The following is a 288,358-nucleotide window of genomic DNA, read 5'->3' as shown; positions in this document are numbered from 1 at the left end:
GCCACGCGTGCCTGAGAAGTGCCCATGGCCCATGGTCCCCCAGCTCGTGAGAAGGTGTGGCAGGTGCCCACGTGGAAAGCTTGACTTCTCAAGAGTATATGCCTAATCCAGTGAAGGGAATTAAGACGTCCCTTAGTCACCCCCGACCCCTCAAAAACACAAATAAAATCATCATCACACATGAGCAGATGTTATAAATAGGCCACATTTTAATCTCCTGGCTTTGTTTAATCCACAAAATCAAGGTCACGCACTTTCTAGTTGTTTCCCTAAGCATGCGGCCTGAGACCCTTGAGAACGGCCCACGTTTGCAGGCAGTAGCGCGCAACCCGAGCGGCTCCCCCAGCCTCCATCGACGCAGTCGGCGCGCAAACACCGACTCTGGTGGCCAGCCTGAGACTCCGCGGTCCCGGGAACGAGAGGAGGAGGAAAGAGTCCAGCCAGCGAGCCCGCGGCCAGGGTTCCCTGGGCGGCCTCCTGCTGCCTGCTCCCATTGGGGGAGGTGCCCGCTCCTCGGGGCCCCTACTTCACGGCTGCGGTGCTCAGGGAGGCGCGACCCTCGCTTCTGCTGTGCTTCCTTCCACAGGGGGCCCAGCTTGTAGCTCCCCCGACCCAGACCCACTTCTGCTCTTGGGGCCGGCACCAGCCACGCGGCCTGCCACTGGCAGCAGCACCAACAGCACCGGGAGGGCACCGACAAGCGTGGAAAACTCATCCATAGTAACAGCCATCCAGATCGATAGCTTGTACTTCCCACCCTTCCTTGGGGAAATTTCCCTCTGGGCCTCGGTCCACCTGGCCGGCCCCAAGGAGAAAGCACATAGATGTCCCCCGGAGGCCGCAGCACGGTCATCAAGCCAGAAAGTCACTGCCCGGTCCTCCACTTCCCCCAGCCCTGGGGACCCCTGTCGGCAGGGCTCTCTTGTTTGCCGTGCATAGAGAAAGACAGGGAATCTTGTCTGGGTTTGGGGGACTGAAGCGTGACAACACACGCTGCCATCTCAAGTAGCCACGGAGACTTCCGACATTTCGCCAGTCATGCTCACACACAACTCAGGATCTGACCACACACTGCTGCTCTCGGGCCTGTTCGGAAATCTCTGCAGGCTCCCTGCCTCTCCTACCACACACACGCACGCACACACACGCACGCAGATCCAAAGCCTTGCAGCTGAGAGCCAGGGGCCCCTTGAAGCAGCTCCCAGGACACGCTCCAGACCCACAATAGTTGGTGTGAATCCAAAAAGTGCGACTTCAAAGGTTGACTAGGTCTCACTAGGTGACGAGGTGCAAATGGACAGACAGACAACACATTTCTGGGCCTCATTCCACATACAAAAAGCCAACCGGTACACTCGCATTCCTCGTTGTCAGCATTCTCCTCTCTCCCTGACAACGTGCTGTGGAGGAAACGTTTCTCCTTAAACACCGACGAAAAATGAGCATTACGGGGGCCCCTCAACAACGCGGTGGCCAGCACGATGGGGACTTCAGCAAACGAGCCCGAGGCTGAGTAGGACAATCCCCACTTAACTCGGGTGAGGAGGGGGATAGCATCTCAGCGGGTCCAGCTCCAGTACAAATAATTCAGTTTTCTTCATCCGATGAGAGGCCTTCAATCTCATCTCTGTCGCCCCCGATCGCCATCCAGAATGCTTTGGCCACCTGTGCAGAGAATCGAGCGACCAGCTTTATGTGATGCCTATGTTTCAGCTCTTGCCCCACGCCGTCCATGCTTTGAGCTCACTTCAGACAGACCTGCAGTTCTACACTTTGCCCTCGGGCCCGCAACTTACCTGGTGGCCCCAGCACTTCCACCTGCAGGCACTGATTCCCAGGCTAAAATCAGGGTTGTACACTAAGAGAACATGTCAGGATGTGCCCATCCCAATAAGCCCCACTGCGGTCGATTGCACCGACTCCTGGCAACCCTGCAGGGCAGAGACGGGCCCTGGGCTCCCTCGGCCGTCATCCTTACAGGAGCAGACTGCCACGCCTTTGTTCTAGAGCGGCTGGTGGCCAAGAGCTCCAGCCACTACATCTCCAGGGCTCCTTACCCATGTCACACTAAGACCCTTTCCCAACAAGCACCTGCGCCCTGTCGTGATGCCGCCCGCCCCGACCATCGGTAGATACTCAGGAAGCACCCGACGGGCTGCCTCACCTTTTCTGCATGCAGCTTTCTTTGCTCGTGAGGAAGCGTCGCGGCCTTATCTAGGGGCAAAGACATTTTAAGAGATTCGTCGAACATCGCCCCGGAGAATCTGGAGTGCGTGGATGTTCTAACACCGGGAGATGGAAGATGGGGTTTCAGAGCCGTATGTTTATGGTCTAGTCATTACAGCTACTGGGAAGTGTGAAGTCGTCTAACTTCTCCAGATGGTAATGGTATGAGCGCCGTGGTGGGGATCTTACTGAGCCCACGGTAATGAGACGGACCGCACGGGGCCAAGGGGAGGAGGAGGAGGAGGAAGAGTACAAGGAGAATGAAGGAAGAAGAATCTTTCCCCAGGGGGATTTTTCCCAACACGGAAGGGCACAGTCCCCCATGGAACCAAGTTGAGGTAAGAGGCGGACCCAGTGGAGCGGGTTACCTTTCATTTCTTTCAACTTTGAGAAGAGCCTTTCGAAATTCTCCACGTCGCCTCGTCCCGTAGTGAGACTGGCTAATTCTTGAATATCCATCTCCAACATGGGATCTGAAAGAAGGATGGGTCACGTTACTTAGGCCCCATTCCTTACGTGTGTGCTCGAGACGCAGAACTCCCGGCCTCGATGCCCGAGTCAGGGCAGCCATCGTCCAGACTCAGGAGCTGTTTGATTTTGTAACTTGGGCAACTTTTTTTTTAAACCAGTGCACACTTTTTCTTGGCAAGTAGTGCATCAGACACTGGCTGGGTGTGTCCCGGGTCCCAGATCGAGTGTGTGTGGCACCTACAATGGACCATAGCTTGGTTGACCCTCCCAACGCTGCACTGGAGGGAGGGGCGACGATTTCCACCACAGCGGGGAGAACTGCAGCTCAGAGGCCACTGCAGCCGGTGTCACGTGCAGCCCGCTTCCGGCTCGTGGGTTGGTCCAGCTCTGAAGCCTGATTCCTTCCTTTAAGGAACACGGAATCAACCCCCAGTAAGTGATGACATGGAGACCCCGTTTTCTGGGCAACGCCTGATGCTTTCCTATCTGTCAGTGACAGCGCACCTCTGATGCGGCGAGGTACGCATCCCCCTAGAAGCACAGCAACCTGCTCACGTTTCGCTTGCGCGTGCTACGCTCGCATTCGAGCGCTTCTGCCCACTGGTATAGGGCACACTTGTCTTAGTCTGGGGGTCACAACCGGTGGCAGGGTACGTAAGCCTAGTACTGTGTTCCACATTTTGCTACTAGAAGCTCTTCCAGCATGGTCCGTGTACCCTGTCAACACATCACTGATCCCGGTCCAACACGTCCTTCCTCCTGATGTCATGAGCTGCTCTGGGCTCCCCTTGCATGTCGCTGCCCTGGAGCTGGGATGAGCTACATTGCCAGGCAGCCTTGTTTCTGTTTAAACATCGATTCTCGCTGGCATCTTCCATCCCAGCGCAGGAGCACAGGGCTCATCCTAGGCGCCTCCTTATCTGTAGCTCTCTTTTCCGACAGCGAGCAAGCCAGCGCTCAGGAAGCACCATGTAATTTTTGTCCAGGCTTAACACTATGTAAAGACATCTCAGCACCGGCAGCGCATGTCCCTGTGAGAAGCGCGTCCATCATGGAGAGTTCACCGTTTGTCTTCACTGTGGTTTAGTCTTGAGTCTTCCACTGTCCAGTCTGAAGATCTATTCCCAAAGGTATTTAGATTATTCCTGTGCCCTCCACCCCTCTCAGTGTGCTCAGAGGCTTGTTTTGATGGAAGAAACTCTACCAGGTTTGAAACTCAACTGAAAGGAACACTGAGAAAGGACACGGCTGAATAGATGAGAGAGAAGAGATTACTAATATTTTTTTTCTTATTTAAATGTTTGTCTGTAATCAATAACTTGAATTTTCTCTACCTGCTATTTTGCAGTAAGATAAAAAACAGTTAAACAAAACTAATATAATTGCATGTGGGCCCTTGGGTAGTGAACAGAAAAAGTCAGGCTATCCGTAACGTAACGTTCATAGATCCTGTCAATCCAGTTCTTGGGCTTTCTGGCTTTCAGCCAGCAGACTGGATTCTAGTTCCAATTCCAGGATCTCCTTGCAAGACACCCTTGGGCCTTGCCTCAGCATCATCTCTGTAATATACCGTCTCTGTCAACCCTTGCTCCCAAATGAAAAGCAGATAGAAAAGATTGTGAAAAGGCCGTCCAAGAGCTTACCAATGCAACGTACTATCCTAACCACTGCAGTTCTGATTGCTGCTGAGCGCTACAGAGTGAACACAAAGCTGCCGCCCGCTTGCCTCTAGCTTAGCTAAGACGATCTGAGTCGTGATCCTGCCAAGAGGACCAAAGAGAAAGCAGGGCCCATAGTGGACTTGATGTGGGTGCTCATCCTTTTACCTGCAGCCGCCCGCAGGGCTCAGTCTCTGCACTGAGAACACACACACCCCCCTTCCTCTTTTCTCCCCGTGTGAAGCCCACTTCCCCACCCAGTGGGCTGCGCTCCGGTACTCCATCCCGCTTTCACGAAGCCGTCTCTTGGTAGCCGAGGAGGGCGCTTACCCACAATGCCATCAACCTGGGCTTCTGCCGGGTGGGACGCAGCGCCCCGGCGATCCAGGAGGGCTCCGCTTCTGTCTCCGGCAGGCAAAGAGGGCTGTGACTGAGGAAAATACACACAGACTTTAACAGCAGGTTTCCTCGGAACGAAACCACCAAAAAAGCCACGTCTGGGGGCTTTCGCGAAGGAGTGATAGGAGCTAGAGGCATGGAGAGAGGGAACAGGTCCAACATCAAAGCAGGAAATGAAAAGAAACAGAAGGCATGGAGGAAGCCTGGAAAGAGAAGCACAGGGAGGGAGTGGGGTCAGGAATGGCACACTGAGGAGATGCCAACGGATGACCTGAAACCAGCCGTGTGATTTTTGAACAGAAAACTGATAGTCTGCTCTGTAAGCCTTCACCCGTCACCATAAAAAGTTGAAGTAAATGCGTACTGTATCATGAAAAAGAAATAAAACAAACTCTGGAAACTTAGTAACCCCGGAGTTACTTTCTTGAAAGGAGAAAACTAGAAAGTGTTATGGTTCCCCTATAGACTATTAAAACATTTTTGTCTGGTGGTATCCAATTTCTGTTCAAAAGGCAAAGACATACACTGTCTTATTTGAAACCACTCAGAGAGTGAGGAGAAGGCCCGGGAAGACAACACAGCGCTGTGGGCTTGCTCGTGGTCCTGGCACACTGGCCGTGAGGACAGAGGGCTCGGACTGGACTACACTCTCACTGAGGGCAGGGACCTTACACACAGAGAGTATTTGAGAAAACAAAGAAAACACCAATTCTATGTAAAGCCTAAGATCTGCTGCAAGTTTATGCCCTACGGAAACAACAAAACTAAAGGAAAAACAAACCCCCTGCCATGGAGCCCAGGCCGACTCGCAGTGGCCCCTGGAGGACAGAGTGGAAGCGCCCTGTGGGTTCCAGCACAGTCCCTATGGCACTAGAAGGCCCCACCTGGCTCCCACAGGGCAGGTGGAGGTTTGGTTTGGCCGTCAGCAGCCCAAGGCAGAGCCCCTCTGCCACCAGGCGCCGAGGATGACCAGCATGGTTTACAAACGCACCCTGGCTAAGCCAGCACAAGCACACCCAAGCCCCAAAAGCAACATCCAGAAAGGGCCTCCCACTTCAACAGGGGCTGACCCAGCCTCGTCAACAAGTGAGAGCACGAGACAGCTGCTTCAGATCCCCCTTTGAGTTGTTCTTTGCTGCCCCTTTAAATGGGGGGGGGGGAACAAAAGGCATAAAGATTCATAACGGTAAGGAGAACTTAAAGGCAAAGAGGAGAAGAGACGGCAGAAAACACCCTTACCTCAGAGTGAGAGTGCTCCGCTGCCCCGGGGGGACGGTGCGCTCCAGCCAAGGAGCTGAGAAGCCCAAAGCCTTGGCTCCTGTCTGAAAAGGAAAAATACACTCACTGCGACTGTTCATTCCCATTTGAACTTGTTGATGGGGCTGAGGTGATGGGACAATAGTATCTCCTAAGTTCTAACTGTAAAAAACAGAGAAATGGCCAGAAGCTCGCCATTCTCAATAATAAAGAAGTCAACGGACAGGTAAATGTAAACACCATAGGCTTTCCACAAACACCACAAACGAACAGCCCAGCAAGTCTAGAAGGGCCACACGCGAGGGAGGTGGGCACTGCTGGGCACACTCATTTGAGACACAGGGCAGCGTCTATCCAGAGAAGGTGCAGGAGGCAGGAAGGGCAGGGGGAGGGGGAGGAGGAGGAAGAAGCCAAGGGCAGGGGGGCAGCAGTCTGCGGAGGGCGCTGCAGTCAAGGACTGAAACTGTGCAGGGAGTGCGGAGCAGAACAGGGATTTGCTCTGTCAACCTTCACCCAGCTCACACTGAAAACGTTTAAGGACAAGAAAAGCAAAGCGTCTCCATCTTTTCAGTTGCTGCCAATGAGGAATGGAGGAGGATGGGCAGGAGCCAGAAGGAAGACCAAGCCCCCTCCCTGTACACCTTAACCCATTTTATATCGTTTCCGTTTTGTTCCACGCTTGTGTATTACCTGCTTAAAGAAACTTTTTTTAAAATGAAGTATCTCACTCTAATAGTAGACAAAATTATGAAAAATACAGACTAGGGGAAAGAGAATGAGGCTAGTGAATTTCTGAATTTCACCTGAATTTCATGCGTGATATTGGACAAATCAACTAATCACTGTGCCTCGATTTCCCGAGGAGCCCTGGTGGTAGAGCAGTCAGGTGCCCGCTGCCGACCACATGGCTGATGCTGGCCCTCCTGGGCCATTGCAGGGGATAGAGCGGTGGCAGCTGCCTCTGGCAAGATGCGCAGCTTCGGAACCCGGGGGGGGGGGGGGGGGGGCGCAGTGCTACTCTGTTCCACAAGCAACAGGTGTTTTGGTTATAAAATGAGGGTGCTGCTCTTGCTGACTGTTAATTAAGTTCCTTCTGATTACAAAGCTCATAGTGTTACGGAGAGACAACCTTGAGCGCCCCTCTCTCTCTTCTGTTAGCTTGTCTTGACCGTAACTTAAAACCAGCAATTGTAAAGTTACTGAATAAAACCCAACTCACTGTCATACAGTCTTGACTCCTGGTGACCCTGTAGGACAGGGCAGAACTGCCCTGAGGGTTTCCACGCTTTATGGGAGAAGAAAGCCCTGTCTCTCTCCCTTGGAGCGGCAGCTGGTTTCAAACTGCTGACCCTGCTGACCTGATGTGTAACCACTAGGCCACCAGAGTCCCAAAGTTAGTTAACAGATAAATCAAAATCTTCAAGTGCCAAACCCTTTGAAGGTTCACAGTGATGCTGGGCTTATAATCAGGCTTCAGGTTAATTGTAATGAGACTGGAAACCGTCTGCTCAGAACTGCCTTAGACGAGAGAGATCATTATGTTCCATGGCTTATGTTTTAAGGAAGTTGGAGACATAAATGCACAGAATGAGAAAAACAACTATTTTGGTTTACCCAAAGGCAGATTGCTTGCACATTAATGTTGCTCAAAAAAAGTCGGGTACAATTTTACCCACATATGGCTTTAAAGAAATTCTTAGTTTTGCTCGGTTCAATGTTTATCAAAACGCTGCCCACATACACCCACTGTAAAAATTATTCTTGTCACCAGAGAGAATTACATAAACCTTTTCTGGTTTGTGAAAATTTTTTCCCCCCGCCTTCCTCCTCAGGATTCAGGGCATGGAAATGTCATTCCCATTATGAGGGATTTATTCATTCGGTTCTCACATCCATGGTTTCACTAATGTCACAGGCTCCTCACTAGGGCAGAATCAACGGCTCCCTGCACTCAGCCACTCCTCTTCCCACTTCAGGGTCACAGAAAGTGGTATCAATAAGTATTCTGAAACGATTAGACCTTGGGCCCCAAACATCTCATTTAACTTCAGTAGGCCAGTAAGTGAGCCCTGGTGCCACAGTGGGCTGTGCCCTACCGCGAACCACAGGGTCAGCAGTTCAAACCCACCAGCTGCTCCAAAGGTCTGTCTGCTCCTGTCAAGATTAGAATCTCAGCAATGCACAGAGGCAGCTCCGCTCAGGCCTGTAGGGTCACTGTGAGTTGGAACTGACTTGATGATTTGGAGACCAGGAAGTCAGGAGAACAATAAATAAAAAGGATAATATACTAGAAAACTCCGCAGTGCAGGTCATGAGGTGAGAAGTCTCCAAGACCAGAAACAAAAGGCAAGCCTTCAGGGCAGAAACGTGAACTAGGCAATTCCCAAGCATTGGGAAGATTCCCCCCCACCCTCCACCTTTAAAAAGTTTCAAGGAAAACATAAATACAAAATTGCTTAGCTCTCTAACAAATCTAAAGGCACTTTATAATAGTTTAGAAACATAAAGTGCATTGCACATATTTATTTTGATCTACACTGCTCAAGGCATTTAGAGAATTAAGAATCTGGGCAAAAGAAAAAATTCAGTATGGAGAAAAAGAAAACTAGTTTTAAAAACAAGTATTTTTAGTTTGTTTTGTTTTATTTTTTCTGCTCCTATCCTCCACTATTTTACCATGGCAACATGAGAAACCCAACTCCCTGCCGCTCAAGTCAATTCAGACTCATCGTGACCCGACACAGGGTTTCTTAGACTGCAACTCTTTATGGGAAGAGAAGGCCCAATCTTTCTCCCCTGGAGCGGCTAATGGGTTTGAACTGCTGACCTTGTGGTTAGCAGCCAACACCCAACCTATAGTCCTTGCTAAGCAATATGTTAAGTGCAAAAAACTGGAGCTAGATAAGGTCTGGATTTTCTATTATTTACTGTGTGGTCTTATGCAAAAGATGCCCTCTCTGTACGCCTGTTTCAACTCTATAGAACACTCAGCTCTCGGGAATGCGGTCAAGTTAATAACAGCCAGCATCTACTACACGTCCTTGGCTCATCATCACCATTCACTGGGTTTATGATGAGCTCCTAGTGATCTTCTACGACGACACAGAACGGCCCTGCTGGGGTTCCCAAACTCCAAACCAGTGCTCACTCTGGCAGCAGATACAAAACTCCAAACCAAACCCACTGCCACGGAGTTGATGCCAACTCATAGTGACCCTGTAGCCAAGGATAGATCTGCCCCCGGGAGTTTCCCTAACTGTACCTCTTTATGGGAGTAGAAAGCCCAGGCTTTCCCCCCGAGGAGTGGCATGTGGTTTCAAACTGCTGACCTTGCTGTTCGCAGCCCAATGCATAGCCTCTACGCTACCAATGGGATACAAGGCTGTCCATCTTGATGGCAGCAGACTGCTGCATCTTTCACCTGTGGAGCAGCTGGTGGGTCCAAATCACTGACCCTGCCGTTAGCAGCCAAACCATTTTAACTGCTGCGTCACCGGAGCTTCTTGCAGTACCAGGACAGGCACTTTTACTTTCCTCTTTCAAAGTACAACTTGTTCACAGTCACACAGCTAGAACGACAACTTGAACTCTAGTTCTCTGCTTCTAGATGACATACTCTTTCCATTAAGCCAAGAGGTCTCAGTAGCATGTGTGGAGTCGAGACTGTCAATCCTAAATGTATAAATCCTGGGTAGGACACATGCTGGGGTCAAGTGCCAAAGGCATTTCTAGTCATATGTCGTTTGCTTTTTTCGGTGAACTTTTATTATCTCCCTGTTTTAGACTGTGATTTTTAACTGACCAGGTCAGAACTTTCAGTAGCATGTCAGGTATTTCATCACATGCTACTCCCATGCCACTCACCAACTGACCGGGATAACTCATGGAGGTACTGGCCACTGCTTCTTGCAGACAGATGACAGGTCCCGCTGTACCTTCAGTGCCTGTACATGTCATACATGTCATGACCAGGGTTCCTGACATTGGAGGCTGGATCACGCTTTGTTTGGGGGTGGGGGGCAGTTGTCCCGCACTCGGGAACGTATTTATGATATCAATAACCAGGGTACAGAGCAGAATCCTTGGCCTCTCCTCACCATCCACCTGGAGGGGCAACTGACCGACCTACTGACTGGGAGAGTCGTGTTTGTTTAACGAGAAACGAATAAAAGCACTTGCCAGATTTAAGCTTTTCGTTCTGGCAAGATGAGAATGCTCTTCTTTCTACTCTGGGGACTGTCTCTGGGTGACTTCAATCCCTCCTCACCCCTCTGTCAATGCCAATGCCTGTGTCACCCGAGAACACGCGAGTACAATCTTTGATGTGACCTGTGTCAGCTCCTGGTCGACAGAGCCACCAATTCGTGCTCTCTCCATTCTCAACAGCTCCCAGCACAGGGCCAGGCGCACGGCGGGGATGCACAAGTTTCAGTGGCGGCCTGCGGACTGTCAGCCCAGTGCTGTGAGCATTAGCTAGTACAGGCATCGAGGAAGTTCTTACTTCAAATATATAAATACATGCTACTGGAAATATTTCCAGGATCCTGCTCCCCAAGATGTCTTAGACCACCCGTGCTACTGTGTTTTCTGTTTCTGCATCAATTTCCCCTTCGTTAAAGGAGCAAGGACCTGGGCATCTTAGAGCTTCAACTTCCTGCCAACTATTTTCCTTTCCTTCACATTCACTTTCCCTCCTCTCACGATCTCCTCTTCTTCTCAGGATGCTCCTCCCCCCCACGTGATACACTTACCACAGCGGAGATGTCTCAGCTCACAAGGAGACGCTGCGCGCACTTGCCACTTACAGCCCTAAACCACATCGCACTACTTGAATAACTGCCCTTCTAGGGAGTACTCCATTGGACATTATTTCACGAGTATGCACAGAAGATACTTTGAAATTCCATTCTAGTTGAAGACTGTTTGAAATCACAAAAGGATTTTAAAAGCTGACTTGTACTTTCACTAAACTCACTCCTTGACGAAGGCAAACATGGGAAGTATTAAAAAGTGTGTTTATCGAAAGAGAGAGGGTTAAGCACTTTATCTGACCCCACTATAGGCTTTGGACTCAGGTACGTGAATCTGCTCTTCCGATGACAACCAGGACACCTGTCAAAAGTCCAGAACTATTTTTGCTAATAACTGAAAATACAATACACGTGACCAGAAAGTAATCAGACTAGTATTGTTCATTTTTTCCTGATTACAAATATAGTCTCATGGGAAATTTGGAAAATAGCGAAAACTATAAAGAAGAAACTTAAGTCACCAAGTGAAGATGCCAACCAGGTAACATCTCAGTCCTCTTGGCCTTTACTTTCTTTCTGTAAGTGGTGAGCACACGCAAGCTCTGAACCAGCTGAGCTCAAGGCTGGAATGGGTAGACTTCAGTTGTACAGGGAAGCTGTGCACAACTCCAAGGCTGGTCCCATGGTCAAGTGCCATCTTCAGAGCCTGAAGCACATGCTATCGATAACCTTTCAAAGGAATGTTTTCAGTCAACTCAAAAGTGGTTCAGCACCAAATGTGGTACAGAAATGGGAACCATGAAACTGTGAAGAAAGACACACTCTCTTTTTAAGCCAGTTTAAAAACAGCTCTAAAAATAGCTCCCCAGAAGAGCAGCATCAATGTTCTTGCCCGGTGGCCATAGACGAGCCGTCTCGGGGGACTGACTTGAGATTTCCCCACTCCGTATTGACGTAAGGATGAGTGGGGTGTGGGACGGGGGTGGAGTTTAAAAACAAAGTCTGATCACTTTCTTCATTTTATTCCTCCTAGCTTCTTGAATTCCTCCTGGTTTCCTCTTCTCCTGTCCTCACACACATAACCAGCTGTGTATCTGACTGAGGAGATACACAGTGTTCTTACACAGACACATAGTTCTTATGCACAGCTAAAGTCACAGAGCCAAGTCAAACAGCCATGCTATAAAGGTCACAGAGACCTTTCCTCAACAAAAGTATCGAATGGGAAGCGTTGTGTCTCAGCCTCTCCTGCTGCTGCTTGACAGGCGTCATGCTCCTGAAGGTGGTTTCTTCCCAAGACCACTGGCCTCCCGGGCTTACTCCGTGTGTCTAAGTGGTAGCTGGGGCTTCCTCGGGGGAGCAAACTGAGTTCCTTTTCAGCGTTCTCTGGGTTGGGGGGTTCCAGTAAGAAACTCCGAGGACAGACTTCGTAGGGCTCCGATGCTCATAAGCACAACCTTCCCAGCCTTTTCTCCAACACGCAGTCTTCTATGGTCTAACATTTGTCCCTAAGAAACCACCATGAGCATCCTGTATCCCGTATGGGACAAGCCATGAAGATTACCCCACTGGAGTGTGAAAAACCATCACTGTAACTTCTGACTCTCTGCCTGGGAATGTAACTTGCGCATGGGTCCTCCTTTGGGGGAGACAAGTGCAAGGTGGGGAGCAGCCAGCCCGCTTTGCAGAAGCATGTTAAAGCACACGGTGTTTGGAATAAACGCATGCATCTTTGAGCTAAACCCTAGAAGCATTATGCTTCACTCACCCGCTTACATTCAACATTTCCCTATAAAATATATACATTTAATCAAAATAGTCACAGCCAACTATCAGAGAGCATGCACATGATTTTTTTTTTTTTTAAAGTGGGGAAGGAAGGAGGTTTCCTAGTATCTGGCACTGCGATTAAAAAAAAACAAAATTCATGTGAACTCAGGAACTCAATTTTCACGGAATCTATTCAACAGGATCTTTGGCCTGGTGTGTTTCCATACTTCCCTCCCTCAGGTCAGGAAAGCGGGCACAGCGACCGGAAGCCATTTGCCAAGGTCCCCGGCACAGACGACAAGAAGCCGAACCTACACCATGCTTCCGCTCAGTGATTTCATGTTACTTTCTGTAACATTACCTACGGATTTCTAACTAATGGTCAGTCTTCATTTTTTGGAGATAGTTTCTTGGTTGTTGAGAGTAGTTTTTTAGAGATAGTTTTAGAGAGAGTTTCGTGGTTGTTGTGAATGTACAAAGTGGAAACTATCTTTGTACAACGTGGACCAACAGTGACCCTGATCGGATCCCGTGAATGGTATAGTCTTCGCTCTCCGTTTCCGAGTACTCTCCCCATTCGCGTGCACTCACGCTCCCACCCCGCCCGCACCTCCCCAAGACTCCTATGCAATCTTTCACGTTGCTGTGGCCAACTTGGTGTCACAGAGCGAGTTCTTGAAGAAGCATGGCACTCAAAGCAGACGTTTTTCCCGAGGGAAGCTAAACTCGTGCTTGGTTGTAAGAGGACTTCAGGGGATCGTCTTAATCTAAGGCCTACAGTTGAAAGATTACCTTCTGACATGGCTTTCGTGGTTCTTCAGGCTCTGGGTCTCCAGAAAGCTGGCTTCCATGAGAATCTGAAATTCTGGCTGGCCTTTTCTCCCCCCTTTTATCAGAATTCTTCTCTGAATCTTTGCTTTTAAAACAGTGGCTAATGGTAGCCAGGAATTCCCTCAGGTTCTCTTGGTCCCTGGCAAAGGAGGCAGCAGTTCCGGCGGCTCTTCCTCCCGCATACCCTTCCCCTCCTGGGACTCAGGCCAGACACTCCTCCTCTGGGGCTTCAGGCAGACAGACTGCTGGCACGCTGTTAGGACCCAGCACCACACCTCCAACGTGGAAGGCAGGATAGAAGCACTAACAGGTTCCGAGGCCAATTAACTGGGATGTCCATGAACCCATGACCCTAAACAACCAAACCAAGAACTCAGGACCCGTGAGGATTGTGTACGAGCCGCCCGGCAGCTGCTCTGTTTGTTGTTGATCTATCATCGTCCATTTGCCAACTTAGCTCCTTCCCGGTTGCCCTTGATCGATAGCAGTGACATCAATCCGCTGTGCCACCCGACCCTGACGCAGTGTGGCTTTTCAGCACTTTAACCCTAAACTCAGTGCTCCTCCCTGCCGCTGGCAACCACGACTAAGCTTCAGTCTCTATACATTTGTCTGTCCTTGTCTTTTTAAATAAAGTCCTTGTACTTGAAAAAAACAAAAATCTCTAATTGAAGGCATCAGTCACGTGTCTATTTCTCGGGGGAGTGTGCTCAGCATCACGGCTGGCTTTCAGTGCCTGGTTCTCACTACTGCTCCATTCACAGGTTAACTCGGGCGCCAGAATCTGGAGCCCCTGCCATGGGATCTCCTTACCACATAATGTGAGGAGGAAATACATTCATCGATGATTGGTTCTTGCCATTTATGATGGGGGAAAAACAAAAACCCAAACCAGAAAACAGCCATGCGAAAAGAACTGTTGTCCCACTCATTCCTCGCCCCCTTGCATTGCCGGGAGCACACTGTAACAGCTCCGGGAGAGTAAACTCTCCCGGGACGGCTTCCCAGGGAGGGGCCAGAGCCGCCCCTCCCAGTATTTGTTTAGTCTAATCCCTCCTTCACCGAGTAGAGCTAATGCAGATCCCAGACCTTCCCTCCTTGCCCCTCACTTCCTACCAGTATTTGCTTACAGCCCCCGTGGATTCCCACGAACCAGGAACGCAGGTGAAAAAAGGCAGACGAACCCCATCACAGCACTTGTCAGTGCCCGGGCGGCAGAGAGCGCTGGACGGGGGCTTGGGGGACATTAACCAAAGGCACGCTGTCGAATGCATCTTGCCGCAGGGGGCAACAAAAGGAGAACTTCATCCGAAAGTAGCAACAAACTCACGGAGCCTCTACTGGCCATCTTGCCCTTAAACTGTTACCAAACATGATGCTTGAAACTCTGTGTGTGTGTGTGTGTGTGTGTGTGTGTGTGTGTGTGTGTGTGTGTGTGTGTGTGTGTGTGAGAGAGAGAGAGAGAGAGAGAGAGAGAGAGAGAGAGAGAGAGAGAGAGAGAGAGAGAACACGCACAAGGGTGGCAAGGGGAGATTATCAATGTCTAAATGTTGTCACATTAGACAAATAAAAAGGCACTGACCCGGAGTTATAAGGGTCATTATCATATTATAACAGACAAACCCAAATAGCTAGTTTTCACAAGCACAAATCAGATTCTGATAGGGGCTGAGAGTAACCCAATCGGCAGCTGGTATCTAAACGACGTGCCTGGAGTGGTGCCTTGACAATGGTCAGACTTTCGGGGGAGGGCACTGAAGTCAGGCCAGCATAGGAAAGGACAGATGGTGAGCACTCATGTGGACCAGGGCGTATGAAAAGCACAGCCCACAAGCGAGGCAGTTTCGACCACTCACTTCATCTCCTTTCCTGGGCCTTCGGAAGTCATGTCTTAAATGCTGAGTGGACACTCGTGACGGCCCCCAGCAAGAAGTCTGATCTCCACAATCAAGACCACGATAGCTGGAGATTTCCTTTAGCAATGTGCCTACTATGTGCTACCAGTTCCCAAAGCTCACTGTTTCCTTTCCTTTTTCACTACTGTGCTGTGGGTCGGTGGCCCTCACCTTTGTGAGTGCTACACCTAACGACTCGGAAGGACTACCCAAGTGTACGGTGGCTGTGACTCACCAAGGAGACTGGCTAGCTTGCTAAGTAATTTAAATAAAGTCCATGGCACCCTTGGGGTGGGGCCACACAAATAAGTTACAAGGAACCAAAATGTGGGGCTTGGTCAGCGTTGCCATCTAGCTAGGTTTAACCTGAGCCACCTAAGGGATGGTGGGGGGGGGGGAGCTGAACCTTCAAGAAGGAAGAGCCAGGAGTGGGGCACACATCCTCTAGACCGAGAATGCCAGAGCTGGAACCCCTCCATCCAGGAGAGAGAGAGCTATCACAAAGTTTGCTGATCCACAGAGCTACAGCCAGTGCCTTCAGGCTGAGGCTTACTGGCAGAGTGGAGTGCCTTTGGGGCATTTGTCAGCAGTGCTTTCCTAGAGCTGGGTGACACAGCCTCGCATAGGGAAGAGGGCCTTGTGGCTTGGAGCCTGAGAACCAAAGAGAGGCCATGCCTGTGGGCACGGATGAGAAGAGGTTGTCTTGACCAAAGAACTATATCCTGAGTATTTCTGATCCTGAATTATGACCTGTCACTTCCCTAATCAGCCTCACCTTGGCGAGTATTATCTCTAAATTGTGTGTGGACACTGCAGCAGATTATCAAGCCCGGCAGAGAAGCAGAGACTGCGATGGGAGAGACAAGTAGTGCCGGAGTTGGTGAAAACATTAGGTGTTTGACTGCCACCTCACAGGAATCGGCCTTGGGCTGAGGTTGATGTAGATTCTATTGTGTACAAATAAGAGTCTTCTCAACAAAAAATAAATGGTTCTTTGGGTGACTCCAAGTAAATATTGAAATGTCAATGTCAATCACATTCCACTTAAAAGGGATGTGTATTCATGTATTCCATGAAGCCTCTCAAAGGCTGACCTGTAATTTGGATGGTGCACAGAGACAATGGGACAGAGTCAACGGCAGCACTGTCAATGGAGGGGCTCTTTTCAGAACGTAAAGTGGCGTTTAGCTTAAAGGTAACCAGTAAGTAAGTCCAACTTCTCCAATATAATCAGGACTTTCAGTTTGCCTCATTAAAATCTTGCCAGAAAGCACCCAGGGTGAGGGGTTCTCTGGTCAAAGAACTCAGCTGGCACTGCCAATGATTTCCCAGGCAAGCTGGATAATTTATTTAATGGCTCTTTCCTGTTTCTTTAACTGGCCAATAGTAAGAGTCAACACACTGCGATGGAAAACCACTCGGAGTCAGGAGACTGGGCCTCTCGCCACACCTTTGCTGCTGGCTCACTGAATGAACATGGCCACCACACATCTCCCCCAGAACCAAAGGCCAGACCCGCAGCCGGAGGGTCAAGTGTGACTTGCAGAGACGCTCTCCAGGGTTTCTGAGCCTGCACAGCTTTACAGGAGCAGACAGCCTCACCTTTTTCCCATCCAGGGGTCCCAACCATCGACCTTTCCAGTTAGCAGCTCAATGTCTAACCCACAGTGCCACCAGGGCTCAGCAGGGCCTCGCTGCCCCCCTTCATAAAAGGTAGGCACTGCGCAGGCTCTATGATCTGAATGCCTTATGTGTGTGTACCGCATCGGTTTGCCAATTGCCAAGTCAGCAATTCCAAACCACCAGCTGCTCTGCTAGGAAAAGATGAGGCTTTCTACTCCCGACAGGAGTTCTATACAGTCATTATGAGTTGGAATCGATTCGATAGCAGAGAACTTTGAGTCTGACCCTGCCAAGGAAAGGCCCCTTAATTAATTCCATGGAACACAACAACATGTCATCCAGATGAAGGATTAATAGAAAAAATATGACACTAAAAAAGTTGGGAAGAGTTAAAAAAAAAAGGTGGGGGGAACTTTACCACCACCAAATCACTTAAAGGGTTAAGTGGTACAATATGTTCAATGCACAGATTTGAAACCATAAAGCTCCTAGTTCAAGTCGGGGTTCTGCAGACGGAGGAGGCATGACACACCGCCCAGAGGAGGGATGCGACTCAGCATCTGAGGGCTCCCCTAGTGCGTGGGGAAATGGAATGCAGGGAGCATGGCTTCTTCCACAAATCTTTTGAAGATTCCCCCCCCACACACCCCACCCCCCTCCACACACGTATTCAGAGAGCTTGGCTTCTTATGTCACACGCCAGGCTATAGCAGATGCCCCGGTACACATTCCAGTGTCACTTTACGTCCGCATTCAGAGCTTCTCCTGGAGCGAAGACAGTTCCATTTCCTCATGCCACAGAGACCCAGGTGCCCTTAACCACGGCCAGAAGGTGAGGCTGCTGTTCTGGTTCGGGGTTGACGGCAAAGCAATGTTCCAGGCCTTTGAGGAGGACAGAAGGACGCAGACCCTTCAGGGCAAAACTGGAACAACAGGAACAAGGTGAAGCTTCCAGACGCCCTCCGTGACGGCATTTCCCTCAGGAACGCTGCTCAGTATCCAAAACAAGTAGCCCGGCAGGTTTGGTTTTGTTTTCTCCTAAATAAAACCACGGCCCCCCTACTCCAAAGTAGTAAGAGCACGTTCAGTCCAGCTTCTACCTTTATAACCATACATGAACGTAAGACAGACTTTTCATGAACGTATGACAGACTTTTCAAAGAGCGATTGAAGCCAACTAAGCTTTTCTGAGAATAATTCTCATAAATATAACAAGCACCACTGAATATAATTTTATTCTAAATTGGTCCAGTTTATGTACCATATCTTAAACTTATTTTTATATCAGAGACAGGCTAGAACAATGCCGCACTATGGCAAAGGCTCAACAGGATTCGTGGAATAACTGAATGAGCAAAAGTCTGGCCTTTATTTGGAGTTTGCTTCAGTAACCAGATGAGCCCATGGCTAAAATCATCTTACTCCTACCGAATCCCTAGCCTTATTTTGCTTGCTGCAACAATATAATAAGATCTAGTATTCTAGCACTTCAGGGTAACAGAAAAATCAGATTCCCCCTAGAAAGAAAGAAAGAAGAGTCCCTGACTGGCTGCAAATGGCTATATAGTACTTGGTTGACACTTGAAAGTTTGGAGGACCAATTCCACCCAGAGACGCCTAGCAATTTACTTCTGAAAACAACGGATTAGGGAAAACCCTGAGGAGCAGAGTTCTTGGCTTACACCCGTGGGAGGACACGAGTCAGCATCCACTTGACAGCCACGGGCTGGCAAAATAAGGGGAAGAAAGGGGAGAAGGGATACCCCACCATGCCGGCCAGAGCCTCGCTAATGTTGACAAGGGTGAGATCAGACCTCAATTGAGCTAACGGGCCTTAATCTCATAAAACACTTACCGGTAAGTGTCTACTGAAAATTGAGATGAAATGTGCTGTTTATCTAAAACCAAATTTCTATTTTATCTCAGGGAAGATGGGGTAAATTCACTAGTACAAGAAAACAAAAGCCAACTCACTGCCATTGAGTAGATGCCAACGCATCGATAGGACCCTATAGGTTTCTTAGATGGTAACTCTTTATGGGAGTAGAACGTTTCGTCTTTCTTCTGAGGAGGGACTTGGGGTTAGCAGTTGAGTGCATACCCACGACGTGACCAGGGCGCCTCACCAAGCAGCTGTAGGGGAGGGAGGTGTTGGGGCTAATGTGGTGGTTGTGGCTGTGGGTGGAAGCTGGTGATGAGACGCAGTTTTCGTTCCCTTCCAGTGTTCCGCTCAGCACAGCATACTTGGTGAGGCAATCCCAGTGTGTGTCAACCAGCCTCCTCCCTTAGATGACATTTCATATCCAGGTTCCCCGCATCCCTGCCCCGATGGCCACAGCGCCCACATCAGCACCAACCCCTCTCCCGAACCGCTGCCTGCTCTCCTGGCTCCAGACTCTACCCCCGCCCCCCCCCTTCCTTCCAATGCCAAACCGTTGCTCGCTTCAAAGGCACACCACCTCCCTGCTAACCCTTCAAGGATACCAGCTCCTTTGCATCAGATCCCTTGTTAAAAAATGTCCAGCGACTCACGGCTTCCATAGGAAACGGGCCAGATTCTCCTGCCTAGCAGTAAGATCTTTAAGCTGCTTCCCAAGAGACCATCATGAGATATGTAATTGTGTGTATCTGGCGTTGAGAATATTCAACCACACGCACCTGTTCAACAGTGCATCCAGGCGGCACTCGGTGACACTGATGGAGCCTTTGACTGGTGCCACCATGGTCACCCTGCCTGTCTGAGCTGCTCCTCTTCGTTACCATAAACGCACTGCCCACTCAGAAGGTCCCCTCTAAGGGTCTGACTTGCTACTGGGATGCAACCACCATTCTGGAAGCCACGGTTCCTCCCAAGTGTAACCTGCACTCCAGGAAGACTCCATCAAGACCCACCTCGTCCCCTGCGGCTTCTCTGTCCACACAACTCCACCGTTACAGCCACTCCCCGGACCTCTGTGCACGCCCTGCCTGTCGGCCGCTCGCACCCGTCACCTGAACCCTCGTCGGGCATGTTTCAAGTGCGGACTAGGATCCCAGAGCTAGATTATGAGCTTCGTAAGAACAGGCTCCACAGGCTTACAATTTGGGAGATATTTAACAAAGCCAAAAACAATGCTTGGCACATTATAACCGCCCCCATCTCCCCTCCAAAAAAAATCCGCCCCACCCCACTCATTGCCATAAAACTGGTTCCAACTCCTAACAACCCCAGCTAGGGTTTCCGAAGCTGTACGTCTTGATGGGACAGAAAGCCCCATCGTTCTCCCTTATGACTGCTGGACAGTGCAAACCTGTAAACCGCTACTCCACCAGCCCTCGGCACTTTCTCGACATGATATACATTCGGTTGAATGAACTGTTACACATATATTAGAAATTCTTAGAACTGCCTGCGGGCTCAGGAAGTGGAGGAAATCTCCACGGCACGCGTCCTGAGAGGTCCACAGCTATCAGAATCATGTAAAGCCCACAAGGAAGTCGAAGAAAATGACTCTTACCACTCTTCATCACAACATTGGACCAGACATTCGCATTTAAGGCTTGTACAATCCGCTTGACTCCTGTGGACTCTGGGAAGTCATCTGATCGGGAGGAACAGATAATATCAACAAGGGTAAGGAAAAGAGAACCTGGCACAAGGGCAAGTTAATGAGGACAGCTATAACATGGAGATATTATTAAAACGATTAAGCACAGTATCAAAGCAGGAAGCGCTGCTTCTCAACACGTGCCCCTCCCTGCACTGGGCACGCCCCCCAAGCTGTGCTGCAATGCCTCCATCCCTTCTCTGAGAAGCTGGGCTCCTCGATTCAGAGCGACCCTGGGATCCCCCACGGGCTCTAATCGTGGCCTCTGCCCGCTTTGGCTTGGGGAACGAAAAGAAGTTTGCAGGAGTACAATCTGGGCTGCTGGTACCTCGCGGAAGGTTTCCCAAGGGAAACCCCGTAAGACAACCCTTGCTGCCCGCGAAGTACGAGCAGGTGCACTGTCCTACTGGAGGGAGCTCTTTGGCCCAATTGTCCTGACCTTTCTTCACCAAAGCAGTTTTCCATTTTCTTACAATTTCTTCTTCGTAAGGCCCTTGTGACCCAGACTATCTATTAAGGTTACCCTTCTGGATGCCTTAAAAACAAGTGTCATAACCTTCTGCCACACCGTGCGGCACAGTTGACCTCTGCCTTAAGGGTCACTGGCCGACAGAGCCCCGTCTGGCGGGACTTCTTTGTGAGCCTCTTTGTCTAAGGAGACCAAGACCAGCGTGTCCTGAAGGAACTTGTCTGCCCTTATCCGCTGCGTGCAGTAACATGTTGACACGTGTTCCGTGCAGAGTCCAGGCGTGTAAGGACTGGAACCCTACCAAGAATGCTTCTTTACTCACCCGCATGTTTACACACATGCTCACATACACATACAAACATTCACTTCTATGTAGGAGCAGATCCCCCAGGCCAGTTATCGGAAACTACCATCGGACTCAATTATCCTGTTCATTCAGTTGTTACTTCACACTGTAATTTACATATGAAGGAGTTAAAGTAAGAAAATACCAATCTCAGAGCTGCTACAAAAAATATTTTGGAAACTCAAATCTGACATAAACAATGAGGCTGACTTGGTAAAGTTAACCACATTGCCTCACCAACGGACTCCATTCATGAGTTTTTGTTAAGTGCCACTGAGTTGGTGCCAACCCATAGCGACCCAAGGCACAACAGAACGAAAGACTGCCTAGTCCTGCATCGTCCTCACAACTGCTCCTATGCCTGAGCCCCGAAGTGCAACCATAGTGCCAACCCACCTCCTTGGGGGATTCCGATTCCCTCTTTGTCTCTGCCCCTCTATCTTACCAAACATGATGTCCTTCCCCAGGGACTGGTCCCTCCTGACAACATGTCCAAAGTATGTGCGACAAAGTCTCGCATCCTTGCCTGTAAGGAGCGCCCACTTTTCCCAAGACAGATCAGTGTGTCCTTTTAGCACTCTACAGTATTTTCAACACTCAACTCTAGCATCACAGTTCAAATGCATCCATTCTTCTTCAAGCTTCTTTATTCAACACCCAAGTTTTCTTTTTTCTTAAATCATTTTATTGGGGGCTCATATAACTCTTAACACAATCCATACATCCATCTATTGCGTCAAGCACTCCTGTATAATTGTTTCCCTCATCATTCTCAAAACTTTTGCTTTCTGCTTGAGCCCTTAGTATCAGCTCCTCATCTTTCCCCCTCCTCCCCGCTCCTCCCTCCCTCATGAACCCTTGATAATTTATAAATTGTTATTATTTTGTCATGTCTTATACTGTCCAACATCTCCCTTCACCCACTTTTCTGGTGTCCACACACTTTCTGTTGTCTGTTATATGTAGATCCTTGTAATCGGTTCCCCCTTCCCACCCAACCCTCCCTCCACCTTCTTGGTATCACCACTCTCACTACTGGTCCTGAAGGGATTGGATCATTCACCCTGGATTCCCTGTGTTTCCAGTTCCTATCTGTACCAATGTACATCCTCTGGTCTAGACAGATTAATTAGGTAGACTTGGGATCATGGTGGGGGGCAAGGGGAGTGGAAGCATTTAGGAACTAGAGTAAAGTTGTATGTTTCATCGTTGCTACTGCACCGACTGGCTCGTCTCCTCCCCGAGACAATATATAGGGAAGGGAAGCACACAATGCTATGATCTTTTGTTCTTTGATGTCTGATACCTGATCCCTTCTACACCTCGTGATCAACATCCAATTTTCATATGCTTATGAGACAGGGGGAGTCCTATGGCTTGGGCCAGGCACACCTTGGCCCTCAAGTGCTCTTGTACAGCAGCTCTGCCTGATGCACATGGAAATACCACAATACACTCCTACCCCAAAATGCGAGGGCCCTTAAATGATACACGACTGGGAAAGTCAGTCTGGGTTGCCGACAGAGAATGACTTTCTTCATGACAACAGATGTCGGATCTTACAAGACCCGACAAAGGCCTTATCAGCTCCCAGGAGCCACCGAGCAGGGCTATTTCTAGGAGGTACCCATGGCAAAGGAGCCGGAGGGTGCAGTGAGTCGGGCTGGGCGGTGCTCAGGGAGAAGGGGTCTTTCTCCTTCCAGAGTCACAGCCTGAGAAACACCCTGGGGCACTTCTACCAGGTTCTATAGGGTCTCTGGAAGTCAGCATCAACTTGATGGCAGTCAGTTTATTTGGTTTTTCGGTTATCCAGGGAAAATCTCCCCGATCACGGAAAGATACTAGAACGAGAAGTGGAATTCCTGTGTCATACGGAAGGGAAGGAAAGGGTCGCCCACACTATAGGTGCTACCCTGCTTCTGGAATTTGACTGGCACAGCTCCCGGTTCAGTTGGCACAGCTGGTACTACTGTGCTATCCTTGGCCCCACTGAAGCGAGGCTTGTGTGCTAAGAAACTGCGGAGGACTGTAAGGTGACTGGAAAAAAACACCAGAAACCGTCTTCATGCGGCTGGAAAAGTCAAGTCTCCTGAGAGTTCAGAGGGCACAGCTCACATAAAACCTGCCTCTCGTGGCCTGGCCCTGGGCAGTGTGACTGGGAGAGCAGTGGGAAAGGGCCAGGGATTGAGCAAATGACAAAGACAGAAGGCCCAACAACAACAACAAACACAAGCTCAAAAGCCCTACAATGGTGCGTAAACGGACTTTTCTCTGATCACTTCAAATAGCTGGTGCGCGTGTGTAGGAGAGAAACGGAGCCTCTTACATTTTTCCGGGCTTCTCCCTCGAGTTATAAGGATCTCTCCTACCGGAACCCCAAAGCCAGGCTTTCTCTTGTCCCGCAAACACCTACCATCCTCCTCCGGCACCTCTTCGGGACTAAGTTCCACCAGCTCAAAGCCATGCTTGATGCACCATTCTTGAGCTTTTTGTCGGCTTACCCCTAAAATTGTATACAGAAAACGGTGTATGAATGAGAGGAAAATAAAACAGGGCCCCCTCGGCAGTGCTCTCCACAGATCCCATAGCTCCCTCAATATCAGTGTGATTCTAAAGCAGGCCCTACAGAGAAAACGACTTCGGAGCCCTGAGTGCCCTTTCTGTCTGTCAAATGGTGAAATACTGCGAGATCCCAAAAAGAGGCAGCTGCACTATTTTGGGAAAATAATGAAGCGTAAGACATGCTCTGTGCCATTCTAAGATTTTTGCTGAGCAATGTCTCCTCGGGCCCCGTCTGCTGGCCCTTACCGTGTTCACACACTCTCTCGCAGACCAGGATCATCACCTCCGGGAGCCACGCTTCTGCCAGGGGAAGCCACGGGGAGACACTGTCGAGACCAGACTTCTGGTAGGAGGACAAACAAGCAAACAGAAAGAGATATGAGAACCCACAGGAAATCCAGAGGGGTGTGGTGGTTACGTGAGCTTACGTCAATTAGACACTTCTGGCTAAGGTGGAGTCAAACGTGTCAATCAGGTCACAGCCTGATGGTGCTTCCCGGGGAGTGTGGCCTTCTCATAGGAATAGCCTAGCCTGCCCCCCCACTCTCTCCCCCTCCCCTTCCCCCCTCCCCCCGGCTGGCTGGCCACTCCCACAGCTGCTGCAGCCCCGCCAGGTTTCCATCAACCGTGGACGCACATGACTCTCCGGCCTGTGGCCTCCCTGCATCCTGCATCAAGGCATGTGGCTGTGTGAGTCCGAAGGGGGACTTACGGACCAGTACCAGATTTACGGGCTTGATTTGGACTGAGCTGGGATGTTTTCTTGATATAGAATGACTTCCTGATCTAAAGCTCTCTCTTATACATATGCATATACGGGAATCACTGGAGTTGTTTCTCGGGTCAGCCTGGCCTAACACAGGGTGAGGGGGGAAAGCTTCAGGGACCCACGAAGAGCCCAGTCTCACTGACCTGCGTGCTGTCAAAGTAAACCACGAACGCCTGCACAGACTCGGCGATCTCGGCTGTCACGAGGAACTTGTTTGGCACCACGCACAGGTTGATATCCGCCGAGTAGTACTTATTATCAATGGTCCAGGGGTACACCCTCACAGCATCAGTGGCAGTCCCTTCTGCCACCAGCTCCTCGCTGCCAAGGATATCTACAGAAGAGACACAACGTTACCATGAGCAGGGCAAGGCCAGCACGCGTGGGCGGGGCTGTGTGCCGAGAGAGGGAGGATCTGGGCCTTCGCATGAGGATGTCAAAGGGTCTCGCACTCAGGAGTCCTTCTGTCCGTGTGATGATGCAGGTGATGGTGACATCGCTTAAGTCATTGGCTCTCTGCTTTAGAGACTGGAAAATGACCGACAGATTGGACAGAACAAAATAGTTGTCCGGGAAACTATTTTGTCTGAAAAATAGCACGAAACTACAAGGGCTGGGAAAAGCAAGAGGAGGAAGATGGCTCCACTCATTGTATCGCCTCAACACTTCCCAGGTGACGGATGGTTTTAAGAAGCTTCAATAATTTGTAACTGTTTTGTACTTATTTTAAAGTAGGAGAGAGGATTACGGCTAAACTTAATTTAATAAAAGAGTGACACTTCATTTATTCCTTAGGCCAAACGCTTAGACATTAATTCAGCTAATGAAATGAAGGAAGAACAACTGCTGATAAATGGCCTAACTTCCAGTTACGGGCAGCCTTGCTCACATTCGACATAGCCAACGCAGATCCTGTCTGTGAAAGCCAGCTCTGGCCAATGGTGAACACGCAATCGCCAAGCAAAGTGGGTGTTTTCATTTCTCACTGCGCTGCTCAGAAATCCACGTGCAGCTTGGTAGTGTAACGAATACAAAACTCCTTGCAGCAAATTCCAAGCCAACGAGGAATCAACAAATAGAGAGATGTGGTCACAGAACCTGCAAAGCATTTCACTTCCACAATGGCATGCAAACTCAGAACTGGAAGACACATGCGAAACGGTTCTAAGTCCAAATTGCCACCCCTCACACCTAAACCCACAACTTTCATTTGATCCAGATGTGGCAAAGGAGCTTAGAGAAGTCCAACGGCAGGCGCGCCAGTCACTGGTCTCTCCTGGAGGACTGGGCAGGCAAATGGGCACACACTCATTTTAGACACACACTACGTGTAAAAGGACACAACACAATCCTCACACTCACAACTGGCAGGATGCTATACGCTAGAGGGTGGAGATGTTTAATTCCAAGGCTAAGATTATACAATTAGAAACATAGTTTTTCCTTTAAAAAGATGTATGGAGAAATCATTTAATCCAGAGATTGCTAAGAAGGAGGGTTACGCTTTGGGCTGTTAGCCACAAGGCCTGCAGTTTGAAACCACCAGCTGCTTCATGGAACAAAGATGGGGCTTTCTGTTCCTGTAAAGAGTTACCGTCTGGGAAACCCACCAGGGTGGTGCTAGTCTGTCCTAGAGGGTAGCTATGAGATTGAGAATTTAGAAAGTTTGTGTGTGTGTGTGTGTGTGTGTGTGTGTGTGCGCCCACATGTGCATGCATGTGTTCAACTGGTAAAGCCTTACCATATGGTTATTAGAAAGAATTGGCATTCTTAAAAATGAAAAGGCCCTACACTGTAGGGATCACATTTAAAATCAATTTAAACCCTTAGTATAAGACACTTTTTGAAACTAACTTAAAAAACATTTCCGCCCAAATCAGAAATGTTACATTTCAGTTGTTAACAGAGGAGTAGATTGAGCAGTTCTTTCGGCTTAATTGCTACCTGAAGTCAAACTCTTTCAGAGTGTCAACAGATTCTATCGCAGCCGGCTGCGCCCCCCCCCCCCCCCAAGCATGACAAGTTCAACGGGAAGGACGTCCAAGAAATCAAAGACTCTGTTTTCATGTCAACGTCGAGGGAAGAAGAATCAGACTCTGCATTGCATTCAGGGCTAATTTTCCAAACTGCAAGCAGGTAACACAGCAATATGTGGCGATGTTCCCAGGAGCTGAAAACGTGCACACTCGTGCACATACCTTAACATACCGCTAATAACACAGATGAAGATGGCAAAGTAAACCAAGCAGTGTGCCGACACACATACACACTGATTTCTTTAAGGGGGGGGGTAGAGCCACTGTATGAGAGCAGTCTTCATTCCCTGGTCATTTCGGTAAGAGTGATTTTCTTTGTTTAAGGAAACGCAAGGAGCATGAGACGAATGCTCTCACCGTCCCTGTGGTCAGTCGGTTCTTGAAATTTACTAAGCTAACCGGATTGTTAAAAGCTGAAATCAAATCATTCATTGTGCTTTAACCCCCACCCCCTTCAAATCAGTGGCTTCAAGTAACATGAAAAAAAGAATTAACTATCACCCTCCTACTAATTACCACTTACAGTATCTAGAACGTTGAGAATACAACCGAGCAAATCAATGCGCATTCTCTGAGCTCATCAAATTTCATTTCCATACTACCTTTGGATTTTAAAATGATTATAATTTAAATTTTAACACGCAGAAAGGAGCTGTTTCCATCTCTCTCTTTTGTATCTTTGAAACCTAACTGGGACCACAGGCAAGAAAATGGGAAAACACATTTCATATTTCACTTGTTTTAGTAACTGCGTTTTGTTTGCTGTGTGTGGTGCTTGCTTTTCAATTACGCTTCTCTGTGCTGCCTGAACAAGATGAAAGCTGAACGTCCCTATCAGATTTTTGCTTTGCCGTTTTCTGTCTAATCAGACACTTCCAGCGCGGCTGCATATGGCCTTTCCGATCGCATCTGGGCCATGAGCGCGGGGAAGGAGAGCGAAGCCTGTCTCACTCTGGTTCTTCACCACTGATATCGCAATGGAGTTTAATTTAACAAATGTAAATGACTCTGGGTAGAGCTTCCCGCCCTCATTCTCAATTTGGCTGCCAATGTTTCACACCAGCATGCTCCTGTCCAAATTAAAAAAAAAAAAAGAACCACCCAACACTCGTCCAAGCGCAAGGGTTTCCAGAGATCAGCAAGACAGGCCACTCATGCCATGGGTAAGGAAATAGGAGGGCAGTGACAGTGTGAGAAAAAGGAAGTCTCACCTGCCTACAAAACCAGAGAACCGGAAATGAAATCGGGGCACCAGCATTCTTGCCCACACCAGGATGTATGTTACATGTTAGCGCCCTGGACTGAGCACAGGGGCTCATAAGCTGAAACTGACCCAAGGCCCCCAAGCGTCTCAGTCCTTTGAGGAACACCACGGGCCAGAAGGAGGACAGCAGAGGCAGGACCATGAGTATTCATCAGAAGTCAGTGATGTTTCGCTTTGGTTTAGCCAGGCTTCTCAGAAAAATACGCAACACTCCCCCTTATTTCCCCTTCACGAAACGGAGGGCTGAGGCAAGACCTCCTTTCACATGCTGCAGAGCCAAGCCGAGCGAGGTGCGCCCCGCTCGGGCATCATCTTTTCAGCAGCCTCGCATACAAAAGCTGCACAGGAGGAAGACGATTTAAGAAGGAGAATGGGTGCGTTTGAATTAGGAGCAGCCTGACCGTACCATGGACTGCCAGTCGAAAAAGTGCAGCTGCCCGGGAGGAAAAACTGCCAGTCTGCGCCTGAGAAGCGAGATAGGAGAGACTTCCTCTCGTGTCCTTAGAACGCGTGATCCCGAGGGGCCAGGGCCAGGCCATCATGCTTGATGGCCCGAGCCAGTGGCTTCACCAATAGGCCCCAACGTACCAATGGAGAGGGCGGTGCAGCACAGGCAGGGGCTGTTCCGTGGATGCAGGGCCGCTGAGTCAGAGCCGACTCCAGGGTCCCCAGCGACAGCAGGGTGAGTGCTGACACAGTCGGCCCACCCGCCCGGAGGACCAACCGTCACACACACACACACACAGAGGACCAACCGTCTCACACACACACACACACACACACACACACACAGGACCAACCATCACACACACACACACACACACACACACACACAGGACCGTCACACACACAGAGGACCAACCGTCACACACACACACACACACACACAGGACCAACCGTCTCACACACACACACACAGAGGACCAACCGTCACACACACACACAGGACCAACCATCACACACACACACACAGGACCAACCGTCTCACACACACACACACACACACACACACACACACACAGGACCAACCATCACACACACAGAGGACCAACCATCACACACACACACACTCACACACCGTCTCTCACACACACACACACACAGGACCAACCGTCACACACACACAGAGGACCAACCAACACACACACACACACACACACACACACACATCCTGAGCAGCTCCACCTCCACCTGGTGGATGTCGGCCTGCCTCCTTCTTCTTCAGCAGCCACCTGGGGGAGCTGTTATCCATCATTTGGTACAGAGACAAACACTGCTTAACTGCCAAGTTTGCTACTGAAAATTTCATTTCACAGCTTAAAATAGCTACTGCGACGGCTTTCGGACGAGAACGTCGATCGTAGCCCAGTGGAGGGAGCAGCACAAACCTTTCCCCCACTTCAAGGAGGAAGTACAAACCTCTTTCCCTGTCTGAGGAGAAATGGTTGGATGCAGCAGTCTGGTCTCCATCAGTTCTTGGCTTTCTCTTTTCTTTGGAGAATGTATTTCTCCTATGATCCCACTTGCCAAGGAACTGAAAAGGGAGGGTCAGGAGTCCCGAAGAGGGCTGTGTGCCAGGGCAGTATTTCAGTTCCCTAACTCATGATGCCCCTCCCTGTGCCCAGCCCATCTCCCTCCGAATCTTCCTTCCCCCTCTTTGGAGTCCAAGTGAGCTAAGCCTCACAAGAAAGCCAAGGTTCAGCATCAGTAAAACTCTGAAACCACAAGCACTTCAGCACACGAGGGACCTGGAGCACACTACGCTGAGTGGTCAGTCAGTCACAAAAGGGCAAATATCATACCAGACTATAACTAGGAGATTTTAAAAAGACAGAAACTTGCTTACCAAAGGGAACAGACTTTGGGGGCTCCAAGGGAGGGAGGGTGAGGTGGTAAGAGGAAGCAGCAGACTAGAAGGCTGGCAGACAGGAAATGGAGGTCCGAAAGAGGGAGACGAGGAAATGGGGGTGGGTGAGTGTTTGAATACAGGGAGGACTGACATGTGGTTTGGCCTCTTGAATACTGAAATAATCCCTGTCCCCTAGTGCACAAAAAATTCATATTAAAAAGACACTACTTTTGTTACCCTGGGTTAGGAACCAGGCTGAAATTACATAGTGAATTCCCTAAACCCAGAAGTATCAATTTTCATGAATACTTATATACACACAAGTTCATGCCTACACACGTGTATACACACACTACCCTCTTCCCTCACTTATCTACCTCAGAAAAAAGAGAAATAGACAAAGTGAGTGCCCTGATACTGTTTGCGATTATTTGTATCTCCTTAAGGATACAGAGTAACATAATTAAGGGCTCTTTGAACATCAGCATGAACATACACTTAGGAATAATAGCCGTCTTTGTGAAGAAACGTTGCCTACAGTTAAATCATATTTTCTACACTCTGTAAGAGGTGACAGCTGCCACCTCCAGCCGATGGATGAGCTTTCCAGAAATCAGAACTCTTCTGAGAAGGCAGCGCCGAGGGCTTTGGGGTTTGCTTTTTCTTAGAGAAAGGAAACTAGCCTTTCTAACGGGGATTGCAAGCTCCCGCCTCAGACGGGAGCATCTTTCCCAGTACCTACTCTGCTGGGAAGCCAAATTCCCGTCCTGCTCCTTAGTGACACCGGGAGTTGTCTGAGCGCAAAAGGCCACCAGACCATGTGTCCCAGACACGGCACAGACCTGGATGCAGGCAGACCTGCACCGGAATGCTGGCTCCTGGCAAGAATGGGAGCCGAATAACCCCTCTGGGTATCCGCCTCCTCGCCTGTAAATGCGGAGGGAGAGGTCGCACAGCGGAGGGCTTCCTGAAGATTCCACAAGCAATGTCTAAGGAGCTGGGGCTGGCCCGGAGCAGGTCCTCAGCGCAGGGTCTCCTTTCTCCCTGCTCACGTCTGGGGGCAGCACTCTTGACAAGAAGGCAGATTAGAGAAGCACTGGGGGGTGTGAGTAGGAAACAGGACAGTCCGGACCTGGTCAGCTCCTCTTAGCTCCTCAGGCCCCAAGGTGGTGGGGGGGGGGGCACATGGTCAGCTGCTACCCCTAACATCACCAGTTCAAGCCCACCAGTTGCTCCAGGGGTGAAAGATGAGGCTTTTGGCTCCCATAAAAATGTACAGCCTTGGAAAACTTAACTACAGTTACGATGGGTCAAAATCTACTCGAAGGCAGTGGGACTAACTTAAAAGTTGGAGGGCAAACCCACCCAAGGGTGCCATGGGAGAAAGGCCCAGCAAGCGGCTTCAGTGAAGACCACAGCAACCGCGGGGAGGTCGACTGCCGCCAGGCTGCCTCTGCACTGGAATGCACTGTATGACGGTGTTCTTTGGAGCTTCTGCTTTTACTGCTGCTGCTGCTGCTGCTGGTGCTGGTGGTGCTGGTGTGGGTGAGGGGCAAAGGGGGTACGTAAAGCTGCTCTGGCCCAGCCCCTCCCCTTCTGACCACATTCCTCTAATAGGCCTTCTCAAGCTGTTCTTTTCCATTGTGAAGGCACATACTGAGACAAAGAAAGCAATTAGGAAAATTATGGGCTGCAAAGTCTGACAGCAGTTGGAAAGGAAAAGTAGCCACTATGAAAGGAAAGCAGTGAGCTTGGGGGAAGGGGGGGAGCAGGGACAAAGCCCAAAGGCCAGGCCTTTAACAGGGGGCCTGGGTCTCCATCCAGCTGCAGCCAGGTACAATCTCAGAGCCACAGTCCCATGAGGCTGTCACACAGGGGGTCTGTCCAATGCTTTGCAGCAGTGGTGAACCACCAGACTATGCCACCCCACGGAGCGGATCGTGGACAAAGGGGTTCTTTTGGTAGGTCGCCTGGTGTTTCAGGGTTACAACTGTGCGGTGCTAAAGCTGGGCCTTCACAGAAACAGATGTCACGACATTCCTATGTGTGAGTCCCTGACTAATCGTCACCCAGCCTCCCGGTGCAAGTGCGGCTGTTAGTCTCCGACAGAGCCATCACAGAGCAGCACGGCGCTGCCCAGGGAAGAACAGCCAGCCGGGTTCAAGAACAAACCACTGCTTTGCTCGGACGTCGAAGCCGGTCTGCCGGCGGCACTTCGCTGCCTTCCCCTAGCGCTCACACCCCCTTCTCTTTGGTTGCACTTTAAATTCCCGTTTCCAAATGTTCTTGGGATTCTTATACCAGAGTGGAAAACTTTTCAAAGCTCTTGAAGCAGAGGAAATCCATCCCAGCCCTCCTCTTTCCCCTCGAGTGTACTCTCTCCCAGTAGCCATCTGGAAGTGGTCACCACAGCTTACTCTGAAATAAAGGCTGGGGGCGGGGGGTGGGGGGGAAGAGGCAGAGTTTCCGCCTGCCCATAGGACACCTCACAGGGCAGCTGAGACACAACCACACACACAGGCACATACAGATGGGGGAGGAAAGGGGAAGAATGCAGAAAGCGGGTTTACGAGGACCATCCGCCCGGACAGAGCTCAATGCAGACTGGGATTTCAACCCTGGTGGCCCAGCCCAGGGACCGTTCCCATCCTTTAGGGAAAGGGCGCGTCTTTGAATTGATATTCTCACTGCAAGAAGTAATAACAGAGGCTGCTACCCCCTGTGATACGCAGGCCAGTCTAGACAGAACTGAATGAACGAGCCCCAAATGTCAAGCAGGGTCACGATGGAGACACTCAGCTCTAAAGCACAGGTAGCTCGTGGAACAACATAAAATTCTATACCGTGCACGCTGGCCAACTACCTCTCGAGCTCTTCTGATTGTGGCAGTTGCAAAAGAAAAAGGAAACTGGCAATTATTCTCAGAAGTTCCCAAAATAACTGATGAATGAATGGCAGCTTTCTGGAAGGTTGGCTGGAGGAGCCCAAGCAGGACAATCATGAAAGGGCAACATGTACATACTTAAGTATCAGTCAACCCGAATATCGGCCGAGGCATCTAATTTTACCACAAAAACGGCATTAAAAATGTGCTGGAAAGCTCGGCGTATCCACAAGTACGCACAGTTTCCTGAAGAATACGTACAGAGTTCCCCGTGGACGGGTGTGGTAGGACGTGTATGAGGAGCAGTGAAGTCAGCAGTCACAAACATGGTCGCTACACGCCAGCTGCTCCCCAGGTGAAAGGTGAGGCTTTCTGCTCCCATAAAGACTCCAAGGACCAGTTCCTCTGTCCTATCGTGGGGCCATGAGTCAGAACTGGCTCACGATAGCGAGTTTGGGTTTGGGGTAGCCCTGTGTGTGATTTCTGACAAGAAGCTAGGTTCATTGGAAAGTGTCAATAAAGCTAACAGGGCCTCAGAATCCAAACCATTCCCCAAGAGGATAAAATCAGTCAGACTACACAGGGTCAAGAGATGATGGAGAAAGAAAAATAGTCATAAATTGGACTTCATCAAAATTTTAAACTTGTACTTCAAAAAGCACCATTAAAAAGCTGAGACAACATGATAGTGGGACAAAAGGAAATAGAGGAAAGAAGTAGGAGGCAAAGGGCATTTATAGAGGTCTAAGTACAGGCATGTACATATGTAAATATACATAACGATATATATATATATATATATATATATATATATATATATATATATATATATATATATATATATATATATATATAAAGTATCAAGGTCACAGGAGAACATTGGGCCTCTACTCAAGTACTCCCTCAACACAAGAACACTTTGTTGTAATAACCTGGCATTCTGTGATGCTCACCTTCCTGACATCGTCACATAAGACAAAATAGGTGCTTAGCAAATGTGGTGAAGAAAGCTGATGGTGCCCAGCTATCAAAAGATACAGCATCTGGAGTCTCAAAGGCTTGTAGATAATCAAGCATCCAGCTAGCTGAGAAGCAACAAAGCCCACATGAAAGAAGCACACCAGCCTGTGTGATCATGAGGTGTCCATGGGATCAGGGATCAGGCATCAAAGACCCAGAACTACAACAAAAAAGACTCAGAACATATAATCATATCATTGTGAATGAGGGGGCGTGTAAAGTGGATAACAGAAGCCCATCTTTGACAGCTGGACATTCCCTTACAGAAGGGTCACAAGGAAGAGATGAACCAGTCAGGGTGCAGCATCGCACCAATGAAACATGCAACTTTCCTCCAGTTCTTTAATGCTTCCTCCCCTTCACTATCAAGATCCCAATTCTACCGTACAAATCTGGCTAGACCAGAGGATGTACACTGGTACAGACAAAAACTGGAAACACAGGGAATCCAGGACAGATAAACTCCTCAGGACCTGGTATGAAAGTAGCTATACCAGGAGGGGAAGGGAAAGGAGGGGCTGAAAGGGGGAACTGATCACCATGATCTACATTTAGCCCCCTCCCTGGGGGACGGGCAACAGAAAAGTGAGTGAAGGGAGACATTAGTCGGTGCGAGACATGAAAAAAAATTTTATAAATTATCAAGGGTCCATGAGGAAGGGGGGGAGGGGAAATGAGCCAATACCAAGGACTCAAGTAGAAAGAACATGTTTTGAAAATGATGGCAGCAAACGTATAAATGTTTGACACAATGGATGGATAGATGGACTGTGATAAGATTGTATGAGCCCCCAATAAAATGATTTTTTTTAAGCTGAGGAAAGTCTCTGAATGGAAAAAATATTTACAAATCATTTAAGATACTTGTATCCAGAATATATGAAGAACTCTTACAACTCAATAACAAGACAAATAACCCAACTTTTAAATGGGCAAAAGATCTGAAAAGACATTTCACTAAAGTAGATCTATGAATGGCTAAGCAAATCACAAAGGAACCCCAATTTCACTGAGTCGATTCCAACTCACAGTCCTCCACGTGGCCCTTCCCGGGCATTTATTCTGTAAAGTGACAGATTAGTTTGAATTCCAGTCTGGCGGTCAGCATTCCAATGATGGCTTGACAGGGCCACCAGGGTCACTGCACGTGAAAATACTCTCAACTTCATTATGGAAATGCAGGTAAAAGCCACAATGCAATGCTACTCCACACTACTGTCAGCTACCAGGAATCAGCCCCTGGCGAAAATCAGAAATATAGAGAATAGTAAGTGTTGCTGAAGATGTGGAGAAACAGGAAACTTCACACATTACTAGTGAACATGTAAAATGGGGCAGCCACACTGAGGAAAATTGTCTGACAACTTCTTAAAAGATTAAAGAGAAATTTTCCAGATGTCCCAGAAAATCTACTAAGTACTGTGGCAGTTACATAATCTGGTATCAATGTGAGGTTTAAGAGTGAAGGGGTGGAGTCTAGTCTGTCAATCAGGTCATAGCCAATGAGGCCTCCATGTGGGCATGGCCTTCTCCTGAGGATTCTGGGAACTCCTGTATTTCCTCCTTGGCAACAGCAGACACTCTCTCTCTCTGCTCTCTCCCTGAGAGACCTCTACTACCCTGATAGACTCCGTGCCCTGGGAATTGGAGGAGCCATGTGGAGACCCCTGCCAGCGTTGAGATTCTACTACCGCCACTGGACTCACAAGACGTTGCACCTACTGGCCTGTGATCTTCCTGTATTCGGTGCCATTACACGTGTCTTGTGAGTCTGAAGAACTTTAGAGATTGGTATCGGACATATGGGCTAATACCAGACTTATTCAATTGCTCTTGTATATCAAGCTCTTTCTTATACACATACAAGTCTCCCTGGATTTGTCTCTGTGGTCTACCCAGACTAACACATGTATCTACCCAAGAGAAATGAAAATAAGAAGACCTTCAAAAAGCTTGTGGGAGAAAATGGGATGAAAAGATAATGTATTTTTCCACAAACTTTTAGAAGCCCCCTTCATATGTGTCTACATAAAAGTTTGTATAAAAATGTTCATAGCATTATTCATAACAGTCACAAAGTGGAAACAACCCAAGCGTCCATCAACTAATGGACACATACAATGTAGTAGATCTACACGAGGAGATACAAAGTAGATGCCAAATGTGGATGAGACAACAAAACCTTACACTACGTAAAAGGAGCGAGATATAAAAGACCACCCTTTCTATGCTTCTATGGACAAGACGTGTTAACGAGCAGGTGAGACAAAGGCACAGATAGGGAAAACAGACCAATGGCTGTCACAGGGGGCCAATGAGGAGGGACTGTGGGTAGACACAGAAGTTTCCTCCTGGGGTGACAGAAATGTCCGAAAGACCACATTGTGGTAACGACGGTACACTTCACTGCATATAGGTCAAAAACTCACTACATTGTATACTTAAAACAGGTGACTTTAATGGCATATACATTATTCCGTTAACACTGTTATCGTCAGGGGCCAAATCAGCGCCGACTCAGAGTGATCCTTTGTACAAGGAAACAAGAAACCCGCTGGGTCCTGCGCCACCCGCCCCACGGCTGCTGTGCTTAAGCCCATTGGTGAGGTCCCTGCACCCACCTATCCTGTTGAAGCGCTTCCCCTCTGCTCTACCAAGCATGAGCTCCTTCGCCAGGGACTGCTCTCTCCTGACAGCACGCTCTACAAGGGGCAAAGCTTGAACCCGTCTCAGACATGACCTTGAAGGACGGAGTGCTGTGCCTGGGGGCTAAAGGCCGTCTCCTCCCGGGCACAAATAGGTCAACGGGCACAACTTATGCCACAATCAACTGCTCTCCATCCTATTTGGTGAACAGCAGCTGGCGCTTTAAAAGCCCACGAGAGGCCATTGAAAGTACAGTTCCTGGTCTCTCTCTGTCCGGATGATGGAAGGGTGGTGGAGACTGAAGACATATGGAAACAATCAGTCCAGCGCACTAAGAATGGACCACGTGGACACCAGTCTCCATGCCCCTGAGACGAGAAAGGAGCCACATTAGAAAATCCTGGATGAAGTGAGAGAAAAATCTGGGACAAAACTCAAAACCCCAGAAAAGACCCAGCTTAGGGAACCTCTGAGACCAAGGCCCTTAGTCATTCCTTGAGGTCTGGAATGGAACCCACCCCCGTGGTTCACTTTTCAGCCCCACAACACACAGGCCTACAAGGGAGACAAACACCTTAGAACTAGCAACCACTTGAGAGACCAGCAGAGGCAGCAAGGACAAAGTCCAGAAGCCGCAGAAACAGGACACAAGGAGAGGAAGGGGATGGGTAATGTTCCATTGTGGGGATGGTTGGCAGTCAATGCACAGACCAAGATGTGTGTGAATTGTTGAATGGAAAGAGGATCTGCAAACCTTCCAATTCACAGTAAAATGTTAATTTTTGTAAAAAGAGAAAGATAAAAAGCAAGTACTGAGAACAAGAAAGGTTAAAAAAAACAAAAATAGTTCTCATTTTAGCAGTAGAATATTCAACTGTAATTCCTGCATCCCCACTTGAACAGACAATTCTGATTGCCAGAAGGCTGTCACAATCCACATGGACAGACGAGCTAGGATTGAATCTTAGCTCTCCAACTGTTAAGCAAAAAATCTTTGCCCTGAGTTTTCACTTCTCTCTCTCTTACACACGCATACACATATGCCCTGGAACATGACACAGACAGTTTAACAGAACAGAATAAAAACTTAGGCTTTCTCTCTGCCTTAAGTTGATGACTGAACAATTCCTTCCCACCCCCCTACCCCCGAACATAAAATCTTAGGCCCGTTTTACATGTGAAATAAAAGATTGGCAGTATATTACAGATCCCAGCTACCCACAAATCCAAGTGAGTCCTCCACCCCCACTGACAGCTTCAATCACTGCTGTCCTCTGACCACCCACTGGGATGACCACTGCCTGCCCCTGGGGTTAATCTTGCTAGCCCTAACTTTCCCCCTTTGAAGAAAATAAAGACTTAGAAATACACAACCCAATCAAAGGCAGAGCCCTCCTACCACAACAAAATAAGCAACTTTGGTTAAGCAAAAATTACTACGTTTGCCCACAGTAAATAAACCAAAAGGCTCCCCTTGGAATACCTCAATCAGCTACAGAAAAATTCAAATTAAAGGACCCTTGCTCTTACCCTATTCTGTACTGCCCTGTGTTGGTTAGGCTGTAAGACAGCCCCTATCCCTGGGGGAGATGTCTGGCCAATTCACCTCAAGCACAGCGCCCACAAGCTGCCACAAGAGGCGCTTATGTTGCCACGGTGCTGCATATGTTTCAGAGGAGCTTCAAAACAAGGAAGCAAACGCCTGCTGGTCCGACTCACCCCAACATGGACCACCTGAAAGCCAAGGTTCCCAGCAGTTCAAGCTCAGTGTGCATAAGGCTGCCCTGGGTCTGGGGCCAAGGCACCAGCAGCAGTGCAGAGACTTGATCTCTCTGGGTTCTAATCCCCTGTCATGACTGACTACACACAACACACGGGCAAAGTTATTAGTAAATGTTTGTTAAGGAGTTATCAACACATTCTAATGCCGGTGAGACATGCTCAAGGTAGTTATTTAGTTGGCTACCAAGACATGTTACAAAGTTTCAGGTCTGCTAATAAATGCCCAAAGGGGCATACCATTCTGCTGTAAGCCTCAGCCCCAAGGCATTCAGCTCCGGCTGGCTCCATGGCTCAGCAGACCCAGCTCCCTCCAGTATGTGCCCAAAGGCACCCCACTCTAATAACCCTCAGCCTGAAAGCACTCAGCTCCACTTCTGTGGGTCAGCAAGCCCAACTTCCTGAATCACGTGCACCCCACTCCAGTAAGCTTCAACCTGAAGGCATCCACCCCCACTTCCACGGGTCAGCAAGTCCAACTTCCCCAATTAAATTGCCAGAGGTACCCCACTCCACGAGCCAGCTTCTGCCATACAAGCTCTCAGCTGTCCTTTCTCCAGGTTGGAAGTCCATCACTCTGTCCAAGCTCTGACTCCGGGTTCTGCTGATGCTGCTCTGACAGTATAGCTGTCATCTGCATCCAGGAGGGTCACTGTCTAGGAATCTTGGGTCCAGAGAAGCCTGTTCACAATTACTCACAGGTGAAGCCTATCACTATCTTCCTCCACCTTCTGACCAGAGCCAGGCAGGGAAAGGTCACTTGGTGGGAGTTAGGGACTTTGGGTAGAAAAGCCACAAGAAATAATGTACTGTCCCTGCCAAGGCTTTTGAAATAAGAATGTTCTAAGGAAAATACTTCAAGATGCTGATGGAGCGAAGAACAAATGACCAGTCTTGCAAAAGAAAGCATTTTCCCCATGTCAAAAATTTCTTCCCTGGCTTTTGAAATACTGATGGTGGTCTTTTATTTCTGACTCGTTATTTGTATTTTTTTTGAATGTCTGAAATTTCTATAACCTTGCCCTGTAGATGTTGTAGAGCGAGGCCTCAAACCACTTCAAAGCTGCTCTTGCAAGCACTGTAGGAATGCACAGGGTTACTCTAAACCCAGGCAAGCTGGAGGCTTACAATCATTATCTGTACTTTTAACTTTGTATTAGTATTACTATTACTATTATTATTTTATCCTCACCAAAAAAGAAAGCATCCCCCCCAATGCTTTGCATATGTAATTCCCCAAAACCTACTTTAAACCCCGAACCCCTTGCTTTTGAGTCGATTCTAACTCATAGCAGCCCTCCAACTCTACAGCCATAAAGCTGCATCAAACTCACTGCCAGCCTGTCATGGGTTTCCGAGGCTGCAAAGATTCACAGAAACAAGTGGCCTCATCTTTCTCCCAGGACCATGCAGTCAACAGGCCCAGGCTTCCCCAAATGCACTACCAGGGCTCCTTATGGCAACCCCATACGACAGAGGAAAACAACTGTCCCATAGGGTTTCCAAAGCAGTCTGCTTCAGTTGTCTTACCTAGACGGTGGTGGGAATTAAACTGTGACATTTGGGCTACGAGCCGCGCTGAACCGCTACATTAGCATGGCCCTGAAGTCTGCTTTACCCATCACCTAAGGGCACTCGTCAGTTCCATAATCGAGAAGCCCAACTACCAAAGCAAAGCAAAACAAAACCCGCCCTGAGAGGAAACACAGGCAGGGTGGGAAGAGCGATGTTACATGGTGGGGATGAAGTCAGTAAGATGCGTACGTACGTGGTCTCAAACTGCTAACCTTGCCTCTAAGGCTCCTGCGGAAGGATACAAAGACTACATTAAATGATGTGAAAGCATGCTTTGGAAGAGTAAAGAAATAGATGTGTGCTATGTGAAGTACATACCAATAAAACCACTTTTAAAAAGGCACATATATGAACATTTGTTATGATTAAAGCATCTTTGAATTCCCACATTTCCTTGAAAAATTTTGCTCCAAATGGTTAACAGAAGAAACTGGATGGCTTATAGGTGCTGAGGCAGCTTTATAGACCGGAAAACCATTCACGTCTCCAGGAACTTGCCCATCTATAGTTCGTCCAAAGGAAGCAACACAAGAGGCTAAAAAGTAGGTACATACATTTTAGCATTTTTACAAGTGGCTCATACACCTATTTTCATTGCACCATCCTTGAGGGCGGAATAGTATCTTAGTCATCCGTCTGGTTGTACTTAGTACATACTTATTTAACACAAAAGTGTTAAAATCATATCTGACATAACCAAACACCTTGAAGAGCTGCGTGGTTTGGTGTGGAGGCTCAGGCTCAGTCTGGAGGTTGTCTAGTCCATTGGCCTGGCACAGTCCACAAGGACATGGTACCACATGCTCCTTTGGGCAGCAGTGCCTGGGGTCTTAAAAACTTTCAAGTGGGCGTCCAACATGCAACGATTGGTTTCTTGCTGTCCAGGGTAAAGCAGAGTCCAAAAATTCAAAGACCCAAGGAAACCTTGAATCCAATGGACGAATGGGCCCCGGGGATCACGGCCTTCACTAGTCTGAGACCAGCCGATCCACGTGGTGCTGTCACCACAACAGGCTCCTCTAGTGCCTGTCACAATAGTCGAAGGTCCTGGATAGGGGAGAAGACAAACACTGAAAACAAGGACCAGATTTCATTGGTTTGATAAACGACTGGTGGGCTCCTTGCATCTGTCGGCCTTACACAGACTTCCAAGCGGAGCGTGAGCCCACCCCCAGGATTCCCTTTCAGCCAAACCCCAGGCAGTACCGGGACGGGAACAGTAACACTCTGAGGAATGTTTTCCTCTGACAAAAATGCACGAGAAGAGACCAAAAGGGAGCCTTTGACCCCAAAACAAAGTTGAGACACAGGCGAGGAAGGAAGGTCGACTGGAAGCGGAGTTCAGTGGGAAGTGTACAGTTACATTGAGGGGATTGCAACTAACGCCGTGACACAGAACGTCTACCAACTGTTCAATCTAACCTGCTCTGTGAACCTTCAGCCAAGTCACAACCAGATGCACACACGCGCGCACACACACACACCGGATGTCAAGCGTAAAGATCCCTGGCTCTGGGGTACCGAGTCTTGCACAAGCCCCTCAAGCTGTGGCGCCTTCACTTCCCTTACAAACCCAACTATACATCAGCAGTGCCCCTTTTTACTTGCACCTAATGCCAACCCCACTGTTATGGTCTCGATTCAGACGTATAGGGATCCTATGGGGTAAACCTTTACATGCCTGCAAATGATAATGCAGTCCTCAAATATCTATGTAAAGGGGCAGCTGCCTGATTCTGTCGCCGGGCAGGCCAAAAATGGAGACAATTGTAGGATACGTTACACAGTTTACAACGGGCTTTCACAAACGCTGCATCACCTGTGCTTCGAGCAAGATAGGTTCATTTTAAGAATTAAAAAATGGAAGAAGCACACCAGCCCGTGTGATCATCAGGTGTCTATGGCATCAGGTATTAGGCATCAGAAGACCCCAATCATTTCTATGTGTACAAGGGGGGGAGTGGACCCAAAGCCCATCTGTAGACAATTGGACATCACCTCACACAAGGGTCACAAGGAAGTGATGAGCCAGCTAGGGTGCAGGAGAGGAATTAGAAACACACATTCCTCTAGTTCTTTAATGCCCCCCCCCCATCATGACCCCAGTTCTGCCTTACAAATCTGGCTAGACCAGAGCATGTACACTGGTACAGATAAGAGCTCTCAACACATAGAATCCAGGACAGATAAACCCCTCAGGACCAATACTGTGAAAAGTGATACCAAGAGAGTAGGGAGAAGGTGGGGGCGAAGGGGAGCCAATCGCAATGATCAACATACTCCACTTCCTAGGGGGGCAAGAAAGAGGGGAGTGGGTGAAGGGAGACAGTGGACAATGTAAAATATGAAAATAAAAAGAATTTATAAATTATTAAGGGTTCACAAGGGTGGGAGTGGGGAGGAGGGACAAAGAGAGGAGCTAATTCAACCAAGGGCTCAAGTAGAAAGAAAACGTTTTGGAAATGATGATGGCAACATACGTACACATGTGCTTGACACAATGGATGCATGGATTGTTATAAGAGTTGTAAAAGCCCCCAATAAAATGATCAAAAGAAAAAAAAGGTCAGTGAAATAATGTGCCTTCGTGAAAATGCTGCTGTTATTGGGTGTCATTGCGCCCCCATGCCTACTGGAATTAGACTATAGAATTGAACGGGTTTCACTGGCTGATTAGTTTTCAGAAAGAGTGTTGGATCCTTCTTCCTCTTAGTCTGGAAGCTCCACTGACATCCACTCAACATCACTGTAACCCAGAGGGCTAAGGGCTGTGCTGAAAGCACAAGAGCAGGAAATCTGCATCCAGGGCTAGGCCCACTTTACCGAGCCCAGTGGCATAGTGGTTAGGAGGCAGGCTGCCATCTGCAAGGTCAGCAGTTCAAAACCACCAGCTGCTTGCTCTACAGGCTTTCTACTCCCGTAAAGAGATACGGTCTTGGAAACTCAAGAGGGACAGTTCTACCCTGTCCTATGTTATCCCTGAGTCGGCAGCGACTCCTTAGCAGTGAGTTTGAGTTATAGATAAGAACACCCAAGTGACCTGCCACAATCACACAAGCTATGTCAGTGCCCAACTCCAAAGCCCGTATTCTAAAAACAGGTATTGGGTTGTGGCAACCTGAAAGAGGCCTGTAGAGGCTGGGCTGAGTCTAGGGTCCATCCTGTGCTCCGGTTTCTTCTCATAGGGTTTAAGGGTTACGCTTATTTTGATACCAATGAGACAGTCCGGAGACAAAAGAGAGTAGGTTCAGTAATTCTCCAAAGTAGTACTGGTGCAGAAGCTCTGCTGCGGACGGAAGGCAACGCACAAGAGTAAGTGTGCGCCCCCAAGTCTTGTGTGCCACAAGACTTAAAACGTCACCGCCCTCTCCAGAAGCCCTCCCTGGACCTTACAGTTTCCAGGGCGCCCTTCCGGCTCTGGATTCCAACTGGATCCTGGCACTCGCCCCGTGGGCTAGGACCAGTCCTCCTTACCAAAGACCCTGGAAGGGACGCGCTTTCTGGAAAGGCAGGCAGGAGATGACGCGTTCCCGGGCAGACACCCGGGGGCGCAGGTAGGGTCCTGGCCGGAGCACACCTGGGGAGGAGGGGCGTGCTCCGAAGCCCCGAGCCCGCTGCGGGCACAAGGCCCGGGTAGGAGCCCCGGACCTAAGGCTGTCGCCTGCCGAAGCTCAGTGAGGTCAGAGGCCCGCCCGGCGTCTCGCTACTCACGTTGGACCAGGCGGTGCCCGGGGAAGGTGGAGGAGCAGCTGGTCACCAGCGCGCAGGGGACGGCCGCAGCCATGGCTGCGCTCTCGGGCCGGTTCCGCCGCCCCGCCGCTTCCGCCTCGGGCTGCACCACCGCGGCGGCTGCGCGGGGGCCGCGCGGAGCGAGGCGGTCCGCAGACCGGCCGGCGTCTCCTGCACCCCCGCCCCGCTCCCGGGTGGAAGAGGCCGCGCCGCGCGCCGCGTCGCCATGGGAACGAACTCCCTCGCAGAGCCTCGCCGTGCCGGGAGATGGCGCCTCCCGGGAGCAGGTTACCGTCCGCCTCCCTCTCCGCGGCTCTGGCGACCGACAACTGCGACCCCATTGGATCCATCCTGGTCCAGGTGGGCGACGAGCCTCCCCCGGCCGCTCCTGGCGGACCCCGTTTTGCGCGAGGCCCTTCGCGCTCAATCATGGGGATCCCTGGGGCGTGGGTTCTAGGCTGTAATTTTCTTTTTTTCCCCTATTTTATTTTTTTATTAATTCTCTTTTTTAATCATTTTATTGGGGGCTCGTACAACTCTTATCACAATCCATCCACCCGTCGTGTCAAGCACATTTGTACATTTGTTGCCCTCATCATTCTTAAAACATTTGCTTTCTACTTGAGCCCTTGGTATCTTTTTTTTTTAAGATAGCTAGACTGTCATTTTCGTGGAAGCCGACTGCCGCGTCTTTATCCCTACAAGCAGCCGGTGGGTTCAAGTAGACAGCATTCTGGTTAGCAGCCAGATGCTTTAACCAGTGCGGCACCAGAACTCTGAGTTTGAGAGCTAGCATTATGGTTAAGCAGGAAGACGCCAGTCAGGCTGCCTGGATTTGGATAGTATCGCACAGCTTTCCTTAATGTCCCGAAACCTCAGATTCCCTCACGTGAAAAAGTGAGATAATCATACCAATTCCCTCATAGGAGTCTTGTAAAAACTAAAATATCAGGTAGCACATAAATGTATAACATTCATACATATTAAACATACATCAGTTATTATTAGGTCTGATCTCTTACTCTCTTGGTCTTATTTAGTTATACATACAGTTATGGATCTTTTTTAAGTTTAGGCTGCTTTTTTAAGGGCCTAGAAATTGTTTTAAGCTGTTTTTGCACTGTGGTTGCATTTTGGGCGGCTAACTGCAATAGCAGCAGTTCAAAACCACCGGCCGCTCCTCCAGAGAAAGATGAGGCTTTCTATTCCCATAAAGAGTTACAGTCTTGGAAATCCACAAGGGGCAGTTCTCTATTCTGATTGGTCACTATGAATCAAAATCAATTCAATGGCAATGTGTTTTTAAACCAAAATTATGCCATTCTTAATTAAAACTTTGTGGGCATTGCTATTTAACAAATAGGTGTGCATACCTTGTTTTCCTGTTAGGTACAGGCTGACTACCATATCCCATCATCTCTAACACAGGATTGGGCCCATTGACGCTAGATGACTGTTTAATTAATTATTGCTCATTAATTCAATCTCCAGTGATTTTTGTCCTGCTTTAAAAAAATATATGTAGAACTGGACTAGCATTAACCATTATTTTTAAAACTTTTTTTTTAAATAGAAAGGCACCCTGGTGGCTTTGTGGGTTAAGCCTTGTGCTGCTGGTTCAAAGCCATCAGGCATCAATCACATTTACTCTCACAAAGACTGACAGCCTGAGAACCCCCCTGGAGCAGCACTGCTGGCCTGCAGGGCCACGATGAGTCAGAACCCACTTAATGCCGGTGGCTCCGTGTTTAATGTGGTTGGGTTCCATCCAATTGGTTCTGACTCGAGCAACCCTGAATACAACAGAAGCCAAACTTCGCGGTCCTGCACCATCTCACAGGTCACCCCCACGTGTCCTGCGTGAGCCCATTGCTGCAGCTACCATATCAGCCCATCTCTTCGACGCTCGTCCCCATTTTGGTCGACCTCCACTTTACCAGGCAGGATGTGCTGTCCTCTCCGAGGGACGTCTCTCCTGATAAGCTCAACGTGTGTGAAGTGAAGTCTCCCAGGGCTCAGTTGTTCTTCTTCCAAGACACGTTTGGTGTTCTTCTGGAAGTCCTTGGTATATTCAATATTCTTTGCCAACACTGTAATTCAAAGGCATCAGTTTTTCTTCTATCTTCCTTATTCATTATCCAATTTTCACGTGCATCTGAGGGGATTTGAAAATACCAGGCACATCTGAGTCCTCAAAGTAACATCCTTGCCTTTCACCACACGCAGTAGATTTACCCAGTATAATGTGTCATTTGACCTATTGATGGCTGCTTTCATGAGCATTGACTGTGGATCCAAGCAAAACAAAATCCTTAATACTGTCGATCTTTTCTCCACTTTCATGATGTTCCGCATTGGTCTAGTCGTGAGGATGTGGGTCTTCTTTACATCGCATTGTAACCCATACTGAAGGCTGCAGCCCGGGGTCTCATCAGAAAAGACGTCAAGTCCTCCTCACTTCCAGCATCAGGGTGTGGCATCTGTATAATAAGCTCTCCTCCAGCCCTGAAGCCACATCCTTCAGAGAAGCCAGCCTCTCTGGTGATGAGCTTAGCATGCAGATGACATCAATATGACGAAAGGGTACAGCCTTTTGGCACAACTGCCTCTTGATCCATGTACAAGTACTACGCAAGCACAATGACGTGTTCTGGAACTTCCATTCTTCTTAAGGCAATCCATAGTGTTTTATGATCCACACACTTGAATGCCTTGGCACAGTCAGTAAGACACAAGTAAATATCTTTCTGGTAGTCTCTGCTTTCAGCCAAGATCCACATCATGCCAGCAGTGACATCTCCTGTGTCACCTCCCCTTCTGAATCCAGCTCAAACTTTATTTTTCACATATAACCCACCAATGTAGATAAGATATGCACATATAACAACATACATAGCACCCATTGAAAATTAATGTGGGGTGCATGGTTTGCAAAAATTGTATAATTCAATCATATTTCAAAAGTCCAACATTTAACTAATCTTGGAAATATTGGACTTAATTGAGTTTAATAATATCAGTATCTTTTTTTTATCAGTCCCCTGTGTCTGAGTTGCCAGAAGCATATCATATGAAAATAAATGGCGTTCAAGGTAATGGGAATTGTTGGGAGTAATTCAGCTATTTTTAGCAGGGATGAATAAAACAAATTATGAAACTGCTTCTGACAATATGAATCTGGCTTCATAGCTCTTTTAAATTCGAGCACAAATCAGCTGCATTAAAACCTTCAACTTCCTTATTAAACAGCCCTGGAGCCAGACTGGTGTAGTAGTTACACGCTGGGCTGCGAGGTCAGCAGTTTGAACCCACTCCAGATGAGGTGGCCTGTCCTTGTAAGACTTCACAGCCTCAGAAATCCACAGGGGCAGTTCTACTCTGTCCTCTGAGGTCACTACGAATCAGAATTGGCATGATGGTACAGAGCTTATCCACATGTGTGTTAGTTAAGCAAACTGGTGGCGTCTGTGTGGCTTTGTCACCAGTATTTCAAATACTAGCAGGGTCACCCAAGGTGAACAGGTTTCAGTGGAGCTTCCAGACTAGGAACTAAGGAGAAGTAGTAGGCCATGTATTTTCAAGGGATTAACAACTGAAAACCTTATGAATGGCAGTAGAGTATTGTCAGAGAAAGGGACAGCAGATGAGCTGCTTAGGTTGGTTAGCTTTCACAGTAGGACTGGGAAGAGCAGCCTCCTCAAAGCCGAGGCAGCCATTCAAATGTGGATGGAGGAGAGCTTTGGGGACTGTCATTTGCTGGTGGGGCTTGACTCAACATGAGAAGAAACAGCTACAAAAATCCGTGAATAATCAAAATACAATAGGTACCAAGTATGAATCTAGGAAATTTGGAAGTCATAAAAAAAATGAAATGAAACACATAAAGACCAATATCCTAGGCTGAAAAGGACTGATATTGGCCATTTTGAATCAGACAAAAATATAGTTTACTATATGCCTGCAATGACAAATGCAAGATACACGATATCCCGTTCATCACCAAAAGGAACATTTCAAGATCTATATGTATGTAGTTTTTGGTATTCTAGAATAACTTATTTTATATTGTATTTATAAAGGGAAACATTAAAATAGTCAACATTTTATTATCTTATTAAACATGATTTTTATTAGTTGGGATTTAATACATATATAGCATTCCATATTTCAACCATGTCAAGTAGAATTGTACAATTGCTACCAGTTTCCAAACATTCTTTTTCTACATGGACTCCTTGGCATCTTCTCCCTTTCATTCCACCCCCACCACCGCAGCCCCCAAACCCATTATTCTACCTGCTGTACCTGTAGGCTCACCAATCCTGGGTTTCATGTACCGGAAAAATGGAAAAACATCTAACACAGCTTCAAGAGAGAGACCCCAACGACATAACACCTCTGAGATACACCCTAGTATGAACAAACCAAACAATACAAGCCAAAAATACATAAACATCCGGAAACCACATCAGGACCAGCCTGCATCATGGGGGGGGGGGGGGGGGGGGGGAGATCTACTGACAACATTTTAACTGTTCAAGTCGCATTTATGCCTGTGATCTTCGACGCTCCCAAGCACCACCTTCACCTTTAGATACGGGAAGTTCTTCTGAGGTTTATTTCCTAGTAGTTCCACGAATGAATCTTGGGCTCCCTCTGTCATCCATCGCCTTCTGCACACCGGATTCTCACAATTTAGGCTGTGATACTGATCCCCCCTTTGATTTCGGATTATATGGATTCCAATCCTTCAGTGGTGGTGATAGTGTGCTTCTTCCATGTGGACTTGGTTGACATCTCACTTAGATGACTGCTGTCTTGGGGACAAGCCTTGAAGACCCCAGACGTTATTCTACCTGATAGGCGGGCGCCATCTCATTTGTTCATCACAGTTTGCTATAGCACCGTATCGTTTGCGTTCCCTTCCTGAGGGCGCGTATGGAGGAGGGCCATGCGATAAGAATGAATTGTTCTTAAGTTGGAGCTAGGATTTAGTGCGAGCCCCAAACCCATTCCTGGATCTATGCTTTTTTTCCCTTTTAATTTATTTTAATTTGGGAGGTGATGCATATGTCATATCATTCCATAATTCAATCATGTCAAACAGAATTGTACAATTGCTTCCATAATCAGTCTCCAAGTATACTTTTCATACCTGGACTCCTTGACATCATCCTTCTTTTATCTCCCCCACCCTTGTTTATCCCCCCTCCTCCCCTTGTAGAAACCCTTGTTCAATTTGCTTCCCCTATAGGATCAATGTCCCTGGGTTTCATTTACTGAAAAAAAACAAACAACCCAGTTTCAAAAGGGTGATCCCCATTGTAAACACATCTCTGAGATTCATCCAATCATCATGTATTTCTACATTATATTTGAAAGAGAAGCCATCTCATACGGATATATTTCACTTTTTAAATGAAATACTGGATATGATGAGTACTTTAAGTTCATGCATACACAAAAAACAATACATTCCTGTAAAATAATTCAATTGAAATACATTGTAACAACTATTTCTTTGTATTTTGCAAAAAAAAATTTCCTGCCTGCAGATTAATTCTGTGGAAACCACAAACATTTCCAAATCTTAGGATTCTAATACTCGGTCATCGCCTCACCCCTCTCAATCAGTGTCCTGAGAAATATTTGATCTCATTCTGAGACCCATGTAAATAAACTTCACAGTGTCATCTATCTGCTTTTATACAGATTAGCGTATCAAGTGGATACTTCAACTGTTCTACCCCTTGTCTCTTAAGTTGTCTTACTGTGGTGGTGTGTCACACCCAAAGTGAACAGGTTTAAGCAGAGCTTCCAGACTAAGAACAGACCATAAAGAAGGAATTGGCCGCCCACTTCAGAGGAAGTTGGCCCTGTATGGCTTTACAGCACTGTCGGATACTGAAGGCCTACTGAATGGAAGCACATTATCAGAGAGTGTACCAGGGAACAGCCCCTCCGGTCAGAGGATCTTCGAAATGTGACTGAGGAAGTGCTGCTTTCCCAGAGTGGAGCCAACCCCGGGGATGTGGATGGAGGACAGCCTGTGGGAATGGAGCCTTTGGGATCTGTCTCGATGGGGCAAGACTCAAGAAGGTACAGCTGTAAAAATCGGTGAATGATCAGAACTTGGAATATGAAAAGTATGAATCTAGGAAAATTGGAGCTTGCCAAAAAAGAAATGGAATGCATAAAGATCGACATTCTAGGTGTTTGTGAGCTGATTTGGACTGGTATTGGCCATTTTGATCCAGAAAATCATATGATTTCCAATGCCAGGAATAACACAATCAAGAATGGTCTGGCATCCATTGTTAAACAGGACATTGCAAAATCAATTCCGAAATACGGTGCTGTCTGTGATAGGATTGTATCTGTCTGCCTTCAAGGAAATACAACTAGCATTCAAATTTCGACACCAACCACAAAAGCTAGTGATGAATAAATTTAGGAATTCTACCAACATCTTCGGGCATAAATTGATGAAACGTGTAATCAAGATGCATCGACAAATATTGGCAACTGGATGAAAAGTTGGAAACAAGAAGGGAGAAACAGTAGTTGGAAATATGGATTTGGTGATAGAAATGAAGCCGGAGACTGCGTGATAGAATTTTGCAAGACCAATAACTTGTTCATAGAAAGTGCCTGTTTTCAATAACACAAAAGACATAGACTTTTCTAGATGGAATGCAGAAATCAAATAGACTACATCTTTGGGGCAAGACAATGGAGAAGTTCAATATCAGCAGCTAAAGTCATTCTAGGACCTGGCTTTAGGACAGACCATCAGCTGTTTCATATGTAAGTTACTGTGACAACATGTGCTGGGCACCCTGAACAGGTATCTCAGGAGAAGTTGTTGATTGTGGAAGGAACACAACTTACCAGTTGGGCCACTCTGAATACCTAAATGTACTTCCTTCATAGCTGTAAAAAACTGAAAGAGATGCAGCTAGAAAGGAATAATGTCTATTGATATTTTTCAAACTTTTAAAGATGAGGTACTTCCCAATAGGAGAATTTAAATTGAACAAGCCAAAAGTTTTCACTCCTATTTTTTTAAATAATTATCTTATTGGGAGCTCTTACAGCTCTTATGACAATCCATACATTGATTGTGTCAAGCGCATGTGTACACATGTTGCCATTGTCATTTTCAAAGCGTTTTCTTTCCACTTGAGCCCTTGGTATAAGCTCCTCATTTTTTCCCTCCCTCACCCACGAACCCTTAATAAATTATAAATTATTATTTTCATATCTTACATCGTCTGCTGTCTCCCTTCACACATTTTTCTGTTGTTCGTCCCCCTGAGAGGAGGTTATATGTCAATCCTTGTGATCGATTCCTCCTTTCCCCCCCACCTTCCCCTTACCCTCCTGGTATCTCTATTCTCATCATTGGTCCTGAGGGGTTTATCTGTCCTAGATTCCCTGTGTTTTGGGCTCTTATCTGTGTCAGTGTTCTAGTCTAGTCACATTTGTAAAGTAGAATTGAGGTCATGATAGTGGTGGTGGGGGAGAGCATTAAAGAACTAGAGAAAAGTTGTATGTTTAATTGGTGCTATATACAGCACCCTGACTGGCTCATCTCTTCCTTGTGACCCATCTGTAAGGGGATGTCCAATTGTCTACAGATGGGCTTTGGGTCCCCCTCTGGGTCCCCCACCCCTGTCGCTCACATTGGTATGATTTTGTTCTGGGTCTTAGATGCCTGATACTTGATCCCATCAACACCTCATGATCTCACAGGCTGGTGTGCTTCTTCCATGTGGGCTTTGTTGCTTCTCAGCTAGATGACTGCTTGTTTATCTTCAAGCTTTTAAGGCTCCAGATGCTATATCTTTTGATAGCTGGGCACCAACAGCTTTCTTCATCACATTTGCTTATACACCCATTTTATCTTCATTGATCTGAATTATTAGAACAAAGTCTGCTTGCGTTGAGGGAGTACTTGAGTCGAGGCCCAAGGTCTATCTGCTACCTTAATACCTAACAGATAAATATAAGTAGATCTATTTCCCTATCATTATATAAAAATATACTTATGTATGTACATGCATGTATTTAGACCTCTATAAATGCCCTTTGCCTCCTAGTTCTTTCCTCTTATTTCCTTTTACTTTCCTCTTGTCCCACTATCATGATAGGCCTTTGTTCAGGTTTCAGTAATTCCTCGCTGTTACATTGCCCTTGATTAAGCCCCACTAGGCATCCTATGATTTCGTTCATTTGTTGTTCCCTTGCCCCAGGTTGGTTGAACCCCCTTTCCTTTCTCCCAGCCCCCCTTCCCCTGTGTGCCCCTGGAATCATTAGTCCTGTGTTTTCTACTCCAAATTTTTTTGTCCCACCTATCTTATCTAGAAAGACATGCAGAGACATTAATAAGTGCAAAAAAACCCAACAAAACGAGGTAAAGTCAAACAAAACAAAGGAAAACAAAACCAATGGGAAAAAAACAGAAACAAACAAAAAATAACAACAATGAAAAGAAAGCCAATGACAAAAAAGGAAAAGCCTATAAATAGTTCCAGGTCTGTGTTTTGACCTTTAGGAGTGTTTTTCAGTCAAGTCTGGTGGGGTGCCACACTCTGTCCCCAAAGTCTATTTTTGGTATTCCCTGGGGACTTCATTGCTTTGAGTTGTTGCTGGCCCTTAGTGTTTCCCCCAGTGGGATGGGATCAGATCAGGCACACTCCAACTGAGTCTCCAGGGTGGACCCCCACAGCACTATGGTTCAGTGAGGGACATCGTGTCTCATGGTGGGCCCGGCCTCATGGTCCTCTCTGTGCATTGTCTGCTCTGAGCAGGAATATTGTCCTCAGGGCTTGGTGGGCCAGGATATGTTCCACTCTCTCTCCTTCCCTCTTTGTTTGCTCCTGTGTGCTCTGATCAGACGCTCCCCTCTCCCTGAGCTGAATTTTTAGTGCTGTTCTCTGAAGTGTATTCTTCGGAGGTGGGGGGGGGGGGGCGCAGTTATCCACATAGTTGGGATTGGGTCCAGCCCTGCAGACCTCTCTATTGGTTTCCTGCTACATGCTGGTATGTTGTATTCACATCTTGGCACACTTGGTTGAAGTCTGGTCTCTCTTTCCCTCTCTCCTGTGGAGATATAAACAATATCCTTCCCTTGGGTGGGTTAGTGCCCTGCTCCCCCCTACCCATGTCTTCTTATTTTCTCTCTCTCTCTCTTTCTCCTCCTATTTCATTGGCTGCCATATGTATCCCTGGATTGGGTCTGGCCCCTGCCATAGTACCTGGACCTCACCCCAGGAATGTATGTATATAGTAGCTTTTCCTCTATGCCCCATGTTTTAAGTTTACCGCAGTGGACTCATGTTGTACTTGTCTTTTTGTGCTTGGCTTACTTCACTTAGCATAATTTCCTCCAGTTCTTCCCATGCAGCAATGTGCTTCATGCATTCATCACTGCTTTTTAGGGATGCTCCGTTGTATGTATGTACCACAGTTTTTTATCCATTCATCTATTGAGGGAAATTTGGGTTTCTTCCAACTCCTTGCAGTTGTGAACTGTGGTGTGATGAACATTGGAGCACAGATGTCTGGCCATGGTTTGTTTCTTGTCTCTTCTGGGTATATGCCCATAGGGGGATTGCTGGGTCGTATGGTAGCTCGATTTCCACTTGTTTTAGATCTCGCCAAATCAATTTCCATAGTGGCTGTACATACCCACAGGTCCACCAGCAGTGGATAAGAGTTCCTATCTCCCCACAGTCCCTCCAACACGCATTAATTTCTGAGTTTTTGAATTGGGCTATCTTTGAGGGTGTTCAGTGGTACCTCATAGTTGTTTTAATTTGCATTTCTCTTATGGCTAATGATCAGGAACATTTTCTCATATGTTTATTGGCCATTTGGATTTCTGCCCTTGACGTTTTCGCTGCTATTTGAAGAGTACAGTTAAAAGTATGTGACGTGCAGTGACTGCAGGTCTCCATTCCAATGTTAAGTGCTTTATTTGTACTTGATTTGTACTCGATATTTTACTTGAAGCTAAATTTCTTCTCCCCAATCCCCCTTCCTCCCCAGTTGGGGAAAAGAGAGACTTCTTCTATTGGACAATAAATTATAATTTGAAATTCACAGGTCTAATCACTTCTGAAAATATAATTCCAATGAAGAACATCATTTTGGAAACTTTATTTTTGAGTACTTCTTTAGGGAATTACTGATAATCTGTTATCCATGGAAGACTTTTTAAGATGAACTTTTTCCTATTTTATAAATTTTCGTTATGTGGTGGTATTTCAATTACATGATATTTTAGTTTTCCACTTTTCATTTGTTGGAATTCTGTTCATTTGCATGTTTTTCCAGCCTCACTATGAAGAATGGGATTTCTAGAACACTTCAAATGAATTCTACCGATGCACAACCTGTACATAGACCAAAAAGCAGTGAACGGAACAAGGAGGGGGTGGTGAATGATTTAAATTCAGGAAAGGGGCAGCTGGACTTTATCTTTCTGCTCTACTTACTCAATCAGAATACTAAGTAAATGATCTGAGAAGCTGGACTATGCAGAACGCAGCCTTGGGACTGGAGGAAGGCTCATTAACAGCCTGCAATACACAGACGGCACAGCCTTGCTTTTACTGAAACCAAGGGAATTTGAATCACTTATGGATGAAGATCACCCAGACCAGGCCTGCGGTAGGATTACACCTCAATGCAAGAAAATAGAAGTCCGTACAATTGTATCAGTAAACAGAGAAAGGATCGAAGTTGTCGAGAATTTGATTTTACTTGGGTGCCCAGGCCGCACCTATAGCAGCAGCCATCAAGAGATCGAGTGATCGCTCACATCGGGCAAAGCTGCTGCAGGTGTCACAGAGCAAAGATGTCCCTTTGAAGACGAAGGTGTGCCTGACCCCGTCCTGGTGTCGTTGGACACTTCATAAGTGTGGGAAAGTTGGACGGTGAATAAGGAAGACTGGAAAACAGTTGATTTATTGGAGGGGAGGTATTCACAAAGAATGTTGAATATACTGTGGATTACGAGGAAAACGAACAAATCTCTCTCGGAATAAGTACAGCTACAATACTCTATCAGCAAGAACAGCAAGATTTCATCTCATATATTTTGGAACATGCTGTCAGGAGGGACCCTCTTGGAGAAGGACATCGTGCCTGGCTAAATGGGAGGTCCACGAAAAAGAGGAAGGCCTTCAATAATGTGGGTTGGCAAAGTGACTGTACCAATGGGCTCTCACATAGCCAACTGTGAAAGTGAGCCAGGCAGGGTCTCATTCTGTTGCACCTGGCTAGGGTCGCTGAGTTGGATCCAGCTGCCTGGCACCTAACACCACTCAAGCCCGTGCTTGAACAGCACTTAGAGACCAGAATCACCGTTGTACAATTCCAGTGCCTAAAGTTTGAAAAAATACCCCTGAATGATGTGTTTCATGTTAGTTACAGTTTTGTGAAATTTTTGCTTGGCCTTCAAAAAAATAAAAAAAACCCTGGAAATAAACTGTGCATGGCTTTGATGTCGTTTTAATAAGTGTCCAATAAAGTGATACCGATTAAAAAGTTTAAAAGGACGGCAGCCTTCAGTGTGGATTTCAACTCACGGTCAGGAAGACCCAGTCCTCACAGCTGAACCAAGCGGTGACACCATGTTGGAGGGAGCAAAGCCTGACATTGTCACGGATATTGTCGTGCTTGGATCCCAGTGAGTGCTGATGGCACTTCTCCGTAATCTTCTGAAAGGAAAATCCAGAGTGTTCACTGCAACTGTTGTTTTTTGATAGTATTTCTAACATGCATTTATTAGTCAAGACCTATGCTATCTATGAAAGGTTTATTAGTCAAGGCACAATGCTGTCTATGAAAGGATATCTATCTGCCTACAAAGAATCCAGTTAATCCAGTTATTGTTCAAATGTTGCACCAACCATGAACCTAATGATGAAGAAATGGAAGAATTCTACCAACTTCTTTAGTCTGAAAATATTCAAATATGTGATCAAGATGCACCTTTAATTATTGGGATTTGTAATACAAAAATCAGAAACAACGAGGAAGAGGCAACAGATGGAAAATATGGCATTGGTGATAGAAACAAAGCTAGAGATCACATTAAAGAATCTTGCAAGACCAAAGACTGCTTCATTGAAAACACCTTATTTTCAGCAACAGAAAGGGTAATTAGACTGCACCAGATGGGATACATATGAATCAATTTGACTACATCTGTGGTAAAAGAAGATGGAAATGCTCAATTTAGCAGCCGAAACGAGGCCAATGGCTTCCTGTAGAGCAGACCATTGCTCATATATAAGTTCAGATTGAATTTGAAGAAACTTAAAATCAGTCCCCGGAGCCGAAACTCAAATGAGTACATCCCACCTGAATTTTGAGGACATCTCAAAGTGGATTTGCTGCATCGAACTACTAATGACAGACCAATCAAACTGCTGTGGAATGCAGCAAGAACAGCCTACATGAAGAAAGTCACAGGTCATTAAAAAGACAGGAAAGGAAGAAAGAATAAAAGTGGCTGTCAGAGGTGACTCTGAAACTTGCTCTTGATTGTTGAACAGTGAAAGTCAACGAACTGAACAGAAAAGTTCAAGGCATAGCTCGAGAAGGCATAATGAAATGTGTAAAGACTGGGAGGTAGAAGGTCGAAAGGAAGACCACATTCCGTATATCTCAAGCTTAAAGGACTTAAGAAGAAGTCCTGCGTTGTAATACTGGATCCTTTGGACAGAATATTGCGTGATGCAGGAAGCATCAAAAGAAAATGGCAGGAACACAGAGTCACAGACCAGAAAGAGCTGGTGTGCCTCCTACTATTTCACGAGCTAACATATGAGCAAGAACTGAGAAAGACCTGGCTGCATGGGAGGCCTTAGCCAAAAACAAGGCTCCAGGAATTCACAGACTACCAACGGCAATGTTTCCGTCAATAAGCACTGGAAGCACTCACTCATCTATGCCAAGAAACCTGGTTGATACCTGCCTTGTCAACTGCCTGGAAGATATCCATATTTGTGCCCATTCTAAAGGATGGTAACATACAACAGAACATGAAAATTATAGAACAATATCATTAAAATCACATACAACTGAAGTTTTTTTCTGGAGATAATCCAGAGCAGTCGCTGTCGTGCACTTACAGGGAGTTGCCAGAAATCCCAGCTGGATTCAGGAGAGGAGGGGGCCCAGGGGTCATCATTGCTGATGTAGAAAGATGGGTTTTGGTGAAAGCAGGGCATGCCAGATATATGTTTCCTAATATTAGCTACACCAAGGCATTTCATTTTGTGCACCATGACAAACTGTGGCGCACATTGAGACGAAGGGGAATTCCTAAACACATCATTGTACTCATGGGGCACCTGTACATGGACTACCAGACAGTCATTCACATAGAACAAGAAAGTGTGGTATCGTCTACCGTCAGGTGGTTGCGTCATCAGGGTTGTATCCTTTCACCATCCTTACTCAACGCATGCTGAGCACATCATCTGAGTAGCTGGACTATATTAAGAAGAACATGGCATCAGAATCAGAGGAAGGCTTACATGCAGAAGACACAGCCTTGATTGCTGAAAGCAAGTAAGAACTGAAGTACCTGCTGATGAATATCAAGAATTGCCACTCAGTGTAAAGAAAGGATTACCACTCAGTGCAAAGAAAACTAAAATTCTCGCCACGGGCTCAATAAACGTGATGATGAACGAAGACAACCTTGACATTGTCAAGGATTTCATCTTGCTTGGATCCACAATCAGTGCTCAGGGAAGCATCGGTCAAGAGATCAAAGTTGAGTTGCATTGGGTAAATCGGCTGCACAAGACCTCTTTAGAGTATTGAAAAGTAAAGCTCTTACTTTGAGGATAAGGTTCTCCTGACTCAGGGCATGGTATTTCAGTCGCCCCATATACATGTGAAAGTTGGCCATCAAATAAGGAAGCCCAAGAAGAACGGATGCATTTGAGTTGTGGAGCTGGAGAAGAATATTGACAGTACCAGGGACTGCCAACAAGGCCAAACAAATCTGTCCTGGAAGAAGTCAGTTGAGCCAGAGTGCTCTGTAGAGTCAAAGATGACAAGGCTTCATCTTAGATATTTTGGGCCTGTTCTCAGGAGAGACCAATCCCTAGGGAAGGACATCATGCTTGGTAAACTAGAGGGGCAGCGAAAGAGGAAGACCTTCAATGAGCTGGATCGGCGCAGTGGCTGCAACAATGGGCTCAAGCCCAGGAGCAATTGTGAGGCTGGCCCGGCACGGGAGGTGTTTCGTTCCTTAGTGCATGGGGTCATATGAGTCGGAACCAATTCAGTGGCACAGATCGGATCTCTTTGATGAAAGAACAGGTTTAGAATTTAACAATCTATTAAAAACTCCCCAAGTCAAGTGAAACATTCCTGGCAGTACTTGCCTCTATTGCAATGATCCAGGCAGATGGGTAGGTTTTAAGGGGGACAAGGACATATCCGGAAAGTAAAAAGCTTTTCAGGAACAATAAGGAATCCATTGTATTCCGTGAACGCTTTACCAAATACCAGTTACACACAAGGAATGTCACTTGGTTTTACAGTTCAGACAGAGAGGAATAGTATTTCTGAGTGTCCTCCTGGGAGCCTAGTGCATTGTACAAAGCATTCAGCATACCTTAATTCATTTTATTCACACCACCATTCTGAGTGGTAGCCGTTAATCATCCCCATTTTACAGGGAAGAAAGCTAGGCCTCAAAGAAGTGACATAACATTCCATTTAATAAAGAAAAAGGAGTCCAGGTCCCCTCTCTCTGGCTCCAAAGCCGATATTCATTAATTTTCACATGCACAACCTCCTCTCCAGTCAGCAATTCTAAAGACACAGTCATTTTTTCTCCCTTGATTTTCATAAAATTTGCGTGGCACACATGGAGATCATATGACACTAGTAAAAGGTAGAGATAGAAATTACTTGCAGTTGCCTTTCGGGGTGGGGAGTGGGGACGGGGACAGTTCTTCCTATGGACCAAACTTTATAACATATTGTTTCAAAGCCCTATGAAGTACTATTGTTCACACAAGACAGATGAGAAAACCGAATGTCTAGTTCCCCGCGGAGTAGTCCGGAGCAATTTTCTCTGCTTCCCCTGCCTCTCACCACCACCCAGCTGCCAAGAGAGCGACACATGGAGCGACAAAGTCTGGACAGGAAAATCAGAGCATGCAGAGGTGAACCCCAAAATACAGAGGCCCGGAAGTGAGCCGACAGCGGGACTGCTTCTTTGTATTTTCCAAAAGTCTTTAGACAATTCCTGGCAAAGCAGTTTGCAGCAAGTAACTTGGACAAAACCATCAAAAGAAGTACATCTTCATCCTTAGTGCCTACCAGCCAGCAGTGTGTGTGTGTGTGTGTGTGTGTGTGTGTGTCTGTGCGCGCACGCACACGTGGGCGTTCAGATTTCAATCTGTGAGCCCCTCAAGGCGTTACATGACAATTTGTACGGAGTACAAATGACCAGATGTGTCTGCCAGTCTGTGCTGCCCATCAGTGGAAAGATGCAAATTTGGGTATTCTGAATAGCTGGCACTGAAGGAACACAGCGAGAGTCATCAATAACACGGGCTAAGTCGGTGTGCGAGTCCAGTTCACTAATAGAGAGGAGGTAACGGTTTCAAGATGCCTGCAGCGACCCAGCCTGCAGATTGTTAGTGGTGTGACTATTGCTGAAACAGGTGTTGGGTTCATCAATTTGCATAACGAAATGCTTTTCTTCTGGCCGCAGCCCATACAGTAATGGGTGCCATCTGTATTTATCTGTTGAGGTTTGTTTTCCAACACGACTGCAAAGACGCCTGGGCGAATTTCATCGTGCCTGTTTGATTGCGAGTGTGCACAAGATGCCCATCATTCCCAAGGAAGTCAGTCCTTGAAGGGCAAGTACGAAAACTAATAAAGCAGGGTGATTTCCTTCGTGCACCTCTTTCCTTTTCCACGCCAACAGAAACCAAAAGCCCAGCCACCCCACCTAAAGCATTGCTTCATCACAGCAGTAGATTCAGACAGCATGGGAGACCTGCAGGTCCTATCAACAGAGGCTACGAGTTGGGCTGCTAACCCCAAGGTCAGCAGTTCAAAACCACCACCTGCTCCGTGGTGAAAAGATGAGGGTTTTTACTCCCCTAAAGAGTTACCATCTCAGAAGCCCACAGGGACATCCTGCCCTGTCCTCCAGGATCACTATGAGTCAGAGTGAACTTGATGACAATGAAAGGTGTTTATCATTTCCAAGGAAACCACTCAACATCGGTCACCCTTTTGAAAAGCTCTTCTTCCGCTTGACCGTGTCGAAAACTTTCTGTCTTCCAGCCTCACGGCCAACTTTTAGAGGTTGGAGTCTGCCGTGAACTTCCTGTCATCTCTGGCTCAACTGCTTTACCCACTGAGGATGCAGGCGCCCCTCGAGTTGCAGTCTTCGTTTTGTTCGACTCCTCACGGAGGAGGATCATTTTATGGAAGCTTCCTTTTCCGCATTCAGAGAGACAAATACAGCATCGCATCTAAAGACGGCCTTAGCGCAGTCATAGGGGTCGAGTGACACAATAAGCTGAGCACGGGGCCGCTAACCAAAGGCTGCTGTGGGAACCCAGCAGTCACGCCACCGGAGGAAACTCCTCCACAGCCACCGTGAGTCACTATGGTCACTGTGAGTCGAAATCACCTTGAGGACAAAGGGCTTGGTCCGCTTGTAGAATAATCAAGCCTGTCTGTTTTTAATGAGTGACACAACATAAACTTTATTGTCTCCACCGTTCAAGCACATTGCAGGCCTTTCCAATAAATAAGGTGATATCTGTGTATTCTTTTTTTTTAATCTGTGTATTCTTTCCAATGTCTTATTTCTTTATGCAGGTCCATGAAGATCTTTATCAATTGAAGGATAAATTAACAAAACTCTCCCTTGATGGAAAAGGAACGGCTCCAGACATTCGGCATCTTGAAACAGCCATCGAAAGGACGGAAATGGGGTTAAGAGTAAGTACCACATTAGCTATTAAATACAGTGCTGCAGGAGACAAAGTTCCTCTGAAAGAAAGGACCTCTGCTTCCCATAGGTCCCTTTGCAATCCTGTAACACAGGTGGCCTTAGGGTGGTCACCAGCATTTCCATTCCGTCCCGTTTTGAAAGAGGAGGAGGATGACTAATGGGATGATTGATTCACATCTCATCTCAGTCCACAAAGAATGTAAAGAAATGATGATCACGTACAGTTAAGCCATGCAAATCCTAAAATACGGTTTTAAAACTATGAGCTGCCGTTCCCTAATAGCTTGTCCTTTGAGATTATCCACTTCCATAATACTGGGATCATGTGGGTAAAACTCAAGGCACCCATTGGGAAACAGAGAAATAAAGAAGAAGAGGCCTTTGTCCTGATGGATGGAGTCAAAGGCAGTAGCGAATCCACTCTTAAGAGCTGCTTCCTAACAAAGGAAGAAACTGGTACGGTAGAAATGGGGTCCATCGTCCAGGTAAGGACCAGCTCCAACAACGAGGCCTCATATTGTCATTGTCTTTGCTCTTGCTGGAGGTTTCCAGTCGTCTATGTCATCAGCTTCCCCTCTGTGGCATGAGAAATGTCGTGGCCTCGTCAGACTGACACATCATTGTCCTCTGTTACCTAATGGTGAGAGGTCTGGACCCAGCTGGAGTCTTTGAATGAGCCATTTTAAAGAATCTGTTACCTAAAGGCCACATGCTTCAGTCTGATGTTGCATGCAGTCCCCATTACTCCACGTCTGCACTGCAGTAAATGCACCTGGCCAAGCAATTTACTGACTCTGTACGTAGTTCCATTTGTGCAGAGTGCTACAGGTCACCCAGGCTTTGGGTTTCCGTTGTTTATTATGCTTTTTGGGACAGTTAAAGTAATTTGGTCTTAAGATGCCTAATGATACCTTAGGCATGAAATAAACACATAGCATGTTGGGTCTTTTGGCTTAATTACACGATTCAGAGTGTTAACCTAATGAAATAGAGTAAATTAGCTGAGTATCTTAAGTCCACTCTAATGGTCTAAACTTTGACTTTTCTGTAACAGATGCACATTGAGAAGTATTTAACTGTTGTAAACCAACATGTGTTAACGACTCCTATTCCTAACGAGAGCTTGTATTCTCCTCAGGCTTCTAAATGGTAAGTAAAATAGCCATTTTAGAGCTCAAAGTAAGTTCTATAAAAAATAAATTTCCTCACTCAGGTGAGAGGACCCAAACGGCAACATTCTTTTGGCTTGCTTCCCATCTGCTCTGCTAATGTCTGCGGACGTTTTGCATAAGACGTTAACGGCAGAATTAGGGCCCAAGTGCAGTTTGTTCGGGGTTGCTTCTAGCAATGCTAATGCTTTACACTGTGGCAATTATTTCAGGGTCTCAGGCTCGAAGTTACTTTTTTGTTTGCTTTTACTTCTCAAAAGGGAGAGTTTGCTATCAGTTTACACAATTCAGCTCACACAGTGCTTAGTCTTCAGAATGTGCTCTAGGCTCTGCGGTCAAGATGATTTGGGCAACCGGTGTAAACAAACAACATAAGACAAAAGTAGTAAAATGTGCCCAAAATATCCTCCCTGTAATACAGTAAAACCTTCGCAAGCCAAAATGGATGCAAGGCGATAACCCGACAGAGACAGAACACGCAGATATTTTACAATAAAATGAGCAAGAGGAAAATGGTCAGACTGTCTCCTCAAAAACAGGAAACCTCAGTGACCTGGAAACCATGGCATTTCATCCAGTTCCAGCTCTCACAGGTCTTGCTCCTTGTCACAGCTGGTTTACTGAAATTGTTGTTGAGTACAGAGAAGTGACCTTGCCTTGCCTTGAATCTTATAAGAGAAAGGCCGCAGGACTTCGAGTGAATGTTGATAAAAGCTTATGTACCAAACCGAATTCCCTGCCATAGAGTCCTGTTGTTTTCTTCTCTCATGGTTTGTCCAGCCTCTCTTATCTAGGTGCGCCTGCACAGATAGTAATATGTGCATACAATTGTGGATGGCTCTGACAGCACCAAGCAAAGTCTGCCTGGACCTCTTTACAGACATAAGCCCCTGTCTCTCCAGCACCTATCTCCTCCTTACACTACACTCCTAATCCCTAGAAGGCACCTGTACTTACTTCTGTGGAGCAAATTACCCAACATGTACTGACTTAGAACAATACACTTTTATAATCGCACAGTTTCTGTGGGTCAGGAATCCAGGCATGGCTCAGCCAAGTGCCTCTGGCTCAAGAGCTTTCCAGTCTCCAATCTGAGTGCTGGCTGGGACAGTCTCATACACAAGTTTGCCTGGGGAAGAGAAGCTCACACGGTACTGGCAAGCCTTGAGTTCTTCCCATAAGGTCCTCTCTTAAAAACTCATTGCTTCTGAGTCCATGCCAGAGCCACCGTGTAGCACAGGGTAGGCCTGCCCCATGTGGGTTTCTGAGACTTTCGTGTTTTACAGGGGAGGACAGCTCCGTCTTCCCCTCACAGTTTTCTCTTAAGCTGCCTAAGTATCTTCAGACCAAGGCAGCTTGCTAGTGATCCAAGAGAGACCCGAGTGTGAAAGAGAGCACCCCAGTCAGAAAACAATTTTCTAACCTAATCTCAGCAATGCTATCCCATTACTTCTGCTGTATTGTGTACATTAGAAGTAAGTGACTAGGGTCAACCCACAAGGAGAGGACTACACAAGGGCATGGGTACCCGGGGATGGAGACCCTTGGGGATGATTTTGGAGGCTGTTCAGCCCAATGCTCTTCTGCTTATCTTCATGGTCCAGCCCAGGCCCACGTTTAAGCCATCTTCAAGCCATTTCTGAATGTGCATAGCTCTCACTATCTATACAACTGCTTTCTTATGCCTCACTGACTGCTTTATATCAGCAGTTCCTTAAGGCCAGGGATCAAGTTTCATACTTTCCGGTAGTCCCAGTTTACTGTAGGGCTTTTCACGGGATAGGGCTTCTATAATTGTTTGCCTTAGGTCATATTGCTTATCCCTTCTGTGTACAGTAGATGGCGAAGAGTTATCTACAGTGTATCAGTTGATCCTTAAAGCGGCCCTGCCATAGCTTTGATAAGTGTTATCTCATTTTGTGAATGTTTTAAAATGGATAGGGGTTGAAGGACTTGGCCAAGGTCTTGAACCCTGTGGCGTAGCCACTCCACGTTGGAATGCTAACTTCCACATCAGCAGAGTGAAGCTGCCCACCACTCTGTGAGGGAAAGATTAGACTTTCTGTTCCCCCAAAGAGTTATAGTTTCCCAAACCTACAAGGGCAGTTCTAGCCTAGCCTGCCCTCCAGGACTGCTATGGATTGACTCAATGACCTTGAGGGACCAAGATGGGGTATAAGGAGCCAATCTAGACCCAAACTCCCAGCTCCCAGGGTTCTTTTCACCTACTGAAATATTTTCACATGCATGAGAATAATTAAAGTCAACAGATCAGGCACATGACATATCATAATGGCCTTTTTCTCCAACGGGCTCCTGGTGCTTTCACATTGTTCCCAAGTTCCGTTGGTGATGGGGAGTAGTGTGGATCCTCTTATCCCCACTTTGGCCAGGAGTCCTCTCCACTGTCAAAGCATGCTTCTTCCTCTGTCATTGCTGGCTTTCCTGCTCACGCTATTTTTTTTTTTAAAGCTTACCTCAGCGGACTCCTGTTGTACTTGTCCTTTTGTGTTTGGCTTACTTCACTTAGCATGATTTCCGCCAGTTCTTCCCATGCAGCGATGCACTTCGCACGTTCATCACTGCATTTTAGTGATGTGTAGTACTCCATTGTGTGTATGTACCACAGCTTTTTAATCCACTCATCAGTTGATGGAAATTTAGGTTGTTTCCAACTCCTTGCAATTCACACTGTTCTTCATGACTATACCCTGCTGATTGACACCAGGAGGGTGGCTGCCATCTGCACCAGCACATTGAGAACTACGCAGAACTCTTCCTTGATACTCTGTTGGGATGACATGTGAGAAAACAAACAAACAAATAAGAAAAAAAGCAAATAAACAATCACGAGAAGTCGTGAGAGCAAAAGAAGAGGTTTCTGTGAAATTAAGGGTACCTTTCCCCCCTCAATTATTGATGCACCCTGAGACCTGTCTGTTCTGGATTTTTCAAATACTGTACACAAATCCAAATCACATAGAGAATGATATCCTAATTGCAAACAGGAGCTCGGTGACATAGTAGTTATGAGTTGGCTGCTAACCACAAGGTCAGCAGTTCAAACCCACTAGTGACTCCTTGGGAGAAACATGAGGCTATCTGCTCCTATAGAGATTTTCAGCCTGGGAAACCCAGAGGGACAGGTCTGCTCTGTTCTGTAGGGTCTCTTCGAGCTGGATTCGCAGAGAGAGGTGAAACACAAGTAACAAGATGTTAACATTTGGTAATTTAGGTGAGAGGTAGTTGAATGCTCTCTGTTCTTTCCAATTTTTATGTGGGATTGAATTAAATATTTTTTAAAGAAAAAAGTTTTTAATGTGCTACAACCATCTAAAACATAATTTGTTTGGAGCAAAAGAGAAAAGAGAAACCAAAGGCGCAAAGAAGAAACAAGCCTCATTATGGGAGCCTGTTATAGGGTAGATCATAGGTCCCCAAACTTACTTGGTCTGCCACCCCTTTTCAGAAAAAAATATTCATCACCCCTTAGCAATAGAAAATTGTAATACTATAGTCCATAATCCATGATGAAGTATAGTTATCAGCTTTTACAGCCTCCTCCCCCCCCCAGATCACTCCAGGACCCCCCAGGTGGTATCTCCCACTTTGGGCAACACTGGTCTGTACGAACCATGGACTCATCTACTTTGAGACCAGAAGAATTAGATGGCACTCAGCTACTGCTGTCTGCCATTGTGAGCAGAGCCACAATACACGGGTCCTGATAAGTGGGAGAAAATGGGGAACAGAACTTTGAATTATTAAAAAAAACATCAGATTTCCTGGGTTGGTGGAGACTGCCAAGACTATGGCCCTGAGATACTCTTTAAGCCTGAGGTCACCTGATGGCTAAATGGCAGATTGGCTTACAAAATAAAAAAAATCACAGCCCCTATGATTACTGTGCTGTCTTTAAAAAATCATCCATAAAGTACAAAACTGTCAATCATGTCTTTAAAATAAAAATGAGACTATCAGGTGGAAGAAAAACTGCATTAAAGGAAATGGAACAGCCTAATAAGAAATAATGAGAATTGTGAAGAATGTAACCAACATCTCTGAACAATTGGTGAAGAAATGATGAACCAAACAATCCAAAAAAATCATAAAATAAAGAGAAGCCACAAAGTGGAAGGAACACTTATAATAGAGATAGCACAAAATGACTAGTATAATTCAATAGAACAAGCTCTTGCCAAAGAATAGAAGATGAACAAACTTGGCACAGACACAAAAACCCCCAACATCAACCGAAGAATATTGAAAGTGCCCTGGACTGCCAAGAGACCCAACGGCTCTGTCTCGGAGGAAGTACACCAGAGCGCCCCCTGGAGGCAGACAAGCAAGACTTCATCTCAGCTACTGTGGACACGTGGCTAGGATCGGCCAGTCCCTGGAGAAGGACATCGTGCTTGGTAAAATGGAGGGGCAACCAAAACAAAGGTGGCCCTCGACGAGATGGTGGACACAGTGGCTGCATGGATGGGCTCAAACGTCAGAACAATGGCCGGGGGTGGGGGTGGGAGGGGCGGCCAGGACCAGGCAGTGTCTCCTTCTGTTCCACACAGGAGTGGACTGGATGGCACCACACAACCCCAGAAGAGAGAGAACGAAAAAGAAGTGCCTGTTAGCCTTTGAGTGCAAGGGACAGGCAGTTTTGTACTTGTATTGCTTCCTTTTGGAAGGCTGAAATTATGTCAGAATTAAACGTGAAACTTATGAAACAAAAGCAGTGAGAGGAATACAAATCAGAATCGTGGTTGGCTAGGGAAGGTAGAGATTGACTAGAAACGGTCGCGGTTGGATTTTCTGGGAGTAATAGACTGCTGTTATCATTACACTATATAGTCCAGAGTTTTGCATTTCACTTTATGTAAATTTTCTCTCCGTTTTGAAAAAAGGGCAAAACAAGCACAAGCAAAGCGCGGGGAAGAAACGGTCCAAACACCCATGAGAAATGTGGCCGAGGCAACAACGACTCACCCCACCACGTCCCCGTCCTGGGCACTTGGGGAGAAAGGCTTTGTTTCTCAGCCTCCCCAAAAGTTTACCTGGGGGTCCCATGCCCATAGACATTCTCGCCTATGGAATTCCACGCGGGTGGGAGGAGTGTCAGCTACTTCCAGACCTGACACTTAAACTATTCCTGGCACATCCTTCAACCACTGTGTGGTCAACTGGGAGGAAGTAACTCCTGGTCTTGCTCCAGGAAGAAGCTCCTGCAGCCACTCTGAAGGACTCAGTATACTATAACACGAGGGGGAGATATGGCATGAGTTTATTAAAATGTTAACATGTGCACAACTGTCGGTTAACATCCCAAAAGTTTACTGCGAATAAGTGACATGCTCCATGTGTGGCAGTCCCATCTACAACTTTTGTTAGTAAAGTACACATGTCCTGACACACTACGAGACTCTAAATTCTGAGTCCCAGATTAAGGATGGCGGGTTGGGCTAGGGCTCGTTTGAACAGGACTTTATTGCAGTTCAAAGCAGTAGCTTTACATTCGAAAATGGAAAGAAAACATTTTCAAGAAATGCAGTGCTAGGTCCTTGCTCCCTCCCATCCTCCACCCCCCAGCCCCCAAACCAAATGAGGGACTCCGGCAGTGAAGACAGACAGCTGGATGGGAAGCAAGTGCCACTGGGAGCTTCAGTGCTTTCCCATCCTCACCTGCCTCACAGCGTTTCTATGACAACAAGCATAAATGAGAAGCTCAGCTCCTTCTCCAAGCAAGAGTTTCTTAACACGAACGCGCATCCTGTAACCAGATGTCCAATACTGTGTCCAATGGTTGAGAAACCCATCCGTGTTGGCAAAACAAGGCAACTTTCTAAGAACAGTGAAATCTTTTGTGAATCTGACGCCGTTCTTTAAGACCGGGAGGAGACCCACAGAATAACATGTGTGGTTAGGGCTCTTTCTGCAGAGTGATCTTCAGATGAGCTACCCCCCAATAATGGGGGATTTGCTTTATTTCCACAGCCAGAGACCTAACCTCACAGCCTTCGAGTCGGCACTGACTTATAACGATCCCATAGGGCACAGTAGACCTGCCCTATGGGTTTCTGAGACTAACTCTTTACAAAAGTAGAAGGCTACATCTTTTTCCCTCGGAGCAGCTGGTGGTTTTGAACTGTTGACCTTGCCATTAGCAGCCCAACTTGTAACCAGTGCGCCTTCAGTACTCCTAGAGAGACAAATGCACAGAGTCAAATGAGACCCCGTTCCCATCAGAGAAAATGTCACTGGTGTTCACCACACCCTGCTTTCAGCGCTGGCTCTGCTTCCTTGTTCATGACTCCAGACTTTCTCAGCCTCACAGAGAAGTTACCTTCCTAAGAACACATGCCCTGACTTCCCCGTCCTCCGAGTCTGCGAGGCTGCTTAGTAACCTACGAAAGTATAAAATGATAACATTTAATTAAGACTTGTTTTGTTTAATGCTTCCCTTCTCTGTTAAGATGTAGGTTTCATAAAAGGAGTCACCTCATTTTTGTTTTGTTTGATTATTAGATTTTTTATCAAGCTCTGCTAGCATCAGCGCACAGCCTGGTCCACAGCAGCTGCTCAATAGAAACGTAGTGAATTGTTGGCACTTAAATCCGCCAATGGAGATGCCCCAACTAACGACCAGGCAGTTCTGCTTATTAATTCTGTAGTTGAAGCCATGTATGTTTCAGCAAGGAGAATTCAGAAGCATATTAATAGAATAATGAACAAAAACCAAGAGGGGACCATTTCATGCATATAAGAATGTCTGCTAAGAGAAATCGTAGTGATATAATTCACCTTATTAGTAAGTTAAAGGAGAAAAAACATGTAGTTTAATTCCATCAATGGCTAATAGACATTTGGTAAAATTCAACATCCATTGAAGAATTATAAAATAATCAGCAACTTTCCCAAGGTTGAAACAGCTAAAAGGTGGTGGAGCTAGGATTCAAACCCAGTGCACGTACTCGTCAGGTTGTAGAGACCTATGAATCACTCGCTCACCGCTATCAAGCTGGTCCTAATTCATAGTGGCTCTCTATAGTGCTTCAAGGACTGGAAATCCAGGACATAAATCTTTATGGGAGCAGAAAGCTCGTCTGTCTACTGAGGAGCAATGAGTAATTTTGACCTGAATTTATGGTTGCAGCCAAACATGTAACCCAGCCTTGTCCCAGGGCTCCTTGCTTACCTAGAATGCATGGTATGAAAGCCTTCCCATCAAGAAACAGCAAGTTATTTCATGGCTACTTTACAGGACTCAATGGGAACTTTATCTGATACTGTTACACTTATCTTAGTCACACTAAATGTGCTATGGATTGAAATAATCAGATATACTCTTTGAAAAGTATGCAAATAGGAAGAAGAATAAAAAATATTAAGGTCTCATCCAAGGTGTAGTCCAAATTCACAAGTTAAAAAAACAACCACCAAATAATCATATCCCCACCCTACTGGAAAAGATTTAGAGTAAGGGGAATTTGGAGTCATGGTGGGAATGTCATTGCTATACCAATTTTGGAACTATGTTCACCAGGATTTAGTAAAATTCAAGGTGTGTATACTGTTGACCCACCAGTTTTACTGCTTAGAGCAACATTATACAATGGAATGTTCGGTAGTGATAGAAATGTTCTATATCTATCTGTACAGGAGCTACTGAGCATTGAAATATGACTAAGCAATCTGACTAAGAAAGTGAATGTTAATTTAACTCCATCTTAGTTTATTTAGCATGCATGGTAGTGGCTACCAAATTGGACAGCAAAGCTTAGACAAATTCATGCACACGTGTGCCACACATATATGATTGTTTGCAGTAGCATTGTTTTTAAGAACAAAAAAGGAAACAACCCAAATATCTGTCTCTTGTAGAATGGAATTTTTTTTCAGTTTTTGTTTTTTACATCATTTTATTATGGTCTCATAGAACTCTTACCACAATCCATACATACATCAATTGTGTAAAGCACATTTGTACATTCATTGCCCTCATCATTCTCAAAACCTTTGCTCTCCACTTAAGCCCTTGGCATCAGCTCCTCATTTTTTCCCCTCCCTCCCTGTTCCCTTCTCTCTCATGAACCCTTGATAATTTATAAATTATTATTTTGTCATATCTTACATTGTCCTACATTTACCTTCACCCACTTTTCTGTTGTCCACCCCCCAGGAAGGAGGTTATATGTAGATCCTTGTAATCAGTTCCCCCTTTCCACCCTACCTTCCCTCCACCCTCCCAGTATTGCCACTCTCATCACTGGTCCTGAAGGGATCATCCGCCCTAGATTCCCTGTGTTTCCAGTTCCGATCTCTACCAGTGTACATCCTCTGGTCTAGCCAGATTTGTAAGGTGGAATTGTGATCATGATAGTGAGGGGGGCGGGGGAAGCATTTAGAAACTAGAGGAAAGTTGTATGTTTCATCGTTGCTACACTGCACCCTGACTGGCTCATCTCGTCCCCATGAGCCTTCCGTAAGGGGATGTCCAATTGTCTACAGATGAGCTTTGGGTCTGTATTCCGCACTTCCCCTCATTCACAATGATAAGATTTTTTGTTCTGATGATGCCTGATGCCTCATCCCTTCAACATCTCGTGATCTCACAGGCTGGTGTGCTTCTTCCATGTGGGCTTTGTGGCTTCTGAGCTAGATGGCCGCTTGTTTACCTTCAAGTCTTTAAGACCCCAGATGCTATCTCTTTAGATAGCCGGGCACCATCATCTTTCTTCACCACATTTGCTTATGCACTTGCTTTGTCTTCAGTGATTGTGTCGGGAAGGTAAGCATCATGGAGTGCCAGTTTAATAGAACAAAGTATTCTTGCATTGAGGGAGTGCTTGAGTGCAGGCCCAATGCCCATCTGCTACCTTAATACTAAATCTATAAATATATGCACATAGATATATTTCCCCATCCTCATATATAAATATATTTACATATGTACATGCCTGTATTTAGACCTCTATAAATGCCCTTTACCTTCTAGCTCTTTCTTCTATTTCCTTTGACTTTCCTCTTGTCCCACTATCATGTTCTGCCTTCATTAGGGTTTCAGTAATTCCTCTCGGTTACATTACCCTTGATTATGCCCTACCAGGCCTCCTACACCCTCCTCACCACTGATTTGGATCACTTGTTGCCTTGCTCCTGGATTTGTTAGCATCACTACCTTTCCCCCCACCTCCTCCTCTCCCACGTCCCCCCGGAACTGTAGGTCCCGTTGTTTTCTCCTCCAGATTGTTCATCCAGCCTATCTTATTTAGACAGACCTGCAGAGATAATAACACACACTAAAACAAGACAGAGCAAAACCAAGCAACAAAATACAACCAAACAACAACAACAAGCCAATGACCAAAAAAAAACCCCAACCCAAAGCAAAACACAACTACAAGAAAGAAAAGCTTGGAACCAGTTCAAGGACTGTTCGTTGGCCTTTAGGAGTGTTTTCCAGTTAAGTCTGATGGGGCGCTAAGCCCTGTCCCCAAAGTCTATTTTTTTAAAACATTTTATTAGGGGCTCATACAGCTCTTAGCACAATCCATACATATACATACATCAATTGTATCAAGCACATCTGTACATTCTTTGCCCTAATCTTTTTTTTTTCACATTTTATTAGGGGCTCATACAACTCTCATCACAATCCATACATATACATACATCAATTGTATAAAGCACATCCGTACATTCTTTTCCCTAATCATTTTCAAAGCATTTGCTCTCCACTTAAGCCCTTTGCATCAGGTCCTCTTTTTTTTTTTCACCTCCCTTCCCGCTTCCCCCTCCCTAATGAGTCCTTGATAATTTATAGATTGTTGTTTTGTCATATCTTTCCCTATCCGGAGTCTCCCTTCCCCCCCTTCTCTGCCGTCCGTCCCCCAGGGAGGAGGTCACATGTGGATCCTTGTAATCAGTTCCCCCTTTCCAACCCACTCACCCTCTACTCTCCCATCATCGCCCTCACACCCCTTGTCCTGAAGGTATCGTCCACCCTGGATTCCCTGTGCCTCCAGCCCCCATATGCACCAGTGTACAGCCTCTGTCCTATCCAGGCCTGCAAGGTAGAATTCGGATCATGGTAGTTGGGGGGAGGAAGCATCCAGGATCTGGGGAAAGCTGTGTTCTTCATCGGTACTACCTTGCACCCTAATTAACCCATCTCCTCTCCTAAACCCCTCTATGAGGGGATCTCCAGTGGCCGACACTTGGGCCCTGGGTCTCCATTCTGCCCTTCCCCCTTCATTCACTATGGTATATATATATACATATACTTATATGGTCCCTTTGGCACCTCGTGATCATACCGAAAGTCTATTTTTAGTATTCCTTGGGGACTCCATTCCCCTAGCTGTTCTGTTGCTCTGTTCCCCTTGCTGTTCTGTTGCACGCCCTTAGTGTTTTGCCTCAGTGTGGTGGGATCAGATCGGGCGGAATTCCCACACTGTGTCTCCAGTGAATATTTTTCAGTTTTATTGGCCCATAATTTACATATCATACAATCAACCATTCAATCATGTCAAGAATTGTACACTCATTACCATATCAGTTTTTGAACATTCCCCACCGTGGTTGAATCGCCTTTAATATGAGTTGTGCAAACACAGTCAGTTCTAGCATTCTCTCCTCCTCCTGAAATCCCCCTTCCCTCCCTATCCTCCACTCCACACCCCTGCACCCTCTATCAACCCTTGTATCAGCTATTATCTCTATTCATCCACTCCTCCTGTGGGTCACAAACTGAGAAACCCCAAAAGAAACCATAAAAACCAAACTCAAAATAAGGGGGTAAGGATGAAATAATAATAATGTAAAGACCAAAACGCAAGTAATGAGTAAGACAGAAAAGGCCTCATCAACATTCCAAAGGAAGAAATTTGTCATGGAACAAGTCAAAGATACTGGCAACTCAGGTCTGGTCTATAGGGAGGTCATTTGGCCAAGTGTTGAGTTTGATTCAGCATATTCTAATCACAGTGGCCTCTGCCCGGCAGCAAGGCTGTTTGAGACGTTTGTCTGTTCCCAGAGCGGGTCTGCCAGCAGCTCGGTCTGACCAGATACTCTACAGGTGGATGTTGGGCTCCCACTGTCCTCCAGTAGCCTTCTACCAATTGGGTGTTCATAATTTTAGCTCTGATACTTTCCCTTGGCCATATTTGAATTTTTTATCATCTTTGGATCATGCAAGCTTGTGTGCTGCTTCTGTGTGGACTTAGTTGACTCCTCACCTAGATGGCTGCTTATTTGAGTACAAGCCTTTAAGACCCCAGACACTATTCCGATGGGTAACCGGGCACCATGTACTTTCTTCACCAAACTTTGCTGTAGCTCCCTTCTCTCCAGCGATCTTTCATGAGGTGAGTATTGAGCAGGGCATGTTATCAGAACTAACTGTCCTTGAATTAGAGCTAGGCTTTATCGGCTTTTCCATGGGGTTTGAACATCTCAGGTTGACTTTGGCGGTCGTAATATGACAACATCACAACCCTGTAATACACGACTCCACCAAGCGAACAGAACACACCTGTCCAAAAGGAAAGAGGGAAAAGAGAGAAAACAAAAACTCCCCACAGCAAGCTACAAGCAGCGAAGCAAACCCAGAGAAGCACAGAAGTCCAGCACTGTCACCCTCCCCACTGGGGTGTAAGTCGATTGCACCATCACCTCATCAATGTTCCCAATACCCAGCACTCCAGACGCTGTTGGTGTGAGGAGTCTATGCTAGCACACTTCCCCCTTGAGCTGCAGCCCACGAGCTTTTGCTACACAGTTCGATCTCTCATTGATTGGGCTCTGTTGACCCTAAGTATATGGATTGATGCCAGTGGGGGCCTGCCTGGACCACCTCCCCCAAGTGTAGATCCCTGCTCAACGGATCCCAGCCTGTCGCATCACTGCAGGGTGGCCACTGAGGCACTACTATGGTGATCCTGGGTCCCTTTCCACTGGACACCCACCGAGCTGGGGGTTCCCTCCAAGGTCCAATGACCGCTACTCCCGCAATCCTGGGGCAGCCATTCTCTGCTTCCTCCCCCACCAAGTACCCCACCCTCAGTCCAAGGGTGCCGGCAGCTTCGAGATAGGGTTCCATTCACTCAGCGGGGTCTCTCTATTAAGTCCTTCTGGGGTAGAGCCTCTGCTGGAAAAGGACATGTGGTCTGTTCAAGTAAGCTGGGAGTCCGGGGCGGCTCCTCCTGGAAAGAGCTTGTCTTGGAAACTCACAGAGGTAGCTCTGCCCTGCCCTACACAGTCATGGGGAGTTGGAATTGTCCTGTAGGGTGACTGTGAGTCAGAATCACCTCTGTAGCAGCTGCTTTGTGTATGCGACTGTATCAGTGCCTATGAGCAGGTTTCACACAGCATAGATAGATGATTCTCATGAAGGCAATGCTAAGTGGAAGACTAATGACACGAAAGAGTACACATTTAAACTTCAAACTGAACTGGAGAGCAAGCAAACAAAATTACCTGGTTGACGGAGCCCTGGGGCACAGTGCTTACTCTCTGGGCTGCTCACCTCATGGACCAGCCGTTTGAAAGCACCTGGGGACAAAGATGGGCTTTCTAGTTCCGCAAAGAGTTACAGGCTCAGGAAGTCACAGGGGCAGCTCTCCCCTGTCCTATAAGGTCACTGAATCTGAGTGTGCTTGATGGCAGTGAGTTTGGGCTGGCTGGCTGGCTGGTTGGCTGGCTGGCTTGGCTGGCTGGCTGAATGGATGGATGGATGGATGGATGGATGGATGGATGGATGGATGGATGGATGGATGGAGACGAGCCCTTGTGACCAAGTGAGTGACAAGTCTGGCTGCTGGCCACCAGGCCATCATCAGTTTGAATGCACCAGCACCTCCCAGGGAGAAAACGTGAGACTTTCCGAACCCACAGAGGAGGTCACTACAAGGCAGATGTGCAGTGAGGGCTTTTTGCTTGCTTGTTGGTTTGTTTGTTTTTAAAGGGATGGATAAACTGAGAAATTATTTTCACACAAGCTAACCAATAAGGTAACTCTGGCAGAGAAGGAGAGTTTGTTTCAGAGAAAGGAACTTGGCGAGGAGACTTGTGGAATGTTGAATAGGTTTTATTTCTTGAGGATTAGTTACAAAGATCAGAACTTTATTATTCAAAAGATGGACCACTTCCTTACCCACTGGTCACGATTGTAGAAGGAAAATCGGCGGCGCTAGGTAAGTATTCGCACCGTAGGAGGTATGTCGGTGATGACGTTGTTCGTTTGTTCTGAAACTCAAACCAACTCAGACTCAGTGTCATCGAGTCGATGCCGGCCCATAGCATCCCTACAGGACAGGGGAGAACTGTCCCTGTGGGCTTCCAACACTGTAACTCTGTACAGGAATAGGACGCCCATCTTCCCCCCCGAGGAGCAGCTGGTGGTTTCAAACCACTGACTTTGCAGTTAGCAGCCCAGTGCGTACATACTGCTAAATGAAGGTAAAATATTACCCATCGTTTCCAGGCACCAACTACATCTCGGGTTCCAGTCACTTGCTTAAGCAGTCTAGAGAGTTAAGCTGCCCTGGCTCGCTTTTGCCGCGGGCTTTATTAGCAATCCAAAACCAGGCTTGTGGAGACGAGCAGGTGGCAGCTTCAGATGTGACACTCTCCTCCTTTTATAAAAGTTACTTAAGTATTTTGACCTCTTTTAAGGCCACACTGGTGGGTTATGGTGACATAAGGTCATTATTCTGTCATCTGCATTTATGATAGGTTCAACAGTCCAATTCTTTTATATTTTCTAATATTAAAAAATACAGCAATTTCCAGATGAGGAATTTTGACAGGCGTGTTGCAGACATGGTATGTTTTTTCTACAACATCTGATCTTCCTGGTGCTACATTTGTACCATCTGCTCCCGAAAAGAAAAAAATGAAATTCCTCAAATGTGCGTTTCACTGAGGGGTTGCCAGAAAGATGGTTTATGTCCCACCCGCTCCCGCTCTCAGACCCGTGCCTACACATGCACAGCCACCGACTTCTCTCCACACATTGTCACACACTCACACAGGCCCGCACACACACAGACACGTGAATCCCTTGGCACTCACACACAGGGCGTTTGCCTCTTCTGCAAAAGAGACTTGAAAACTTGTTTGAAGCTTGCAGAATATGTGGTTTATCCTGACATACGCTGGCTAGGGTGTCCATTTTCCAGCCGAAAGGGGTCACCATGGGAACAACAACATAAACAATGATTTGGAAATCGCTCAGTGTGCCAACTTTGAAATTACGTGATTTTTTGCAAATATTTAGAGCATGAGATATTTACAAAATTCAACATCTTGTGTATACAGTTTGCTCTGCGAATATTTAAATCACGCTTTTACAATTTCACCATCCAAATGGACACAATACAACGGTTCTCTCGTTGTACTTGCAAGGACAGTACTGCACAGTAGTCTTAAGAGTGGTTGTATCTGAGGGGCTGGGGCAGCGCTGGCTCTGCCTCCTGGTCATCCGCGAACACCAGAGCAGCACCCTGCGCCGGCTCTTTTGTTGACCTCACGACCGTGGCTGTCTTTTAGCCCGGTTTTGCAGCCACTGTGTCACTCCATCGCATGGACCCTAACTCTACCAAGCATGATAGCCTTCTCCAGGCTGCACCTCAGGGGAACTTCTTTATTCAACAGGGTGCCTTTCGACAGGGGCTGGTCCCTGGTGAGAATAGAGATGCTTTTATTGTCTTCAGAAAGGTCTCATTTGTTTCCAGAATACATGAACGACTTTTTTTCTCTTCCTGCTTCAACTTTTATTTTAAGCTTAGTTTACTCCAGAGCTGTAAGGCTTGGCTTGGCTTCTCTAGTTCCTTCGGGCGATCTTTTTCCTTCTGTACAACCTCTTCTTCTGGTTTAGAAACAACTTGTTCCTTTTCAGTAAGGATCATTCAATGTGGCAGGGGTGGGGGCGGTGTGTGTGTGGGGGCTCGTGTAGGGGCTGATCCGACCATGAGCTCTGTAAGTCTGGCGGCGTGTCTTGGGGGCTTCGTTCACCTGGGTGTGCTCAACGACCAGAGGATCCACATCTAAACCCTTTGGACCACTGACCCCACTGTTTGGCCCAGGCACGCCTACCCACTCCGTCCCTGCCACGTCAGAAGGGCACGCACTGCTGCTTCAAAGTGGCGTCTTCCAAATCTCTGGTGGCTTTCTGGATATGCATGCCCTTGGTGACCTGGGAAGTTTCATGCGTGTTCTTAAAATTGACCTGAAGATTCGACTCTCTTGATTTGCATGATTTTGTGGGGTTTTCTGGGTCCAGTGAGCAGTGAACCATTTGGGCAGATCACCACAGGCCACTACAAGAAGAGAGCTACCTCCACAACAAATCAAAGCTATCCTTAAACGTTAGCTCGGCTCGCTGATAGACAGTGAAAGGAAGACACGGTCCACGAGAAGCTCAGCCAGGACATTAGACACATGATAACTTGGTGAATGCACACACATTGCAGTCATGTGAGAAATACACACGTGGACAAGCCAGTGTTGGTTTCTTCTGTCAAGCCAGCCCTAACTCATGGCAACCCTTGCACAAAGGAATGAAATGCTGCCCAGTCCTGGATTATCCCCTCGATTGGTGATCCAAATGTTGTCATCTGGAGTTCTCGGTGACCGATTTTCAGAATTGCCAAGCCTTTTTCCCCTAACCCATCTTGGTTTGGAAACTGCCGAGACCTCTTCCTGGCAACACATAAGCCACCAGAGACTGATGGGTAGTAGGTAGGAATGAGGTGCACTGGCTGGGAATCAAACCTAGGTCTCCCACCCAGAAGGAGTGAATTGTACCACTGAACCACCAATGACTCACACAAGTCACTAGACTGTGATATTTGGTTATTTTATAAAAGTTTGCATCATAGTAGACTCAAAGGATTAAGTTCTCGGTGGTTGAGTTTCATTGATCCTAATTCTGTTGAACATCTTAAAGAACGGACCTGCTCCCAAATCAAGTGTTTTATGACGTTAATATTTAGACATATATTAGTTATTACAATGTAATTTGGTTTTAGCATTGTTCTGTGGAACTGTCCACTGCCTCATAGGAAAGACACGTAGGACGTCGTGGCAATCATCTGAAACAACAGAGGTTTAGCTAATCGAAGTCTGAACTGCTTAGAGACCATCGTTTTGAACATACTGAATTTGATTTGATTAAACAAAATAGAGCATTACGCATTTTTCTTTACTAAGAAATGTTTTATAGTGTAGTAATGCCATCAGTTGTTAGTCATATAAACACAGCCAGAGAGACAGAGCTTTTTATTCATGCTGTAACAATCTTTATCAGATTTGGAAGTTCTTATGCTTAATAAAATAGCTGCAGTTTTATAGTGGGGAAAAAACTGCTAAAGACCAGCCTAATTTATTGTAATTACCAATAGAATATTTCCTGTAAAGTGTAATCTTAACTAGGAAGCATTGTTTTAAAATTACAATCTGAGAAGGAGCCTTTAAGAATAGCAAATTTGTATCTTGAATCCTGTTTCATTTTACTTAGGTTGTTTCCAGACTTCCTTGATCAGAAGGCCTTCATTTTCCCTCTGCATTCTGGGGATAAACTTTGGCTGCCCCAAAACCAGCACAGTTCGATTCCACAGACGTTCCGGAGAGCAAAGGTAGGCCTACAGAGATCCAGAAGGACACGAGGGGAATGTGGGATCGCCAGGGTGGAGGGGAAGAAGAGCAAGCGATGCCTGCTCACTGAGCTCAGGTTTCTTTTGTGGTGGGAGGAATGGCCCAAATGTTTCAGAATCAGATTGTGGTGTTGGCTACACAACTCTGAAGGCACTCCAAAGTACTGAACAGGATACTTTTGAAAAGTGAATTTTATGGTGTGCGAATTCTAACTCAATGATGCTGTTAACATGCTTTTCTTAACGAGTGAAGGTAAGAAATTTGGAAGGTTTTGTTCCCTCTAAATTAGAAACCGTATTGGGATAGATAGGTCTCTTTCTCTAATTTCCTGTGATGATTGGGGCCTGGCCAGTCAGCACAAACCCTGCAACAAAATGATCAAAAATGAGACAGAGTCGCAAGCCTTCATCTTTTGAGCACAACCCAAGGGGGGCTTTGCCAATGGCGAAGAACAGCTCACGAGGTTCCCCAGCCTCCCCGCCGCGGAAGGTTCGGTCAAAGTGATTCTGGTTCTTTCTCTGACTTCCCAAAGGTAATAAATAATAGTGCCCCTGTTTTAGGTACCAGGTCCTGCTCTCAGTTCCTTGGGGGATGTTAATTTACTTAACCTTCAGGAGGAAATGCTGTCGTCTTCATTTTACTATTGAAGCTGAGCTGCCTCGATGTGAAGTTGCCCCAGCGTCAGGATTGTGCACCCCAAATGGACGAGCGCACTGCTCTTCACCACCGTGGGGGACAGTGAGATAGAGTTTACACTTCACAAAATTCCTCCTTTGAGCATGTTCCGCTCAGTGGTGTGTAGGACATTCCTGGGGCGTGTCTCCATCATGAGGTCACCGTCCTGTGTCTGTCGTTAGATCTAGTTGTATAGGCCTCTTTCTCTTTCCCTCATCGCACTTGCCACCGGTATGTAATCAGGTAGGGAGTAGTGTTATTATTATTTAATGTCTGTCTTCCCCTTAGATTGTAAACATCATGAAGGCATTGCTCATTGCCAGGGGACCCTCGATCAATATTTGCCGAGTGAGTAAATGAAGCCACCCCAGTGTCCTCTATGGGTGTGCTCATTCCCCTGGGAAATGTCCATCCAGATTCTTCTGTGCTCCCAGCGCAGCCCGTTCCTCTCTGTGGTGTGGCACTTTTTAACTGAGGTCATTCAGCCACTCTTGGTGGACTCTTTGCTGTGTGCAAGGACAGTTAGAGGCATGCTGGCATGGCCAAGACCAATTGGATCCCTGCTTGCCTAGAGCAAACATTCTAGTGGGAGAGACAGACACATGACAAGAATACACCAGAGAGCTATGATAGAGACTGTGGATGCCCTTAACTAGTTACTCAAGGTAACACTTGGAGTGGATTACACATTGGGCTGTTACAATTAATATGGCCCTTGTAGCATCGCTTATAGGAATCCTGGTGTTGCAGCGGGTTAGGTGTTGGGCTGCTAAGTGCAAAGTCAGCAGTTCAAACCCACCAGCCACTCTGAGGGAGAAAGATGAACTCTTCTGCTGTGTGAAGAGTTACAGTCTCAGAAACCCACAGGGCCAGTCCTCCCCTGTGTCACAGGATCTTCATAAACTGGAAGTGACTCAATGGCAATGAGTGATATTTTGGTTTTTGAGAGCATCCCTTATATGATGCATGATAAATTCTGGCCTCTATGCCTGTATAGTCCCATTTTGCAGGGGTGTGTTAATCCGGGTAGACTACAGAAACAAATCCATATAAACTCATATGCGTATAAGAGAGAGTTTTATATAAAGGGTAATTGTACATTAAGAAAGTATCCCATCCCAGTACGGTCCAAGCCCATAAGTCCGAAATTCGCCCATATGTCCGATACCAAGCTATAAAGTTCTCTTCAGACTCATGAAACACATGCAATGACGTTGAGTGTAGGACAATCACAGGCCAGCGGGTAGAAAGTCTGTGGATCCCACGGCACTGTAAGCATCTCAGCGCTGGCTGGGGTCTCCACACGGCTCCTCCAGTTCCCAGGCCATAGGGTCTATCAGTGTAGTGCCATGGGTCTTGTCAGTAGAAAGTCTCCAAGTGTGTGAGCCCAGAGAGTGTCTCCCGGCTCCAAGGAGGAAATCCAGGCATTCCAGAATTCTCAGAAGGTCATGCCCACACAGAGAGGCCTCATTGGCTATGATCCGATTGGCAGACTAGACTCCACCACTTCCCTCTTAATCCTCTCCAGTCCCAAATTGACACCAGATTACGTAATTACCACAAGGGGGTTCTCTGCTGTGCTAACAGACAGAATAAGTTTCAACCTTAGTAGAGCGTGTGAACCAAGTCACACCCTGCAAACCCAAAGTGGAAGTCGAGAGTCCTGGGAAGACGAGCTGGTGTGGGCACAGTGAGGAAAGGTGGAGGGTGGACGCACGTCAGACCCCTGCCTCCTGGTAATGGGGAAGCCCGAGGGGGTCAGAGAAGGCCTCCTCACAGTTGTGTTCACAGATGGTGAGTTTGAATGCACCAGATGCTTTAAGGGAGAAAGGGGAGGCTGCCTGCTCCTATAGAGACTGACAGTCTTGAAAATGCTTTATCAATTGATGGTTGGCGTTCACTCGTTCATCAAGGCAATGAAGTAAACTATTTGCAGTTTCCGCTCTCTTGTAAAAGGTATCTCAACAACCTCTCTGCTATCGTGTTGACTCTGACTCATAGTCACCCTATAGGACAGGCTTAAACAGCCCGTGTGGGGTTCTGAGACTGTAACTCTTTGTGGGAGCAGAAGGTTCCCCCCCCATCTGCCCGCTCCTGGAGCTGGAAGTGGTTTCAAACTGCTGACCTTGTGGTTAGCAGACCAATGCGTAACCACTACACCATCAAGGCTCCTTGTAGAATGTATAGTTGCTATTCTTGTTCCAGCAAAAATTAAATAAAAACATAGAGTTAATTTGCTCAAAAGGGTTTAGATGCGTGCTAAATGATGATAAAGATAAGGCGTCCTGCGTGCTAAGCACAAGCTCGAGTTCTTTAGACGCTGTCAGCCTGCGTGTGCTTCCTTTGGAGGGGGGCGTGGGCGGGGTCCCACTCTGGCTTCACCTCCAAGCCCGCATCCGTCCTGTGTCTGGCACACAGCACGGCCTACTTCTGTGCTGTAAAGTCGGTGGGAAACGGCACTGGCTTGCCCACTGTCCCACATGTCCAGCACAGCCATGTAGAAGCTCACACCGCCGACTAGGTATGCCGCCCAACTGGGGCAGTGCCACTTCTCCTTGCCCACTGCCAACCTTTTCAACCAGGTAAGCCCCAGGAGCTTCTTTGACTCTCTTTCCCCCCTAAGAGGATGCTTTTGGAATTCCATTGCACATCAAAAAGCTTAAATGAGTGGCTTGGTTGTAATTAAGGATTGTAGTTTTGTTTGGGGTTTTTTTTGGATCATAGTTTTAAAATGGTTGTTAAGTTTCTTTTACATTTGAAAAAGCTCACTCATAAGCATTGTTTTAAAAAGAAAATCTCCATTCATCTTTCGCTTTTTTCATGTGTTTTTGAAAAGAAAAAAGTTAGCGGTACGAGTTTGAAAGCACCAGCCCCCGCACAGAAGAAAAATGGGGATTCTTCTCTGGTAAAGATTGCCAGCTAGGAAACCCGCAGGGGCCGTTCTACCCTGTCCCAGGGAGTTGCCATGAGTCGCCATGACTCGGTGGCATTGACTTTGACTTTGGAGTAGACGGACTTGAAATATAAAACCTGACGTATTCTTGTGTTGCTGTCTGTTGGGTGCAGGCGAGTCCACTGGTGTCCCCTGGGACAGAGACGAGCTGCCCACAGAGTATTCAGAGCATTGCGGCTCTCGAACCATCGGGGGCCCTTCTGGTACGTGCCTGTGGCTCTGACATAAAACGGAATCAGAAACATTAAACTATTATCCAGGTCACGGTGAATCCTGTTTCAATTGCTGGGAGGGGCGGGTCTGGGAAGTGTGTGCCCCGGGAAGCCGATCATCACATCTTTCTCCCTAAGGTATCGGTTAACCAGTGGGGAGCCCTGGAGCTGGGGTGGCTCTTAGAACTGACCAATGAGACAAGAAGGCCAGTCGTCAGATGTGACTGTTTTTGGGGGGGGCAGTGTGTCTGGGACTGGGCAGTTCCCTTTGGCACAGTGCCCTCCAAGGAGGGCCTCAGCTCTGCAGCACCTGGCATGCCTGGCATTAGGGGTGAGTGCCGCAGGCTTGAATGAGCAATCTGGGCAGCACACTGCACCGGGGTCCCCTCTTCCCCGTTCCCACCGACGACGACTGTTTGTATCCTGTTTGTTATTTTAATCGTTTTATCAGGGGCTCATACAACTCTTATCACAATCCATACATACATCAATGGTGTAAAGCACATGTGTACATGTATCCTGTTTGGGTTCATCCCAAGGATTCGGCACTCTCTGTTTCCCCACATCTGACTCGGCTTGGGGAATAAATCTTGTAGGAAACTCACCTAAAATTATCTCATGTGAACCATCTATTTCCTGCCCAAACCCTAACACCCCATGTAATCAATTAATGGCCAGGTCTAAATCGTTTAGGTGAAAAACCAAATCCCTTTCCCCCAAATTTGTATGATTTCATATAGCAATGGGCTCAACGAGAAACATTACTTCTGTGCCACTTCTGTCCCCAGAATAGAGCCAAACTCTTAGGATTATCCTTGCGTCCCCCACCCACCCCGCCCTTTATCCTCAGGTTTGCTCCATCTCTCTGAATCTCTCGCTATGCAGGCATCTTCAGTGGATGTTACCTTTACTGTTCATCTAAGCACTTCAGTGTGGAAAGTGTTCTTGGGGTTTTCTTTTCTGACTGCCCGTGCTGGCAGCTGGTGAGACATTGATTCCGTTTATCCACAATGCTTGGAGCCAGATCAACCTCCGTCCCTCTACAGGGCTCTGGGAGGCAGAGATGCCCAATCCAAGAATGATTTCTTTCCCCTGGAACTTCAGGCAGTGAAAAATGGGGGGAGTCAGGCTTCTTGGAGGCACTGCGGCCCCTAGTGGGCGGGTGCCGGTGGTGTTAAGCTTTCCGCACAGAGTGGAACTTTCTGGATTTGGGACAGGCTGTGGGAGTGGGGCGTGGCGTGAGTGGCCTAGCTGCACTTTCTGCAGAGCGGTCCATCTCAAAATGGCCTGCGCGTCCGCGGCATGTCTTCAGAGAACACACCGAGTCGTTATTCACACCCACACCAGTTCCATGCAGGGGACACACGGTCTGGGCCATCACGGTCTCCATCTGCGAGCTACCTCTCCTTCAGCTTGGGCGTCGATCTACCTTGTGCGTTGGATAGAGCTCAGAATAGCTTTCGGGGAAGGGGAAGAATGACGCTAATCCAACAAATGTGATGCAGACCTGACGGCAGTTCCCAGAGAAGGTGTAAAATTGGAAAGACGTACGTGGCTTTCCCAAATAGCACAATACCTGACACAGGGTGCTCACCTCCTACTGTCGGCTGTTATTATTAGCCTAAATCTAAAAAGCGCTTAGAATCCCAGATGTGGAAGGATCACTACAGTTAGCTAATCCATCCTAGTCCCTGATGCCCAAGGCCCTTCAGCCTCATCGTCCGCAAGTCGTCATAGCTCCATTTTAGACACTAATTGTGACAGTGAGCTCTCACTAGAGGTAGCTAGTTTCACTCTGTATTTTTCAGACCCTCAAGCTTTGAGAGCCATTGTTAGGGCATCATTGGACAGTTGTAGTCAGAGGAGGGAACTTCTGTACTTGTGTTAGGTCCTAGAACTAGGAGGTAGTCTGCCCAGACTATCTGTTCCCATGTGCCTGCCTGCCTCTCGAGAAGATTCTCTGGGACGTTCCCCTACCTGAAGATTCTTAAAGCTATACAGGCTCTTAGATCTGATTCAGCGCCCTTGTTTTATAGAGCGGGAAAGCCTGGCCCTGATGTGGTAGGTAACATGCACACAGTCTATTAGATCGTTATTTCAGAGTGAGACTGGAGCCCTGCCTGGCCCAGTGACCGTGTGACTCCCCCAAGGTCCCCCCAATGTTTCCCATGTTCGTCTCTCCTAGCCCGTACTCTGAAGGCTTTCCTTCAGTCCGGCTCCATCCAGATTACCCCCTGGGCCCCTTGGGCTTTAGGCACACGTGCTCACACGAGTCAAGAAAAGGGGTAGAAATCAAAACCACCGAAGATAAGGAAGCAGGAAGGAGAAAAAGTTTATGATGATCTTCTTGTGTCTGATGATTTTCAAAACAGAAATTCCTAAAGAGTTTAGATCAAAGGAGCTCCTTGGAAGGAGGATGTTCTGGGTGTGTTTATGGGGCAGGGGCAACGAACCTGTCTCCTTATTTGAGAGTCATTCGCTGTATCGATTCCTTAACATGGGTGCTTTCATAGCCAAATAGACGTAAAACATACATTGTGATCTAGCCTGAGAAGCAACGTGCACACCTGCGCAACACCTGTGACTGAGATGGGGGAGGTCTGAGTTTGTACGTTTAGTTCTAATCAGGAAAGTAATGGGGAAGAGCATCTGGCCCAGACTCGGGTTCTGAAGGTTTTTGACCTGATGGGGCAATAATGTGAGGTCGAAGAACGGGAAAGTCAGAGCAAGTCAGGGTTGACGCCCAGGTCTTCCCTGGAGCTGAGCCTTGTTTGTACCTTGCTGGGGAGACAGCAGCTCACTTTCATAGAGTCGGTGGGGGGGAGGAGAATGCCCACCATGAGACAAGCACTGAGAGCTCTACCATCAGAATATAAAGAACCACAGGAACCAGAACTTTAAAAAACACACCTTTTCCTTTTTTATGCCTTTTAAAAATTCCTCCTTTTATGAAAACAAGCCAACGTTCCCCAAATTGAATATGGACAGCCATTTCTCCACCAGCTAGGTTTAACAGTTATGAACCTTGACGATATGTGCTTCGTTTTTCCACCAGAAGGTTTTAATATAAAATGAAGACATCATGATATTTCACCCTGAGTGCTTTAACATGCATCTTTAAACAAAGTAACACTATTTTCCCACTTAACCACATCGTTATTACACCAACCGAACTCACCCAACGCTTCAAAAACTCACCGCTGCCTTCCAGCAACTCGGTAAGACAGAGCAGAGCTTCCCCTGTGGGCTTGCAAGACCAGACCTCTTGACGGGGTAGAAAGTCCCAAATCAACAGTAATCCCCAATGTGCCACATGCCCAGCTCCTATGCAGATGGCCTCAAAGATACCCCAAATTGTTTTGCTGTTCTGTTGAGATACACCCATTGAACTGACGATCTCACTTGTTAAGTGTCGAGTAACGAACGCAGAAGGCCTTTCTGTTTCTCGTTGTCATAACCGTCGCTCAGACAGTAGGCCTGGAGTAGACAGACGCACCACAGCATCCGCACCAGACAGAGTTTCTGAGGCGATACGGCTTCCCAGACGCAGATAGCTGAACCTTCTCCCTCAGAGCAGCAAGTGACCTCGTGTGTACAAGTCCAATGCTTCCTGATAGCACGACCAGGCCTCCCTAATGTTAGTATTAGTTGTGCTCCAGTTAATTCAGAATTCATAAGGATCACAACAATAAGATCTCCCTTGCAGGGCTGTGTTAAAGATAAATGATATGCATGTATATAATTTACATATCAAGGATGTCTTTATAAAGTCCAGTACATGGGGAGTGCTGTGTAAACATGAATCCTCACTATGTGTTGATAAGTACTAATTAACCTCTATTATTTATAGACCTAATAAGTACCAGGCACAACGTGAGGCATCATTCAAAAGGTCCAGCTGTCGTAGCACTTCCAGTTGGGCAGGATGGAACAGGCACAGGAAAACAGACAATGAGCAAGTTGCAAAGTTCATATGCAGTACTGTGCTTGGTGGGCAGGCACCCAGGGACTGTGGCGGTGCCTCACTTGTAAGGTCGCCTTTGGGCAGAAAGCTGAGCGAGCAGGGGACCATTTAGAAGAGCTCGTCCGGCAGAGGAACCACTGTCTGTGCAGACCCGGTTTAGGAGTGCGAACCACAGGGAGGCTGGGGAGAAGTAGGCATCAAGCTTAGAGACCGTTGTGAAGACTGGATAATGCCCTGAGCAAGATGGGAAGTCTCCCAGGCCTTTCCATACAGGACTGCTAGGTGACGTGGAAGGGCAAAAACTGAACCGGGAAGAGCCAGAAGCCTGTGTTAGGCACAAGGATATTTTCTGATCGTGACACTTTGTGAGGGGGGAGGATGGCTGTCTGCATTTTGCAGATGAGAAAACAATGAGATTGAGAGCGGGCACTAAAGTAAAGCTAAGGAAGGCATTCCCCTTGGCTCTCGTTGCCCTCAAAGACTTGCTGTTTCTTCCTCATTGTTAAGAATGAAAACCTCAGAGCTGCCTGTGTTTAACAACAGGGACATTTCCTGTGGGGCGCGGTGGGGGGAGTGGGAGGATTGAGAGGGCAGTAGAATAAACTCTCGAGTTTGCCCACAAATGTCCCATAACTATTCCCGGAATTTTCTGTAGATACATCTTTCTAAATCTTTCCCAAGAATGTTCCCAGTGTACTACTCCTGATAAAGGTGACCTTTCAACTTCCTGGTTGGTTGCAATAATACTAATGTGTGGCAATTATGAAGTCACCTTAGAAATATGTGTAGTATATTATGATACTCTATCATAAGTTTTGCCGTAATTGGCTACCATTCCATTAGCTTACATCTAGGCTTTAATAGGGTTTATTCTTTATAGTGTACATCAGTTATAGATAATGGAACAAATGATTAAATATGTTATGTGGGGTTATTCCTGTTTAAAAATGGACATCAAGCATAGGTCCTTTGGGCTATGTCTTAATGACATTGTTTTTATGAGCAGATTTAATTTGGTACATATTTTTTAACTCATAGCACCTTTTCCAGAAACATAAGTCACTGTTAGTGCAAGGTTGGCGTATTGGACTAAGCGCTGGTAATGCAATATAAGGAGAAGTATTGTGAGAAGTGTGAAGGAAACTTTCTCAACAATAGCTGGCTGACATCCTGTGACATTTTTCTTTCCCTGTATCCTCCTCTGGAATGCGACTATGGTGGCTGGAACTCCAGGAGCCACCCGTGGGCCATGGAGAGAAGGCAGATGGCTGAGATGGAAATGAGGCTGGTGCCAGACAATTTTGTGGACCTACGTCTCTTTCTGTACTGCATAAACATGAAAGAAAGAAATTCTGTCTTGCTTGAGAAATAGCCTTCCAGGTTTCAGGCACACACGGTGTTCGGCCAGGTTGACCAGAGAAACAAATTCAGTGACACTCAAATAGGTGTAAGAGAGAGCTTTCGATCAAGAAGTCACTAACATCAAGGAAACCGCCCAGCCCAGTTCCAGATCAAGCCTTGTGGGTCCCGTGGCGGGGGCCGCATCATCACAGGGCTCGCATGTCGCAGCGTGGCTTGGGCAGCTCTCTGCAGGGGAAGGCAGAAAGGGTGGCCCACCTCCAGTTAGCCACTTACCTGGATTGCCCTCCAGTCAAGGTGTGACCTGGTTGACAGGCTAAACTCCACCCACATGCTCCTACCAGAGTCAAGTTGGCACAAACTACCCATCACACACACTAACAAACTTCATCTTAACTTGTCAACACCGTTACTAACCCATCAACCCCTCTTTATCTGAATTGGCATTCTACGTCTTCCCCTTGCCGTGATGCCGGTGTCGCCTTCCTCGCATTCGAGCCCCACTCTCAAGGCCTTTGCTCCTGCCGTGAGCCCTTCTCATCAATCCCATCACCACTTTCTCATCAACCACTTCTAACTACTAACTGCAAGGTCAGCAGTTTGAGACCTCCAGCCACTCAGGGCAGGAGAAAGACGAGGCTTTCTACTCCTGTGAGAAGTTTCCGTCTTGAAAACCCACAGGGACAGTCCAGTTCTTGCTCTGCGGTCGCTATGAGTCGGAATCACGGGAGGGTGGTGAGCACCCGAGAGGGGTAATCTTAGTGTCACTAGACTGTGAGCGCTGGAATAATAACTGCAACAATAAAGTATTGAATGATTCTATCTAACTGGACTGAAAGTTTAATCATGATTGTCCTCCGCGTGACAGGTTGCCATAACTTTGCCATTCTTATTTCATCTATTCCCGCTACTCTTGTTTTGTGTGTTTGTGTGAAGTTTTTGAAAGCAAAATGTAGACATTGTAGAATTTTGTCCTTAAATACTTCAGATTATTAGCTGATAAGGGTATTAAGAAAACAACTATTAGCACCCTTAGGAAATTTAACAATAATTCACTAATAACATGGAATTCCCCATCTAGGTCTAGCTTTCTCCTGGATGGTCTCAAAAATGTCTTTCAAGTCTTGTGTGGTGGAGTCAGAGGACAAAGAAGGCCCCCACTCTGCAGCTGGGCCTCTGTTGACTGCACCAGATTGTGTCTTCTTTGAAAGAACTGCCATTTATTTGTTGAAGAAGCCAGGCCATTTCTCATGTAGGTCTTTCCCAGCATCTGGATTTGCCTGATTTCCCTCGGTCCCCAGAACACCTTATCAACTGGTGGTTTTATCTGGACGCTCAATCAGATTGGGGTTCTATCAGGTTGGTTTTTCTGCAGGGATACCTGACAGGGGTCTTGAGGACTTCTTTTCAGAACACCTCAGGAGGCAATCTCTGTTTTCATGTTGTAGATGATGTTCTTGCTCAATGAGTGTTGACTCATCTGATCTATCCATTATGAAGGTCCCTACAACCATTCACCTAATGGTAGTAAGAACCATTGATGTTTACCTAATACACGGTTTTATCATTCTACCATGCCTTCTGCATGTGCTGGCTTTTATGAAGAACTTACCCTTAGCGACTCTTTAATGAAACTGAAAAACATTTTGTATTTGTTGCTGTTTTTTAAGGTAAGGCAGTCTAAATGCCTGATCCTTTCCCGTAACTGATCATATTTTAGTTTATCACGGTTATCACCTGGGGGGCGGGAGGAAAGGGAAGGGAAAATATTATTAAGAACTCCTGGATTTCTGTATGTTTGAAGCATATCAACCCATGGCTGTCATTATGTTTTGGCCAGTGGGAGCCCCTTATCGCTGGTGAGACACTTCACATCCATTAGTCATTGGAACCTCACAGACTGCCCTGTGAGGGCAGGTGTTATTACCCATTTTTGCAAATGAGAAATCGAAAGCTCCAGGGGGTGAAATGACTCACCCAAGATTATATGGCTAGCTAGGGCTCCAATCCATTGTTCTTGCCATCAAATATAATAATGGTTGCGAGAATCCGAGTGTTCAAAACTCTTTTTCTAGCTTTGGTATTAAACAGCAGACGCCTTTAACCAGTGGGGATATGACATTAAGCAATACCCACTTTAGAAGGCATGACTTGTAGCAAACACTGTTGAGAATAATGTAATGCTGCTAATGCTGTAACTTAGTAAATAGCCTGCCTCAACTTTGTTTGTGAAGCATTTCCATTTTGATTACTCTGTATGGGATCTACTGCTCAGATGTGCACTATTTTATGGTCTGCCCATGTCTGGGGAGCAAGCATTACACGCTGCCTAGTGTTTCTAATTCAGAAGTTCTTCCAAAAGAAACCTTCGCCTCTCATGTATTCAAACCCTAGTTTTAATAGCATAAGCCATTTCCTTCTTGTACAGCTTTGTGGGCATAGCAATAAAATAAATACCACAAAATCACCGAGGAGATGAAAATTGAGCTCCCTGCTTCTGTGCAGCCATGTAGGTAAAACAGTAATTGGCTCTGATAATAACTTTTGTTCTTACAAACCAAAGTCTAAATGAGAGTCACATTTGATATATCTGCATGTAATTACTATCAAAAGGAGAGGATATCAAGTTTAGATTGCTTAGTGGCTCAAGATAGATTAAATAAATTGCTGGGTTTTTTCTTGACCAATTTGAGGAATGTGTCTGAGGTTATTGCTGATATTTATCTGATTATTGGTAAAAAATTACCAGATCCCAGAACACGTCTTTCTGCTTGGTGGAATGATTAATAATGTTTACATTTTTTAATCTATAATTGTCTTATAAGTGTATGCTTATAAATATTATTTCCTTAACTGTAGAAGACAAATTTGGGGGTTGAATACATTTGATAGTGAATTTCTTAAACTGATTTGATATGTTAATATTATTTAAATTTAGAAGGCTTTAATGTGTTTTTGAAAGAGAAATTAAATCTTGTGTTCTAAATATTGTGTTATCTTAGTATATACATGATTTGGTGCCAAAATGGTGACTATCAGAATTAATCATGTGAACCATTAATTAATTAGCATGGTTAGTAACATTAGAATTTAACATAATAAGTTTAAAGAACCTTTCCCGTTGCTTTAGAAGCCAATAATAACTTCATCACGCAGCCTCGCATTTCTGTTGGGTTTCCAATGACAAACTGCTTTCTTTCTTTTTTGTAAGTTGGTGTTTCTGTTGTTGAGAACATACTACATACTGATTTCTTTTCAGAAATATCTGTGTCACAGCAGTGTCAAGATGAGCAGAAAACCCCAGGAGTTTAATGCCAGTGTTAACCCACATTCAATATTTGCTCGTTTCCTCCCTTCACCAGTTCTGTCGCCACCCAAAGCTGATAGAGCACAATAAAACGAGAGGCATTGCTATGGTCCACCGAGCCAATGATCCAAGAATTAAAAAGTTTTTCTAACAAAGCTTAGACATGATAGATGAAGCTATTACCACCCATTGTAGCCAGAATACACTTTTTAAAGAAACACCCTAATTACAGAAGCCACATCCAGTCAATAAAATACATATCAGCAATTTCCCAATCCTTGGCGGAATGGAAATTATTCTGGAAGTTTAATTAAGACGGAAAAAAATTATGTTCAGGTATTAATTTCAATAAAGGAGGCCCTCGGCTTCCATGCAAACACCCCGGAGTAGTACTGTGAGTCTGCGGTTACCCGCGGAAAGGGAAGCCGTTTGTAATTAGGCAGTACGTTATGTTTGTCACTGCATGCACCTCAAGGAGCAGGGAATAGATGTGTCCTGCTTGCAACCCGTGTGTCCTTGCACTGGTTAAATGAACGGGCAGTCGAGAGCCGTTATTTGGAGATTTTGTTTAAAAACTGCTGTTAACAAAAACAAATAAAAGGAAGACTTGGCGCCTGTATTAAGCAATAGCTTATCTGAACAGCATGCATTCCATAGATATTTTTGTAGCCTTTCCCTTGACTTTGACCCTAGGCCCAGGCCAATTTTGAAAGTTTCTGATCAAAGAAATAACTGGATTGTGAAGTAATCTGTCTGGTTCCTACAACCATGTTAATAATTCCATCAGACCACCCTCAGAACCAAGATGGTTAACTTACAGAAAGTCTGTTTTGTAAAAAAAAAAAATTGCTTGCAACACCCCAACCTCCTTAAAAAAAATGCAGAAAGGCCACATTTTGGGTGAGTCCACTTTTATGAAATGTCTAGACTCGGCAAATCTGGACAGACCGAGCCAGGGGGTGTGGGGCAGAGGGAGTGGGGTGCACCCACGCAATGGGTGTGGGATTCCCGTTGGAGTGTGGATGAAAATATTGGGGAATTAGCTGGTGGTAGAAGTTGCAGGACTTTGTGAATGTACTAAAAGCCACGGGGTTACACCATTCAAAGGGGGTGAATTTGATGGTATGTGCATTCCATGTCAATTTTTTAAAAGTCTCAAAAGACTTCAGAAACTGTTGGGAATACCGAATCTCTTAAGTATTGATCCATAAACCTCAATTATAAATGCTAAATTTGGGGAGATACCGAGAGAGAAATCGTCAAGTCTAATGGGCTCATTTTGCATGTAAGAAAACAGGCTTGCAAAGAGAGGAAATGACTGATCCAGGATCCCACCCAGGGAGGCCAGGCTAGAGCAAGCTGGGGCAGAGGGCTCTGAGCCTGCGCCCCTTCTTTGCACCATTTCCGCTTCGCCCTCTGGGAATCATTTTAACACGAGGAGGAAGTGATTCAAGCGGGCTGTCTTAAGTTTTCTCTCCGGAAAGCATAAACGTTTCTTAAAGTTAACACACATCTTGGCAAGAGATCGATATATTTGCGGTGGCAAACTTACTAAGTCCAAACAGAAAATCTGCCTTAAAGGGCCCCGGGAGGAAAGTGGCCGCACGGACAGACCAAGGGGGCCCTCTACCTGCCTGTTCGCAGAATAGGTTCCATTGGCTAAATCAAAGGGAAAACAAATGGAGACCAAGTATTCTCGTCTTTTCCCACCTCTGCTGGCTCGAAGCGCTATTCTGAAGACAGGGTGACATCCGAAGATTGATGTGTGTGAGCACTAGGCTGTGTGGAAGACAACCTGCAGAAAAGTCCCTTTTGTGTGTGGCTAAAAGGGACCAGTTAGCAGCCTGAATAAAAGATTCCAAGACCTACATGTTTTCCAATGAGAATTACATCACCGTAATTATTTCCAATGAACTTTATATTCCTTTGAGGGGATAAGATGTAAGGAAGCATTATGTTGTTGTTGTTCATCCAGCATGAAACTTTCATTGTTTCTTTGTTGGTAGCAAAAGACGGAGCTGAACGTAAAAATCATGCAGGATCCTGAGAACATCCACCACCGGGCCGCTGTAAATGCCAACTACGGAATCAGCTTGCCCTTTATTAATCAGAGAAAAGCCTGTGTAAGTAACGCACTGTTGGCATGAGCTCGCCCCTCTCTTCTTTCCAAAGCATTAAAAATCATGTGTTGCAGCTTTCCCCCAGATCCTGGATGCTTCCTCCCCCCAACTACCATGATCTGAATTCTACCTTGCAGGGCTGAATAGGACAGAGGCTGTACACTGGTGCATATGAGGGCTGGAGGCACAGGGAATCCAGGGTGGATGATACCTTCAGGACCAAGGGTGTGAGGGACGATGCTGGGAGAGTGGAGGGTGAGTGGGCTGGAAAGGGGGAACTGATTACAAGGATCCACATGTGACCTCTTCCCTGGGAGAGGGACAGCAGAGAAGGGGGGGAGGGGAGACTCCGGATAGGGCAAGATATGACAAAATAACGATGTATAAATTACCAAGGGCTCATGAGGGAGGGGGGAGAGGGGAGGGAGGGGGAAAAAAAAGAGGACCTGATGCAAAGGGCTTAAGTGGAGAGCAAATGCTTTGAGAATGATTGGGGCAGGGAATGTATGGATGTGCTTTATACAATTGATGTATGTATATGTATGGATTGTGATAAGAGTTGTATGAGTCCCTAATAAAATGTAAAAAAAGAAAAGAGGAGAAAAAAATGACTAGGGAAAAGAATGTACAGATGTGCTTTATACAATTGATATATGTATATGTATGGACTGTGATAAGAGTTGTATGAGCCCCTAATAAATTGTTAAAAAAATCATGTGTTGGTAAGAGAAGATACAATTTAAGTAAAAGGTGTGACCCTTTTTGTTTTTGAATTTGGAAGCGGTAAAGTGGAATGGCTCTCGTCCTGTTTGGAATTTGAACTTGATTGAGAAAAGGTCAACCCATTTTAAAAGCCCGATGTGTAGCTCATTCGTTTCCACCCTATTCAAGAGTATTTCAGACAAATCTAGTACCATACATTTTTAACAGGGAGGGAATCATTTAACAACGAGGAGAATTGATTGTGAAGTTGAAAGCAGTTTATTGCCTTGACAGTAGGCTTTCCACTAGGAAAGCCAACAACAACAAACAGACACACAGCACCTGCTTCTCTGGCAGGTGCTCGGGTACTCGTACAAGATGCAAACACCTCATAATCTAATTCTAAATGTAAAGCAAGCCGCGGCGAATCCTTTAAGTCAGCAAAACGACGCGAGGGAAAGACCATCCAAAGGAGCTTGGAGTTCAGGGGCCTCCGCCTGAGCCTGTGCTGTTTGCTCTGGATTTGCCGCTAAGTTTGCCAGTGTGAACGCTGGACTCCCTCGGGATTGTGGTGTTGTCTTGGGAAAATTAAAGAGGATGTCTCACCATTTTCATATATTTTAAACCATATGTATTTTCGATTACGAGGGGGACAGCTCTATGGGAGGGGCTTCAAACAACTCCTTGGGAAAATGGAGTTGAAAGATAACGGCGTTTTTCTACCACCTTTAAAAAAGCCCCCACGTACATTTTTAACCTTTGGCTTCTCTCAAAAGCTCTTAGACGTGTACTTTGGTGAAAAAACGAAAGCCAAGATGAATTTTAAAATGGAATTGTTTAACCACTTCTAGCCAGCATAATGGTCCCTTAGATTAATCTCCTAGCTTTCCTACGTAGAAATGCTCAGCTGCGTACTCCTTTCATGTCTCTCCGACACGCAGGCTGATGATAAGAGCACTTTATCATAAACATACTTTTATGGCCCCAAAATAACCAGAAAGTTAGATATTTTTGTTCCTGTGGAAACTTTATTTAAAATGTCACTGTGAATAATGTGAAAACATTTTTGTCGGCTTCCCCTGAGCCCAAAGCCCTTGAAATAAAAATATTATTTCTTTGGCTATCCAGACAGAAGCAGATTTCTCTCCTGTTGTTGTTGGTTTTCTCCTCCTTCTAGAATTAATATTGGCTCAGCTGGTGGAGTGCAGGGACTTCGTAGCCCAAGGCTGTGGCTGCGTGTCAGACAAACTTTTTCTGATGAGCATTGAAGTTTGAAAAAGGCATGTCTCTTGGTTTTGAGAGGATGATGCTTTGCGCTCGTGAATCTGAGTGAAGATTCAGATATAAAGAGGGACTGCAAAATCATATCCAAAGTCTGGAATAGAATCTTTTTTTAAACATCATTTTATTGGGGGCTCCTACAAACGTATCAGAATCTTAACCATTTACTGCAGGTTTGCTAATGCCCAAATGATGCCTAGTCTGGTTATCATTCCCGCGTCCTTTGAGTTCAGAAGGTTGGGGGAAAACCTTTGCCTGGCATGGAATCTAGGTAACAAACACCTTTACTGTAGTGAGAACAGATTTTCTTTTTCCCCAAAAAAACTTTCCTGAGAGCACATAAAAAATTCATGTCCATGTTTCCCAAACGGACTACTGACATCTCGATCAGAATGGTGGCCCCTGTCACTTGCTGCTGATTCAGGAAGGCGGTGGTCCTGCCCGGAGCCAGGCTTTTTATTTTGTTGTTGGCAAACAGGCGCCCGTGCCACAGCTGCTCTGGGGAAAATGCAGGGGGTGGGGCGGGTTTGGTTTTAAACCGAGTGTTGAACGGTGGTGGGAAATCCAGCGGTGATTGACCACTTAGAGAAATGGTTTTGAAAGCACTTGCCTGAAGTGAAACAATGTGTGTAGCTCTGTGATGTATAGTTCATTAGAAAAGCCGCATCCTGCGAATGGCCTTGTAGAACCACTCTACCCACTCAGAGGGGCACCGTTTGGCTGCCGAAGGCCAGGCGTTTTCTTCCTCCTTGTGAAACTCGCACAGCTTGTTAAAAGCCTGTCAGTAATCGTGGATTACTATTATTATTATTGAGGAAATTTTAATATGGAGCCAAATTACAGGATTACTTCCTGGAAGTGGATGTTTTCTCCATTATATGAAGAGGTGCGTCCCCTCTGGTAATAAGGGTGCAAAGATTTGACCATATTGAAAACACACACACACACACACACACACACACACACACACACACCCGCAACTCCGCCTTCCGAATGCTGTAATTTGTGACTCTATTGCGAAAAAAATCCATTGACCCACCCCCCAAAAGTATTAAAAGCCAAACTCACTCGTGATTTTTTCAGCACTTTGTCTGCGGACTGACAGGTCCTTGTGGGGAGAGGGACAAGAAGTCCCTGGTCACATTGCACTGCCCTCCTTCGGAATGCTGCAGCCCATGGAGAGAGCTACAGGAAACTTGACTTTGATTTATTTTCTTCTAAATAAAAAAGGTTTCTTAAAAGACATGCAGCATGTATCTGTTAACACGAATTTCAAAAGAAAGATTATGAATGCAGAACAAAACCGCCAAACAAAACATTGCCTTGACTTGCTGCACAAATAACTCTGGTTGTAACTGTTATGGCCTAGAAAAGAATCATAGAAGCATTTTTCTTTTTGGCAAGCGAGGAGTTGCTATAGAATTATACCAATCCTTCGGTCCCACTTTCCAAATAAATAAATATATAAGGCAATGTAAACTTAGAACCTTTTATTTATTCATGAGGTTGAATGTAATACCATTATGATTTCTAGGTTTTATGAGGCATATGTTATGCAGTGTTTTTCACTCACTTAGTTGGGTAGCAACCACACTGCACAAATCATAGCTTCATTCTCTACTGTTTCACGTGGGGTGTGCACAGTAATCTCCCTCACACGGAAAGCACATCCATTTCTGCCATGATAAAGTAACGGAAAGTGAGGCAATTGTGTTCATGTCAAATGATTAGAAGAAGCTCCAGAACTAGGGGTAGGGGGACAGGGGGGGGGGTGGACGGAGAGGAGGCCAATTTCAAAACATGATGTGTTTTAAGCCTGTGCATATGGCCACAATTACAGTCACAACATAATTTGGCAACGGTAGCAGAATTAGATTTAAACAAATTGATGTTACACTGCAGTAATTCAGAATGAGCTTGTTGCATTTATAAACCATAACAAGAAGCAGAGTGAATTAATAAACCCTTCTTGTCACTAAAAATAAAAAAGGGAGTAATTGCTGAGATGGAGTTAACAGATGACTGCAGTCAGCATCCCTTCCGCCTAGATGTGGGAGAGTGAAGGTCACCCCCATCGGAGATGACGGAGAGGGAACATTTTGTTGGTAAACAAATTAATCTTTTGAAAGGTCGCCATTTGTTTTAAGTTTCTATCCAGTTCTTGTCATCTGGAATCAGAGATGGACTGTCATCGCACTAGGCAGGGGTGCCGTGGAAGCAGACAAAGCTGCTTCTGTACATATCAGCATTCCTTGACAAAACTCGGTGCCTGATTGGGATGCTATGGGCTGCTGGTTTACAGCTGTCTCCGGACAAGAACGGAGGCCCACCCCTGAATTCCAATAAGACGGGCCTGCATATTCCGCCTGCTGTAAGCTGGCCCTCTGCCCACAAGTAAAATGTACTGTAGTTCCAGCCAGCAATTATCTCTTTACTTCCTTCTGTGCCGCTTCTGCTCCCCTTTTCCAAAACCAGATGTGAGTATTCACCCAAGTTCTGCATCCATTCTTGTGCACACCTGCCAGGGTGGGATTGGCACCGAGGCAGAGTTTGGGGCAGCCGGCAGACAAGAATAGGATGTCATTTCTTGGAGATCGGGGTGGGGGGTGGGGTTTATTTGTTTGTTTGTTTCCAAACGCTGTTTTTTTTTGTTTTTTGCACGAAGCGTAGAGTCAGCATCTTACAACCTCCTCCTCTCCTCCGCCTCCCCCATTTCCCTAGGCGCATTTGGTAAATTAAATTAGTTGAACAAAAGGAAATCGCTTTAAGGACATTCTGAAATGCCATCTCCTATTTATGACACACAAGTCATTGCCCAACGACTGCTATGATGTGCAGATCACCTCCCTTCCTGCGCCGAAACAACTTCCTCTCCTCTTCAGGTTACTTGGGAAGACTTTCTGGTTGGGTGGGCAGGCGGGCGGGGCGGGCGCAGGGGACCCACAAGGGTCTGCCAGTGCAGCGGGTGGGGTGGCCTATAGGAGGATGCTGCTGCTGCATAGGTTCGTTCTGCTGGCTGGGAGCAGCAGGAAGAGCTGAAGAAAGCCAGGGGCCAGTTGCCATTGGCCGATGTGCCACTCTCTCACTACACTCTTTGCAGTGGTGCCCGTTCCAGTCCACAGTGGCCCGAAAGGGCAAGGGAGAACTGCGCCTGTGGGGGGTTTCAGACACTGCACATCTTTAAGGACGGAGAAAACCTCCTCTTTCTCCCGTGGAGCAGCTGGTGGCTTTGAACTGCCGGCTTTGCGGTTAGCAGTCCAACAGGGAACCCACTAAGCCACCAGGACTCCTAGGAGATCTGCAGTCCTTTATACATATTTCCTAGCTCAGGACAGCCAATCTCATCCAACAGCTCGCGGTAGCAAGTTCTCGGAATTCTTGGAATGCTGTGCTTCTTTCGCTTCTCTGCTAAGGTTCTGTCTGCCTTCTCAAACCAACCTTATGCTGCACTCAAGTACTTTTTAGATCTTAGCACAGTACCTCTGGGTCCTACTGCCTGGCATGAGTTCTTACTAGGGGGAGAGCTCCCAGAAAAAGCCTGTCCCTCCCGGGACAAAATGGCAGTCGTCGTCCTCTGCGTCCTAGAGCATTGTACCCCGATCGGCGTGAGATTCTAACTGACAGCGCCTAGCATCCGGCACAGACGAAGCGCTCTGCAAGAGTGAGCTATTGCAACGTGCTCACATGGACGGTGCTAGTGTGTTGTAGAGCGCCATGCTGTGTATTGTCCTTTAAAACCCACTTGATTGGAATGGTCCGGGAATTGAAGATGGCCAACGTCCTTTCCGGGGACTCTATTGAATATTTCGTATAATTATGTCTTCCTCTGCATACTGATCTGAAAACAGGGGCCCTGTTGTCTTCTGCCTGTCTGCTTTTCACACCATCGACTGCACCAAGCATTGTTTTGCACAAAACAGACACTCAGGAGAAGCCACTGCTTTGTTCTCTCATCGGTCCCGCCTCTGCATTGAAGCTTCGGAGAGTCTGATGTCTGGTCTAGAAGCGAGGTGATCAGTGATGTTGCTGGGCCTTGGTAGGTCTGGCTGCACATCCTCCCCAAGAGGGTTTACCTGGTAAGACATCCTTTCTTCCTGATCCTTGTCAGCGGGAGCTCTGCCATTAACTAGCTGCTTCCAGGAGTAGGTTACGTTCCCTGGCTCATTTCCATTTTCCTTGCTTGTGAATTAGGAGTGGCTCGATGGGAGGAGGGTTGGTCTGTGTGTGTGGTCCCATCTCAGCATTGTGCAGCTGCGTTCTACTGGGTAAATGAATGCACATCTTGAGCCCTTGGCTCCTCCCTGCACAGTCAGGATGAGGAAGACTGCAAGACAAGGGTGTCATGGGGATTACAGACAGCGCACTAATGCCGCTGGCCTTTCTAAAAAATAAATGAGTACTTTGAAAACTCTCTGGCTTCCTTTTCCTTTTTTTACACCTTTGCTTTCAAACAAGAATCTCATTTATCTCCCTTCACTCCGCTGTAAATGAGTGATGGAGCTCCAACCTGTGCTTTCCAGACTGTTCCTGAGAACCCCAGAAGGGCGTCAGGGGTTGTGAGCATTTAATTAAAATTTTATCCTTATTATACTTAAATGACTTAAAATGTAATGAAGAACTATATATATATATATATATGTTATAAACCAAATTTTAACAAACTGGGTATCATAATGGATTAATTTGTGCTGTCAACTAGCTCTATGTGTATGTATATTCATTTGAATGTCTAATAAAGGTGTTGTTTTTAACCACATAGGGTGTAGCTTTGCAGTAGTCATATTTTGTATTAAATACTTTTATTGGGGGCTCTTAATCTCTTATCACATCCATCTATCGATCCATCCATGTGTCAAACACATTTGTACATATGCTGCCATCATCGTTTTCAAAGCATTTTCTTTCTGCTTGAACCCTTGGTACCAGCTCCTCATTTGTCCTCCCTGCAGTAGTCATCTTTGGAGACTGGTTGGCTTACATACACTCTCCTAAAGAGCAGACACAATGGGATTTATGCACACATATTCTGAGGTGCTGTCCAGGGCATGGCAGCCGTGCATGCAGCAGCAGGGCGCACTGCCCGACCCGGGCCCCAGCCTCCCAATTGCTCCCCTGGTGGAGCCTATTGTTGCAGCCAGTGTGTCCGTCTATCCTGCGGACGGTCTCTCTCTTTGCCACCAAGCCTCTGTGAAGCAGGATGTTCTTTTCTAGGGACTGGGCAACATGTGCTGCTAACGAAGTGCACAGAGCCTATGATAGACGTACCCTTGCTGCCACGGAGCTTTCTGGTTACGCGTCTCTCAAGACAGACTTGTGCTTTCTTCTGGAATTCTGTGATACTTTCAGGAGCCTTTGCTAACACCGTTATTCTTATGAGTCAATTCTCGGGATGAAGTGAGCTAGTGCTTGTAAAGTGCCCCCAGCCGTGCCTGGCCCTCAGGCAGCATTGCACAATATGCAGTGCACAACCGCCCCCATGGCGCTCTCTGGCGTACACTTGGTGTGTGGCGTGTCTGCATCCCGATAACAGAACACAATCGATGGCTTCAGTGTTCAAACACAATCGATGGCTTCAGTGTTCATTGGATGTTTGGTTTGGTTCGCTCCTGATTTCAAATGAGCAATATTATCTTCATTAGGCAATTCTGGGTTGCAACGCTCTAATAATAACAACAGATCGAAGGCCCATTGCCCTATAGAGCCCCATCGTCAACCGTGGACTCCCTAACTCGAGAGTCGGGTTTCCCGAAGATCTGAAAGAGAGAGTGGCCGAGACATCTGAAAAGAAACGTGACCTGGCCATGATGGGACATGTAACATGGTACGTGACAGGTTGTCGCGAGGCCAGCCTCCACGCCACTTCATAAACAGCTAAATGCTGCTTCGTGTCCATTTAACCCTTAGACCTGTGCTGACTCTAACCCCTCTAAAGTAGAGACATTGTGACCGTGTGTGCTTAACATGGCGGACAGCCATTTCACAGACGGGCAAACTGAGGCCAAGGTTAAGGTACAGTTCGATGTTATGTAGTAAGTAGGGAGGCAGGATTCAATTTAATTGTAAAATCTCTTTATCAAATCAGGTTAGGTACCTCAAGTTAGGTACTCACCCATTAATCTCTAATGAATAAGGAATATGAAGAGTTTGAAACAAACAAACCCAAACCCTACACTACTCTCTAAAGCTCTGGAGTATTTTAATTGAAGATGATAATGCGATTACAAGTGCTGTAACAAATCGTTAGTGATTTGAAATCACTTATCTGTTCTCATCAGGAATCGCTCCATCTTAGGCAGGAAAATAAAACACAACGAGGGAGACAGAGTGGCATCGTTGCCTGTGATTCTTGTTTTCACAGTTTGCTTCATCAAAGCAGCCCCATGACTTCGGCGGTTGTCATTGTTATATAGAAAATCCAGCACACTCAAGTTATACCACATTCTTATGAGAATGTGCACTTATTTTACACCTAAGCTTTCTGTTTATGGTTGCGGGCAGGAAAAAGAACTGCTTCACTGCTGAAAGGAAATGCAAAACTCTTTGGCAGAGAGTCTCGCCACTCCCATGGGCATTCACTTTGTAACAAGAGCAAATCCTCTCTTTAATTAAACCAAAGTAGTTAGGCTCTGTTAAGGGACGTCAAGCATGAGTGGACAGGGAGAAGGGGATTTGAGGACTCTAAGAGAGAGCCTTGAACTGCCCTGCAATCATCCCAGGCCAGCAGTAACCTGCTAACAAAACCAGCAGCGCGCCTTCAGATGACTCAGCCCCTTGTCACTTCATGGCTGGAGCTTTGGGCTTGAGTTTTGGTGTTTGGCTCTGGGTTAAGAGGTCGTGTTTTCTAAACCTGTCGTTCCACGTAGCCGAGTTAAATATTAGGTACGTAGCGGGGCAATGTCCACTTGGCAAGAGGCTTAAGGTCTACAGGTCCACGGAGAGGACTGCGTTTCAATAGAGTTGATTTCCTCTGCATTTTGCTCTGTGCGTTTTATAAACACATTAGGCGGAGAAGGGCTCTATAGACTTCACCAGACTGCCAAAGAAATCCCTGAGCCTCCCCTCCCCAAATTAGAACTCTGTGCTCGATCTCCTTTCCTCTCACACAAGCATCCGGTATGTAGGAGAACAGAGAAGTATGCTGCTCACCGTCTGTCTGTCCGTCATGCATGCAGCATCCACGTCTCTTCGTGGAGGGTGGAGGGCAGTGACCCCCAATCAGACAGAGCTCAACTGCGGCTCCGGGTTGTCACCAGAATGGTAGCTTCTTGAGTGAAATCAGAAACGTCATGCCTCCGTCGAATGACTGTGACATCTGTATTGCAAAGAAGCAAAGGGAGCAACTTCCCAAAGTGGGAGCGCGCAACCTCCAGTGACGGGCCCTCTTTCAGAGGCAGCCTAGGAAAAGCAGCAGAGCAAGGAGCACCGTCGCATCAGTCGCAAGAGAAATAGGCCTCATGGTGCTGATTGTGGCCCAGGGTCATTATCTGCTGAGAGCTACCTGAGACGAATCAACGCTATTGCTCCCTTCTCCACTACTGTAACCCTTGGGACCTTCAACTGTCCTTGAATCCAAGGGTACATTCCTAGCCTTTGAAAACCTCTTTGGTAGAATGGAAGTAAGTTCCCATAGGCTAGAGTGACTCACCCAAGGCTTTCCTTAAAAGCAGAGCCTCTGAATCAGTGTGTGCAATGTCAACCCAGAAGATGTGTGTTTGGAGCCGATCTCTCTCATCAGACGGCCCAGATGGGACAATATGCTCCCTCACTACCAGATTGATTGCTCACTGCCATCAAGTCGCTGCCAGCTCACAGTGACCGTACAGGACAAGCTGGAGCTGCCTCTGTGAGTCCCGGACACTGCAACTCTTTATGGGAGCAGAAAGCCCCGTCTTTCTCCGGAGGAGCAGCTCATACTTCAAACTGCTGACCTTTTAGTTAGCAACCAAATGTGTAACCACTACGCTACCAGGGCTCCCCTGACGGATTTAGAGTCTTTTAACTTTCACATCTATCTTCAAGTAGAGCCAAATAAGCTTACGGTTGGCAATTAAGACGTCTGAAAGCAGCCATGCACACTATGGGAGTAACACTGAGAATCAGAAGACCTGAGTTCTAATTCTGCCTCTGCCATGACAATCAGTGGAGAGATTTAGGTATGCCACTTTGTCTCATCCGGATACCAAGGAGATCAATGGACTTGCCCCGGGCTACAGAACTGAGTGTCCACCTCTCAGACGAATGCGCTTTGGGAGCTTTGCGGAGCCACCTAGCTCTCGAGGACAGAAAGTCACGACCAGTGGAACCGGTGGTTGGAGATGAGCCTTGGGGAAGGTGACGGCTGTGGCTGCAGGAGTGGTGGCATGTGTTTTATGCCCCAGAGAGAGGCCACATGAGCAAAGGCAGAGGGGCGAGTCATGAAGGATGCCTTGGAACTTTGCCTAACCCTCTTAAGTGTTTATAAAGGGAAAACGTGGTTGGATGTAGAGCAGTAATTGATGGATGGTTTCGATTGGGCGACTGAAGTCTGATTGTACAGGCTCCGTCTGGATCATAAAACGCCAGACTTGCGCTTCTGAGCGCAGATCACTTGTCCGGATGCTCTAAGTGAAGGGCGCTCGAGGGTTCTCCTTAGCAGTCCCGCCCCTTGATGTCCTCACTGCTTCAACTTCATTTCCTCTCCCTTTGGCTACGATGTGATAATCCTTTCTTTTTTTCCTTTTTTAAAATTAATCATTTTATTTTGGGGGGACTCTGACAAATTTTATGACAATCCATCATTCAATTGCATTAAGTACATATGTTGCCATCAACATTTCCAAAACCTTTTCTTTCTACTTGAGCCCTTGGTATCAGCTCCTCTTTTCCCCTTCCTCCCCCATCCTCCCCACTTTCGTGAATCCTTGATGTGGTAGATATATAATTGTTTGTCACTTTGAGGATTAAGAGTGTAGGGGTGGAGTCTATCTAGCTTGTCAATCAGGTCATAGCCAATGAGGCCTCTGTGTGGGTATGGTCTTCGCCTCTGTGTGGGCATGGTCTTCTCCTGAGAATTCTGGGAAATCCGGTACGTCTTCCTAGAGAGGGGAGACCCTCTACTCACACCCTGGGAGACATAGCAGCTGACAAGACACATGGACCCACCCTGATGCAGAGACCCCTGCCAGATGTTTCCAATAACACTGGATCCAAAGACTTTCTACCCACTGGCCTGTGATCTTCTACATTCGGCATCATTGCATGGGTTTTGTGAGTCTGTAGAGGACTTTATAGATTGCTGTTGGACATATGGGCTAATATGGGACTTATGGACTTGATCTGGACTGGGCTGGGATGTTTTCTCAATGTTCAATTGCTCTTGTATATAAATCTTTCTTTTTTAAAATTAATTAATTTATTTATTTTAACAATTTATTAGGGGCTCATACAACTCTTATCACAGTTCATACATATGCATACATCAATTGTATAAAGCACATCTGTACATTCTTTGCCCTAATCATTTTTTTCTCCTCTTTTCTTTTTTTACATTTTATTAGGAACTCATACATGGATTTGCTTCTCTAATCTACCCAGACTAACACACTTGATCAATTATACATTATTTTTATGTTGTGTCTTACACTGTCTCCCTTCAGCCACATTTCTGTTATTCATCCCCCTGGGGCGGGGGTTGGCTATATATCCAACCTTATGATAGGCTCGCCCTTATAATCCTCCCCTGAACTGCTTAGATATTCTTGATACTGTCTAATCAGAGTTCTCCAGGCTCTGCCTCGCCCAGGTCATTTTCATCAACTCCTTTTCATATAAATGGTCCTTCCCAGCTGACCAAGTGAGCCGGATGGCTGGGGTTTCCCCCCAGCCCTTTTTACTTGCTGAATCCCCCACTGCTACCTAGTGCAATACCTGTAACTCCAGTTCTCATCTGCACATCTCACCTCTACCTGTACTGTCAGTTCAAATAGGACTGCTTGGGTGAGAGTGTTGGCAAGAGAGAAGGGTGAAGAATAGGAGTGTCTGGCTCGCCCAGTGCACATCACCTCTCCCCATCACCCTGTGCACCCCCTTGCCAATCCCTATTCGCAGTCCTAGAAGCGTATGAGCTCCTCATCCCTCAATCTTATCCCACCCCTCCCCTAAGGTCCCATTTACTCAGATGAGGACTAAGACATATCCAGAAGCCCATCTTAATTGGAGTCTCCCCTGAAAGGTGAGACTATTTACAAATTCACAACTGGTTGCACTATTCTCTCTCTCTCACTGCCAAGGAGCCAAATGCCAGCTCAGAGCCCCCCTATCAGACAGGGTAGACCTGCCTCTTTGGGGTTCTGATTTTAATTTTTTGCAAGAGGAGACAGCTTTGTCTTTCTCCCATGGGGCTGCTGGTGGATTCAAACCACTGACCCCGTGGTTAGCAGTTCAGTTCACAGCTGACTGTACGCCCAGGGCTCCTGTTTGTGCTACATGGGGTGGGGGGGTTCGTGGGATAGGCTTATTTCCTTCCTGACTTCCCCCCCTCTTTTGCAAGACATGATAGTTCTTAGAAAAACTCCCCAAGTCTTATTTAGAAAAGCCATGAACCTCAGGCTCCAGGGCCAGGCATGTGATCGCTGCCGGCAGTGACTGGATTTAGGCAAAGTCTCTGGTACTGGAATGCTGAAGTGGGACTGGAGAGACAGACACTCCCTGCAGGAGACAGCCACCATAGCTCTAGTGCTCGGGAAGTTCCTATTCGTATTTTTATGTGAAATTTCTTGAATGTTTGCTGAGGTCATTTTGAAAAATAGTGTTCCGTTCAAAGACAGTAGTCTCCAGGCTCCCCCTGGTGCGCAGGGCAGCCATTCGTATCTCTTGCTGTAGAAACAGGAGGTATAGTCTTAGTAAGGTCTGAGAATATTAGGACCCCAGGGTAGGAGCCCCGCATAGTGCTTATGCCACCAGGTTGGGCTGCTAACCTCAAGGTCAGCAGTTCGAAGCCACCAGACACTCTAAGGCAGTGGTTCTCAACCTGTGGGTCGCAGCCCCTTTGGGGGTCGAATGACCCTTTCACAGGGGTCGCCTAAGACTATCAGAAAACACAGATTTCAGATGTGCTTTAGGAAAAGTGTGTGTTTTCCAATGGTCTTAGGAACTGAGACCCCGCTCCTCTATCATTCTCCGACGGGTCTGACCACATGCAGCTACACATAGGAGTAACCTGTATGAAGACTGTTACCCGGGCTACACCATGCTTCAAGACAACAGTTGATTGATTTGTCATTAGAAATAAATATTCCACAATATATAATTACATATTGTTTTTGTGGTGAATCACTATGTTTTAATTGTGTTCAATTTGTAACAATGAAAATACATCCTGCATACCAGATGTTTACATGTTGATTCATACCAGTAGCAAAATGATAGTTATGAAAAGTAGCAACGAAAATAACTTTATGGTTGGGGGGTCACCCCAACACGAGGAAGTGTATGAAAGGGCCGTGGCATGAGGAAGGTCGAGAGCCACTGCTCTGAGGGGAAACGTCGGGACTTTCTACTCCTGTAAAGAAAGAGTTACAGTCTCAGCACTGCACAGGGGCCAGTCTACCCTGCGCTGTGGGGTCACTATGAGTCGCCACCAACTCGGCGGCAGTGAGAGTTGAGCTGAGAAGGTCTGTTGGGGATTGTCTGGCAGCTTAAAGACCCTGGAGTGCTATTATTTTAGTGATACTCAGCTTGATAGGATTTGAAATTTGATTTTGACGGGTGCGCCGGCGGGAGCACCGGGTTGGCCGGTCCCTTGGGTTCAATTGAGTTCTCAAGAGACTGGTGTACAAAGTGTCGTGGCCCTCTATTTACTCCGAGGAGCATGAGAACTGCCAAGCAGACATGAATGTTCAAGTCAGCCCGATGAGCATATTGCGCGCCCGTTGGGATATGCCACCTGAGAAGGCCGCCTAGTGAGCAGGGAAACTGACTACGGATAATTAGTTGGATGGTCTGCACGGGAGCAGCATCCGCGTTTATAGTCTGATGAATCCATCTGTGAAGCTACACCTGCCAAAGGGATACGGATACCCCCCTGTGAAGTGAGTGCTTCCTAGACTTGGAAAAATTCGGACTTGCTGATTCAAGGGCTACTTCATCATCACAAGGGACACTGTCTGCTTGGGGTTGGCCAGGTGTGCTGTGCTGAGCTCCTGAAATCCACGGTCACATTCATCCCAGAGGGCTGAATGACGTTATCCCCGTGGTCTTGGTGAGGAAGCAAGTTATACTCTTCCAGTCATCCGATGACTAACTGCCATGGGCTGGGGTGGGGGTCAGGAGGTGAAGGCAGCAGTCTGCAACCATGAAGATGCACAACCTCGGGGGGGTGGGGGCGGGGGGGGCAGTTTCTATTCATCCCAAGCCCGGATGCGCCGGGAAAGATAAGAAAAGAGACGAGCGGCAACTCGTCCATATGAGCTGTATTCTTGGGAGATTTCTTGGCAGGGTACTTACTCCCTTTCCTTTTTCTGCCCATGTCCCCTGCCCCCCCCCCCCCCAGCCTCTTGGAAGCAACTTAGAGTAAAAGCATTCTCCTTTAGGCATGCGTGGCTGCAAAGGCCCAGATATACCCAATGGTTAGGCTCAGTTTTACCAACACCCCTTGAGAGTTTGTCTGGACGCCTCACCACGTTAAGATGGTTTCCAAGGAATCCCTTTTGCCCCTGTGTGAGCGCCTTTTCTGCATTTTAACACAAAAGGGCGAACCCTGGAAGAAGGCAGTCGGGAAATTGAAGACAAGCCGCCACCCAAGAGAGGTTGCTACTCATTCGTAATGCGCTGTCGGCTAGTCCGCAGTTAGGTCGACATGCCCAACCTTTGAGGAGGAAGAAGATGGACGTTTTCAGCAAAGGAGTTTTAAAACAGTAACTCTCTTCCTTCTGGAATTATCATTCCACTGAAGGAAGCATGAAAATCCCAGGGGAAGTACCCTTCACCACATTTCTAGTCTTGGGGGCTTGGTTTGTAGTTCCACGTATCCCTCGTTTCCAGTGTAGACTTGGAAGCCACACTAGCTAAGCTGAAGATGTGAAATCCTCTGTAACCCCCTTTCCGCATCTTGAACACTGTGAGACAGCTCCCTGTGCTTCTGTCCGAGGCCGCATGTTGCAGCCAGAAAGTCACACCATTCACCTAGAAACATAAGCAAACTCGCTGCCATCCAGCCAATGCTGCCTCCTAGTCGCCCTGCCCCTGTGAGTTTCCAAGACTGTAACTCTCTATGGGAGTAGAAAGCTCCTCGGAGCAGCTGGTGGTTTCAAACGGCTGACCTTGCAGTTAGCAGCCCAATGCACAACCACTGCACCACCAGGGTACAGCACCACCACATCACTCACAGCGCTCGCCTATATAGAAACAACCAACATGCTTTGATTGTCGCTCCCTGGGCTTGATTTTGTGCACAAATCAATTTGGGGGCATGTTTTGAGCGTCAAGCCCCATGGAGAAGAAATGAAAACACGTACTCCTTTTAGACAAGGTCGATGAGACGTCAAAAGAGCCCCCATGACACAGTGAGGTGTGCTCTGGGCTGCTAACCCAATTTCAATGGTTCTAGCCCACCAGCTGCTCCGTGGGAGAAAGAAGAGGCAGTTTGCTGCCGTAAAACTTTCCAGCCTCAGAAACCCGCTGGGGCAGTTCTAGGCTGCCCTCTAGCGGAGCTGTGAGGTAGCGTCAGCTTGCTCCTAGCCTGAGAGGATCTGGGGAGCTCGTTAAGCTGGGGGGTGGAGCAGGAAGAGGTTTGGACGTTGTCGGGCAGGAGGGAAAGCTCTAACTGTAGGGACGGGTGACCGGGACAGACGGCGTGTGTGTGAAGTACGTGTTATTTCGGAGTCTGTCTCTATGCTGGGCATGGTAAGCCACACACTGGAAATGTCATCGTTGAAACGCAGGCAGAGTGCTTTCCAAGCTGTGTTTTCCACCTGTACTCTCTACCACCTCTCACATATCCCGGCGAGGTTTTTCACTTGGATCTGAGGGGTACAATCTGGGGATCCAGCTAGAAATTGCTTCCTCGGAGACTGAAGAATGTGCTCAACCCCGGGAGTGGAAGTCAAAGAGCAAGCCCACTTAGTAAGAAGTGGTGTAGCCCATGGTTAGAGCCAGAAGAGGAACTTGTTGGGGGGCCAGATTCACCAACTAGATTATCAAATTCTTTGACAGCAGGGATCAGTATCTCTGACACAAAGCATATTGCTCAACCTAGTCAACCCCAAACCCAGACCAGTTGTCCCTGAGTCAATTCCAGCCCACAGTGACCCGAAAGGACAGAGCAGAACTGCCCGGAGGCTCTCAAGGCTGTGAGCTTGACGGAGACCGACATCTTTCTCCAGCAGAGGAGCTGGTGCGCTGGCTTCTGCTTAGCAGCAGAGTGCTTTAGCCAGGGCCCATCGACCTAATTAAAATGCAGGATACAGGTACTCTTGATTTATGTTTATGTGGTCAGTGACTTTGAAAAGCAATTCGTTGAGGCCCTGGGTAATTTCGTGAGGCTGTATGTAAGTAGAGGAGGCCTGGTGCCATCGTGGTTACCAGGTGGGCTGCTGCCTGCAAGGTCGGCAGTTCAAAACCACCACCCGCTCCTCAGGAGAAAGACCGGGTTTTCTACTCCTATCAAGAGTTATAGTCTCAGAAACTCACAGGGGCAGTTCTTCCCTGCCCTAGGATCACTCGGAGTCATCATTGACTCGATGGCACTGAGTTTTAAAAATTATTTTAAGTAGTATTCATCCACGCCAATTGCCTTGAAGTTGATTCTGGCTCATAGTAACTTTATACAGGACAGGGGATAACTGCCCCACTCACTTTCCAGGGGTGTATCAATGTATAGTTTTCACCCAAACACACTGCCATCGAATCAGTGTTCACTCAGAGACCTGCCTGTAGGTTTCAGAGTCTGTAACATGGGTGGGAGCAGAAAGCCTCGTTTTTCTCCCACGGAGCTGCATGAGGTTTCAAACTGCTGACCCTGTGCATCACAGCCCAACTTGTGAAACCGCCAGGGCTCCCCAAGCTCTCTCTAATCTTTGTCCCTCTGAGCAGCTGGTGGATTCAAATTGCTCACTTCGGGGTTAGTTGCCAAATACTTTCATCGCAGTGCCACCAGAGCTCCGTAACACAACCCCAGCCCACTGCCATGGAGTTGAAGCTGACTTCGCAGTGAGCCGTGCTCTCCAGCCCTTACCTGGCATCTTCCACCGGCCCCTGTCCTGATAGATGACTCCTCTTTCGGGTCCTAGCTATGTCTTTCCAGATCTCTTCAGGCCAAACTGATTTCCCTCCCCTCGACTCTCATTTCCCTCCCCTCGACTCTCGTAACACCCTCTAAAAGCATTTGTGTGTTTAGGTGGGACTTGGAGGAGGCTTTGTTTTGGAGGTCTTGGGTGGTACAAAGAGCAGCTGCTCCTCCAGTAACAGGAGGATTGCATCCCCCAGCAGCACCTTGGAAGAAAGGCTCGGTGATCTACTGTGGAAAAGCTCAGCCACTGAAAACCCGAAGGCACAGTTCTACCCGGACCCCCGTGGGATCTCCATGAGCTGAATCTACCGCAAGGCCACTGTCGGTTTGTGCTTACTCCCCTTGCTGCGCCCCCTGGAGGGAAAGGGTATGTTTACTTTGCCTTCGTCTCCTCTGGGTGGTACCAAACACCGTGTTGTGTTCTGTAGTCAAGTCCAGCTCTTTGTGACCTTACAGGACAGAGTCGAGCTGCCCATCTCTGGGGAAGCAGGTTGCCACACCTGTCTCTCTGGGAACAGCTAATGGGCCCACACTACCCACATTCTAGTATGGGTTAGCAGCCTAATGCTTTTTAACTACTGGGTCACCACGGTTCCTATTTCATGCTTACCCAAAACAAACAAACAAGCAAAGTCCATGGCCGTTGAGCCTATTCCGGCTCGTCGTGCCCTACATAGGGTTTTGGGACTATAAATCTTTACAGGAGTCTTATCTTCCTCCTTCAGAGCTGCTGGTGGGTTAGAACCCCCAACCTTGCAGGTAGCAGGCCAGCCTGTGGCCTACAGCACCACCAAAGATGTTGGCTTCTCAAACTCACTGCCATGGGGTTGGGTTCTGACCCACAGTGACCCTGTGGGACAGGGTAAAGCTGCCCCTGGGGCTTTCCAAAGCTGTAACTCTGCCGGCGTGGAATGCCTCCCAACCCTGCCTCAGCTGTGTCCCTAGCGGTGCCGACTCTGTGATTGTTGTGCTTGCTGTGAGGGGCTGTTGAGTCCATTCCAGGTGCAACAAAAGGACACCCTGCCACAATCAAACTGGTTGTTGGAACAGGAAGGTTTTAGTGGAGAAGTCAAAGGGTGGGGAGAGCCTAATTCCAACAGGATCCTGCTCGCAGCAGAACCCTAGGACCTGTGCATGGGAAGGCTGCCCTGAAGCCCTGGCCTCCACGTAGCAAGGCGCTGTTTTTTCCTCTCTCCCGAACATTCTGGTTCTCACGGAGTTCTCACCTTCTCAGTGGAGAAAGTTTGAGAACTACAAAGGTAAAAAGATTAAACATGGAAACGGCCTCCGTCTCCACCAGAGATATTTGTTTTCCTGAAGAGTGCGTGTATTTCTTTCTTCGTTCTCCTTTCCTGGCTGTGGGATCCAACACACCTAGTAATAATCTTAACATAAAATATGCAGGACCTATGGGTAGAATCCTGTAAAACTTTCCTGAGCAATATCTTAGGAAACTCGGACAAATAGAAAGATGCATCATCTTGAAAAGGAAAAATGATGATAATAAGGATGTCAGTTCTTCCCAAATTAATCTTTATACTTAATGTAATTCCCGTCAAAATTCTTATGGGTTTTATATGGCTTACACAGAATACTCATTGTTCTAACTTGCCAATGTTCATCGTCTTGAAGAACAAATGGACAAAAGGCAAAGAAGACAAATGAAGGTGAACTTTGGTATCACTTATTAAAACACGATAAAATGACAATAATCACAACAGCAGCCTATTGGGGGGAAATGACAAACCTGTAGAATAAAAAAGTGATCCCTGAGTATGAAAATAATTTAGAGTGTACTAAATGTGGAACTATGAATAAATGGGGAAGGGAGGACTTGGTAGCTGAATGGTGCTGACTCATTTGGCTTACGGTTTGGAAAAAAAGCATTAGGCTCAACCCTAGCTTCACATCCTATACCAACGAAAACTTCAGATGGATTAAATTAAGATGCTAAGAAAGAAGAAGAAAAAGCTTTAAAGAAAAAATAATGATTTTTCAAGTGAGTCAAAAGGAAGATTTATTTTTTTTGTAACCCATGACCTCATACAACAGTCACTACAAGAAAAGTCCTATTTATTTTGGGTGACTTTTGGGCAGATCGCTCCTTTACCCTTAAGGTCATTGCTCGTAAATGTAGGGCATTGAATGAAATCACCTCTACGGTCCCTTCCCGTGCTGACAACCCATCATTCTGACCCTGATCTAAGTTGGTTTCTTTTGGTTGTAATTCCCATTTATGACCACTCACCCACGACAAATAAAACCAAAGAGCAGACCAGGTGGAACCATTTCTCCTCTGATTGTGCAATGAAAATGACCACTGTCCATTTTCTAATTGCACATGTAACAAAGCCTTTTTGAGTACCTGGTCTGTCCCTTGGCAGCCCCGTGGTGCTGTTGGCTAGGCATTGGGTTCCTAAGTGACAGGCCAGTGGGGGCATGGGTGGTGGTGTTGATTTAAACCCTCCAGGGGTCCTGGGGAAAAAGAAGAGGCTGTGTGCTTCTGTGGAGGTGTACAGTCTCAGAGAGTTTTCTCTTTTCCCACTTCTGAATACTCAAGGGTATGCCAGAGGTGTTATGACTTCCATTTTACAGACGAGGACCCCAGGATCCTGTGTTCCAATCTATCACCAAGCCATATAATTACTGTGTGCTCTATCAGAATTTGGACCAATATTTTCTTTTGACAATCTGATTCAGAGTTCAGGAAAATTCTTCCAAGAGAAATTGGGCAGAAAAGTAAAACTGTTACATGCACACATGCCCAATGTGAACATTTCCCAATATTCCTTGACAGTCTTAGTTGTTGTGTTTTAGTAAGGGAGACCTTGTTGTATTTCCTAAAAGGGTTTAATTTGAATTGGGAATTAATTTCTTCACTGAATGAAGCAAAACTTCTGAACTGTACACGCTCTTACCCGCCTATTAAGTTTGCTTAGGCCTGTCTTCCACAGGCTTTACTGATACAACACAGAAATTATGGCAACGCCCAATGGAGTCATTGAAGTAAAAGTCTCAATACTGCTCAGGAAGGGATGCCAAATTAAACAGAAAGAGCCCCAGCCGTTCTGCAGAGCTTGCCAACCCAACTGCTGGTATGAGGTAAATGAGGACCAAACTTCAATTCACTCATAACCCCAGCCAGTATTTTAACAAAATGTCCAGAGAATGGGACGTTGCCCATTAATAAGGGGAAATATCTGTGCAACAGTAACTTATAATAAACAACCACATAAGCCCGTTCCCTATGCCTTGTTAGGGTTAACTGAAGGAATTAACCGTTTAAATGCCTTTCCTCTCACGAGGTCCCTAGTAAAGTTGGGTTTGTAGATTTTTGCCTCAGAAGCACTTTATCATATAGCTTTCGTATGTAAATTTACATATCATATAGTATTATATGTAAATTTACATATGTAGATATGAACCCAAACAAACCTTGTCATATAATTGATTCTGACTCAGAGCCGTCCTCTAGGGCTGCCACTGTGAGTTTGAAAAGCTGTAACGCTTTACAGAAGTAGAAAGCCTCAATTTTCTCCTGAGGAGCAGCTGGTGGTTTCAAACAGCTGACCTCGCAGTTAGCAGCGCAGTGCGTAACATACTCTGACCCAGGGCCCGCTACGCACTGCCATGGAGTCCATTCCAACACATAATGGCCCTATGGGACAGGGTAGAGCTGCCCCTGTGGGTTTCAGAGACTATACCTCTTTACAGGGTAGAAAGCCTCATCTTTCTCCCTCCAGGCAGCTGGTGGTTTCAAACTGCTGATCTTATGGTTAGCAGCCCAACTCATAACCTCTACACCACCAGGGCTCCTTCTGCCTCTGCTCTGTTAACAAATACTTCTTTACATCTTTGTAGCTTCCTACATATGTTGATAGAGAAGGCAGAAGCACTCCAGTGACAGAAGGAGCCTCAAACTCACCTGCAGAGTATCTAGTCAGACTGAGCAGATCCGCTCTAACTAAAGGCCTTACTAGCAGGCAAGAGACCTTTGTAATCCTGATTGTATTGGCTGGAACTTGATAACTGGCCAGTTGACCTCACTATAGACACGACCTGAATTTGTTCTGTGTGCAGGCATCTCTGACATGTTGCATGACAGAAATGTCTTCCCTGGCTTCTTGAAGGTTGATGGGGATTTTCTCCCTCTCACACATTACTTATATTTTGTCTTTAAGCTATTGTGATCTGATCCTTACCACCTTGGTGCGATTTGGTTCTCATTGTCTTCTGTTGGGTTCCCCAGCTATGAAGCACAGGAGTGGAGGTATACTGATAATAACCGACACAAGGTGTCATAGGCACTGCAGGGGTGGCGGATGGGCAGTAGGGAGGGAAAGGGGGTTTCAGGAATAAATGATGAAGGTGGGAGGGGGTAGGGATTTCACCCTTGGAGTCTAGCTGTTAGCTGTGTATTGAGTCAGCCTCCCCCTCCCCCAATATATGCAAAAGAGTACTGGCTCTTTGGAATGGTAAGAGGTAGTTCATGACAGGAGAGTGTTGGGGTCCCACAAAATTGGAAACTATGAAGTGAAAGCGAGCCACACAGGTGGCGACACTGTTGGGCTACCCGGAGCTACTGGAACACAGTCTGCATGGCGAATCCTCAGGGAGGAAAGAGCGCCGCCGCTGATGCGCCAACACCCTCAGAACCTTTTTCTGCGTAGGAGCTCACACAACTCTGCATGACGAAAATGTGTGGAAAACTTTGTTTCCGTGCTGGATTTGAAGTCTTATTGGTTATTATTGATTTTGGGGGCAGGGGGAAAAATATAATATCAAAGGAAAACAAAACAAAAAATAATATGAAAGGACCCCCCCAAAATTCGTGGGAAAAATGGAGTTAAAAGAAAATGGAATTTATTCTTGAACTTTTTGAAGTCCCCCACATCTTTGAACTATTTTTATTGGAAATTTTTCTAGCATAGAGTATTTTGCATACTTTCCTACATAAGTCACAATTTACTGGAATTTAATGTTTTCTCAGTGACTTGGGGGGCTCATACCAAAGAGCACTGTGTGTGTGTGAGATGTTCAAAGTGGGCAGATGCCCATTCTCCAGACTGGCTGTTCATATTTCATGGTCATCGCTTTTCATCAGATTCTTTGAGGTTCTGTTCACAACGCCAATTTCACGGGGGCTGACAGGCATTCTCTTACCATCCCCGGACCTCCTTCAGCTCTGGGAACGATATCCTGGTGTGGGTATGTGAGGATGGAGCAGCAGCAGGTCGGGGCTCCTCTCGCCAATCGTGTGGCTTGACTTTCATTAGAAACTGACTATGGAAACACTGTTCCAGGTTGTTAAATCAACCCATCCTAGTCATGGATTATTTGGTCGTCTCTTTGTTTGTTTCTGCTCACACCTGGAAACTTTTCACTTAGTACCATTTTCATACTTAGTCTAGACCATTAAGACAGCCAAGTATTGGAAAACTTGATCATTTGAGCTACTTCATGGCTTTCCAAACTTTAAAATTTTCTCTCTATTTAATAAAGTTATTAGAAGTTTGGCATTTGCCATTCTTTTTGTGAATTGCTGTCTATGTTACTCCTAGTAACACATACTTATTAATATCCTCTGCAAAACTGTCCTCTGTGCATAGCCATGTTCTGTAAAACATACATTTATGCAGATATTGGGCTATTCAGATTTTCTGTTTTATTTTTTGGTCAGTTTAATTGGGAATCTATTTCAAGACAGCTGCTTATATAATCTAATTTAAGGAATTATTGGCATAAGATTATCAGAAGTTTCCTTTATTATATTTTAAATGTGTTGGAAGATGGAGTGAGGTGTCCCTTGATGCTTTCTGACATTATTTACTCTTTTTTTCTTGATCTTGCTGGGTTTATAACTTCTATTAACTCTTGAAGAACAACTGTGGGCTTTAGATATCATGCCTTACTTCTTAAAGTCTCTCCTTCGTATCTACTTTGGATGTATTTCATCTATCTGATCCTTTTTTTCCAGCTAAAACCTACCAGTGACTTTAGGCCTTTCTTCTTTTCCAATACAAGCATTTAAGCCTATAAATTTCCCTCTAAGCAGTGTCTGAGCAGCGCCTGCATATCCTGGCATGTTGCCTTTTCATTATCTTATCACTCCATTCAAATTTTCCCTTGGCTTTTTAATTATATTTCTTTGTATTATTTTTAGTGACTGCTCTAGGGATTACAGTATGCATCTTTAACTTATTATCGTTCCCCTGGAGTTAATATTGAACTTGTGATTGTTGTCTCGTACTTTACACACATTATCAACGGCGTAATGGTATGTGTATTTGTTTTAAACAGTCCGTTGTTTCCTAGAGACATTAAGAGACGAAAATAAGATCGTCTTTTATGTTCACAACATCGATGTGCGCTTCCATCTCCTGTCAGCCTGAAGGACTCTCTTTCATCACATCTTTCTGCCCACGGCTGCTGGCGACACACAGAGTCTTCATTCGTCCACACATGGCTCCAGCCCGCCTTCACTTCTGAGAGATGTTCACTAGAATTCTGGGTTGCCAGGTTGTCTCCTGTTATATCTTTTCTCCTTCAGTGCTTTCAAGTCCCGTAGTTTGTGAACCATAAGCCTCCCGTGTATAACGGGCCATTACTTGTTGTCTCTGGGTCTGAGCGGTTTGATTGTGACGTGCTTTGGCAGGTTCATTCTGCTGAGGTTCCTTGAGCTTCTTGGATGTAAACATTTATGTGTTTTGTTTTGTTTTATCAAGTTGAGAAACATTTGGGTCACTGTGGTAGATACATCATTTCAGGTCAACTTGAAGGTATAGAAAAGGGTACTGGTGGTATCCAACCTGTCCGGCAAGTTGATTGCCTGATGGTGCCTCCTTGTGGGCGTGGCCTTCTCATAAAGAGGACCTTGGGAGCCTCCCCTTCTCTCTTGGCCTTCACCCTCCTGCCACCTGACGCAGATCGCTGCCAGAGCCCTGCGTTGTTACCACCATTAGATCCACACAACTTTGCACCCACCAACCTGTGCTATTCCTGCGTTCTGCACCATTGCTGGTGGCAGTGTGAGACTGAAGAGGGACTTATGGGCTTAGCATTGGACTTATAGACTAGAGTGGGACTGGGCTGGGGTGTCTTCTTGATCTATAATTACCTGTCAATATAAAGTTCTCTCTTAAATATATGTGAGTATCACTGGATTTGGTTCTCTACTCAACCCCACCTCACACAGTCAATCTGTCTTTAAAAATATTTTTCTCCATAACATTTCCCCCTGCTTCCTTCTGGGACCTCCATCATGTGTAAATTAGGTAGCATGATATTTTCCCACATGTCACTGATGATTTATTCTTATTTCAAAAATATTTTCTCTTTCTATTTGACTAATACCTATTGATCTCTCTTGAAGCTCACTAACCCACTCTTTTGTCCACTCCAATATTCTCCGGTCTATCCAATGCATTTTTCATGTAGGATAGTTTACTTTTTCATTTGCTTATTTTATATATATGTAGTCTCCATCCCTCTGCCAATATTTTCAGTCTGTTAACTCATCATAATCATATATTTTTAAGAATCATTTTATTGAGGGCTCTTGCAGCTCTTATAGCAATCCAAACATCAATTGTATCAAGCACATTTGTACATATGTTGCCGTCATAATTTCCAAAACTTGAGCCCTACTATAAGTTGTTGTGATGGCAACATATGTGCCAACAAAACATTTTTTAATTAATAGGGGACAATTAAGCTGGTACTCTAAGTGAATTTAAGTCCCACTTATGTTCTTGTCACAGAGAGGCACCAGTTGAATAAATTACAATACCCTGTATTATGTAGGTTGTGAGCTCAGCAAAGAGAGCCATGGCGTGTGGAACAGTGGTCCCTGCTGTCTCACGTGACAATTTGAGGGTAAGCAGTGTGTGGCCCAGGTGGAAGGTCTTTGCATCTTCCTGCTCTGCCCTGCTGCGCAGACAGTTCGCTGTCTTATGACCTTCGATGGCTGCCCAGCCGGTAGACCCCTATCCTGTCGGGCTGTAGTCTGAGGGCTTCAGGATGGAGCAGGTCACTTTGTACTTCACTTTCACAAGTTCAAGAGCGGCAGAGGCCAGGCAACCCAGCTTCCAGAAAGTTCTGGGTGCACCGCAGTCTGCAAGCATCGGTCAAGCGACCTCCCCCACAGCCCAGATGCCCCCAAGGCAGGTCAGCCGGCGATGAAGGACGAGATGGGCGAGGTTGGCAGCAAAACTTGTGCCTGCAAACGTGGAGACGAAGCCAAAAAAAAAAAAAAAAGACCCCAGGAAAGGATAAATCTTCAGACCCCAAAAGTACAAGCCAAAGGGAAATGAGGCACAAAGGGCAAACGGGCTGAAGTCTCTCAACCCGAAACTAGAGCAGACTGAGCTGTGGAAGATGGAGAAACTGAAAACCAGGAGAGAGAGCAGTCACGCTAGTGACTATTTCTCCACCGTGTCTTACCAGTACGCCCAGTTATCACCCTTCTTGTACAATCCAGAAGAATAATTTTATAAATGCAAGTAGCTCTAGAAGCATTTTTTTAAAAGGAGGAAATCCCACTTCGTCCCATTTTAATTTTTTTAATGTTAATGCTTTTTGCTCTTTCTTTTTTTAAAGGCATGAACTCATAGACCGGTGGTTTACTTTTTGGTACAAGCAGAAAATAGTGGGATGTTGAATCGTGGGAAGATTTTACTCTCTTGGATGTGAACATAACGTTCCCCGGGGCGGAATTTATTTGTTTCCTTTAATACAAAACACATTTTTCCTGAGCACATTGTTATGTGCTGGGAAGGGTTGAACATTTGACTGCTTAGTGTGCGTGCCATTCAATTGTGAATGAGTGAGACTGAAGATGTCACTGATTATCAACATTTGAAGATAATGGTGCCTGATAATCTCTTCAAAAATGTTTGCCTCCAAATTTAAAGCTGAAAAGTCAAAGGAACGTAGAAACGAATTTTATCTACGTGCCACTTTAAGATTTTGATATGTGCATTAAGACTTGTGTAACAAAGTGTTCATCATGTCTCTGTACTGATCTCAAAACAACCAATAAAATTCCAGTTACAAAAGAAAATTTTTTAAAAGTCTGAGAATTTAGGAAGCAGGGATGTACAGTCAAACGCACTGGGCCATGACGTAGCACCCCTGCAGTGGATTAGCAGAGTGGCCTGGTGCTCTCCCTTCGCTGGGGCCCCTAGCCTTCCTGTCCACAACGTGGGCCATTGGGGCCGGTTGCTGGCCATGGTTGTGCACATTGTGACCCGTGAAGAGTCCCTCACTCAGGAGGCAAGCCCTGAGATCCAGCTCAGCAAGCCAGGCATGGCAAGGTCCGCTCGAGGGAAAGGGAGTTTGTTCTCAATAACTCTGGGATGCACCGAGGTTCTGGGACGGGCCAGGCACTTCGGGGTGGAGAGGTTTTATTGAGACACGTCTGGTTGCCTCTTTTCAAGCCTCGGCCACCAATCCCATCATGGACTTCACCGACACCCGCTCCAGCTTCCAGTCCGACCTGGACTTCTGCCCGGACTGCGGCTCGGTGCTGCCGCTGCCGGGGGCTCAGGACACGGTCACCTGTGCTCGCTGCGGCTTTTCCCTGAACGTGCGCGATTTCGAAGGGAAGGTCGTGAAAACGTCAGTTGTGTTCCACGAACTGGGCGCTGCCCTGCCCCCGTCGGTGGAGGAGGGTCCAGAGTTCCAGGGACCCGTGATTGACAGACGCTGCTCTCGATGTGGTCACGAGGGAATGGCTTACCACACCAGGCAGATGCGTTCAGCTGATGAGGGGCAGACGGTCTTTTACACCTGTACCAACTGCAGGTTCCAGGAAAAGGAAGACTCTTGATCTTTTTTCTGAGCTGCTCCCGCTTCCCTTCCTTGGAGTGTGAAGAGTATCGGACCCCGAGATGCGCCGTGTTGCAACATTTTGCTCCCAGAACAAGGATCAGGGCTGCACGTGGGGATTGCCGTTCGCCCCCAAAGTATCCCCCTCCCCAGTGAGGTCCCCTATTAAAGCCGTATTTCTCTACAAAAAAAATAAATAACTCTGGGATGCTATCAACACTCAAATGTCGTGATGGGGTTGCTAAAGTGGTTTAGTAATCTAATTGATCCCTCTAGCTCTCTGAAATCCTGCTATTATTTTAACATTAAGATGAACAAACCAACAAAAAGCCAAAAACCCCTCACTGCCATCAAGTCGATTCAACACACAGTGGCTCTTACGACAGGGTGGGACGTCCCTGTGGGCTTCTGAGATTGTTACTTCATCTTTTCCCCATGAATTGGCTGGTGGTTTCAAACTGCTGACCTTGTGGGTAGCGGCCCAACCATAATCCACTATATCACCAGGGTTGCTGCCCTCTTAACCACAGAGGGTGTTTAAGCAACATATAATCTATCTGGAACAGCAGGCATATGTAGGACTATTCATGGGAGAAAGATGGAATAAGGAATATATTCTAAAGAGAGGTTTGAACATCAGTCAGGCAGTGGTGATAAATGGTAAGACTGGTGATATATTTTAAGGAATTATCTCATAGCTCTCAGTGTTCAAGAGACCAAGACCAGAATAGGCAGAAGAGAAATGAAGCCAGGCAGACTGGTCAGGATGACAGATGAAAACTTCTTTTTACAGGTTTTGTCCCTCCCCATACTTACGCAATCGGTTATTTTAAAAATTCCCCAGAGCAGAGGAGAGAGCTATGCCCTTCAGAAGCCCTCTGAAGAAGTCACCAAACTCTGGGGTTTGTTTGTTTTCCCCCAGAAGCACTACAGCATCCAGTAAGCAGACACGCCGGCCAGCATCCTCCCTTGTCCTCTCTTTGGATTACAGGCTTACAAGAACAGGTGAAATTGGAAAGTGAGCCATATGTCTGATTAGTCCTGGGGGCACTTGCACTGGATAAATGTTCCCAAACGCTGGGTGTAGGAATGGGAAGATGGCCTCGTCTCCGACCACCACCAAGTCTGCTCTGTGGTGGTTGTCACATCTCAGGAAAGGAGCGCAAAAGCCCAAACCAAACTCACTGCCACCGAGTCAATACTGACTCATAACGAGCCTGGCGGACAGGGTTGAATTGCCTTTATACGGGATAGAACGAGGAGAAGAGCCCATGGAGGGAACGGTGGTTTCAAACAGCTGACCTTGGGATCAATAGCAGCTCAACATGGAACTGCTATGCCTCCGTCAGGGAAGGACGGAGTGCCCAAGGGGTTGAGCAAAGACTGCCACTCCGTCCACGAGGCCACCGCAGGCAGGCTGGGGACAGCACGGAATGTCCAGTTCTCACTGGGTGTTGAGAGGGGAACTCACTGGCAGCAGATAATGGAGAAGACAAGGCCCCTCTGAGCAAGGAGACTGTCTAGAGAGCTGCCCAAGTATACACACGGGCAAAGACATGATATGTTCATCATACTGTGTCATTATGGTCACGGTCTCCTCTCCATGCCAATATTGGACCCACAGATAACAAAAGAAAGGGACGGATGGGAGGGAGAAGGGAGAAGCTTGGATTGGGGGGCAGGGTAACCTAGGGGGAAGCATAACTCAAGGAAGAGATGGATACTTCTCACGATTTCTTCACATTATAGCACAGCTTGATAAGAATATAAATTAAGTAAAACAAGAACTCAAACATGAGATGATAAAATAGCAGAAAGATAAAAAGGGAGATTGCAGACATAAGGAAACAAATTGAGTACCAAAATACTTTATGGGACTAATAAATAAACTATAAATAGAAAGAACAGAACAGACACTGCTGAATATTGAAATATTGACTTGGTAAAAAAGCTGTAGGCATAGTCAATGCAAGGGAAAAGACAGGAAATTAAGATAATTAGATGCTATTAGGTATGCATATTAGTATGGTACCAGCTAAGCTACTGCAAAGAGTCCAAAAATATAAAGACTTAAGGCGGTGTATTTCTCACTGACAAGACAACCCGTCAGTGCCAAAAGTCCAAGACTGGCGGGGCAGCTCTACCACTTGAGGTCATCGAAGGCATATTTAAAAACCCAAACACGCTCACACGCTGCCAGTCTGACTCGTGGCACCCCTACAGGACAGGGTGGAACTGCCCCTGTGGGTTTCTGAGAGGGTCACTCTTTACGGGAGCAGAAAGCCGCATCGTCCCCCGTTTCTTCTTTCTGGATGCTCCACATTCTCTTCCCTCATTCCGAAGCTTGAAGACACTCTCCTTCCAATACTTGAAGCTGCTTCTCTTCAGCCCACCTCTCAATCCACAGGGAGGCTAATGATCTTTCTTTCTGGGCACGCGCGGTACAGAGGGTGGTCCAGGGGTTGCACTTCTTACTGACCAGAATTGGGGAACGTGTCCACAGTCAGCCACAGAGAAGGCCTGGGAGTGTAGTATATAACTGGAGAGGCCAGTGCCCAGTGGAAACTCAGATGTTTTCTATTCAAAAAGAAGCCTGGCTAGAAGTGGTAGATTCGGGGAAGGAAGGCGAGCTCACTTTGGGTGCATGCAATAATCACGACCAGTTGAGATGCAAAAGCGGCAAAAGGAGTTTATTAGCTAGCTCGAGCTGGGGCTGCCTCCCTCCGCTGCCCAGCCGAGCGGTGATGCAGCGTCCAAAGGGAATCGCCCTGAGCGCTTTCTTCCCCGGGTTTTTATAGGCCCGGGGACAAGGGGGCAGCCCAGGGTTGCTGTTCTTTAAACTCATTGGAGAAAACTTCTGGCGCCAGCATTGTCCAGCGGTGATTGGTGAGTAGGTTCAGGCGTGCTTTCCTGATTGGTCGGTCACTGATGGGCTGTCCCTCGAAGTCTATTAGCTAAGGCATCATCAGGCGACGTGTCCCATTGGTTAGGTGGATCAGGTGATGTGTTGCATCAGTGACCAGGAACTTGAAACTGAAACTGAAACCTAGGCCCGCCTCAAACCCTGGTTTTCATACAGCCTGATTTAACTTTTACTCCGCTGATTCTAGCAGGTGCACACCTGTGCCCCACAGAAGTAGTAGTTAGATACCACAACATGCAGGATACAGCTGAGCCAACATTTAAGGCTTAAGGCCCTTAAAAGAGAATCAAGAACCTGGAGAAGATGTAAGATATAAGATTTTTTACACCCCCTCCTCCCAGAAGTAAATAAAGAATTGAATCTGCAGGGAGAAACCAAACAACGAATCTCAAGAAAATTTCATTTAGAATATTTAACATGAAAGTATTCTGTAGCTAAACACCTGACTTCAAAGACAATGAATGCTTCTAGCCAGCCAAGCATAAACAAAACAAAATCCCAGCAAGGGGGAAGAATTCAAACTGGCCTCAGATTTCAGAGTAAAACTCCTTGTAGAAGGCAATGGCGCCGTGTCTTCCAAGGTCTCCAAGGGGAAAGGATGACTCCAGCGGTTGGTCACGTGTAAAAGGAACAAGAGGAAGAATTCTGTGAAGTGACAGCCTGGAATGACGACATCAATCAAAACAAGAAACTCGCCAAAGAGATGCTACAGATCAAGTAAAAAAGAACTGTTGGTCAGTTTTGAACTCATTTTCATGGGGAATAAATACTAAGCAGTCATAGAAAGTGTGGCTTAGGAACACAGTGCAGATATTATCACTCTGCACTCTTAAAGACAATGCAGTCAAATCCAATGGTGGAGAGAAGATGGAGGAACAAGGCACTTCAAATGCTTTCATCTTTTGACGTTGTCCGAAACAAAAACACACGGTCAGAAAAAAAATCTAACTGTAATACACAAGCACCTTCATCTTAACTATAGAGCAGGGGTCTGCAAACGACTGACTAAGGACTGTTGTTGTTGTTGAGTAAATGATGTTATTGGAATCCCGTCGGAGCCATTGGTTTGCATGTTATTTATAGCTGCTTTCCAGCTACTGGCATATCTGGACGGAGCACGCAGAATCCAAAATCATTACCACCTGACCCTTAATGGTAATGTTTGCCAACGCCTACAGCAGACTCCTTTAAAACATAAACGAAGAAACCTCTGAATAATCTTGTGGTAAAGAAATGTTCTTTTAAAGCTTAATAATTTGTCAGCCCTTTCCCTCCTATTAAAGTCATGCAAATTAAATTTAAGAATGTAAATCCTAGGTTTGGAAAACTCTATGGCAAGCATTCTAAAGAAGTAAAGAATATTGTGTCACCTTGTGATGTCTGACAGGCTTTTTTTCCCCTAAATCATTTTATTAAATCATTTTATTGGGAGCTTATACAACTCATCACAATCTATACATACATCCATTGTGTCAAGCACATCTATATATTCACTACCTCATCATTCTCAAAACATTTGCTCTCCACTTAAGCCCCTGGCATCAGCTCTCATTTTCCCCCTCCCTCCCCCCTCTCCACTTTCCCCTCCCTCGTGAACCCTTGATAATTTATAAATTATTATTTTGGCACATCTTACACTGTCAGACGTCTCCCTTCACCCACTTTTCTGTTGTCTGTTCCCCAGGGAGGAGGTTATATGTAGATCCCTGTAATCGGTTCCCCCTTTCTACCCCTCCCTCCCTCAATCCTCCCAGTATCGCCACTCACATCACTGGGCCTGAAGGGATCATCCCCCCTGGATTCCCTGTGCTTCCAGTTCCGATCTGTACCAGTGTACATCCTCTGGTCTAGCCAGACTTGTAAGGTAGGACTGGGATCATGATAGTGGGGCAGGGGGAGGGGGGGGGAGGAAGCATTTAGGAACTAGAGGAAAGTTGTATGTTTTTTTTCTTCTTTAAACATTTTATTAGGGGAATCATAAAACTCTTATCACAATCCATCCATACATCAATTGTGTAAAGCACATCTATACATTCTTTGCACTCATCATTTTCAAAGCATTTGCTCTCTACTTAAGCCCTTTGTATCAGGTTCTCGTTTTTTCCCCTCCCTCCCCGCTCCCCTCTCCCTTATGAGCCCTTGATAATTTATAAATTATTATTTTGTCATATCTTGCCCTGTCTGACGTCTCCCTTCACCCCCTTTTCTGTTGTTCGTCCCCTAGGGAGGAGGTCACATGTAGATCCTTGTAATCAGTTCCCTCTTTCCAACCCCTGCTCCCTCTGCCCTCCCAGTATCGCCACTCACGCCCCTGATCCTGAAGGTATCATCCTCCCTGGATTCCCTGTGCCTCCAGCTTCTATCTGCACCAGTGTACATCCTCTGCTCTATCCAGACCTGCAAGGTAGAATTCGGATCATGATAGTTGGTGGGGAGGAAGCATTTAGGAACTGGAGGAAAGTTGTATTCTTCATCGGTGCTACATCGTACCCTGACTGACTCATCTCCTCCCCTAGACCCCTCTGCAAGGGGATCTCCAGTGGCTGACAAATGGGCTTTGGGTTTCCACTCTGCACTTCACCCTTCATTCACTCTGGTAAGATTATTTTTGTTCTGATGATGCCTTATACCTGATCCCTTCGACACCTCATGATCACACAGGCTGGTGTGCTTCCTCCATGTGGGCTTTGTTGCTTCTGAGGTAGATGGCCGCTTGTTCACCTTCAAGCCTTTAAGACCCCAGATGTTATCTCTTTTGATAATCGGGCACCATCAGCTTTCTTCGCCACATTTGCTGTTCACCCATTTGTCTTCAGCGATTGTATCCTGAAGGTGTGCACCCAATGAAATGATTTTTTGTTCTTTGATGCCTGATAACTGATCCCTTCGGAACCACGTGATCACACAGGCTGATGTGTTCTTCCATGTGGGCCTTGTTGTTTCTGAGCTAGATGGCCACTTGTTTATCTTCAAGCCTTTAAGACCCCAGATGCTATATCTTTTGATAGCCGGGCACCATCAGCTTTCTTCACCACATTTGCTTGTTCACCCGCTTTGTCTTCAGTGGTTGTGTCGGGAGGGTGAGCATCATAGAATGCCAATTTAGTAGAAGAAAGTATTCTTGCATTGAGGGAGTACTTGAGTGGAGGCCCAATGTCCTTCCACCACCTTAATACTAAACCTATAAATATAGGCACATAGATCTATTTCCCCAACCTCATATTTATGTTTGCATGTACATGTTTTTGTCTAGACCTCCATAAATGCCCTTTGCCTCCCAGCTCTTTCCTCCATGCTCTTTTCAGTGCTACTCTGTGTCTGGAGGGGGGGGGGGCAGGGAGAGCAGGGGCGGCGGGCAAGAGACCAAGGTGGGTCACAATAGCACCATTTGGAAATGAGTTTCTCTCTTCCATGGGGGCAAGGCGAAGAGCCCTTCCAAACCGTCTGAAGGGAACACCCACAGGTGACACATTGCTATGAGAACCAAGGATGGGCACTTTGACCATGATGACGGTTATCAAGGGACGGGTTCCATGTGGGTGAGGGAGGGGTGCACGTTATAATGTCTCTTCACGTACAGCCTTAGAGTCTTGGAAGGCAAACACTTTGTTCACACCGACATTTCTTGGCCAAAAGTGTCTCTCTTGTAAATTGCCTTTCTCTCCCAGTCTGGAAGAAACTTTCCCATTCTTTTTCTTTCCGGTCACCATCGCCTTAAGGAGCAATTAGCTGTAGTGCCATCGGGTCCCCTCACCAATCTCACTAAGGTCAAATCAGATTCATCTTAAAATGCAAATCCCGTTTCTCTCTAGCACGCTGTGCGACCTGAGACACATCTACTAACCTTCCTGTCCCTGGCTCTCGATTAGTTAGAGAACCAGCCATTGTCTAGTTCCCTCAGACGTTATGCAAATTAATTAATGTTTGGAAAATGACTTGAAAATTTAAATCAGTCTATAAATACCAAACAGTAGCATCTTCCCCACTGAGCGAGCCCAGGTAATTCATAACCTCTTATAAGGAAGGTAAAAATAGTGTGCTTGAGCTATACAATTATGTGTGATTTATAGGTGGTACATATAATCTTTAAAAATCTAGAAACCATTTAATAGAAACAATTCATATTTCATAACTCTAATAAAAGTGTTTTATGACTTCAGGAAAAATAATCATCTACTGTGAGTAGCTGTCTACAGACTGTGCCTTTAACCATTTCTGAGATCCACTAACGGGTCTGCTCAGAGTTCACCTTTAATCTATTAAGCATAACTGGGATATTTAACTCAAATTTCCTAGTTTGGAGGATTGGTTGTGTTTTTTTTTTGTACCTCAAAACAGTAATATTTACTTCCTGGGAAATTTGCTTGTGCCAAACTTTGCTGTATTCAAAACCTCCTCCGTCAAGATTTAGCACTTTTATAATTGTAGTCATTAAAATTGAACAAAATCTTAATAGTTCCTTTATTAACTACTATACTGACTTTGCATCATGGAAATCACAACATGTTAATTGGATTTAATTAACTATTTTAAATTACACAAACTCATGATCCTAGACAACAGCACAGGGTACTCATAAGCAATAAAATTGGAGCTGATATTACTACTTTATTAAAACTTAATGAAACTATTCATAACCTTATTTATTGTTTACAAGTAGAACACTGTGTTCATTGTGCAGGCAAAGGTATCTGCTGAAAACCAATTTTTGGTCATCCAGACGCAGGTGCGGAAACTAATCAAAGGGTCCACCATTTCCAGTCTCACGGTCCTGCCAGCTTCGCATCGCATGGATCCTTATTCCACCCCCGTGCCAGTCTTAGAAAGAGATGCCAGGAAAGGTTAGTGACTCAAGAACCATGTCATGCATTGAAGAATGTGGGAGAGAAACCACTGGAGTGGGATGGGGGCTGTGCGTTTGGATTCTGGCTCAGCCACCTAGTCTCCAGACAAGGTAAGTAAGTGCCCTGGCGGCCTCACTTCCCTCCTGTGCGAATCAGAGTGGGACTAGACAGTCGTTAGTGTCTCTTCTGCCTGTAAAATCTATCCGTTTCTGAACTCAATATTAACTGAGATGTTGGAGTTCTTAGGTATTAAAATGTGTTGCAAAGATCTGATGATCTGTTTCCATGAAAGATTATGTTGCCAAGAAAACATGTCTACCCTGTTACAGGGAGTTGCTGTGAGTCTGAGGTGACCTGACAGCACCCAACTTACGACATCTCTCTCTAATATCTTATTATCACTGGTCTCAAAATAGAGAGGACAAAATGGGAAGACCAAGGCCCAGGAAAAGGAAGTGGCTGGCCCAGGGTTACATGGTTGAGAAAGGGTGGAACAACAACAACAACAACAACAACAATTGTGCTCATGGCTTTTATTAGAATTGATCAAGAATTTTGGTGACTAGTTTCTGAAGCTATTTTGGTAGCATTGAAAAATATTCCAATATATTATTTATTATGTAGCAATATTAATCTAGAATGAATACAATCAGCATTGAAGCTCTGGTTTAGTCTTAATATAGTTTTTGTGAGACCAGTAGATTCCTAGTTTTTCTTTATGTCATTATTCCCAGTACTTAGCCAATCTTAGTACTTTATTGATACTAAGTGTTGACTGAATCAATAAGAAACGTAAAGTGTAACGAATGACTAAGGACTGCCCATGGTAAGTGTAGCCATCCCCCTCCCCCCTCTCCTACTTAATTTATTTAGTGAAGATTCCTCAACAATGCCAACTTGCAACTTGGATCACTTTTCCTACCCCTCATGTAGCCCTGTGAGATGGGCCTTCATTTTTAAAATATCTTTTCCTGTCTATAATTGGCAGTATTTGGGACCCAGGAGATCTGACACCTAGAGATTCGGAACCACCCCCCAACCACCCCCCATCTTCTAGCTACTGCGTTCTCGGAGTCTCAGCTGACCTTGTGTGGAAGACAGCAAAAATCAACAGAGCCATGGGTCAATAGTGGAGTCTCTGAATTTATTATATTTCCTATATCTACTAATATCCTAGTTATAGACCATTGTTCAGAAATCTTTGTGATACATGTTTACCCTTTTTAAAAAAATCATTTTATTGGGGGCTTATACAACTCTTATCACAATCCATACATCCATCCATGTGTCAAGAACATTTTCTATCTGTTAATATGTGTAAACATACACAACAATCTAAATATCAAATGAGGAATTGGTGTGGTCGTTTTACTAGGTTTGTTAGTCTATACCATTTTTATGCCTGGCTTTAATACCATCTTGTGTTCTTCCTGTGTTAGTCTGGGTTGACTAGAGAAACAAATTCCTAGACACCATGCGTGTGTAAGAGAGAACTTTCTATCAAAGAGCAATTGTACATTGAGAAAACATCCCAGCCTAGTCCAGATCAAGTCCATAAGTCTATATTACCCTATATGTCTATACTAGTCCCTAAAGTCCTCTTTTGACTCATGCAGCCATGCAATGACGCCAATGTAGGAAGATCACAGGCCAGAGAGTTAAAAGTCTTGTGGATTCAGTGGCGGTAGAAGCATCTTAGCGCTGGCGTGGGTCTCCACGTGGCTCCTCCAGCTCCAAGGCTCTGGTTCTATCAGGGGTCTCCATGGGGCTTGTCAGCAGGAAGACAGGCAGAGTGTCTCTGTGTATCTGGCCTCCAGTGAGCTATTTATCTCCATCAAGCCTCTAAATGAGGTCATCAAGCTGTGACCTGATTGGCAGACTAGATTCCTGCCCTTCGCAAGTTGACAGGAGATGACATAACTGCCGCACATCATATGAGGATGAAGCAATCAATCCCTGCCTTAGAAATAGGCACACACACAAAATGCTCTAAAACATACTCAGTATAAAATTTGACAACAGAGAAAAACATCACCTTTTCATCTTTAACTTTTCTGTGGAAGAACACATGGCCTCCCATAATATTTGCAATTAACATATTTTTTGAGTTCTTGCCATTTGTCTTGTATTGGTGCAAAGGGAAGATATGTAGAGACAACTTCTAAAAATGTTTATGTGCTCTCAGAGATTTTTATTCTAGGTCTATAAGAGCCCAGCATGAGTTAAAATATTTCCCGAAATGGAAAATGCAAAGTAGTCATCCTTACTTTTTCGTGAATTTGTGGGTTAAAGAGAGAGAGAGAGAGAGTTAGTGTTGTGTTTCCCACCCTGGGTCCCCAGGTGCTTGTTAACTGCCCGCTAAAGAATGGATGCCTTTTAAAAATCAAAATAAAATGACCCAATAGTGTTGAATGAAAAAAAAAAGGCACAGTCTTGGAAACCCTGTCATACATGGTCGCTATGAGTTGGCATCGACTTGATGGCAGTGACGTTGGTTTGGGGTTCAGCCTTTGGCTAGGTTGTTTTATAGCTTGGTAGAAATTAAGGTTAATTTTTAAAAATAAGCATTTTCATTTCTTCCTGTAAAAATCACTTCCTTTACAAATTATCACAATTTATAATTACATATTTCTTTAATGTCTTTTTCACTGCTTGAAGCCCCGTGAAATACCGTTGGCTCACCGTATCCTCAGTCCCTTAATAATTCCTGACACATAATAGACACTTAACAAATGTTGGCTGAATGAATTAGCTCCTCTTTCCTAATCTATTCAATAGGAAAATAATCCCAATCTCCTACATGTGTTATGAGAAGTTAATGAGACAGTAGTCTGCAAGGATCATTTTCAAAAGAAAAGAATCAGACTCTCATACAAATATAAAATGAACACATGTCAAAGACATTATTTAACTCAGAAACTAAATGAGGGGGCAATGTCAAATGTAAACCGGTTCCCAGGAGAATCGAAAAAATAGACATTTCTAGATCAGAAATAATCGAAAAACGTGCAAATGAATGCAAAATTGACGTTTCAGAGGGTTGCCTCGTCAACACACAGAATTTACTTGCACTGTTATATTTTTAAAAATTAACCTTAATTTTGTTTATTGGCCAGGTTGGCACAATAAACTAACCACCTCAGTGTCCAAAATATGTAAGATGAAGTCTTGCCATTCTTGCCTCCAAGAAGCTTGCTGGCCATACTTCTCCCAAGACAGATCTGTTTGCCCTTTTGGCAGTCCATGGTACTTTCAGTATTCCTACTCAGCATCACCTGGGGAACCAGAGGTATCGATTTATAATGTAGAGAATTACAAAGTAAAAGGAGGGAAGAGTGTAGTTATAGAATTCCAAAGGGCGACTAAGTTAGAATACTATAGAAGCCTCACCAACATTTTTTTAAAAGAGTAAAATCATAAAGACTTGGTGAATCCCAAACAACAGCAATGGAGAAATGATGAGAAAGCCTGCACACAAAATCCACTCAGCACAGAGAATTGTGTGGAACAAATGAACCGGCAGCACCACATCCAAACACAAACGACCGAAAGAGTACAACCCCAGAGTGATGGCAGTCATGCATTCATGCCTAGGGAGCATTACACTGAATGTGAACGTGTGAAATGCAGCACCCGGGAGGAGGTTAGCAGAAAACAGGATCCCTTGATGTGCTATTGTTCTTTCACACAGCACTCTACTGTTTCAGCTACCGGTCCACAACTCATAGACGGTACTCACGATGAAAGGATTTCGTAAGGAAGTTGACCGGTTTCAATGCAGAGGAGAAATGCTCAATCAGGACATGCTGCTAAGTTCTTTCATGGAAGCTGAAAAATGCCCAAAGAACATGCCACTTTATTGTAAGCATTGATCCAAAGACCCTCAACTCCAGCGCCATGAGTTACTGAGTCTTACTCCCTCCTGCCCCAAAGCACTCAGTTGTACTTGCTCTGCAGGCTGGGAAGTCTGCCACTTTGTCTCAAGCTCTGGCTCCTGGTTCTGTTGCTGCAGCTCCTTTTCCATTCTCGGGGTATCATAGCTGTTTTCTGAATAACGAGGTTTCCCTGCCCAAGGATCTCAGGGTCCAGAGGACACACTCCACTCCTGGATCTTGTGCAGCAAGATGACAAATCACAACAAATCCTGTTATCAAGCACTCACCACTGAATCCTATTAGTGTCTCTCCCACATCTCCTACCCAGATCCATCAGAAAGAGGCTGTTTGGTGGCAATTAAAGAGACTACGGCTAGAAGAATCATATTAAATAATTTGCTGCCCTGCAGCATTCTACAAGAGACATGCCTTAGATACCAAGACAAAATTAAACTAAAAAGAAACAGGTGGAAAAATATATCCACCTAATGACAATCCAAAAAGAGCAAGTATTATAATATTATTTTCTGATAATACAGAATTTTAAGATAAAACCAGCATAAGAGACAAAGAAGAACATTATTTCATGATTAAGGGATCAATTGAAAAAGAGGACTGTGTTAGGCTGGGTTCTCTAGAGAAGCGAACATAGTAGTGCTTGTCTGCGTAGATATATTGAAAGAGATTCGTATCAAGAAATGTTGAAGTCCAGTCCTGGTCAAACCATAGATTGGATGTCAGCTGGAGGCTTCTCCTGACTCTTGTAGCTGCAGGGGCTGATGGACAGGAGGCAAGGCGATGAAGCAGGAAGACCACCGAATGGTGGATGCTGAGCTGAAGGAATCCCATCCAAGGTCGGCATTCTGTTGATGGCTCCTGGGATCAGCAGGTGCTCTAAGGGATGAACCAGATGCAGGATCCAAATCCAGCAATATAAATCTGCTAGCTTCCACCTACCACCAATTCTTATTCTGAGGCGCCCAGTCCCTGAATGACCAATCAAGCCTGTGACCAGAGTAAGGAGGTCGTCTCCCTACAACTGTTTGGCTGCTTCACAGAAGATCCCATCTTGGAGTTGACCACACTGTTAGTTACGTCATGGGAGAATCCTGGCCCACCCAACGTGACATAAAACCTATCATAAGGGAGCCGCCGGACAGCGTAAGACATGACATAATAATAATAATTTGTAAGTTATCAAGGGTTCATGAGGGAAGGGGCAAAGGGGAGGAAAGGGAAAAATTGAGCTGATACCAAGGGCTCAAGTAGAAAGCAAATGTTTTGAGAACGATGGTGGCAACAAATGTACAAATGTGCTTGACACAATGGATGGATGGATGGTGATGAGTTGTATGAACCCCCAATAAAATGATTTTTAAAAATGTAACCCAAATAAATATGTATTTGCCAAATAGCCTCAATATGCATAAATCAAACTCTTAACAAAATTGAAGTCAGAAATAAACATCTCTACAATTGTAGGAGACTTTAATATACCACTTCCAAAGAAAACAGCACAATTAGAAAGAATTACTTCAAAGATCCAGAACTAAATGACCTCGTAGACATACACAGAACACTCCTCTTCCAACCTCCCCCAAGCATACATTCTTTTCTAGCCTGCACAGAACATGCTCCAGAATAAACACAGACCACAATGTAAGCCTCAAGAAATTTTAGAACATTGAAATAGTACAAAGCATCTTCTCAGCTTACAGCAGTCTAACATTAGAGGTTGACAGAGACAGAACAGGGGTCTCTGCCTTGCTGCTATGGGAATTAACAAAGTACCCTGTGAAACACGTTTCGACCACAGGACTTTGTGAGACTTGGCTTGGAAAACACCTCCACTTGGGAGCCAGGTCCTAGTGAAAATCCTGATGCAGGACTGCCCTTGGAGATGATCCTGAAACATTCCAAACAATCCCGATGCAGGACTGTGTGCAGAGACCGTCCCGAGACTTCTGGCTGTTCAGGATGAGGACAAGTGCTTGACATACAATGGCTGTATGTATGGATTGTGATAAGAGTTGTATGAGCCCCAATAAAATAATTTTTAAAAACCCTCCGGAGTAATAGAAGAAATTTAAAAAGTGTAATTCATTGAATCAAATGATAATGAAAACACAAGCAGTATATAAAACTCGAATTTACAACAATTCTGAAACACAGTAACCCCACAGAACAGAGCAGACATACTCCTGTGGGGCTGTGCCGCTGTACAGCTTTACCGAGTAGAAAGCCTCATGTACCGGCTTTCCCCTTGTAGTGGCTGGTAGTAGTTACGGAGTGCTGACCTCATGGATGGCGGCCCAATGTATAACCCACATGTCATCACCGTGGCTCCCATAGCAACACAGCACGCATCAAAAGAAGAAAGGACCAGAATCGACTTCTTCATCCAACATCTCTAACCATTGGAAAAAGATCAGTAACATAAGCCTACAGTCACTAGAAGAAAAAAATACATAAGTATTAGAGAATAATAAATTAAAAAAACAGAAAATAGAAAAAAACGAGTGAATCAACAAGACACAACATTAGTTCTTTGAAAAGACGAATAAAATTGACAGAGCATTTGGAAATCTAACAAAAGAAGAGATGCAAACAACAGCAATAAGAAATGAAATGGGCAACTTCCCAACAAAACCAACTGAAATAAAAGGAAAAACAGAGCACTGTGTAAACCATGCCCTAACAAACTGGAAACTGTGGCATAAATGGAACTTCTTTGGGAAACTACTGACCATGACCTACTGAAGGAGAAAATCTGAATAGATCCATAACAAAGGAAAAATATTGATCAAGTCGTTAAGAAAATGCCACGACCAGCTAAACAGGCCAAGCCCAGGCGGCTTCACTGGGGAATTCTTCCAAACATTCAGAGAAGAGTTAACACCAACTCCACCCAAACCACCCCAGAGGGCAGAAAACAATGGAGAGCTCCCACATTTGTTTTACAAAGTGACCATGATCCTGAGATCCAAACCAGGGAGAGGCATCTGAGAAAGAAAGCGCAGGGCAGTGTACCCCAGGCACATGGACACAAAGACTCTCAACAAAAGCGTAGCCAACAGAACCCAACAATATGTCCAAACAAAAATAAATGATACATCATGATCAAGTAGGATTCACACCAAATATACAAGGGTGGGTCAACAGTCAAAAACGATCAACATCATCTCCCACATCAACGAAAGACAAATAACCGCATGATTCTATCAGGTGACACACAAAAAGGGCATTAGACAAGATGCAATGCCTGATAAAAACACTCAACAAAGGAGCAGGACGATTCCCAACATAACTGAAGGTATATTACAAAACTAATGGCCAACACTGCTACTCTAAATGGAGTGAAATGAAAGTCCCCCCCCCCCACTCTGAAGAAGAACAAGGAAAGGGTACCTTTGTCACCACCAGAGAAGTAAGTGTTGGAAGCCAGCTAGAGCAGCAAGGCGGTAAAGGGACACATACAGCTTCCAACTTGTCGATGACGAAGTAAAACCCTCTATTTGCAGATGATGCTTCTAGAGAGCCCAAACACTCCACAGGAAAGCTATTGAAACGAATGGAAAGATCCAACAAAAATGACAGAGTACAAGATCAGCATCCAAAACGAGGTCAAGTTCCTTTACAAAGAGAACTCTGAAAAGAATAACAGGAAAACAATACTAGTTACAATAGCCACCCAAAGATTAAATATAGAAGAATAAATTTACCCAGAGAAACTCAATTTTAGCTAAATAATAGACAGGTCTACAGGGGGAACCGTCACACCGGTGAGGTATGCACACCCTAGAATTATCAACCACGTGCGATCAGAAGGAGCAGCATTTACCCACGGACAGAGTTCAGCGGGTTAAGGGAAAAAGGAGGACTGAAAATAAGAAACCCAGGGAGAACGTGGGATAAGTGATATGAGCCTGAAGGGCTCAGGATAAATGAGATGAAACCAAATGTGTACGGTCCCTCCTGACGAAGTCTCCCTGTCTTCCAAAGAGCGGGCTGGCTGCAGTAAGCAGAAAAGCATTATACTTTAAGAAGTACCTATTTATGATTAAGTTGACAATGACAACTTAAAAGGATCAACAAGCTTAAGAGTTTCAAAATAATAATAATTTATGAATTATGAAGGAGTGGGGAGGAGGGGAGAAACTGAGGAGCTGATATTAAGGGCTCAGGTAGAAAGCAAATGTTTTGAGAATGATGCTTGTGTGTTTTGGAATTTACAGAGAATGAAACTAATTCTAGAGATGAAAATGTACTGAACTATAAGGAGTTCTTTTTCACATCTGCAAAGCAAGACTATTCATTAAAAAAGCAAGAGACTTCATATTATAGGTTGAAGGCAAAGAACTATTCTTAATGTTTTAAAGCAGTTAATTCTAGGGCTGTCATAATTAAAGTGAGTACTAATTACAGACAGGAAGTGGTGAGTTGCGATACCGTATTTCTTAGTTTCTAAGAGTCTAAGTTTGGCCACAGTACTTATTTGCGATCTAGATTACGACCGGGACCCCAAATCTAGCTGTTTTGAAAAGTCGGTGTACAGGAGTATTTCCCGGAAAGCTTTAAAAATGCAGATGACTAGGTTCTGGTTGCAGTGTTTTGGACAGGTCAGAGAAATTTCCCCCCGAAGTGACTCTGCAGTAAGTCACCTGAAGATGCCTTTGCTGTGTAAGAGAAGTCTTCCAGCTCCCTAACCCTTGGCGACCGCTCTTCTGCGGGTAGTACTGGAGTCAGAAGGAAAGCAAGACAAACTCGCTGAAATCGACTAGGCCCCCACTCACGATGGGCCCTCGGGGCTGCGTGGACCTGCCCCTGGGGGCTGTAAGTCTCCACAGGAGCAGAACGCCTCCTCTTTCTCCTGCAGAGGCTCGTGTGGGTTCACTCGGTGCACCTGAAAATTGGCAGCCCAGCGTGCAACGTGCAACGCGCTAAGCCACCAGGGCTCCGCAGTGTGGAGCGAACGCTGCTTCCTCCTCGAAGGCACGTTAGCGTCTTCAGCTTGGGCCCGACTGGCACACACGGTTTACACCCTAGGATTTCACTGAAACCCAGAGGTGTTCGCGGATCTGCCTCGCACATACATTAGCAAAAGGAAGCTGAAGCCCCGTCGCAAGTTTATTTCGAGGGTTCGGTGGACCATCTGGGTTTCTGACTTCAATAGCGAAGACCCACCTGAATGAAAGTTTTGCTCTTGACAGTGGACTCTGTTCAAATATTCTCTCTCTCTCTCTTTTTGAATATACAAGAGCAATTTGATCTTGAGACAATATCCCAGTCCAGTCCAGACCAAGCCCATAAGTCGAAGATTAGCCAATAGGTCTGATACAAATCTATAAATGCCTCTTCAGACTCATGAAACACATGCAATGACACCAAATGCTGGGAGACCACAGGCCAATTTGTGAGAACTCTTGTGGATCCAGTGTCTTAGGCATCTCAGCACTGCAGGGGTCTCCATGTGGATCCTCCAGCTCAGGGCACTAGCTTAGTCCCTTGTCTTGTCAGCCGCAGTGTCTCCCAGGGAGTCCAAATATTCTCTTACTCGTCGATTGATTTAACACTGCTTTCTGTCCTCAAGAAAGTCCTGGCACGAGTCATGTTGACACAGTATGAGTGGTCAGGATTAGAAATTTTTGCATTCATACTAGCTATATTGCCTTCTTATATTTTTAAGCATTTTAGTAGGGACTCAGGCAACTCTTATCACAATCCATACATACATCAATTGTGTAAAGCACATCTGTACATTCACCTTCTTATATTAAGATCACCTAGTTGGGTAGTTACATCTTTAGATAACGTGAGAAATATCTAAAAAATAACTCTTATAAAACCCAACTGATTATAAACAGCAGCAGAATTGTCTCAAGTATATTAATTTTATTTCTTTCACAACAAAGAATCTTATGTATTAAGAAAGTATATATCTGATTTCTCAGAGTTAAAAAATAACCATAATAGAAAATGTCCTAAGTATAAAGAAGTTTTAAGTCACTTTGAAATTATATTTCTACCTTAAAATGTGTAATCTTAGTGCAATTTTATTTCACAGGACTGCTATTGGAAATGCTGTTTTCTCTTTCTTAGAATATTGGCTTAACTGTTCATGCAAGGCACTAGACGCAGCCTCATAAATAAGATTTAGAGTAGAGTGTTACGTTCATAGAACGTACAGAATTTAGACTTTATGGAAATAAGTTGAATCCATACTCTGTTACTCTTCCTTCTTAGGGATTTTAAGTATGATGGAGCGAGGATTGATTCCACCCAAAGCCAGGATAACCTTTCAGAACCCACCCATCACACCGAAAGCAGCTCCCCTGCACAGTTTTAAGGAAGCACGTAAGACTCCAGCTCCAGGTAGGGTAGAGCCTCTCACCTCTGTGCCTAGTAGGGGCTCCACAAACATTGTCGTTTTGGGTGGTGCCGTCGTTCGGTGCTGTCCAGTGGGTTCCCATCACAGCAGCCCTCTGTTTACCGGAACAAAACACTGCCCAGATGACACCAGCCTCACAAGCGTTCTTAGGTTTGAGCCCATCATCCATCCCGCTGGCCCAGGGCGTTGCTCTCTTTCACTGCCCCTCCACTTTTCCAAGCATGATGTCCTTATCCAGGGATGGATCTCTCTTGACAATACATACAAAGTACATGAGACAAAGACTCGCCATCCTTGCTTCGAAGGAGCATTCTGGCTGTACTTCTTCCAAGACAGATTCGTTTGTTCTTCTGGCCGTCCCTGGTACTTTCTGTATTCTTCACCAGCGCCGTAGTTCAAATGCATCCATTCGTCTTTGGTCTTCCTTATGCAGTCTTCAGCTTTCACATGTATATGAGGCGACTGGAAATGCCACCGCTTGCGTCAGGTGTGCCATAGTCCTCTACATGACGGTCTTGCTCGTCCACACTTTAAAGAGAGCGTGTGCAGCAGACTCACTCAGTGCCTGCTAGTCTCCAACTTTTATCCCCAGTAACAGAAGCTGGGTCTTTTCAGAGGGTCAAGGGTTTCACTGGGGAAACAGGACAGAGACATGAAGAACAGATGCTACTGTTAACAAAAGGTCCAAGCAATACAAAGTAGCATAGCACAGAAAGCCAAGTGAATGGTAAAATCTAGTGCTCTCCTAGTTCAGAAGAATAATTGGTGAGGGGCTAGATAGAAAATGACTTCAGACGGCAGATAGAAGAAACGGGAATCTGCTAACTAGTTTCAGAACCTCAAGCAAACTGTTGGCCTTCTCTGAACTTTGGCTCTCCCAGTTAAATGCAATCCCCCATCGTTAACAAATGTGTGAGATGCTGACCGTATTCAAGGTGCGGGGAGCCAACAGGAAGCAGGCAGGCGGTCTTTAGCTTCGGAGGAGCTCATTGCCGTACAAAGCACATCCAGTAAGCAGGTCAAGAGACCCCAGTGCGAACTACTGCTGCGTGCTTGAATTGTGCAGAGTGCGTTGGTGAGTGGGAAGGAGAGGGTTGCTGCGGGGGTGGTGGGGTGGTGGTGGTGGTGGAAGTCAGGGATTCCTCTTAGAAGGTTTCATTCTTGAGCAAAGGTCAGGAAAAGGTAGTCCTGTAAAGATCTCAGACACGAGGCAGCGCAGGTGCAAAGGCCCGGAGGACCAAGGAGGGAATGTGCGAGGAGGCCAGGGCGACTGGAGGACCCTGAATAATGGAGAGAGAGAGAGAGAGAGAGAGAGAAAGAGAGAGAGAGAGAGAGAGAGAGAGAGAGAGAGAGAGAGAGAGAGAGAGAGAGAGAGAGAGAGAGAGAGAGAGAGAGAGAGAGAGAGATGGGGCGGGAGAGGTAGAAAGGGATCATATGATGTCGGTGGGCAGAAGCCATACATTGTCCTCAGTGTTCATTCTCGCCCCTTCCCCAGTAGTCAGAGTGTCAGCGGTAGGCTGGGAAGTGAGCTGACTCTTTCCCTGGCTTCCCTGCAGCTAGGTGTACTGTGTGATCGGGTTCTGGGCATTGAGAATGTACGAAGTAGAGAGGAAAATGTCTGGATTGCACTCTTTTTTTCTTTTTCTTTTCATTGTGCAACCCGCTTCAGTGCCTTAAGCCCACCAGGTAAAACCAGGCAATGGTCGGGGTGACAGTTTGCTTTGGCATGGGACACTGTGAGAGGAGCCATGGGATCGGACCTGCCACGAATCCAAACCCATGTACTGGATTGCACTCTTAAGGCAAAAGGAGAATGGCCTCCCCGTTTCCTTCTTTCCTTCCTGCCAGTAGTCATTACTCCGCACTCACGGGCATGGGGTTCAGATTTCAACAACTGTTTTAGGGGAACGTAATTCAATCTGTAACATAGGGCACATGCCCAACTGTAGTAAATACTGCTGACAGGTTCCTACAGTGCTTATATTGATGCATGTCCTTACTAACAGTATAGGGGAATGTATATTCAGTAATATACACTTTGGTCCAAAGTTGGCATTTCATACAAAACTCTTTTGCCAACCCAAAGAATCTCTTGTGGTGTGTACTTGTGAGTTTAATTTATATTTCCCTGATGAACAACACAATCAAATTTGGGGGGAAGACTTTTCACCCATTTTTTTTTAAAAAAGGGGTTGTCTTTCTTTTCTTAGTGATCTATAGGAATTATTGTTATATTCTGAGCATTAATCTCTCACCACTTATATATCTATTGCAAACAATTTCTATATGTTGTTGTTCAGCGTTTCACTCTTTTATTCATGTCTTCTTGTTAATTAAACTTCCGATTTTGCCTACTGACCGTTCCACCTGCAGTGGTGAGAAGTAACACAAAGAGACTCCACGTAGCGTTTACTTCATTTCTCCAGTGTTACGTCTTACAAAACAGTATCACAAGCTGGATATTTTTGTAGCCAAGATATAGGCCATTTCCATCAGCTTTGCAGGGATTCTTCATGTACTTCCATAAACACACCTGCTTCCCTCCTAGCCCACAGCTGCCTCCAGCCTGGGCAATTCCGACCTACTTGTTCTCCATTTCCAGAGCTGGGTCACTGTAGGAACGTTATAGAGAGGCATCACGCAGGATGAAACATTTTCAGACTGGCTTTTTCCACTCAGCATAATTCTGTGGGGACCCATGCAGATTGTTTTGTATATCACTCGTTTGTTCTTTTTTCTGTCTTTTATGTTTTACTGAGTAGCATTTCATAGTATTCGTGTACCTTGAAGGGCCCTGGGTTGTCTCCCATTTCTGGTTACCATGAATGAAATATCACAAGCATTGCTGGAGTGGGTTTGTGTGAACGTAAGTTTTCATTTCTCTGAAAGGGGTCAGCTCTCAGAAGTGAGATTGCTCTGTTGAACAATTGCCAGAAATTTTTTGTTCCCTTTTGTTTTAAGCAACTGCCAAACTGTTTCCAAAGTATCTTTTCATATTCCCATCAACAATTTTAAGAAAGGCCGTTTCTCTGGATTCTCACCAACATTGCAGATAGTCACTTAAAAAGATTTTAAAAAAAATTTAGCCATCTGATAGGTGTGTTAATGGCGGTTTTAATTCACATTTCCCCAGTGGCTAATGATGCTGAACATCTTTCCAAAGGCTTGTTTGCCATCTGAATATCCTCCTTGGGTATTTTCTAATTGGATTGCTAACACTGTCCTGCTGGGTGTTGAGAGCTCTTCCTGTATTGTCGCACTCACCCTTCCTCAGAGAAGGGTTTGCAAGCACGCCCTCCTCATCTGTAGTCCCCACTTGACCCTCGTCGTGGGTCTCCTTCACGAAGCAAAAGCTCTTCATTTTGATGAGTTGCAATTCTTCGGGGTGTTTTTGTTTGTTTTATTGATTATGCTTTGGGTAAGTCAAGTCTACAAACTCTTTGCCCAGATATCGTCCTATGCTTTTTTTTACTAAAAGTTCTATACTCTATCTTTTGAATTAATATTCGTATATGATGTGAGACTTTGGTTGACGTTCGTTTTCCCTCTCTTACTTAAGGACGTACCTTTGTAAAAGAATCAGGTGAGCTTTTTTCCGTTTGCTCCTTTGTTCCATGTGTCTACCCTCCACCAATGCCACATAGGCTTGGTTACCTATCTAACTGGCCTTGACATTGGGTAGACTGATTTCTTTCACTTGATTCTGCTTTTTCAATGCTGTGTTAACGATTTTACATCGCCTCTGTCCACAGCCTCTTCCAGCACATACCAGAGACAAATGTGGATGTCAGCAGAAGCAAAGCCATACCCTCTCAAGAAACAAAAACAAAAGGTATTTATATTTATAATTGCATAAAGAAAATGTTTTCCTCGTATACGACATTGTTAACGAGTCTCCTGCTAAGCTGCGCCTTCTGTAGAATTGTGCTTTTCACCTAGAAGTAAGGTCTAGTTCAACTGCTGCTGGGATGCATTCACTCTTTAAAGAGCGATGACGTTGTTGTAAAATGCCTGACACACTCCGTGGGGTGTGAAAAAAAAACGCCTCAGTGGTGCCGCATTATTTTGAAATCAACCGAAGAACTGGGCCAACTTAATATCCTTTAGCTCACCAGTCAATAGCCTGGCGGGGGGAGGGCGCGTGCAAAGGATAGAATGTCCACATTTTATTCTGCGTAGGATATGATGGTGTGCGGTCTTGCTCTCTTTCGCGGTGGGGCTTTACTCATAGGATCAAAAGGCAGAGTCCCAACTGTAGCTGGCTTGTCCTGATGCGCCAGGGGAAGGGTTTCTGTATGATCCAGCATTCAGACCTCACAGCGGACACACGCTGTCCTCCCTCGGGAAGTCCCCCATCTACACATGCTGGCCTGATGTGCTTCCGCCCTGCGTTCTTTTGTTTATGGGCCACCGAGAAGCATGTGGTCATTGGAACTTGTCACCCCAGAAGGAAGACAGCTGGCTGTGTCACTTTCCTGGGCTCCCCCTGTGTGGTCGTTCTACTTACAGCTGCTCCCATGTAAGAAGAAAGAAAAAGACACGAAAACGAAAGAGTAGCTGAGAAGAAGTCAGGCCCACTGCGTACAAACTAGACGGTTGACCTGTTCTTCCCTGACCTTGAGCTTTGAATGCCCGTCTCCTCAAGGTGTTCCCTCTGGATACTCGTGCTGGTGGGATGTTTCCCTTCAGGGACTTCCAGGCGGTTGATGTCAGCTGTGTGTCACGTGGCACTCCGGTTGCCATGGCAAATATTTGTGTTTCATGAAAGAAAAATGTGGGTTAAAGGAAAAAAAAAATCAATGTAAATGGCCAAATCCCAAGACAGCCAGCCCTTCAGGCTAGTGTTTGGCCTGCGCGGCGATCGTTCCAAACTCAGCTGCTGCCCCGGCTGTGCGGGGCCGGGGGCTCATGTGCACAAATGGAGAAGGCGAGGCACCTGTTTTGTTTCTCACCATGTTCGGGTCCTCGGGGCTGCAGGTTTATAGAGCTCAGAGCTACAGGTCCCACTGAAATGAAGACTCCGGCTTAACCAGTAAGCACTACCTCAAAAATCAACCCCCTCCTCAAAAAAAATTTAAATAATGATCTATTTTCTAAGTACTAATTAGTCCTGCCTTTTTTTACCCCCCTTTGAGGGAAACGAAGTTGAGTTAACAAAGCTTTCCCCTCCTGTCAGGGGCAGGAATATTTCAACGATTTCCTATGGTTGCAGACTGTTCTGAATAAACTCTTCAGCCCTGAGTGTAATTATTCCTGTGCTGGGGGAGAAGTGTCCTAGGCTCAGAGGGGAAAGGGCCAAGAGAGAGACTGCCATATGCCTAGCCTTGGGAGGGAACCCGCAGACCTTGGCTCAGCCCCTCGGGCAGTGTGGGGCCCCCCCGGAGAAGTCCTTTCTTGTAAACGCTCCTGCGAGCATCCCTGAGAAGTGGACTTGGCAGCTGATGGTGCTCATTTTGGTAAGCATTTTGTCAAACCCCTTCTTCTGAGCAAACAGGACTCTTGGCAAGCAGCGCATCCTTGTCTGGGGGTGGGAAAGGTCTTTCTAATTACGAGTTCCTGCCTGCATGGAAAGAAGGAACAGGCTGGCCCAGCGGGGGAGAAAGGGTGGGGGTCTGGGAAACGGGGTGGGGGGGGTGGGGGGGCTGCTTTGCCTTCTATTTGTTTTGTAAAATTGCCCAGGAGAGTCACTTTGATTTAAACTGTGTCTCGGCTTCTTTGTAGGGCAAAGGCAGAAGGTCAAGAGGATACCATGACAGGAAGGTTTGTAATTTGTGTGACTGTTTGAAATTTGGGGTCTGTCACCTGATGTCCCTTCCTTTCACTGGAGGGCAGCAGGATGGGAGGCAGGTTGACAGCTGGAGACCGCACGAGCAGTTCTGTGGTCTTCCTTTATAACGGAACTGAAACCTTGCTTTCAGAACAAGGAAAAAGCAGGGCTCAGTAACACTGAAAAAGCACCCACCCACCCACCCACGCACCCCCATTTCGAGTGAATTATTTTTCAGCTTCAGGCCAAAAAGGTGATTTAATGCCCTCAGTCTTTGCCTGACCCACATCAGTCTCCAAAGATTCTCATCTTTTCAAGGTACCTTTAAAGAGAAATAAAAAGCGAGAAACAAATCACTTCTTCCATCATACGCTGCCTGTGTGCGTTCATGTGTGCACATGTGGACACATTTGTTCTGCATGTGTGATGGAGGGGGCTTCACAATGGGATTTAGAGGCAAATTGACCCCAACACATAAGGCAACAAAAAATTGGGGAAATTATGTGATCCCCACCCTGTAGTAAAACCTAGCCGCCCCGACATTGCCTGGGGTCCCAGGTGCTTTACCAAAGCCCCCAGGAAGCAGCAGTGAAATGGGGTCTCCTTCCCCTGGGAGAGCAACTTTGAACCTCAGCTTCCTCCCCAGAGCAATGGGCACCCTGAGAAGCTGCCCTCCCAGAGCGTTCCGGGGTCTGAAAGCGCTTTGAGAAACAGGAATCCTTCTTGACCCATCTCCTCTCCTGAACCCCTCTGTGAGGGGATCTCCACTCTGCACTTCCCCCTTCATTCAATATGGTATATATATATACATGCACACACATACATATACATATATAGACACACACACATATATATACATATACACACATATATCTGGGTCAATGAGGGTGCGAGGTAGTACCGATGAAGAACACAGCTTTCCCCCGGGTCCTGGATGCTCCCCCCCCAACTACCATGATCCGAATTCTACCTTGCAGGACTGGATAGGGCAGAGGTTGTACACTGGTGCATATGGGGGCTGGAGGCACAGGGAATCCAGGGTGGATGATACCTTCAGGACCAGGGGTGAGAGGGGTGATGCTGGGAGGGTGGAGGGCGAGTGGGTTGGAAAGGGGAAACTGATTACAGGGGTCCACATGTGACCTCCTCACTGGGAGAGGGTCGGCAGAGAAGGGTGGGGGAGGGAGAACCCGGATGGGGCAAGATATGACAAAATAACGATGTATAAATTACCAAGGGCACATTGGGAGCGGGGAGCGGGGAGGGGAAAAAAAAGAGGACCTGATGCAAAGGGCTTAAGTGGAGAGCAAATGCTTTGAGAATGATTGGGGCGGGGAATGTATGGATGTGCTTTATACAATTGATATATGTATATGTATGGATTGTGATAAGAGTTGTATGAGTCCCTAATAAAATGTAAAAAAAGAAAAGAGGAGAAAAAAAAAAGAAAATGATTAGGGCAAAGAATGTACAGATGTGCTTTATACAATTGATGTATGTATATGTATGGATTGTGATAAGAATTGTATGAGCCCCTAATAAAATGTAAAAAAAAAAAAAAAGAAACAGGAATCCTGAGGATCATGCGGGATGAACCTCACTGCCTTTTCAGAGCCTGTCTAGCGGCTCTGGGACGTGATTTTCACTATCACAGTGGGAATTTCAGAAGCCCCCTCTCAAAGAAAAGGAGCAGCCCACTTTAGGTCCTCTTCCACGCTGCCTGCGGAGTGACGGGAATGCGTGCATACTGCCCCTTGGAACCTAGACAAATTGCTCCCAGATAAGCCAATCGAGGCAATTAGCTCCTTCTGGCTTCCCTTGACCCCCTTTCTGGGAGGGAAATGTGAGCTGCCCTGGTGCTTTACAAGCAGGCTGTGTTTTAAGCGTTAGAGGACCCTGGCTGTCAGGAATGTCCTGGGTGCGAGGCACTCAGCACCTTCTATGCCGCCGCCGGCCCCTACTGCCACTCTGACTTTGACCTAGCACGGACCAAGTGCTTACTCTGTGGGACAGTGCTTAGTGCTACACGTGCGTGATCTCACTTCGTTTTCACAACATCTCCAGGTGACTATCCCCGTTTTACCAGGAGGAACTGGATGCGGAGAAACCAAGGTCCTCCCCTTAGTAAATAGCAGTCAGCCTACAGAAAAATTGGACTGGATAGGGACACTAAAAATCTCAAATCTTTTTGATATAGACTTTCAAAAAGATATGTCTCTGTTAAGCTATTGTGCCTCGAAAATATATTCCATCTCCTCTTAATGCCCGCCATCTGAGACTTTGGAAACGCTGTGGTCATGTGCGCAGTGATCGAGTTGCTGCATCTTTTTTGGAGCCCACAGCTGCCACCTCTGCTGACAGGTCAGCTTCTGTTGTTGCTGACTCCTGTCTTTGAGGTCAGGTAAACAACAAGAATCCGCTGAGCAGTGGAATGTGAGCTTTGAGTCCGTCAGACTCCACATCAAGATCCAGAGGACAAGATACTCTCAGTCAGAGTAGAGCTTGAAACAGCTATTTTTGATTCATTTTCCAGAAGTCCTTGTCCCTTGAGTCTCATAGGTTTAGGTGCATCCCAGGCATTTGCAATGTGAGTTGAATTTGGTTCATTCTTCACAACTGGAGGTGGTTCCTTGTTATCCTTCTCAATTGCTTTCCCCAGGGATTTGTCTTCCTCTAAGGATGATATGTCCCAGTCATCATCATCCACATCTGTGCACTTTAGTTCTTCTTGTAGCTCTTTTTTGATGAATGCCTCAGCAACATCAATTCCACCAGTTGGCCGACTGATGCTTCTGTGATTGGAAACTGTCCTCTCAACCTTTCCAGCCAGTGTTTTAATGGACGTTCCTGAGGGCTTGGGAGAGCCATCGGAGTTCTCCACATCACTTCCCTCCGTCCAGTTGGTGTCGCTTCTGGAAGTGCTCTTTCCAAAGCTGCTCTGGTTGCTTTTGGTTGACTGCACAGGAAGTAAGTCTGGAGACGTATACGCCTGCATGGGGTGGTCATCATCCTGTTCCTCCTTAGAACTGAAGGGGGGAGTCAAGCACTTTCAAAAGCAGTTTAGTAATGGTGACTGACTGGAGTGACTCTTCCGATGTCTAAAATTGCAAGTGTCAGGAGGTTCTTCCAGAAGCCCGTGGTGTTTCGGTGTCTTTCAAGTGACCTGCATCTACGACTACTAACACTTACGCCCTATAGTATTGTCCACAATAACAAGGAAGCAGACGTAGAGAACAAGGATCTCTTTAACAGTACCAATACAGTAAGGAAAAGCAAGTTGGCTGCAGTTTTTTAATGCAGATCAAGGTGTTGAAGAACTCTGCTGCCTAAAAATAACATGTCCTTGAAGTCATAAAAAAATTTTTCTTCAGAATGGTACTCCAGTGTTAAGTGTTTTTTTCAACTATTGTTTAGTGATTTTTTTCCCCCTTATTTGATTCCACCAGGTTTTGCTTTGAATTATTAAAACTTTTTAAAAACATCTATTTATGTAAGTAGTCACATACTAGAAGTATTACAAGATTCTTCTCTAACTTTAATTAGTGGAATCAGTGAAAGTTTCAGAGTAGATTGGTTAGTTCTCATATGGAAAGAAGTCTAGCATTTCAATAGTCTTGCTGGGCCCATTTGAAACACATTTTCCTGCAGTATTGTCATAAAATGCCATTGTGAGCATGTTGGTCTTTAAGTGATTACTTTAAAACTTAACCTACCATTTCCAGCAGAATAATCTTTACTTTGGATATTTCATGAATAAAAATGTAGCCATTTTAAATGCCAATTAGTTTATCAGAATATGAACAGGAAAGATTTGAATCATTCCTGAATTTGTATGTGTATGTAGAGTTTTCATTTTTTTTTAACTTTTAATGTCAAACCCGTATTATAAAATACCTCAAAATGGTTTGTTTAGTTATGTTGTTGACTAATGACATCGTCACAGGTCAAAAGATTCGTATAAACCACTTTTTTGCATTTTAATATTTTGTGGTACTATCTGCACTGTTTCCCAAAAAAGCAGCATTTTAACAAAAAGGTAACATTTGTTGGGGTCGGGGTCTCTTTTTATTTTGCAATACACCGAAGTAAAGGCCTCCATTGCACCCCCCCCCAAAAAAAAAAGAAACAGCTATTTTTAAAAACTGAGGCTTTTATCTGTAGAAATTTAGGTCAAAGGTTTTCCAATTGCCTCTCTTCAACAAATACATCTTTTTATTATCACAAAGTGAGCATGTTAACAACTATATGAAAATCCACCTAATTTTAATTAATGTTCAGATAATAAAAAGGTGTTTTATTGGTAACCAACAAAACAAACCAATATATTTATTGGACTATAGATTTATTTATTGGACAAATGTATTTACAAACTAAATTAATGAGAAGGGGGCTAAAAATAGATGGACAGAGGACTTCAACTATACCTATAATAGTTCTTAAAAGCAAAATAACAACAAGCAGACTTCCAAAGTTCATGCAACCAAATCCCATTTTCTTTCCATTCTATTTCCCCTCGAGTTTTGAAATATAGGTGATGATGAAAGCTAATGCATCTGATAGTATTTTTACATTAGTCTTTGTACTTTTCTGTATTTTCCATTCTTTTCCAAATTGAAAAAGAAAACAAAATCCAAATTTTATCAAAAGAAACCCCTATTTCCTAAGCAGTATACTCTGTTGCCAAATTTCCTCTGGTTGTAGAAAGAATGGGTTTGAGTGGTAACCTTTGAATATCACACTCGGGGCTTCACTGCTCCTGCTCATTTTATTCTAATGCTGGCTTCCTTAGCATTTTCCAAACACATGTCTTTGATGTTCTCATCGGGAAGTTAAAGTTACTTTACAGATAATTCAGCTGAGGTATCTCAGGCAGGCAAATATGTGCCATTGATGAGCGCCTACATGGTCTCGCTCTCCCCAGTCGCTGAGGAGGAGATTGGAGCAGATCGGTGTGTTCCAGGAGCTTCCTTGTCCTGCGCAACCTGTACTCCACTGTCCGCAGGGAAAGGAACGAAGAGAAAGTTCCTTCTCGCCCGGAGAAGCCATGCTACCTGTTCTACTCTTTAGGATCAAGTTCATTTTCATTTTAATCTCAGGCTTAAGACTATATATGCGTGGTTATTTCAATTGAGGAAACACATTTGATAAAGTGTGAAACCTTTCCCTGGTAAAAACCCAGCAAAATAGAAATCAAAGGGAAATTGCCCCCGCATAATTACATAAAACCAATAGCTAATGTTATTTTGAACAGAGAGAAATTGAAAGCATTTCCCTGGAGAACTGGAATAAGGCACAATGCCCATTGGCGTCACCCTTATTCAGTATCGTGCTGGAAATCCTAGCCAAAGGGATACAACAAGAAAGGGAAAACAAAGGACCTCCCGCTGGTAGAGAGGAAGTGTACCTACCTACCCCCTGCACAGGTGACACGATCCTACGCACGGTTTCTGTAAGAGCCTTGAGATTTCACGCGAAAGTTACTGCAACTAAGAATTCAACAGAATCGAAGGGTGAAAGATCAACATACAAATCTCAGCTGGATTTCTGTACACTAACAAGGAGAACCCTGCAAAAGACATCAAGAAAGCAACAACCCTTGACAATAGCCCCCAAAGGCAATAAATAGAAGTGGGGATATAAAATACTTATACGGGGAAACTTCTACAAACACCCCTCCCAACAACCGATAGAGTCTTCTGTAAGTGGAAGAATTTATTATCCTCAAGGACAGAAAGGCTTAACATTATGACTATGTAATCTACAGATATAAGACAGTACCCGCCCAGATTCCAGCATTCTTCTTTTAAAAGATAGAAAAACAAATCACTCGTATTATGTGGAAAGGAAAGAGACCCCCAGTAGGTAAAACATTATTGGCTGAAGAAGTAAAACAGAGTCGGCAGCCTCATGCTTGTCTATCTCAGAACTTACTAAACTAAGGTGACCAGATTTTAACACTGGTAAAGCGAGACACCAACTCATATCCTGGCAAAATAGCCCCATGGCAGCCGAACACCATATACCCTAGCCTGTCGTGCATTCTTTCCAAAAATCGGGACTTTTTAAAAACGCCGCGGGACACGGGAAAAACAGCTGCCACAGGAGTCAAGGTTCCTCAGTCCTGGTACAACAGCAGACACACAAATCAATGGAACAGTCTTCAACCAAGGGCAACAGTCCATTCACAGGACAGAGATGGCCTCTTTAACAAATTGTGCTAACAAAACTGGATATTTATTTGCAGGAAAAATGAGCCAGGACCTATACCTCACACCAACTCAAAGATGGATCAAAGAGCTAACGGTTAAACCCGAAACCATAACATTCCTGGGAGGTAACATCGGGAGAAGGTTAGGAGTCCCAATTGATGCCATAAATATACTGTCAACCGTAACTAAAAATATACACATAGTAGAAGATAAGTGCATAACAGAGACCTCTTGAAAATCAAATAATTATACTCATTAAAAGACATTACCAAAAGAGTAAAAAGCAAACCTCCAGACTTGGGTGGGGGGTGGAAGATGGCAATGACATATCTGAAAAGAGTCTAATCTCTAAAATGTGTAGAAAACTTCAACAACATAGAGACAAACAATCCAATTTTTAAAATGGGCAATGATCATGAACAGACAGCTCACCAAAGAAAGTATTTAAGAAATGTTCGCTATGAAGACATGCTTGTAATCGTTAGCCACTGGAGAGATGCAAACACAAACTATAGCGATGTATCACCTCACCCCTACAAAAACGGCATTCATCCAACATCGGGCGAGGTTGCGGAGAAATTGGAATTCTTACAGACCGCTGGCGGGATGGTAAAATAGTACTACTATGGAAACCAGGATGGCACTTCCTTAAGAAATGCCATGTCATCTGGCAATCCCACTCCGAGATATATGTCCTAGAGAAATAAGACCAGCAGATGAATAAACATAGAATCTCGATGGTCACAGGATTATCCCCACGTCTTTCTTAGTGACATGGTTAGGTTTCAAAGACTGAGCCATTATGCACCGTCAGCAGAAGGCAAGAAGCTGTAGGTGACCCCAGAGCACAGACACTCAGAACGGTTGTGCCCTGTCACCACGGTGCTCTGGACCCCACAGTCCTGCCATCAAGGGAACCTGGGCCGTGGGGGCTGGGCGAAAAGCACAGTCACTGCCTCTGAGGCTTGAGCAAGCAGTGGGGCAAGGGGTTCACGCTGTTGATGGGGTCTGCTGTCGGTGTTCCCTGCCCCTCGGCGACCACCTGCTGCGGAAGGCCTTGTGGAAATGAGTCGTGTGCTGCTGGGCTTAGAGGGCTTGACGCCAAGGCAAAACCCTGGAGATGAAGAGCTCTTTGGAAGAGTTGCTCAGCAGCCAGGCCATGGAGGAGGAGGAGGAGGAGGAGGAGGAGGAGGAGGAGGCAGACTTTGATGCAGCCCCATATGCCCCGAGCTTCCTACAGTGCCCTTCCTGCCACACAACCTGGTCACTCCAGGCCTCGCGAATGAACATCGATCATAACCGCGCCCACACTCCCCTCCTCCTTGGTCTTTCTAGCCACTTGCTCGTCCTTTTCACAACAGAGCTCCTTCCATATCTGCCTCAGTTGCCTCCTTTGCACAAAGAACGGCCACTGTGATTCCAGTGGTGGGAATGGGACCAGCAGGGGCCTCTGGAGAGCTGGCTCTGGACACTAGGAGCTGGCTCTGGAGGAAACCAAGCTGAAGTGCAAAATGGTCAGTCGTTCCCAATATAGTCACAAACGCAAAATGCTAAATAACAAGCTATTCAATCCGTGAGGAATAGCTCTATCCACCGTAGCAAACAAAAACAAAATGGGGGCGGGGGAGGGCAACCTAATTGTGTACAACAGATGAACGCATAAACAAAATGTAGTACATATTTACAATGGACTACTGCACACCAAGATCGCATCATGGCGATGACACAAAACATAACACGAACAAACCTGAGACTGTGATGCTGAATGAAATCAGCTAATCACAAAAGGACAGACACTGTGTGAGATCACTTTTTATACGAAGTTCAGAGTAGGTTTACGCCCAGAAAGTAACATTTTCTGATGGTTATCAAACACGTTAATTCTGGTGAAAGAAACACCAATACACCACCAGGGGGCGTCGGCGCAATGTTATGCCGAGCTAAATGCAGCCCAGTGAGGTAGACATGACCAGGGAGACCTGGGAACGTAAACGCTCTAAGATAGGCCGTTCAGCAAGAACTGATAACCACTGAAAATTCGTGAGTGGTTTCCTGGTAGGTGTGTGTGCTACATAGCTACGGGCGAGTGTATGGTGTGCATAAATAGATATAGTGTTCATTTGTATGTGCGGATTCCACTTCAGCCTAAAGAATACAAAACATCTTCACACCTGGACAAATAAGCACCATCATGAAAAAGACAGGAATTGTCAAGGATTTCACTTTACTTGGATATGCAGACCACCAACACCCATGGCAGCAGCAGTCGAGAAGTCAGCTGGCAGAGGGCGCGTCTACTACAAGCGACCTCTATTGAGTGTTAAAAACCTAAGATCTCCTCTGAGGGCAAAGGCGTGCCTGGCTCACGCCGCAGCATGCTCAGGGGCTTCGTGTGCATGTGAAAGCTGGGGTAAGGGAGACTGAAGAGTCATGCCCTGCCAGAAGATGGACAGAATGTAGTTCATAAAGACACTGGGTGACATGCTAGTTCGGCGAGCACAGGGTCTTGAAAATTGATGGGCAGTCGTCCAAGCTATAACACGTGGTCTCTTCCCACCTGAGGCAAAGGTGCTCGAAGGAAATCAAAGATTCAAAGAAGCAATTAACTCACAGGACTGATGGCCCACAGGAACTAGACGGTGCCTGGTTACCTTCTACCGACCCACTTGCTCTGCCCAGGAGCACCATAGAAGGTCTTGGTTAGAAGGAGGGGAAATTCACACCAAAAGACCAGACTTACTACCCTAATAGAGATGTAAACAACCCACAAGACTGTCATACTAAGGCACCCTTTCCACCTGGATCTGAGGCTACTCCCAGAGGTCACCTCTCAGCTACATAAATGGCCAATAAAACACTTATGAGGAATGTGCTCCTGAGAACAGCCAACTACAAGAGGCTGAAAGAGCAACATTTGCCCCAAAGCAAAAATGAGTAAGTGAGGGAGAGCAGGGACATTGGAGAGACGGGACCAGGAAGGGTTGCGTGGGAATGGGGAGAGCGACGTTCCTGGGAGAGCAACCAGTGCCAGGGTACAATGTGTGTAAGAGTTGTTGAATGGGGACCTAATTTCCTGAACCTAAAACAGTAAATGTTGGAGAAAAAAAACACATATAAAAGTTCATCTTAAATTAAACTACGTAAAGCAATTCAAGAGGAGCCCTGGTGGCGTAGTGGGTTACACATTGGGTTGCGATACACAAGGTCAGCAGTTCAAAACCACCAACTGCTTCCAGGGAGGACGATGGGCTTTCTACTCTGGTTAAGAGTCTTGGAAACACATAAGGGCAGTTCTACCCTGTTCTAGAGTGTCACTGAGTGAGAAAGCAACTGAAATAAAAATGACTTTATGCTTTACAAACTGTCGAGTGAAACACATCGGCACGCCACGTCTAGCGGGACCTCGCACCGTCCATCCCGTCTCTTCTCTTGACTCGACTAAAGCAAAGTAGAAAGCAAATGCTTTGAGCATGATGGTGGCAACAAATGTACAAATGCGCTTGCTACGATGGATGGATGGATGGACTGTGATAAAGCATTGTATGAGCCCCCAATAAAATGATTTTTTAAAAAGCAAACAAGAAGCCGCTCTTACTTTGACAAGAATGAAAATGCGGCACCCTGAGACAGACAGCACATGAGACTCTAAGGGAAACCCGAGGCTCTTGTTTGTCTGCACTTTCTGTCATGAAATCATCTTTGAGAAAGATGGGACACGGGGAGAGTCACAAAAAACAAGAGAAAAAGGAATCTTTTAAAACTGCTTTTCCCATTTTCTCTAGTTCAATAGAAATTGACACCCTGGTCTATGTATTTTGGGCATGAAAATTTCACGATGCCGGAAAACTGTCGTTTCTAAAGTTGATTGTGGCCAAGGTTGCATCCTCGATACAGGTGAACTACTGAACTGTATGATATGTGGATTCGGTCCCCATTTAGCAGTCTTTAAAATATAAAAAGTATGATAAGCATTAAAAATTACATCTTTTTTCACTGGGAATTCACTGGCCAAATGGAGCCCCCCCCCCTGGAAGAAGCCACTGAGGATGAAGATTCTGTGCGAGGTCTGTTCCCCCCTTTCTGAGCATCATCTCACTGAGCAGCTCAAAGGGTAAATGGCCAGCGAGCCACAAAATGTGGAATGTTCAGGAAACAATACCTAAGTAAAACTACAACCCCAAGCAAGCGTTATTTAAATCTTAACATATATCTCTTGTTAGCATCATACTGAATATTCAACTGTGCTATTTTGTACATTGAATTTTTGCACTTAACATTCTATCATAATCTCTGGCACACATGATGTAAAACTCTTTAAGGACATTTTAATGGGTACATTGTATTCTTTCTTAAACTCACTGACATCAAGTTGATTCCAACTCACAATGGTTTCTGAAACCATAACTCTCTGTGGGAATAGCACCCCTCATCTTTCTCCCTGGGAGAGACTGGTGGTTTTGAACTGCTGATCCTGCGGTTAGCAGCCCAATGTGTAATCCACTGTGTCACCAGGGCTCTTTTCTATCTTACAGGTGTACTGCAATTTCTTCAATCATCCTGTTACCTGATATTAAATTATGTCCAATTTTCCCTCTGTTGGAAATAAAACTGCTGTGGGCATTGTTCATGTTTGCATGTAACTCTTGCTGTTCAAGCTACATCCTAGTGGTAGGGACACTTTTAGATCCAAGGAGCCCACTTCTCTATTAGTTTTCCAGAACTCAAGCCTCTGGATCTGCAAGTCGCTTGTGTGACCATAAGCCATAAGCCAGGGCTGTGCTATAAATGCAGCCTAAGTGACCATGACCTCTTCCCTATGCCAGGTAGTGTCGTGGGCACTCCGAACACAGGAGGGAAAAAGCAAACTAAAGCCTTTGCCCTTGTGGTTAGTGAAAGAGGCAGATGATAAAGAAATATTTAATCTAACTGGTAATAAATACCACCAGGGAGGAGGAAGTGGAATATATATCTTGTATGATGAGGTAGAATGTTTTAAGAATTCTACAAGGATTCTTTAGTGGTCTGTGATCAATGGATTTGCTCGACATATTTTTCTCGGGAAAATTGGAAACGTCGGGTTTTATTTTGATGAGAATCCAGGTCCTATTCAAGGCCTGCTCTTTTTCCTGCACTTGTGGGGGCAGTGTCTTTTCTCTGGAATCTGGGAATCGAGGCTGCTTTTCTTTCCTGTCCTGCCAGGCTTCCTGTCCATATCCCCAGAAGATTCCTCCCATCAGTCATGATTGTCCCATGTGGCAACTTCGCTGTGTCACGCTCTCTCAGAGAATATTAGAAGGTAGCAGAAGGAAATGAAATCAATGCAGCAGGAAATGAAACGTGTCCCACAAGGGAAAGGGCTCCTTTTCCAGAAAACATACTCCATCTACTTATTTTTGTAAAATCTTCCTGATTCTGTTCTGCTTGCCCCTCAGACAGACTTTGATCCTTGGAGCGTTTATGTTCTGTGAGCACACACATCTAGACGAGACGGGGCTTTTCCTCCTTTAGCAAGTGTTTCAGGGTGCAGGAAGCCTTCACTGAACAATTCCCTCCCAAACAACTGCCAAGATTACCCCGAGAACATTGCTGCTTATCGGAAGGGCTCTTACAATCAATTCTCTTCTTTTTTCTGCCTCTGCTCAGTGAGTCCCCTGTTTGCCTTTTATTTCTTTCATAAAGGTGTGCAGCGCTGACTCACACTTTTAATGACCCTTAAACGCTTTGCACTTCCCAGGCTCCGTGACCCGAAGTACATTGTATTGACTTTGAAGCCCCAGAAAAATGACACATCCCTCTTAAGGGGCTCTGCTCACAACCATCCTGCCACCGAGATGAGGTGAGCCACCGAGACTCATCGATTGCAGTTTTAAGGCTTCTGAAAGACGCTTTCTACCTACTGAAAGGGGGGGGGGGGGGAAATCCAGATACTTGATACTTTGGTCCATGAAATAATGACATTGGAGATGTTTGCCCTTGTTTTAAAGGCTTTACCAGCTCCAGGAGCTTCACAAAAAGTATTCTAGGAGAGGTGACACATTAAGTCTGAGACACAGGATGTCAAAATTAGGCGCATAGAACCCGAAGCCTCCTGGGGACACAGAGGAAGCTGGTGACAGACTAGCTCTTCAGACCCACCAGTTTTCCACCAAACTGCATCGTCTCCATCAACACATTCACAAGGGCTATTTTCTCTTTTAACATTTACTCTCCACTTAAGCCCCTGGCATCAGCTTCTCATTTTCCCCTCTCCCTGTTCCCCTCTCCCTCATGAACCCTTGATAACTTATAAATTATTGTCATCTCTTACACTGTGTGACGTCACCCTTCACCCACTTTTCTGTTGTCAGTCCCCCAGGGAGGAGGTTATATGTAGATCCTTGTCATCGGTTTCCCCTTTCCAACCCACCCTCCCTCCACCCTCCCAGTATCGCCACTCACACCACTGGTCCTGAAGGGATCATCCACCCTGGATTCCCTGTGTTTCTGGTTCCTATCTGTACCGGTGTATATCCTTTGGTCTAACCAGACTTGCAAGGTAGAATTGGGATCATGATAGTGGATGGGGAGGAAGCATTTAGGAACTAGAGGAATGTTTTATGTTTCATCGTTGTTACATCGCACCCTGACTGGCACGTCTCCTCCCCGTGACCCTTCTGTGAGGGGATGTCCAGTGGCCTACAAATGGGCTTTGGGTCTCCACACCGCACTCCCCCGCCCCATTCACAATGATATGATTTTTTTTGTTCTGATGATGCCTGATACCTGATCCCTTCGACACCTCATGATCACACAGGCTGGTGTGCTTCTTCCATGTGGGCTTTGTTGTTTCTCAGCTAGTTGGCCTCTTGTTTACCTTCAAGCCTTTAAGACCCCAGACACTATCTCTTTTGATAGCTGGGCACCACCATCTTTCTTTGCCACATTTGCTTATGTACTCATTTGTCTTCAGTGATCTTATCATGGAGGTGAACACACAATGATATGATAGTTTTGTTCTTTGGTGCCTGATACCTCATCCCTTCGACACCTCGTGATTTCACAAGCGGGTGTGCTTCTTCCATGTGGGCTTTGTTGCTTCTGAGCTAGATGACTGCTTGTTTACCTTCAAGCCTTTAAGACCCCAGGCACTATATCTTTTGATAGCCGGGCACCATCAGCTTTCTTTACATTTGCTTATGCACCCGCTTTGTCTTCAGTGATTGCATCAGGAAAGTGAGCATCATAGAATGCCAGTCTAATAGAACAAAGTATTCTTGCATTGAGGGAGTACTTGAGTGAAGGCCCAATGACCATCTGCTACCTTAATACTAAACCTATAAATATATGCACATAAGTATATTTCCCCCTCCTCATATATAAATGTATTTACATATGTACATGCCTTTATTTAGACCTCTATAAATGCCCTTTGCCTCCTAGCTCTTTCCACTATTTCCACAAGGGCTATTTTCACAGAGTGCTTTCTAGCCGGATTGTCAATTAGCTGTGTGATCTTGGGCAAATCACTACCTTCTCTGAGACTCACCTCACCTACAGTAATCATCCCGCAGACGGGGAGCAAAAAGACTCTCTGCATCTGGGACCTCCAATTCCCACCGGAACCTTTCAGGGGCCTCTTATTTATACAGATGAGAAATTCTGGTTCAAAGAGGTTATTAAGTTGTCCAAGAATAGCAGATAGTGACAGGGTTTGGACTTGAGCCCCACTGAGTCAAGCTTTCAGGCCAAGGCTTGTTTCCCTGGGCCTACAATCATTTATTCAATGGAAGGAAGATAAGAGCAGGTGACCTTCAAGACCCCTCCAACTCCAAGATTCCAGCACATGACTATGAGGACTCTCTGAATACCATGTGACTCTTAAAAAGAAACCAATTTTATTGAATGCCATCCATATATCTTACAATTCAGTAGTTCCACCACATCAAGAAGAGCCGTACAATCATCACCACATCAATTTTAGAACATTTTCATGTCCTCATTAGTATTAATGTAAATATATTTTGAATCATGGCAAAAAATATACACGATAAGACATTCTCTTGTTCAACTTCTGCATGTACAATTCAATGCCATTGATTATACTCTTCGTGTTACGCAACCATTATTGATATCCTTTTCCAAATTATTCAACTACCATTAACTAAATGTCCCCTAAGCAAAATTTCTTCCTCCTTCACCCATGATAACCACTGGTCAAATTTGACTTCTCTTTTTTTAGTATTTGTCTTGATATAAAATTCACATATCCTTCCAAAGTTAAGTCACGTTTCAAAAGAGTTGTATAGACATCATCATAATCCGTTCTAGTGCTCCCTCCCCCCCACATTCAAGCCCCGGGCCCTGATTAAACGTGGCATCGGTTGTTGTCTTTATACATCCATGCCTTTGTGCCTCATAAATTGGGCAACGTAATAGAAACAAACACAAAACAAAACAGAAAGAAGGAATAATAATGTAAAGCTAGAAATAAAAATAAAGAGTAAGAAAGAAAAGATCCCAAATAATTGAAAAGCCAGAGAAGAAATTTCTGTTGGGGGACAATTGAAACATATTTGAGCCTAGAGCAAATTCAGGCTGGGTCAAGGCGGAGGTCAACTGACCGAGTGTCATATTACCCTGTGGTTTGATCTGCCATAATCAAATGTCCAGTGCTCCTGTCTGACAGTAGAGCTCTTCAAGGCTCTCGTCTGTGGCTAGAGGGATCTGCCAGAGACTTCATCTGACGAGAGACTCTGCAGATGGATTTTGGGTTCCCACTGTGTCCCCCATAGCCTTCTACAAATTGGGTGTGCACAATTTATTCATTTATTTTAAATTGTTTTATTGGGGGCTCTTACCACAATACATACACACATCCATTGTGTCAAGCACATTTGCACATCTGTTGCCATCATCATTTTCAAAATATTTTCTTTCTACTTGAACCCTTGGTATCAGCTCCTCATTTCCCCCCACCCTCCCTCCCTCTTGAACCCTTGATAATATATAAATTATTATTTTTTCATGTCTTACACTGACAGATGTCTCCCTTCACCCACTTTTCTGTTGTCTATCCCCCTGGTAGGGGGTTATATGTAGATCATTGTGATCGGTTCCTCCTTTCCCCTCCCCACCATCCCCTTACCATCCTGGTATGGCCACTCTCATTAGTCCTGAGGGGTTTATATATCCTGTATTTCCTGTGTTTCCAGCTCTCACCCGTACCAGTGTACATCCTCTGGTCTAGCTGGATTTGTAAAGTGGAATTGGGGTCATGATAGTAGGGGAGAGGAAGCATTAAAGAACTAGAGGAAAGTTGTGTGTTTCATTGGTGCTATACTGCACCCTGACTGACACGTCTCTTCCTTGTGACCCTTCTGTAAGGGGATTTTCAGTTGCCTACGATGGGCTTTGGGTCTCCACTCTACGCTCCCCCTCTGTCATATTGATATGATTTTTTGTTCTGGGTCATTGATAGCTGATCACATCAACACCTCATGATCACATGGACTGGTGTGCTTCTTCCATGTGGACTTTGTTGCTTCCGAGCTAGATGGCCGCTTGTTTATCTTCAAGCCTTTAAGTCTCCAGACACTCTATCTTTTGATAGCTGGGCACGATCAGCTTTCTTCACCACATTTGCTTATGTACACATTTGTCTTCATTGATCGTATCAAGAAGGTGGGCACCCACTGATATGGTTTTTAGTTCTTTGATGCTTGATACCTGATCCCTTCGACAGCTAATGGTCACACAGGTTGGTGCGTTTCTTCCATGTGGGCTTTGTTGCTTCTGAACTAGATGGCTACTTATTTATCTTCAAGTCTCCAAGACCCCAGACGCTGTATCTTTTGATAGCCGGGCACCATCAGCTTTCTTCCCAACATTTGCTTATGTACAAGTTTGTCTTCATTGATCGTATCAGGAAGGTGGGCACCCACTGATATGATTTTTAGTTCTTTGATGGGTTGGACTATTCTTAATACTTGACTGCTTACCATCAGATGATCTTGTTGGTGCCCAATATCCGCATCCTCTGCCACAACTTAAATCCACTGGTTGCCCCATGCATAAAAAGCAAACATTTCGTAAAGACATTCTACTTAGAAATGCACGTCTTCTCCTCTGGGTGGTTGCTTCTTTATTTCAGAATGTAAGGCAGGGCCTGTCAGGTTTTGCTTCACTTCTATGACTGATTGACATAAGTAATCATCATTCTGCCTTCTTTGTTTTTAATTTTATTTTAGATTTAGAATTTTTCCTATATAACTGGTCCAGAAACTCTCAAGGTTACCTAATTCCTGATTACACTTTACAAATTTCCCAGCGAGTTGACTCGGTTGCTTAATGCGGGAGGCTAGCAATCAGGCCAGGGCCACAAGGCTGAGGCTCTGTGGGGGCCAATTAGTAAGTGCAGGGAGCTCACCGAGTTGAGAAGAACATGGCGAGAATGTGGTTGTCTCCATCCAGACCCATCCCCACGAAAGGACACAGCTTTGCTGTTGAGTCAGTGTGCATCGCCTTGTTGTGCAATGTGTCTTAACTGGAGTGGAGGGAGGGAGGGAGGGAGAGGCGAAGGCAGGGAGGCAGAACGGGAGGAGAGATGAAGTGGTGCGGGTCTGGGGGCGACGGGGAGAGCAGGAGGAAGGGAGAGAAACCGAGGAAAGGAGGAGAGAGAAAGAAAAAGTAACGGATAAGGGTCGACGACGAGCTCATGGAGATAAATAGCGGATTGAGCATCTCGGAAGGGAGCAGCACCTGAAACCCGGCGTGACCTTTAATCAGGGCTCTGGTTCCTCGCAGGCTGCGCAGCAGCTTTGTCTTTACCTGCTCCATGGATCTCGCCATGCTGATGCACGGCTTTAATTTGGGAAGCCTTTCTCTTGAGAGGAATGTCTTTTCTTGCTCTACGGCTCAAGTGTTCCCCAGTGTAGCACTCTCTGTGACAGATGTGCTACAGTTATGCTGTGGCCGACTCCAAGCCCAGAGCTTCCCAGTGCCCGAGTGGTCCATTGGATGGCCAAGAGTGGAGCCCTTTTACTGGAATAGCATCCAAGAAGGTAGAGAGGTGGCCAGTCCCTTTGTGCTAAAACAGCAAATTGTTCACCCCCACCCCCACCCCAGGGCTATGCCTTCTGAAGATGGAGAAATGTCCCTGCCCAGGCACACAGCTGCTGGAGGCGACCTCATGGACAGGCGCTGCTGCAGCAGACTCCGCAGTCCTCACCTTTCTGCTCCTCTGCGTGGGCTGCCCCATCTTCATAGATGGTCCCCCTCCCCTACGATTCTATGCAGACAAGGACTTCTCAATAGGCGAGCATCTCAGAGGAGGCTAGAGTTGCTGGCAAATCTCCCATCCATAGCTTCACTTCTTAAAGGGGTCTTGTTGATAGAATCCAACACATGACTGGAGGGACCAGCCAGGTCCGTAATGCCCATCTGTGATGATTCTGCATGTCTGTGTCTCACGGATGATGGCTGTCACTCTTCTCTGAATTCTGACCTGCCCGGCAGCAGAATGCATTCTTGAGGGGAGGCAGAAACACAGCCACAGGCCATTTCTGTTGGAACATGTGCCTCTTGTCTTCTACCAGGAGTCGCACCCCTCCTGCCTGCACGGATGTCTGCTGACAGAGGCACTGCGTCCCTAGCGCTGCTCTGCTCTTGCCCAGCCAAGAAGAAGGGAGTCATCTACCAGGCAGCTTGCGCTCTCTCTAGGCGCCCTGATTAGATGGGAAAGGGCCAGAGTTTTGGCACGCAGACTTTCCCCGTTGTTCTTATGCCATGTAGCAGTGCTTGCGTCAAAATCTATAAAAGCGTCCTGCTGTCTAAAGTCTGCCTCTAAAGCTACTGGAATACCTCTGCGGACTTGACACTTCATTTTTCTCCCCGACATTTCTCGCTTGAGATGCCAGTTTAAGTAAGCCCACTGCCCCAAACCTAAGGGGGGCAGAGAAAACAGAACTGGAAGGGTTCTGTTTTTGATATGATGTTTTCGTTGTAAACAGAAGGTTAAGCAAGATCTATCACTTCAAAAATCATGGCAACTTTCATGAGACCAAAACATCAACACGTGAAGCTATTGCTTCATATCCATCTCTAGGTTCATGCATTTCCAAACGTGGTGTTTCCATCGGTTTGATTTTTCCTTGAAGAATTCTGAACTCCTTGAGTGAGACCGCATCAAACCTGCAGTTTAGGCAGCACCGAGAGACTCAAATCCATCCTGTTGAAATGTTCTTTGGGGGCAAAGAGAAATTTGAAGGGGCAAGATCAGGGCTGTACTGTAGCGTGGACTGTCTTGGGGAAGCCTGGGCTGCGCTTGAAGAATGAGCTTTGTCGAGTTGGGAGGCAAACTTCTTGCTGTAACTCTCTTGGCCCTTTCCTCCACGATGTAGGTTTCACGGTCTTCAAACGTCTTTCTAATATCACTGCATGAGTTTTCTGTGTCCCTTGATGGAATCATCAAGATGACCTTCTTTGGAACACCCCCCAAAGCAGTTGCCAGGACCTTCTGAGCGGATCTCTCTGCTTTGGCTTTCATTGGCCCAGGTGAGGCCCTTGGAAGCCACTGGACCTTTAAAAAAAATTGAAGGTGCCCTAAGGAAACTAAGACAAGTGTGTTACTGAGAGAACTTGTCTGCAGCCTTCCACCCATCACAGAGACTTGGCTAATTGGGTTTTCTGTGGAATAAACCTTTGCAGGTATTAGCTGGAATATTCTTTTGCTTATCTGTGTGCTTGGTAAGTCACTGGATGTACACTTCTCTAAGATAGCTTCCTGCCTTGAATTTGCTCCTTAAGGTCGGCGATTTTGTTTGTTTGTTTGCTAAGGGAAGTCAAAGCATGAGCAAACTCATTTCTGGGAATACTCAGCCTAGAACTGACTATACAGTCCCAGTTCAGGCCTTGTCAAGTCGATTCCTATGTATGGTGACCCCGCGTGCGTTACAGCAGCTTTGTGCTCCCCGGGCTTGATGTCGAAGCTCAGTTCCAGGTGCTTCTTCTGAGGCACCTTGGGATGGACTCCAAGCTCTAGCCGTTTGGTTAGCAGCCCAAGGTACCAGCCATGCGCATCACCAGGAACACCACCAGGGCAACACTGACTGAATTTTTGTTTGCTTGGTAGTTTTGCAAAACCTCTCCAAAATGTAGCGAGCAAAAGAATTCGATACTTTGGTAAAGATGGGCTCACTGGGGAGGTGTCAAAAAGGTTGTGGGAAAATTCCATCGTCTTTTGATTCCATTTTTCTTTCTTTTTTTAATTTAAATGACAGTAGGAAGTTTATTTGCTGGTCACTGTTTGAGTATAAATTACAGAGAACTCTGAAATATGAAGACAAAACAAAATTAGCAGCGGCAGCGTGAGCAGGCCACATCCAGAGCCCAGTGTTTCAGCAAGGGGAGGTGAGCAGAGTTGTCTGCTGTGTGTACTTGCCCTGGTCCTTGTCCTTCAAGCGTTGTGCCGATATCTGCCTCTTACTGCACCCAGACCTAACACCAAACTGCCCGTTGTCCAAAAGATGTATCATGCACTCAGTCTCTATTTGCTTTGTCGTCTTCTTTTCCCCTGAATTTGTCGGTGGTGGCTGAGTCTCTTGACTTTCTTCCTGGCCATCAAGTACAGGCTGTCTGAGAATGATTTCAGGATCTCCATCGTCATTCAATGTGGCCACTTCCGGCTTTCGCCTTTCCAAATAGGATGGTGTGCACACAGGTGTCGAGCCCTGGCTATTCGCAGAGACCTGGAGATCACTGTTTGAAACATTTCGGTAAAACCTATAGAGAAAAACTATAAATTATCCCTTTTTTTAGCTAACTTCTTCCTGAGCAATTTTTCAGTGTTTCTAAATCACTTCTCCAGCCGTAGCTTCTCCGGGAGTGTCCGTTTCTTATGATACCGTTTCACTGCCGGAGGGGATGGCTCTGAAAGGAGAGTACCCCAGTCGTTGGAAAGTTCTTCATGGGCTTTTTCAGGTGGCATGAAATCACACTTCAAGTCTCTCACCAAAAGGGTCGTTTTTCATTGTGTCAGCAAGTATCTTGGCAACATCATATGGCTCAAACGCCACAAAGGCAAAGCCTTTGCTCTTCCCAGTCTTTTTACTGCTGGACAATTTGAGTCTTGAAACAGCCCCAAACTGGGGGAAATAAGCATTGATCTGGGGCTCGAAAAGGCCTCAAGGTTTATGACCCACACCCACCTCTCCAGGTGTGGGTTTCTCTTGCTGGGCTGCGTGCCGTCGGACCTGCGCCGCCTGCTTCTGATCCTTGGCCAGCGCCTGCCGGTATGCAACAGCAGAGGCGTCGCGGGGCTACCAAAGGTCGCCATGTCCCAGTCGCCCTAGCTGGAACACTCCACGCAGAGCCTCCAGAAACACCCGATTCCATTTTTCGACGAACATTTTAGGACGTCCGTCTACACCTAAAAAGGTTACATCTTGAAGACAATCTATTCCTGAGCTCCCTAAACAACAAGATGTGATGCTCACAGTCAGGTCACAGCAGGCCTCAGAGCAGACAGCAGGGACTGCTCACCACCCTCCAGGCCCCGGGGACACCGGCCTGGGCGCGGTGCCTGTGCTTCCAGTGTAACAGGTCCCATGCGCGGTAGTGCTTGCGGTTGGAAATGGACCTAAACACTCAAGGAGGCGGGGCGGGCATTATATGTGGAGGCTTCTAACATCCATGTAGAAAAGCCATCATCTTTTCAAGCTGTTTTCTATGAATGTTTGCAAGCCCCTCCGAATATTGTGGTTGCCACTCCAACCTTTTCTGTTCATCTTTTGAAAAATCGCTGCTCTTCTTTTTTTGAATACAGAAAAGTATAAGGGAAGTAAATACATACTAGATTGCCCACTGTCCTATTTTCAGCGAGCCCCTCTGGACATTTACAAATAAAAGTGATATCTTTTCATGGCTTGCAAACCAATCAGTACAGATAGGAATGAAAAGCAAGTGCTTCCTTGGTCTTATTTGGTATGTGACTTCAGACTCTAGTCTACCTGGGGATAGTCCCAGATACATCCCTGGGACGAATGAAAGCACATTTGTCAAGAGAGAAATCTAGGGAATGACAAGGCTGATGGCCCAAAACACTACATGTCAAGAATCCTCCCTGGACATGAGCAGAAGCAGCAGGAAGGCACTACCACCCCAGAAAAGGAATGACCAAGGAGAGAGCCAGAAGGGTGGGAAAACTCACTGCCATTGAGTCCACGTCGGCTCTCAGGGACCCCATGGCACAGAGGAGCTCTACCCCTGTAGGTTCCTCAGACTGTGTGTCTTTACAGAGCCCCACCCTCGTGCGCAGCAGTTGGTAAACCACTAGCCGTTCTGTGGGAGAAAGACTGGGCTTTCTACTCCTATAAATAGTTACAGTCTCAGAAACCTACAGGGAGTCACTGTGAGCCAGCACTGACTCAATGGCAGTGAGTCTGATTGTTGGTTAACTCTCAACAGGGGTAGAAAGCCTCATCTTTCTCCCCGGCAGGCACTGGTGGTTTCCAGTTAGCAGCCCCCACACAGCCGGCTCCGCCACCCACCCACCAGAGCTCTCAGGGCAGCTTTCATGGGGATATGTGAAGTCATGCTGAAGACAGCAGAGAAAGATTGCATCCTGTTTGTTCAGGATTGGTGGGTCCGTTATACATCAACAAGAAAGCAGAAACGTCCTTCTCTAAGACCATGTGTGCTGTACAAAAAGTACAACACAGATTAGGGGGTCGGTTGACCATATATATGTATACTATATATATAATTTTTATATGATCAGTTATCTTGAGCAGTTAATACACCTTTATAAAAATATTAATAGCTCTGCCATCTAGCTCAGAAGCAACAAAGCCCACATGGAAGAAGCACATCAGCCTGTGTGATCATGAGGTGTCGAAGGGATCAGGCATCAAAGAACAAAATATATCATTGTGAATGAGGCGGAGTGAGGACCCAAAGCCCATCTGTAGGCAACTGCACATCCCCTTACAGAAGGGTCATGGGGAGGAGACGAGCCAGTCAGGGTGCAGTGTACAACGATGAAAGATACAACTTTCCTCTAGTTCTTTAATGCTTCCTCACCCCTCACGATCATGAACCCAATTTTACCTTACAGATCTGGCTAGAGCAGAGGATGTACACTGGTACAGATAGGAACTGAAAACACAGGGAATCTAGGACGGATGAACCCCTCAGGACCAGTAGTGAGAGTGATGATACTGGGAGGGTGCAGGGAAGGTGGTGGGCTAGAAAGGGGGAACCGATTACAAGGATCTACATTTAACCCCCTACCTGGGGGTCAGACAACAGAAAAGTGGGTAAAGGGAAATATCAGACAGTGAAAGACACGGCAAAATAATAATAATTTATAAATTATCAAGGGTTCATGAGGGAGGAAGGGTGGGGAGGGAGGGAAAAATGAGCTGATACCAAGGGTTCAAGTGGAAAGCAAATGTGTTGAGAATGATGATGGCAACAGGTGTACCAATGTGCTTGACACAATGGATGGATGTATAGATTGTGATGAGAGTCATATGAGTCCCCAATAAAATTATTTTTAAAATATTAATAGCTCTAAGTGACCCCTAAGATGGTCTTCTGGTAATATACTTTCTGATCCACCTTGGCTGGACCTTCATAATACGACAAGTTTGTGTTAAATGAATTCTAGCATCTCTCTTTAGAGGAGATATTTCATCGCTGGCAACGCTTTCTTTCCACAGTTCATGAAAATCACGGAATCTCCCAAGCCGAAAGTCCCCTGGGAATTTGACTTTTACATCTACAATGGCGACATAGACAAGACAGCTGCCGACTTTGTCGCCTTCAAGCAGCATTTCTGGTTCGCGTGGGGAAACCTTTTCTCTCTCTTGGAACAAGTGGAGAAGTTTCTCAAAGACTATGCCATCACCGACGTCAAAATCAAAGGGAACAACTTGGTCGCCATCCTGCCCGAGTTCGAGCTGAAGAACAAATTCACCAGGCAACACCTCCTCGCCGTGGTCGAGGACCCAGTTCGCATCCAGAAGATACTAAATACCCCCGGCCAGAGGTACAAGGGCCAAGACGGAAAGCTAGAAGCCGTCCTGAAGATCCAAGCCACGTGGAAGGGCTACAGGCAAAGAAAGCTCTTCCTCCTTCACCGAAAGCAGAAATGGGCATCGGGCGTGATCGCCATTGCCTGGCTTTTATACTGCCACAAGGTGCGACTGCGGAAAATCATGAAGGCATCGCGGCAGAGACACCTGGAGAATTTCCGCATCCGAGCCCAGGTGCGCGCGGCTGCCCCGCCGGACCGCTTTCTCGCAGCATCTCTTGCTCCAGCGATTGCTATAAGTTGGTTCTTAATCTTCCAGCTACCCTCGGTCTCAGCCTCCCTTGCCTCCAACTCCCCTCCAGTGCTATATTCGCTTGTGCATCATATTTTAACCCTCATCAGGAATCTGGATTTTTTTTTCAGCTGCAAAATCAGTTACAATTTTTCTATAGCAGGACAAAAAAGGATGGGGGGTGGGGGGAAGTCCCTTCCTTGTGACTAGGTGCTTCTGTCAGAAAAATCAATGTTTTGAACGGCACTACCTATCTTCCCCATTGATACCTTCTGGCACTTTCCTTGTCGGGGGGAGAAATCCTCTCTCGTCTGCATTGCTGCCACCACTTTGTCAGAAAGTATTTAAGTTTGCAGACAGCCTTTTAATTAGTGCTCACAATTTCATTTATGTTTGCTTTCTCTTTTTTTCATTCATATTCTGTTAATTAAGTGAGCTTTCTCTAATCTTCCCCTGCCAGTAGCATCATGTAGCCACCTAATTAAATTAATTGGGGAAGATGTTTTAAGTATGTAATTAAATCAATTAATATAATTTATGCCTGGCTTAACTGTACAGTGGAAAAACCAGCTGAAGTTTGTCTAGATGATTCCACTACAGCTTCCTGTCACTGATCAATGCTCTTCTCGATTTTTAGCATCTGGCAGCCAACTGGAATCGCATCAGGACCTCCAGCAGGACTATTATCCATGTCCCGTCATTAGGTATAACACTTTTGCCTGCAAATCTATCAGCAACCTCTATTACCAACCACATTATGGCTCCTTGATTGAGTTCAAGGAAGGCCCCTTGTTTTATTCAAATTGGTCTCGGCAGGAAAATGTTCTCGACATGATGAGAGCAATAACACAGGGCCCTCGCTCGAAACGGCGTTTAATTTGGGGATTAAGCAAATAAAGTCATTATGTGGGGGCTGCTATTCAGTGGAGAGGTGATTTGCAGTAATTCGCTTTCATCTGTATGAAATGAACTAAAAAGTTGTATTTTTCCCCCTGAAATAACAGATAATGTTTTCGATCTTCTTTAATGATAGAAGAACGCTGGCTTGTGTGTGTTGTGGCTGTCACGGCAATAAGCCAGGATATTGCTTGTACACTGTTTTTAATCAAATGTGCAGTCAAAATGATAAGCTACATTCTCTGAAATTATTTAGTTCTAATTACGAGCAGATGGGATGCTTTATTTGCACCTAGGGCGCCTGAGCAAAAGGAAATGCTGTGTGAACAAGAATAATTAAGAAGTTGAATAGTGTTTTTTGCGCTTAAATAATCTGCAGTTTCATGTTAATTAGCACTAATGTAATTATTTAATTACATTTATGAATTGGGGAACTTAAAAGCGGTTGTCTGCAACATAGTGGTAAAATAGGTATGCCAAAATGACATGGGGCATTTGAGAAATTTGCACCAGACGTTCTTTTTTAGAAGATGAGATGCTGTCACAATGGTTGGGATTTGTTTGTTTGTTTGTTGTGTTTAACCTGCCTACATTGTGCTAAATTTCTTCAGTGGGGTCAAATTTCTCAAGTTCACTTGGTAGCGTTTTGACAGACTGCAAAACTCGAGATTCTGCGTTCTCTCCTGGTGAGGGTTTTTCACAATGAGTAGTGCACTAGCGATCTGCTGCAATAGACCCCTGCAAGGCAACCTATTCGAACTCATGTCTCAGTACCTGTGTTTGTGTACTTACAGGTGGTATAGAAATAGAACACATTTGAACGGCAATGTGAAAAGCAAACAGATATGTGTGTATACATATGAATATAATTAAGATTATGTTTTAATCAGTAAAATATTACTAGTGCAAACTTTCCCAAGTCTAGTACTTAGAATCTGCGTACTTGGAGACAATGCTTGAGCTGCCCAGAACATCTTCTTCTAGGGCTCCGGGAAGGAATTCGTTCTTTCTTAGCATGCACTGAGTACGGCAAGACAGACCTGAACGTCATTCTAACTTTAACTTAGGCTTTTGTTTGGGTGGGATGACTTTGGCACACAAAATTAGTTCCCACACAGAAATTGCACTTGTAATTGATTGCGCACAGAGAGTCTAATTGCAGGCCCAATTAACTGACTCATGTCCGCAGAATAAGGTGCGAGAGCCTTTTGCCTCTGCAACTAATTGTGGCCCTGACCTGATATTTGGGGAAGCCTTGTTTGCTTTCCCCGTTGTATTCAAACAAATAGGGCTGTGCGATATCAGCAGGCACCAAAGTGCTAGAGAAGGCCTCCCCCCACCCCATCCCGCCCCCAAACGACCTCCTTCCTACACCCCCACCTCTGACCCTTCAGAAGGCTCCACGCAATCAACCCCAAAGAGAAGCTCGATGGACAGAAGCCTCCAGAAGGTCGTGGTTAGCACTGAAAGTGGATTCCCACCCCCCACCCCCAAAATAAAATTTTAAGAAAATATCTCAAAACTTCAAAGGGGCTTGCTGAATATGTCTTAGGTCAGAGGTTAGTCAACATAATGAGAATCAGAAAGGATTGTTTGAAATCTAGTTATCTTCTAACTGCTACATGCTTGATTTAAACAAATGCATAGCACATATGAAGGGCTTGCTGTCGCAGCAAGCTTTGTTAACTCAGTACCCATTCCAAAGGAAGACGGGTTAGTATGTATGTTTTCAGAGTTTGAACCAAGTTCAGGTACTTTTTTCAACTGAGCATTTTTAAAAGTCCAATTATACATTTTCACAAGAGACTAAGACTTGGGCTTTGATCAGAGTATTGGCTGTGATTTAGGTTTTTATAAAATGACTTTTGGAGATTGCGTCTAAATAACTCTCCGCTGCCATCTTGTAGACCTAATCCACAGACAGAATTTTCACATTATGCTCTGAAAATCAACAACAACAAAGCAAACTAGCAGGAAGTTCCTTTTCCCCTCATACACCACTTCCTTTGGGAATACTTGGAGAGGATTTCAGCTAGACACAATCTGGCTTTGTCTCGTGCACCAGGCACGTACTTACAGAAAGCATGGCAATTCAACCAGAAGTGACTAGTCATTTTCTTTCCTCTACATACATTACAACACCAACAACAGCAAAAAGTAGGTTGATTTTGTTTTCAGTTTGTCTGCAAAATGTATTTCCAGAGGGTGTTTAAGATGGTCAGTTTCAGGTAGGCACTTGGTAATACAAGTTGCACCCTGCCCTCTTCACCGCTTTCTTTAGAGTCACAGTCAGTCCTGCTATAGAATCTTCCCTAAGACTAGCCACGCCATGCCACCGGCCAATGGGGCTGCGCTAACTTGTTGGAACCCTAAAAGTGAATGCTAAGGAGCTGATAACTGCATACTATATTGCCGTGGTCGGCGATGTGTGGGCATTACATCCTCTAAGCCAGCACATCACGAAAAGGATGACCTTTCAGCCAGGTTTTGCACCAAAACGTTGAGAAGAAATCTATGAGTTGGTGAGACGACGATTAAAACAGTCACATATGGCAGCGTGAGCTCTGTGGCGGCCTGTCCTACATCCAGCTAAACCAAACCAGCTCAGCTATTTTTAACCCACAGGCTAGGGGGCTGCCGCTGACTGATGGGCCAAAGGAACCAATTGTCTCGTAAGTTTATAAAATGACAAAAAGGGGGGGTATGCTTTCCGTATTGTGTAGGCTGATCTCTTAATTGGATATTGCTTATTTGATCATTTTTATTAATGAAATATAATTTTAACAAAACAATCTAGCAGGAATAAAACACGAGAGTCTATTTTAGGCAGAGCCTATCAGTCAAAGAAGAAAGAGCTGAGACAAAGAATTCTAATTCCTCTAGAAAAATCAGAGGTCTAAAAAAGACCAACAATGACAACAACAACAACAAAAAACTCTGAAAAACTAATTTTGCTCCCAGTTTCTTGAGCAATTTATCTTTCATTTTAATTTAACCCCTATGTGTGTGTTCATTATAGTGCATCATTGGGGCGGCACTTTTTAAAAAATTTAATGTACCAACATTAAATGAAATGCGCCAAGGATGGGGCTCTGGTGCTGTGAGGGTGCATGAAACCCCTAGTGATTAGTGACCCCTCTCAATTCTCTTTGTCTTTTAAGTTAACAACAACAACAAAAGATTGATATTGTTTTGAGGTGCCCCCCCCACCTTCATGTAGTCTCTTATTTCATTGCCAGTGGATTCAATGGCTAAAAGAAACATATATCTATATACTTCAATACCATTACTTTTTTCCCTCTGTGCCTTCTTTCACAAATGAACACTGGGGAGAGCATAATTAGTGGTCCTCAAAATATTCCATTTCATAAGTTATAGGATCCTGTCATTGTGAATCTCACAAAAGCAACATTGTCTAGCTGATCTCTACTGTCACAACGGCCTTAAAACAAGATAAGAGAAACTTAGTTTTACGTACAAGTGGCTACACAATGACTGGAGAAAGGCCCAAAGACTTGGGGAAAAGTAGTTCTTGGCCCTACTCAGGGTCTCCCCCGGAGATGCGAACCTGTACACGCTTCCGTACGTGAAGCTGGAGCGAAGAACTCACGTTTGGGCCGGTCCTTTAAGCTCTCGCGTGTTGGAGCCCACAACTCAGAAACAAGACACACTTTCTGCCTCAGCGCTGGCAAGCCGGGATTTTCCATCAAACCTCTGTCTTCCACTGAAGTCTGCTGAACACACATGTGAGCGTCTTCGCAAGTTGTGTCGGGGAATCCCGAGTGTGTATGCGGAGTGACCACGCTAGGTCCGTGGACAGGTGTGCTGCAGAGACCTCCCAGACAACGTTTTTGCAGAAATGTCCAGGTCTTTTCAGATCGGGGGAAAAGATTTGAAATGTAAACTTTCATATATTTTTTGTAGCTGAAACGAAAATCAAAAAGGCTCTGTTTATCCAAGTAAGTCAATGAGATGGTCATTGACTGGGGCAGTGAGAGGCGGCGCTGCGACCCTGCTGTATGAAATCATCCAGTTGGACCTGAGCAAAAGATGGCGTAGGACGCAGCAATAGCACTGGGCCGAGGGCCAAGTGACACCGGCTCACAGGGTTTGCGTGAAGTTGAGTAATGTTAGGATAAGCTCCGAAGAGAACACTACAAATACTCAACCCCGTGATGAGCAAATAATCAGAGAAGCTGGGTAATATGAAGAAGGCTGAGGCTTCAGGCTTGGAGCAAGTCTTATTAAGAACCTGCAATGTGCAGGTGGCCCGCATCAAGGACAAGGCACTTGCTTGAAGGAAGGAGGACTTGAAGCGCTCGCTGATGAAGCTCAAGGATTGCAGCCTCCCGTGTGGATGACAACTTAGTGTTAAGAATACCTAAGTCCTCACAACCGGACCGATAGGGAGCATCATAATAAATGGGGAACACATTGAAGTTGTCAAGGATGTCATCTTGCTTGGATCCACCAGCAAAGCTCATAGAAGGAGCAGTCGAGAAATCCGATGTTGCAGAGGGCCTTTTTAAAGCGTTGAAAAGCAAGGAAGTTACTTTGGGGACTAAGGTGCCCCTAACCCAAGCCATGGTGTTTCCAATCACCTCATATGCATGTGAAAGTTGGACACTGAATAAGGAAGACCGAAGAAAGTGTTTGCCTTTGAACTTCGGTCTTGGCAAAGAATACCGAAAGTACCACGGACTGCCAAAAGAACAAACACATCTGTCTTGGAAGAAGCCCAGCCAGGATGCTCCCTAAAAGGAAGGATGGCGAGACTGTCTCACATGCTGTGGACACGTTAACAGGAGAGGCCAGTCTCTGGAGAAACACCTCATGCTTGTCAAAGGGGATGGCCCTCCACAAGACGGATTCAAGCAGTGTCTGCAACCACGGGCCCCACTAAACATTGGCGATGCTGGTGCAGGGCCGGGTCGGTTGACTCCGTTGTACACAAGGTCACTGTAAGTCAGAACCAACTTGATGGCACCCAACAATAACAGCATCGAACTGTGTGTCGTCTTCATTATCATAGAAAGTCTTAAAAGGTTTGGCTCAATAGTTTTCAAGCTTTCTTTTAGTCCTAAGACCACTTCACACCTTGAAAAATTATTGCGCCCATGCATGAAATCTTAGCTCCAATTCAAGAACAATTATTTCTCACAACGCAGCCCTTCCCAATACTCACCCTCACGAAGGAAACACAAGATACAGGCACTCTATCAAGGTGGGGCGAAGAGAGTAGATGGTGCCCTACTCTCAGCTAGAATGGCACCTGGGGTCTTAAAGGCTTGTTTTCAAACAAGCAACCATCTAAGTGAGGTGTCAATTAAGTCCACATGGAAGAAGCACATCAACATCCAGTGTCCAAGGCTGACAAATTGTATAATCCAACGCCAAAGGAGGGAATCGTATCAGAGCTTAAGTTGTGAGATTCTGATTGGCAGAAGGCTGTGAACGACAGGGGAAGCCCTGTCATTTGCGAGATCTACACAGAAAACAAGCCTCCGGTGATTTCCCTCTATCCATATGGAGGGATGGGAATGAACTGATTACAATACAGAGAGTATTGGAGATGACGATAGGAGATCAAAATGATCAACCTGACTTGAACGGTTAAAACCTTGTCAGTTGATGCCCCGTTTGATACACTTTGGGCCTGATCTGATTTTCGATACTTTGTGTGTTTTGTTTTTTTTCCATGTTGGGGTTGATCTATGTTGAATTTTGTCATTGTGAGTAGCCTTCTTGAGTGTTGCTATATGTTTTTCTGTTTGTATATGAAACCCAGGATTCTGTAGGTTCAGAGACAAGAGCTAGAATAAGGGTTCCTATGGAGGAGAGTGTGGTAAGAGGAGCTGATGTGGAGGCGCTCAAGAAGGAAGCGAATGCTTGGAAACTGACTGTGGTAGCAGTTGTCCAGTGCTGCTTGAGGGGATTGCACTACGGAATGGTAGGACATCTGTAAGCGTTCCCAAGAAAATGTTCTTTGGGAAGAAAAAAAAAGAAATTTCACTCCACTGCAGCCCTTTGAAATTTTTTTTTTAATTTTAACAATTTATTGGGGCTGATACAATTCTTTTCACAGTTCATACATATACATACATCAATTGTATAAAGCACATCTGTACAGTCTTTGCCCTAATCATTCCTTTGAAATTTTATGTTCAACTCTTTTACTTCATTATTTCTTCTCTTTGCTTCCAGTCATCTACAATCGAGAGCAAGTTTCAGCTTCTTCTCACATACACTTTAAATCTTTTTTTCCTTTTTTTTATAACTCCAATTGCATTGGAGTTTATTTAAACTGAGAGAAAAGGTCATCATGTTTTCATGCAATACATACTTGGCTCTTAATATAGAAATTTTGACAGGTGGCAGACGGAATGAAAGAACGCTGTATGCGTGATCCATGCAAAACACCACACTGGGCTTGTGCATAATTAGGGAGAGATCTCAAACACTTTTCACAGCTCTGGAAGCGCCAATCCATAGAGGCAGGCCTTAGGTGGCGTAGGAATGAAGTTTATGTTGTGGACAAAAGGTATTAGCAATGAAAAAAATGGTTCTTGTAAACTTCTAATATATATATACCCTTATTCTACCTCTTGTCTCTGAACCTACAGAGAATCCTGGGTTTCACATACAAACAGAAAAACACATAACAACATTCCAGAAGGCTACTCACAATGACAAAATTCATCGTAGATCAACCCCAACATGGCAAGTTTACAAGAACCATATATATATATATTTAAAGTTTGGTTTAAGTAGGTTATGTCTACTGATATTTATCATATTAGAAATTTAAAGCAAAAATAAATATTTATAAATTCATTCAAAATGGTAATAAGCCCACTACCAATATTACCTAAAACATATTTTGTAAAACATTTTTTGTATTTGTATGTTAAAAAGTATATAGAAGTATTTTTATTTATATTTTCCTAACAAGGATTTTTCAGTGTGAAGAGTCCCATTCATGGGTTTTCAAATCTGTTTTAGTACCTGGTTTAGTAAAACACAATTGGATTTTCCTCTGTTTCTGACTGCAATCTGCTGCAATATGTCGTTTCAGTTAGGGCAAAGAAAACCCAGCCCAATACTGATAGGTCATGGGAAAAGGAAAGAATATTTTATAAACTTTCAAGTCCCTGGAAGGCTCAAGCAGTTTGCACTCAACTACTACCCTAAAGGTTGGTGGTTCAAATCCGCCCAGCAGCATTATGGAAGAAAGCCTTGACCAGCCGCTTCCACCTCCATAAAGATGACGAGCAAGACCCCCTATGGAGCAGTTGTATTCTGTGACCCACAGGGTCACCGATAGTCAGGATCAACTCAATGGCAGTGAGTTTTCAGACAACTGAGTATTTTCGTTAGGTTCCACTCAAACTAACCCCCCAACCCAACTCATTGCCACTGAGCCAGTTCCGGTTCATGGAGACCCTGTAGGACAGGGGAGGCCTGCCCCTGTGGGTTTCTCACTCTTTACGCAAGTGGAAAGCCTCATCTTTCTTCCTCAGATCAGTTGCTGGTTTCAAACTGCTGACCTTGAGGTTAGCACCTCAATTGAAAGCCCCATGAGGATTAAATTTTTTTTGTATGTGGTAACTTGTGAGATGAGATGCTCAACTTCAATAGGCTTGAAAAAGACCAATCACGTTTTTGACTTTGGGAATAGTTTGACCTTGCAAATGGCTGGAGTCTCAAGGACCTAGTGTCCCAGACCACACGTACGGGATCACTGGCTTTGGCTGAGTGCAGCCCTGTGCCGACCCCTAACCCGGAGTTGGAACAAAAGGAAGTCCTCACCCTTTTGGAGAGTGGCTTCCAAGGCCATGGCCAAGTCCATTTGACCTTGAGAATGGCTTCCAAACTCAACGGAGACATCCTATGCTTTCTACATCCTCAACACAAATCTCCTTAGCTCTTCTCAATAGCTCCCCATGAAGAACAACTGTCATTTTATTTTAATCAAACTGACACATGATATACTGGATCGGCCCCTCTCGTTTCCTCCGGGGCTTGCATGCTCGGTGCCATGTGCTTTCTGCGTGTGTCAGGAACTGGAACCTGGACACAACCCCTAGAAAGCCCTATCCCCAAAACACTTCTAAAAGTGTGTGCTCTGAGCTGGAGAACTACTGGGGATTTCAAAGAACGGGGCTTTCTACTCCCATAAAGACTTACAGTCTCAAAACTCCAAGGGCATTTCTACCCTGGCCTATAGGGTCCCTATGAGTCAGCCTCAACTTGGTTTGTTTTTTATGTGGAGGGCAGGGAGATGCTGAAAACACGTTAAAGAAAGGGCAGAGAATTTCATCGACAGCTCCTTTGAGGTTTCATTTTCTCATGCCATCTGGGGTGGTGCTCATGAGAGTGTGGCCGCAGGAGTAGGGGTGATGCAGGGGAGGGGAGAGCCAGGCAATAAGCAGGCCAAGAAGCAGGTGCTGACCAATGACAGGAACCTGGGTGAATGAGGGGTGCAGGAGAATGACAGAGAGAGGAGGCCAGCAACTTCTTAGAGACGGTGGCCCGCCGTCCGAAGGTGGGGTGTTCTATACACTCAGAGTTCAGGTAGATGGTACTTGTGAGAATATTCATTGTCCTTTCGAGAATTTCAGCCTGACTTAGCGTAGGTTCGGAGGTACTAATAGCCCCGCCCCTTATTGAGCGCTCTGGGGGAGTTCTGTTCTGCCAGAGGAGCCCTGGGGGCACGGTGGGCAAGGCACTGAGCTGGTAAGCACAGGTGGGTGGTTTTAGTGCAGTGTGGCTCTGGCAGAAAGGGACGCCTGTGGGCGGCCTCTCCTCGGTGGATAGGGCCCTGCGGGAGAAAGAGGAGGCGCTCTGTTCCTGTGGAGACCTAAAGTCTCACACACCCACAGGGCAGCTCTACCCTGTCCTATAGGGTTACCGTGAGTCAGAATCGACTCCATGGCAGAGAGTTTTGTCTGGGGTTTGGCTTCTTCTGTACCACACCTCTTGGCACCCTTCCGTGGTGAACGAGGAGCCCTGCCTGCCTGCGGGAGTGGCCCTCGGTGGAAGGAAGGGAGTCAGACAGCTTTCACAGGTTGACTTTCTGTTGCCGCTGGGACATGTCAGCTCACATTCCGCGCCTTATAACAATGGAAATACATTGTCTTACAGCCTGCACTTCAAAAGTCTGAAGTGGGCTTAAATCAAGATGACAGCAGGGCTGCATCCTCTGGGGAGGCTGTAGGCGAAACGCTGTTTTCCTTGCCCTTTCCACCAGCTGGGAGCCACCCGCATGACCAAAGTGCTCCCTGAGTTTCCTCATCTGTTCCATGATAGAATTGAGGTAGATGGTCTCTCCCAATGCCCTAGTAGTAACGCCTGACCCATGAGTAAGCATGCCTTTGTCGATTCTACCCGCAAGTGGTTGTATCGTTGACACTGGGCAAAATACTCAGGCTACAGGGTCCCTGCGGAGCATTGCCTGCTTAAGTCATTGTTGAACTTAATAGACGCTGTCAGCTTGGATGGATTCTCTCCACCTGAATCTCAACGCGTGCGCCTTCCAGATATACAAAAATAAAGATAAATCTCACTCGGAAAACTTGACCAGGAATTTCTGCTCTGACGCTGGCCATGCATCTTATTCATGTAGAGTGGTTTCCTACCTGTAAGGGGATGTGTTGTTTTTGTGGCTTTGGGGCTGTGCGTAGATCATAAGATTAAAATATTCTATGCTTATATAGCACTTTTGCAGTGTATTAGTGTCTTCACAGCTGTTACTTCAGACCATGCTCTTGTAACTACGTTGCGAAGTGGTTGATGGTTAATTCTTTAAAATGGGTATGCTATCAGGGTGAAATGAGCAGCAGGGTCTGTCATAATTCGAAGTAGACATTTGCTAGGTGTCCCTGGGCAGAGGTCTCAAGTAATTGGTTAGAAAACTGACTTCAAGTCCTTGACCAGAAGCCCAGCCTCACTCACCCCCACGCTGCCTGTGCAGGAGCGCAGTGACCAGACACCGTCTTTACCTTACGCTGCACATCCTCCGAACTCCACATCTCACACGGCCTGTTAGCTTTGGGAAGGAAGCGCGGTCCTGGGATGCTCTCCAGTTCCTTCTTGGCCATTCTTTGTCCTTCAGGCATGTCCCGTCTTCTCGGATACTTGATGTCCTCGTCTGTCTCCCTGACGACAGCTAGAATGAGACATCTCTGCAGATTCCCAGAAGTTATGATATCGCAGCCACACAGACAGACAGCATTGACATTGTAGCTGTCCGTTTGAGCTTTCAGATGCAGAATGGCTCCAAAAACTGTTTGAGAAATGAGTAATTTGCCTGACATAATTCAAACAACGCATTTGTCCTTCTGCCTCTCTGGTTCTTAAGTTCATGTGCATAGAAGTGAAGAGAGAGACTTTCAGATGAATTGTAAACTCCTTTAACTTCCAGTCGTCTCGTGTTTAAACGCTGACATCAAAGCAAAGAGCCAATTATCGGAGTCCATTTGATCTGCAGCCCTGTTGGCTGAATGACTGCAGTTTTCCTTATGCTGAGAAGAAAATCGGTGTCACCGCTCAGAGATGGAATATATAAAGTCATTTTATCTACAGCCGTTTTAGCGGGACACATGTGTTTGGGCTCACTAACCACAAGGAGGCATTGAAGCATCTCTTCAAAATGTGAAAAGCAATTTTATTTTTTAAAAAAGTTGTACCTTACCATGGATGAATTTCATATAAGCAATTATACCTGCCTGTAAGCATGCGTGCAAGCCTTTTAAGTTCATGTCTTGATCCACTTTTGTTTTGGTTTTTTTCCATGTTTGAAAGCCCTTGCTCTCAAGAGAAATGGATGCCTCTGTGGTTTCTCTTGTCAGAGGGTTTTTGTTTGTTTGTTTGTTTGTTGTTTCCATGACAGCAATCCATCCATGGTTTCCTCCTATGCTGCGGGGGCAAAGGCAAATTGCAGTGGTTCCATTGCTCCTGACAAAGTAACCCACCGACTGAGCCTTTCTTGCCCTTGAAGGTTGAAAGTTCTCACATCAGGGAGCAGAAAGGTGACCCCTTTAGGATTTAGAACTTCCTAAATCCTCATTCCCAACAGGGAGGGGATTAGAGTCATTCTGGGACACACCTTCAGGATGCCACAATCAAAAAGACCAAGATAGTTAGAGTGGGGGCGGGGGGAAACACTTGTGAAATAAAACAATTAAACAATGAACCTACTTGAACCAGAGCATAATTTTCGTACAGGCTGTTAAGTGTCAGGAAAGGTTTTTTTTCTAATCTTACTTCTCAGAGGCTATGCGGGTATGATTGGGAAGAGACAAGAAATGAGCCACTCCGTTGCAGAATAAGCGGTCCAGAATACTGCTTAATCCCCTCAGAAGCAGGGGCTGACCTCACGGAAATCCCGAACGGGGCACTGTGGCCCTTGGGGGTGCTCGCGTGCCTCTGGTTGTGTGACTTGGTTTTCTTTGCCTCTTAGGTCATCCCGCGTCTGTGCGCAAACACATCGCCGACTTCAAGACGCAGCAGAACATGCAGCTGGGGCGGCTGTGTGATATTCTCGGTACAGTAAATACCTTTACACAAGTGACTGCTTTACGGGTTTTGTCTGTTGCTTTTCTTGCCCTGGGGCGGGGGGGGGGGGATTGCAATGCACAGACTAATTCCCTCATATTTTCCCTACGAGGAAAACCCTTGGGGAGCTCATCTACATGCAGGGCAATGGAATGTTTTGTTTCAGAGAAAGATTTCCAGTAAAGTCCACTCAAAAAAGCAGGCCCTTCCCTCGATGTACTTGGACCATTTTCTACACGCACTCGGCTGCAGGTTTGGACAAGGCTTTCTCTCCTGTAGCGCTCCAGATCTTCCCTGCGAACTGGAGCTTGCAGTGAGTTGGGGCACGCCTCCTCTTCTGTGCCCGCAGTGGCTCTTAGGTGATTTGGGGAAAGAGTGGAAGGTGGCGCTAGAAGTGAAACATGGTCCCTCGTGGGCAGGTAAGAGGGAAAGAAAGACTGATCCTTTTCAAGCAGCTTGATTTAAATGCGCATCCTTGAATTGTTAGAAAACAGAACGTGACTCAGTGGAGGGAATTCTGAGATAGACCCTTGTGGGGGAAAGAGACATCTTTGTTAAAGTCTAGTTCTGATACTAATTAGATCGGTCCTAAATCAGATACCAGGCTGGGGCCGGGAGAAAAAGACGCAAGCAAGAAAAAGACTTTGGTGACGGTGCGTGGCTGGGATTCAGGTTAGACTTAAGGACTAGAACTGCAAAGCCTCCGTCAATGTCCAGGTCTTGAGGTCCTGGCCTAATGGTCATGGCTAAATAAACCCTAGGGAGATTTCCATTAGTTACCAAATAAGGACTTCTTTGTTTTGTTAAGATATCATTGCTTTGGCCCTTATTTAAGCAAAACAAGGGAGAATTTTAAATTATCAATGACCAACTTTGCTGGCTCCCTGGAATGGCATACTTTACTTGATTCATCTATATTTCAACAGCATTATTATTTTATAAATGCCATTTGGTAACAAAAATACAGCAGCACTAGAAATTTACAGTGTCCTAAGATAATAATAGCGTAATTGCTTTAATCTATTATCTAGGCACTAATATTGGTTTTCAGCTTTACAAAAAGATTGTTTTAATGACTCGAGATGGATTTGTTTGTGCTGAGCTATTTCAACGAGAAGCCTGACTGGATGGGAACCGCTGAAGTGCAGCAGAGGGCAGACTTGGCCCTAATTTATTTGAGTTCATTTTCGCTTCTCTCCAGCTTTTAATACACCCTGCTCTCCACAGTGCAAACCGTCGCCCAAGGGTTTCTCGACAAAAGCGCCCATTCTTGGAAAATACTTGAAAGTATCAGGCTTTCATTTTTCAGAATTCAATCGCCCAGTCCATGCCCACCTGCCGAGGACCGCTTTGCTGAAGTGAGCATTTCCAAGATAGGGACCAAAGGCGGCTTCTTGCTATACTGTCTTACCGGCAGCGCGGGGCCATCAGAAAACTTGCTCAAGAGGAGTCAAACAGCTAGGAAGAGTTGCTAGAAAGGAAAAGGGGAGTGGCTTGTGAGAGGAGAAAGAGGAAAGAACTAGAAACACTGGAAGTTGGTGGAAGAACAGATGGCTGTCCACTTAAAAAAAATATATATATATTCATTTAATTTTTCTGCTGCTTCAGGGGAAAGCAAGGTAGTCGGATCGTGGGGGCTGGGAAGCCATGTTCTCAGGGGAGACTTCGAGAGCTCGTGTCTGCACACCCTAGCTAAGATAGGCTAGAGGGAGGCTGATATTGACCCGCGGATTGGCAGTCAAAGCAACTTCCATCTTCTTACGCCTTCGTTTCCAAAGTTCGCCTCTCTCCAGTTTGAACGTGTGTGAAGTCACGATGAGGCCAGACTAACCCTGCCATTGGTAGTGGTGCCAGAGGGAACAAGGATAGAGAGGGGAAACGAGCCACCAGCTTTGGTGGCATATGAAACCAGCCCTGGTGGGACCATGGTTAAGGGCCTCAGCTACTAACCCCAAAGTCAGCCCAGCCTCTGCTGGGGGGGGGGGGGGCGAAAAGACCGGAGATCTGCTCCCCTAAAGTTTGCCAGCAAGGAAGCCCTCCGGGGCAGTCCTACTCTGGTCATGTCAGTTTGCTCTGAGTCAAAAATGACTAAATGACACACAACATGCTCTGTCCACTCCGGCCAAACTGAACAAAGGAGCCTGTGGGTGGCTGCCTTGCCAGCCCAGCCTGACCGAGGGGACATTTCACTGCCCTGTCGCCTGCAGACTCCTCTGAACACCGTGCAAACATCACAGAGACCTCTGCCGGCCCCACATTGCAGAGTTGAGATATTTGCTCTTGCAAGACAGTGTCTCGGTCGCTTTGATTGCTGTCCTTGATTCCTTGCTTCAACTGATCGGTCAGCTGATATATGAACGAATGAACGAACGACTCCATTGACTGCTGGTCTCCTTCAGCATGGACTGAGCAACCTCATATCAGTATTCCATTTCGATGAGACATTTAATTTGGGTTTCTTCCCATGTCCTTAGAAGCATATCTTAAAAAGGAGAACAGTTAAACGGAGAGAGTGTTTCTTTTAAACTGAGAGTCACTAGACATGCTGGCTAAGAAAATAGCCCTCTTCGAGACTGAGGCAGGGGAAAGGTCGATCCCTGAAATACGCATGGCTCTGGTGGTCATCGGATCACTTGTGTGGACAGTACACTTCCTGCACTGGCACTGTCAAGTCCGGGCAGAATAAGAAATTACTGTTTCATCAGCTTTCTAAAGTTAATAGCTGTGTTTTATAATTTGCTGAAGTTAACAGGACATCTTTTTAAGGCAGGGTGCAGTTCCCATTGATGTTGATGGGAGTCGGGTAGCTAAATCCCTATGTATTCTTTGCAAGCGGACTGTCCTCTCAACCCCCCTTGGGAAGGAATCCTTGCTGCCTATTTTGTTGGTGGCGGTGTTAGCGACCTTTCCTTCGGAGACGCGCTAACGTGCAGAAAAACGTGGCGACCATCTGTTGGAAGCCCAGCTGAATTAGCTTGCGTGGCGTCGGGAGATGGTCTCCATTCTACACTGTTCGGCGCCAGTTCAGTGACAGGGTTCCTAGTGTCATTGACCTTTTCCCCAGTAATTAACACTGCGCCTGTTGTTTTAGATGACAACGTGAGCGTCATCTACATCTGCTCCCATCGCATGGATGATGAATTACTGCTGTATTATCATAAAATCCTGAGTCTGCAGGCAGCGGTGAAATCGGGGGACCTGGCGGCCAGAATTGACCTGCAGGACAGGTTCAAAATCATCACCCCTGAGGCTGTGAACACCTTCACTGTGAGTCTGTCTTCTAATTACTACGGCTTCAGGGATGCAGTAAAATTAAATTGGAAATTTTATAACTTGCAACGCTCCGGTGCCCATCAGTGAAATATTATTACAAGTTTAACGGCTGTACTGATTAGACCACTAGTCGGACTGTGGGAAAGAAATCCCCCAGTTTAACTTTCAGGCTTAGTTGAGCTAGTCCCGCCCAGTTTCTCAGTAGCTGGAACCCTAATTGCAGTGATGGGGTGACATCATCCCACAGGGGAACGTATAACATCTACAGTCCCCCCTCTCTAGATTGTGTGCCGGAAGACACCAAGCTCGAGAAAGGCTGGGCTTGCCCGAGGCCGCAAAGCTGATGCAAGATAGACAATAGGCAGGGACCCCGGTTTGGGGACCCCCGTCTGTTCTTGCTTACTCCGTGCATTTTCCTCCGCAGAAGAAGTTGGGCTGATTTACCATCTCCCATGGCTCCTCGTGAGAAATGCTCATATATTTCTACTCATCTTTCCTTGCTTTTAAGGAATGGCAGGCCCTCGGAGTGGAAGCCCAGCCCTAGGTCTTTGAGGAATGCATATTGCCAGGAGGGCAGCAGTCTAGCACACAGCAGTGCCAGAGATGGAGAGAGATGAAGCGCTCTGCGTTTTTAAGAAAAAATTTAAATTCTCTCTGTTTAGTGACCAACATTTGAATGCCTAATGGGCTGTGCAATTCTGTGACTTTTGCTTTATAATTAAAAGCTCCATGGGTTTGCTAATAAAGATAGCTCTCTCTCCATTCACAAGTGGGCTGCACCAAACTCCACTCTCTCTGGCCAGAGAAACCCACTGCATGCTTTACAGAGGAACCGTTGACGGCGACCCGCGGACATTTCCAATGCTTCCTGATCTCTCTCTCTCTCTCTCTCTCTCTCTCTCTCTCTCTCTCACACACACACACACACACACACACACACACACACACACACACGCACGCACACACATGGTGGGCAGGGCAATGGAGGCTGAGAAAAGGCCTAACCACACTGGACATTATGATCCTGTCTAGCACCTGTCCTTTGTGGGAATGTGCCCTGAATTCAGACATCAAGGTTTGTTCTTTTGTAATAAGATGAAGATTTTTATCTCATGAAAACCTGGGCATCTTGGTTTTCCCACCAAACCTCTGTGCTCCGCTATCGCCCTGCACCTTTGCCGGTGGCAGAAGAAGGCAGTGACAGGGGCTGCCAGGAAGCACGAGAAAGGATGGGGGGGACAAACAGTGCTACTCACTTTGCGCCTTTGGACTCTCCCAGGACCTTCCACCGGTGCACAGGTTTCTTTGGTTTTTCCTAGCTTCACCCTGACCCTTGCAGGGTCATTGTTGCGAGGACTGGGGGACAAGGAAGGAAAAACTATTCGTGAGGTTCTGTTAGGTTTCAGAGGGTCTCCAGCTGGAAGGAAACTGGAACCGATGCCTGGTGGATACTGAGAAGGCGTTTGTGCATCTCAAGTGCCGTGTGCTTTGAAGAGATGTGGCCGGGGGAAGAGGCATTCGACTTAGAAGGAAAGGGAGGGGACTAGCATTTATCAAACGCGTTCGTATTTGGTGCTTAGCATAGCTTCTCACTTGATCCTCAGAATAGTGTAATGAGACCCCACTCTCCCTTTTATGGCTGAAGAAACCAAGACTCGTTTTCTAGTCCCAAGGTTCCTTAGGAGAGCCAGCATGTGAACCAAAATCTGACCCCAGAACTTGATCTTGAATTCAAATGACTTCTTTCCTCCTGGGTGACCTTGTGGCCTTGGGCAAGCCCCTTTACCTCTCTGGTCCTCTGTTCTCCATCTATACAAGGAAAGGATCGATTCAATCATGTTAAATCCCTTTCCAACTCCAGAGTTCTTGTACCAGAGAAATGTCCCCGTTCCATCCTGCTCTCCTGCATCCAGGCAGGAAACAGGTAGGCAGCACTGGCAGATGCAGGGATTTACGTTCATAGCTCATTTTTGCATCTAGGCACGTTTTAAGTGCTTAATGCTTCTCCTCGTGGTTTAAGATTAAATTATTTGAGTAATGAATCATGCGTAGGCAATCAAAATTTTAACTCTCATTTTCAAACCAGTTCCTACTCCTGTTTAAAGTTGCTTGCTTGCTTTGTAACGCATTTCAAAGGCCGCGTGAGTGCAGATTCTCATTCAAATAACGCTTTGAGGAGTCTGTTTGTTTTTCAGGTGTGCCCAAAACAAGAGCTCTTGGACAGCTCTCCGAGTCACTGTTGGTAATGGTCCCAATGTGCTGTTATTGGTGTTGATATTCTTGTACATTGCCATAGCTGACTTTACCATGCTATCTATCTGATAACAAGTACATTCGCCTCAGAGGGGATTCAATGGAGGCTTCATCCACGTGTGGATCCTGCAAATGGATGTTGGGCTTCCACTGCCATCCACAGCCTTCTGCAAACCACGTGTTCACAAGTTCACGTCTGATACCATTCCCTCCTCTGGATCGAGATTTTATTATTTACAATCCTTGGATCATACAGACCGGTGTGCTTCTTCCTTGTGGATTTAGTTGACGCCTCACTTAGGGGACTGTTTGTTTGAAGAAAAGCCTTTATGACCCCGGATACTATTTTTTTCTTATAGCTGAGCACCTCCTATTTTCTTCAGCATGCTTTGCGAGAGCACTCTGGTCTCTTCATGAGGTTGAGCAGCAAGCAGGGCCATGTCATAGTCTTAGACTGAGGGCTAGAATTATGGCTTCTCTGTGCCTCCAGTTCTCTTTAGAGATATCATTATCACTTGATGTTAGAGACCATTTCAGTTACTGTCTTTTGAGATATAAAAGGGATTCCAAGTGAGCAAGCAGAACTGAGGGAAGAGAGATGCCAGGCCACATAAAGATCATGTAGGAGCAGAAGCCTAGAAGAGACAAGACCTTCCCCAGACTTCTAGCCTCCTAAATTGTTAGAAAGCACAGTTCTGGTCTTAAAAGCCACCCACTTATGGCATTTCTGTTCTAGCGGGACTAAATGTCTAAGACAGTATGTAACACAACGTTTCAAACTGCTGTTTTTAATTGTTTTCTCTATGATAAAAAGTATGACCATTGAGCGAGTTTGACTCAATGCCATGCTTTATACCATGAGTTCACATTCACGATCTATTTTATCCAGATGGAGAAACTGTGGCTCAAGGAGCCCAAGTTCATGTACCTTCTAAGTAATAAGGGCTGGATTTGAAACCAAATGTGTTTGACTCAAAAACCCATAATGACCTCTTCTCCAGAGGAAATGGATACAGTCTTGGGCCCTTACATTCTATCCTTAGGTAACAATATCTTTCTTTCCTATTCTTTTCGCTCTCTTTTTGCAATGTAAGGCAAGATGTACATATTCCCCCCAACAGTTTTTTTATGACATACAAATTCACAAATCATGCAACTCAGTAGTTCAGTCATATCAAGAAGAACTATGTAGTTATCACCACAGTCAGTGGTAAAGCATCTTTATTTTTTTATAATCATTTTATTGGGGGCTCATACAGCTCTTAATCACAATCCATCCATCCATCCATTGTGTCAAGCACATTTGTACATTTGTTGCCATCACCATTCTCAAGACCTTTGCTTTCTGCTTGAGCCCGCGCTATCAGCTCCTCCACAGACCCATCCTCACCTGATAAAACCCTGCTCATCCTTCAGAACGCACCTCAGCCGGACCTCTGCAGTCACAATAACGCTGGCTCTTCATTAGGTGTCTCTTGTCTCCCGGACACTGTTATAAAGGCTTTGCGTTCAGTCCCTCATTGAGTCCGCACAGCACCCCAGTGAGATGGGTAGCGCTATCACTACCCTCACCTTACAGATGAGGGCATTAAGACACGGCACGAGTGAGGCGTTGCCTTTCCCACTCCCCCACCTGTTTGTGGCCTCCCCTCCCCATGAGGCCAAGGCACTCGGTCACTCCATGGGCGCCTCAGCTGCCTTTTGTTATGCAGTCACGGTTCTCACTTGTGTCTCCCCTTCTTGCAAGCTTGGGACATGGCTGTATTGGCTTGGGTGCATGCTGACCATCTGGCGCTGACCTTTGCACATGGTGGTTATGCCAAAATTATCTATCTAAATTGAACGAGGCTGTCGTGTGTACTGCTGAACTGGGTCTAAAAATACAATAAACAGAGCCCTCTGTTGGAAAATGCAGGTGAGTCCTGGGGAAGAATTTGAAATCGCCCCCACTCATGAATCCTTTCCAGGGTTGTTGACTGCAGCCGGGACAACCAGTGTCAACCACGTGCATCTGCCCCGACACAAAAGCGGTGGTAGATTCTTGGGGGGGGGGGGGGAAAGTAGCAGGTCAAGGGGCCTTTTCTTCCTGAATCCTTTCAAGAGTTGCCAGATTGAGAGTTGTGTGTGGCAAGAATGCCATGGGCCTCTGCCCCCCTCTCCATCCTTCTGTATTGATTTTTCAGGGGCGTTAGTGCTAAACCATGCCAGAAGTGTTACAGAGATGGATCGCTATCATCCAAAGGCCGCCAGCCTCTTTTCCTTCTGACAGAAGGAAAATTCCACGTGGGTCAAATACATACAGATGTGTTGTAATTAGTTCTATTCCCAGTGAGCCTATTTCCCACACACTAAAGATGTGAGCGATTATGGGGCCTCACGCCAACAGCTTTTATCAATTTAAACTGCTAAACACCAGGATGGGTCATAACCCAGCCTGCTATTAATAATGTATTTATTGTGTGCACCATGATCAATTAGGGGCATGGTCTGGAGGCGGAGCACCTCTGAACGAGAACCATGTGCTCTCTCACCAGGCGCAGCACCTGTGTTTGTCCACTCACCTGCTGTACAGCCCCAAGGCGATCAAGAAAATAAAAGCCCTCATCCAAGGGAAAGAGGCCTACATTGTCGGCGGACTCCTCCACAGAGATGACTTAGCGGTGGCCGATCTGTTAAACATACCCATCCTGGGCCCAGAGCCGAACCTAGCTCATCAGTATGGTACCAAGTCTGGAAGCAAGCAGATCTTCAGCAGTGCCGATGTCCCTGTCCCTCCTGGAGTATATGACATCTATGATCAGCAACAGGTAGGTGGGCTGGAACCACTGAGACTCGGTTCAAATCGAGCATCTCCCTCAGACCCGGTGGCAACTCCCTGCCTACTAAAGCCAGTCCAGTCCAACCATGACCGCGTAGAATACTTTGAGTGGATCTGAGATCAACTTTATGCTCCCAAGTCTCTTCCTATTGGCTTTGCACACATTGCTGTGTTTCCCAGAATATTTGCTCACTTGGATTTACTCACTCACCTTGTTAAAATGTGCATGTTTTTTGAATGAATGCACTAATCTACTATGACACTTAATGCTTTAATGTAGACTTGGCCACCATCCTATCAGCTAGCCAGTCCCTTAATAAGACCCTCAGTGGGGCGCCCAGGCAGACAGCGAAGAAATATGTCGGTTTTAACGGAAAGTAGCTGGCTTTGGAAATTCTAGGAGACGAGCCTCTCTCCCAGGCCAGTGAGCCATAGGAGCAGAGCTGCAGTCGCCGTAACTCTATAAGAAAATCCCTGGACTCCCCCCCATTAGGGACTCGAAGGGAGAAAGGGTGGAATGCTCAGAAAGGGGAAAGGACCGGCCCAGGTTTTGCTTTGGCTATGCATCCTTCCAGCAGACAGTTCGTCCAGAATAATTGGAGAAATGCATGCATACCATCAGCCACTAGGTGTTTTCCCCCCCTTTGAGTTAGCCCTGGCAGGTGTTCTCCCATTTAATGGCCATCTGTTTTCATAATAAAGGAAAGGGGAAAAACAAATAGCTATTAGCATTTCCTCACCTCTGTTTCAGGACATGTTTGACCATTCCCCTGAACCAATCACAAAATAATTCTCCCAACTGCCCACTTCTTGGGAAACCGCAGGACTGGGTACAAAGAGAAGGCTTGTGAGATGACTGCAGATCCCTCTTGCTCAATAGTCTCCTCATGATGCTGTATATCTCAAAGCCCCCAAGCCCAAGAGCCCAGCCTTCTACTAAATTCTACTTTCCAGAGACTCGGTTGAAGATATAATGAGCTTCATAATTGTCTAGTGGTTAGGCTGGCTGGAGCGTTGCTGTGGGCTCGTGAACGAAGTTGTTGTTCTTGGTTGTCAAGTCTGGGAAAAGGACAGGAGAATTCTTTTTTAATTTTTGGATGGGGGACAGGAGAATTCTTGCAGGAGTGGTCTGGAGATGCTCTCTCTGAGCTGCTGCCTTGCTTCCATAAGCCCTTCAGCGCCCCTGGAACTTGAAGAAAGCAGTGGATGGCTTGACTTTGAGTCTCTAGAGGACTTCACACACTGAAATGAAATACACTCTTAAGCGATACCATTTCGCTTAATATTTGCATCGGTCTTGTTTTCACCTTCACTGGTGAGAACCTAGGCTGTCTTTGCTCTGAAATATTTTGGAACTTCCTATGCTGGCTGTGGTTAAAGGTGCAAGCGCGGGTCGCGCAGTAAAGCCTCCTCCTAGTGCTGGTGTTCAGAAACAGGATCAACAACGCCCTCAATGGCAAATCACACTGGGGGGGAGGGGGTGGCTCTCTGCCTATGGCATGTGCTAACTGGTATAACAGCAAACCAAGGCATAGCTGAGTTCTGCTCTACTTATTGTCCTCACTCATCGAAAATGACTTGATTGAGGTATGTGTAGGCAGTGACGAGCCTACTTAATCTCTCTGAGATCATCAGAATTTGGAATTTGCAGATGGTGCTGAATCAATAACACGGACTTTTTACCAATGTGCATCATAAACTTAAGGCGGTGAAGGCAAGCGGTGATTATTTTAGCGTGGGTTAATAAATACTTCTTTTGGGTGGGTTTTATCAGTGGTTATTTTCCCACTTCTGTTCCTTACCATTATAAATAGAAGAAATAAGAAAATATATCACTTTAAAAAAAACATAAATTCAAACAGAAAATGATCCAAGTTTAGGAATAACATAAAGTCACTTGGCTGATGATTAAGTGGTGTACTTAGTTGCTTCAGAGTCCGGTGTGAGCACAGAGAGCGTTTCCTGGTTTGATCCATAAAGTGACTGTGCGAATCCTCTCTCCGGCGGATATGTGCCGTATGAATTATGGACAGATTTGGTGAAGTAATCAAAAATGGTGATGCTATTTTAAAGCACTGTTCAATTTTCACTTAGAGAGAGCACATCATTCTCTCCAGTGGCGCGGTCTTTACAATACTATTGATCCTTGTCATTACTTTAGGGGATCCATCAGCAGAAGCCCGTTGATGGGATTCTCAGAAGCAACAAATAATAGGATTTGGAAGAAACAGATAACAATTGTGTTAGTAGTTGAAAGCTCGTTATGCAATGTACAAGACATCAGAAACTAGGCCCAGAAGACCTGCCTTTACACGCTAGCAAAAGGATGCTTTCAGCTAGGTCATTTTGACCTCTACAAAAAACGACCGTGATGCAGCAGTCATGAGATTAACACAGAACCTGTGTTTTCTTAGTACGACATCATCGGGGTGTGTGTTTGTGGCCATCTGATGAGTGGAATCAGGAACATTCTCCACAGTGGCTCCTGGATTACTAGGGGGCTGAGCTAACTCCATGTTCATCTAGTTGAAACCCAGCAGCTGCATGGGGACCACCACGGTTCCCCACATGTGGCCACTGTGACGTTGCTTCCACGAGCCACGTCGTATAACGTCTCCAGGATGATTCTGGATAGACGCAGCTCGACAAAGCAGGTTTTGCCTTTATCGAGATCACTTTAACCTTGCAACTACACACTTCGTCAGAACAATAACTCCTGTGCCCTTTCACGCTTGAAAAAAAAATAAAATCCACTTGGTGGGCCAAACGGACTCCTCAAAAGAGAAGAGAAGCAGAGTACAGCAGAGACTTCCTTAGGCCGAGAGACTGTAGCCACGAACAGCACTCGGCCTGCTCAAGAGAGAATGCTGGGAAGGAGAGCTGGGAGGGCTCGATGAGAAGCCAGACAGGACAAGAAGTCATCAGGCGTCAAATGAGTTCGTTCTTTCTCTCCGAGGCTCTACTAGGGCAGGATTACATATAAATAGCTAATCTTGTGATAGACCACAGTATTGTTATGCAAATAACACACATTGGTTTCCTATGCACTACACACATTGTATGTGTGGGCACATTATTCATTGGGGGGCGGAGCACATATATGCCCCAAACATGGGAATTTCTGATTCAAATACACCACAAGCGATTTAGTGATTGTAAGGAAAATTACTTCTCTGGCTCCTCTTCCACCTCACTTCCTTGGACCCACCCTCTCCCCTCTTCTGCCGGTTGAGGATCCACTTCAGAGTCCGAGACAAGCTGGTTGGTCCCAGCTCTGCTGCTCACTGCTAAGTGATATTTGGCAACTGACTTAAATTCTCCAGGCCTCGATAAACTGACATGCAAAATGGGACTAACAATGGTGCCTCTGACAGGCAAGTTAAAAACAAACAGAAACTAACAACTTCTAGAAATGCTAGAGAGGCTGCGGAGCGATAGGACCCCTCATGCACTGCTGAGAGGCGGGTCATTCTGTGCTGCCACTCCACCGGAAAGTGACACAGTGGTACTTCCAACTGCTGGGACCAGGAAGGCCACTGGGCCCAGCAATCCCTCCCTCTGCAGGGTAGAGAGCCTCTAAAAGTCGGAGTCCTTGCAGGAACAGCCAGGTGCACAGTGATGTGCAGAAAAGCAGTGTTCGCACAGCAAGAAGATGGAATTGTCATCAGTGGAGAAGGGTTAAGAGATGGGCACATCATCAGACTTCTCGGAAAACATACATAAGGGTCAACAGACCTGGGACTATCTACTGGTTTTCTTTCTTTTTTAAAAAATGGTTTCTTTTTCTTTTACTTTTGCCCAATGTCTATCTATATAAGATAGGCAGGACGAACAATCCTGAGGAGAAAACAATGGGACCCTTTGTTCTGCGGGAACATGGAAGAAGAGGAGGGGGAGCCAGCAAACTCAGGGATAAGGGAATAACAAGAGATCTAAAATTGATGGCGAGGAGGGCATAGAATGCCTGGCGGGGTTTGATCAAGTACAATGTATCCAAGAGGCATTACTGAGAGCCAAATGGAGTGTAAACATGATAGTGGGACAGGAGGAAGGTGAAAGGAAACAGAGGAAAGAAGTAGGAGGTCAAAGCTATTTATAGAGGTCTAGCTATAGGCATGTATATATAAATATATTAATTTATAATGAAAGAGATCCAGACCTATGTATATATATTTCTGTTAAATATTACGCTAGCAGATGGACTTTGGATCTCTACTCAAGGCCTCCCTTAGCACAGGAATATCTTGTTCTAATAACCCGGCGCTTTGATACTCGCCTTCTTGACAAGATCAGTGAAGACAAAGTGGGTGCCTAAGCAAATGTGGTAAAGAAAGTAGCTGGTGCCTGGCTATCAAAAGACATAGCATCTCGGGTCTTAAAGTCTTGAAGTTAAACAAGCAGCCATCTATCAGGGAAGCACATAAGCCCACATGAAAGAAGCACACCAGCCTGTGCGATCATGCGGTGCCCGCGGGAGCAGGTATCAGGTGTCAAAAGATCCAAACAAACAACTATGTCAATGCTACTAAGGGGGGTTGGAGTGGAGACCCAACGCCCACCTGTAGACAATTGGACATCCCCCACAGAAAGGTTACAAGGAGGGGATGATTCAATAGCCTCCGATGAAACACACATCATTTTCTCTAGTTCCTGAATACTTCCTCCCCTCCACTACCATGACCCAGTTCCACCTTACAAATCTGGCTAGACAGGAGAATACACATTGGTACAAATAAGAGCTCTTGACACATGGATTTCAGGACAGATAAACCTCTCGAGAACAGTAGTGGAAGTAGTGATAGCATGAGGGTAGGCGTATGGTGGGGGTGAGGGAAAGGGGGAACCCATCACAAAGTTTGATATATAACAGAAAGGTGGGTACAGGGAGACAATGGGCAGTCTAAGACACAAAAGAACAATAATAATAAATAATTGATCAAGGTTTCATGAGGGTGGGAGGGTGGGAGAGGGAAGGGAAGGGAAAAAAGAGGAGCTGATACCAAGGGCTCAAGTAGAAAGAAATTGTTTTGGATATGTTGATGGCAATATATGTACAAGTGTGCTTAACACAATTGAATGATGGTCTGTTATAAGATCTGTAAGAGTCCCCCATTAAAATGATTTTTCTAAAAAAATAATAAGAAGAAACCGGTACATAAACACAATGGAATACTGTACATTGCTAAGAAACAATGATGAAACCCCCAAACACCTAATGGCATGGATGTACCTGGACAATAGTATGCTGAGTGAAATCAGCCAATCACAAAAAGGGACAAATAGTATATGAAACCACTGGGGTGGTGGGGGACAGGTTAAAGACTTTCATAGCAAAGGGAACAGACTTGGGAGTTGGCCAAGGCGGGGCAAATAAGGGGGAGGAGATACAGCAACAAGCTCGACAGTTGACAGGTGTTAACTTGGGTGTAAAAGGAGATCATACTCTTCAAAAGGGGTCGAGAAATCCAAGAGCACGTGAAGGAGTAAGCTGTTGGGGGAGTATGTATGGTTTAAACTGCTGAATACAAACTTGATGATCTAAAATATAAGCCCCCACCTAACTTGCAATTTTTTAAAATCTAAAAACAAAAAAGGAGCGTCAGGAATAAGAGATTGGTTTTCGATTTTCAGGTGACTTTTCCTCTACAATAACTCAGAATAAAAATCTATCATTAAGTACCACCTAAATCGGATGCATTTTAAAGGCTCATTTCATATTTGAATCTGTTATTGGTTGTTTGCTCATAATGATGATGCCCATCTTAGAGGTGGCACAATGATGAAGTACTACTCCGCTGCTAACTGAGAGGTTGGCGGTTCAAATCCACTTGCCCAGAAAGACCTGCTTCCATAAAGATTACGACCAAGAAAGGCCAATGAGGCAGTTCTCTCTCCAATGAGGGAGATGAGTCAGAACCAAAAAACACCTCATAGATGACGGCGAGGAAGAAACAGGGAAAAAACCACAGAAAGGGCTTCGCCAAGTGCCTGGCTCCTTGTGGCTGCCCAGTAATGTTAGATGTCATTCTAATTCACTATCGCTATACTTCTATCATTGTATATCAGAGTCTGAACTTCTATCCCCGAAATTGCAATGTCTCTGAGTCCAGTTCTTGCGGGAATGTGATTTAAGCTTAATACAGTCAGTGTAGGTGAGTAGTCCAGACAAGGTGCTTGCTTCCACAGCACGTTCTCTCCTGTGTCCCTCTTGTTCGTATGAGACACTTCATCACAAATAACCAATTACCAGCCAAGTAATGTACTTCATGTATATTAATGAGGGGGGGAAATGAAATGTTTTATAGATTATGGCATTTAAAAGCTCAACAAAGCTCTGAACAGTTAAAGTTTTCAAGCCTATAACTCTTTATAGTCTTGAAACTATAAAAAAAAATCATTTGAGCAATCAATAAGTAAGCACATAATTCTCTGAGAAAGCATACCATGCCAAGATCCAATTACCGATATTGGAGGAGTCTTTATTTTGCCTTCACAGCCAGATGGTAATTTCAGAATTTCTTTTTAATAAGACTATACATTGAAACATGTCTTTGGTCCCATTGGTTAATGATTTCTCCATGTATTTGTCTTCCCAAACTGTCTTCATAACTGGAAGATAACTGAGCAAACCGATCATTCAAAGACATGTGAGAAGGATCGCTGAGTGAATGCAGCAGCATTGGCATCTCAGGAAATGAGCTGTCTCCAATGCTGCTGTGTCGTTGGTCCCACAGATGATCGAACAGCTGAGTCAGCTGATCGCCGATCACCTGGAAATCCAGCGCTGGCTCTTTAAAATAAACAATGAGTTTGGAGGAAACGGGACTGCGTTTTGTGACATCCTCACCCACCTCAAGTGCTACAAGTGGATCCTCAAGGAGAGCAGCAAGTACAAACAAGAGGACTGGCACAAGAGGTGGGCACAGGTGAGTGTTCAGTGGCTGCCGGAAGTCATGGTGTCTGTCAACAGGAGAGAGACCTTCTCCAGCGAGCAAAGGGAGCCTCTTCCTTGTACACTTACGGGAGTCCCTGTGGGGTGGGAGGGTAAGGGTGGGGCCACAGTCTCGGAATCCCCAGGAGCAGTGCCATCCCGTCCTATGGGGTCCCCATGAGTCAGCGTCAGCATGATTTCTTCTAGACTCGACTCCATCACCTACCAGCAGTGAGGCCTCGCTGCTGTTCTGGTGGGATGGGTGCCATTAGCCCCAGCGCACAAAGTGAACGGGGCTGATTAGAAGCTTAATCACACCCACCCCTTGGGCCCTACAAGTCCTCGCCCTGTCTACAAATTGATAGTGAAGTAATCACTTTTGACGGCTCAGGTGAAAACCAAACATCATCATCATCATCATCATTGGCTCCAAGAGGCTCTCATCACTTCAATTCTGACAACTGTTTCGAAGCTGCGTTCCGTTACGAGAGAAACTCTATTAGCAAACAGGATCCTGTCAGGGTTTGTGTTTGTGCTTGAAGATAACCCAAGGGAACGTAAACCACGGCTGCTCCCCAGGAGAAGCTTCGGAAATAGCGCATCCCGCTCAGGGCCCCCTCCGCTGACCAAGAGTTTGGAAGTTTGAGGCCTCGCTCTGTGTAGACCTCCCCGTGTCCATTGGTAGGGGGACACATTGAATTGTACAGCCTCTCAGTTCACTCCTAATTGACGTCGCTGTTAAAAATAATTGCACATGATCTAGCATGCAAATGAAAGCCATCCTTCTCGAAGCAACCCCAGTCGGCAGCCAGAGGCCTGCTGTTCATCCGGCTGCCGGCTGCCCCTGACCTGCTGGGTCAGGTAGACAGGATGAGGCCACGTTAGACACCAGTTCCCTGCCTGACACAGAGCAGTGGGCTCGGCCCGTGCTCTGCACCTGCTTTGAGCACCCACTAGTCATAGCACCCAATGAATCGAGACGCACGTGATAGAAAGGGAGGGGCACACTAGAGGGAACCGCCTGACTCTTGTGGAAGGGAGACGATGACTGTGTCGAGCGAGAACTCCCTGTGACAAATGTTATTGTGCTCCCCAGGATCTATCCTGGGCCTTCTCTTCCCGCCCGCCAGTAAAGGTGCTAAGTGCAGTGACCTGTCACGGCCAGCCTTTTGCATGTCATTTACAGGATACCAAAGTGAATTACTTTCCTCCTAGGGGAACAAAAACCATAAAACAAGGAAAGCGTATTTAACTTGGAAACACACGGAGCTTTCCCTTGTCTGTGCTCTCCGAGAGCCGGACGTCCTTTCCCTCCGTGAGAGTCTTCTTTGTAAAACAGAACTGTGGAGAGGGGGAAAGTGTGTTTGGGCTTGGGGCTTGGGCTCTCTTTGGTTTTTAAATGGAAATAATGTGAAACGTGCTTGCTGCCGCCAGTATTTCAAACCAATTATTTTTCAAGATTCTCCTGATACATTTGAAGCGTTTGACTTTAAGCATTTCTGGTTTTTGTTTGTTTTAAGCATTTCTCGTTTGTTTGTTTTTTAAAGCAAAATACTGGCCATTGATGGAGTTGGACTTAGAAGTCTGATTGCTCCATATTTTGTTTCAATCTGGAGCTTCTTAAACGTTTTCCTCTCGTGACCCCTTTTTACTCAAGAAATCTGTAGCAGGGGCTAGAAACTCCTCAGATTGATGACATAGTTGATATCTTGAGTTAATTTTTGCATGTTCAGAATGACCCCCACCTGAAAGGGGTCACAACCCAGAGTTTAAGAAGCTTTGCAAACGGTACCCTGTTAAATAGCCACCACATACATTGGGCATTACCTTGAATGCTTTTAAATGTGAAACTCTTGAATAATTAATAATCTATGTCCAAGTCATTTTTTTTAAACAAGGGAAAATATTTTTTTCAGGAATCTTTTTACAGTCTTAAGACCTGTGTTTAGGTTTTGGTGAGGTGAGAAGCCAAAAATAAATATTTTAAATTAAACTGTTCTGGAAAGCCTTTCTTTTCTTTCGTTTCCTGGTTTTGTTTGTTTGTTTGTTTTGTAAGAGACTTATTGACATCTGTTTGCATTCCCAGTTAAATTGTATTCCGGGGGAGTGCCCTGCAATCCCCACTGGCATAGTAACTATTATTGAGGATTTCGGAGTAGAATTCTCTTTTGTTCTCAACCACCGTAATGGTGCACATTTAGACATCAAAGCATTACTTTATGAGCACAGGCATGTTTTAATGTCCTATTACAGTTTGTAGACCTGTTCCTTTTGATAATGAAGATGTTGTATCATCAAGCTCACCCTGGCACATACAACATATGCTGGCAGGTTATTAAAAATTTCAGTTTCTTGATGAAAGACTATCCTGCAGGCTAAGAGTCCAGGGAAAGACTCCATTCTGGGAGAATTATTAGAAATGAGAATATGACTGTAAGCACTAAATTATGTTAATACTTACAAATAGCATCATTTGCATAGCAGTTTATGACACGATACCATGATTTTTCTCATTGGTGTGTTGTAGGCAACAGATTAACAGCGGTGCTGTTTATGGACGTTTGAACCGTTTTGAGATTCTCTTGCACCCGGTGCAGAGATTGATTTTCTGTAGGCAGTGTTTGGAGTGGACTCAAGGATCTGATATAAAGATCACTTTTTTTCTGCTCCAGGAGGAGAGGGGGCTTCATTTTGTTGTCTAGAGAGCGGGTCACTGTGTGCTGGGACAGACTCTGGTTCTGACCCACAGCAGTGCCGAAGTTGCTGTTTGACTGGTTGCTGTTGAGACTTGAAACAAAGTTCTGAAGCCGGCTGTATCACATTTTAAAAAATCGGGGTTGACAGGTGGTAGGTGATGTTACACGATGCCCCCAGAGAACAGCGCGCTGCTTGCTTTCACAATTCTCGGGGAGTTGGTCATTTGAACTGACCAAAGTATGCTAACCAGCCTCACCTTGAGACACTTCCACGGGAAAGCAGCCATGGCATGGCAGGGCACCACGCTCGCTCGTGGCATGATGAAGGCGGGCCCAGCTTTGCTTTACTGTCTGCTTCCAGGCCCCTATCTTCCCCCTTTCATTTCTCACCCTCCTGCCCGTGGAAGAACCCCACTCGGACCCCATACCTTTGTGCTTTCTTCTTCCGATCTACAGCACAGCGTTCTCCCCCAAGGAGATTCATCAAGTCCACTCACTGGAATACCCAGTGCTTGCCGAGGCTCATTGAAGTCGCACACTTTCACGCACTCCAGGCTCCCGTCCTCCAACCAGGAATACTGATTTTCCCTTAGGAGGGTCCCCGTGAGTTGGCATAGTCATCAGGAGAAAGGCTTAGGCTGACGCAAAGCAAGGCACGTCTCTATGGGAGAAAGCTCCTGGACAGGCTTGCTTAAGATGATGTTGAAAGACCCAGACACACTTGGACTTGGACTTGGAGCTCCTCCCCCACCAACACCCGCTCTCGGGCTTCTTGGTTAAATGGTAGGTCTTCCCTCTCGGTTCCTTGGAGGTTTGGTGGCCTTGATGCCCTTGGTGCAGCCGCTTTGCTTGGTGCGGCCGCTTTGCGGGAGATCGGTGTGACTCCGTTTCTCTGTGTAAAACAGCTAAGCCAGTTGACAGGAGTAAGCGAACAAGTATTGCTACAATGTCACAGAACCTTGATTCAACAAGCCTTTAATAATACTAATGTTTAAAAACCATCAAAATGTGAAGCTATTGTTTGTCCCCAGACCCTGCCACCTAGGTCTAAATGAGGCGCCCTGGCTGTGTGGTGGTTCCATATTGGGCTGCGTCGGCAAGGCGAGCCGGTGGGACCACCGCTCTGCGGGAGACAGACGGAGCTTGCTACTCCAGTCTGAGAAACCCCCAGGGCACTTCTGCCCAGGGCTACAGGGGCACCAGGACTTGGCGTTGGCGCTCCGGCCGTGAGTTGCAGCGGTCTGTGCAGTATCTCCTGAAGGCAGTGTTTTTGTCCGTAACCCTTCCCCAGAGAAGTCTGTGCACTGTGATTTCAACTATATTCCTCTGAAACCTTCTTCCAGTCTGGGGAACAAAAAGAAGTCTGAGGGGGTACAGTCTGGGCTGTAGGGTGGGTGGGGCAAGGTTTCCCAATACAAGTCACAGAGGACAGCCCTTGTTACCCTTGAAGAAGAGCAGGTGCGTTGTCGTGATAGAGAAAACGTTCTTTAGCACAACTTCCTGGCCTTTTCCTCTGCGATGTGGTTTTCCTAGAACTTCTTCCGCATGAGGGTCTGTAATTTTCCTGTGATCTTTGAGAAAATCTGTCAAGATGGCTCTATTGGAGCCAAAAACAGCTACCATAACTCTCTGAGTTGACCTATCTGCCTTGAATTAAACTGGCCCAGCAGATCTCTCCAAAGGTTTTGCTGTGTTTGAATCATTTTGTTTTAAGTGTTTCCTTTTCTTTCTTTCTTTTTTGGGCAGGTGAGATTTTTAAAAAATCATATTATTAAATATAAAAGTGAAAAACCCTAGAGAGAATAAAAAGGTCCATCAACAAGACTCTGTTACTTACAGCCATTTGAAAGATAATAACAGGAGTCCTGGTTGGATTAAGTATACGACTGCTAACCACAGGTTATTGGTTCAAACCCACCACCTGCTACTCAGGAGAACGATGAGGCTCTCTGTTCCTGTAAACACATACAGCTTTGGAAACCTGTACAGGATCACTAGAAGTTGGATTCAACTTGATGGCAATGGGTATGGTTCTGATTTTTTTGGTTATGAGCAATTTTGTGACAAATAAAATTGGAACAGCGATTAGCAATTAATGCCCACATGCTAAATCTAGCCCTCTACGTTTTTATTTCCTTTCTATGTCTCATAGCCACAATAATAGTGTAGCCACTATTTTAGTTCAAATTGTAAACATTACCCATGCTTATACATAGTCTGCACAATTAGTGACTGTAATCTTCCCTTGTATTCATTTGCTCCCACTGATACCGTCTAATACAGTCTCAGAGACCTACAGGGGGTCACTGTGAGTCAGCCCTGACCCGAAGGCAGTGAGAATAAAGTAAATGCATCCAACTAAGCTGGAAATTTAGCTTATTTCGGAGTTTTCACTTGGGGCTGGATTTGTTTATTTTTATTTCAGTATCCACCTGTTTTTTCATCTGTTGGATTATTTTCCTAGGAGGGAGAATTATTTTCATGACTCTTGCTATAAATTGCCATATTACTTTTTAGGATGGTTGTACCAGGTTCCAGAGCTACCAGCAAAGAATAAACTTACTAGTTTTACCATAACCTTACCAGCACCCTACCCAAGCCCCCTACTGTGGAGTCCATACTGACCATACTGATCCTATCTATGTAGGGCTTCCTAGGTTGTAAAGCTTTACAGAAGTAGACTGTCTCAACTGTCTCTTAAGGAACAGCTGGTGGGTTTGAACTGCTGACCTTGTAGTTAGCAACCCAACACTTAACTCTATACTACCAACTGTTGGCACTTTTGTTTTAGACGTGAAAACATATCTGATGGTTTTTGACTATTATTTAATTACCAGTAGGGGACATTCTATTTTCATCTACTACTTACATTTTATAACAAAAACACTTCTTCATGGTGTACCATAAGGGGGGAAAAGTATTAAACATTTCTATTTTAAAAATCTTGACTTTCTTCGATTATGGTTTTAGTAATTTCCAGAATACTGGTCCACACATGAGAATCAAGTTTTTATGTATATAGTGAAAACACTATGAAAGGCTTCTTTTTGTTTTGTTTTACATTTATCGATATAATGATGCAAAGGGGCTTCAAAAGGCTCATGGAAAACTCCATTACTTTTCATTCCATAACGGTCACAACAATGACAATGACGAGTAGTATTTGTCCAGCACTGACGAGGTGCCAACCATTGTGCTAATGCTTTACATGAATTACTTCCATCGATTACAGGACAATCCTATGAGGTTGTTCCTCATTCATTTCCACACCAGTTTGATCGGGATGGGATTGTTACTCGGGGCCCTGGTATTATAATGGGGTGTGCGTTGGGCTGCTAACTGCCGGGCCAAGCAGTTCAAAATCACGAGCCGCTCCCGCAGCAGCAGCCCCTCCACAGGAGAAAGCTAAGGCGTTGCACCCCCATAAAGATGGACAGTCTCAGAACCCCACGGGGGTTCTCGCACTCTGTTAATCCAGGGCCGCTGTGAAGCAGTGAGGCTGGGTTTCTGATAGCACCGCTGTAAACTGAGTCAGTGACCTCCCTCAGCTAGTGAGGATACCAGCATGGATCCCACACCTCCTGCCACCTGCTAGCAAAGTGCTCTGGGGACACTGGACAGAGGCCCTTTCCCAAAGACCTCAGGCTTGACAATCTCCAGGCCAGCCCCTCCTTGAAATGCCTTCCTCTGTGACCCCCACCGTGTGTGTGTGTGTGTGTGTGTGTGTGTGTGTGTGTGTGTGTCCCGCAGGGCAGGGCTTCTGTTCTCAACAGACCTGTGGAAAGCACACACAGGCTTCCCTGGACTGCTCTTGAATGCTTTCCCTCTCCTGTGGCACAGGGGAGCTGCCTCACTTTCCCTTGACGACATCGTTGGGCAGCTGCAGAGATGGAAAGGACCTCTCTCCAGGTCAGTTCCTGGGACTCAGCTTTTGCCACCAGCAGCCTCCTGAGTGAGCACTTTGGAGAGCATCCTTTGATCAACATGCCAGCCTGGCGCTTCTCAAAGGCCGGTTAGACCAGGTGGTTAGATGGGGAACGCACAGCAAACACCACAAACTCTTTTTTGGCTGGTTAGTTAGTTTGTTGGTTGGTTGGTCTTTTGGTTGGTTGGCTGGTATTGATAAACTGTGTATTGATAAACACAGAAAAAGATGACAGGTTATAAAATGAAATATTAGCAAGGGTTTTCTCAGGCAGTGGGATGGGGTGATATTTTATCTTTCTTTCTTTTCTCTGTGCATTTCTGCATTTTCCAGGTTTGCTATAGCGATATTCATGTTGTAACTAGAAACTAAACGTGTTTGAAGAAATCACATTCTATTTTTAAAAGGAATTTTGAAAAGAGTTTTGAGTGGCCTATCTTCACAATCAAATGGCTAACACGTCGAACTGCACTTTGGGATGGGAGCTGTTATGGATGTTACGGTGTCCCCACCCCCACTCTGCAAACCTCAGTGGTCAAACCTAACCGCTGTGGCCCCGGCTCCAGCATAGCGACCACTGAGCCGGCCCGGGAGCAGGCAGCGCTCCGTTCAGTTGTACGTGGGTTGCTGTGAGGCAGACCCGACTCGGGGACCCCTGCCAAACAACTTGCCATCATCCCATTTGGAAATGGGGTGTCTTTGTGATGTCAGTGAGGCAGGGTGTCATAGGCTATGTCCTGAGGCAATCTCCTGTGAAGGAGAGAAAGAGCAGGTTAGGACCAGAGGGCAAGCAGAGATGGGCAGGGGAAGATGCTGGGCCATACGAGGAGGCCCAGGCACAGAAGCTCAGAAGAGACAAGGGCCTTTCCCCTGAGCCAATGGAGAGTGAATGGTTTCCTCCAGAGCCCTGCATTCAGACTTCTGGTCTCCTCAACTGTGAGAAAATACTTTGCTTGTGGTTCAAGGTACCCGCTTGTGGTAATTCTGCCATCACCGAGAGTGGCCAAATAGTTGAGTTGCCCATTTGAGTCTTTTCGACTCTTATTCTAGGTTGACAAAGGAGCCTTGCTGGCACTGTCAAGTAAGTATTGCACTACTAACCAAAAGGTTAGTGGTTCAAGCCCACCAGTAGCTCTGGGAGAGAGATGAGACTGTCCGTTCCTATAAGGCAGTGGTTCTCAGCCTTCCTCATGCCGCGGCCCTTTCATACACTTCTTCATGTTGTGGTGACTCCCCAACCATCAAATTGTTTTTGTTGCTACGTCATCACTGTCATTTTACTACTGTTATGAATCGGGCGACCCCTGTGAAAGAGTCATTGGACCCCCTAAGGGGTCGCAGCCCACAGGTTAAGACCCGCTGCTCTAAGATTTACAGCCTAGGAAACTCTGTAGAGGGTGGCTATGAGTCAGAATGGGCCCTCCAGGGATGAGTTCCAGGTTGACCCAGTGTACCCCCTTTTGAGCAGAATAGGTGTTGGGGTAGATTTGTCTGGGTAATTGAACATTCAGAGTAACTAAGAGACTGTCTCGCCTCATGGGCAGGCACTTCTCTGAATATGGAGTCCCTCACGGACCCCTTGGTTGAGTCCCATTCTTACTAGGAAAGTGGCTATTGGTCAACTACTTCAGTTCCTCAAGTCTCAGTTCCCTCATCTGTAAATTAGGGGCAATATTGATACCTGCCTGGTGGGTTGGTGGTGAGAATTTAAAGAGATAACCATTGGGAATTGGCTAGCAATACGCTCAGTCCATACTGGCCTTCAGGATGTCCATGTTGCCTCAAGGATTCCGTGTTACTTGGATCCATGCAGACAGAGTGGGGAAATCAAACCGCACATGGGCAGCTGCGTGACACCAGCCCTCTTTAAGGCGGGAAAGAGCAAGGATCGTACTTGGAGGTGTAAGGTGCACCTGACCTAAGCCATGGTGTGTTCAATCACCTCACGTGCATGTGAAAACTGGACAAAAAGTAAGGATGTGGTGGTGACCAAGAATACTGAAAATATTGGCAAAGACTACTGAAAGTACCCTGGACTGCCAGAAAAACAAGGAGCTGTCTTGGAACAAGGACAGCCAGAATACTCCTTCGAAGCAAGGAGGGGGAGATTTCTTCCCATGTACTTTGGACATGTAATTGGGAGAGACCAGGCCCTGGAGAGGAACCTCACGCTTGACGAAGTCACGGGGCAGTGAACAAGATATGCTCATGGAGGTGGATTGCGACAGTGGCTGCCACAAAGAGCTCAGACATAACAACTGTCTCGCAGGGTTGCTGCGAGACAGAACGACGCAACGGCACGCACAACCACCGCGTCTAAGAAATGCCACTTGCTTTTATTACTGTTAATAGTACCATACAACTGCATTACAACAGAATACAGGTGACATGGATTTAATCCGTCCAGCTTCATCTTTCTTTGGTGATTCAGAAAGGTCTTTGGGATGAAGTGGAGGAGCGCTGACGACTAAGCGCCATCAGCTCCCATAAGAGACCTCCAGGTGGGTGCTATTCTAGAATAACTCGGTGTCAGGGGCAGTCGGTGAGTGTTGGTTCCGGCGAGCATCCAGCGCCGTGTTCTGCACATCCACACGAGAGAACTGAGGCTGGAGAAGGGAGCTGCTGCATGCGGATCCGAAATGGGCCTACCCTGCGCCTGACCTCCACGACAAACAACCCGTGCTTGCAGCCGGGGTTTCTGCAGCACTTCGAAAGACAGACCAACCCCGTTCCGGGGACTTGCGTCTATTGAATAAGGAGGCACTGTCTTGATAAAGTAGAGGGGCTTCAAAAGTCCGAGAGCGGGTTGCTTCCTTTTCCGGTTCCAGCCGACGTCTTTTCTAATTAGTGTAGCAGCGCGTCACCACCATCATTGCAAAGTCTTCGTCATTTCCATATTTCTGTCGTATCTGAGAATGACTTAGGACGCTTTCTTCCATGTCAATGGTTATTTCACGAGGCTGCCAGGGCCCGGTTTGAGGTGCCTCTCTGTGCCTGAGGAAGATGACGAGAAGCGAAATTGCCTCCCCAAATGGAATGAAAGCCAGGGTACCCCTTCTGAGAACCTATCATAATCACCTCTCCAAGCTGTTGGTTTGTGGGTCCTATTGATTTAATATGCTTCTAATCAGTACATAAAGCTATGGGCCTGCAGTGTTAATTTTTCATATGCTTACAAAGTACCCTTTGATTTTCTGTCACACGTTAATTACAGCGTTTTGCCATTAAATAGGAAGCTTTGTGTAAACTAATTACTAGGTAATCATTGTCTACTGCAAGCGTGCTGTTTGTACCTTTTATTTTATTCTAAAAATGCTCACATCTCACAGTCTGGAAACACTCTACCTTCCAGCCATTAGCTCTCACTAATTCATAGCATTATTGTGGTGAGAGTGGAGGAGTTGTAATTGTTGTGGTATCAGAGCTGTTAATTACCGGAGTAAACAGTTGAAATGGTGCCAAGGTCTATTGTACAAGGCAGAGAGAAGGAGGGTTACATGTTACTCCCACCATCTGGGGACGGGAGGAGAGGCAAATGCTTGGAAACAGCAGTGAGGCGCTATCACGGCTTCAGCTCCAGGGTTGGCGGCCATATGGATCCTGAATATTTTGAATCAATTGAATTTAAGTGCCAGTTTTTCGCAATAACAGCGTGGAAGGAAGGAATAAAGCAAAAGATGAGAGGAACGAGAATTCAGTTAGTGTTTTTGCATCCAGGAAGCCCCCCACCCCCCGCCCCCCAGCACAGTTGGTGTTCTTTTGGAAATCTCTGCTTTGCTAAGACCCACAATACAGGCACGTGCCTTTGGAAGGGATTCAGAACGAGCTTTCCTCCCTGCTGACTGCCCTGCGCCACCGCTTCTGGTCATCTGTCCTCCATGCCCCTTGGTGAGAGAGGGACGCCCTTGAGAAGGGTCGCATATTTGCAGCACAACACCAGATCCCCCCCCCAAAAAAACCCCACATTTTCTGGCATTCGCTGGTGTATTAGTCTAGCATTTTCATGAACATGGCCTGCAGAAAGCAAGCAACAATACAGAATGCTACTTACTACCTTGCCCGCGAATAGCCATCATCAGGGGCGATTAAGAAAAGTCGCGGCTTGCCACTCCTTCTGTCTAAAATTGAGAGAGAAATTCTCCCAACAGTCGCTCCTTCTGTTCAACCCACCCACCCCTCTCCCCCACCCCCACCCCACCCCCAAACCCCCCTTGAATGAAAAAGCACATGTGTTTTCTTTTGTTTTTAATTTTCATTTAAACAGCTTTAATCAGCCCGTGTAATTTTCTCAGCCCGGGCTATGTCTGGAACTAGAAAGAAACCTATTAGTGCACTAGTAATAATTATTATGGTTCCTCCCACTTAGAGTCGCTTTAAAAGCGGCGTGGTCGCCGCTGTAAAATGTGGTGTGATCTTTAAACGCGCCGCATGTATTTGATGTCATTCTTGGATTTAATATCACTCCCTTTACAACCACTTCCCAACATGAAAAATATGCATTTTTAAAAGACACTTGCCGCTGTAACTACTTTTGAATATCATTCCAAGAATCCAAGCGCATTCTTCTTTTTTTAAAAAACCCCTGGATTATTTATTTTTAATCGTCCCTTTAGCAGATGTTGAAGTGATTCAGGGTGTCGTGTAAGCAGTGCTTGGAAAGCGAGAGAACTCATTTACAGAGACCAGAGACCAAGCAAGGGCAGTGTTTGGGGAGCTTTTGTTGATGGCGGCTTGGGCCTCGGGGGAAATGCGCCCCCCCCTCCCGCTTGTGTGCGTGTGCGTGTGTGTACCAAAGTATTCCAAGAAGCGCTTCATCTTTATCTGTGGAAACCCCCAGCATGCTGCACGACAGGGTGAGCCCCGAAAGGAACCCACAGCCCCCCGTGGTGAGGGGAAAAGAGAAACAGCCCTTTAAGTGCAGGGAAAGTTGAAAGCGAATGAACCTCTCTGTTTCGGGTCGGGGGCGACACAGTTGTTCTGAACTTTGGAATGGAGGCGCAACATATGTGCCTCCGTCGGACAAAAACGAGTCTTGAGTCAAATCGACTGCGAGGCCTGCACGTTGGTGCAAGGTGGCGGCCTCGATAATGCGGGGCGGGCTCCTCGGGAAGCAGCGAGTGGGTAATGCTACGTAAGGATGGAATTATATACCGCATTTCCACCATTCTGTTTAATGAGAGCCGCCACCGCAGCGAGTTGCTTGCCACACAGCCGAAATGGGCCATTAGCTATCAAGGGAAAATTGTCTTCGCCGCTTTCAGCAGATGGAGCAAATATTTTACAAAGCAATTTTACATACCAAAAACATTTGTGTGCCTTGGTAATGTTGGCTGTTCTGCATTATGTTACCTTCCACAGTAGCATAATTTTCCATCTCATCGAAGGCAAAGTTGGCATTTTCGATTTCTAAATTCTCGATTAACAATTAAACATGGAGTATTAAAGCAGTCCTTAAACTGTAAGTAGGTGTGGGAAAGTCGTTTACGGCTTGCTGGAAACATCTCCGTGCTTCCTCCATCCTCCCAGCATATTTTTGCTCTCTAAAGAGGGCCTCGTGGACCGTCTCCGCGGACACGGACCGCGGCGGGGCGAGAGGAGCGGGACCCACTCATCACAATCACGATCATCGCTGGAAATCCTCGGACATGGCCTCGTCCCGGGGCTCCGTGACACCCTCAAGGGCCCAGTGCCTCCCCGTCTCTTTCTGGCGTCGGGCTCCAGGGGACGTCGTGGCCAGCTGCTCCCCGGCGTCTCGTGGCCAATGCCGTGGGCCAAGCGGACGTGGCAGGCAGTTCGCAGAGGAGTGCGGGGTTTCCCTCCCCCGGGGCCCCCGCAAACTTGAATGGCCTGGATTTGGTCACGTGCCCACCCCTGAACCAATCAGAAGCCCACCTTTAGAGCTCCTTGGCATCCTTGGCAATCAACTTGCGGGGCTAATGGGACACAGGCAGTTCTTAAAAGGAGTTTGGGGATATCATTAGCCTGAAGAGCTTATAATAGACATCCAAGCTACCATTTAAGAAGAACAGACAGACAGTCTCGCATGTGATTGATCTCATTGGACCCGAACCGACCACTTCCGCCCGTCACTGACAGCTATGGGCACAGATCCCATGGTCCAGTAAGTAGCATGGTATTAGCTGCTGGACTTGAATTCCACGTTTGACTATTTCATGGCTGTGTAACATGCCTGTTTTTGAAATGGGGATGATGAGAACTACCACAGAGAGTGACTCTGAGATATTAAATATAGACCATGTGGCACAATGCCTGGCCCATTGTAAGCTCTCCATGTGCTTTTTAAAAATGGCCTGCTAACAATCCCAGGGACAAGCGAACAACAAGTGATCCAAATCGGTGGTGAGGAGGGTGCAGGAGACCTGGTAGTGCGTGACTAAGGGTAATGTAACCGAGAGGAATTACTGTAAGCCAAATGAAGGCTGAGCATGATAGTGGGACCAAGAGGAAAGTAAAGGAAATAGAGGAAAGAGCTAGGAGGCAAAGGGCATTTATAGAGGTCTGAATAAAGGCAGGCACATATGTAAATATATTTATATATGAGGATGTGGAAATAGATCTATGTGCATATATGTATAGGTTTAGTATCAAGGTAGCAGATGGATATTGGGCCTCCAGTCAAATACTCCCTCAATGCAAGAATACTTTGTTCTGTTAAACTGACATTCTATGATGCTCACCTTCCCGACACAATTGCTGAAGACAAAGCGAGTGCATAAGCAAATGTGGTGAAGAAAGCTGATGGTGCCCGGCTATCAAAAGATATAGCATCTGGGGTCTTAAAGGATTGAAGGTAAACAAGTGGCCATCTAGCTCAGAAGAACAAAACCCACATGGAAGAAGCACACCAGCCTGTGTGATCGTGAGGTGCCAAAGGGATGAGTTATCAGACATCAAAAAACAAAAAATCATCATTGTGTGCTCACCTCCCCAATACGATTGCTGAAGACAAATGGGTGCATAAGCAAATGTGGTGAAGAAAGCTGATGGTGCCCAGTTATCAGAAGGTATAGCATCTGGGGCCTGAAAGGCTTGAAGGTAAACAAGCAGCCATCTAGCTCAGAAGCAACAAAGCCCACAAGGAAGAAGCACACCAGCCTATGCGATCAGTCTGGGGTCTTAAAGGCTTGAAGGTGAACAAGCGACCATCTAGATCAGAAGCAACAAAGCCCACAAAGAAGAAGCACACCAGCCTGTGCGATCATGGGGTGTCGAAGGGATCAGATATCAGGCATCATCAGAAAAAAAAATCCTATCATTGTGAATGAGGGGGAGTGCGGAGTGGGGACCCAAAGCCCATCTGTAGGCAAGTGAACATCCCCTTACGGAAGGGTCGTAGGGAAGAGGTGATCCAGTCAGGGTACAGTGTAGCAATGATGAAGCATACAATTTTCCTCTATTTCCTAAGTGCTTCCTCCACCCACCCCACCCCCACTATCATGATCCCAATTCTACCTCTCAAATCTTCTGTGAAGTGACAGATTGGGTTCGAACTGCCAACCTTTCCATTTAGCAGTCATTCACTTAAAGAGATGACACTATATCTTAAACAACAACAAAGCCCAGAGTGGTGAAATGATTCTTTGGTACACAGCAAAGCAGCCCTTCTAAACTCACCGTCAGAGTGGGAATCCTTCCCCTGCCTCCATCTCTGTGCAGCTAGCCAATTCCAATGTGGAGTGCTGCCGAGGTTCCCTGTGGCCTCGGAAAAGGGCAGCAGGGGTGGTGGGAAGCGCTCCCCAGGAGTCGGTAGGAGGCCTCTCTCGGTGGGTGTGTACACACTCCCATCTTCCCCTGGTTACAGAGGCATCTGTCCTGGAGAGCCCCGTGCCCCTCCCAATGCTGACGGTCTGGCCTATTCTTTCAAGTCATTGTCTTGCCCTTTAACTACAAGCCACCCCCCTGTCCTCAATTAGGAAAATCAGAAGGCTCTAGAAAGCAGAGCCACCTTGGTTTTCTCTTATGAACGCCATCAATGTCTGGGGAGGACCACCCAAGAAGTTATTTCACTTACCCCTGCAAATGCTGCCAAAAATCAAGTATGCTTTTCGGCAGGGCTGATTCCGAGAGGGCTCTTCATTTGTATTCCTTCCTTCCTGCTCCTCTGGACCGTCCCCAGTCTAGGTGTACACACACGGGCTTGGCATTTACTTGGTTGGGAAAATGAACTCTCTGGAGTTTGATGTAGCTCCAGTCATGGAAGGTAGTATTAAATTGGATATGCTAGAAGTTTCCCCTGAGAGAACCTGAATTTCCTTTAGTCAAATACCTCTTCCCTCAAATTTACACTTTTTGGGATAGAAAACGAGAGAGAACTGAACAGCCAGGCTCAGGCTAGATAGACTAGGGCCTCCGGGATGCGTTGGTCAGCCTGACAGAGACCGTCTCTCTCTGCCTTCTGCTGGTACCTTGGAATCTCTTCCAAGGTCATGGCTATTGTTGGTGGGCCCTGACAGGTAAATGTGGGCACTGGACATAGAGTGAACAAGACTGTGCTGGGGGGTGGGGGGGGGGGCAGGACTGAAGCTTCTCTTGGTCGGGTATTGCGCTGGGGCTACAAACCTCACAAAGGTTCAAGGTGCAATCATAATGGAATGAATATCTGGAATTCTGGATTTTGTCCAAGCATTAAATCTAATTTTGAACATTTGTTTTATGGTTCACTATTTATATATTTTTTTCTTCCCCCCTCCCAGAACTTATCAGCTCGAAATGATCTGCTCCATGAGTTCCAACTTCTTAATATCAACCAGTGAAAGACATTTCCTAAGGAGGAATTTTGCAAATTTGTAAGACAGAAAGGATTGCACCCCAGTGGCATACTGATAGCAGATCTCTCTCTCTCTCTCTCTCTCTCTCTCTCTCTCTCTCTCTCTCTCTCTCTCTCTCTCTCTCTCTCTCTCTCTCTCACTATCACACACACACGCAGACATGCAGACACACACACGCACACTCACACCTTGGGAGGATAGGAAAGGGAGAGAGAAAGCAGAAAGCTAGCCAGTGGTTCTCAAGCCCCATTGCTTTCTGCCTTCAATAACCATGTTTGGGGCAATGGCCCAGTATCAGAAGCTGACGGCCCAGTAAGTAATCTTACACAAGCCTCTTCATTCTTGGCGCCCAATTTCCCATGTGCTTGTCACCCTCAGAGTGTCGCTGTAAGGACCAAATGAAATACTGGATGTGAGTCTGCTGTGAGAAGAGATGATATGTAACAAATACTGCTCCAAGGATTGGGATGAATGCAGGGGTGGGTTCCAGCGTGGGTGTGTGTGTGTGTGTGTGTGTGTGTGTGTGTGTGTGTGTGTGCATTCTCATGCATGTGTGCGTCTGTCCTGGACAGAAAACCTGACTAGCTACAGATTTTTCCCTTTTCTGCCTTAAAGTTATAAAAATTATCTTCTGAAAAAGACCCAGGGCCATCGAGCCAGTTCTAGCTCATAGCAACCCTATACGGGGTTTGTGAGGCCGTACGTCTTGGTGGGAACAGAAAGGCTCATCTTTCTCTCGGCGGCTATGACTAGCGGCCCAATGCTCACCCTGGGCTAAGGATCCTCTCTGGAGGGTAGTCAGGCTCCTCCCAGATCTGAGCCCAAGCACTTGTCTGGGTGACACTTGGCAGCCCCTGGGACCTGCCGCTTCTAAGAAAAGCAGTGCTCCCACCTACCGCTCTGTTCTAACCTCCCAGTCTATCAGCAACTACGGGGTCCCCCAAACCCCAGAAACAGTGTCATTGAAGGTAGCTTTCAGGGCCTGAAAATGAAGTTCTTACATGAGAATGTCACTGCTTCACTCACATTCATGAACTGCCAGCCCCGTTGTCTTTGGGATGGGTGGCATCAAGGGACAAGTGAGGAACCCTTGTGGCAGAATGAATCTACTTGATGGCAGTGAGCTTATTTGGTTGGTTGGTTGGTATGAGACAAAGATACAGCAATCTTCTCTCATCTAGACTTTAATTGAAAAACAAACTCACTGCCATCAAGTTGGTTCTGACACACAGTGACCCTAGTGGACGGGGCAGAATCGCTTCTGCGGGTTTCTGAGATTTCAACTCCTTATGGGAATAGAAAGCCTCATCCTTCTCCCAAGGCCACTTCTGGGGCACTTCTGCTCTGGCCTAGGAGTAGCAATCAGCTCAATGGCATAAAACAAGACGGACCATTCTGTCTCCACAGTGTGCAGCCCACTCCTAGTATAATCCTTGTATGCCCCATGAGAGAGTTTCAGTCTACAAGAGATGCACTTAATGGTCAGCACCATTCCCTCCCTGTTCCTCTCCAGGGGTCCCAAGCTGCCTCTGCGCACGTGAGCCTCCAGTATAGCACAGCACCCCACCTGCACCTTCCGCATGTGTGCCTCATGATGGGACACGATGTGTCCTGATTCCCGCAGCAGGCTTTCCTCCAGGAGGGGCACCCCTTCCTGTGGCTTCATGCACAGGAAACGTGCAGGGGCTGTGGCAGTGGCAACCTGGCAGAGGGTCACCAGGAGCAGCCCCATGAGACGATTCTTTGCCCTCACATTGCCTGTTGCACCTGAGGGGACACTTCATAAATGCCACCTCATTCATCTCCTCAGTGCCCCGCAGAGGTAGAGGTAGGGAGTCACATAAACTCTGCCCAGAGGATTCTTAAGCGGCCATCGCAACCCTCCCCGCTGTGGCCCTGCCATGGTCCGTGGGCAGCAGGCTCTTGCCCAAAGGCTTACCCCTTCCCATAGTCTGTCATGTTAGAATCGAAACGCCGGGCCCTGTCTTATCACCATCATGATACTTTCCGTGAACCGTTTAGTCCTCCCTGTGCCAGCTACCCCAACGCCACCATCCGGGTCCTCAAGGAGCCCCACTGGGGGTGGCAGAGAGGGTTTCCTGGGGGTGGGGTGACCAGCATGAGCTCCTAACGGGTCAGAGGTGTCAGGAGGGGGTGGGGAGAAGCAGAAAGGAAGACAGTAGAAGGAGCCGGAGCCAGAGATGTTCAGGCGGTGCTGGATGCTGAGAGGGGTCATCAGAGTCCAAGGCCAGGTCCCTGTGCGCTGTGCCGAGGAGTTTGGACTCAGTCCTCGGTGACCGGGATGTCAGTTCCAGATAGATTTAAGTCGCCAGGAATTTCCCTTCAAAGCTTCCTCTTCGTCCCCATTCAACAAACACATCAACACCCTCCCTGCATGCATCCCCTCCCACTGGCCACCAGCCAGGAAAAGGTTCTGGACCGGTGTGACACTGTGTCATCATCCTTACATGCGTGGATGAGTGAACGAGTGATCCTCTCTTTGCACTGCATCCGGACACTGCACAGCGGGGGTTTTCCTTGCCTCCCAAGCGAGCAGACTCACTGCGGTCCTGCCCATCAGGCACCTGGCGACCCGGTGAGACAAAGCCCAACCTTCTGTTTCCAAGAATGCACGTCGTTACAGGAGCAGAAAGCCTCATCTTGCTCCTGCAGAGCAGCTGGTGGCTTCAATCTGCTGACCTTGTGGTTGGCAAGTAACCCCTCTGCTGCCTGGGCTCTTGTCAGTTACCCCGTGCCACCATATCAAAATACCCCCAAAGAGGGCATCTTTTTTATTATTAATCGTTTTATTAGGGGCTCATACAACTCTTACCGCGATCCATACAGACATCAATTGTATAAAGCACATTTGTACATTCATTGCCCTCATCATTCTCAAAACATTTGCTCTCCACTTAAGCCCCTGGCATCAGCTCTTCATTTACGCCCCCTCACAACCCCACTCCCTCATGAGCTCTTGATAATTTATAAATTATTATTTTGTCATATCTTGCCCTGTCCGACGTCTCCATTCACCCACTTTTCTGTTTTCCGTCCCCCAGGGAGGAGGTCACGTGTAGATCCTTGTAATTGGTTCCCTCTTTCCAACCCACTCTCCCTCTACCCTCCCAGTATAACCACTCTCACCACTGGTCCTGAAGGAATCATCCGCCCTGGATTCCCTGTGTTTCCAGTTCCTGTCTGTACCAGTGCACATCCTCTGGTCTAGCCAGACTTGCAAGGTAGAATTGGGATCATTATTGGGGAGTGGGGGGGAAGAGAAGCATTTAGGAACTAGAGGAAAGTTGTAATTTCATCGTTGCTACATCACATCCTGTCTGGCTCGTCTTCTCCAAGAGGGCGCCATTTAAGAAGGGAAATTGATTTTGTTACCGCTCAGATGGCTAAAGTGCACACGGGGATCTCCGAGGGCTGTTCCTTCTCAGCTAGTGTCTGGTGGCTGTGGCAGGGCAATCCCTTAGCTAATCCTAGATGCATCTCCTGCTGTGTGAGCCTCTCTCACTGTCTTTCTTCCCTCTTCTCTGCTTTACCACTCACACGCAAAGGGATCTAGACCCACCCTACTCTGTGCGGCCTCATTCACATACAAAAACACATCACAGGAAACCTCCTCTTCTCTCTCCAAATAAAGTCACATTCATAGCCATAAGGGGTGTTGGTTGTTAGCTGATTCCAAAGCCTATTGCTCCCTTGGGCTTTCTTGGCTGCAGTTTTTTTTTGTGTGGGGTGGGGTGGGGTTCAGTCTTTATTGTGAGTTGGGTGAAAGTTTACAGAGAAAATCACAATTTTTACATTCAACATTGTGTTTCAAGTCCCCATGTCCTCCCTGTTTCCTGTTTCCATGCCAACTCCTTTCCTGACTCTCCGAACCTTGTCCTTGGGGCACTGCCGCCCTTTGATCTTGAGTAGTTCATCTAACTCTGTGTGTGTGTGTGTGTGTGTGTTTCCGTCCCAGACCAAACCTGCAGGGTGACTAAAGTTCACAGTCTTGACGGTCTCCCCTATTGCCATCTGACCAGCACCCCGGTCTCCTTCATGAAGTTGAGTTCTGGCCCACATTTGTCTCCCACTCCACCGGACCTGCTCCTCAGATCCCTCCCAGAGCGGGTGGGCGTGGCTAGCATCTTAACAGAAACAGATTGCCAGGCCTTTCTTCCGTGCTATCTATGGGTGGCTTCAAACTGCCAACCATTAGGTCAAACTAAAACTATGCTTCAGTGTCCCAGCTTTGGGCTACTTCATGAATCAGGGCTGAGTGGTGGTGAACAGAAACATGTGTAAAGCAAAAAGAAAGAGGGGTCAGGATGACAGGACTGGAAGTGTGTTTGGGTTTGTGATATTTTGTATGTCAATCATTTACTCAGCTAAGCAAGGAGACTCTCCCACCAGGATGGTCTGGCTATCCCAGAAATTATTCTGAGTATTCAGACCAGCCTAGAGTCAACTTCCAGTTATCTGTCTTAGAGTGAGGAAGCAAGGAGGAATGGGGATGTCACTTTAGAAGATTAAGGAACCTGGAAACCAGTGGACTTGAGTTGAAGACTCTATTCAACGCCTTCCCTCTCTCCTCGCCATGCTTTTGGGGCCCTCCAAATTATTCTGCTTTCCCCATCACACAAAGCAAGGCTAAGTTCCTCCTGCCCTGTGCTACATAGTTTATATTTAAATGCTGCCCATCAAATCAGTTTGTATCCAAGGTCCCAATCCCACTTCTGGCAGAAAGAAAACCCAAAGAAGTAGCTTCTATTTATATATATATTCACAGTCTAAGAGGGAAGAGCATTATAATGTAAAACTAAAATAAATACGTAAATAAGCCAAACTCACTGCCATTGAGATGATTCTGGTGCATAGCAGCCTCTTTAACTTAGGACGTTTAAAAACAATGTGGGAAAAGTGGAGTGCAAAACTGGTGATCTGCACTGTAAACCTTCACCCAACTCACAATAGAAACTTAATTTTAAAAAAACTGTCCTGCCAAACCAAGGCTTTTTATGTCAAAAGCCAGAGGGGTTCCAACTGTTTGCATTTTGACAAGAGGCTCTGTAGTGATTGCACTGTTCTGCTGCTGCTTCTTGGCCAACACAGCTCATCTCGGCGGGTGGGACTTCAGCCTCGTGGGGAGCCATCAGGCAGATTGAGGCTGGCCCTGCTCTTCCAACCTGCCCCCGTCTAAGCTCCCCTCTTCATGGCTTCAGCCCATCCTGGAAAGCTTCGAGAATGCCCAGGCTCACCACCGAGTGCAAGAGAGCACAGAAAGATGAGAGGACTTCAGAAGGCTCATGGGAAAATCCACTATTTTTTCATTCTCTTTTTCCACAAGTTTTTTGAAGCCCCCTTGTACCTTGGCCAACTTCCTAATGTCCCTCAGGGTCAGTCCTGTTGGAGCCATAGGGTAAGAAAATGTTCAGCTCTGCAAGGGGCAAGGGGCACAGTGTTTAACCCTAGATTTTACACAAAGGGAAACTGAGTCCCGCAGTAGGGGCGGCACGCATCCCAAGGGCACTCAGCTGGTGACAGGCTACTGTGGGTCTAAAACCAGGGTCTTCTGACTCCCGGGCAGTCGGCGCCTCTCAGAGACAACAGGCGCCATGACCACCGATGGTTTCCGGGCCAAATCACTTGGACACAGGAAGACTGAAATGGCTGGGCAGATAGAGCAATGTTTCAAAATGGCTTTCTGACTCTGGGTAAGCAGTAACCACTTTTTTTTGCCTGTTGGAGGCCTGGTTTTTAATCACTCCACAAGCAGTTTTCATTCTGGAGTAAAATTGCTTGTGGGTCTATTTAATTTGTTTCTGCAGGAGCCAGCGTTGGCGAGGATCTCCGAGGAGCTGGCGGGCGTGTTAGCACAGCACGCTCAGCCAGTCAATGGGAACCGGTTCCCGACGTGGGGGGCATTCCTCCAAACGTTTCTCCGTCAAGGTAAGTAAGACGGCGAAGTTTCTCTTGAGGATGCGAGCCCTGCTGTCACCTTGAAGTCAAGTTCTAGGTCAACGGAGGGCCTTCCCAGGACTGGTTTAGGAGGAGTGCTCCCAAGAGCAGGCTCTTTGCTTTTTCCAGACTTTGACTCACCTCTCTTGCACCCAGCCTCCCACGCAAACCGGAAGTGCCTGCACCGAGCATCAGGTGCCTCCCTCAGGGCCTCAGATTTGCCTCCCGCCTCCCTTCCTTCCATTTTCTCATTCTTCTGTCCTCGCGCTCTCGTTCTTTCCTCTTGCCCTGCAGACTTCTCCTGAGAGGTAGGCTTGGGATCCGGATACCCTGGGACTGGATCTCACCCATGACCTTGAGCAAGGTTCTTCAACCCTCGGCAGCTCGGTTTCCTCACCGACCTGCTCCCTGGATTGTTAGGAGGATTCGGTGAAATACGGAAATGAACGTTTCCATCATGAAGCCTGACGTAAAGGGAGCCTTTACTTCATGTCAACTGCCCTGTCGTGGTCTGAAAAAGCAGAAACGCTCTTAGCTCCTCTAAGAACCCACCTGCTGCCATCAAGTGGATTCTGTTTCAGAGCAACCTGGCAGGACAGTGTAGAACTGCCCCTTTGGGCTTTGGAGACTCCGCCTTGACGGGAGCAGACAGCCTTGCCTTTCGCCTTAGAGGTTAACGGGCATAAGTCGCAGCTGACATCCCGTCTTGTAGCCCACTCTGCCAGCACGCCAAACGGGGCTGCTCCACCAGGATCCTGGTTGGCATCCTCCTGGAAGCAGACCCCCAGGACTTCCTTCTGTGGTGCTGCCGGGTGGGCTCGATCCATCAACCTTCAGTGTCGTAGTAGGGTATCTGCCCAGCCCACATCCTTTTTTCCTTTTCAATTGTGTTTTCAGTAAAAGTTCCCACAGCAACTCAGGTTCCCTGAGTTGACGTTTCCTGCACCAATTGTTCATTGACGTTCCTTACATTTTCCATGAAATGCCCACGTTCTCTTGACCTGGGTCTGATTGTTTCATTTCCTGTGCTCTCCTCTCCCTGCCCTCTTGCCTTCTTTGCTGAACAGTGCGTGTTTGGCCTCGTTCCTGGCCCTCCATGAGGGCCATGTGCAGGCCAGACAGTAACCGGCTGCCTCCATTCCCATCAATGTGATCATCTTAACCCAGGAGGTCCGGGAATGAGGGACTAGCGGGAGCGGATGAGGCTTGTCTCCCCTGGAAGAGGTTGCTGAGAGAGTGCTGCACAGATGCACGGGCACAGTGCCCTGTCACTCGCCAGGAGGCTACAGTCTAAAGCAGACAATCTTCCCTGCTTACCTACACAACCCATAAGAAGAAGGTCGTAGGAGACATCACAGGAGTTATCTGTCCACGCCAGTCACCGCTGGTCAGAACACCATGGTCTACGAGTCTGCTGGCTCACTCAAGGGTGCCCACTCCAAACCCACTGCTGTCAAATCCAGTCTGACTCAAAGCCACCCTCTGGGAGGGAGTAGAGTCAGCCCCAGAGGATGTCCAAGGTTGCAAGTCTGTACAGAGCGGACCGTCGTCTCTGCTTTCTTGTGGGACATGGCTGGAGGGCGCCACCTGCCAAACTTGCTGTCCAGCACTAACCACGACGCTCCTGTGTCAGTCCGGGTAGACAAGAGAGACAAATTCATGGAGAATCATGTGAATAAGAAAGAGGTTTATATACAAGAGCAATTGACTATTGAGAAAATGTCCCAGCCCAGTCCAGATCAAGTCCATGGTCCAATATTAGCCCATATGTCTGATACCAATGTATAAAATCCTCTTCGGATTCACGAAACACATGCAATGACACTGAATGCAGGAGGATCACAGGTCAGTGAGTGGGAAGCCTTGTGGTTCCGGTGGCAGAGTAAACATCTCAGCACTGGTGGGAGTCTCCATGTGACTGCTCCATCATGTGTCTTGTCAGTATAGCATCTCTCAGGGAGTGAGTATTGAGTCTTGTCAGTAAAGAGTTTTCAAGGGAATGAGGAGAGAGAGAGAGTCTCCCACCTCTAAAGAAGAAATGCAGGAATTCCCAGAATCCTCAGGGAAAGGCCATTCCCACACAGAGGCCTCATTGGCTATGACCCAATTGACAGACTAGACTCCACACCGTCACTCTTAATCCTCTCAAGTCCCAAATTGACACCAGATTATGTTACTACCACAGTGTGGCCCACAGGAAGGTAAACAAACAAAATCAAACCCACTGCCACTGAGTTGGTTCCAACCGTATATGGAGTTGCTCAGGCCGTAAGCCTTGTCCAAAAGCAGGCAGCCTCCCATTCTCCCACTGAGAGACTGGTGGTTTTGAACTGCCAACCTTTCTGTTGGCAGGCCAACATTTACCTGATAGAACTAGTAGGGGTCCGACTCACTCTCTGCCATCAAGTCAATGCTGACTCATGGGGACCTACTGTGAGTTTCCGAGTCTGGAACTGTTTACAGGAGTAGAAAGTCAGCCTTTCTAATGAGGAGCTGCTGGTGGTTTTGAACTGCCGACCATTCAGATCACAGTCCAATTTGTAACCACAACACCTAGGGGTCCTTAGAGGAAGGAGAAACTCAAAAACCAAACTGCCATTGCGTCGATGCCAACTCATAGTGATCCTAGGGTAGAACTGCCCCTGTGAGTTTCCCAGAATGCTAACGCTTCATGGGAGTAGAGAGCCCCGTCTCTCTCCTATGAGGCAGCGGTGGTTCCGAACTGCCCATGTTGGGGTTAGGAGCCCAGTGCATAACCACTCAGGTACCCAGAGCTCTTAGAGGAAGATAAAGCGAAGGGCAAAGGAGCCCAATTCTATGTGGGCGAATTTAGGAAAGAGGACATCGTTGGCTTTTTAAAAGATAGAAGGGAGACCCAATTGCCACCTCTGGGACTAGATTTGATAACAGTGAGAGTCTGAGGTGGAGGGCCTGTCAGATGACGGCACTCACGCAGCAGCGGCACAGTGAGACGGCTATCAGACAGCTTATTATTTGCCAGCCTCTCTCCTAAGCACGCCTCCCATGAGCGGTTGACCCCTCCAACAATCTTCTGAGGAGGGTGCCATCATCTTCCTCCTTCAGAGGAGGAAGCTGGGGTCAAAGGAGCACTAACTCACCTCACATCACTCCGTTAACAGTGGCGGGGCCTCAGGAGTCCTGGCAGGGCCAGTGGGTATACCGATCAAGGGACTGATCTTAGCTCCGGGCCTTGTCAGGGTACGGGGCTCCCCAGCTCTCAAACAGGTCCTCTGGAGCAACTTTGCAATTGTGGAGAATAAGTCAGACAGACCGTGAGGCATAGGGGCTCCTTGTCCTTGGGCCAGGACTGACAAAGTGACGTGTTTCCCAATGAGTATAAAGTGTGGGGCTGACAGCTCTTTCATAGGCATGGGCATCATACAGCTAACATATTACATAGTCGATGGGTAATATCAGAAGTAACATAATGAACCAACAATGGGGTGAGTCATCCTCTCAACCTAGTGCTAGTCGACCTTGAACAAGCCCCGCACCCCTTTCCAGGGGCTTGCTACATTTTCTAGTGGGTTCCCCTATAGAGCCTGGTTGCTCTTATCTACGGACAACCTCCAGAGAGAGTGACTAGCCAGACACAGACATAGGAATGTTTCATCTTTTAAGGTGGCTCGTTTATGACTGCTCCTTTATGGGGCATTATTGGAGGAGCCATGTCCAGTCATGAGAATGTGTATTAAGATTCATTTATATCTCATAACCGTGAGGAGGGTCTTCCCCCACCAGAGTCTGCTTTGCAGACCCGTCATTCTGAGCATTGAGGATGTAGCTGTGCTACGTTCTCCTCCAGTCTCTCGATTTAGCACAGGGCCTGGGAAAGGACAGCTGGAGCAGCCGCTGGGCAGTGCTGGCAAGGAGGGGCAGGACTGGGCAGTGGGGCAAGGAGATTTAGACCCAACATCTTGCTCATGGGCTGTTTAAACAAGGGGTTTAAGGGCCAGCTGTCTCCCAAAAGAGTGGCAAAGGAATTCTTGACTGAGAAGAGAGTCATTCTGAGAAGAGAGTTGTACTTTGTGACCTCATGAGCTCAGCTTGCAAATTAACAGTGACCCAAACAACAAACAAACCCTAAAAGTAAGAGTCAACCCCATGAATAAATGGAAAACACCCAACAACCAAACAAACTCACTGCCACCACGCCCAGCTCAACCCCTATGACCTGACAGGCCAGAGTGGGGCCGCCCCCGTGCTTCCCAGGCCGGAGTGTCTCCTGCATCTCCCAGAGTGACCTCTCTCCCCTGGAGCAGCTGGTGAGGTGGAACCAGGCTTTGCGGTAAAGACACTTACAATGAAAATCGGTCAAATAGGGAGAAGGGGACGAATTTTTTTTCTTCAGATAGGAGATTATGAAGATGTGCAGATCCTACAGGACGGGATGTTAGGAAGTGTCTAGATCTGCCACGGTCAGCCTGCAAAACCTTCCTCTAAAATCCCTATTTTGATGTGAGCTTTATCGCTCAGGAAGTGTACCCCCAGTCACTGTCTCACCTGAGCTCCACTGCTACAAGCTAAGGCCTCAGCGTTGCCCTCTGCTCATCCCTATCCCTCCTTCTCAGCCAGGTCACGGGTGCCGGGCCCGTTTGACAGATGAAGAAACGGCTCAGCGCTGCAAAGTACAGGGGTCCAAGTCACCCAACACTTAAGTGGCAAATGAGAGCCCAGAGTTAGAGGCGACAATCCCAGTCTGTCTTAAAAACAGAACTCTTCAGATCAGTGCTTGCAGACTTTCTGTGTGGCCCTGAGCCCTGCACGTACAGCAGGTCTTCATACATGTACTGAATGAGTGGAGACATACACCAGGCTTCCAGACCACCATGCTCCACGGCTTCCGCAAGGGCCTGTTTGTGAGTCCACTTCGGCACCGCCCAAGGGCGCTTTGGGCCCTAAAAGGTGCTTGCAGATTGATGGACAAGGGGCCTTCAAACCGTTCGTGAGAAAACTGCATCACCTTTGACAGTAATTCCATCTTCCCATGAACGTTTTGAAGCCTCCTCATATTGTCATGGGATTATATCAAAGGCAGTATATTTTTCCAAAGGAGGGATTCATTTTTTAAAGGAGAAAATTAGCAGTCAAAAGACTACGGTCATGATCCTGACAATCCAAACGTGTTTAAATGAAATAACGTCTCTAAAGGCATCTTGGGAATGGAAAAGGGTAATGTTCCCACTGAAGCGCTGTCCTTCAGAGCATGTTGTTTTTGTTGTTGTGTGTGCCAGCCAGTCGATGCCGACCTACTGTGGCCCTGTTGCAGCGTCCTGGTGGCATAGTTCACAATGTGTTGGGTTACTAACTGCACGGTCAGCAATTCAAACGCACCAGTTGTCCCATAGGAGAAAAACCGGGCTGTCAGCTCCTGTGGAAGATGTAAACCCTTGGAAGCCCTCGCAGCAGTTCTCAACCTGTGGGTCGTGACCCCTTTGAGGGTCGAACCACCCTTTCACAGGGGTCGCATGATTCATAACAGTAACAAAATTAGTTATGAAGTAGCAACGAAATAATTTTATGGTTGTGGGGGGGGGTCACCACAACATGAGGAACTCTATGAAAGGGTCGCACCTTTAGAAAGGTTGAGAGCCACTGCTCTGGAGGGCCTGTATGAGTCTGAATCAACTCAGTGGTCATGGGCTGAAGATACTATAGTGAAGCCTGGTGGGGCTGTCAGGTAAGTGTTAGGAGGCTAACCACAAAGTCAGGAGTTCAAACCCATCAGGCACCCCACTGGTGTGTCAGCCTTGTGTCTCATAAATATTGACAGCGTCAGAAAGGACAGAGTTGCAATGAACTTGATGGCAGTGGGGTGGGGTATTCCAGAGCAGACCAGCCTACAGGGTTTGCTTTACAAGAGCAGAGAGCCAGGTCTTGTCTCCCATGGGCCTCGATCAGTGGGTTCAAGCAGCTGGCTTTTCAGTTAAAAGCTGAGCACGTTACCACTGCGCCACCAACTCTTTTCCTAAGTCTACAAAAACCAAACCAGCAAACCCACTGCCAGCAGCTCCCCTCTGTCTCGCAGCGACAGAAGGCAGAACTGAACTGCTCCTGTGGGTTTCTACTCTTTACAAGAGTAGAAAGCTTCATCTTTCTCCCTGGGGGCACCAGGTGATTTCAAACTCCTCACATTGCAATTAGCTACCCAACACATAGCACTGAGCTACCAGGGATCCTGTTTCCAAGCATAGGTGGCAGCTAAACCCATGGAACTAACAGAATCAGAGACTCTTTTTGTGTTGTAGTTTCCCTTACTAAATCCCCAATAACTAGTATTTAAATATAATACACACAAGTGGGTCTCACTGGGGGAAGCAAAGGGAAAAAAAAGCACAGCTGGAGCCAACCAAATAGAGACATTTGGAATTGGAAGTGCACTCTCCCAAATTCATCTATTTTTCCTTCCAAGATCAGCTTTCTGGGGACCAGCCCACACCGGATTGCTAAGACATTTAAGTATCTTTCATATAAAGTAACAGACGACATCGTTGCAGAATTGCTACCCACCAAGATCTAACCACACGTGCCCTTTCAAGCCTGCGATTTAACATCAGTGGACAAAGGTCACCCCCACCCACCCAGCCAGCAAGTTTGTGGAATATGGGTGAAGTTTATCTTAATACTGTCAAGGTCCAGGGTCTGCCGTGCCTAGGAACACTTAGTTGCTGTTCCTTCTAAATGAACCCTCTCTTTGCACACACACACACACACAAAGTGGGTTTTTATATCTTCTGTATAAAGAGCATATACCCAAGCTGCCCTCGACATTTGGGGTTTTCCAAGCAAAGAGTAGGTGCGCTGGTGTCCCCGTGGATTAGGTGTGGGGCTGTTGACGGCAAGCTTGGGGACAAAACTGGGATGAATTGTGAAGCTCACCTTTTCAACGAGGAGGAAGCACATTTGTTCTCCCCGCTCTGTTTGCTTTTTCTTTTTAAAAGTTTTATAATCATCTCTCTATAGGAGTCCTCTGCCTGCCAGCAGGTGAGTGTTGTCTTGTGTTCGATAAAGACTCAAGCCTTTCTCACCTTGGAAACATAGTGAGGCTGCGCAGAAAGGGCTTGGGCAGTTAATTGCCCCAGGAGGGATTTACACAGAATCCTCAAGTTCATCATTTATGTAACGAATGGTCATAAACTTGATACTCTTTATGTTGTCTTCGTAAGAGAAGGAATGTTATTATTCATTGATACTTGCTAACATACCAAGCCTTGAACGCCACCATTATCCAGTGAGATTGGTTTTCGTTTTTTGTTTTTTTTTTTTTTATGCCCAGTTTAAACATGAGCAAAAGGAATTCAGGGATAAAGAGAAAAAAGGAGTTCAGGGAATTTCTTGGCCATTGCCTCTCAAAACATGGGGGATTCCAGAGTTGGAGCCCAATCCAACTGCCAAGGCCCGGATGGGTTCTTTCCTCCTGCTCTAAATGGGCCGAGTCCGCAAAACCTCACCTTTCACCTACTGCCCCGTGTTTTTCCTGTCAGGAGGTGTGATCGAGGCATTCCCGCCCGCAGAAAGCATCACCAACCTGACAGTGGACATGCTGATCGAACCCAACGGCCAAATCCGGATGCTGTCAACGGGGGACCAGCTGCACGCGGACGGCCCCTTGATCTCCTCCGGCACCACCTTACCGCAGACCTCAGTGGACCCCCAGGTTCTCCATTCTCTGTGCCTCCAAATTGGCAAGGCCTGTAGAAGGAGAGACGTGGTTGGCTACTTCTCTATCGACCTGGTGACTTTTATTGATCCAAGCACCCTGGAGCAGCAGGTAAGACTCAGACAGGTGCAGACCCCATCCCCATATGGCAGGGAGTACAATGGGGGCTGCTCACAGGAGCTGGCTCTGGAAATTCAGCTTGCACCGGGTCTGTACCAAGCTGCAAATGTGGGTTCAGGGTCATCTTGTGGAATCGCACATCCCACAGCTTGGCCCCCAGTTCTGCACATCGAGACTGTGCGCGGGTCTCATCACAAAATGTTTTGCTGCCACATGAGGACTGAGCCTGTTTCACGTCCGCTCTTAAGGAGAAAATCAGTCCCTAGAAAGGAGCGTTTCCATTCCCTTTCTTATTCACTAGCAACTAGATGATGGGAAAATATTTCAGAAATAAAATTAGTATCATGGTCGTCATGTGCCCTCAACCCAGCTGAAAAAATAAAATGGTACCAACACCCATTCCAGTCCCAGGCACGTGCTCCTACCCTTCTCCTCCAAGGCAACCGTGACCTCCCACTGGGGTTGGATTTCCTTCTCACTATGCATTCTCACTGCACACAGTGGGTCCAGAAGTAAGGCAGCCTTCCGTCTTTGTCCTCATTCGACAGCTTGCTGTTATTTTGTCGATATTATCTTTGTACAACTCATTGTGTGCACCTGTGTGGCTCTCATACGGTGGTTCTCAACCTTCCTAATGCTGCGAGCAACCCTTTCATACACTTCCTCATGTTGTGGTGATGCCCCAGCCATAAAATTATTTCTGTTGCTACTTCATCACTGTCATTTTGCTACTGTTATGAATCAGGGACCCCTGTGAAAGAGTCGCTCGACCTCCAAAGGGGTCATGGGCCACAGGTTGAGAACTGCTGCTCTAATAGATACTATTCTGGATAAATAATGCTTTTCTTTTGCTTGGGTTCTTTAAAAAATCCACTCTACTTCTCAGGACTCAGTATGTCCAGTTGCTCCTATCCGCCTGGTGGGTGACCAGTCTTTGGTCTGTAAGGTGAAGTCAGCCCCAGCCCTCCCTCCCTCTCTCTCCTCTGGCCATCCAGCATTTTAAGTGTACTTTCAAAGTTTTGTGCTCCCTGTGGTGGGTCTCATGATTCTCCATTCCAGTCCGATTATGGTTTCCAAGGCAGAAGTTCTGTTTGGGGTCGTTTCCAGCCTGTGCGATAACCCTTCTCCATTTGCCTCCCCCTGCCCTCCTTTGCTTTCGCCCCCTCTCAGCCTTGCGCATTGAGAAGGGAAAGGACAAAGTGAAGGGCACTTAGAAACCTACCTCAGTTGGGGGAGGAAGCGGGGCAGCACCCCCACCCCTGGTGAAGGAACTACGTGGCAGAGACATCTGTTCTGAGAAGAGAAGATTAAATCTGCGGTCCTCGCTCGAGGCAGGAGTGAGGATGGAACTGGGGGGAACCACTGGAGTTGTGACTCAAGTTCACTCAGGGAGAATTGCCCACAGCCGGGAGAGGGATCTTCTCCCGCCCGGGGCTTAGCACCCTTCAGTTGCCAGGATAAAAGTCCTGCCCGTCCCTTGGCTGACCCCCATCGGCCTTTCCAGCTTTGTCTTGCTCCCTCACATCTTCTGTCCTCCAGCCACAGATTTCTCCGCCCCTCGCGGTCACCAGGCAGCATAGCTGAAAGACTCTTGCCTCTTCTTTTTGTACGTGGCTAACCTCCTTCCCATCCGTCACAGTCCACTCATGCCACACTTTCTCAGAGAAGCTGTTCCTGTCCTTCCTGCTTTAGGCTCCGGTACAAGTATCACCGTGTACCCTGCTCTCTCCCACGTACCAGTGATCCAACTGCAACGTTAAACTTAGCGGCTTGAGTGTCTGATTGATGTCTGTCTCCTGCTCTACACCGTAACCTCCTTGGAGAGACAGTCCGTCTCTCTTTGCTCAAGAGTATGTTCTTACTGTTGATCTCAGAGGCTGGCAGTAGAAGTTCAGGAACATTTGCTGAAAGTATGAATACATATTCAAGGTATTCTAACACATTGGACAGTGTTGTCCAGGCCATGAGAAAAGGAGCGCAGGCATTTGTCGAGGGAATGGGATGTTGTTACTGGTCTTAGGGGCTGTCAAGGTGGCCCCGGCTCATAGCAACCCTGTGCAAAGAATGCCACCCACCACCATCCTCACCCTCACTGTGGTTAGAGCTCCTGGTTGTAGCCACTGTGTTAATCCATCTCCCGGATGGTCTTCCTCCTTTTCACTGCCTTTCCACTTTACCAACCAGGATGTGCTTTTTGTCTCTGCAAATCACACGTCCAAAGTCAGTGAAATGGAGGCTCACCATCCTTGCCTCTGAGGAGCATTTGGTTTGTAACTCTTCCAAGACAGATTGACGTGCTCTTCTGGCCATCTGTAGTGTTTGCTGTATTCTTTACCAGGACTATAATTCAAATCCATCAATTCTCCAGTCTTCATTAGTCATCAGCCCACGTTCACGTGTGTATGAGGCCAGTGAAAACACAATGGCTTGGGTCAGGCACAACTTAGTCTTCAAAGTGACACCCTTGCTTTTCCACATTTTAAAGAAGTCTTTGTGCAGTAGATATATCTAATGCAATACTTAATTTGATTTCTTGACTGCTGCCTCCATGAGCATTGGCCGTGGATACGAGCAAATTGGAATCCGTACCAACTTCAGTCTTTCCTCCATTTGTAATGATGCTATCTATTGGTCCAGTTGTGAGGATTTCCATTTTCTTGACATTTAATTGCAATATTTAAGGCTGCCATCTTTGATCTTTATCATCAAGAGGGTACCACCTGCACATTGCAGGTGGTTAATAAACTTGATTCCCATCCTGACGTAGAATTCTTCTTCTTGCTGTCCAGTTTCTCAGACTATTTGTTCAGCATACAGACTGCATACTTATAGGGAAAGGACACAACTCTGGTGCACACCTTTCCTGGTTTTAAACTGTGCGCCTTGTTCTGTTAGTCCACGTACAGGCTCTGCAGGAGTACAAGGATGTGGTCGGGAATTCCTAGCCTTCTCAATGCTATGATCCACACAATGGAATGCTTTGGCGCAGTCACTAAAACACAAGTGAATGGAATAGATAGAGACTAACCCAAGATTCTCTATTTTTTATTTTTATCATATGAAGACTTCTCCTTCCTCATACGGCAATGTGTGTTACCGTTCAAATATTGTGGGAAGTTCTCAGTGAGTTCCTCAAAGGGTGTTTCTATACCAGCAAGGGAAGTTGTATTTGCTCCCTGTGTACAGTAACTTGTCCAAAATCACTGGCATATTCTCTAGCTGCTTCATAAATAAGATCACAGCAAGAAGCCCCCTCATTTATTTTCTAATTCCCATACATTGTGGTACCAATGAAGAGACAGGCATAGGAAAGGCAGTCAGTAAGTATTGCTAATAAATTCACACATGTTCGAGTATGTTCCAAACAAAGCATGGGGGTGTGATTCCATTTGGGGTTGGACCCTTTGTTATGCTAATGAGGCCAGATGAATGCTGCACAGGTCTTGAATCAATCTCCTCTGATATATAAAAGATGTTCAACCAGCAGGAAATGGAGATGGGGAGGAGAGAGCCGGCAAGCCCCATGGGGTAGCCCCCAAGCAGAAGCTGCAGAGAGAAAAGGGCCTTTTTCTGTAATGGACAGTCTTCCTCCAGCACCAGCACCATAAGCTCTCCCTCCTGACTTGTGACAAAATAAATGTGTTTGTCAAAGCTCCTTCCCCACCCCCAAACAACAACAACATGGACGCTGTGTCGGTCAGAGGAGTAATCTTGATAGATTTTCTTGAAGGACCCACGAGTTTATTGGGGTGATTTTTTTTAGTTGCATTGGTGAGAGAAAGGCCGGGGAAGCTGTACTCCATGACATTTTTCCCATCACCACAAGCTGCCTGCTTTTCTGGGAGGGAGCGACGGTAGCAAGCGCTGTCCTCTGACACTGTCTTTGGGAAATCGTACCCCCTCCACCATACAGCTCAGAGCTGGCCTCTATGGGCTCTTTTTTGTTCTCAAAACTCAAAGGACATTTAAAATGAACCCAATGAGAATTCTTCCAGGATACCAAACCTGCCACGTCGATGTGGTGTCACATGAGGAACCGGAATTCTTGGGGGGCGGGGGGAGCTAGAGAGCTGGCAGCGTCCACTGCCTTCAGAAGGGCAGAGACGACGTGAAGGGTGCCACGGCCTTCACAGCAAGACCTTCACAGGTGGACATTTTTGCTCAAGGTTTTGTTTCTACGGACAATGAATAAAGAAGCCAGGAGAAGGATTGATGCGGTGGAATTATGGTGTGGGTGAAGGATGTTAAAAGTCACATGGACTACCTACCCAACGAACAGACAATCCGCCTCGGAAGATGCTCCACGCCAGGATGCTCCTGAGAAGTGAGGATGGCGGGGCTGCAGGCTATGTGCTTTGGCCACATTCTCAGCTGAAACTAGCCCTTCACAAAGGACATCACGCTCAGTCAAGTAGAGAGTTGGTGAAAACGAGGCAGAGGTTGTCATAGTGACTGCAGCAGTCGACACGGACATAGGAATTGTGGGGATGGCGCCGGACACTGGGCTCAAAGGGAACCTGGACGTCAGAGCTGACTAGATGCCACCTAACAGCAGCAATGTGATTTGGTGCCAGTAGTTGTCGACTTACCCTTGTATTGCCTCAGGTTCATAGAGCAACAGGTTTTAGAAAAATAAAATTCTCTCGTGTTACTTCCTATTTGATTGCCAGCAACGATGAACACCTTTGCGAGTGTTTTGTGGCCCTTTATAAATCTTGTCTTAAATGCCTGATCATAACTCTTGCCCCTTTTAAAACTGGGTTACAATTCAAATGTTGGTGTGTAGACGTTCTGTATATGTGAGTAACTCTAACCTTTTGACTGTAGAACTTATTACCAGGATCTTCTCTCCTATTGTTACTTGTGACTTTCCCCCCCCTTTTTGCATCACTTTTCTCTATCATAAACTCATTATGTAGTCCTTTGCAATAGGAGACCTGGTAACATAGTGCTTATGCAATGGGCTGCTAACTGCAAGGTCAGCAGTTTGAAACCACCAGTTGCTCTAAGTGAGAAAGAGGAGGCTTTCTACTCCCATAAAGAGTTAGGGCAGTGGTTCTCGACCTTCCTCATGCTGCAACCCCTTAATACAGTTCCTCAAGTTGTGGTGACTGCCAACAGTAACATTATTTTTGTTGCTGCTTTATCACTGTCATTTTGCTACTGTTGTGAATTGGGCGACCCCTATGAAAGGCTCGTCCAACCCCCAAAGGGTTGCATCCCACAGGCTGAGAACTGCTGAGTTCCAGTCTCGGGAGCCCCCAGGAGCAGTTGTACCCTGTGCTGGAGGGTTGTTGTGAGTCAGCACCGACCCCATGGTAATGAGTTCTAGATGAGAGGTCATATTTTATGGAAAGGTGTTTACAGAGTACACCAATGGCTTGTTGCTCGTCACCTTTCCACCCATGAAACGTGCTGGTGTTTAGTCCAATCACGTTGGCTCTCACCCATAGCAACCCTACGCACAACAGAGTGACACACTGCCTGGTCCCGCCCCGTCCTCACAGTTGTACTAAGTACGATGTCCTTCTCCAGAGACTCCCCTCTCCTGCCAACGCGTCCAAAGTGCATGAGACGTGCTATGAGATTGTCCACCCATTAATGACTTCCTGAAGAAAGCACCATTCTAACGATGGCGGCTTTTCTATCGCCATCATTCCCTCTACATTTATTAGTTGGCAAATCTGCAAAGAAGAGTTTGTCGGTTTTTCCATTTCCATCTTTCATTTCTGTGTCGACTCGTAAATCTGTATGTATCCATGTGGCTGGTTATGGATTCAGGACTTTCTTGTCCATAGGTGATCTCTGGATGGTTCCCTAAGGTTGATGTTCAGGGGGCAGATCCTTCAGGAGGGTGACCCTGCGTTCTTTTGTCGTATCCTCATTATTTTTAATCATTTTCTTACTTTGTATATGCCCTCAAATCAACCATTTCTCCAAGAAGTCCTGGTTCCTTTTTGTCTGGAGGACAATATTAACATCTTCTTGTTCTCATTGCTCCTGAGGTGGCCTTGGTTCTGGGCCTTCTCAGTGAACAGCGCTAGGACATCTATTGGCTATCTACCTCCCACACAACACAAGCACTCTGGTGGTGTAATGGGGTTCACATTGGGCTGCTAACTGCAAGATCAGCAGTTCAAAACTACCAGCCACTCCTTGGGAGAAAGATGAGGCTTTCTACTCCCATGAAAAGTTATAGAAACCCACAGGGGCAGTTCTACCCTGTCCTATATAGTCACTATGAGTTGAAACTGATTTGATAACAATGAATTCTAGATTTATCATATACAAACATATAGAAATATATACATTCCTATGACTATTTCTTTATCCACCAGTGTATATAATTTTAAAACCATGCATTTCTGCCAATCTCTCCATTTTCAACCCAGTATCTCAACATTTTTGTAAACTTTCCCCTTTCCATACTTAACAATATCTTAACCAAGAGTAAGAAACCTTCGTCTCATTCTCACTATGTTTTCTTATGTTCTCAACGTATCTAATCTCCAAAACACTCCTATCATCTCCTCCACCTGCCCCACTGTGCTCCGCCCCACAACTCATGCATTGGGTGCCAAACTCTGCCGCTTGTGTTTTAGCTTTAAAGCTAGCTCTTTTTCTCAGTTACCATATTACTGTGGGTATCATTGTATCTGGTCTAATCATCTATTAAATAAGCAAGTTCCCTTACTTGACTTCTAAGGAATCTTATATAGTATTTTCAGAATTTTCATTTCCTCTGTCAGAAAAGTCCCAGCTTACTAGTACTTGTGGTGGTGGTGGTGGTTGTAGGAATAGGCTTTTTAAAATGCTAGAGCTCCTTGAAAGTCAGAGCAAAATTAACCTAAGGAATAGATATAGATAGAGAGAGAGAGAGAGAGATACAGATATAGATTAGGCCAGGTTGTCTAGAGCAGGGTCGGCAAGGGGCAGCTCTACACCATAGATGGCTCTTTTGGTCCATACACGTGGCTCTGAAGTCAAATGGAAAATCTTTGAAGGGTATCATTCAGAACATGGTGATTTCATTTGGTTGTAAAAGTATATTATGGCTCTCAAAAGTTTGCTGACCCCAAATCCAATGACATCCATCTCTATATAAGAAAGAACTTTATATCAAGAAGTCATCCCAGCCCAGTCCAACTCAAGTCCATAGGTCTGATGCTAGCCCATAAGTCCTTCTTCAGACTCACATAGCTGCAGGTAAAGCTTCAGAAAGGTGATGCAGAATGCAGGAAGATCACACGCTGGTAGGTAGAGAGCCACATGGATCCAAGTGGAAAATGGTAGGGTCAGTGTAGTCCCAGAAGGAGAAAGGCCAAGGCCCAGAGAGAGAGAGAGGGAGAGTTCCCGGGCTCTCTGCTTATTAGAAGGGCACCCCCCCCCCAGGAGGCATCACCAGGCTGTTGACAGGTTGGCTTCCTTCCCCCACCCCTCTACACTTTCATACAAATTCGGGTTGACATTAAATCATCTACCACAATATAGGACGATGTTATCCATCTTTCTTCCTCCATAGGAGAATTAGGGTGTGATAGATAACAGTCCTCAAAAGATGTCCACATCCTAATCCTTGAAACAAGGACTATGTTTCTTACTTGACAAAAGGGAGTTTGTGGGTGTAAGTGAAAGGATCTTGGGATGGGAAAAGTGTCCTGCCCTGTCCCACAGACAATTACAGAGTGTCCGAATCAGAGCGAGAGACGGGTAGACACTACCCTTCTTCCTTTGAAGATGGAGAACGAGGTCACAAGCCAAGGAGTGCAGGCAGCCTCTGGACACTGAAAATGGCAAGGAAACAGATTGTCCTGCAGCACTTCCAGAAGAAAGCAGCCCTCCGAGACACCTTGCATCTAGGCCGTGCGACTTCTGTCCCAAAAGAACTGGAGGGTGATAAACATCTGCTGTTTCAAGGCAGTACGTTTACAGCACTTGATGACAACAGTAAAAGGAAATCAATCCGGGGGAGAATTCTTGCTTCCTTCTTTGTCTTTTCTGCACTTACATTTCCAAGTATTAGGTGGGTTTTATTTATAATCAGAAGTATATATTGATCATGACCATCATAAACTTGTTTAGAATGCTATAGTTTCCAATGCCCTCTCACATACACTATCTTATCACGTGCGCACATGCCTCACAACAGAACTGGAAGGCAGAAACGGAGGTGACTGGGGCCATTGAACGAGGAGCCACAGGTGTGCCTCTGGAACTTGCGATGCTGGTGCGGAAGGAGGACAGGGGCTGGGAGATGAGAAGGAGTAGACAAAATGACAGTGACCCACCGGGGACAGGCCCACAGTTGTCCATCCACTCCAGGTATGGGTGTGAAGAAAGATCCTACCCAGACCAAAGGAGCTGTCAGGTTCCAGGGTAGCAGAATGCAGAAACATGTCTGGAAGCAGAGGGTTTAAATATCCAGGATACCACGGGGAACAGGGTCCTGGTAGGGTAAAAGGAGAAGGGTCAGTCCTGGGGACCGGCACTGCTAGGAACATGGCAACAACTGCTCCAGCCAATGAACTTGGGTCAGAGATGCCAACGCTCAACAAACAGGACCGTGCAGCTTCCGAAGACACGGAGCCTCAGTGTGGCCTTCGTGGTCCGGCCTGCCCACACGAAGGGGAGGGGAGGCATAAGGGTCTGCCCTTCAGCAAAGAGTAGCAAAAGCTATTTTCCAAACCCTGACGGGTCCCGGAGCAAAGGCCATTGATGGGCAGGTATCTATCTAATGGGCTCCGGGAGGGACATGAAGCACCTACCTGAACAGCTGAAATTGGATGTTGTGTAGAGGAGAGACTGACACCTTCATTTCACAAATACCTTCCGAGTGTCTGCTCTGGGCCCATGCCAAGGGCGGAGGCGGCAAACATCAATAAAGCTTGTTCCTGGGAACAGGACGCTCAGTTCACAGCCATCATCTGGCTGTCTCAGCGAGGTTTTTAAATCCTTAAGGAAATACACTGAGCTTTGCTTTTTTAATTTTTTCCACTTCTCTGCGATGTCTGACACGTCGGCCTGCCAGTTAGTCAGTATCTGCTGATGGATGGACTTTCACAACTTCTGGAAGATCCAATTCTGCGGCGCTTCCTCGGCCTCTTTCCAGAAACGCTGAAAGAACAAACTGGTGTTCACTGAGCATCTATGGTGCACATGTCATTATGCTACATGCTAGAGAGCCTGCCAGGATGCGAAAGAGCACGCTGTGCCTGCCCTCAGGGAGTTCACAATCTAACCGGAACCGGGCTGGAAGAACGAATTAGAAGGAAGGACGTCAGTGACAGCTACAGAGAACAATAAAGGAGACATCAAAAAGGTACTACCAGTTTAACTGCCAAACGGCTCCCTCGATGCTCCCAAGAAGGGAGCGCCCTTCTGTGCGGAGCAATCACGAAAGGTTCTTACCGAGTGTGGGGTCTGAGCTGACGCAGAATGCGCCCTTGAAGGAGGGCAAGAGGGAGAATTCTCAGCGTGGGACAGCGCTATGAAGGGTGCAGAGAGAAATGGGTAAAAATGATGCTGGAAGGCTTTAAACTCTTAATCCTGTTTCCCTCAGATGTGAGGGGGCTTCCCAAAGTTCGTGGGGGAAAAATCTTTTTTTCAATGCTGTAAAAGTCCCTAAACAAATAGAGTTGGGCAAAGATCCTCAGATTAAGAAATTCACTTTTTTTTCTGGCCAGTTGTCAATTTTGTCGTAACTATCTCAGTTGTGAGCATTGGTAGTTTGTTTTGTTTTTAATGAAAAAGCAAGCTTTGTTTCTATGAAAAACAACTTCCGGTGACTGGTAGGACCCTTGCCAGATACATATGGTAGCTACAAAAAGACACAAGATTTGTCACAAAGTATAAAACGTAAGGGAGACAGAATTGGAGAGCCCGAGGCATGGCGTCGTTAGCTGCCAACAAGTCAGTTCTGACTTGGAGTTCCCAGGTGTGCTCAGTGGATCTGCTTCCACAGATTTTCAAACCTGGAATCTTTTTGGAAAGAAACCACCAGGCCCGCCTGCCAAGATGCCCCTGACTGAGTTCGAACTACCAACCTTTTGCTAGTTAGTAGTCGCACACTTAGCCCTTTGGGCCACCCACGGATGCCTGCATATCAGAGTATAAAGCAGATATCCTGAAAATCATTTCTAAGAGTTGCAAAATACAGATACATCGGCCTAGCATCGAACAAAGAAACACCTAAAAATGGTTTCATTGTGATAGGTTATGGATTCTGACCCCCATCTTTCCACTAAGCATTTGTGGTCATTTACACGAGTGGCCTGTGTCCTGTGAGCTCTGACTTGTCAGTGCACAGGCTATTCCAGCCCTCCACCTCCTGGGCCTTTCTGAGAGGCTGAGCAGATCAGAGGCGCTGTCCTTAAACTAAATCAAGTGGCATAACCACATGTAAAACTGTCACGGAGCCCTCAGCAGGGCCTCACACTGTAAATGGAATCTGAATTGAATTAGCATTATTTTTAAAAGTCAGTGAGCATTATCATCATTGCAAAGTGATATATAGAAGCATCCAAAAGGAATACATTTCGTTCAGAGAATGGAAAAATCAAGGTCTACAGAAATAATCAGAATTCCATCGTGTTCGGTGTTGTAGTTCTGGCACCTTGTACCACACCTGGCCTTAATAGATACTCGATAAATATGCATCGAATTAATTAATACTTCTGTCAGAGTCCCTCTCATGTACCTCTCTTTTTCAAGGTCTCCCTGTCTCTGTTTTCAAGCTATACCAAGTATTCACCAAGGGACTTCAGTGCGATTCACTTTTTCTCTTTAGGGATGGTATTTTATTTACAAGTGTATCTAGGAAGGTTAACAGGGTATATCTAAATTAAAATTTAATAGGCCTTTGATATAAACAGAAGTGCCTCTTTAGTGGGTGTTTTCAAATGCTGTAATGGGCACACTGTTAATCACAACTTAATACCTAGCGAAGGGGAAATAGATCCCCAAGGGGGTTGAGGCATTAGAGGGAAAGGTTGAATCTCTGTATCCATGAAGGAGATCTGTAAAACACAGCAATAGTAATGATGGTGACAGCAACGATAATTCCTACAGGAAGCACGAGGACAACTGTGCCAATCAGTCTCACAACCAAAACGACGACTCTGCTTATAACACTGAGTGGGGATTAAAGGAGTGAGCGCTGGCTGCGAACCGTGGGGTAGACTGTTCAAACCCACTCCGGGGTCCATGGAAGAAAGACCTGGTGGTGCTCTCCTGCAAACATTGCAACCTAGCCCGCCCCTGGGGGACAGTTCCACCGTGTCACATGACATCCGTGAGCCAGAGCCAACTCCATGGCACCCAACAAAAGCCACCACAGAGCTGACAAAGCTAGAGGCGACTTTACTCTCCATGCTATCACTGACCAGATTTGAACGTTGGTCAAGCGGGACACCAGCGGGACACCATTGATAAAACTCAGATCCTGGCGAAATAGCCCCATGGCCGCCGAAAACCGTATACCCTAGCTTGTCGTGCATTCTTTCCAAAAATCGGGACTTTTTAAAAAACGCCATGGGACGCAGGAAAAATTGTTAAAAATCAGGACTGTCCTGTCCAAAACGGGACGTCTGGTCACCTTACCCTAAGTGACTGTCCTCCCATGTCTGGGTAGCCTCCTTTGATCGTGAACCCGGGTATTCGTGGGGGTTGGGGGGACCCAAAGCCGGGGCCAAGCTGTGGTCGACATCAACATCTAACTATCCCACCCAGGATGTCTTCAAATGCCCACTCACGCTAAGGTCCGGCCTGCTTCTTCAAATGGAATCCAGAGACTTCTCTCTGCCCTTTCAGGCCTTTGTTGTTGTCTCGGCTGCTGCCACATTGGCCCTTGAGTCGGGCGGTGCCTGCAGAACAGCACCGGCTGGCTGTGACCAGGGGCTTTCACTGGATCCGTTGGGGAAGCTGATTGCCAGGGCTTCCTCGTCCGGACGCTCCACTGAGACGTGGTCGGCTTCACAGCAGGCAGGTCTCCCCTGAGACAGCTGCACTTCTGAGGTGCGTGAGCTGAACATCTCCCACAGAGAAGGGGAGAAGTCTGCCACCTCGCCAACTTCAATCCCCAGATCCGGTGTCAGGGTGGGGGGAATCTGGACACCCACACTGCCCCCTGCATGCCTCAGGAAGGTCTCCTCCTACAGGATGCAGAAGGCAGCAGGTCGGGGGGAAGAGGGCTCCTTGCTAACATTCAGAAGGAGCAGAGGACGCATGCGTTTACAACTCGCCCCCCCCCCCAGTATTACAAACCATCGCAGAGCGCCCTCTCTCCAATGCCCGTGGTCACCCATGGGCAAACATGGGTGATTAAAATGTTCCATGCAAAGTGATCCTTGGAGAGCATTCGTGTTAACCTAACTTCCCCTGCACCTTGACGTTGCGGTAGCCACGGGCAGGGCAGTTTGCTTGAGTTCTGAGAGCAGCCCTGCGTGGAGCCAGCCCTTCCCTACCGAGGGGACTCGTGACCTTCCTCACGGATTCCATCCGCAGGCCCCGCGAGGCCCCAGAGTCTAGGAAAGGCAGACCCACTTACTGGCACCTCCCGACTCCATAAGCACACCCTCAACTCTGGACCTCCACACATAGCATCCCACCCCGCAACGAGCCTTTCCTCCTCCTCTGTCCACCTCCACCCCACTGCAAGACCCCGAGCACGATGCAGCTTTCCTGGATCTGAACCCGCTGCCCTCCTGGGGAGTCTGGAGTGTGGTGACCTTATCGGACACCGTGGCACTGCCTCCTGGATCTTCTGAGACTATATATTTTCACAGACGCAAACTGCCTTGTCTGTTTCCCACAGAGCTGCTGGTGGGCTTGAACTTCTGACCTTTGGGGGCAGCAGCCCCATGCTGCACACACAGCGCCACCATTGCTCCCAGTTCTCATGACAAGCCACCTTCCTCAAACCTCTTTCCAGTGTCCCTTCGGCCTCTAGCCTCTCAGAGCTGAGGGGCAGCGCAGAGGGTCGGGGATTATGCCTGCAATACTGAGTACTGCTGCATTTTTGCAGGTGTTATGCTCAGTATTTTATATGCAGGACTCCTCACCCACCCACCCACCCTGACAGATGAAACAACTGAGGCTAGAGCAGCGGTTCTCAACCTGTGGGTCGCGACCCCCTTGAGGGTCTAAGGACCCTTTCACAGGGGCCACCTAATTCTTAACAGTAGCAAAATGACAGCGATGAAGTAGCAACGAAAATGATTTTATGGTTGGGGCGGGGGTGGGGGGTCACCAGCACATGAGGAACTGTATGAAAGGGTCGCGGCATCGGGAAGGTTGACAACCACTAGACTATGTTCAAGGCCACGGTTTACTAAGTAGCAAATCGGGGATGCACGCCATGGCTTATGCCTACCCAGCCCTTGTCATTCCTCTCACAGTAAACACTGGATTCATGAGGAGTCCCTTTATAAGTGTACCCCCCCATCAATGTTTATCTCTCTTGAATGTCCTCAATGCGCTTGTTGAATTGAGTTGAACAGCTGAAAGCCAGAAAACACATCTCCTTTAAAAAAAATATTCCATCCTTGTGCTCAGCACATAAGGTAATCATTAAATGTTAATGGCGAAGGGAAATGGGATAAAACCAGCCTTGTAGTCGCCATTTTTAAGCTGTACGAGCTTCAAAGTGCAGCCCGTACCCGCCACTGCAGCTGCGAGCGCCATATTGTCATTAAGCCAGAAGGTAGATTCACGGATGGGAACATTGCGACAGACACCACAGGAATGCGTAAGTCAGTTTTCCAAATCACTTTCGACAAGGAGGCGATGATTTCCCCCCATAATCATTTCCCATCGATTAGCCTGCCAGGTCAAACATCGCCGGCAAAAAGCTGGAGTGGCTGAGATTAGAAGAGCCACTTCTTGGAGGGTGGGGTCAGGGTCTGAGGCAACGTGACAATGGGGAGCGTGTGGCTGATCGGGGACCTGAGAGCACTGGCCTCTGGATTCCGATTGCAAGCGTCCTCTCTCGGGGGACACGCCTCGGTCCGTATCAGGAGTGTGATGAGATGCACTCTCATATGGAGATCAAAGCGTGTCCTTGGTGAGCAGCGGCCTCTTCTACCGATGCCTGCTGCCTTTTGCTTTCCAAACTCCCTGCTTTCTGCCCAAGCCTCGAGATGTTGCCTTTTAACTTAATTAAATATATAGGCAATTACTGACACCATCTGTCTTCATAGAAAAAGAGCAAGAAGTGACACAAAAGGCTGGGATGTTCAAGGGAATCGTTAGCGAGCCAAGTCTCCCACCACCGGCACAGTCAGGTTGGCCCTCTCTGAGCCCTTCTGGTCTCTCGCCTTATTTCTAAGGCTTTTTCCCAACTGGAAATGTCGGATCTGAGTTATACTTAAACCGCAATCACTTTGGGTATGATTTTTAAAAAAGAAAATATCGAGTAACCCGTTGCCTATTGTTTTAGTAAAACAGCACATCATTGAACATCTGTTACTGATACAGTCTAACACGGCACTTAAGATCCTTTACAGTCCTGAGAACCTTTATAAAGTTACATGAATCTTTTGCATAAACAGAACTGTTTTAGCATGCATATTTCTTTAAACATTTCTTAAACATAACATTCATTATGCTCCCGATGAATCTAACTCCTTATAAGCCAACAGGGAACCCTGGTGGCATGGTGGGCTACACGTTGGGCTGGTAACCGCAAGTTCTGCAACCCGAATCCCCCAGCCACTCTGAGGGAGAAAGATGAGGCTCTCTGCTCCGGCAAAGCCCCCGAAACACAAAGGGGAAACTCTCTCTGAATATTAGGTTTGCTGCGTGTCTGAATTGACTCCATGGGGGAGTTTCGAGTTTGGGTTTGTAAGTCAATAAATGCAGTGGCTTTCTTTGTGAAGGAGTCCTCTCTTCCCCTACCCCTTCCACACCCCCTGCCCTTCTGAGAGCACCTACCTCATTGCTGTCTGGTGCTTTACCTCCTCGGGTTCCCCGCAAATATCTTAACATGGAAGGGAGTGTCCAGACTGAGTTATGGGCCAATACAAGTCCCAGTAAACTCACAAAAGCCTCCTCCCACAGAGGGGCAGGAAATTCAGGAGAATGACAGAGAAGAAGCACGGATTGCTACCGGAAGACTAGGCGGCTCCCCTGCTGCCACCACAGAGGACGGCTGCTAAGTGTCCTGGCCTGTGAACAGAAGATGAGCTACATAGGGTAAGAGCATCCCTAAAGAGGCTCGACACATTTCCCTCATAAAATGGTCACTGAAGATACAAATGCTGGAGCAACGTGCAGTGAATGACGAAGTCAGATGGTGCCTGGCTATCAGCAAGAACAACATCTGGGATCTGAAAGGCTGGTCTTCAAACAAGCAGCCGTCCAAGTGAAATATCGCCTGACTGCATGGAAGGAGCATACTATTTTGTGTAATCCTAGGATTATCAATGATAAAATCTATAATCAGAAGAGGGAATCAGATTCGAGTTTGAATTCTGAGCACCCAGTTTGCAGAGGGCTGGGAGTGCCAGAGAAAACCCCAAATCCATCTGCAGTCACCATGCGGATTACGCCTCCATCGAATCCCTCAGAGCATTGACCAGGGATGTGAAGTCTTGCCCCCAGACAGAATGCATGGGAAAGGAGATTACCTCCACTCACCTGACCCATCCAGGAAGGGGCAGTCTCCCTTGGGGGCTTACTTGGGTACGTGTTTGATGGAAATCACAGTACAGGGTCACATAGTCAGGAGTTATTCCCTGACTGCTTTGGGGAGGCCCTTGTACCAATATTGTAAACACCTCTGTTTACCACAATGTGTCTCAATCAGGATCCCATTCCTGCTTTGTTCATCCCACTTGTAACTATGATGTGCTCAGGTGCCACCCACCATGCATTTGTGATAGCTTTCCTTAACCCCTTACATCCTTGTGAAACTTTTATATATCAGCAGACCCTTAGATACCATTATCAGCTCGTGCTAAGAGTCTCTCTCATCTAGGTAACGTGTCTGGTCTTTTCCTGTTTAAGACTTTAATATTCATTTTATTTGTTTAAAAGATACTTGATGAAGGGTCTCAATATACATCCATTTCCTGATTCCCCCAACTTTATGAAGATTACTTTATATTTTAAAAGTCAAGTTTAATCACTTGAAAGTAGAGCTTATCCTGATGATCCACATGGGTCCTAAGTATGTCACGTGAAGCTTTACAATAGAGAAGCATCAGAAGTTTTGGGACCCACACAGAGAAAGTGGCATGAAGGCAGACAAGAGAGAGCTGTGGCCACAGCCCCACGATGCCAGCAGTCATAGCAGCTGGAACAGGCAAAGGGCAGATCTCCCCTGGGGTCTTCTAAGGTAGAACAGCCTGGCTGACATCTTGATTTGTGGCCTCCAGAACTGTGAGAAGAAATTTTTACGTGGGAGAAAAAAGAGAGAGAGGCTCATCGTAAGGAAGATGCTTTTCAAAGAACCCACGCCACATGATTTCTTTTTGTATTAGTCTGGATACTTTAGACCAGGGGTCCTCAAACTTTTTAAATGGGGGGCCAGTTCACTGTCCCTCAGACCTTTGGAGGGCTGGACTATAGTTTTAAAAATAATTCTATGAACAAATTCTTATGCACACTGGACGAGTTGGCTGCTAAGCAGGACAGGCAGTGGTGGCAAAAACATCCGGCAGGCCAGATAAATGTCCTTAGCGGGCCGCATGTGGCCTGCAGGCCGTAGTTTGAGGACCCCTGCTTTAGAGAAACAAATCCACAGAAACTCATGTATAAGAGAGAGTTTTATATAGAGGGTAAGTGCATATCAAGAAAACATCCCAACCCAGTGCTGCCCAAGCCCACAAGTACAACATTAGCTCATATGTCCAACACCAATCCACAAAGTCCTCCTCCATCTCTCAAAACAGACGCAATGATGCCGACTGAAGGAGGAAAGTGAAGTCAGTAAATGTGTAAGCATCTCAGTGCTGGCAGGGGTCTCCACACGGCTGCTCCAGCACCCAGGCTGCATGCAGCTTCTCCTTGGGGATGTCTTGCAGGAAAGGAGCCTTGCCAGCTGAAGCAGGGAACTGGCTAAGGCAGCTGCATCCTGGTCCGACCATCACAAAGCAATGGACACGAAACTAGAAAGGCGAGGCTCACCAAGCCATTTATCTCTCTGCCCTTTAATTAACCCCACGTGTGTTTATCGGCCAGGTTGGCACAATAAACTAACTCACTTTTTATGTTAAAGATTTATGTCAAAGAATATGCTTGCCAAGTTTTCTTAAGAAAACACCAATATAGATATGTTGTGGATTTTAATTCGCTCATTGGTGAAGAGAATCATTCCATGAATGTTTCCCACAAAGTGCCTTGAAGACTGTGTGAAATGCTTAGCAAATACAAATGGACCTGCTATGGCTTAGGTACCTTCTAGTGTCGTCTCCTAAGAGAGAGCTGCATGGGAAGCAACTGTGTTGTGTGGTGCGGCGTTGCAGAAGGAGAAAGATGATGTTCTTCAGATAGTCCACGGTCATCTCGCTATTCATAATTCAAGCGCATCAGTTCTTCGGGGAGCTCATTTCCTCCTTGCCCACCATGAGGTGGCTGAAGACACCGCGACTGGGTCAGGCATACCGTAGTCTTCCAAGTGGCATCATTATTCTTCAACACTTTTGTTTTCTTTTAAAAGTCATTGTATTGGGGGCTCATACAACTCTTATCACAATCCATACAGACCTCCATTGTGTTAAGCACATTTGGACATTTGTTGCCATCATCATTCTCAAAACATTTTCTACTTGAGCCCTTGGTATCAGCTCATTTTTCCCCTTCCTCCCCTGTCCCCTCTCCCTCACGGAACTTTGATAATTTATAAATTATACATATCCCTTCACCCACTTTTCTATTGTCCATCCCCCAGGGAGGGGGTTATATGTAGATCTTTGTAACTGGTTTCCCCTTTTTTCCCCACCCTCTCTCCCCCCTCCCAGCATCACCACTCTCACCACTTGTCCCCAGGGGTTCATCTGTCCTGGATTCTCTGTGTTTCCGGTTCCTATCTGTACCAGTGTACATCCTCTGGTTTAGCTGGATTTGTAAGGTAGAATTAGGGTCATGATAGTGGTAGGGAGGAAGTATTAAAGAACTGGAGGAAAGTTGTATGTTTCATCAGTGCTATACTGCACCCTGACTGGCTCGTCTCCTCCCCAAGACCCTTCTGTAAGTGGATGCCCAGTTGCCTACAGATGGGCTTTGGATCTCCACTCTGCACTCCCCTGCATTGACAGTGCTTTGATTTTTGTTCTTTGATGCCTGATACCCAATCCAATCAACACCTTGTGATCACACCAGGCTGGTGTGCTTCTTCCATGTGGGCTTTGTGGCTTCTGAGCTAGATGGCCGCTTGTTTATCTTCAAGCCTTTAAGACCCCAGATGCTATATCTTTTGATAGCCGGGCACCATCAGCTTTCTTCACCACATTTGCTTATGCACACATTTGTCTTTGGTGATATGTCAGGGAGGTGAGCATCAGGGAATGCCTGTTTAATAGAACAAAGTGTTCTTGCATTGAGGGAGTTCCTGAGTAGAGGCCCACTGTCCATCTGCTACCTTAATACTAAACCTATAAATATATGCATATAGATCTGTTTCTCCATTGTCATATATAAATATATTTATATATGTACATGCCTATATTTCAGCGGTTCCCAACCTGTGGGGGTCATGACCCCTTTGGGGGTATAATGAACCTTTCACTGGGGTCACCAGTTCATAACAGTAGCAAAATTACAGTTATGAAGTAGTAATGAAAACAATTTTATGGTTGGGGTGGGGTCACCACAGCATGAGGAACTGTATTACAGGGTCATGGCATTAGGAAGGTTGAGAACCACTGCTGTGTTTAGACCTCTATAAATGCCCTGTGCCTCTAGTTCTTTCCTCTATTTCCTTTTGCTTTCCTCTTGTCCAACTATCATGCTCAGTCTTCAATTGGGTTTCAGTAATTCCTCTCAGTTACATTGCCCTTGATCAAGCCCTACCAGGCCTCCTACACCCTCTGCGCCATCGATTTTGGATCACTTGTTGTTCCCTTGTCCCTGAATTTGTTAATACCCACTTCCTTTCTCCCATCTCCCCCTCTCCCATGTCACCATCCCCCCAACTGTCAGTCCAGTTGTTTTCTCCTCCAGATTGTTTATCCCACCTATCTTATCTAGATAGACCTGCAGAGATAATAATATGCACAAAAAACAAGAAAGAGCAAAACAAAGCCACAGAAGAAAACAAAAACAGCAACAACAAAAGATAACCAAGGACTAAAAAAGAAAAGCCTGTAAATAGTTCAAGGTCTGTTTGTTGATCTTTAGGAGTGTTTTCCAGTTGAGTCTGATGGGGTGTCAGGCCCTGGCCCCAAAGTCAATTTCTGGTATTCCCTGGGGACTTTGTTGCTCTGTCCCCCTTGCCATTGCACGCCCTTAAGTGTTTTGCCTCAGTGTGGTGGGGTCAGATCGGGCGCAATTCCCGCAGTCTCCAGTGTTGTCCCGTCCCCCCGAACCGTAGCACTATGGTTCAGTGAGCGATGTCATGTCTTGTCATGGGGCTGACCCTATGGTCCTCTTTGTTGCTTTGGCTGCTCTGACCGGCCAATGAGGCCTCTGTGTGGACATGGTTTTCTCCTAAGAATTCTGAGAACTCCTGTATTTTCCTCCTTGGAGACGGGAGACTCTCTTTCTCTCTGCTGACTCCTTGCAAGACATCCCTAAGGAGAGACCACATGGAAGTACCCTAATGTAGCCCTGAAGCTGGAAAAGCCACGTGGAGACCCCTGCTAGAGCTGAGATGCTAGCAACGCCACTGGATCCAAAGACTTTCTACACACTGGCCTGTGATCTTCCTGCACTGAGCGTCATTGCATGTGTTTTGTGAGTCTGAAGTGGACTTTATAGATTGGTATTGGACATATGGGCTAATAATGGACTGATGGGCTTGATCTGGACTGGCTTGGGATGCTTTCTTAAGGTACACTTACCCTTTCCATAAAACTCTCTCTTAGACACATATGAGTTTCTCTGGATTTGTTTCTCTAGTCTACCCAGACTAACGCATAAATTTTTACCTAAAACAATAATTTTTCTTAAATAGGCAAATACTTTTTCAAAAGTGTAATTCTGTACTTTAAAATGTGTAAGCACTAGATAAGGTGTTATATTTTAATCTAACTTCATCTGCAATCATCCTCTTTACAGTGCTCTGTCTGATCATACATGGCTATTCACATCCCAAGACGAGGGTGTTGGTCAGAGGGTGTATATCCGAGGCTTAATCCACATGGGAACCCTGAAAATGGAATTGGGGCTCTTCCAGTGTCCTCTACAGCCTTCTTCAAACTAAGCGCTCACACTTTAAGGTCCGATGCCATCCCCTCCTTTGGATTTGGATTATATTATTTATAGTCCTGGGATCACACAGGTGGTGTGGATTGAGTTGACACCTCACTTAGACAGCTGCTTGTTTCAAGAGACAGGACTTTAAGGTTCCAGATGCCATTCTTTTGATAGCGAGACATCTGATCCCTTGTCCACACTTTGCTGTAGCACCCCTATCTTCAGGGATCTGCTCATGAGGGCATGTGTCCAGTAGGGCCATGTCACAAGAACTAAATGTTCCTGGATTGAGGCCACGGCAAATTATGAGCCACCAATCCATTCAGATACCTGTGATTTAGATATGTCCGTGATTCACTGTAGAGACATCATTCATAGGTCAAAATGTGACACTTTATCAATTGTTCTCCCTTTTGACCCATTTTAAAGTTGTTCTGGCTTTTAATATTTTCTGCTTTCTTTTCCATTGAGATTTTTCTTTGTTTTATTGTATCAGTATTGCTGGGTTTTTGCTGTGGTGGTGGTGTCTTGATTTTGTTTTGTATACGCAATCCAGAATAGGTAAATCTTTAAAAACTTATATAATATGATTGAACTATTGAATTATATGCCAATAAATTGAATCTATATCAACAATATCAGTTAGCCATCCACCTTGAAGGCTCATGAAGGATAGGAAAGGTATAGAGATAGTAGAAGAAACTTGAAAATGGGAGTAGGAAAGACCAGAGTGAATGAGAAGACTTGTGCATTTTTCGTTTTGAACAGAAATGAATAATACAAGTATAGCTGCTCTTAGTGCAAGGCTAAATCTGAGGCTTTCCGTCTTGGGACCCAGAAAAGAATTTCCAAAGCCACAGAGAAGCTTCTGGCACTGTGAAGAAGTCAAGAGATTGGTGCTGTTAATTCCACAGGGATTATGGGAAGAGCTAGACCCAGAGGAGTCAGGAAACATGGGGTCCCAGTTGTTATCTTAACCCTGTGACCCACGCACATCATTTCACCGCTCGGAGTCCTCATCGCTCACAGGGGGAGATGAGAATGATGGAGATCATCCCAGACACGGCTGTTCACGACCTCTGTGGGCTCCGGGCTAGTAGCTTGTTCCCAGAATCCAAACAACTCGACTCAGCCACCAAATCCCACTGCCGCTGAGTCGCTTCTGACCCACAGCAGCCCGGCATGACAGAGCAGAACCTGCACCTGGGGGTTTTCAAGGCTGTGAATCTTGACGGGAGTCGACAGCCTCAACTTTCTCCGGCAGAGCACCTGGTAGGTTTGAACAGTTAAACTTGCAGCCCAGTGCTTACCTCTGAAGCACCAGGACTCCTTGAGCAATTTGAAGATGGTTCTTTGAGAATCATCCCAACACTAGGTGCACGTGGTGGGGCCCAGATACTCTGTTGCCTCTCTTGAGCCAGCCTTCCAACTCCGAAGCACCAACATAAGCAGAGCACAGGGAGGATGGTACAGAGAAGGGATGCTCTAGAAACTTCGTCCAGAGGATGAATGGGACGAATAGACACGGGGGCAGAAAACCTCCAAGATGAATATTTGAGTCTCCCATTGCCGGTCAGGGCCCCGGCAGCCCCAGTTCCTCGCCTCTGCAAGAGGCTGGACCATTCCAGAAGCCGCCACTAGGTGGCAACAAGCCAAGAGGCTGCATTGTCGCTTCTGATTTTTTTTTTTATGTAAGGCAAACAACTCTTGGCAAATATCATAACCACCCGAGTATTTTCCTAATTCAGAGTTTTTGCAGTGCAGTGCACCACCGCCTTTAAAAAAAACTAGGCCTTGTTTGCGTTGTTCACCACAATGGAGGGTTTGATGCTCTCTGGAGAGTCGGGGAGCCAAGTGGACCCAGAAAGCACATGTCATTCAGAAACTGCCTTCCTAAGACTGTTCTCTAAACGGATCCAGGAACTGCTTTTTAAACGGCCTCTGAGGAGAGGGAGGGTGGTCCCAGGCTCTGGGGAGCAGGCAAGCCCACTGAAAACAAGAGTGCCCCCTGCCCCCCCCCCCCCCCCCACCACCGGCCTGTGAGCTCCTGTGCCTGCCCCTGACTCTGTCACTTGGGGAGCATCCACGTGAGGAGCAGATTTGTATCCGCCAACTCCCCGTCACTGGGAGCTCACATGCTACCTCCGAATGCCCGGATGAGGTACGCGTATGCACAGAGGAGGAGAAGCCCAGCAAGGGAAGGGTGTTAGTAAAGGTCACGCAGAAAGCTGCACGCACATGTCCGGCTAGTGACAAGAGCAACTGGGTCTTATAACGGTGGTGCAGGGCTCTTGCCACTCCAGGGAAACTGCACACCACCCTCAGACCCCTCTCTCTCCTGTCCTCATTGTCCCCAAGCTGAGGAGACATCTTTTCCCTGCTAAACAGGCCCCTGTCCTTCTCAGCTGTGTTTCAGCTCAGCCTAACATGGTACGAACTGGGGCAATCTCTCTTAGATCCTACAGACTCCCTCTCCCCCTAAGCAAGGACAGCCTTGAGGTGGAGATCTGAGTGACAGCAAAGGAAGAGATGGCTCCCCACCAAAGACCGGTTTGCCTGTTGGCTTTGTCCCCACAGCCCAGTGAAGCACAGCCTCCCTGACTTCCCAGGGGACAATGAAGAAAAGCACCTGAGAGCTCTCCCACCCTCAAGAACATCGTTCACAGAAAGCATCTCCAACTTAGCTAACGTGCACCCTGAAACAGCGAGTTGACCCTCAACAGAGAGCCAGTCGTTTCACAGAGCAGAACGCCCGACGACAGCCTTACGGCTCTCTTTCTCCCCAACCCCACACGCAACCCAATAGCAAGTCCTTTGGGGTTCACTGTCGAAGTGTCACTCATACAATCACGTCTCCTGCCCTCCATTGCCTCCACGCTGCTTCAGCCCCCATCATCTCACCCAGATTACAGCTACACTTTCCTCAAGGACACCCTGTTGTCATCCTTGTCCCCTCGTGTCTAGTCTCCTCGCCACAGTGGGGTAACTTTTTGGAAGAAGTTTGGCCATGTCACTCCTCTGCTCAGTGTCCTCCATTGGCTTTACGTCCCACTGAGAGGAAAACTCAGAATCCTCGCCATTGTCTATGCATCCTCCTCCCTCCAGGCCCCTCTCGGGTCCATCCCTGCCCACTCTCCCGTGGCTAACCCCACTTCCATCACTCTGATCTTGCTGCTGCTCCCAGAACACACCACGCATGCCTCTGCCTCAGAGCCTTGGCATGCGCCGTGTCCTTGACCTTGCTCCGAGTCTCCTCGGGGACGGCTGTTTCGTGCGCTGTGTTCAAGGAGGTCAAGGCGCTCTGGCTTCCTCGCCATGCTTTGCTTTGTCTTTTAAAGGTCTTGCTGATATGGAATTCACACCGCATTCATCTTGACGGTCCCCTAGTGCTCAAGCGAGTCGTGGAGTCATCCTTGGCCTTGCTGTTCTCAGCGCCCCACGTCCCACCGGCTCCCAGCCATGCCTCTCAGGCAAACAAGCGTGCTGAGTCAATTCCGACTAGAATTCAGCTGGCCCGGCAGATCCCCTGGGGAGCACTCTTTTGACTCTCTGAAAGGCACCCCCTCAAGACTGAGACAAGTAAATTCCCCAGAGGACTTGTCCACGGCCATCCCACTGTTTGCAGACACATGTGTAAACACAGCTGTTTGGACGAGCCCCCAGTGGCAGTACTTTGTGACGCACCCTCATGGTTTGCAGGGCAGGGTGTCTTTTGCAAAATCCAGTGTACATTTTACACGTACGACACATGTCAGCTTGAACCCACTATGTCCCTCGGGCTCAAGAGCCATGTGCGTGATGGTCGTTACCGGGACCCCTGGGACACAGGAGAATTTACCAGAGCATCTTCTTGGCTGGTCACGGGGTCATTCTCCCACGGAGTGGCTGGCTGAGATCGGACCAATAGCCTTTGGGTTGGTGGCCAAGAACTGAACCATGGTGCTACCAGGTCCCCGCACATGTGGCTTCCACACCGGACAGCAAAGATGTGGAATAGACAGGAACATCTAGATATCACTGATTATCTTCCCGTCCAATCATTTTTATGGACAAGATTATTTTTACAAACGTCATGTTGCTTCCATATCTTCCCACATTTGTGCATCGTCCTCGATTACCCAGGTTATTATTCGTAATCATCATCTTTAATGACAATGTCAGGCATTGTCCCATCGCTGGGGTCTCAGCATTTTCTCACTCTCGGTGCGGCAGGTCTTCCATATTACAAGGAATGCTGAGATGAATATTTGTGTGTTGCTTGTGCTTTAGGCCTGGATATAAATCTCTCTAGTGCCCTCGCCTTCTTTAACACTGATTTTTTTTAAAGCATCATTCATCAACCTAACAATTACCAAGTGATGCACCGCTGGCGAAAGAGGCCCTTCGATGCTCCTTCTGCAGCTCTGCTACCTGGCGGTGTGACCCAGGGCGAGCCACATACCTCTCACGCCAGACTTGTTCCATTTGTCAAGTAACCCGATTGGATTAGATGGTTTTTAAGGGTCTGTCCAGTTCAAACCTCTGTGATATCTTTCCCCTGCCCTCACATCGAATCAATGAACCAGTCATGTCAAGCTCTTGAAGTCATGTCAAAGCCAGCTCCTAACCAGTTTAAAATCCACCCCTCCCTGTTCCCCACCGCAGTGGCACCGCCTTTGGGCAGCCCGTGGCCTGTGGCTCGTCTACCCTAGGGTAGCATTCCACAGGGCTGAGAGCGAGTGGAGGGTAGCGTGCAAGGCCCCAGTCAGAAATGGCTTCTCATCAGATCACATATATGTGGGCGCATGGGGCTGGCACAGCGGAGGTGCTTGGTGACGATCTCCCACCTGAAACCAGCTGCCAGAGGCCCACCTGGACTGCGCTCCTGGAAACCTGCTAGGAATGCACAGCGCAGCCGTGGCGAGCTGGGAGGAGCTGCAGGAACCCTGCCCCAAACTGCGACAGGGAGACAAAGACTCAGCCATTAGGGGGCTAACAAGTCAAGAGGGAAGGAAAGAGCTTCCCCCCCCCAGCACAAAACAGCAGGCCTCAGGCGGTGTCTCGGATGGAAAAACAGATGGGGGACAGAACAATTACCCTGCTGTTGAGGAAGGGGCTTACAGAAATTTGCTCTGCTACTTCCTTGATGAGCCCACGGCTAGGAGGTCTGCCCTCTGGAAAGGCCAGAGTTGGGACCAGGTGCTTGATCTTGGGAAAACCATGGATCCTCTCTGACCTTGGTGCCCTCACAGGGAGGGAGCTGTGTGGCTCAGTGGTCATGTGGTCAGCCTCGAGGCGTGGCTGTTTAAACTCACTGGCTGTTCTGTGGGAGGAAGACAGGGCCACCTGCTCCTATAAAGTTTGTGGTTGTGGGGTGCCATTGAGCCGGTACTGACTCGAGCAACCCTCCGCACGACAGAACGCAACACCGCCAGGTCCTGTGCCAGCCTCCGAGGGCTCCTGTGCCCGAGCCCAGGGCTGCATCCCCTAGGGCACCCATTCCAATGAGGAGCTTCCTTGTAATCTCTGTCCCTCTACCTCACCAAGGGCAACGTCCTGTTCCGTAAAGACTCCAGCCTTGGAAACAAACCCCCGAGGGCCATACCTTCTCTCCTATACGGTTGCTCTGAGTTTGTGGCCATGAGTCTGTTTGGTGGTGGGCTTTGGTTTTGTCTTTGTTTTTATCTGTTGGTAAACGGGAGGTAGGAGTATGCCAGATCCAACTCTAGCCACGCCACCTTTTGATTGAGTTGTCATGAAGCTGCACACAGTGGCGTGGGCAGGCGGAACAATGATCACATGGGACAGCCTACTACGCACTACCTGCAGCGCCGCCAACGTGAAATCATGCCTTTCCTCCAGAGACGCGGGCTCTGTGCCCAAGGCACCGTGTGATGAAAGCTGCTGGTTCCTCTGCTGCCCCCAGGAGCTGTGGCCGCCAGGTGTGGCCCAGTTTTCACTGACTGGGTTTCAGAAGTAGACCACCAGGCCTTTCTTCTGGGCCCCTCTCTGTCAGAGAGTGCCGCTGAAACCCATTCCACCTCACGGCACAAAAGCCTGCACAGTCAGACAGATGGTGGCTGTGCGGGAGGGGCCCTGGCCAGGAATCTAATGGCACCCCACGTGGCTGGGGAGAAGGCCACCCTTCACCAGCAGTGCCTCAGTGTCCTTTGAAAATGAACCTCTGGTTCTAGAAAACAAAAACCAAACTCATTGGCATCGGGGTCTGTGTTCGTCTGGGGACTTCAGAGAAACAAATCCACAGAAACTCATACGTATAAGAGAGAGTTTTATATAAAGGTTAAGTGCACATCAAGAAAGCATCTCAACCCAGTGCTGCCCAAGCCCACAAGTCCAACATTAACCCATATGTCCAACACCAATCCACAAAGTCCTCCTCCATCTCACAAAACACACACAATGACACCTACTGCAGGAGGAGAGCTGAGTCAGTGAATGTGTAAGCATTTCAATGCACTGGCAGGGGTCTCCATATGGCTGCTCCAGCACCCAGGGCTGCATCGGGGTAGGTCCATGTGGCTTCTCCTCAGGGATGTCTTGCAGGAAGTGAGCCTTGCCAGCTAAATCATGGAACTAGCTAAGGCAGCTGTACCCTGGTCCGACCATCAGAAAGCAAGAGACCCGAGAACTTGAAAGATGAGGCTCCCTGAGCCATTTATCTCTCCGCCTTTCAATTAACCCCACATGTGTTTATCAGCCAGGTTGGCACAATAAACTAACTACCTCAGGGTCATTCTGACTCATGAAGGACAGGGTAGAACTGCCCGTGAGCTTCTGAGACTGTAACTCTGCCGGAGTAGAAAGCCGCCTCTTTCCCCCGAGAAGTAGCTGGTGGTTCCAGACGGCTCCTCTCCAGGTTTTCAGCCCAACCAGTAACCACTAGGCCACCAGGGCTCCGGCTCCTGGTAAAAGAGCCATTCCATCATCCTAAGTGGCATCTGTCAGTGAACTTCATGATTTCATAAAGCACCTTCAAATGCGTGTTGTCATTTTACTTTCAAGCCCCACCCTCCCCAGTAGGTATTATCGTCTGCTCCCTTTACCCTCATGGAAACTGAGACCAAGTTAGACAACCTGCTCCCAGTTCCACAGCTTGTAAGGGTCGGTGGAGTCTCGTCAACTCCCGGAGTCGGATTCTTTCCCCTACACCACGCTGCCTTCCCCCAGACGCTCCTCCTCACCACCACATTACCGCGAACACCACCTTTCATGACGTGTTGTAAATGTGTCCTTTTGATCATGGACATGTCAAAATCAAAGGAGGGGGAGGGCTGGGGCGGAGGGAGGGGCAGCATAGCGCTAGATGTGAGACCAGCACATTCACTCTGTCATCTGAGGGAGGGTAGCTGACCCCGTCGGATTTGCATTTTGTTCCACCATTCAGCGGGAAATATTTGTTGACAAATAGGATGTAGTTACCACTGCAAAAGATAGTTGGCAGTTCGTTTTTAACAATTGTTGCAAATGTGATTTATTTGCTATTATAAAGGGGCATTACTGTGCGAATATGACTCCTGAAATGAGCTCCAGTTTAGCGAGGGGCCTTGACAGCTTGACCTCCTAATCTCCTCATAATGATGCCATTTTCAGTCAACGCTCAGTCAAGTCGCTCACGCTGGACTCTGAGCGAGGCGTCCACTCTAGGGCAGATGCAGTATGTATTTTAGCATACCGAGTTGGTGAGGGGGGCACATGCAGGCCTTCCAACGGGGGGAAAATGTTTAATCAAGTCTTCATGAAAATGTGCTTGCTTCCAACTTCCTACAGTGAAAATGCATTACTGCTAATTAGCGTATTCTCCAGAAATACAATACTTCATGTTTTCTCTGCAAGACATTTCCAAGGCAGGGCTGATATTAAACGAGAGCATGTTTGCATCCCTAGCTCTTCATTTGGCTGGCAGACTGGTACGGGGTGAGGGCTGGCTGGGCCAGGACCAGTGCCCATCTCTTCCAGCAGGACTGGATTCAAATCCCAGCTCGACCACTTCCTAGCTGTGTGGACTGGGGTACCACTCTGAGCCTCTGCTTCTTCATCTGTGACATGGGACCTCATTCTGTGGGTTTTCATAAAGGCCGGATGTGTTGCTTGTGAAGTACCTGATACATGGGGGTTCAGGTGACCCCTCTTCTTAGGCACAGCCGTGACTTCACGAGGCAAGCCTAGCCTGTCTTTGCTTATTACTTGAGAAGTGCTTGGTTCCTTCCCTGTATTCATTGAATGCCAGTGCCTCTATCCTCTCCTTCTCCGTGGTAGGAACCCTGACTGTATCTCTCCGTCACCAGTGCCTTCCACAAGGATATGCCTTAAGCAGGAAACTAAGGGCACCGGCTACTTCTGAGTTAAGCGGGGACAGAATGACACAGAGCAAATCATGATGTCTGCAAAGGAAGGCGGCGAGGTAGCGCAGGACCCACTTTTGTTGTCACCAGCCCAGCACATAGTAGGTGCTCAGTAAATATTTTGGTAAGGACTAAATGGACGTACCCGGTTACCTAGTAGCTCGTCCTACGTGGAGCCTACATGTGGCTAGTTGCCAGTATGTCCTCACGGTGTCCTCCCAACCGCCCTGTGGCACAACGAGGGTGGGTGTCATCACTTGTCCACACGCGACACCATGGTGACAAAGAGCAAAATGGTGGTAGAGCTAAGACGCCCATGCCAACTGGGAGTTGCCCTCAGACATCATACTGAAATTCCCAGAGACCATTGCTGCTTTTTCCATACTCAAGAGCAACCCACCCTTTTCTATGTCTACTCAGCTCCCCCACTTTCTACAGCGGTTACACATTGGGCTGCTGACAGCAAGGTTCATAGTTCAAAACCACTCCATGGATGAAAGACAGAGCTTTGTACTCCCGTAAAGAGTTACAGTTGTGGAAACCCTTAGGGGCAATTCTACCCTGTCCTATAGGGTCGGTGTGCATTGGCATCTACTCGATGGCAGTGAGTTCAGTCCCCCCACCCTCTGAAACTTCAGTCCAGTGTTTTGGTTTTTTTCCCCCTCAGTAGCTAAAACTGCACTTAAGCTCCTCCCTTGGGGTCCTTTGGGGGTGCAACTCTGGGGACCCAGTCCTGTGGCCGGGGGCCTTCCACTGCTCGCTTTAAATGGGCTTCCAGTGGGAGGCGTGTGCTGCCGGTCGGTCATCTTCATTTGCCTCCTCTGTGGAAAGCAGCTCTCTGCCGTAATGAAATGAGCTGGTTCCCGTCTGTGCTGACCGTCTGGCCTGGGCCTCCCTTGTCCTGTGGGCGACTTGAAGGAAGGGAGACACTTTGCCAGAAGGAAATACTGCACTCAGGGTGGTGGGTGGCCATCCTGGTTCAGGCTTTACCTTGAAGTTCAAGGACAAGTGTTGAGCCAGGGACGTTACTAATGGGGGCAGGCGAAGGGGCAGTGTTTCAGCCAAAGACTGAGTGGTGAAACTCCATTACTATTGAAGCTGACATGCAGAAAGGAGCCGTGCCAACTCCCCCTCCCCAGCTGAGGACTTGTGAGCCTTGAAGCCACAACTTTTCTCCAGACACCTGAGGCAGGAGCAGATGTGTGGGCTATCTGGGCATTTAACGCTAACCCTGCTAGGAAAACTTCCAAAGCACTTGCAAATGGCCAGTAGAAGCCCTCTCTAGGTGAAAGGAAAAGTAGGATTTGTTGTGAGCTGTCCCCCAATATTGGCTCTGCTGGCCTGGGCAGGCTGCACTTAACCCTTGAAATCCTTTTCGTTGGCTGCTTAAACCTAAAGCCAGACTTGCTCACTGATAAGCCCTCTGTTGTTACTTCTAATGTGTTCATCTGGGTACTTTAGAGAAACAAATCCTCAGAAACTCATATGTATAAGAGAGAGCTTTATATAAAGGGTAAGTGCACATCAAGCAAACATCCCAACCCAGTGCTGCCCAAGCCCACAAGTCCAACATTAACCCATGAACCCATATGTCCAACACCAATCCACAAAGTCCACCTCCATCTCACAAAACACATGCAATGACGCCGATTGCAGGAGGAAAGCCAAAACAGTGAATGTGTAAACATCTCAGCGCTGGCAGAGGTCTCCACACGACTGCTCCAGCACCCAGGGCTGAATCCGGGGTAGGTTCATGGCTTCTCCTCAGGGACGTCTTGCAGGAAGTGAGCCTTGCCAGCTAAATCATGGAACTGGCTAAGGCAGGTTCACCCTGGTCCAACCATCAGAGAGCCAGAGACATGAGAACTAGAAAAGCAAGGCTCACCGAGCCATTTACCTCTCTGCCCTTCAATTAACCCCACCTGTGTTTATGGGCCAGGTTGGCACTATAAACTTTAACTATCTCATTAGAGACCTCGTTTGAAAACACTTGCTTTACACAGCAATTTTATATTCATTAAAACTTGCCTTTTATCAACAAAGCACTGTTGTTTAGATTTTTTTCAAGCAAAGGAAAATACTGCACCCATGACCTTAGAAATAGCAAACCACAAGTAGAAAAATCCAAATCCCACACCACCAGCCTTTCATGTCGAGGAAGCTATGCCAGAGTGTCAGAGCTGGGTATTGTCACTGTAGCTCGGGCGAGTGAGGGGTCATCGCCCGGGGCTTGCTGGCGCCTGTCTGCTGTCAACACCCTCTCCTCCGTCTCCCGTTCTCATCAGGTGTGGGCCACAGACCTCGACTTCTCCTACAGTGACCAGCTAGCCCTGACTCAGCTCGCCTTGTACCTGACAAACGGCCATCTGGATTGCAACATGGGCACCTTCGAAGTGCCCCGCTTTGTCCCGAAGAAGAAAAGGACCCACCTTGAGATGCTGGCGATGCCGGTAAGCAGCCGAGGATTTTCCAAGCGTGCCCTGAGCTCGGCACCACACGGCCGGCCAGCGTGACTGAGTCCGTGTTACCGCACCAGGCCCTTTGAGGCCAGAGAGAAGAAATCACCTCCACCAAGTCACATGGCCTCTCAAAAATGGGTCCCAGGGAGGCTTACTGGGTGCGTTGATCCTGGGAAACGGGAGAGCAGGCCATCAAGAGGAAGGAACAGGTGTCTGCGGGCGTCCCTCCGGTCTCTCCTCAACTCGGTGCCCTGGGCAGGTAGACCCACCTGGGCAGGTGGACTCAGTGGCCAGCTATTTCTGACTAACTCATCCATCTCTGGCCCGGATCTCTTTTCTGAGCTTCAGCCTTCTAGAGCTAGTACCCCACAGAACTGTCCACAGCTACACTCCCCCTCTCTCCTCCAGCCAGCTCCACCTCGAGCTTCCTCAGGTGCCTCAGGCCGGAGGCTGATGGGACACGCCCTCGCCTCAAATTCAGTAGAAACCGGGTCATACCAGCTGCTAAAAAATGCCCTGGATCAGCTCTGACCCTCCCCCCCCCTCGGGAAGTCCCTTCTTTTCCGCTCTCACATCCTTCTCGATCCATCAACTCCCACACTGCTACCCACTAGCATCCCACCAAGAGTCCGACCCGGCTCTCCCGCCCCGCCTGCCCCCACCGCGAACAGTGTGACTGTCATAAGCCCAGGCTATCAAAACAATCTGATCAGGTTGCTCCCCGGCTGATGATTTTTAAATGACCCCTGTACCTTCAAGGAAATCCCAACTTCCAAGCTTAACTGCCAAGACTCCTCGGGATCTGCCCCTTCCCACCACCCCATACTCTTCGAGCACAGCCGAGGCTGGTTGAGGGTGACCCTCCGTGCCCCTGGTCTGCGGACTCACGGGTCGCTCTCCATGGGGCTATGGGCTCCTGGGACAGCGGGCTCAGATGGTCAGGAGAAGGAAGGAAGATCAAGGGGACAACAGGGACGTTCATGAAAGTGGGATATAACATGTGGGCTTCCATGTGGGTGGGACTTTATATATAGAACACGTGGACTTGCATGTAAATGGGATATAGCATGTACTCTCATGTATAACACGTGGGCGGAGTCCATGTGAGTGGGATGTAACATGTCTCTGGCCACAGTTGCCTTCCCACAACAGTGAGTTTCACACCCTCTGGCAATCCAAATCCAGCAAGAGAAGAACTCTGGGGATTAATAAATAGTCCCCCACGCTGGGGCCTTTTCAGACAAGTAACTTGTGCCTCTCTGAGGAGCCTGTTCAGGTTCAGGACCCACTGCCACACCTAAAGGGCCTCTGTTTGGCACTACTCAGGGTGCCTACAACCACCACCCTGGAACTCGGTGTTCCATCAGGCCACCCGGAGAAAGTGCAGATGTCTTCAGGGACACAGGCCACCTTGCCCTCTCCTCTTCCATCCAGGCGTTTTGTGACGTCCCTGCATCAGTCCTGCTCAAGCAATCGCCTTGTTCTCCTTGCTACTTAAGGAAATAAATGTAATGGGACTGGAGAGGAGCAGTGTCACCAAGCGGTGTCTGGCACATAGCCACCCTGGGTAATAGAGCACAACTCCCCCTTTAAGGTGACCCACTTTTTAACAATTTTTCCCGCATCCCATGTGGCTATTTCGCCAGGATATGAGTTTAGTCAATGGTGTCCCGCTTTACCAAGGTTAAAATCTGGTCACCTTAGTTTAGGGGGCTCTTGGCGGATGCCTTTACCAAAGTCCATTGCCAGCTCCTTCTTCGGTAGAGCCTCCCAGTTGGTTCCAACCATTTGCAGCCAAGTGGTTACCCACTTCACCACCAGGGATCCTTGGGGGGCCACTGAGCCCACAGCGACTCTCTCCAGGGTTTTCCAGAATTTAAAAGTCTTCGCAGGGACAAGCTCATCTTTCTCCTGGTAAGTGGCCAATGGGTTTAAGTCGTCGTCCCGCGTCATCCCGGGAGAAGAACAACACAATACTGTACAATACAATACACACGGCCACCGAGTCGATGCCAACTCTTCTCGACTTTATAGGACAGGGAGAGCTGTCCCTGGGGGTTTCCAAGACGGATTCTTTCCAGGAGTGAAAAGCCTGGCTGTGTGGAGGAGAACAAGACCTCTGTTACTTAGGGCCCGGAAGCTTACTGATAACCTCTCCAGTCACTTTGGACCTCTTTCTCCACTCTCGGGACTCCTCCTTCCCACCCCTACCCAGGGACCTGGCAGGACTCTAGGGGGCTGGCAGGACCCCAATATCATGCTAAAGGGAGACACAGCTTTGAAACGGAGCCCTTTCTGAGGGCCCACCCCCCCATGCCAGATCTATAAGAAGCTGCAAAGAAAGGGAGTTGGTATTCAATACAAGACTGCCAAAGCCCATTTGCCGCCGTCCAGCACACTGCCTGGGAAGGCTGTAAGCAGGAGCTGTGCTTTGAATCAGAGGCACTCCCATTTTGCATTCCTGGCTTCAGGCTCCATTCCATTCCAACCCACAGGCAACCCTGCGGATCCTCCTGTGATCAAGAGTCTTAAACACGTTTAGGAATTGCCCCCACCCGAGTGGGGAGCATGATGATCTCCAATAATGTAAATTACGATCTCCAATCAGAAAGACTATTATCCAAATGCATGGGGGAAATTGAAAGTGTTTGGGTTTTAGACAGGGAGATGGGTCTTCTCACTTTGTGCCACTGTGTGTGGGGCTGTGTGTGTATGTGTGTGTATGTGATGTTGGGCAGTTTTTAAAAGAAGCATGCACACCCTCCTAATGGCAGCATCAGGACCAGTGTGAGCACACTGTGGTATCACCAGCCCCTCTGAAGATGGAAGGAAATACACAGGCGAAGCCACAACGACAATCGGGCATATTCGGAACCAACACCTGGAAAGTGCTTCCCATTGGGGCCCATCCCTTGAATCAGACGCTCCGCAGCACAGCGGCTGAGCACAAGGGTTTCTGGACCCTGCAAAGTGCGATTGCTCCACATGACAAAAGAAGGGCGACCACCTCCTTGCGCACGCGCGCGCGCGCACAGGTCCAGTTACACGCAGCTTCTGACTCGGTGCCCCCCAGGCGCAGCCGCTCACCACTGCAAAACCAGGCCTGAGCACAGGGACCTCAGTGGTTGGCCGCAAAGGACTTCCCTGGCAGCTTCGAAACAGGAGCAAACCATTTCCATCCTCCTGCTTTCAGCCCTCTGCCCTTCCGAGTGGCGGCGCAGTGGGGTACAAGTTAAGAGTCGGGCTACATACCACTTGGTCAGCAGTTCGAAACCACCAGCTACCCCGGCCGTCTGTGCCCATCAGGATTTACACTCTCAGAAACCCGCCGGGGCAGTTCTGTTTGTCTTCCCTGGTTGCACTGAGTCAGAACCGACTGACAGCTGGTAGTGTGGTTAAAAGTTTAGGTTCTCTTCCAGCCCTCCACTCGCAGGATTGGCGAGTGGCCTAAGGAGCAGGTCGGCGCCAACATCGTAACAACCGCCCCAGTCATTTACGCACATTTTTAACAGCACCCGATCTGTAATGAATGATTAAGTAAAACCTTTTGTGTTAAATTATGATGTTAATAATGACTCTGTCTCCTGTAATTTATTATGAATTCTCCAATGCTTCTGGTTTGATTTTGATCGAATGCAACAACAACAGAGTGTGTGTGATGGCTTTATTTTTAGAACTCCTCCTTTGAAGGGGTGCGTTCGCCCTGCGACTGCTGCTACTGTAATTATGTACAAAACCAATCACTCATTAGAGTTAGGATACATTATCTTCTAGACAGATGAGGCTAAATAAGCAACACATTAATAATTCAGAGAGCAGTTCATTATGCATGTGGATGCCTGCTTCGTAACCGAAACAGGAACCTCATCAGCCTGTGCCACTCCTTAAACAATAGTCCTGGCTGCTTGCAGCCACACGCACGTTTACGCTTGTTAAACTGCTGCTTGGATTATTTTATCAAACATTCATTTATTTGTGGTCCCTTACTGCAGAGAACAGATTTTGGAAGCTCCTTTTTTAAGTTAATGATTTGAGCAATGGGTGTTATTAATTCTCAGAATATTATAAACATGATTAATTTTCAGGCAGAGATTTATGGCATAAGGATTTCAACTATGTCAACCGAAATGCATCACTGTCAAGACAAGCATCACGGCGAACACAGACTGCGCGCCACACTTCAGGAGCCGGCGCTCACAACGAAATCAATTTAAATTGTGGCGGAAGTAAAATTATATTCTCCAGTGAAAAGGAGTATTTTGAGCTTCCTTTATTTGGCTTGAAGCATTCTTGTTAGATTGTGATTTAGAAATGTAGTTTAACAAGACTAGTCTTCTACCAAGAATCTTTCATCTTCTCTCTGAAACAGCACCTCCACCCCCTCCAACACACACCCTGCTTTGACTAGTTGAGCTCAATGGTTAAAGAACAAGGATGCTGACTGAAAAGACGGGCAGTTAGTTCGAACCCGCCCACCACTCCTAGGAAAAAAGACAAGACCGGCTGCTTCCGTAAAGAGTTGCCGCCTTGGAAACCGGAAGGGGCAGCTCTGCTCTGCCACACAGATGGCTACGAGTCGGGATCCATGCCGAGGCAGTCGTGGGTAACAGGTTTGCTGGACAAGGCTGTTTGGAAATTTCCACACCTTCCAAATGTGGTCAATGGGTATATGGAATGAAGAGCACTGACCTGGGAGTCACGGATTGGGAATTTGAATCTTCTCTCTGGCTTCAGTGTGTACATTACAGGATGATGTTCAAGGCCTCTTCGAGATACTGGCTTCTGTGGAGCCTGTAGACTTGGGTTTACATCTGGCAAAGTGCTGGAGGGCAGAGGGGTCACAGAACGGACTCATTCCTCTGTGCCTCCTCCTCCCCACTCGAAGAGCCTTCCCTTCCCGAAACTGTTAGAAAAGAGGTAGTGTTGTTGGGACAGGTCGTGTATCCTAAATCCACAGCAGCCCGTCGTCCCTAGCTAATATTTACTTAATACTCTCTGCAAGAATCCACCTGCAGGAAACTCAGCAGGTGTTCATGGAGCTTCTCCTTGGTGCCAGGCTCGCCGCTAGGCCTGGAGAGCGTAAGGCTGAGCAGCAAAGCCCTTGACCTTGAAGGGCTCCACCTTTATGAGAAGACACAGATCAGCAGACAGTAGAAATACCTATAAATAACATCATCACATTGAATAGGTATCAAGCCTCCACCCTACAAGGCCAGGGCCTGTGCCAAGTGCTTTGCACGACGAATCTTTCTAACAACCCAATGTACTAGGCAGGTGGTACCAAGGTTCACAGATGGTAAGCGACTTAACCCAACTTCCCACAGGAAGCAAGTGTTGAAGCCAGGGATCCACCCCAGGCCTGGCAGAGTCTAAAGCCTGCCTGCTTCCCGCTGAACAGCCAGCAGGCCTCACACTGTTGTGAGCCAATGATTTGGGCCCAGAGGAGCGGATGCTCACACCTGATAAGGGACTCCTCTCCCTGGGCCGTGAGGCTTCCCCTGCACTATGTCATTATCCCGGCTTACAAGCCTTGGGGTTGCTCAGAAACTCAAAGCGTCGCTGCGCGTCGGAATCAGCCAACGGCCGTGGTGTTTGTGTTTCTTCTATTTGTGGATTTGGGGGTGTCTCCTTTTCTTAAGTGCTGGGGGTTTGTTTTGTTTTTTGAGATGACAAACTGCTGCAATGAGTAGCTTGACTTTTTAGACACATCATTCTGCGCATGTTTCAGGTATATCTTAGAATCTCTCCCCAAGAGTGGAATTGCTGGATCAAAGGGCAAGTGCGTTTGATAGATGTTTTCACCTTGTCATTTCCTTTCCCCTTCCTTGGAAAACTGCAATGGGGCTGGATAGCCTCCGAGGAGAGGAGAGTACTCAAACCAGCCTTTTGAAGAAGGAGCACTTCGGTTTTCTCATGCCTTGTGGTTTGAATATGCATGAGTTTATTTGATTCCCCGCAGTAACTCCGAGAAATCAGAAAGGAATTATCAGACCCAGTGAATAGCTTAGGAGGCTGAGGCTGAACAAAGTGGAGTGAGATGCCTAAGGTCAGACAGAAAGAAGTAGCACAGCTCAAAATTTCTGGTTTTACAGAAGTCCTTCTCTGGCTAAAAGATGGATGGTTGAGTGGTTTCTGTTGTCAATGGCTGGCCTCGTTGGAGAAATCATTTCACTTTATAAGTGACAGCAGTCACTAAGAGTTATTGAGGCTCACAATGTCCCAGACACCTTTCTTTCTTTTCTTTCTTTCTTTTGTCTCACTCACTGTAGCAATTTTTTTAAACCATTGTACTGGGGTTCATACAACTCTTATCACAATTCATACATCCATCCATTGTGTCAAATACAGTTGTACATTTGTTGCCATCATCAGTCTCAAAACATTTGCTTTCTACTTGAGCCCTTGGAATCAGCTTCTCATTTTCCCCTCCTTCCCCGCTCCTCCCTCCCTCATGAATCTTGATAATTTCTAAATTATTATTTTGTCATATCTTACACTGTCTGACATCTCCCTTCACCTACTTTTCTGTTGTCCATCCCCCAGGAAGGAGGTTATATGTAGATCCTTGTAATTGGTTCCCCCTTTCCACCCCATCCTCCCTGGTCCTGAAGGAATCATCCACCCTGGATTCCCTGTGTTTTAGTTCCTATCTGTACCAGTGTACATCCTCTGGTCCAGCCAGATTTGTAAGGTAGAATTGGGATCATGATAGTGGGGGGGGGGGGCGGGGAGAAGCATTTAGAAACTAGAGGAAAGTTGTATGTTTCATCGTTGCTACTGCACCCTGACTGACTCATCTCCTCCCCACGACCCTTCTGTAAGGGAATGTCCAGTTGCCTACAGATGGATCTTGGTTCCCCAATCTGCACTCCCCCTCATTCACAATGATTTGATTTTTTGTTATTTGATGCCTGATACCTGATCCCTTTGGCACCTGGTGATCGCGCAGACTGGTGTGCTTCTTCCATATGGACTTTGTTGCTTCTGACCTAGATGGCCACTTGTTTACCTTCAAGTCTTTAAGACCCCAGATGCTGTATCTTTTGACAGTCGGGCACCATCAGCTTTCTTCATTGCATTTGCTTATGCACTGACTTAGCCAGACATCATTCTTTACCCTCCCAATGTGACTCTTCCACCTGAGTGACTGGGCTCAAAAAATTCATGGGGAAAAAAATCCATTATCTTTGTATTATTATCAACCTACATCATAGCATTCCATGATTCAATCACATCCAGCACAATTGTACAATCTTTTAATTCCAGTTTTCTATGAACATTTTGAACCCCCTCATTTATATATATATATGAAACCTGTAACCTTTGCCTTAGATGAGTAACCTTTTTTTTTCATATAGCATTTGTGGAGTCTTTAAAATAGATGAATCTTGTATGTTTGCCTTTACTTATACTAGTACAACTTATATATTAAGCATTTAATACATGCCAGGAAATTCACCAAGCAAGCATCAGGGCTACCAAGACATTAAACTCCCTGTCCTGGAGGAGTTGAAAAGAAAGGAGATTGAGGGACAGATGCTGCTATAAAACAGATACTGTACCCATAGGGAAACAGGAGCCCAGTGGTGTCATTGTTACTCGTTGGGCTGCAATCGCATGGTCAGCAGTTCGAAGCCACCACCTGGGTTTTCTACTGCCACAGTAGAACAACTGGGCTTTCTACTGCCGTAAACAGTGTCTGTTTCAGAAACCCATGGGTGTGTGTGTGGGGGGGGGGGAGTGTTGTGAGTCCGTATTGACTCCATGGCAGGGAGGTGTTCTTATTCATAAGAACAAGGGAGCCCTGGTGGCATCGTGGCTAGGTGTTGGGCTGCTAACCGCAAGGTCAGCAGTTCTAAACCCCCAGCCACTTTATGTGGGAAGGACGAGGTATTCTAATCTTAGAAACCGACAGGGGCAGTTCTGCTCTGTCCTACAGGGTTGCTATGAGTTTGATATCAGCGAGGGATTCTTGTTGATGTTTCCTTTTGATTTTTTGAGCCTGCCAAGCAAGACATCTGGAAGACAAGAAAGAGACGTTGAAGGCGGGGGGGGGGGGGGGTGAGGGGGGGCTGGGGCGACAGTGATCAACCTGAACTATCAGGCATCGGTGCACAGAATCTAGATCAGTGGACAATGGGGAGAGAAGGGCCTGGAAAATGACATGTCGTGTAGATCCAAAATGTACTGGGCCTTGAAGATGCTTTCAAAGAAAAGGTAACAAAAATAGTAGCGAGCTTTACTGGGTGCCGACATTGTCTGAAGATAAGGCCTTCCTCTCCCAAGAAGAGTTTTAGTCTCAGAACCCCCCAGGGCCAGTTCTACCCTGTCCCGCAGGGTCATTATGAGTTGGCATCACCTCCATGACGGTGAGTCGAGTCTAGTCAGGAATTGTGATAGAAGCATACTTATGCAGCACAAGTCAGAGAGGTTAAACGACATACCAAGGCAAAGTGGCCTGGTCAGGTTTTGAACCTCCAATGTCACACATGTTCTTTCCGCTACAGAATTCTGCTCACATCCCCAACCTCCCCAAGTCAGATGCAAGAGCAGCTCTCTGGCAAAAATGAACAGCAAAAGATGAGGCCAGTGCGGGCGATGGGGAAGAAGAGGATGCTAGGAGATACAGATCACATCCGGGGACTCCTCTTTGCTATTGCTAAGGAACCTCCACCCCGGGGCTGTGAGAAGGGACCACTGGGGTCGCCTCCATAGACAAGAAGCTAGCACAGGACAACCTGTCTTAATTTGCTGCCCACAAGTCATGTCCTACTGGACAGAGAGCCCTGCTGCTTCCTTTGCAGCCATGGAAACGTGCATGAATTCAGCCGGATCCTCCGACCAGGTGCCTGCCTACCTCCATCACTGATGTGGGGCTGATCTTGGTTTTGCTGGTTTATATGCTATGGCAGCATAAGACAAGTTGAGAAGACAAAAATAACCTTGGAATTATCTTGTGAATTCATGGTAATTACCATGCAATTACATGCTCAGTAATCACAATGGAATTCCAGAGTATTTACAGTTCATATCCACAGACAACATCTCAGGCTTCCCCGTTTTCTCTGTGAAGGTGAAGCGCGGTGAGGCCAGGCGCGGCAGGGCAAGCAGGCCTGGCGATGACGCCCCTGCAGGCGCCAGAGCTTCTCTTGTCAGCTACCAACTGAAGCCCTGGTGTGGGGTCAGCTCTGAACCAGAGGGTCTGTGTTCAAACTCATCAGCTGCGCTGAGGAAGAAAGACATGCTCATCGGAGCCCTTTAAGATCACAGCCTAGGAAACGCAGAGCTCTCTGTTAACGAGGCACAGCTGCACCTAGCACGTCTTCAGTTCAAGCAAGCAAACCTAACAGCAGGAAAGGAGCCCGGCTCCGCGGACAATCACGAGACAAGATGAAACCGCCCGTGAGCGTCAGCCTTCTCTGTCGACACGGACGTGGTTCAAGTGGCTGGAGGGCAGCCTTAACCCACGAGCCGGATGAGATGGCCCACAGCTAGAGCACTGCATGGAAGTGCTGGAAGACGATGCACTGTGGGCGGGATATCTTACACGGGCCAAACATGGACTCTGCGTGAGAGTGTGTGTAGATAGAGACCTGCAGGGCGAAGGGGCATTCATTCTTTGCTGGGCACTCAACCAACCCCAGCTCCCGCATGCTATCGCCGAGACAGAAAGAGAGTCACACTTTGAAGATAGAAGGGGCGGGGGCCACACCTGATCCCTTGCAGCCAGCTTTGGACCAGAAGCACCTCGTTTCCTTCCACTCCAAGACATTGTCCCAGGCACTCGGTTATCCAGCACCGGAGTGTCCCCGAAGCTCATATCCTAGTCCGGTCACCTCATTTCCTCTGCCCTGTGGAGAGCTCTACAAGTGAGTCATCATGCAGGGATCCGGCTGATCGTCAGAAATGGGCCGTTCCATCCGGTCCAGTCTGAGTCATAGCAACCTGTAAACAAGACAGAACTGCTCCTCGGGATTTACAAACAAAAACAAACCCACTACCACCGAGTCCGTTTCTGAATTACAGCGACTCAACGTGAAGTTTCTAAGTCTGTGAATCTTCACAGGAACAGACAGCCTCGTCTCTTTTCCCTGAGAGTGGTTGGTGAGTTTGAACCACCGGCTTTGTGGTTTAATGGCCCAATGGCTCACCCACAGCAGTAGTAGGCCTCCTCTGTGTGGGTTATGAGATTGTAAACCTCTATTGCAGCAGGTAGCTGACCGACAGCGGCAAATATCCCATCTTACCAAGGGCAGTCAGTAAGTACCTTGCCTCCATCACCAGGACTCAGTACTTAATGTGTGCATTATATATGTGTATGATATTTTTAGGACATATATCATCAAATTATTTGGGGTCTTACTGCAACCAGTGCCCTTGGAAGGCCTCCCGCTGATAGCCAAGTAACTAGACTAAAGAAATGAGCAGTTTTTCAAAGAAAGCTGTTTGAATCTCGATTCGAGCATTCCCCATCTCAAGGTGTCCCCTAGGTGACCAGGGGAAAGGAGTCACTTGGCCATGGAGAACTCTGGCCAACACTGCGTGAGGTGACCACAGTAACGCCGTCAGGGACAAGCCAGGCCGGCCGTACGTGTCCTTGTGGTGGCTGTGCTCTTCTTTCCCAGCCCATAACCTCAGTTTAACCACGAGAACACCCAGCCGCCAGACTCGGGGACTTTCTACAGAACATGTGACCTTCAGAGCTCCCCAAGTCTTCAAAATCAAGGATCTGAAAAGTAGCCGTCACAGCCAAGAGGGACCTGAGGAGACGTGTGATGACAGGAGATCTGGTGTCCTAGGAGGGATCTTGGCCAAGGCCAAGGGCACCAGGACAAACTCACAGCATCTGCATGAAATCGATGCATTTTAGTCACTAGCAGTGTAGCGGTTCGGTTTCTTAGTTGTGACCCATGAAAGCACCACAACAACGCAAGACATTAGCCATGGGGAAACTGGGTGCGGGGTATCCAGGAACGCTCTGTCTTATCTGCGCCACTTTTCTGAAAACCTACAAGTATTCTAAAATGAAAAGCTGGCCTTCGTTTTCTTTAACATTATCCATTTTCTAACCTTTGACCCTGATCTTTTCCAGACATCGGCCACCTGTCGCTATGCAGTGATGACCACCCAGCTGAAACACGACAACCTCTCCCTGGTTTTCCAGTATGTTTTTTTCCAGATATGTAAGGCCCATGGCATCGGCTACGACATCGAGGTATGAGGAGTCACAGTGGACTAGGGGGGAGGGGGGACCAAATACAAGGCTTGGGGAACCAAAGAAGCCAGTCAGGTGGCACCTCTGCAGATAATCTCTAAGTACCTATTTAGAGAGGGCATGAATTCTGCTTGGGGAAGGGCAGAAAGACGACGGAAGAAGGCACTCAATCCTATGAAGTTCGGCTGTCTTCCCAAGCCCCTCTTACTAAAACAAACGACCTTCGGCTCGATAGACCTCAGAGGCCTTTGGGAACCGCTTCTTGACCCTGAAGCAAACCTTGAGTTTCCAGGTCCCATGCCAAACTGTTTACCAATAAGTACCTACCTAACGACGTATAGTTGTTTCTTCTAGCATGAGTTCTTGTAGAAACACTTTCCCTTGATAAGGCCTGTTTCCAGTGAGCTAGTGTCCCCGCCCCCCGCCGCAGCCGCCTCCTCCTTTAATCTAGCTTTGTAACAGGATGAGGGGCTCTACCCAAGCCACCAAAACAAAGACAAACTCACCCTCGAGTTGGTCCCACCTCACGGTGACAACATGGGTACCAGCATAGGACTTGCTCCATCGGATTTCAATGGCCCTATTTTGTGCCCTGAGATTTATGGTAAGTCCCCCTGGGGAAATTGCGAGCTTCTCCACAGTGGTTCAGATTTTCCAGTTTGACACTCGGGGCTGTTGCCTGATGAAGATCCATCCTCTAGCAGAGCCACCATACTGAAATATGTCCACCTCCCACATTCAATATGATTTACATGCGGGAGAAGTGAGGAATGGAATTGTCCCGTGGACTTTTGGCAACCCCTCATATATGATGGCATCATAATTGAGCAGTGATTGGATTGATTGATGGCTAGATATTCAAGGCTACTGAATGACTTTGATTTTTCATATTTGAGAACCAGCAAAAATTGCCAGGGGTTGATTATTTTCAAGGAGGCCCTTGAAAAACACATGGACCTTAGGCGCAGGGCCAGGAGCAAGTGGAATGGCTTGGTTGGCATTGGGCAATCCCCACTGAGCTGCCAGGGTGCAGGTGCTTCCATTGAGTTGTGCAATTTGCAAACATGGAGGCTGGAGCTTATGTTCCCTTGACAATTAGACTAAAGTAGGCAGAACTCAGGAAAAATGAAAACCCAGATCGACTCAATGTACATGAAATTAATTGTTGCATCTGCTGCACATAATCCCTTTGGAATTAAATTGGCTTTTGCACCAAACTGATTTTTCCATGTCCAGGCAATGGCTGCATCTAGCTTGATCTAAAGCTGTGTTTTCTTAAAGTATCAAAGCAGAATCTGCCCTGTGGAGAGGCATATTTGGTGGGGAAAATCTCCCACCCCAGAGAACATCTGCTCCGCTCCTTTTGGAATGATCATTCGAGCTTTGTGTCTTTGGCTGAAGGCATTGTGCTTGACTGAAGTTCTAGTCCCTTAGCACCAGACTTCAGTCATTGATCCTTTGGTGCATCTGAGCTGGTCATTTCCATCTCTAACCATGGAGGATGTTAGCAAGAGAAACAGACTGCCAAGGCCCAGAGATCTTAAACATCTAGATGATGCAGCCAGAGGGGTTTCCCTAGGGGTTGGTCACTAAGGAAGGCCACAGAGAGGGCCATGTCCAGGAGCACCGGCGCCATCACCAGCATAGTTTCCTGGGCTCTGCTTCCAGGCACCTATGCTAAACACCCTCTCAATGATGAAAGGCAAAATGGGAAAGAAAGAGAAATCGAGATTGGGGTGAATGGAGTGATGGGACCAATATGAAGAAGAAAAAGATAGCATGAAAAAAGGATAGAACTCGAGTGCCTATGAGAATTCATTTTTTTAAAGGCGAGAATGAACAGAAAGGAAGGGTCATTAATAAACAGGAGTACAGGAGGAAAGGAAGTGTAACACACAGCGTGGGGCCATCTTTGACTCTTCCCCCCACCCCCACCCCTCTGACTTCCCTATCACCACGAGGCAGGGGTCAGACATGTCCCCCTCCACTCCAAACTTCTGGACCCACTGACTCCAAATGGTTTCCCCACAGCACCCTACCTCTCTGCTGGACTCAGTGGTCCATTGTAATGGGTCTGGGTCCCCCTCTAATCCTGCCCCTTAATAGAGTAGAGGATGCCCTCACCATGGACTGACAGCCACAGGCAAAGAGTCCAGAATCAGAATACATTTCACAAAGAATTATGGCTCCACGGGCCTTATTAACTGTCCACGACTCCAGAAAAGCGATGAACACAGCATCATGCAATCTATGACAGGGAGATGGAGTCATGTGACTCGGAGCACGTGGAAATTCTCTAACAACGTCCTGGCTCTAGTCTCCTGAGGAGCCCTAGGGGCGCAGTGAGGAAGCCCCAGCTGCTAACAGAAAGGTTAGTGGTTTGAACCCACCACAGAACCCCTATGGGTTTGAACCTTGTCCTGTAGGGGTCGCTGTGAGTCAGAATCCACTCAGTGACCAAAGTTGTGAGTTTGGGTATTTGTCCTGAAGTCGGTTCTCACCTGCCCCGAGCCAGAGGCCAGCCAGCGCAGGACTGTTCCCTGGCTGTCTTCCTGGCCTTCCCGGGGAGGCGGTGATGCATCGATATTCACAAAGCGTCTTCCTCATGCCAGCCACTGAGCTAGCCACATTTACCTCGTTACCACATTCAAGCTCCATAAAGTCCTCAAGGCAGGTGCTATTGCTGCCCGATCCAGGTGAGGATTTTAGGTTTAAGAGTGTAAGCACGTTCCCAAAGACACACAGCCATCCACAATGTCCATGAAGCCACATCAGATTCTCTCTCTCACACCTAAGTCTCCTCTGTGTGTCTTTCTCCCACTTGAAATGATTTCCCACCGACGCTATAGAGTCCTAAAACGTTATTATCACCCAAATCAAGACTGCAGAGTTCCTTTGGGACCAAAATATTCCTCCTTGGCCCTTGTCATGTACCCTTAAATCCCTATGATGAGCTCCACCCCACCACAAGCGAAAACAATGAAATGCTGCCCCAGGAACTTTCCTGACCCCAGCTGCCCTTTGGGGGCAGGCGAAGACCACCTGCCCAAATGCCAGTGTGACCTCTGCTACCTGCTCCCAGCCTTGGTCAAACTTCGAGTAGGAACTCTTTTCAGAAAAAGCGACCAGAGCACTATCTATCCGGGCCAATGCTCCCAAAAAGAAGAATCCTCGTGGGCCTTATTCTTGACGCTTTCCTTCCCATTGTTCCCACAGGATTTTAAATGATGGTTGTGTGCATCATCTTAGGACGTTAGAGAAGTGAGATTCCCCCACGAGTTCACTTTTCCTGGCTACTATTTGGAGAAAGCCGCCTTGGTTAGGGATCGCTGCCTAACAGGAATACCATGAGTGGGTGGCTTAGCAGCCAGAATTGGATTCTCTCACCATGTGGGAGGCTAGAAGTGGGAATTCAGGGCACCACCCCCAGGGAGCGGCTCTTTCTCTGAAAGCCCTGGGGAAGGTCCTGACTCCTTTTCCCATCTGATGGGCCCGCGTTGCCGTGTCTTGTCGGCAAGCTCCCTGTGGCACCGGAGGCTCTGATGTCATCCACGCCTAGCTCTTATTTCCTGTCAGCGGTTGGGTCTCCCCTTCTTTGCTGGTTTCTCTCTCCTTTTATCTCTTGCAACATAAAAGGTGATGGAGGCCACACTTCAGGGAAACTCCTCCTACATTGGACTGAGGTTGTGGCCTCCATAAAGGTGCTTTGCCCACCCTGATCCCCTCACGACCCATGAGCGAGTGAGTCCCAGCAGATTGCCGCATGGGGGCTGATTGCACCCTGACATAACTTCCAAACCACTGAGAACCACGGCCCAGCCAAATGGACACCTATTTGGGGAGGACAATTCAGTGCATGACACAAGAGCCGAGTTGGTAAGCAATTTGGTGGGTCTGACTGCTGAAATCTCTAGAATGACACAGAATACCCGTACAGGTTTCCTAAGGAAATGAGGTCGTAATGCAGGCCGGGTGGAGAAAGGTGCGCTCCGTACTGCCTGCCACAGTGTGGAGCTGGTCTGGGTCCCACCTTGGTCCTAGTCAGCGCGCCACAACGCACGTACGGACACAGCTAGCAAACACTGGGTCTTCCATCCCGGGGGTCGCACAGTGGCGATCCAGAGGGCTGATCACCCGTGTTCTGATTCTCTTCTTTCCCTCACGTTAGGCAATCACATTTGCCCACTTCCCCCCTGAAGGTAGGCATGCCATGTTTTGACTTGTGAAGCGTGCACAGAACTAACAGGGTCAGTCAAAAAGTCTTGCTAAGAAAAAAAACATTAAAACCTTTCCTAAATCCAACCCTCAAAATGTGAAGCTATTGACTCTCCTTTGCTCCTCCATTGAGGTCTGTACCTTTCTGAAAGGGGTGCTCACACCTGTCTGGCCCTTCCCTGAGGAGGGTTGCCCTCTTCAGTTTACACCACATGAAAGAGGACATTAAAAGTTTTTTTTAATTAAAAATTATATACACAACCAAAAACAGTGGAAATTCAGCCTTGCAGTCAGGGTCAAATGTTAAAAGTGTGGCTACATCATACTTGTAAAGCCTTAGAATGGATTCAAGAATCTCAGAGTTAAGATTCAACAAAGATGACTGCATGTAAAATGCTTTTCACTTGGAAAGATAAGCTCAGGGGAACAAAACAAATATTATAGCTATTATACATAAGCTTGGACAGCTCCAGATTCATAAAATTAGGAGAGAGAGAAGAAGAAAACAAATATCAACAATCTAAGAAGTATACCCAGAAAAGAGCTTGTGACTGAATGAAATAAATAAGAAGCAAAAGAAATCCTGAGCGGTTCAACTGACAAAAGAAATTATTAGTCTCAATGAAAAGAGACTATCATTACCGCAAACCAGAGTATTAAACAAGTACTGAAATGTGGAGACAAATGCAAAATGGTAGAGCCGCTCTAGACAACATTTGCCAGCTCCTCAGAAAGTTAAACAGAGCTGAATGTTGCTGTCACGTGCCATCAGCTTGTCCTAACTCAGAGTGACCCAAGCCACAACAGAGAGAAACCCTGACCCTCCTGACAGGAGGGAGGCCAGACCTTTGTGACTGGCCAATTTTTAGAAGCAGATCACCTTCCTGCCTGGTTCATTCAAACCTGTTCAGCATCGGTGCAACTTAGAAGCTGATAGACAGACAGGTGGTGGCTGTAAACAAGGAGCACTGGCCAGGAATTGAGTCAAGTCTCCCACAGGAAGGGGCTAGTTGGATCACTGTACCATTGGTGCCCTCCATTAGACTCACCATAGGCCTCGACAAGTCTACTTCTGGGTAGATGCCCAAGGCCCTTGAAAGCAGGGTTGTAAACAGATACACGCATCTCAGTGTTCATTACGGCACTCTTCACAACAGCTAAAAAGTAGTAACAACCCCAGTGTCAATGGATACATGGATAAATAAAATATAGTCTGAAATGATGGATTCGTATACAGCCATACAACAATATAGTTTGGATACATGATATAAGATGAATGAACCTTAAAAAAACTGATGCTGAGTGAAATAAATTTTTAAAATAACTATTGTATGGTCCTACATATAGAAAACACTTAAATATGTAAGCCAGCATAAGGCCCTTCTTTTAAAAAACAATAGAACACAGACTGTTAATGGAGATGTCAAAAGGACCAAGCTCTAGAAGTAAGATCCTTTCCCTCGGAGAAATAACCAAACCAAAGGTAGAAGATAAAATTTAAACAGACCTGCCCTAACATCGAAAGTTAACCTTTAATGGACCACGATGAGCTGCCAGTACTCTCTCTACCTGCCACTGGAGACCGTGACCCTCTTTGAAGGAAGAGAATATCATTTAGGCTTCTATAATATTCCATCTTCAGTGACCAGCATCCAATATAAAAAACCACAAGACATTCTAAAAGACAGGGCCAAATAACAAAGAAAAAAATGGAAAAATACCCGCAGGTAATTGAAATACTGGAGTTATCGGAGGGGAACTTTAAGATAACTATGCTTAATGTGTGCCGGGAAAAAATGCATCGTTTTACCAGAGACCCAGAACTTATTTCACACAAAGACTCAAATGGAACTTCCTGGATTCAAATCATTTTAGCCAAAACTGAAAATCCAATATAGCAATCTGATCTATGAGAATCAAAACAATTAGTGAAGCGGGGGAGAGAGAGCAGTAGAAATATTCAGACTTATACACAGAGGTAGAAAACAATTTACCTATAGAAGGGGACTTAAGTGATATATTGAACATTGATTTTAAAAAAAGGTACCATTCATACATTTTGTATACCGGGAGAGGAGAGAGCAGTTTGTAAAAAACACTGGCTTAGAAATTCCTAAACGTGATGAAAAGACATGAAGACATGCATTCAAGAGGCACTGCAAACACCAGGCAAGATAAATACAAAGACACCACACCTGGGCGCAGCACAATTGGGGGCCACCAGGTCCATTCCGGCAACCTATTGGACACGGCAGGTCCCCACGTCTTTTTCCCACCAAGTGGCTGATGTATTTAAACTATCGACCTTTGGGTTAGCAGCTGAGCACTTACTTCACCATCTGAGGTAGGTAGTTGATTGTACCAACCTGGCCATTAAACACATGTGGGGTTAATTAAAGGGCAGAAAGATAAATGGCTCAGTGAGCCTCGTCTTTCTAGTTCTCAGGTCTCTTGCTTTCTGATGGTCGGACCAGGGTGCAGCTGCCTTAGCCAGTTCATTGCTTCAGCTGGCAAGGCTCACTTCCTGCAAGACATCCCTGAGGAGAAGCCACATAGACCTAAGCCGATGCAGCCCTGGGTGCTGGAGCAGCTGTGTGGAGACCCTGCCAGCACTGAGATGTTTACACATTCACTGACTCGGCTTTCCTCCTGCAATCGGCATCATTGTGTGTGTTTTGTGAGATGGAGGAGGACTTTGTGGATTGGTGTCGGACTTATGGGTTAATGTTGGATTTGTGGGCTTGGGCGGCACTGAGTTGGGATGTTTTCTTGTTGTGTACTTAATCTTTATATAAAACTCTCTCTTATACATATGAATTTCTATGGATTTGTTTCTCTAAAGTACCCAGACTAATATATCACCGTATTACCAAACCTCCTTATATTGTAGTTAAAATGGTGAAAATTAAAGATGAAGAGAAAATGTTAAAGGGGCTGGGGGAAAAAAGCAGCACATTACTTACAAAGGAGCAACAATAAGACCATCAGCTGTCTCTTTAATAGAATGTATGAAAGCCAGAGACAATGAATCTACAATCTACAGTACTGCAGCGGGGACATGTCAAGAAAGAATTCTATTCCCCGGGGTGGGGTGGAGGGTGGAGAAGGACACATCAGTAAATATTCCACAGCTTCCTAAGAATGGAATATCTAAGAAAGCAGTCTCTGGGGATTCTATACCAGATGTGAGATTACATACCAGATGATTGCTAATACTCTCAGTATAGAGCTGCTTTTACCAAAGGACTTTCACCAAAAAGCTCTGAACCTCCTACTTGAAGGGACCTGTTACATTTATGTTAACAACTAAAATCCCTACAACAAAACAAAGCAAAATGCACTGCCATGGAGTCAGTTCCAACTCATAATGACCCTCTGGGACAGAGTCGAACTGCCCCGTGGGTGTCTGAGACGATCACCCCAGATGGAAGAGGAAAGCTGCCTCTTTCTCCCGTCCCGAGAATAGCACTGTCCAAAAGAAATGCCATGCAAGACACAGTGTGAGCCACACAGGAGGAGATGGCCAAAGATTTGTGGACAAAATGGCATTGAAAGATGATGCAAACATTTCCATCAATATTGGAACCACTTCATATCTCAGTCAAGATATTTTGAGACCCATGATTTTTAAAATAAGAGATGCCTGAATTAATTTTAATTATGTGGCTGTACATAATCCAATATATGACCAGTCATATGCCGGTGTGTAATCAAGATCACAACCATTCATGAGAACTGTGTGATTTTTGCACTGTATCTACAGGACATCTCCATGTGGACTGCCTGTGTTTCGAGTGCTCAGCAGCCCCAGGTGATACGTGGCTAAAATATTGGACAGCAACAGTAAGGGCTACACAGACCTTTCAGATCAGCTCATTAATTAGTGGTTCTCAACCCTAGCTCCCCATCAGGACGACTTGACTTAAAAGCGTTAAAGAGTAAAAATGAGCCAGCTGGACAGGAATTAGGGTGAGGAAAAAGAGGTACTCACCTTGGGCACAAAACTTAATGGAATAGCAAAATGCTCATCATTTTAATGCAATCTTGCTTTTAAAAATCAGAGTGCATGCAAAAATTAATGATAAAATATCGAATTTTAAAATAAAAATTTTCAGATAAGAACGGGATCAGTATTGCTGGTTCCACCTCCCCCTCCTCCCCCTTTGCCTCAGGTTCCAATATGCCTTGCTATGGCTCTGTGCCCAAGGGCAACTCCAGACCAATTAGTATTTCCAGAGGTAGAGGCCAGACATTATGTTTTTTGAAAAGCTCCCAGAAGATTCTCATGAGCAGCCAGCATTGAGAGCCATGGGTCTAGTTGAGTCTCACCTAATGCTGTCATGTTCTGGTAAAGTGAGGCAGTCATCCTTCTGAGAGGCAATTTCTCTTGCCAGGTCCTCAAAAGACAAGACCCAAAGCAACTCACTGCCATCAAGCCAACCCTGATTCCTAAGGCCCCTGCAGGCTAAAGCGGAAGTGCCTCTGTGGTTGCAGAGCAACTGGTGGGTTCAAATCCATGGCCTTGTCGTTCGGAGCTCGATGCATAGCCCACTACACCACCAGGGCTGCTCCCCAAAGATAATCTTCTTTTTAGACTTCCCGTGATGAGGAGCTGGCAACATCTCAGCAGCCATTTCCTCTGCTGCCAAGTCCAGTGCTAACATATTTGAACTTGAGAAAGCGAGTAAGAGATCATTTTCAGAAAAATAAAAATCATACCTCTCCTACAAACACAAAAATAAATGCCTCATGAAGATTTTATTTAATAGAAGGAGTCAGATGGGTTTAAAGATAATTCAAAAGCCAGATATCTTTATAGACCAAGAGTATTGAAATGAACGGAGGCAAAGCTCTTTTGTTTTTTTCCACAAGAAAAGAAAGAAGGAAAATCAATTGAACCTCTGGACTCCAGTTACCTGGAATCCCCAGGTGGTGTGAATGGTTCATGTGCTAGGCTCACCAAAAGGTTGGAGGATCAAGTTGCCCCAGAGGCACCTCAAAAGACCTGAAAAACCAGCCATTGAGGATCCTATGGAGCACCATTCTTCTTGGACACACATGACATCACCAGGAGTCAGAATCCACTGGACAGCCACTAGTTACTGGTCATCAGCTTCCTGCAACTTACAGAGCGGCAAAGCTGCAAAGAGCTCCCATCGATTTAGAATCTGATGCCGCGGTACAGTGTGCTAGAGACAACACAGTTTTCCGTTCAACTAATTGCTCCTAAAGTAGGGGTTTTCAAATTTGTTGTGCGTGAGAATCCCCCTGGGAAGTGAGCTAAAAGATGGATTCCCTTCTGGAGATGTTGAGCTTAGACCATGCGCATGATAACACCTTTTTCACAAGCACATTAGATGATTCTGATGCAAGTGTTCTACGAATCAGACTTCCCAAAAATCACTGTCCTAGAACACATGTATTCCACATTCTGAGGACAGCCCTTCTCACTGTGCTCCTCGCCACATATAAAGGTGGCTCAAGAATGTAATTCCCAAAAGGATTCTGGTGGTCTTAATAGAATGCAGTTCCTTTATGTTGTTTCAGAGATCAAATGCTAATTCTTTTCTCCCCATTCAATTTTACAGGACAGACAAGGAACCGTCTTTGTATTGTTTGAGCACCTAAATCGGAGCAGGTTGGGAATGTTGTGAGTATGAAGTGCTTCTATGACATGTAATGAGCTCATAGACTAGACATGTAATGAGTTTGTAGACTAGACTGTAACAGCCAGCCAGAATGCTGTCTCTCGTGCAGTTTAATCAGCATACTGGGTTATTGGAGGTCCGTCTTCTTTTATTTAGATCTATAAGTGGTCCACGAAGTGACTTTAGAGCTGAAGGTGAACCCTTGAATAAAATTGGTTAATGACCCAAAATTAATGGGTCCCATGTCATAAGTTATTTTAGCAACAAATTATATCCAAGTGCACATACGTATGCCACAGCCAATCTGCCATCATGGTGAGGAGCCAGCCCAGACAGGCCCATGGTGGAGGCACAGTTGCCATGCTGACACGCCCAGAAGTGTTCTGGTAACTTGACAAGATGTCCTCCAAAATGGCAGGGTGTGTGTCCCCCTCCTCAGGTCTAATTTTGGCTCTGCTACCATCTTCTGAGGGCTTGTCTAGGCTGGGAAGAGTCTTCCAGGCTATACTCAGGAGACTTCTTTACACCTCCCTGTACCTGCTTGGGGAGTCCTGGTGGTGTAGTGGTTATGAGTTGGGCAGCAAACTGCAAGGTCTGCAGTTCAAAACCACCAGTCACCCTAGGGGGGAAAGGCAGCTTTCTACTCCCACAGTTACAGTCTCAGAAACTCACAGAGGCAGTTCTACCCTGTCCTTGTAGGGCTGCTTTGAGTCGGAATTGACTCAATGGCAATGAGTTTGGTTTGGAGTTTGGGTTACCTGAAAATTTCTCCCCAGAGTACTATGGAGTGTTAGCACAGCTGTTCCGTATCTGGGCCTCAGAATCTCAGAGTCACAGCCTTAGATTACCTCGTTATTAGATATTTCTTTGGTGCCTTTAAGTCATCCTAGTTGACCAGGCCACCATTCTTGCCCCCCATTTCTCTTCCTCCTAACACGCTCAGCCATGCACTGCCTCGTGGCCTTGCCCTGAGACACACACACAAAGACTAGGAGGGCCTTAGGAGAAGCGAGGATATGAAGTTAGCAGGCTAGTGTATAAGACATTTGTATTTCCTAAAGTGGTGAGGGCCAAGGAGATTACTGAATTTAGGAATTCAGACTGATCAGTTAGTTAAAGGACAAGAACTGGACAGCAGAACACGAAGACGTGAACTGTCACGTGTCAGGCCCAGGCTGGCATGAAAGACAAAGGACTCGCTAGGAAACAGAGGAAGCAAGCTCCTTCTGCACTTGGGATGGGCTCGGAGAGCATGCGCTCCCTTCAGGAGACAGGAGAAGGGGGGCCAGGCAGGACCTAAGCCAGGATGTAGGGAGCCCCTAGAGATCAACTTGTGACCCACCCACTCTCAACATCAGTAATCGGATTCCTGAGGGCTGGGGGCAGAACCACGGGAGATCCAAGAGGAGATCTAGGCTCAAACAGGGACTGGGTGACACGGAGAAAGCCCAGTAGGTGACAGAGCCCAGCAGCGGTTGATTCTCAGCAGCAGGACATGTGTCCCAGAATTTAGAGAGCGAGACCAGGGAGTGCTAACTGGGCAGAGGCCACCGCAGGGTGGCTACTCAGGCACAGAAGAAGCTGGCATGAGGAAAACTGTCACGGGATTTATGGGATCAGAGAGACTGTTTGTGAACATTTCATCAAACCGCCTAATAGCAAGGTTGATTTGACGCTGAAGCCTACAGAATGAATAATTAGCATGGTAACCAAGAGGATTTCCCCCAGCTGTCCCCACACCTGCACTTGAGATTCCAAACTAGGATGCCTTGACCTGCGGGCCAGTTTCAGTGGTGGAAATAGTCCTGTAGGTGCAGTTTCTAAGAGATTCTTGCTACTCACTCAGCCTGCGGAGGGGGAAATATTGACGTGGCCTCCTGAAAGATTCCAGAGTCTTCTCTGCTGTTTCAGGTCCCATCTTAGCCCTGCCCCTTGGCGTGGTGGGTTATGCATTGGGCTTCCGACTTTGCAGCATCTCAAAACCACCAGCCATCACTCAGGAGAGAGACAAGGCTTTCTGCTCCCCTAAGAGTGACTGTCTGGGAAAATCCAACAGGGCACTTCTGCCCTGTTCTGTAGGATCTCTATGAGCCAGAATCCACTCACTGGCAGTGAGTTTTCCAGCAGGCAGAGATCCAGAGAATGTTAAGAGATGGGAAGGAGCCAGGGATGGAACCGCTCTCGCTCTCGCTCTCGCTCTCGCTCTCGCTCTCGCTCTCGCTCTCGCTCTCGCTCTCGCTCTCGCTCTCGCTCTCGCTCTCGCTCTCGCTCTCGCTCTCGCTCTCGCTCTCGCTCTCGCTCTCGCTCTCGCTCTCGCTCTCGCTCTCGCTCTCGCTCTCGCTCTCGCTCTCGCTCTCGCTCTCGCTCTCGCTCTCGCTCTCGCTCTCGCTCTCGCTCTCGCTCTCGCTCTCGCTCTCGCTCTCGCTCTCGCTCTCGCTCTCGCTCTCGCTCTCGCTCTCGCTCTCGCTCTCGCTCTCGCTCTCGCTCTCGCTCTCGCTCTCGCTCTCGCTCTCGCTCTCGCTCTCGCTCTCGCTCTCGCTCTCGCTCTCGCTCTCGCTCTCGCTCTCGCTCTCGCTCTCGCTCTCGCTCTCGCTCTCTCTGGAATCCAGTACTCTTTCACTGCACTACTAAGTCTAGATGGGGTGGCCATTCTGTGTATGCCACTCAGTTATGTAATACAAAGATTCGTAGGCTGTTGTGCACTGTGACCTTGCTAATTTGCTTTTTCTAAATATTAGATTAGACCAGTAGTTCTCCACCTGTGGGTCGCAAGCCCTTTGGGAGTGGAATAACCCTTTCACAGGGGTTGCCCGATTCACAACAGTAGCAAAATTACAGTTATAAAGTAGCAACAAAAATAGTTTTATGCTTGGGGGGGCAGTCACCACAACATGAGGAACTGTATTAGTGGGAAGGTTGAGAACCACTAGATTAAACTCAGGATTATCCCTATAATTCTACTTGCATCTGGATACGCCTTCCTGAACTTGAGATTAAAAGGTGGAATTTGGGACAGTGTATCAGGAATGACAGGGCAGCGTAGACCCAGAAGGTTTAGAAAAGCTGAGCTAATTAGACAATGACCATATTCTCTTACACTCATGTTGAAAAAAACATTAACAAAATCAAACTTTGATTTTTCATGTTGCTTAATTTTTTCTGGAATGTTAAATGGGAGCTTTTTCATGAGATGAAATCTACCAGCAAGAAGATGTTGTCATTCTGACATGTTCTGAAAAACTCTCTGTTGCCTTTCAGGACATTCTCCTGAAAAGCCGAGTCTGTGGCCCCTCCTCAGATCAGGCACAATCTTCTGAGGCTCGGGCAGCCAGGCTGACTTGGGTTGAGCGTCACTGTTTGGTCGGGTCAGGTGAAAAACAGTTGGGGGCTCATCTCGTCAGGACTCCCAGAGGGTTTTGCGGTTTGGCTTTTCAGGAATAACTTCATACCAACTTCATTTACCCAGGGCGATTTTTTTAGGAAGAGTGGGACCGAGGAGGAGGTTCAAGGATGGGAAAGTTCTAGAAAGGAATGAGCAGGGCAAGAGTCTTAGAGCTTCTACCACCTTTTCGTTCTCACCCCGGGGACGATGGGCCCAGAAGATAACGGAAGGGTTGGAGAGAGGGGTAAGGAGGAAGAGAGGGGCCCATGTGGGTGTGTGCTCAACATGGAAGACATGCTTGTGTATTTATACGTATGTATATGTAACATTGCAGGAATCCCCATTTTAATATATGTAAGGATCACTTGAGGAGCTTGGTGAATCTGAAACTACACGTTCCAGGGCTCCTAACCTAAAGATTCTGATGTTGTTGCTCTAGGGTGGAACCCAGGAATCCACTCTTTGAAGATTTGCCCAAGTTCCGATACAAACGGCAAAAAAAATACAAACCACGAAAGGACAAACTGACTCTGAAATTTCTGTTGGCCATGACTTTTTATTTATTTATTTTCTACCGATGCGTTCGGCGGTTCTAAGAGGGGGTGGGGGAGTGAGCAGCCCTGATCTTGTTGACTTTCTTCCGTTCCATACTCCAGTAACTTCCCCAAAGCCTCACACACAGTCATTCTCGGGACAAAGAGAGCCGGGCTCCTGTCGCAGAGCCAGGAAGGCTTTCTACTGCCCTCGTCACACTGGAAGGCAGCTACTCCCCCAAAGGCGAAAGCCTTAACAGCTAGCAAGCTGGGCTGCAACAGGAAAGAAATCCTTTCCGTCAATTGCCTTCAGGGCAATATATATACATATATAAATGTAAGCGATAGATAGTCTGATGATCCAAAAAAGATCTTTAAAATAGCTAGAAAAATACCAGAACCTTATTTCCAAGTTAAAATTGACAACAATTTTAGGGATGCTCACCGACCACAGGATAATTCTGCAGGATAGACGTTGTCTCTGGGGTCTCCCTGAGGGGGTTCAGATTCCCAAAGAAAGCCATTCATAGGAGCCACATTCTCTTCGAACAGGGGTGGGAGCCACATGTACACATGACATAGGAAACAGACCACAGGCGACAGTCTCTGGACTTGAGAGGGGCCAGGGTCGCTGCAGACTGGGAGATGGGTAGGCCTGCATTGCACTTCGCAGCCATCCTCTTACGCCATGAAACCATTTTTAAAATGAGCTGATAACTACTTTCCTTGCTCGGTGTTGCCTTTTGCTAGAAATGACTGAACCTATTGCTGTATTCTGCTAAGTTGATTAATAAAATATATTTATTACGCAAATCCTTTTTGTTGACAAGTTAAAATGGAGCCTCATCTTTCATATCTCCCTGAAGATTGCCACCTTGTGAGATTGAAAATACTCATTAAATTCCATCACCAGACAGGCACAAATGAGAGGGTGATTGTTTTAAGCGTGTGAGGGGATCATTGGTAAACTCATTTGTTTGAATATCATTAACAGAACAATCGGCGAGGATCTCCAGGGGGTCCTCATGACCTTTGCTCGCAATCTCTTCATCATCCATCAAGAAATATCATCACCTAATATGCAAGGCGAGACCAATTTTAAGGTGAGGTGTTAATTAACTAACGATCCTGGTTAATTTCTATACAAGGGCTGAAAATACCTCATGCTGTATTGTAAACAAGTGCTAAACCATTTTTTTTTTCATACAAGCCGTGCGTATCTTACAATGTGCAGGGTCAAACAGTGGAAGGTTCCCACTGAACCCGTTAGTTAAATTTAATAGTTTGAAACTTTTTCTTTGAAATAAAGGAGACTTGCTTTAACTTGCCGCCATTTCCAAACCCAAGCTCACCAGGCAACAGAGCTTGCTGACATTTTGTAGAAATGCAGAAACACAATTAGGGAACCAAAGTTGAAGCACGCGACCAAAAATCGTGACTAGAAGCTATCCATGTTTCAGATCTATAACGTTTGCCTAGGGATTCCTGCTTCCTGAGACCCAAGAAGGACCACACGTGGCGGAGACAAGAAAGAGAACGAAAAAACAGAGCAGATATTTCCTCACTAGTCATTTGGAACTTCCAGATGGCCTTGAGAAATATTGGCCAGTGAAATCCAGGTGTATGTTTTCCCCTCAAAGGCTAGAGGCCGTTGCTTGACTCGGAGAGACAGAAAGCAAGGTCTTTGTGAAGCAACAGAACAACAGAGTTTGTGAAGCAACAGAACAGAAAGTCTACATCCGATTCCCAGCCTTTGAGCGACTCAACTGAAAACCCAGTGTGACTTTTGTCTTAAATGAAAAACTCCAACAAAAACTTGATAAAAATATAATTTGTGAATGTTTTCCTTGAGCCAGAGCCTTAACAGTAATAATGATTTCCTAATAACAGCAAGGGTGCTGATGCTTTCCTCTTTATACAGTGGTTTTATGACCTGAAACCATGACCACTGCTTGCCCCACAACACGATTGAGAACGCATGCAAACATGACCCAGGTGTGCATCAGCACTGATCATTTACGCTCCAAGTCCTGCCAGCGACCATCATTGAACCTGTGGCCGCCAAGTGCAAAAGTCTGAACTTCTCTGCATGTGATCAGGTCAGCCTGTCCAAAAACAAGTCGGATTCAGGTCAGATGGTTTCTTCCAGGATCCATGGAGACAATGTGGCCGCTGAACTAGGATTTGAGACTTGCAGAATGGATCACCCTTGGTTAAATACAGGCCGTCTCCCTCCCTGTTGAGTGACTTTCAAAGCCATCAAAAACCAGCTGTCCTCAGGTGGTTTTTCAATCTCAGGTGATTTTCCAGCCTTCTTAGAATGTTTCTAGTCTTAGAAAAAATGACTGATTGTTACTTTGATTTTTATTCTTGTTTAAAAAAACATATACAATTAAAGATTTAGATATCAATATAACAGGAATAGCAATAAATTGAGAAATATAACAGTTTTATCTTATTACGATCTAATGACCTTCTAGCAGGCTTAATTATATCATTTTGTAAACAAGAACTTACTAGGAAAGTCTGAATTTAAACTGGAAAGGTGGCACAGAGAAGGCATTGACAAAACCCAACCTTCTTTCATGATAAAAGCACTCAGTAAACTAGGAAAAGGGGGAATGTCTTCAGCCGATGAGAGCATCTACAAAAGCCCCACAGCTACTGTCATACTTAATGGTACAAGACGGAAAGCTTCCCCTCTCCAATCCAGGATATCTGTTCTTGCCATTTTTATTCAGCGCTGTGCTAGGGGTTCTAACTCGGACAGTTAGACAAAAGGAGGAAAGAAAAGGTCACTAGATTTAAAAAGAAGTGAAACGATTGTCTCTGTTCCTAGGTGGTAGAATCTTATATAGAGAAAATCCTGAAGTCCATGAAAAAAGTATTCCTATATCATTTCAGCAAAATTGCAGATCACATAATCAAGTATGCAAAGATTAGTTGTATTTCTCTATACTAGCAATGAACAAACCAAAAATGAAATTAACAAACCAATTTCATTGACAATAGCACCTAAAATGGTAAAATATTTAAGACTGAATGTACAAAGAAGTACAGGCTTATACACTGGAAACCATAGAACGCTGTTAACATAAATCTTAAAACACCAAAACAGTAAGAGACATTCCTGTGATGGGTTTGAAAACTTAATATTGTTAAGATAGCCGTAATGCCCAAAATAATCTAAACATTCAATGCAATCCTTATTAAAACTGGAAAGGCTGTATTTGCAAAATTAAAAAGTCAGCTCCCAAATGCATAAGGAATTGCAAGGGCCCAAAATAGTCCAAGTTATTTTGAAGGGAAGCACAGAGTTAGAGGGCTCACACTTCTTGATTTAAAATTTTACTGCAAAGTTATGGTAATCAAGCCTGTGTGATACTGGCACGGTAGGAGACATACAGGTCACGGGAATAGAACTGAAAGGCCAGACTAACTCATAAAGTCAATCCATTGGTGTTTCACAGGGTGACAATGAAATGGAGAAAGAATCTACTTTTTAACAAATGGTGCTGAGACAGCTAAATATCCACTTGCAAAAGAAGGAAGCTTGAACCTAACCTCACACCATACATAAAAATGAACTCAAAGTGGACCAAAGACCTTAATGTTAGTGCAAAAACTATGAAACCCCCAAATCAGAGGTGTAAATCTTCATGATCTGGGATTAAGCTACGTATAGATAAGCCATTGAGAGCACAAACAACCAAAGAAAACATAGAAAAAAATGGTTGTTATCGAAACTAAAAATGTTTGTACATCAAAAGACCTTTTTAAAAAATTTAATGGGTTTATTGCAATCTAATTCAAATATATAATTCAATATTTCAATCATATCAAGAAGAGTTGTATAATCATTACCACAATCACGTTTAGTACATTTTCTTCTTTTTGTTCTCCTTGTTATTAACTCCCCGTTTCCCCCCAAACTCCCCTGCCATATCCCCCAAAAACCATTAATCCAGTTACTGTGCCTAGAGATTCGCCCATCCTGGATTTCCTGCACTGAAAAAAGATACAAATACAAAAAACAAAGAGTCAAGAAAGCTAATAACTATAACAAAATAAAATAGAGGAAAATCCTGGTTAAAAAGAAAACAGAAAATATGAAAAACTGGAATAACTTTAAAATGGCTCAAAACATCATAAGGCATTTTTAAGCAAGTGAAAAAGACAACCCTCAGAAGAAGATACTTGCAGAGCGTACATCTGATGAGGTACAGTCGCTATCATATGTAAAGTACTATTACAACTCAACAATACCCATGCAAACAACCCAACTAAAATATTGACCAAAATATTTCATTAGACATTTCCTCAAAAAGGGATTTATGACTGTCCAATGTGCACGTGAAGACACTCAGCATTATTAATCATTGGGGACATGTGAATCAAAACCACAATGAATCAGATCTTGTTGGGTGCCATCAAGTGATTCCAGCTGCCTCATGGGATTCCCTTGGCTGAAACCTTTATGGGCGCAGATTGCTAGATTTATCTCCCACAGAGCAGATGGTAGGTTTGAACCACTGACCTGTTGGTTAGCAGCCAAGAGCTTAACCATTGTACCACAAGGGCTCTTGAAATACTACTTCTCAAAAAAACAAGCAAATTCACTGCCATCAAGTCAATTCTGACTCATAGCAACACTACTGGACAGAGTAGAACTGTCCCTGTGGAGTTTGGAGGCTGGAAATCTTGAGTAGAAAGCCTCATCTTTCTCCCTTCGAGGAGACGGTGGTTTAGAACTATAGACTTTGTGGTTAGCAATCCAACTCATAACCACTATATAGCACCTTAACACCCACTAAAGTGACTACAATGCAAAGGCTAGACAATAACAAGTATTGACAAAGATGTAGAGAACTGGGACCCTCATGCATTGCTAATGAGAATGGAAAATGCCATAGCTGCCGGGTAGTGGGTTGGTAAAAAGTTAAACGTAGATTACTGTATGACCCAATAATTCCATGCCTAGAGAAATGAAAATGTACATTCACACACACAAATGGATGTTCATAGAGATATTATTCTTAATAGCCCCCAAATGGTAAATAACTCAAATGTCCAGCAGCTGACGAATGGATCAAATATGGTGAATATTTCATCGGTGAAATATTATTCAGCCCTATAAAGGAATCAAGTTTTGAGACATGCTACAATCTGCATGAAAACATTATGCCAGATTAAACAAGCCAGATGTAAAGGCTACATACTATATGATTCCATTTATATGGATTGCCCAGCACAGGCATATCCATAGCAACGGACTGTAAGTAGACCAGTGATTACCAGGCGCTGGTGGGAAGGGGCAAATAGGGAATGACTGCTCGTGAGCAGTTGGTTCTTTGGAGGTGGTGGAAAAGTTCTGGAATTATGTGGTGGCGGTAGCTTGGGCAGATACTAAAAAGCACTCCGTTGTAAACTTTATAGGGATGAATTGTATACTGCATGAATTATACCTCAATAAAACGATATTTATAACACCGTGGCAAAGTGTTCTTTTTCTCTGCACAAACCAATGAATGGAAAGAAGCGCTCTTACCAGCCGTCATTTTAGGAGCCCTGGTGGCACTTAGTTGGTTACACATTGGGCTGCTAAACCGCAAGGTCAGCAGTTGGAAACCACCAGCGCTCCTCAGGAGAAAGATGAGGCTCTGTGCTCCTGAAAGGAGTTATGAGAGTCTCTCCGAAACCCAGAGACCGTTCTACTCTGTCTTCCAGGTTCACTGTGAGTTGGACTCGATGGAGTGGGGTATCTGCCTGCCTCCTAGGTTGCTCACAGGAAAAAGATGAGCGGCCAGCTCCTGTAAGGACTGACTGACAGACTCAAAAGTCCAGCAGAGCAGTTCTGCTCTGTGCTATCGGCTCACCAGAAATAAGAGTCAATCAACAGCGTGGAGATTGGTGTGGGAAGACCACTGCTTCCCAGATTGCCTATAGTGAAGGACTAGTTTGCATTTTCTCCACTACCCCCTTCCATCATCATTCTATACTTGTGTAAAGGACAACACAAATGACTTAATTTTTAAAAGGGGAACTCAAAAGCTTACCCCCAAAGGCTAGGTTTTTAAAAATTATTATTAGATTTAAAAGGCACAAAAATTGCCTTTTATAACTCTCCAGTTTCTTACCATCAGTCTCATTTCATCAAGTGGTGACCAACAGTTGATAGCCTGTCGCCAGCTAGAGGAACACTCGTTGAGTGGGACGACTCCACAGGATTTCGAGGAAGTGACCTTTCTGAAGCAGGCAGCTTTATTGTCCAACGTGCCTCTCGAAAGATTTGAACCACCCACCTTTCAGCTCGTAATCCGATGCTTAGCTATGTCTGCCACCCGGGGATTCCTAGAACTGGCCTAGACCATACTTCACTCCAAAAAGTAGCAAATGCTTAGGGGTGGGGGTGGGGGTGGGAATGTTGTAAGATGTTTTACGTAATGAATATTCATACGATTGCACCTTTTCAGAGCATCATTGAAGATGTGGAGTCCATTCTGGGAGTAACAGAGGAAAACAAAATAAGATTTTCAGAAGACCAGCGGTCTAAAGATGACCCCAAAAGCCCCTCAAGGCCTGCTAAGTGATACCGTCTGCATCCGCATCGGAAGATCCCTGTCTGGAGGAAGGACATGAGAAAGCAATGTGATTTCTTATGGTTAGGACTAGAAAGTTCATTCGCTTCATTTTACCGGGAGGTAAATCAGAACTTGGTAAGATTGTAATATAATGCTCTTTTATTGTTTACTAAGTGATTGCATTTTACTGATTAAACCCTGTGTCTTCAACAAAAGTGATGAACAATTGTTGTCTCTTCCCAGATGGAGTAGGAGGCCAGGGTGGTAGGTGGAGGGTAGTGGCAGGTAGGGGGTGGGGAAGTGCAGGCGTGGCAAGTGGGGAGAGGGACGGATAAAGAAAGTTACAATCCCTACTGATAGACTTCTGCATCTTAAACTTGATAGGCTTCAGGATTTGGGAACTTTTACATTTTTGTTTTGTTCTAGCAAGTCCCAACCCCATCCCGCTTTCTGATCGTTTTCCGTCCAAAAAAAATTTTATGTACTTTAGATTTTAAAGGACTGTGGCATCACTTTGGATCTGTTTTGTGTCCCTTTCCCACCAAGTGGAGTTAGCCCCGCACCCGAATGTACCTAGGTGGCGGCACCTGCGCTCGGTTGCAGCTAGCTGCGTTGCTGCGTTGCGAGGCGCGCAGACTGCGTGCTTCTCCACGGAAGGCCGCTTCCTTCAGCAGGGAGCCACTTGTTAAAATGATGGTGTGCTGAGCACGGACACTTGGTGCTTGTCCACAAACACTAGGTGCCCCGCAGCCCGCTTTCCAGGAGGGTGAGCTAGGCGTGTCGCATCGTTGTTTTCATAGACCAGCCTCTACATCTTCAGAAATCACCCTTAAATAATCATAATAACTGTGGACGCCGGGCAGAGGGAGGCGTGCCTCACCTACAGCATGCCGATCACGTAACCGCAGCTCCCGTCCTCGGGGCACAGCATCCCGGCGATACAATTAAGCCAGCGCTACGTGCGAGGGGGCTTTTGTTGGCCGTCGCTGGAAATGCTTTGGTTAGCCAGGTTTCCTGCCCGGGCGAGGTGCGCCATGACCTCGTTTTCCCCGGCTCTGATCCATCCGAGCGGCCCATTGTCCAGACACTTGACGGGGAGGAAAGCAGAGCCTTCCCCGCAGCCAGGACGACATACGGTCCAAGAGACTCATTAGTTCACTGGCACGGCCGGGTCCTGGGAGCCAGGGAAACCCTCCGTCTGCTCAGGGCGCTCATCTGCTGCAGACTCCAAACGAAAACTGCCTCTATTGTTGAGCTCAGCAGCAGGCTCACCCTCACCGCGGGACCCCATCCACGCACAAAGCCCTTCCATCCACTGGGGGGTTTGCCCGTGGGCTCTGCGCAGCACCCTGAGCCTCCAGCTGCTGGCAGCGGTCCAACAAGCTTCCCTTCGGGTATCTTTTCTGGCCCACAAGCCTGATCCCTCAAACCACACCGCTTTCCTCCTGTGCAGTGTCAGCGTGCACCGTTCCCAAGCGCAGCCTACCTGCAAATCCATCTCACTAGGAAGAGGCTAGAAAA

General features: G+C 46.6%; 3 protein-coding genes, 2 non-coding genes and 1 pseudogene across 5 annotated transcripts; 2 read left to right on the top strand and 4 right to left on the bottom strand.

Annotated features, from left to right (window-relative positions):
• Positions 1 to 189: 189 nt before the first annotated feature.
• On the bottom strand, positions 190 to 43,527 carry AAGAB (alpha and gamma adaptin binding protein). The gene is made up of 10 exons (XM_075535377.1): positions 43,379 to 43,527; positions 24,758 to 24,948; positions 24,092 to 24,188; positions 23,697 to 23,786; positions 20,379 to 20,462; positions 5,994 to 6,076; positions 4,686 to 4,785; positions 2,595 to 2,699; positions 2,165 to 2,214; positions 190 to 1,665 (listed from the first exon to the last, which is right to left on the bottom strand). The coding sequence occupies exons 1-10, from the start codon at positions 43,449 to 43,451 to the stop codon at positions 1,588 to 1,590; spliced, it is 951 nt and encodes a 316-aa protein (XP_075391492.1). The 5' UTR covers positions 43,452 to 43,527; the 3' UTR covers positions 190 to 1,587.
• LOC142431218 (small nucleolar RNA SNORA9) lies at positions 39,088 to 39,222 on the bottom strand. The gene has a single exon (XR_012780759.1). It is a non-coding gene; the product is annotated as a small nucleolar RNA SNORA9 (small nucleolar RNA).
• Positions 43,528 to 78,104: 34,577 nt separating the features above from the next.
• IQCH (IQ motif containing H) lies at positions 78,105 to 286,846 on the top strand. The gene is made up of 19 exons (XM_075535753.1): positions 78,105 to 78,222; positions 92,718 to 92,834; positions 127,551 to 127,671; positions 137,793 to 137,921; positions 141,690 to 141,769; positions 143,659 to 143,697; positions 166,611 to 167,159; positions 167,854 to 167,920; positions 179,575 to 179,658; positions 182,761 to 182,936; positions 187,730 to 188,002; positions 194,748 to 194,939; positions 216,180 to 216,300; positions 223,815 to 224,101; positions 255,090 to 255,254; positions 266,356 to 266,478; positions 276,282 to 276,343; positions 281,251 to 281,359; positions 286,730 to 286,846. Exons 2-19 carry the CDS (start codon positions 92,745 to 92,747, stop codon positions 286,844 to 286,846), a joined length of 2,784 nt encoding a protein of 927 aa, XP_075391868.1. The 5' UTR covers positions 78,105 to 78,222; positions 92,718 to 92,744.
• Positions 119,461 to 120,051, top strand: LOC142430321 (DNA-directed RNA polymerase I subunit RPA12). Its single transcript, XM_075535378.1, has one exon. The coding sequence runs from the start codon at positions 119,537 to 119,539 to the stop codon at positions 119,906 to 119,908; it is 372 nt and encodes a 123-aa protein (XP_075391493.1). The 5' UTR covers positions 119,461 to 119,536; the 3' UTR covers positions 119,909 to 120,051.
• Positions 139,587 to 139,720, bottom strand: LOC142431214 (small nucleolar RNA SNORA42/SNORA80 family). Its single transcript, XR_012780756.1, has one exon. It is a non-coding gene; the product is annotated as a small nucleolar RNA SNORA42/SNORA80 family (small nucleolar RNA).
• LOC142430987 (MKI67 FHA domain-interacting nucleolar phosphoprotein pseudogene) lies at positions 163,287 to 165,133 on the bottom strand (annotated as a pseudogene).
• Positions 286,847 to 288,358: the final 1,512 nt, after the last annotated feature.

The sequence above is a fragment of the Tenrec ecaudatus genome, chromosome 17, assembly GCF_050624435.1.
Source record: "Tenrec ecaudatus isolate mTenEca1 chromosome 17, mTenEca1.hap1, whole genome shotgun sequence".
NCBI classification, from domain to species: Eukaryota; Metazoa; Chordata; class Mammalia; order Afrosoricida; family Tenrecidae; genus Tenrec; species Tenrec ecaudatus.
Note: the sequence above shows the minus strand (reverse complement) of the source record. Positions and strands in the feature narration are given on the sequence as shown.

Excerpts from the sequence above, each read along its gene's own strand:
- AAGAB (XM_075535377.1), bottom strand. The coding sequence starts at position 43,451 with ATGGCTGCGGCCGTCCCCTGCGCGCTGGTGACCAGCTGCTCCTCCACC. Across the intron at positions 6,077-20,378 it reads CAATGTTGTGATGAAGAGTG|ACAGGAGCCAAGGCTTTGGG; the intron begins GTAAGAGTCATT and ends TTTCCTTTTCAG. Across the intron at positions 1,666-2,164 it reads GAAAGCTGCATGCAGAAAAG|GTGGCCAAAGCATTCTGGAT; the intron begins GTGAGGCAGCCC and ends TTCTCTGCACAG.
- IQCH (XM_075535753.1), top strand. The coding sequence starts at position 92,745 with ATGCAGGATCCTGAGAACATCCACCACCGGGCCGCTGTAAATGCCAAC. Across the intron at positions 137,922-141,689 it reads ACGTAAGACTCCAGCTCCAG|CCTCTTCCAGCACATACCAG; the intron begins GTAGGGTAGAGC and ends CTCTGTCCACAG. Across the intron at positions 141,770-143,658 it reads TCAAGAAACAAAAACAAAAG|GGCAAAGGCAGAAGGTCAAG; the intron begins GTATTTATATTT and ends GCTTCTTTGTAG.
- LOC142430321 (XM_075535378.1), top strand. The coding sequence starts at position 119,537 with ATGGACTTCACCGACACCCGCTCCAGCTTCCAGTCCGACCTGGACTTC.